General features: G+C 42.5%; 9 protein-coding genes, 4 non-coding genes and 1 pseudogene across 20 annotated transcripts; 9 read left to right on the top strand and 5 right to left on the bottom strand.

Moving 5' to 3' along the window:
• The first annotated feature begins 7,443 nt into the window (after positions 1-7,443).
• On the top strand, positions 7,444-9,465 carry LOC139412659 (myosin regulatory light chain 2, ventricular/cardiac muscle isoform-like; annotated as a pseudogene).
• A 615-nt stretch (positions 9,466-10,080) lies between these two features.
• Positions 10,081-19,213, bottom strand: LOC139413663 (coiled-coil domain-containing protein 63-like). The gene is made up of 10 exons (XM_071161299.1): positions 18,166-19,213; positions 17,663-17,800; positions 14,475-14,597; positions 13,675-13,856; positions 13,381-13,565; positions 13,023-13,240; positions 12,796-12,870; positions 12,418-12,610; positions 11,889-12,080; positions 10,081-11,284 (listed from the first exon to the last, which is right to left on the bottom strand). The coding sequence occupies exons 2-10, from the start codon at positions 17,789-17,791 to the stop codon at positions 11,139-11,141; spliced, it is 1,443 nt and encodes a 480-aa protein (XP_071017400.1). The 5' UTR covers positions 17,792-17,800; positions 18,166-19,213; the 3' UTR covers positions 10,081-11,138.
• LOC139413661 (paxillin-like) lies at positions 18,826-76,005 on the top strand. Of its 2 annotated transcripts, none has more exons than XM_071161297.1 (11): positions 18,826-19,001; positions 56,659-56,849; positions 57,069-57,154; positions 57,255-57,385; positions 57,580-57,781; positions 57,987-58,125; positions 68,421-68,579; positions 69,295-69,468; positions 70,054-70,135; positions 70,292-70,440; positions 70,689-76,005. In XM_071161297.1, exons 1-11 carry the CDS (start codon positions 18,989-18,991, stop codon positions 70,953-70,955), a joined length of 1,593 nt encoding a protein of 530 aa, XP_071017398.1. In that variant the 5' UTR covers positions 18,826-18,988; the 3' UTR covers positions 70,956-76,005. The 2 variants fall into 2 exon arrangements, with proteins under 2 accessions (XP_071017398.1, XP_071017399.1); XM_071161298.1 differs by lacking the exon at positions 18,826-19,001 and adding an exon at positions 54,913-54,994.
• A 3,746-nt stretch (positions 76,006-79,751) lies between these two features.
• Positions 79,752-83,886, top strand: LOC139413664 (large ribosomal subunit protein uL10). The gene is made up of 8 exons (XM_071161300.1): positions 79,752-79,775; positions 80,279-80,387; positions 80,705-80,880; positions 81,180-81,267; positions 81,758-81,904; positions 82,382-82,567; positions 83,049-83,189; positions 83,648-83,886. The coding sequence occupies exons 2-8, from the start codon at positions 80,334-80,336 to the stop codon at positions 83,801-83,803; spliced, it is 948 nt and encodes a 315-aa protein (XP_071017401.1). The 5' UTR covers positions 79,752-79,775; positions 80,279-80,333; the 3' UTR covers positions 83,804-83,886.
• Positions 81,515-81,643, top strand: LOC139414517 (small nucleolar RNA SNORA63). Its single transcript, XR_011634894.1, has one exon. It is a non-coding gene; the product is annotated as a small nucleolar RNA SNORA63 (small nucleolar RNA).
• On the top strand, positions 82,029-82,171 carry LOC139414516 (small nucleolar RNA SNORD15). The gene has a single exon (XR_011634893.1). It is a non-coding gene; the product is annotated as a small nucleolar RNA SNORD15 (small nucleolar RNA).
• LOC139414518 (small nucleolar RNA SNORA63) lies at positions 82,826-82,954 on the top strand. The gene has a single exon (XR_011634895.1). It is a non-coding gene; the product is annotated as a small nucleolar RNA SNORA63 (small nucleolar RNA).
• On the top strand, positions 83,440-83,568 carry LOC139414519 (small nucleolar RNA SNORA63). The gene has a single exon (XR_011634896.1). It is a non-coding gene; the product is annotated as a small nucleolar RNA SNORA63 (small nucleolar RNA).
• A 1,362-nt stretch (positions 83,887-85,248) lies between the features above and the next one.
• LOC139413660 (golgin subfamily A member 7-like) lies at positions 85,249-92,187 on the top strand. 2 transcript variants are annotated; one of them, XM_071161295.1, is made up of 6 exons: positions 85,249-85,354; positions 85,631-85,756; positions 89,196-89,348; positions 89,562-89,663; positions 89,873-89,932; positions 90,256-92,187. In XM_071161295.1, the coding sequence occupies exons 1-5, from the start codon at positions 85,346-85,348 to the stop codon at positions 89,918-89,920; spliced, it is 438 nt and encodes a 145-aa protein (XP_071017396.1). In that variant the 5' UTR covers positions 85,249-85,345; the 3' UTR covers positions 89,921-89,932; positions 90,256-92,187. The 2 variants fall into 2 exon arrangements, with proteins under 2 accessions (XP_071017396.1, XP_071017397.1); XM_071161296.1 differs by having other exon boundaries at positions 85,260-85,354; positions 91,184-92,187.
• Positions 92,188-92,372: 185 nt separating this feature from the next.
• On the top strand, positions 92,373-100,035 carry LOC139413658 (R3H domain and coiled-coil containing 1). Of its 4 annotated transcripts, none has more exons than XM_071161291.1 (9): positions 92,373-92,513; positions 93,196-93,329; positions 93,575-93,712; positions 93,972-94,653; positions 95,059-95,231; positions 95,463-95,533; positions 95,728-95,823; positions 96,004-96,128; positions 97,577-97,707. In XM_071161291.1, exons 1-8 carry the CDS (start codon positions 92,412-92,414, stop codon positions 96,114-96,116), a joined length of 1,509 nt encoding a protein of 502 aa, XP_071017392.1. In that variant the 5' UTR covers positions 92,373-92,411; the 3' UTR covers positions 96,117-96,128; positions 97,577-97,707. The 4 variants fall into 4 exon arrangements, with proteins under 4 accessions (XP_071017392.1, XP_071017391.1, XP_071017394.1 ...); XM_071161293.1 differs by having other exon boundaries at positions 92,375-92,471; positions 97,577-100,035; XM_071161290.1 differs by lacking the exon at positions 97,577-97,707 and having other exon boundaries at positions 96,004-97,314.
• Positions 97,336-169,426, bottom strand: LOC139413659 (lysyl oxidase homolog 2A-like). Its single transcript, XM_071161294.1, has 15 exons — positions 169,252-169,426; positions 167,341-167,670; positions 158,069-158,244; positions 139,386-139,594; positions 133,831-134,047; positions 124,602-124,785; positions 120,137-120,288; positions 118,370-118,537; positions 109,978-110,143; positions 108,671-108,911; positions 108,242-108,357; positions 107,828-107,964; positions 100,556-100,582; positions 100,431-100,506; positions 97,336-97,409 (listed from the first exon to the last, which is right to left on the bottom strand). Exons 2-15 carry the CDS (start codon positions 167,633-167,635, stop codon positions 97,336-97,338), a joined length of 2,238 nt encoding a protein of 745 aa, XP_071017395.1. The 5' UTR covers positions 167,636-167,670; positions 169,252-169,426.
• A 9,205-nt stretch (positions 169,427-178,631) lies between these two features.
• LOC139414392 (transforming acidic coiled-coil-containing protein 1-like) lies at positions 178,632-201,495 on the bottom strand. Its single transcript, XM_071162308.1, has 14 exons — positions 200,878-201,495; positions 200,012-200,115; positions 193,818-195,525; positions 193,276-193,311; positions 188,320-188,380; positions 187,410-187,638; positions 185,614-185,666; positions 185,362-185,502; positions 184,852-184,928; positions 184,663-184,706; positions 184,037-184,203; positions 183,443-183,549; positions 181,923-182,043; positions 178,632-178,924 (listed from the first exon to the last, which is right to left on the bottom strand). Exons 1-14 carry the CDS (start codon positions 201,042-201,044, stop codon positions 178,856-178,858), a joined length of 3,084 nt encoding a protein of 1,027 aa, XP_071018409.1. The 5' UTR covers positions 201,045-201,495; the 3' UTR covers positions 178,632-178,855.
• Positions 201,496-222,179: 20,684 nt separating this feature from the next.
• Positions 222,180-229,102, bottom strand: LOC139412658 (DDHD domain containing 2). The gene is made up of 16 exons (XM_071159326.1): positions 229,033-229,102; positions 228,254-228,456; positions 227,781-227,870; positions 227,532-227,649; positions 225,687-225,776; positions 225,429-225,570; positions 225,115-225,323; positions 224,909-224,970; positions 224,668-224,796; positions 224,471-224,560; positions 223,961-224,113; positions 223,521-223,676; positions 223,313-223,418; positions 222,889-223,047; positions 222,395-222,554; positions 222,180-222,311 (listed from the first exon to the last, which is right to left on the bottom strand). Exons 1-16 carry the CDS (start codon positions 229,100-229,102, stop codon positions 222,245-222,247), a joined length of 2,004 nt encoding a protein of 667 aa, XP_071015427.1. The 3' UTR covers positions 222,180-222,244.
• A 1,506-nt stretch (positions 229,103-230,608) lies between these two features.
• Positions 230,609-238,014, bottom strand: LOC139414391 (phospholipid phosphatase 5-like). Of its 3 annotated transcripts, none has more exons than XR_011634877.1 (8): positions 237,855-238,014; positions 236,984-237,103; positions 235,743-235,851; positions 235,367-235,457; positions 234,156-234,361; positions 233,808-233,978; positions 231,348-231,534; positions 230,609-230,849 (listed from the first exon to the last, which is right to left on the bottom strand). XR_011634877.1 is itself a non-coding variant. In XM_071162306.1 (8 exons), exons 2-8 carry the CDS (start codon positions 237,052-237,054, stop codon positions 230,783-230,785), a joined length of 885 nt encoding a protein of 294 aa, XP_071018407.1. In that variant the 5' UTR covers positions 237,055-237,103; positions 237,855-238,014; the 3' UTR covers positions 230,609-230,782. The 3 variants fall into 3 exon arrangements, 2 of the variants coding, with proteins under 2 accessions (XP_071018407.1, XP_071018408.1); XM_071162306.1 differs by having other exon boundaries at positions 234,173-234,361; XM_071162307.1 differs by lacking the exon at positions 230,609-230,849 and having other exon boundaries at positions 231,119-231,534.
• Between the last annotated feature and the right edge of the window lie 3,755 nt (positions 238,015-241,769).

Below are 241,769 nucleotides of genomic sequence, written 5' to 3'. Positions count from 1 at the left end.
CCAATGTCTTTATTTACTGTCGTATCCTGTTGTTTTGATGTTTCTTTTACCGTTTTTTTAGAAGAGGAGATCGGAGTTCCGATCAACTTACATTTGAAGTCGGAAGTTTACATACACTTAGGTCGGAGTCAATAAAACTTGTTTTTCAACCACTTCACCACTTTCTTGTTAAGAAACTATAGTTTTGGCAAGTCGGTTAGGACATCTACTTTGTGCATGACACAAGTAATTTTTCCTACAATTGTTTACAGACAGATTATTTCACTTATAATTCACTATATCACAATTCCAGTGGGACAGAAGTTTACATACACTAAGTTGACTGTGCCTTTAAACAGCTCGAAAAATTCCAGGAAATTATGTAATGGCTTTAGAAGCTTCTGATAGGCTAATTGACATCATTTGAGTCAATTGGAGGTGTACCTGTGGATGTATTTGAAGGTCTACCTTCAAACTCAGTGCCTCTTTGCTTAACATCATGGGAAACTCAGCCAAGACCTCAGGAAGAAAAGTTGTAGACCTCCACAAGTCTGGTTCATTCTTGGAAGCAATTTCCAAATGCCTGAAGGTGTCATGTTCTTCTGTACAAACAATAGTATGCAAGTATTAACACCATGTGACCACACAGCCGTCATATTGCTCAGGAAGGAGACGCGTTCTGTCTCCTAGAGATGAAGGTACTTTGGTGCGAAAAGTGCAAATCAATCCCAGAACAACAGCAAATGACCTTGTGAAGATGCTGGAGGAAACGGGTACAAAGTATTTATATCCACAGTAAAATGAGTCCTATATATTGACATAACCTGAAAAGCCACTCAGCAAGGAAGAAGCCGGTTTGCATCTGCACATGGGGACAAAGATTGTACTTTTTGGAGAAATGTCCTCTGGTCTAATGAAACAAAAATAGAACTGTTTGGCCATAATGACCATCATCATGTTTAAATGTTTAAAGCTTGGGAAATCTTTTGGTATCCAAATCCGGCTTTAAACTTCTTCACAACAGTATCTCGGACCTGCCTGGTGTGTTCCTTGTTCTTCATGATGCTCTCTGCGCTTTTGACGGACATCTGAGACTATCACAGGGCAGGTGCATTTATACGGAGACTTGATTACACACAGGTGGATTATATTTATCATCATTAGTCATTTAGGTCAACATTGGATCATTCAGAGATCCTCACTGAACTTCTGGAGAGAGTTTGCTGCACTGAAAGTAAAGGGGCTGAATAATTTTGCACGCCCAATTTTTCAGTTTTTGATTTGTTAAAAAAGTTTGAAATATCCAATAAATGTCGTTCCACTTCATGATTGTGTCCCACTTGTTGTTGATTCTTCACAAAAAAATACAGTTTTATATCTTTATGTTTGAAGCCTGAAATGTGGCAAAAGGTCGCAAAGTTCAAGGGGGCCGAATACTTTCGCAAGGCACTGTAGATGCCTATCACTATTGAAGCAACATCTCAAGACATCAGTCAGGAAGTTAAAGCTTGGTCACAAATGGGTCTTCCAAATGGACAAGGACCCCAAGCATACTTCCAAAGTTGTGGCAAAATGGCTTAAGGACAACAAAGTCGAGGTATTGGAGTGGCCATCACAAAGCCCTGACCTCAATCCCATAGAACATTTGTGGGCAGAACTGAAAAAGCGTGTGCGAGCAAGGAGGCTTACAAACCTGACTCAGTTGTCTTGCTGCTTTTTGTTCTATGTTGCTCTGTCTGTATGCTACGTCTTGCTTGTCCTATGTTGCTCTGTCTGTATGCTACGTCTTGCTTTTCCTATGTTGCTCTGCGTGTGCTCACTGCTCAATGATTGTCTATATTGTAATTGTTTTTAATATCCTGCCCAGAGACTGCGGTTGAAAATTAGCCGGCTGGCTAAAACCGGGCACTTTTACTGAAACGTTGATAAATGTGCACTGTCCCTGTAAAAATAAAATAAACTCAAACTCAAGTTACACCAGCTCTGTCAGGAGGAATGGGCCAAAATTCAGCCAACTTATTGTGGGAAGCTTGTGGAAGGCTACCCAAAACGTTTGACCCAAGTTTGTAGCAATTGAAAGGCAATACACTCAATTAGTATTTGGTAGCATGTAAACTTCTGACCCACTGAGAATGTGATGAAATAAATAAAAGCTGAAATAAATAATTCTCTACTATTATTCTGACAATTGACATTCTTAAAATAAAGTGGTGATCCTAACTGACCTAAGACAGGGAATTTTTACTAGGATTAAATGTTGTTAGGAGTTGTGAAAAACTGAGTTTAAATGTATTTGGCTAAGGTGTATGTAAACTTTTCTTGTTTTTGATGGGACAGATGTAAGTACCTGCAGATGGGGAGACGGATATATAGAGAGGGGTACAGAAAGTGGTTAAGGGCACAGGTAGTCGACTGAGCGAGGGCTGAAACCTCTGTCACCGAGGGGACATATGTGGTCGAGAGGTTAGACCGCTACACCAGACTGTGGCACTTATCCTGTGTGTCTGATGTAGAATTGGGTGTGAGAGACAGAGAAATAAATATAATGTGTGTGTGTGTGTGTGTGTGACTTATCCATGTCCAGAGTGTTGGGATAACAATGCACATTGGGTATTTATAGTAGTCTGATGCTCCCACTAGCCTGCTAATTCACTAACAGCCCCAGCCCCACTGTGACAATGCCATCCCATTCTACAACCACTGGCATGCAGAGCAGCAGCAGCTATTTCTGTCATTAAACTGGGAATAACTGTGAGGAGCAAGACAGCTGCCTGCCCAGGAACAATTGTTCTGGGTGAGTGAGTGGCAGACAAACTCTTCATACATGTATCTTTAATGTTTAGATGCAGACAGCTGTAATAAAGATGTGACTTTTCAACCTCATAGAAGTTACTAGAGATTCCTTCCCATGCTGTGAAGAGACAGAGATGATGTGACATATGACATTGAGGCACTGACTAGTTGTTAAACACCTGGCTGAACGTGATAAGGATGGCAATGACGAAGTGAAGAAGGCTTTTAGCATGTCAGACTCAGGACCTTAATATAGATCTGCCCCTCCCCAGACACTGTTGGGAGTTCATCTCCCTGCCCGTACCCTCCTATTCACTGATTGGCACTTTAGCAGTTTCCCTTGCCAGCATGACATGACAGGACTTGTATTGGGTAACTTGTGAACTCTAAATATAATTAGCACATTTTAAGGTGCTGTTCTCTGTGTCACCAGGGTCCTAGTTGAGTATGTGGAACCTAGCTAATGTTCTTCTGCTGAGTTTGGAACGTGGAACTCTGGGTGCAAATTATTTTGAACAGCTTCCTTTCCTGGTCTCCTCTCAGTTAAAGGTGACAGTTTGAGTAAATGGAGTGCACTGTAAGTGGGTGATATGTACAGAAGCATGGAAGAGAAGTGACTGGGCTTGCTCCATCATTAACCCAGCCTGCCAGACAAACTCCTCTGACAGCAGCAGGGCAATAAATAATGGCTTAATAAGCTATCATAAGCCCACACTCCCTTTCATCTTTTAAATGATTGTTTTATTGGCCTTGGACAAACACAAACATCAATGGCAGGGCATAGGCACACATCCAACTCATCCAGGAGAATAGAGGTAGCAGTAGTACCCTACTAGAGGAAGATAGCATATTAGCTGCTAAAAACCTTTTTCACAGAGCTGAGCTGTACTGCGCTGGCCTGGTTACGCATCCACCATTGTTGCTGGAACTATATTGGAAAGGACATTGTGAAGAAGATCCAGTACAGTTCAGGTCTGCACAATAGTGTGAAAAGTGTGTAGCTGGCTGGGTAATTTGGGCTATGCCACTGTTAAAACCACGACGACTCAACAGCTGGTTTTTAGTTCCTCAAGTTTTGTCTACCCTCCCAATATGGGGATTGAGGCATCATCACTCACACTCGGGCAGTCAGCAGCACTTTTAAAGTAAAGTAGGAGAGCTAGGGGGGTCGGCCATGCTTTCTAGGGGTACTGTAATAAAATAAACGTGGGTACAAGAACACCAATCCATAAAACATGAGCTTAACAATAAACAATCTCTGACAAGGACATGAGGGGAAACAGAGGGTTAAATACACAACAGTAAATTAATGGGATTGGAACCAGGTGTGTAGGAAGACAAGACAAAACCAATGGAAAATTAAACATGGATCAATGATGGCTAGAAGACCGGTGACGTCGACCACCGAGCACCGCCCGAACAAGGAGAAGCATCGACTTCGGTAGAAGTCATGACAGTGAAGGTGGATGTGGGCGGAGGAGCCTGTCTGACTGATGCCAAGGTGCCAGAACCGGCTGATACCCCAATACACACTGAAATGGAGAAAAGCTAGTGGAGGAGTGGCGGAGCGAGTTCTGGGCCATCCCTGCGCAGGGCATGAACTCCGCCCCCTCCCCGGCCGGTCCTGGCAATAAGACCTCAGAAACCTACCCACATCCTGGTTAACTCTCTCTACCTGCCCGTTACTCTCGGGGTGAAAACCTGAGGTAAGGCTGACTGAGACCCCCAGACGTTCCATGAACGCCTTACAGACCCTTCACGTAAATTGGGGATCACGATCAGACACTATATCCTCGGGCCCCCCGTAGTGCCGGAAGATGTGTGTAAACAGGTCCTCCGCAGTTTGTTGTGCTGTAGGGAGAAGTGGCAAAGGGAGGAGACGACAGAAAAACGATCCACAACGATCCAGGATCGTGGTGTTACCCTGTGAAGGTGGAAGATTGATTATAAAATCCACTGACAGGTGCGACCACGGCCGTTGTGGAATGGGTAAGGGTTGTAACTTACCTCTGGGCTTGTGTCTGAGAGCCTTGCATTGGGCGCACACTGAGCAGGAGGAAACATAAACCCTCACGTTCTTAGCTAAAGTGGGCCACCAGTACCTCCCACTAAGACAGCGTACCGTCCGACCGATCCCAGGATGACCAGAGGAGGGTGACGTGTGAGCCCAATAGATCAGCCGATTGCGGACAGCAGACGGAACGTACAGACGCCCAGCTGGACACTGAGGGGGAACGGGCTCTGCACGCCCGCTTTATGTCCGCGTCCAGCTCCCACACTACTGGCGCCACCAAACAAGAGACTGGGAGTATGGGAGTGGGATCCATGGAACGCTCCTCTGTGTCATACAGCCGGGACAGTGCGTCTGCCTTAACGTTCTGGGAGCCTGGTCTGTAAGAGAGGGTAAACACAAAACGGGTGAAAAACATGGTCCACCTTGCCCGGCGAGGATTCATTCTCCTCGCCGCCCGGATGTACTCCAGATTGCGGTGGTCAGTCCAGATGAGAAATGGTGTTTAGCCCCCTCAAGCCAATGTCTCCACACCTTCAAAGCCTTAACGACAGCCAACAGCTCCCGGTCCCCCACATCATAGTTTCGCTCCGCCGGGCTGAGCTTCTTAGAGAAGAAAGCACAGGGGCAAAGTTTCAGTGGCGTACCCAAGCGCTGAGAGAGCACAGCTCCTATCCCAGCCTCGGAAGCGTCCACCTCCACTATGAACGCCAAAGAGGGATCCGGATGGGCCAACACAGGAGCCGAGGTAAACAAAGCCTTCAAGTGGCTAAAATCCCCGTCCGCCTCAGCTGACCACTGCAAGCACACCGGGCCCCCCTTCAGCAGTGAGGTAATGGGAGCAGCTACCTGACCAAAACCCCTAGTTGGCAAACCCTAAGAATCGCTGCACCTCCTTCATGGTGATGGGAGTCGGCCAATTACACACGGCTGCAATACGGTCACTCTCCATCTCCACTCCTGACGTGGAAATGTGATGCCCTAGGAAGGAGACGGACTGTTGGAAGAACAGGCATTTCTCAGCCTTGACGTACAGGCCATGCTCCAACAGGCTACCAAGCAATTTGCGCACCAGGGACACATACTCGGCGTGTGTAGCGGAGTATATCAGAATGTAATCGATATACACCACTACACCCTGCCCGTGCAGGTCCCTGAAAATCTTGTCTACAAAGGATTGAAAGACTGATGGAGCATTCATCAACCCGTATGGCATGACGAGGTACTCATAATGCCCTGAGGTGGTACTAAATGCCGTCTTCTACTCGTCTCCCACTCTGATACGCACCAGGTTGTACGCACTCCTGAGATCCAGTTTAGTGAAGAAGCGCGCCCCGTGCATTGACTCAATCGCCATGGCGATAAGAGGTAGCGGGTAACTGTACCTCACCATGATTTGATTTAGACCTCAATAATCAATGCACGGGCACAGACCTCCATCCTTCTTCACAAAAAAACAAACTCGAGGAGACGGGTGAAATGGAGGACCGAATGTACCGGGATATGTCTCCATAGCCACCGTCTCCGCCTGTGAGAGGGGATACACTGGGAAGTGCAGTGGGGTGGTAATTGAGTCGCCTTCGAGTCGCCTACAGAAGGCGAGAGCCAAATCGGCATATTCTGGGGGAATGCGCACGGTGGAGACCTGGTCTGGACTTTCCACCGTAGTAGCACCAACGGAAACCCCTAAACACCTACCTAAGCACTCTTGCGACCACCCCATGAGAGCCCTCTGTGGCCAAGAAACAGTGGGGTTATGATAAGCTAACCAGGGTAGGCCCAGCACCACGGGATACGCAGGAGAGTCAATAAGAGAGTCTATCGAGCTGTTCTTCAAGCTAACCACCAAACTAATGATATACTGTCTATCTCTCTCTACATTTGTCTACTCTAAGGATGCAACGGAGTATCACATTCCCTTGCCTCTACCCCCACCCCTTTGACATAGTTGAGTGTGAGAGATCAAACAGACAAATGTTGATAGATTTTTTGATTTGATAGAGATATTTGATGTCCGATGTCATGTTCTGCTCAGGATGAATACTGAATATGAAACTGGAAGAAATTAACAAACTGCATTGCGAAGAACAACATTTGTCTGTCCATCTGGAGATTTCCATGAAGATATTTCAGTTTTGACATAGTTAATATACTGAAACATTTTCTTAAAAATGATTCTCATTGTCGTTTATAGTGTGTTAGATTCTAACAGATGGAACATGATTAACACATACATAGTGTATGTTTAGTATTCCATCCTATATGTTTAAGTAATACAATGCTAAAGTGTTATGTATTTTACGTTGGGCAGGATAACCCCTTAATTCATAGCATTTAGTTAGTTCAGGGGTGGTCCTGTCAAAAACTGTTATCTCAATAGTTGTGTCCTAAGTAACTCTGGCGCCAGAGACATATATTTAGAGAGTGAGGCCAACTTTTGGAATATTGTTCTAATTCCAGACATTCAGTTACACAACATTGTTTAAATATTCCCCATTGTAATGTTAATGGAGAACTAACATGGCTGCCGTAGAATGTTGTAGTGTCAAAATGTAAATGCATCATAATGCAGAAACCACATTGGCCGAACTCTCTTAATATATGTCTCTAACTGGCGCTAGCATTAATTTAATTCAGGGTAGATCAACCCACCAGCCTTCATGGATCTACTCCTTTTCCACCTCCCGCCGAAGGTACCCAAGAAGGCAAAGAAGAAGTCCGCAGAGGGAGCCAACTCTAATGTATTTTCTATCTTTGAGCAGTCTCAAATCCAGGTGTTCAACGAGGTAAGGATATCCCTTTCTGTCTGGGTTCTAGTGCATAACCCATTCTGCCCCTACTGTACTACCTGATTCACAGTATAGGGCCAACCCGACCGGTACTCTGCTTGCAGACATTTTATTTCCATATTGTCCTTTCCAGTACAGTTCCAACAACGATGGTGGATTTGTAACCAGGCCAGCTTGGCCCTATAGCGTGAACCCAACATCTGTTAGCCTGTAGGTTTACCTGTCCCTCTGTCCATTGTCCACCTGTCTCTCTGCCCCTGGCATTAACCAGGCGTGTGGTATGAGCGGTTTTGCTCTTTCAATCCCTGCCAGGCATTCAGGCCCTGTCATCAGTGATTAGCCATGGCTGAGGATAGAATGGAAAGCATGCCCTGGCCTGGATGCCACTCTTAAACCCTGGAGAGTAACATCATATAAATACAGCAACTAAGAATAAAGGCTTAGGAAAAATGTCCAGGGATCCATGTTCCAGAAAGCATCCATAGGATTGTTATGACAAAGATTTATAGACAAATCCCTCCTCTCTTTCCCATATTTGATATTTATTTAGATAGTTGGAAAGAAAAAGGGAGAACAGTAAGGGAGGAGAACCCAGTATTCTGGAATGGGGATAACGTGTGGGCCAAAGTTGGCAGTGTTACCACTAAACTCCGGCACATAGACTGATTTGATATGCAGAGTGGTTCCATCTGTAGCCCATGGGATTTACCGTCACTCTCCTCCCAACACATACACACACAGACAAATTCTAGTTACTGGTATGAGTCTTTCTCTCGAGTCTCCCATTAAATGTTAACCCATGTTGACAGGCATTCACCATCATAGACCAAAACCGAGAAGGATTCATTGACAAAAGCGACTTGAGGGACACCTTTGCTGCACTGGGTGTGTTGAAGATCTATTCTATCATTTATCTATTTGATCAGGTAGGTCAGTGAGAACTTGTTCTCATTTACAATAACGACTTGGCCTAATGAAAGAAATGGTACTGACCCATGTCCATGTAACAGGCCGTCTCAACGTGAAGCAAAAGGAGATAGATGAGATGCTGAAAGAAGCGTTGGGCCCAGTCAACTTCACCATGTTTGGAGAGAAGCTAAAAGGTGAGGTGTGCAAACAAGGGATGTGTTCAGTTGTTAAAACGTCCTACTACATTTTGCAACAGTACTGAATGTCACTTTCTCCCAAAAGTTTACAAAATGAGTTGCCTGAATCGTAATTTGACATTGTCCTTCCTTATTTCTGTATTGTAACTACTGTCTGTGTTATCCAAATGTCTGCCTCCCATCGACTTCTTTCTAATTAGAGGTGTTCTCGGTGTAGGCGCTGATCCAGAGGAAACTATCCTCAACGCATTTAAAGTATTTGATCCTGAAGGAAAACGGGTCCTGAGGAAGGACTCGTGAGTACCCTGTGTGTGTGTGTAAACAGGTCTAATAGATTATAGGTTAATGTAATCCTAAACACATTGTTCTTGCTCCTCTTCAGTGTGACCGAGATACTGACGACACAAGCGGACAGATTTTCTCCTGAAGAGGTTCGAGCCCAATCAACATACCCTAAACACACTAAGCCATATACTGTATATATACACACACACACACACACAAGCCCTGGACCCCTTGTACGTAAGACTATCTATCAACAGCAGACAAACAATTGTCATTAAACTCATAATCGGTAACAACACAGTTCATATATGAATATGTTGTGTGTTGCTTAGAATCTGTTGTGACGTGTATGATGTGTCAGTGATTGAGTCACTAATTCATCTAGATTGTTTTCTTAGATGGAGCAAATGTTTGCAGCATCCCACCAGATGTGGCAGGAAATCTAGACTACAAAAATCTTGTCCACATCATCATACATGGAGAAGAGAAGGACCAGGAGTAACTAACTAACTCACTGCTCCTATAGCGTGTCTGTTAGTGACAGAAATAGAAGCTCTTGACTGGAGACTCTAGAGCTTCTATTTCTATCATGAAAACACCTGTCAGCTGTCATCTATCATCTCCAGGCTCCACCCACGGTCCTTTGTGCTTGTCCCGCCCACTTACATCCTCAGATCAGGTGATGTAGACCACCCCGGAATAATTCACTGGCTCCTTTGTCTGTCAGTCACACTTCCCCTCTCAGGTCACCTATACCAAGAGGCCATAGCTAGAGCCCCCACCACCTGCAGCCCCACAGTGGAAGAGGAGGGAAAGAACCAGAGGGAAACTCACTGGCCTTTACCGTCTACAAAAGGCTCAAGACACTTTTAAACTGGCCACCTGTGATGCATCTGCTTGTGTTTTCTCGTCATTGACAGTGGTTAAGCAAACTACCAAGCCAGATGTGTGTAAATGGTCTGTCAGACAAACGGTGGAATCCATATTCAATAGCTTTTTTACAATCTGATCACTTTTCAATAAATAACTTTTGTTGAGAGATCCTCAGTTTGTTACTTCTTGCACCTCATGACAATAAATGTTTAATTTGAAGCTTCCCCTTAGAGAGCATAATATATATTCAATGTCCTTTATTTACTTGAATGACTGATGACATATTGGAACGAATGTCATCTTAAGTGAAATTCTGTATCAACTCAACAAATCCAGTCTATGCATCAATGGGTGTGTGCTTCCCTCAATTATTTTGCTCAAGTTGATCACATAACTGTTGCACCACACTGTGTTGTAAATAAGTAATACACAAAATCAATACCTTTTAATCTGTAAGGTTTCATCACTAGCAGGAGTTTACAACAGGGGTTAATGACATCAGTATGGGTTGAAAATAGTATTAGGAGAATGCTGCTTACGCACAAACAGCCCACGAGGAGAGTTTGTGAGGTTCAAATGATCTGTTCAGTGAGGGAGAGCTTTTCTATTGGTTTGTAAACTGATTCAGGGTTTTAGTTTTGTTTTGGTAGCAGTCCTGCCCAGCAGCTGAGAGCATTATGGATCCCCTAAGACTAAGAGCATGTATCCTTCTGTATTTAGAGAGGCGCAATGAGAGCCAGTGATGTAGCAGAGATAGCCGTCTTCTGGCATCACACAGGTCTTCAAGGTACAGAGGGGCCTAACACTCTCCATCAAAACATGGGGTTTGGTTTGGAAAGACAAAGCCCCAGTGTTTATTTTAGTGCATGTCACGAGGTTACGGGGTAACGTTACACCGCATGATGCATCCCAAAGGCAGGGCAGACACTAAGCTGTCAGCCAGTGATCCCCGTAAAGCCTGTTGTTACTCCACTGAGGTGGTGCCTGGCCATGCTGAGAGACCTTGACGCAGAGGTGCAAAGCCCTGAGCCACCCATCATTTGTTATTTCATTGCCCAAAACTAAGTATCTTTCCTGGGGTGGGAGACTAGGGATAAGGGCCTAGATGAGCTGTGTTATTTCCTCCAACAATGAGAACAAACCTGTTCAAAAGCAGTGGTGGGGGTGGGGGGCAAAGGACACATTGAACAATGAACAGATTACTGAGACCAAGGACTAAAGCTAAATGCTGTAATGGTTTCTTTGACATTAAAACAACGCAGTATGTGAGCACCATGTCTTGTGAGCGTCAGAGGCTCCTGCTCAGGCAGACTTGGGGTTGAAGCCCACCTTCTTCTTTCCTCTTAGGGGGGCAGATGGGGCCTTGGGCACCTTACCCTGTTCAGTATGCATCACCCGGGGCAGCACCCGCTCACGCAGGGTCTGGAAGTCCAGAGGCTGCTCGCTGCCTGTAAGGCACACCACACACAAAGTTAATGGAGCACAACACCGACACACTCCAACACCGACACACTCCAACGCCGACACACTCCAACACAGACACACTCCACTTGAAGTACTAAAAGTCACTTGCGATTAGTGTTGACTTTAAGGAAAATGTTACCTGATATTACATATATACATATTATATTATTATTTACACTGTCAACAGGTTGTTATACTGCCTTCAGTTTATTAAAAGCTGTTTCCCAAAGGGAAACCTATTCACTACATCGGCCCTGGTCAAAGTAATGCATCGGCCCTGGGAAAAGTAATGCATCGGCCCTGGGAAAAGTAATGCACTATGCTGTATTGTTTATTTATTTAACTAGGCAAATCAATTGAGTACAAATTCTTATTTACAATGACGGCCTAACAAGAGGTAAAAGGTCTCCTGGGTGTACGGGGGCTGGGATTAAAAATAGAAATGTAGGAGAAAACACAACACTACATAAAGAGACCTAAGACAACACCACAGAATGGCAGCAACACAACATGGCAACAGCACAACATAGTACAATATAGGGAATATGGTGCCATTTGGGGTGCAGGCTCTACTGTACCAGTACTGACCCAGGCCCAGTAGTGCTTCAGTGGTGCTGTTGTCGAAGGAGGGTGCCTCTGTAGCAGAGGAGATCACGGCGGGCAGCAGGTTGCAGCTGACCAGCAGGAGGTTCTGAGGGGGCAGCTCCATCTCCTCGGCCTCCTTGTAGCTGCACTGGGACAGGAACATCAACAGCTGGTGCATCTCCTCCTCCAGGATACCTGTGGTGATGCAGAGGACAGGACGGAATGAGACGGGATGAGTCAGTGTCTAGTGGTGAGTATGTGTCGCTCATTCTAGAAGTCTGGTGAGTTCCACTTTTGCTTTGCCTGTGTGAGATACTGTGTGAGTGTTACATACACTGTACTGCCAATTTGGATACACTTTATTTGATGGTACAGAAATTACCAGGTATTTATTTACAAATGGCATAGTAAATTGGTAATATCTTGTGTGTGAATTTTTCTTTGGAATCCGTTAAAATCTTTGTTCTTTTGAGAGCGTTAGCATTGCCAACAGGCTGCGAGAGAGAGGGGTTGTCCAACAATGTCCACCTACCGATAAACTGGGTGACGTTGTCATCAGTGACCTGAGCGCTGCAGCCCAGCTTGCCAATGATAGAAGCAGGGTTACACTTCATCTTGTTAAACAGGTGGGCGATGGCCGTCTTATGCTGGTCCAAAAACTTCAGAACCACAGTGTACTGGCTCTCCAAATTATTGGCCCGGCCACGATGCTGCTCCAGCTCTCTCTGAGAGGGACCAGAGACAAAACATCAAAGTCAAAAGATGAAGGGGAACACAGATTGATATAGGGGAGAGAAACTGACTGGCATGGTCAGACAAAAAAATGCACAAGGATGCACCAGCAGACACATTAGAGCAGTGAAAAGTTGTGCAAAGTTCAACTAAAACTTCCTAAAAACGAAAACCTTACTTCCAGTTCCTTGAGCTGGCCCTGCCACTGTTGATCATACTGCTTGTTCTCCAGCTCAAAGTGCAGGATCTCAGTCTGTGGGGGAGATAGTAGCAGAACACAGTCATATAACCTTGTCTAGGTTTATAAGTTGTCTAGTTTTACAAGCTTACAGCACATGAACTCCCATCCTGTGTTTGTGTGTGTGCATGCGTGCGTGCATGCCGTGTATGTGTGTGGACCCTGACCTTGAGCTTGTTGATGCGGTCCTTCAGCATGGTGCTATTGTTGTTCAGCTCGTTGATGTAGTTGAAGTAAGCAAAGCCCTTCTCCTCGTTCTCCACAAACGTCCTGCCGAGCTGACGCAGGTCGCTGTTGCCGCTCACCTCCACGAGCAGCCGGTGCACCGCCTGGTAGGTCTCCAGACTCTCTCCTCCCATTCGATCACGCTGAGCCTGCTCGGCCCCTGCACCAATGACAAAACACTGCCATGAAGCAAGAAGGTTGATGAAGCTCGAGAAAGGCCTCTAGCCTCTAGGCTAAACAAGAAACCATTCGATGAACAACTGTAGGATGTATAATGTTAAGCGTGATTCTAAAACATACTTCTCTTTTTGGCCTCTTCGTCCTCGCCTATGGGGACGCTCTCCTTGGACTTTTGGACCATGAAGCTGCGGAGTTTGATCTCGTGGTCGATGACCCTCTTCAGCTCAGTCATCTCAGTGTGGCAGAGAGACGTGTCCTTCTTGCTACGCTCCCTCACAGCTAGCATGCGGGCCAGGGCCTCGGACCTAGAACACAAACACAGCCCACATTTCTAAGCTGGGAGAGCGCAAGAAGAACAGACTTCTCCACACCACATACAAACACACACACAGACATAGTGTTTGTGGTTCTGACCGCTGGTCGTAGGCAAGGACAGACTTCTCCACAAGGTCTTCCATGACATTGTGCTGGGACAGTAGCTCTCTGCTCAGACGCTGGTACATAAGGGCGAAGGAGCACCTCTGGCGCCGCAGGTGGTCAATCTCATCACGCAATGCCTGGTTGCTGCATAGCAACTTGTCAAAGCTTTTAGTGGCCTGCAAAACCACAGGATAAGAACACTATAGAGATGATGCTCAAATCACAAAACACATTGCAAACCAGTTTGAACCAAATCAATGAGGAATTTAATACAGTGGGGCAAAAAAGTATTTAGTCAGCCACCAATTGTGCAATTTCTCCCACTTAGATGAGAGAAGATGAGAGAGGCCTGTAATTTTCATCATAGGTACACTTCAAATATGATAGACAAAATGAGAAAAAAAATCCATAAAATCATATTGTAGGATTTTTTATTAATTTATTATTTGCAAATTATGGTGGAAAACATCGTCTTAGCTTGGCTATGTACGCTTCGCTCTCGGCCAATCAGATTGCGTGGCCATACTGGGTACATCTTACATATATAGAATCCTTTTATGTTGGTCATAAATGATTCATAGCAAACACTCAACAAGTGTGGAATGGATGTAGGTTTGTGTGATTTTGTGAGTGTTGAATGTATACCGCCACGGTTTTGTGATGTGTGATTGATTTGTGTGATAAATGTAAGATTGTTGAATAGATGTTGTATTCTGTGATGATGACTGCCAAACAAACCAAATAGTCAACAGTGAGACTGTAAATGTAGGGTTGTGTGGTGATGACTGCAGTACCTGGTTGACACGGACCTCCATGATGCGGATGTGCTTCCTCTGATGAAGAGGTCTCTTCAGGCTGCGGATCCTACCACCCATCTCCTTCTTCCTCTGCAACAGTTTGGTCTGCATCTCCTTCATCTCCATGGGGAAGAGAGGATCAATAAAGTTTAATTGAGTTGAACTCTATTCATTCTATGCATTGTCCAGCCCAAGAATTAGGCCTACTGGTACTTATGTTTTTAAACATCTTTGAGATTTTCTGTATAATGCAAAGAGCTATATAAATAAATATCAAATCAAATTTGATTTGTCACATGCGCCAAATACAACAGGTGTAGAAGCTATTTAGGAGCCTCTTGGTCCTAGACTTGGCGTTCCGGTACCGCTTGCCGTGCGGTAGCAGAGAGAACAGTCTATGATTAGGGTGGCTGGAGTCTGACAATTTTTAGGGCTTCCTCTGACACCACCTGGTATAGAGGTCCTGGATGGCAGGAAGCTTGGCCCCGGTGACTTTTCAGTCTCCTGAGGGGGAATAGGTTTTTGTTGTGCCCTCTTCACAGCTGTCTTGGTGTGTTAGTTTGTTGGACCATGTTAGTTTGTTGGTGATGTGGACGCCAAAGAACTTGAAGCTCTCAACCTGTTCCACTACAGCCCCATCGATGAGAATGGGGGTGTGCTCGGTCCTCCTTTTCCTGTAGTCCACAATCATCTCTTTGTCTTGATCACATTGAGGGAGAGGTTGTTGTCCTTGCACCACACGGTTAGGTCTCTGACCTCCTCCCTATAGGCTGCCTCATCGTTGTCGGTGATCAGGCCTACCACTGTTGTGTCATCAGCAAACTTAGTGATGGTGTTGGAGCCGTGCCTGGCTGTGCAGTCATGAGTGAACAGGGAGTACAGGAGGGGACTGAGCACGCACCCCTGAGGGGTCCCCGTGTTAAGGGTCAGCATGGTGGATGTGTTGTTGCCTACCCTCACCACCTGGGTATGGCCCGTCAGGAAGTCCAGGATTCAGTTGCAGAGGGAGGTGTTTAGTTCCAGGGTCCTTAGCATAGTGGTGAGCTTTGAGGGCACTATGGCGTTGAACGTTGAGCTGTAGTCAATGAATAGGATTCTCACATAGGTGTTATTTTTGTCCAGATGTGAAAGGGCAGTGTGGAGTGCAATAGAGATTGCATCCTCTGTGGCTCTGTTGGTGCGGTATGCAAGTTAGAGTGGGTCTATGGTTTCTGGGATAATGGTGTTGATGTGAGCTATGACCAGCCTTTCAAAGCATTTCAAGGCTACAGACATGAGTGCCATGAGTTGGTAGTCATTTAGGCAGGTTACCTTAGTGTTCTTGGGCACAGGGACTATGGTGGTCTGCTTGAAACATGTTGGCATTACAGACTCGGACAGAGAGAGGTAGAAAATGTCACTGAAGACACTTGCCAGTTGGTCAGCGCATGCTCGGAGCACATGTCCTGGTAATCCGTCTGGTCCTGCGGCCTTGTGAATGTTGACCTGTTTAAAGGTCTTACTCCCATCGGCTGCGGAGAGTGTGATCACACAGTCGTCCGGAACAGCTGATGCTCTCATGCATGTTTCAGTGTTACTTGCTTCGAAGCAAGAAGATATTTAGCTTGTCTGGAAGGCTCGTGTTACTAGGCAGCTCTTGGCTGTGCTTCCCTTGGTAGCCTGTAATAGTTTGCAGGCCCTGCCACATCCGACGAGCGTCGGAGCCGGTGTAGTATGATTCAATCTTAGTCTTGTATTGAAGCGTTGCCTGTTTGATGGTTCATCGGAGGGCGTAGCAGGATTTCTTATAAGCTTCCAGGTTAAAGTCCAGCTCCTTGAAAATGGCGGCTCTACCCTTTAGCTCAGTGCGAATGTTGCCTGTAATCCATGGCTTCTGGTTGGGGTATGTACGTATAGTCACTGTGGGGACTATGTCCTCAATGTACTTACTGATAAAGCCAGTGACTGATGTGGTGTACTCAATGCCATCGGATCATATTCCAGTCTGTGATAGCAAAACAGTCCTGTAGCTTAGCATCTGCTTCATCTGACCACTTTTTTATAGACCAAGTCATTGGTGCTTCCTGCTTTAATTTTTGCTTGTAAGCATGTGTCAGGAGGATAGAATTATGGTCAGATTTGCCAAATGGAAGGCGAGGGAGAGCTTTGCATGCGTCTCTGTGTCTGGAGTAAAGGCGGTCTAAAAAAAAATTCCCTTCTGGTTGAACATTTAACATGCTCATAGAAATGAGGTAAAACAGATTTTAGTTTCCCTGCATTAAAGTCCCCGGCCACTAGGAGCGCTGCCTCTGGATGAGCGTTTTCCTGTTTGCTTATGGCCGTATACAGCTCATTAAGTGCGCTTTTAGTGCCAGCATTCGTCTGTGGTGGTATGTCGAAAGCTACGAAAAATGCAGATGAAAACTCTCTAGGTAGATAGAGTATCTAAGGATAAGCTGTTGGCTATCTCAGGCGAGAAATCCTCGAGACTTCCTTAGATATCGTGCACCAGCTGCTGTTTACATAAATGCATAAGCCCCCGCCCCGTGTCTTACTAAAGGCTGCTGTTCTGTCCTGCCAATAGAGTGTATAACCTGCCAGCTCTATGTTCTTAATGTCGTCGTTCAGCCACGACGAGGTGAAACACAAGATATTACAGTTTTTAATGTCCCGTTGGTAGGATGAACGCGCTCTCTGTTCGTCCCATTTATTTTCCAGCAATTGAACGTTAGCTAGCAGGACGGAAGGCAAGTGCAGATTAGCCACTCGTCGCATGATCCTCACAAGGCACCTTGATCTCTTTCCGCGAAATCTGTGTTACCTTCTCCAGCGAATAATGGAGATATGGGCCTGGTCGGGTGTCTGTATTATATCCCTCCCGTCCGACTCATTGAAGAAGAACTCTTCGTCCAGTTTGAGGTGAGCAATCGCAGTTCTGATGTCCAGAAGCTCTTTTCGGGTCATAAGAGACAGCAGCAACATTATGTACAAAACAAGTTACGAACAATGCAAAAAAACTAACAAAATAGCATGGTTGGTTATTAAGAGCCGATAAGATGGCAGCCTTCCCCTCCGGTGCCATTTTACTATTATTATTATTCACAAATCAATACTTCAATACAATACTTTATTCACAAAACAAGATTTTAGCAACAGTCAGTTAGCCAGTCATTTAGCAACAGTCATTCTAATTGGCCATACTGTACCTTGGTGTCCAGACTGGCAAGATGTTCCTTCTGTTTTCGGATGGCAACCAGGTAACTGTCATTATCCACAAGGAGTCGCTGGTGTTGCTCATGAAGGTTGTCAGTCTTTTTCGTTTTTTTGAGGGGCATTATTTTGGCCTGTGTGACATCATTGGAAAATGCATCAAATGGTTATGCAGTCAGATTCAAATGACAGACCTCGTTCTTGATTTTACTTGGTCAAGAATTACCCTTACAAAAAAAGATTGCAGTCAGAGTGCAGTATAACTACAGCATGCTGCACATACTGCATCCAAAATAATACGTTTTTTTTACTGCAGTCATTTTGCGGTGTAACTGCAGTTATTCTGCAATTACTGCGTCAAATATACCACAGTGGTCTGCAGTTACTAGTTTCAAAACTGCAATATTTTTTTGTAAGGGTACACATGCGCTAATCAATTATTCATTTCCGATAGTCCTGCCGGGCTGAAACACATAATTTTCCAGATAGCACTACTTACCAGTTTCGGCCTAGGCCGTGTAGTCTTCGATATCTTAGTTTGTGAATTATTATTTTTAAACTTATCTCGCTGATGATTGGTATTTCACCAATGTCTCCACTGTTTCTAAATTATATTGACAAGGCTAATGATACGTTGACTTTATAAAATCTAAAGAAATATAAATCAATTATGTTGACCTCACTTGCTATTGTGGATATATGGAGTAACGTGATTTCTAGAACGCATTTTCGAATTCTTAAATCGTTCGATGATGATCACCTCTGACGCAATGCCAATTGTTCAATCATTAGGTTGGGGGGAATGGTGAAACATGATCGGGTAACCTGTACATGGACTAGATGCAACTACAATTGATTTACGTTTATATATAGGTTATACATATCCAATTAAGAGACATTGTTGTGTAAATTGGAATTGTGTGCGTGCCATTTAGCTTGCCAAATAAAGACCTCAAAACAAGTGGTGGGGTCTTCCATTTCACTGAAAAACAAATCCCACATTGTTGATTTAATCTAAACATACCTAGTTGGCCCACTTCCGCTAGATGGCAGCCTATAACTAAAAGTTTAAGTACAGCAGCCAGACTTTTCTTACTGGTAAATTTGAAGGCTCCAGGTGGGGGTGAGCTGCTTGTCCCCATGACTGCATTTTATTGTTGAGTGTAGCAGGGAAGCAGCTAACTGAAAACTTCTGTACTGCATTCAGATTATTGGAATTTCTATATAGAAGCCACAGTGTAGGTAGAGCTACCGACAATCGAATCAAAGGACAACCGGCCCGGTTCGTTCATAGTGTAGCGCCGATTCCTTCTGCTACCACCATGGATGATTTAGGTAAGTTCCCGTGGTGTTATTTCTTAGCTAACAGTAGAGCGTTCGAATTGTTTCCACTTTTTTGGTACTACCAAATTACCTGCATAGCACTTGTTCATCAGGAATGCTAACTATAGTACATGACCACAAATGTCGCTAACGTTATAGAGCCAGTTATTATCCAGCTAGCCTACTACACAGCGTGGGAATCGGCAGGTTGGAGGCCGCGCGCTGTGGTTCTGAAAACTGGATTTTTTGCCTTGGCGTCAGGAAGGAGCTAATTCGTGATTATTGTTGAATCAGTTGCTAGCCAATACGCATGGATACTTTGCAATCCTCCCACATTTGTTTTCAATAACACATGTGTTCTGTGTTAGCAATGTGTGCACAGCCAGCTAAATACAGGCAGGGATTCAATCGATGCCGCCTCTCCCAGATCTGTTGACTTGAACTCAACTTTTTAATTAGCTGATTCATGACATTTGCAAATTTGTTTCGAGCCTTTTTGCCGCGTACATTGCTGATGGAAAATGCTACTAAATTGATGACCGCGACCGTGCATGCACACTTATGGAGTGATTTCACGGCCAACAAACTATTTGAATTCAATGTTTTTGAATTTGTATTTAGATATTGCATTTGAATGTACTGTAATATTTTAGAATTTGTAATGCACAAATCATTGAATTCATAAATTGAACTTGTATTTCATGATTTGAAACTGAATTGAATGAATATTTAATTCAGCTTTAAAATTGAATTAAATACTGATATTCAATATTTGTCTTCATTTTCAATATGGTAAATATTGCATTCATTGTCTCTCAGGTTCACAAACTATAATTTCAAGTTGACCACAAAGTTTCATATATTAAACTTCTCAGATTGTTTTCAAATGCAGTTCTCTAAATTCTGATTCAAAACCAGAGACAACATCCTGGTACTTTGCTAGCCAGGAGAGGTAAAGGAGAACAGATAGAATGAAACCATCTGTGTTAAACAGGTTTCTGGCATGTTTAATTTATTTTCTTCCTATACATTTCGCTACAAGCGAATATGACCCCATTACTGAAGGCTTCAGTTCCCCTCTATGGACACAATAGAAGGGAGTGTGACAAATACATCAATTTGGTCCCCATTACGAAATGGTTTAATAGCCCTTCTAAGGATAACTTTTCCACTCCCTAATTAATCTTTCTCTTGTGACTGACTTGGTGCGAACCGGGTCTCCTGCATGTCACAAGACTGTGCTAGCCCACTTAGCTAAAGCCCATAGGGCTGAGTACAGGAAACTAACAATTCTCCAGACCTCAGTTACGTTTCACCCCTTTTTAACATCATACTTAGAGATTATGGCACCAATATAGCTGACTGGATTCAAACTCAGGCCTCCTGCACAACAACACTTTCTGTGACAGAAGGATCTGTGCACCCCATTTCATGAGGGTGCAACATTATACAGTTACACGTAAGTCCTTTAGCAGACACACTTATCCAGAGTGACCTACAGTAGTGAGTGCATTTTCATGCTTTTTTTCGTACTAGTCCCCCATGGGAATCGAACTCACAACCCTGGCATTGCAAGCGCCATGCTCTACCAGCTGAGCTTTATGGGACTATGAGGTGGCTTGATGAGCAACCATTTTGCCTGAGACCTGGAGATGTCAGTTTGACTGATGGGGTTCTAACCCAAGTCTCCTGTGTGCGGGACAATGTAACTTTTCAGCTCTCAGACAAGTTACTCACTCAGCTCAACCTCTGGGGTCACTGGGAGGTAAATGAAACTCACTCATCAGCTTGAAGTGCCACCCCTCTTCAATTGAAGAAAGGCTTTTTCAATAGTGCAGTGGGTTGCGAAACTTCTGGAAGGCGGTCATGTGGGTTTTCGAGGCAAAGGTCCTGAGTTTGAAGCTCGACATGAGCTGAATGAGGGAGAAGTGGTACTTCCTAAGCAAGCAGTGTGTCGTCCTTTACATTAACTTTGTGATCTCATCCCTATGGGCTTTAGCTAAGTGGGCTAACAGTCTTGTGACATGCAGGAGACCTGGTTCGAAACCCAGTCAGTCAATCGAGAATAACTATGACGCGCCTATTCAACTACTGCATATTGCTAAGAGGGCCAAATTGCTGTTTTTGCCACACTCCCTTCTGCGCCTCCTGTGAGCATCAGAGGGGAACCGAAGGCATGGTCATGTTCCAGAGATCCTTAGCTTTCAGCAATATAGTAGTAGCAATAATCATTTTAAAAAGTAGGAAGTTGGGTGCTTATCATAGCTTATAGACCAAATGCTACGATTCCTTGCAAAGAACCAGGATGTGGTCTCGATATTGAATCTGAATTTAGAGAATACAATTTGAAATCTGAATGCATCTAAGAAGTTTAATATATACAACTTTGGTGAACTTAAAATTAGTTTGGAAGCTTGATACACAGACAATTAATGCAGTATTTACCATATTGAATTTAAGCATAAATTGCATTTTTAAAACTGAATGCAATATTCATTCAATTCAGTTTCAAAATAAATATTCAATTCAAATACAGTATCTGTTGGCACTAAAATCGTTCCATACACACATCTAGCAACACTGTTGCAGTGTTGATGAAGAATCTGTAGCCCCAGGCACACCTCTGCTGCTTCATAAGTTAGGGCGTTGGTATATAGTCTTTGGTTTGAACCATACACTATAGCCTGAGGTTTGAACATATCTGTTCCTTCCCCTGCTCTTTTTGCTGCCATTTGTTCTTTTTCTCATTATCGTCTCTAAACGTTGACTTTTTTTTTCTGGAATATATATGTAACTTCGTTTTGCCAGATAAGTTGAGTGAGGACAGCAGCAAGCTGGGGAGTTGTTGCCAAGTGCACCTGTTACTGTGTGTGCATCTGGGTTCCCTCGTCTGTCCTGTCATATTTGATCTAAGCCAATTATCTTGTCCATGTACAGCGGATGAGTAGGGAGTTCATTCATTCTGCTAACGGGTCAGTCACATCCCCTCCAGCCACAGTTGGACTGCTGGGGTTAATTGTGCGTGCTGTCCATAATGTGACACCATCTGTTGTCTTAAAAAATTTATTAATCTGCTTTTACATGGAATGTCCTTGCTCCACATGAACAGGCCTACGTTTATGTGAGAAGATCTGTGTCAGCTAGAAACATTATGGGCTTAGTAATGAATAGTGATATAAACATGCTTCCCAAAATAGCTAGCCTACATGCTATGGTTTGCTGCAAACATGGAATGGCTGTAGTACTGTACGTGTAGAACATGTAGCTTCGATCATCATTAGGTACCCACAACCAGTCATTAGAGAAAGCACTCCCAGTTCATTGTATCGCAGTCTCAAAACTGACTAGGCTATACAAGTTTTAAGGTATTTGACAGTCCGAGGCACCGATCTACAGTATTGTTTTTACAGGTTTTGCACACCCAACTCACACAACAACGCAATATTGTAGTGGGCAAATCGTATTTGAAGGGTGGGTGGGATTGTGTTTTTAGGTCTGTATGTTATACATGGCAACCATGAGGTCAAATTTAGTCAGTCATCTTGGAGAAAAAAAACAACCCAATTTGATGCAAAAAATGCACCAGAATAACATCTTAACTTAACTGTATTAGTATGCCTCATGATAATGATTTAAGATGCCATGTGATGTGTGAGATACCTTCTTTAAATGTGTAATCTGATTTTGGATGTTAAAAGTGCTGCCCTGACACTTGGAGGACTGAGCAAAACGGGGTCACATGACACACGCAAGAACAGCATGGTGTCTACTGACTCTTATGCCTGATTCACACTATAGGGGACAACCTGAACCGTACTGGCTCATGCTGTTCTTTTCACATTTTCCTTTCCAGAATGCTTCCAGCAACTATGTTGGATGCATAGCCAGACCTGCCCGGTATAGCGTGGCTTGGCTCTGTTTCACTTGGCTCAATAGTGTGAGAAGGGTAGTTTATTTTCCAATGGAGGAGAAAGTGTCTCTTACAACTTGCCTAAGCGACTGCGCCCACATAAGTGGTGTAGTTGCAATCATACAACCTTCTAAATGACCAAAGGGAAATCTTCCTTCCTTCAAAATGTCCTTAGTGTCCAAAGAAAACCATGCTATGAATGATTCACACTACACGCCATCAATATTAATGGATACACCGGTTACGTCCCAAATGGCACCCTATTCCCTACATATAGCACCACTTTTGACCAGAGCTCTGTTGGCCCTGGTCAAAAGTAGTGCACTATATAAGAAATAGAATGCACATACCATCTCCACTTACATAGTTGAAGGGCTTCCCCAACCTTTTTGGGATAGGGGACAGCATTTTCACTTTTGGATGAATAGCGTTCCCAGAGTGAACTGCCTCCTACTCTGTCCCAGATGATAATATATGCGTATTAGTATTGGATAGAAAACACTCTGACGTTTCTAAAACTGTTTGAATGATGTCTGAGTATAACAGAAGTCATATGGCAGGCGAAAACCTGGAGAAAAATCCAACCAGGAAGTGGGAAATCTGAGGTTTGTAGTTTTTCAAAGCTTGCCCTACCGACTACACAGTGGGATATGGATAAAGTTGTACTTCCTACGGCTTCCACTAGATGTCAACCGTCTTTAGAAACTGGTTTGAGGATTCTATTATAAAGGAGGGGCTCGTGAGACCTGTTTGAGTCGGTGGTCTGGCAGAGTGTTTCAGGCTTGTGACGCGCGTTCTCGACAGAGTTAGCTCTCGTTCCAGTGGTCTTATTCAGACATAGGAATTCTCCAGTTGGAACATTATTGATGTTTTATGTTAAAAACATCCTAAAGATTGATTCTATACAGTCCGTAGAAACAAGTCAAACGATGTAACGGAACTTTTGGACTTTTCCTCTACTCGTGCGTCATGAAGTTGGATTACTAGGCTGAACGCGCTAACAACAAGGAGCTATTTGGACATAAATGATGGACTTTATGGAACAAATCAGTCATTTATTGTCGAACTGGGATTCCTGGTAGTGCCTTCTGATGAAGATCATCAAAGGTAAGTGAATATTTATAGTGGAGTTTCTAACTTCTGTTGACTCCAAAATGGTGGTTATTTCTCTGGCTGGATTGGGCTCTGAGCACCGTTCTCAGATTATGCTTTTTCCGTTAATTAAAAAAAAAATCTGACACAACGGTTGCATTAAGGAGAAGTCTATCTTTAATTCTATGAATAACACTTGTATCTTTTATCAATGCTTATTATGAGTATTTCTGCAAAATCACTGGATGTTTTGGAATCAAAACATTACTGCACGTAAGGCGCCAATGTAAACTGAGATTTTCGGATATAAATGCACATTATCGAACAAAACATACATGTATTGTGTGACATGATGTTCTATGAGTGTCATCTGATGATCATCAAAGGTTAGTGATTTAATTTAATCTATTTCTGCTTTTTGTGACTCCTATCTTTGGCTGGAAAAATGGCTGTGTTTCTTTGACTTGGCGGTGATCTAACATAATCATATGTTGTGCTTTCGCTGTAAAGCATTTTTTAAATCGGACACGATGGGTAGATTAACAAGAAGTTTCTTTCATTTGCTGTATTGGACTTGTTAATGTGTGAAAGTTACATATTTAAAAAAAATATTTTTTAATTTCGTGTGCCTTTTCAGCGGAATGTTGTCGAGGGGTTCCGCTAGCAGAACACCTGCCCTAGAAAGGTTAAAGTCCTCCCTCAAAAAGGAGAGTTGCACAATCCAGTGTGGCCTTATAACATGCGGTGAGGGGATGTAAATGTTTTCATGGTGTAGGAGGTGAGACCCAACCCATCTCAGAGAAAAGAAGGAAGTTAAACTATACTTTGTACTGCCCCTTTCATAAAATAACCATTTTAATTAACTTTTTTTTAGCTCTTGCTTTTTTTTTTTTTGCTTTTTTTTTTTTTAGTTCATCTCATGATCGAATTAGAGTTGAGGACCTAAAATTATTTATTAATTACTCAGTTATTTCATTGAAAAAGGACTGGTAAAGCGTTTACTGGGAAGGTTTAGCTTAGGTAGGTCAAGGTATTTATTTGATAGACAGAGGGTAGCTCCATCAGTGTCTCCTATAGGATAAACTTATTTTTATTTGTATTCAGCAAGTTCATTCTCTGTGCTGAGATAGTGCTCAGAGTCCATAAAGCATGTGAGAGAGAGGCTGTCTATTTCGGGCACTCACCCCACACAGCCCTGACCCAGGCTTGGCACAAACACAGGAGGATGAGTGTGCACTAACTAGAGGTTGACCGGTTTTTTGAAGCTGATACCGATTTTATTAGAGGACCAAAAAAAAGCAGAAGCCGATTTTATATATATTTGCTATAATGACAATTGCAACAATACTGAATTAACACTTTAATTTTAACTTAATATATAAATAACATCTATTTAGTCTCAAATAAATAATTAAACATGTTCAATTTTGTTTAAATAATGCAAAAACAGTGTTGGAGAAGAAAGTAAAAGTGCAATATGTGCCATGTAAAAAAACATTTAAGTTCCTTGCGCAGAACATATGAAAGTTGGTTGTTCAATATTCCCAGTTAAGAAGTTTTAGGTTGTAGTTATTATAGGAATTATGACACGTCGACTATTTCTCTATACCATTTTGTATTTCATATACCTTTGACTATTTGATGTTCTTATAGGTACTTTAGTATTGCCAGCCTAATCTCGGGAGTTGATAGGCTTGAAGTCATAAACAGCGGTGTGAATCAAGCATTGCTAAGAGCTGCTGGCAAATGCAGTAAAGTGCTGTTTGAATGAATGCTTACGAGCCTGCTGCTGCCTACCACCACTCAGACTGCTCTATCAAATCATAGACTTAATTATAAGAAACAACCAGAAATACAAGCCTTATGTCATTTAATATGGTCAAATCTGGAAACCTATCATTTTGAAAACAAAACATTTATTCTGTCAGTGAAATACAGAACCGTTCTGTATTTTGGTGAACCGGTGGCAACCCTAAATCTAAATATTGCTGTTACATTGCACAACCTTCAATGTTCTAATTATGTCATTCGGGCAAATTAATTACGGTCTTTGTTAGGAAGAAACGCAGTTCGCAACGAGCCAGGCGGCCCAAACTTTTGCATATACCCTAACTCTGCTTTCACTGAACGCAATAGAAGTGACACAATTTCCCTAGTTAATATTGCCTGCTAACATGAATTTATTTTAACTAAATATGCAGGTTTAAATAAAAATATATACTTCTGTGTATTGGTTTTAAGAAAGACATTGATGGTTAGGTACATTCGTGCAAAGATTGTGCTTTGTTTTGTGAATGTGCTTTTATTTAATCATCACCCTTTTGGCGAAGTAGGCTGTGACTCGATGATAAATTAACAGGCACCGCATTGATTATATGCAACGCAGGACAAGCTAGTTAAGCTAGTAATATAATCTACTACTATCTAGTAGTTAACTAGTGATTGTGAAGATTGATTGTTTTTTAAAAGATAAGTTTAATGCTAGCTAGCAACTTACCTTGGCTCCTTGCTGCCACAAGGTCCTTTTGTCGCTGCACTCACGTAACCGGTGGTCAGCCTGCCACAGTTTCCTCGTGGATTGCAATGTAATCGGCGTTTGTTATGAAAACTTGAAATCGGCCATGCCGATTAATCGGTCGTCTTCTTGCACTAGCACATTCGAACACATCCTACTCCTCTTTAAATGTGTTTGCTGACTTGTTAGTGAGTGGATGTGAAAGGCAAAAACACACCAGACCATTTCAATTTATTCTCGACTAGTTTCCTCTGTTATACAGGTGTTCCAAACCAGTTTCTCCACATACCACAGCATTGGGACCACCAGAGCAGTGAGTGCACTGTGACATACACTTACAATCTCAAATATCTAGGCCTATGACCACGGGATAAAATCTACAAACAACAACAATGCACACAATACACTCAAAGACCACCCCCCCCCCCACACACACACATTCTGCTTTGCCAATCAATACCTTTTAGCAGAAATTAAACTTCAAATTGTGCCTTTAAGAAAGCACATACGTGCTCTCATGCACTCATGGACTATAGCCTAGCTCTACAGCTGTGCACCTACCACTAACCCACCCTCAACTTCTGCAGGATTCCTGTGGTACACCTCACAGGAAGCTGTGGGCTCAGTCCTGTTAACAGCTGAAGGCCTGACCAGATGTGATTGTTGCTGGTTCCTTTCTCTTCTGACTCTTCTGTCCTGGAGATGCCAATCCCAATGACCAGGGATGTGTCTGTATGTGCATCCCAAAGCGCACTATATAGCGGACAGTATGCCATTTGGGACGCATCCTCTGTGGATTCACTGCAGAATCCGATCATGCAGGTCACAATGTGTGATGCCATCATTTTATGTTGTATATTGTTGATGCTCTGTGTGCCTAAGGAATGTGATTTTTACAGAGGGCCCTAACAAGTATCCCTTTTCTCTCTACTTCCAAGATACAGCCTACATCAGAGGCAGCTAGCCCAGCTCCCATTGGCTAGGCATGCACCAACAAGACATGAAAATTAAAATGCCTCCTAAGTTTGTGTGCAGAAAAAGGAGGGTAAAATGTACCAGAGAGCAATCTGTTTCTGCTTGGTTGCTAGAAAAATTGATTGTGAGTGAAATCTGCTCTGGAGCGTTACTATACTCCTGTCCGCTCAGCTCATTAGTGTTGGGTGATGCTCTGTATGCCTTTTTTATCAAAAGCTAAAACAGGCCAGTTTGTTTGAAGTGCTGTTGGTGCACAGGGAGGAGTGGGCTGGGTGAGGTAAGTTACCCCCAAACAAGAACTGACATGCATAGACTCCTCCTGTCATCTGGTTCTAATACTCACCATCAGGGGACCGCTGTGGGGAAAGGGGATACCGAGTCAGTTGTACAACTGAAATGTCTTCCGCATTTAACCAAATCCCTCTGAATCAGATGTGCGGGGACCTGCAACAATCGACATCCACGTCTTTGGCGCCCAGGGAACTGTGGGTTAACTGCCTTGCTCAGGGGCCTGAAGATATATTTTTACCTTGTCAGCTCGGGGATTCGATTGAGCAACATTTCCGTTGCTGGCCCAACACCCTAACCTCTAGCTTACCAAGTGTGTGCCAAGTATTGATTATATAGAATGTAGCTGAATATGATAGAGGTCGACCGATAAATCAAAATGGCCGATTTAATTAGGGCCGATTTCAATGCCGATTTATATTGCAATCCACGAGGAGACTGCGTGGCAGGCTGACCAACTGTTACGCGAGTACAGGCAGCAAGGAGCCATGGTAAGTTGCTAGATAGCATTAAACGGATTGTTTTTTTAAATAAAATAACTAGTGATTATGTTAAGATTAACTAGCTTGTCCTGTGTTGCATATAATCAATGCGGTGCCTGAAATTGTCACTTCTCTTGCATTCAGTGTAAGCAGAATCAGGGTATATGCAGCAGTTTGGGTCGCCTGGCTCGTTGCAAACTGTGTGAAGACCATTTCTTCCTAACAAAGACCATCATTAATTTGCCTGAATTTTACATAATTATGACATAACATTGACGGTTGTGCAATATAACAACAATATTTAGACTTAGGGTTGCCACCCATTCGATAAAATACGTAACAGTTCCGTATTTCACTGAAATAAATTCTCACTGAAAGAATAAACAAATAAAGCAGTGAAAAAAATCAATGCTATGCTTTCTGATAATGCTGCCAAGTGGTAGAATATAAACTGAACAGTACTGGACCCCAAATCAAACCTTGTGGAACGCCACATGTGATGTGTATTTTCTCTGAGTTCTGTTCACCAAGGGTGATTCAACTCTCGACCCAGTTACATAGGTCCTAGACTGGAGAAGCCATCCCACCTGTCCAGAAGGAAATCATGGTCAACCGAGTCAATTGCAGCACTTAAATCTAAGCGTACAAGGACAGAGATGTTTGGCGTCTGTGTTGGCTGTACGATCATTTACCACTTTAACTAAAGCTGTGTCTGCTGTGGTGGGCATGAAAACCAGGTCTGGATTTTTTTTTTAATACATTTAGCACTTAACGTACTTGATTTTTTTCTTCGGAATGGAATGATTTAAAAATGGCTTGCATGTCTTCAGATATGCAATTAAAAACTGTTTTGAAGGTGGTGGGGTTAGGATCGAAAGCAGGTAGAATGCTTAAGTTCTGATGTCACTTTCCTGAGCATGTCTGTGTCAACCAGGGGAAATACATCCATAGTGCCTTTGCGTAGTAGGCAAGCGCACATCAAACTTCTCATAGGGTCTTGCTTGACTGATACCCAGTCTAATGTTGGTTATCTTCTCTGAAATATTCCACAATTCATTACGTTTAGATGTGGAGGACCGTTCACACAAGTTTGGGGGGGTAGGATTTATCAGGCCATCAATGGTCGAAGAGCACTCATTATTCTGATTTAATAGTGATCAAGTTAGAAAAATGGGACAATCTGGCATTTCTTATTTCCTTAATATAAATGCCAAGTTGCTCTCTCAGAATATCATAATGGACCTGCAACTTTGACTTTCTCCACTTCCGCTCTGCCTTTCTGCACTTTCTCTTGAATTGATTAGTTTCCTCACTCATCCAAGGGGCTCTCTGTTTTAGATGTGACCTTTTTCTACTTTACTGGAGCTACGGCATCAATGATTTCCCTTAATTTGCAATAAAAGTTCAACTGAATCACCATGAAGGCAGAATAGGTGGTGAAGTATTGTTCATACACTCGATCTGTGGCAACTTCAGAGGTAAGATGGCGTTTCTTACTGCGTTCAGTATTACCCTGTTCTATGGGCAACAATGTAGTAAAAAATACACCGTGGGGATCAGATAAATCAACAATAGAGGATAGGTCCATCGAAAGCCCCTTGGTAATAACCAGGTCCAGAGTATGGCTGCCGTTATGGGTGGGCTCAGTATCATGTTAGATAAAGTCCCATAGAGCTCAAAAGATTCATACATTCAATGGCCTAGGAGTCAGTTGCTTTTGTCAACATATTAAAATCGTCCAACACACTGATTTTATCATAGTCCTTAAGGACAATAGTTCAGATAAATTGGTAAATAAAGTGGGGCAGTGCATTGGTGGCCTATACAGGGTTATGGCCAGTACTGGTGGCTTATATTTAGACAATATAGCAGGATGCTCAAAACACAAGTCACACAATGAAATGTCCTTACAGCTGAGAGCATTAGTAAAAACAGAGGCTGTCTGTTTCTTTCCCTTTTCTGATCGTGTATGAAAAGCTGTAGTCCGCGGGGAGACTTCAATAGGAGCGGCACTACAGTCTGACAGCCATGTTTCAGTGAGAACATGCAATCAACTTTGCGCTCAGTAATGAAGTCATGCACGAGAGGTTTTACTTGTTATTGTTCCATATTCAATGAGTGTGGGCTGCCTCGAGGTAACCAATGGTTAACGTTACAACTAGAGGTCGAGCGATTTTATGATTTTTCAACGCCAATACCGAGTATTGGAGGACCTAAATTTATTTTATATATGTGTATATTTGTAACGACAATTACAACAATACTGATTTAACACTAAATACATCAAATCAATTTAGTCTCATAAATAATGAAACATTCAATTTGGTTTAAATAATGCAAAAACAGTGTTGAAGAAAGTGAAAGTGCCATGTAAAAAAGCTAACGTTTAAGTTCCTTGCTCAGAATATGCAAACATATGAAAGCTGGTGGTTCTTTTTTAACGAGTCTTCAATATTCCCAGTTAAGAAGTTGTAAAGCAGAAAACCAAGCTTGTCTGCATGTTCCCCTGTCAGTCTGCTCCTCCGCTTATCATAAATCATCCCCACCTCACTGAACACTCTCTCGCTTGGGACCGAAGAAGGTGGGGGACAGAAACTTCTTTGCCAGTGTAGCGAGTAATTGAAGTCTGTCCTCATTCTGCTTCCACCACTTCAAAGGCAAGCCACTCTTTCTGTCAATGACAGGCTCTGTGAGGTAACGCTCCAACTCTGCACTGGACTTCAGCCCTGCCCTCTTGGCTTCCAAGGATTCTAGCGTAGAGGCTGTCTACCTGGACTCTTTGCCCCTTTCCATCTGGATCTGGGTCCTCCTTCACTAGTCCCTTCTGCTGTGGCTCTGGGATTTGGATTCCTTAGGTCAAATTCCTCCTTCAGCCACTCTTTTGCTTTCTCTAGTGCTGTCCCTGAGGTGACGGCGTAGCTCTTGTGACGTGGATCCAGGACAGTTGCCAGCACCAGGCACTTTGTCTTCTCGGCCTTCGAGAACTGCCTTGTCAGACAGTCTAACATGGTCTTCTGTAAAGTTTTGATGCCTTGAGTGGAAGAACCCACCTGCTGCAGCATCAGCTTCAGCACCGACACACTGGGGATGATGCATGCGACTGTGGCATTGGAGTGGCTCATCTCCACTGTCACCTCCTCCATAGGTGCTAGAGTCTCAATTAGAAAAGAGACTACGTCCCACTATGTAGCAGACAAGCTGCTGATGTGTCCGTATTCACCTGCATACACATTCAGTGCATGCCTCTGTTCAAACATCCTCTGTAACATATGTAGTGTTGTGTTTGAACTGCTTGGTTGATGCTGTGTTTTGGAAGGCCAAGCTCCTCCCGAATGGCCCCCAGACTCTGTTTGGCCAGTACAGAATGATCAGAGTGAGTTGCAAAGCTCTTCAACATGGCAATAATGTCTAGCACAGCTCTCTGACTGGATAGTCCATCATTGATTACAAGCTGTAGGGTGTGTGCACTGTAGCTGAAGTCCGACAGTCTCCTACCTTTCACCATGTTTGCCCCACTGTCCCCAACATGGTCCAAAACATCTCTCTGTAGTTTCCTGTGTGTGAGCCAGTCATAATCTTGACATTCAGCACAACATGCTTTCTTGTCTAGACATTGTCAATTAAATGTCCAGTAAGGCTCATCAGGGACTGACCAGCAGTCAGAGGTGAATGCCATGTGTGGAGCATTCACTGGTGCTATCAGATTATTCACTTTCATCACAACTCCTTTGTGTTTTATCTAGCATTTCTGTGTGATGGAATTGTTCATCATTGATCCTGTACTGGGGTTCAGCAAGAGCAATCCGCTGCTATGGCAATCCTCTCAATAACTGCTTCGTCCATCTTCTTGGGTCTTTGTCCTGCCATTTTTCTTGTTTTTATTAAAACGTTTTAAGATTGTAGCCTACGACGTCTGACTTTTTTTTTTTCCTTGAAGATTTTGCGTTTGCTTTTTTTTTCTTCATTGCTTCCTTATGGGCTTTTAGGTCAGTGTTGTTAAGGGGATTCCACAAGTTGGTGTGGTTTATTTTTTTTTTATAGCCGTTGTTGACCCCATGCTTACATCTTTATCACAAATAAGACCCCATGCTTTCCCTGGTGCCAATTCAATGTAATAGTCCCACACTGGTGCTCTGCTTTTCTCTGCCATCTGTAAAATTACTATAATTGTGTACACACACAGCTCTCTGAAGTGACAAGGATACTGGAGTGTCTGCTTAGGAGACACATACTCAACTGTTTGAATAGAAAAACAAGAATTTATGTTACCTGTGATGAATGTTGAAAACAAAAACTTATTTCCAAATGCAGGAAATCCTATTTTAGTAAATGGGCATGGTAAGAATTGACTACCAAAGTGGGAGTCATAATTCCCATGACACCTTTCAGCAAAATCTGAAAAGCAGTTCCTTCATTTATTCCATTGGATATTTTCGCTTCAAATAAGGTCTGTGTTTTGTGTAGGCTTACACCACCTTGCCAATTTTTGATAACTGTGTGGATATCCATAGGACAAGGTAACTCTGCTAAATATAAGCGAAGATATATATTTTGTGGTGTGGTTTTATGAAATTATGTTGCAAGGAGCCAACTTACCTTGGCTCCTTCCAGCCACAAGGTACTTTTTGATGCTACACTCGCATAACAGGTGGTCAGCCTGCCACGCAGTCTCCTCGTGGATTGCGATGTAATCTGCTGGCCTTCTAGGCAGAGTGCCTCTGTCCAATGTCTGTTCTTTTGCCCATCTTAATCTTTTATTTTTATTGGCCAGTCTGAGATATGGCTTTTTCTTTGCAACTCTGCCTAGAAGGCCAGCATCCCGGAGTTGCCTCTTCACTGTTGTGCACCGGGGCCTCCCACTCCTCTTTCTATAATGGTTAGAGCCAGTTTGCGCTGTTCCGTGAAGGGAGTAGTACACAGCGTTTGTACGAGATCTTCAGTTTCTTGGCAATTTCTCATATGGAATAGCCTTCATTTCTCAGAACAAGAATAGACTGACCAGTTTCAGAAGAAAGTTCTTTGTTTCTGGCCATTTTGAGCCTGTAATCAAACCCGCAAATGCTGATGCTCCAGATACTCAACTAGACTAAAGAAGACCAGTTTTATTGCTTCTCTAATCAGGACACAGTTTTCAATTGTGCTAACATAATTGAAAAGGGGTTTTCTAATTATCAATTAGCCTTCTTAAAATGCTAAACTTGGATTAGCTAACACAGCGTGCCTTTGGAACACAGGAGTGATTATAGGTTGCTGATAGTGGACCTATGTAGATATTCCATAAAAAATCTGCCTTTTCAAGCTACATTAGTCAATTACAACATTAAGAATATCTACACTGTATTTCTGTACAATATGTGCCATGTAAGAAAGCTAAAGTTAAGTTCCTTGCTCAGAACATGAGAACATATGAAAGCTGGTGGTTCCTTTTTAACATGAGTCTTCAATATTCCCAGGTAATAAGTTTTAGGTTGTAGTTATTATAGGACCATTTCTCTCTCTATGATTTGTATTTGACTATACCTTTGACTATTGGATGTTCTTATAGGCACTTTAGTATTGCCAGTGTAACAGTATAGCTTCCATCCCTCTCCTTGCGCTACCTGGGCTCGAACCAGGAACACATTGACAACAGCCACCCTCGAAGCAGCGTTACCCATGCAGAGCAAGGGGAACAACTACTCCAAGTGACATTTGAAACGCTATTAGCGTGCACCCCGCTAACTAGCTAGCCATTTCACATCGGTTACACCAGCCTAATCTCGGGAGTTTTTAGGCTTGAAGTCATAAACAGCGCAATGCTTGACGCACAGCGAAGAGCTGCTGGTGCCTACCATCGCACAGACTGCTTTATCAAATCATAGACTTAATTAAAACATAACAACACACAGAAATACATGCCTTAGGTCATTAATATGGTCGAATCCGGAAACTCGAATATTCTTTCAGTGAAATACTGAACCGTTCCATATTTTAACTAACGTTGGCATCCCTAAGTCTAAATATTGCTGTTACATTGCACAACTTTCAATGTTATGTCATAATTACGTAAAATTCTGGCAAATTAGTTTGCAATGAGCCAGGCGGCCCAAACTGTTGCATATACCCTGACTCTGCGTGCAATGAACGCAAGAGATGTGACACAATTTCACCTGGTTAATATTGCCTGCTAACCTGGATTTCTTTTAGCTAAATATGCAGGTTTAAAAATATATACTTCTGTGTATTGATTTTAAGAAAGGTATTGATGTTTATGATTAGGTACACGTTGGAGCAACGACAGTCCTTTTTTGCGAATGCGCACCGCATCGATTATATGCAACGCAGGACATGCTAGATAAACTAGTAATATCATCAACCATGTGTAGTTATAACTAGTGATTATGATTGATTTGTTTTCTATAAGATAAGTTTAATGCTAGCAACTTACCGTGGCTTCTTACTGCATTCGCGTAACAGGCAGGCTCCTCGTGAGGCAGGTGGTTAGAGCGTTGGACAAGTTAACCGTAAGGTTGCAAGATTGAATCCCTGAGCTGACAAGGTCGTTCTGCCCCTGAACAAGGCAGTTAACCCACTGTTCCTAGGCCGTCATTGAAAATAATAATGTGTTCTTAACGGACTTTCCTAGTTAAATAAAGGTGTAAAAAAATATTATTTTTTTATCGACGTCCAAAAATTCCGATCGTTATGAAAACTTGAAATCGGCTCTAATTAATCGGCCTTTCCGATTAATCGGTCGACCTCTACACCTGATGTGTTTGTGCCCATCCGTGGATTTAAAAACACCAGTGGGCTAGCACTGCTAGCGTTAGCCTGTTCCGTTTTCATGATGGCTAGCATCTAACTGCTACTAAACAGGAATCCGGGACACAAACTTAGGCTATGATTTAAACAATTTAATTTAAACTTTCTTAAAAACAACTGAGTGTAGACAGTATACTGTTCTGTTGCACACTTTGGTGTGTGGTTCAGTTCTGGGCCTCAGGATCTTGTCACGATATCTCTGATAGGCTTGCTATTGTTGCCAAACGTAACACTATTGTTTTAGTTAAGATTGGTCTATATTAAACATGCAGCTACTGTAATAAGTGGTGGCTTGCCCAAAAAAGTACAAAACTATACCACCCCTACCTTGTCACAGCACAACTGATTGGCTCAAACGCATTAAGAAGGAAAGAAATTCCACAAATGAACTTTATAACCTTTCATATTTTAGAAATATGTAACTTTCATACATTAAGTCCAATACAGAAAATGAAAGATAAACATCTTGTTTATCTACCCATCGTGTCCGATTTCAAAAATGATTTACAGCGAAAGCACAACATATGATAGATCACCGCCAAGTAAAAAAAACACAGCCATTTTTCCAGCCAAAGATAGGAGTCACAAAAAGCAGAAATAGATACATTTAATCACTAACCTTTGATCTTCATCAGATGACATGTTACACAATGAATTTATGTTTTGTTCGATAATGTGCATATTTATATCCAAAAATCTCAGTTTACATTGACACGTTACGTGCAGTAATGTTTTGATTCCAAAACATCCGATGATTTTGCAGAAATACTCATAATGAACATTGATAAAAGATACAAGTGTTATTCATAGAATTAAAGATGGACTTCTCCTTAATGCAACCGTTGTCAGATTTCAATTTTTTTTTACGGAAAAAGCATAATCTGAGAACGGCGCTCAGAGCCCAATCCAGCCAGAGAAAAATCTGCCATTTTGTAGTCAACAGAAGTTAGAAATAACAGGAATTAACAGGAATTCCATAAAGTCCATCATTTATGTCCAAATAGCCACTTTTTGTTAGCGTGTTCAGCCCAGTAATCCATCTTCATGAGGCGCGAGCACTTCGTCCAGACAAAAACTCAGTTCCGTTACAGGTCGTAGAAACAAGTCAAACGATGTATGGAATAAATCTTTAGGATGTTTTTTAACATAAAACATCAATAATGTTCCAACCGGAGAATTCCTATGCCTGAAGAAAAGCCATGGAACGAGAGCTAACTCTGTCGGGAGGGCGCATCACGAGCCTGAGACACTCTGCCAGACCACTGACTCAAACAGGTCTCATGAGCCCCTCCTTTATAGTAGAATCCTCATTCAAGTTTCTAAAGACGGTTGACATCTAGTGGAAGCCGTAGGAAGTGCAACTTGACTCCATAGACACTGTATTTGGTAGGCCAAGCTTTGAAAAACTACAAACCTCAGATTTCCCACTTCCTGGTTGGATTTTTCTCAGGTTTTCGCCTGCCATATGACTTCTGTTATACTCAGACATCATTCAAACAGTTTTAGAAACTTCAGAGTGTTTTCTATCCAATACTAATAATAATATGCATATATTAGCATCTGGGGCAGAGTAGGAAGCAGTTCACTCTGGGCACACTATTCATCCAAAAGTGAAAATGCTGCCCCCTATCCCAAGAGAGTTAACAAGGCACACCTGTTAATTGAAATGCATTCCAGGTGACTACCTCATGAAGCTGGTTGAAAGTGTGCAAAGGGTGGCTACTTTGAAGAATCAAATATAACATATGTTTATGTTCAACTTCTTTTTTTTTTTCACTATATTATTCCATATGTTATTTCATAGTTATGTCTTCACTATTATTCTACTGTACATACATAAATGGAGATTATGGCCTGTAGATGAACATGCACACGCCTGATCCACGTATAAGGAGAGATGGACCAATCCAGACCCAATGTCCAGTTGGCTCCTCTGACAATGCTGATTACGGATTAGAATTATAGCCCATTGCTGCAGGAGATGGCACTTTAATGTAAACAGGTTTCCAGGCCAACTAGTACTTAATAGAAGCCTCCTGTCCTATCCCCTTTCCTCATACTGAACCCTTTCCCTCCCCCACTCTCCTTCTCTAATTCTCTCTCTCTCTCTCTCTCTCTGACACTTAAACAGACTGATTGTTTTCCAGACTATGATGTGGCCCAGTGGAATGTTTGTTGGAGCTTCATGGTGTTCCAGGGGCCGCCCCCCTCCTCCCCCTCACATTGTGTCCAAGTGGAGGGGGACAAAGACTGGCTTGTCCTGGACCCCGTGACCCATATTGGCTTCCAGAACAGAGACCGAACCGTTCAGAGCCCAGGCAGACACAAACATCAGCCTCTGGTTGGTCAGTGGTCTGGTCAGCAGCACTCCCCATGAAGCAGTATCAGTCTAGGTGTAGTCAAGTGCTCACTGAAACTGTAAAGCCTCTTGCTCATCGTGACCATTGTAGATGTGTGGATTGAGAGTAGGGTATAGAGAACGTAAGTGGGTCTCCCCCTGTGCAGTAATATTTGATCACTTTTTAGGGTTGGTACAATATCTCAGAGAATTTTTGACCGGTGTTGTATTCTTTAGGCACCAAACAGAAGAAAACAAACTTAAACAGGGAGGGACTACCGGAACTAGCGTTCAATGAGAAATACCGATTACTTGGTTTCCATTGCAAAACGTTTTGCTACGGTGTGCCCTTATAAATACGACTCAGGGCTTTTCTGGTGCGTCATTAATTGTGATGTTTTTATTGCTTACGTTGTTGTTTGCAACATGATGTGAATATTATGAAGTGGATATGAACACATACGTACTCAACTACATGCTTGCTTACACATTCGGACTTGTACATACACACACACACACACACACACACACACACACACACACACACCTGATCTCGCTCTTCTCTTTCTCTCTTTTCTCTTCTCTCCCTCTATTGTCGAACTGTTTTAGAATTGAATGTGTTTCTCTATCTTTTTTATGATTTGTCTACAAGTTTATATATGTTTACAACAAGCAAGGGGAAGATATCGAAATAGGGACATTGGGCAATAATAACATTGTACGGGATACATTTGTACTGTAGTGAAGCCGTCTCTAGAGTAATGCAAGGTCTCTTTCATGATCATATGAAACGTCAATTGCTATGGAAATGCTGGGGTGTGTTTTTCAAATGATGTTAAAGGTAATTATGATGCAACTATGATGGTGATACGATATTGATTACAATTATGAATATTAAGGCTATACGCACTACATGTTACACACAGACACTCAAACATGCAAATTGGCAGAGTTATTATTTATTTGGACATCACACATTATAGTCTTACTCTTATACAGACATCATACACACTCATTATATCATATCCAATATCATACACATCAACCTACTCGGATTTGTTACACACATAATTTGTCTCAATTTTCTAACATCTGTGGCATTGGCTCACAGGCAAACAGGCAAGGAAATACAAAAAATATTGCTAGAACCTATTGCTTGAATTCCAAATATCTGACATTTGAAAGCTCTGCCTCTGATGGAAGTAACTTTACAAGCACGAATTATGGTCAATTTAGCCTGAGAATAGTATCTAGTTATGGCAAGGGGTGAAATAAGTATAGCTAGTTGTTTGGCAGATTATAAAAAAAGATGTCTTTACATGGCTAAAAGGAATATAACATATACTTTTTACAGGAAACTCACTCTAAATCCTTAGAGGAAGTTGTGTGGAAAAAGGAATGGGATGGTGAAATAATTTTCTGTCATGGACAAAGGAACTCAAAGGGTGTGAAAATTAATTAACAAAAATGTTGATCTGAATGTGCAAATAATCTGGAATGATTCGCAAGGAAGGTGGATTCTTTTGAATATGACAGTGGACGAAAAATATATTTGGCTCATTTAATCTATATGGTCCAAATCAGGATGATCCACACTTCTTCAAACATTTATACCAATTTATTGAACTTACAGGCAACAAATGGTCTAATCATTATGGTAAGAGACTATAACACAGTGTTAAGTACCTCAACGAACCGTAAAGGTAATCACTCTACAAACTATCATCACCGTGCCCTTAAGAATATCACAAATATTATGGACACATTAGAAATGGTGGATATTTGGAGACTTAAAAAAACCCAGACCTAGTGAGATATACATGGAGGAGACTTAATCAAGCTAGTCGTCTTGACTACTTTCTTGTCTCTTTCTCTTGCATCAAAGGTTAAAAAAGTTTCAATAGGAGACAGAATGCGATCGCATCATCATCTAATTGTCCTTCACATAACTCTTATACATTTTCACGTGGATGTGGATATTGGAAATTTAATCAAAGTTTACTGGAGGACAACTTATCTTTAACTAAGACAAAATAATTTATAACTTAATTTTTCCAGTATAATATAGGTTCAGCAAATCCTCTTATTGTTTGGGATACCTTTAAATGTACCTCCAGGAGTTATTCAATATTCATCAATAATAAAAAAGCCGTTTCTGGCTAAAGAGGCAAGACTAACAAGGGAAATCCATGAACTAATAGTACAGGTAGATAACAATAAAAACGATACTACAGAGATACAAAATAAGTTAGAGGTTAAACAAAAAGAACTTGAACTTTTTCAAGAATGATATATTACAAAAATAAAGCAAACTGGATGGAATATGGAGAACAATTCACAAAATTATTCCTGAAACTCCAATACAGGAAAGCTAACAAAAATAATTTGCAGAAACTCGTTACTGATTCTCCTAATTATATTTTAAAAGGGGAAGATAATTATTTTAGGCAGATGTTCTCTTTTCCGTCTCATCCTCTCCCACTGAATGAAGATTACGGTAAGGAATTATTTCCAAATAATATAAAAAATGGAAAATTAACAAATGTACAGAAAGATCGAGTACGAAGGCCAAATTACAGAGGAATAACTTTTTGAGGCAATAAAATCCTTTCAGTCTGGAAAACCCCCAGGGCTTGATGGCATACCGGTAGAGGTATCAGGTTTTTTTTATATACTTAAAGCTCCATTGTTAGATAGTTTGTTTTAAATACTCTTATAGAAATGGTAGTCTGTCAGGTACTAAGTAGGAAGGTCTGCTTTCTTTATTATAAAAAAAAAGACCCAGATGGCAAATATAAAGACCCGGTCGATCTAAAAAAACTGGAGGCTTCTTCAATCTTGTGATGCAAAAAAATACATTTGATGGTGTTCATATCACAAAGTATATAAATAAGCTCTCCACAATGCATTTCAATAGAAAACTTGTAAAAATAGACAAGATCCTGCAACCATGGAGAGGTAAATACCTGTCTATTTATGGGAAAATTGTCCTGATTAACTCCATAGTTAAATCTTAGTTTACTCACTTGTGGCGCTGCCTACTCCTGATTTTGTTTTTCAAATCATTTGAGCAAAAAATTATTAGCTTTATCTGGGACGTTAAACCAGACAAAATAAAACAAGCATATATAGTGAATATGAATTGGGTGGGTTGAGATTTAAATATAAAAGCACTAAACCTCTCTCTAAAAGCTTCACTCATTCAGAAGTTTTATTTGAACCTTAAATGGTTCTCAAGTAGATTAATAAGAAAAGCTCATCCATTGTTTAAAAATTGCCTTTTTGCCTTTGTGCAGATTGCCATGTCTAAGGAAAAAAGTATCTGTAATTTTTCAAACAAGCATTGCAGAGCTGGCTTCAATTTCATCCCCCTGAAAAGATGGAACAAGTATTATGTCTGAACTCAAATGTGCTGGTTGGTAAAATTCTTAAACAATATTGTAACTTGGAATGGTAGTTATGTCTTTCATGGAGTTATCATAATTGTACTGGAAGGTCTGCTCAATCCAAAAGTACAACCAATTCATGACAGCATCACCCCAAAAATGGAGGAGGCAGGTGGCAGCGGGAGGAGGTAGGGAACTGGTCTGTCTGCCCAGTATAAAGGATCAAAACTGGCAGAGGAATAAACATGGCATAAATAGGAATGTATAGCAGTTTCATTTGAGGACCAGGATGTTGACAACTGTGCCATACAGATTGCAAAATGGTTGAAGAGCTTTTTTGATGTACCGATTCCATGGTACAGGGTGTCTGAGTTGATATATAAAACAACGCAAGATTCAAGACTCTGTGCTTTTCAGCTAAAATTATTATGTAGAATTCTTGCCGCCAAAAAAATGTTGAATATTTGGCGCATAAAATCATCGAAGCTCTGCAGATTTTGTTGTGAGGATACAGAATCAAAAGACGTTTTATTTTGGTATTGCCCTCAGGTAGGCTGTTTCTGGTCTCAGGTACAGGAATGGCTGAAAATGCACAGCATTGATCTAAAATTGACACTAGAAATATTACTGTTAGGAGATCTGGAGAGACCAGGTCAGTCAATTACTAATACTCTTAGTAAAAGTATTGATCTTCAACACGCAACCTGTAGATTGCATTTGATTAGATCGATTGAAATTGTATGTTGAACATCATAGCATAGTTGAAAGATATGTGTTGCGTAGAAACACAAAGTGGGTGGCCAGCAGAGATAGATGGGATGCCCTGAGGGAAGCTGAGGGTTGGTATGTGGAATTGGAGACAAGTGGGAGTGGAGTTGCTGTGTGTGAGAGAGAATGATGGTCAAAAGATAAAGGGGGAAAAAAGTCAAAATAAAACATAATAAAAGTACATTTGAATGACACGAAGTGGCAGTGTTTTTACAACTAATGCCGGTTTGCCTGAGGCTGATGCCGTGCAGGTGTTTGTACACATGCATGCACACACACTTTCATTTAAATAAACACATATGAGAACACACACACACACACACACATACATGTAATAGTGCCAGACATGCACACAAACATATAAATTAGGCATTGCTGTTATGATTTCAGTTGTCCTTGATGTCGTTTGTTTTAAATGTATTATTTTTTTGCGTTGTTTGCTGTTTTCTTCTGTCTTCCTTTTTTTCTCTTTAGTTCATTCTCTTGGTTGTTGGTGCATTGGGGGGGGTTCTTGGGGGTGGGGAATGGAATTAATTGTATTTATTTTATTTTTCGTGGGGGGGGGGGCTGTGGGAAGGGTCTCGACTGGTTGAGGGACAGCTTTTGGGGAACTGTGGGGGGGGATCTTGGAGCGTTCGGGTTTCACAAGGTTGTTATCATGAAAAAACGGACATTTTATATCACTATCATGCACACGCACCCTCACACAATGATGGCTCTGTTACATGTTTGATAGTGTCTTGATGCTGTATTGCTTGTCCTTCATGTTCTAATACTTTAATGTTAACCCTTCCTTGTGTTTTTTGTTATATATTAAACAAAAAAAAACATGATGTGCACAGGGTCTTGGACAGGAAGTGTTAATGGGCTGTGTTACTAGGGCAGCATTGGTTCTCAAGCGTGGCACAAATGTTTGGGTGTTACTGCACTTTGAATACAGTAAAGGAAGTGTTGGCCACTTAGCGTAGGTCTATGTGTTAAAGCCTTAAGTTATTGCAGTGCTCAAGGGCTCACTTGAAAAAGAGATGTGACCTAAAATAAAGGATGAGTTTGTGTTTTGCATTGTCCCATCTGAGGAGTGAAGTACTCTGGGTCATTTTCTCTTGACTATGTGTGTACATTTGTTGCCATGTTACGTCATTATTTTGAAAGCAGTATGTGCAGCCATGCATGCCATAATCCATTCAGAAATACTGTGTGCCTTTTTTATGTTTGAACCCTCAGCCTCTTGTGTGTCTGTGTGCTCAATTTAAGATTTTTCTGGGACTTTTTGGTATGCATTAGGTTGCCTGAATGTGTTTACTCTAGTTTTAGTGGGTAGGCACCTGTGAATGTTGTCGCAGAAGCGTCTGGAATTTCTGATGCACACACAATCCCAACAGAGTTCTGCTGCCTGTCACTGACCTGGAGAGGGTGTGTGTGTGTGTGTGTTTGCAGCATCTCTCAAATAGCTTGCCAGCTCATGTCATATTTAAAAGCCACTCTACTGACTGTTAAAATGTCAGTTTTGGTAAACCTACACTGACACTGGAGGCTCAACATCTCTCATTTATTTTATTTAAAAAATATATCTAAAAAGCGAGGCGGTGATAGCATGTCAGAAATTCCCCGTACACCTTGCTGCCCATCAGATAAGATAATGAAGAGAGAGGGGGCATACAGTTGATACACAGGAAGGAATGCTCAACATAACCATGGCAGATTTCTGTCCACTCTCTCGTTGGGATGATTGACATATATTGGCCTATTAACGGGTACAACTTTCACTGGGGACGGGACATGCCCCCCCCCCCCCCCCCCCCCCCCCCCCCACATTCTGAAATTGCATTTTTGTCCCCCCTGGTGATACAAACGAGGCAACGGTGTGCTTTAGAATCATGTGGACACCTCAAAGTGGTCTTGTGTTTTTGAAGTGTTTATCCGACTGGATATAAAAATAATACTAATTATGTTCCCCCCAGTTGTGCCCCTGCCTATTACAATACATGTCCCTTCTCCCTATATCAAGTAGCCTATGTTCAAGATGGTAACGCACAATAACATTTAAAGCCCTCATGTTGACAGTTCTGCCAAGTCCCTCCCTCCCTCCCTCTCTTTTAACAATTCAATGTCGCCCTCTTCTGTCTGCAACATACACTGTTTGATTTTGATTAGAATGAAGCAGAACGGTGAAAAATACACAATCCTGAAACCCATTAGCTGACGGCATCTTATCTATTTTATATACCGGGTTAGCTACACATCATCCAGTAAAAAAGCATGTATGGCTTACATGGCTGAATAATTGACGACATGTTCTGATCAAGCATTTTGTTAGTGTGGCAAATCGATTTTGTATTTTTTTATTTCACCTTTATTTAACCAGGTAGGCTAGTTGAGAACAAGTTCTCATTTACAACTGCGACCTGGCCAAGATAAAGCATAGCAGTGTGAACAGACAACAACACAGTTACACATGGAGTAAACAATAAACAAGTCAATAGCACAGTAGAAAAAAATAGTCTATATACATTGTGTGCAAAAGGCATGAGGAGGTAGGCGGATAATTACAATTTTGCAGATTAACACTGGAGTGATAAATGATCAGATGGTCATGTGCAGGTAGAGATACTGGTTTGCAAAAGAGCAGAAAAGTAAATAAATATAAACAGTATGGGGATGAGGTAGGTAAATTGGGTGGGCTATGTACTGATGGACTATGTACAGCTGCAGCGATCGGTTAGCTGCTCAGATAGCAGATGTTTGAAGTTGGTGAGGGAGCTAAAAGTCGCCAACTTTTTTTGCAATTCGTTCCAGTCACAGGCAGCAGAGAACTGTAAGAAAAGGCGGCCAAATGAGGTGTTGGCTTTAGGGATGATCAGTGAGATGCACCTGCTGGAGCGCGTGCTACGGGTGGGTGTTGCCATCGTGACCAGTGAACTGAGATGAGGCGGAGCTTCATCGGAGCGGAGCTTTACCTAGCATGGACTTGTAGATTACCTGGAGCCAGTGGGTCTGGCAACGAATATGTAGCGAGGGCCAGCCGACTAGAGCATACAGGTCGCAGTGGTGGGTGGTATAAGGTGCTTTAGTAACAAAACGGATGGCACTGTGATGAACTGCATCCAGTTTGCTGAGTAGAGTATTGGAAGCTATTTTGTAGATGACATCGCCGAAGTCGAGGATCGGTAGGATAGTCAGTTTTAGTAGGGTAAGTTTGGCGGCGTGAGTGAAGGAGGCTTTGTTGCGGAATAGAAAGCCGACTCTAGATCTGATTTTAGATTGGAGATGTTTGATATGAGTCTGGAAGGAGAGTTTACAGTCTAGCCAGACACCTAGGTACTTATAGATGTCCACATATTCTAGGTCGGAACCATCCAGGGTGGTGATGCTAGTCGGGCGTGCGGGTGCAGGCAGCGAACGGTTGAAAAGCATGCATTTGGTTTTACTAGCATTTAAGAGCAGTTGGAGGCCACGGAAGGAGTGTTGTATGGCATTGAAGCTCATTTGGAGGTTAGATAGCACAGTGTCCAAGGAAGGGCCAGAAGTATACAGAATGGTGTCGTCTGAGTAGAGGTGGATCAGGGAATCGCCCGCAGCAAGAGCAACATCCTTGATATATACAGAGAAAATAGTCGGCCCGAGAATTGAACCCTGTGGCACCCCCATAGACTGCCAGAGGACCGGACAACATGCCCTCCGATTTGACACACTGAACTCTGTCTGCAAAGTAGTTGGTGAACCAGGCACGGCAGTCATTAGAAAAACCGAGGCTACTGAGTCTGCCGATAAGAATGCGGTGATTGACCGAGTCGAAAACCTTGGCCAGGTCGATGAAGACTGCTGCACAGTACTGTCTTTTATCGATGGCGGTTATGATATCGTTTAGTACCTTGAGCGTGGCTGAGGTGCACCCGTGACCGGCTCGGAAACCAGATAGCACAGCGGTGAAGGTACAGTGGGATTCGAGATGGTCAGTGATGTTTGTTGACTAGGCTTTCGAAGACCTTAGATAGGCAGGGCAGGATGGATATAGCTCTGTAACAGTTTGGGTCCAGGGTGTCTCCCCCTTTTGAAGAGGGGGATGCTAATCGTAACCTAAAAGCAAGGGATATTTGAAGACCCGATCATTCAAGACACAATAATTGAAGATGGGCAGAAGTGTCTTGGCGAAAGCCTGCCTTTTTACATGGATAGGCCCATTTTAAAAAATCATTTAAAAAAGTGGCATGTCAATCTTTAATGACATGACACTGGCTTTGAGGAAAGCCAGTGTCTATGTATGTGGATGACTCAAGGCTATACATGTCAGCTACTACAGCGACTGAAATGACTGCAGCACTTAGTGGCAGTTAGGTTGAGTGTGTGTGGCAAGGGATAAGTTATTTCTAAAACTAAAAGCATTGTATTTGGGACAAATCATTCACAAAACCCTAAACTTCAACTAAATCTTGTAATAAATCATGTGGAAATTGGGCAAGTTGAGGTGACTAAACTGCTTGGAGTTTAGTCATGGTCAAAACATACGGATACAACAGTAGCTAAGATGGGGAGAAGTTTGTCCATGATAAGGCGCTGCTCTACCTTCTTAAAAGCACTGTCAACAAGGCAGGTCCTACAGGCCCTAGAATTGTCACACCTGGACAACTTCAGTTGTGTGGTCCGGTGCCACAAAAAAGGACTTAGGAAAGTTGGTTCAGAACAGGGCAGCACGGCTGTCTGTGTCGCGCTCTCTCTCTCTGTCTGTATGTGTAATGAATCCTAAGTGACTCTGTGCTCAAGGTGACATCGTAATTAAGAAACACAGTTCATTTGTACTGGGAGGGAGTCTCCATGGTCACACCAACCCACTTCTGTTGTGGCACCCTTCAACTATCTTCTAGTCTTCACTTCATCCAGGTGTCAGCCTATTGTTTAGTATTTGTGATTGACCGGCTCAAATCGGTCTTATGTAGCAAAATTTGATTAGATTTTTTAAAAATGTTTTACATTGGATAAAAGTAGATACTCAAAGCTAGAAAATGGTATCATACACTGCATTTGCAGAACAATGTGAAAGTAATTCTGCTTTGAAGGTTGATCAACTTGTAAACTCACTTTTGAGAAAAGAGCCTTTGAAAGTTTTGGTACCTACTGGGGTGCTCTCCGTTGTCTACACCCATTCAGCCAGCCCCATTTTTGCTCTTTTAAGGATTCACATGTGAGGCCATGTGCTAAACAGTGTGTAGTGTGTGTGTGTGGTAGCCTACAATAAATAACAATTCCAGGTTAACATAGTGTCCAGATACATTTTATAGACACTTACCCAGACAAACTTGGCTAAATTGATGGGTCATGTTAAATAAATACTATAACCCCTAGTCACATCCAGTGGTGGAAAAGTACTAAATTGTCATAGTGAAAGTATAAATCATTTCAAATTCCTTATATTTAACCAGATGGCACAATCAGTTGTTTTTTTTGTGTGTGTTTTTTTTAAGCCAGCCAGCTCCAACAAACAAAGCATTTGTGTTTAGTGAGTCGGCCAGACCAGAGGCAGTTGGGATGACCAGGGATGTTCTCTTGATAAGTGTGTGAATTGGACAATTTCCCTGTCAAAATGTAACCAGTACTTTTGGGTGTCAAGGAAAATCTATTGAGTAAAAGTAGCCAAAAATGTTATAGTACAGTAATGTACAGATGCTACTTAATTAAGTAGTACTTTCAAGTACTTTACACCACTGCCAAAATTCCTTCACACCAGTACATTAGCCTACTTTATATACTGTTACACATGCACTTATCACATAGTATTCCATACATACAGTGGGGCAAAAAAGTATTTAGTCAGCCAGCAATTGCTCAAGTTCTCCCACTTAAAAAGATGAGGCCTGTAATTGTCATCATAGGTACACTTCAACTGTGACAGACAAAATGAGGGAAAAAAAATACAGGTAACGAGTGGAGGACAGAGGAGCCTCTTAAAGAAGAAGTTACAGGTCTGCGAGAGCCAGAAATCTTGCTTGTTTGTAGGTGACCAAATACTTATTTTCCACCATAATTTGCAAATAAATTCATAAAAAATCCTACAACGTGATTTTCTATATTTTTTTTTCTTCTAATTTTGTCTGTCATAGTTGAAGTGTACCTATGATGAAAATTACAGGCCTCGTCTTTTTAAGTGGGAGAACTTGCACAATTGGTGACTGACTAAATACTTTTTTGCCCCACTGTAAGTTAAGCCTATGCAACCTGAGTAAGGTGCACATGTACAGTACATAAACGGATGCATGTGCCATATGTTTATGTGGTGGACACTTGATACGGTCACATGATATTGTTGGGTTATGTCACATAATCACGTTATGACCACATAGCAAAATATTGATATATAATGAATATTGATTGAAGTGGATGGTCTCTACAGAAGGTGTAAACGGCACAGCCAAATGGTTACTTGCATAGTAGCAATATCAGACAGTGTCAATATAAATGAGTGTGTGTGTGTACAATAACGATATCAGTGATATGAGGTAGTTCTATGCATACAATCAGGGGTGAAGTGACTGAGCAGCAGGTTAACTTTCATTATAATAATAGCAGCAACGTGTGTGTGTGTGTGTGTGAGTCATTTGAATAGAGGCACTGCAGATAATGCTAATGACTGGTCTGTCCGAACCACGCAAGAACAACGGAATCTACATTCGGAGAGCCTGTTTCTGTCCTGCCCTTGACTTTGGTTTAGGACGTGATGTCCATAGCCTCTTCGTCGCAAAACTCCCTGAACTTCTCAATCAAATGAGACCATCTATGGGAGGAAGGATGCGCAGCAGCTGAAACCTGGTCCCGACAGTCCGACCGCTCCTTGGCGACAACACCAGGCTCCAGAGCATCGAAACTGTAAAACGGGGAACAAAAAAATCTGATATTACAACCCTGCACAACACCAATTCACCTCCCAAGTTTAGATAAGAATAACCTCACACAATGAAGTGCTTGTACTGTTTGATCTGTGGCAGTGGCCTGAAGTACGGAGTCAGGTGTTGTTGCCAACCATAGCTTTCCACCAGCACCGTATCATCCTCCTGTCCAACCAGCTGTGGGATGTTAACCCCTGTCACAGTGCTGACTTCAACACTAACAATCTCAGACAAAGTGTTCACTCTGGTCTTTCTGAAGCGTTGCTTGATGAGGCCGAAGCACCATTCAGGGGAAAACTTGGTGTTGCCTGTGATCAGGAAGTGACGGTCCAGATTGTGGTGGAGCTTGTGCAGGGTCCACCAGGCACAATACCATAGCACAAACTTGTTTTTGTTTTTTCCACTGCAGTTATCACAATTCAGTTCCACACGTGTTTTCCTAAAGCTGTAGTTGGTGAAGAAATGGTGCATGTAGCTGACTGCGCTGCTGCCTTTGCTTGCATGGGCCAGCTCTATTTTTGATGACAGTATGATTGGTGGATGAGAGTTGGGCGTGTTCTACTGATTTGATGCTGAAAAACAAATTACAGACACAAATATTTTAGCATTATTATACAAATAGATGTGAAATGGCATTCTGAGATGACTATATGCAGTTCCTACTAGAGGTCGACCGATTAATCGGAATGGCCGATTTAATTAGGGCCGATTTCAAGTTTTCATAACAATCGGAAATCTGTATTTTTGGGCGCCGATTTGTCATTTTTTTATTTATTTTTTTAAATTTGTTTTTAGTTTTTATACCTTTTTATTTAACTAGGCAAGTCAGTTAAGAACACATTCTTATTTTCAATGATGACCTAGGAACGGTGGGTTAACTGCCTTGTTCAGGGGCAGAATGACAGTTTTTTTACCTTGTCAGCTCAGGGGATCCAATCTTGCAACCTTACAGTTAACTAGTCCAACGCAATAACGACCTGCCTCTCTCTCGTTGCATTCCACAAGGAGACTGTCTGTTACGCGAATGCAGGAAGCCAAGGTAAGTTGCTAGCTAGCATTAAACTTATAAAAAACAATCATAATCACTAGTTAACTACACATGGTTGATGATATTACTAGATATTATCTAGCGTGTCCTGTGTTGCATATAATCTGACTGAGCATACAAGTATCTAAGTAGCTGACTGAGCGGTGGTAGGCAGAAGCAGGCGCATAAACATTCATTCAAACAGCACTTTCTTTGCGTTTTGTGTCAAGCATTGTGCTGTTTATGACTTCAAGCCTATCAACTCCCCAGATGAGGCTGGTGTAACCGAAGTGAAATGGCTAGCTAGTTAGCGTGCGCTAATAGCGTTTCAAACTTCACTCGCTCTGAGCCTTTGGGTGGTTGTTTCCCTTGCTCTGCATGGGTAACGCTGCATCGAGGGTGGCTGTTGTCGTTGTGTTGCTGGTTCGAGCCCAGGGAGGAGCGAGGAGAGGGACGGAAGCTATACTGTTACACTGGCAATACTAAAGTGCCTATAAGAACATGCAATCGTCAAAGGTATATGAAATACAAATGGTATAGAGCGAAATAGTCCTATAAATTCTATATTAACTACAACCTAAAACCTCTTACCCTGGAATATTGAAGTCTCATGTTAAAAGGAACCACCAACTATCTTTTTTACATGGCACATATTGCACTTTCACTTCTCCATCACTTTGTTTTTGCATTATTTAAACCAAATTGAACATGTTTCATTATTTATTTGCGGCTAAATTGATTTTATTGATGTATTATATTAACTTAAAATAAATGTTCATTCAGTATTGTTGTAATTGTCATTATTACACATAGATTTTTAAAAATTGGCCGTTTTTTTTAATTGGTATCGGCTTTTTTGGTCCTCCAATAATCAGTATCGGTGTTGAAAAATCATAATCGGTCGACCTCTAGTTCATACAGGTAATGTTAGCTACTGTAGCTAGCCAGCCACTGAACTTCAGCTGGCTAGCTAACAGCAAGCTTTAACTAGCAATAGAAACTGATTGTCATAGCTAGCTAAAGTAAACCAATAGGTTCAATGTTAGCTAACTGCATTACGAGCATCTCATTTTCTAGACACAAAATGCAACACCGCAGACCAATCCAAACTCATCTCTCTGCATGTCCAGCCCACACATTATCTCTCTGTGGCTAACCAACTAGGCTCGTAATTTAACAATTTTATTCGTATTTACAGATGACATACAAGTTTGATATTAAGGCACATGAAAGTTCACATGTTCAAGAAGGCATTTCTGCCCAAAAAATTATAAAAAAATGTACGTTCAAAGGGCTCTCCTGTCGTGGCTTGCGACATAAGCCTATTTTCCTGAATCTGATCACATTTGGTCGTGATGGAACTGCAAAGATAAGTCTCTAGAAGCTTCTTTGTGGTTGCGGATCCTGCAGTTTGGTCATGCTCTTCACCCAAGCACATAAAGCTCAGGTGGTGGGTATATTTAGGGGCTTTAGGCTTCTTATTTTAGCCAGGGGTTCTCAACCTATTAACAGGGAGCTCAAGTCGTCCTAGTTACTCACTGTTGGGCGACTGGTTTAGGAACTTGTTCTCCAATACGGCCCATGTCTTTTTGACTGTATATTACATTTATGGAATGTCAGCATTTTATGGAAGAGGATTGGTTTAGTATTCTGAGGTTGAAATGCTATCTCCCAGCTGCAGGCGAGCCGGGGAGATCTTGCCATGTCCGAATACCCATACTTTATGTTCTAAATAGTAGGTTGAGTATGCTAAAAATAACATTTAATATTATGCAACATTTAGAAAATAATAGAGTCCTGGGGATGCACTACTGAAATCAACAAATAGCAGGAAATGACACGTTCTCATTATGCTTAAATATAATGTTTTTATGTGAATTTTCAAAAATCAAGTATGGTTTAAATGCCAGGATGTTAACTTCATTTTGGCTTTTCAATAGTAGAATTCGATGCACACTTTCCACAATACATTGGAAGAGGTGGGCTGTGAGTGATCGGCCCTGGCTTTAGTTGTAGCAAAACAACAAAACTAGGCTACTTAATTGGGAAGATACTGAATAGCGAAGCTTCTGCAGTGGTGTTCAAATGTAGGATTAGTTTTTTAAAATTTTTATTCTCCTTTAAATTATTGTGTATTGCATCGTAGGATAAATCTTTGAAACACAACTAATCAACTTTGGGTAAAAATACTTTTCTCATTTGAAGAGGGTTTCTTGTTCTCTTGGCCTTCGTCAGAGCTTTTAAACAAATACTAAACCATCTTTTGATTTCTGAATGTGTCCGGATGTGGCTGCGTTATAGATGTCATGTTAATCAGACCTTTTTGATTTGAACATATGGATTCATGGGCGCCTGACTCAAAGTAGGGGTGCAAAAAAACTTATACTGAACAAAAATATAAACACAACATGTGAAGCCTGATGGAAGGCTACTCTGAGTCAGTCGGCGAATCCCAGTTGCATACTCCTCGCATCCCCTATCATTTTCATAACCCTTTGGAAAAGAAAGCCAGAGATCCCGCCCCTCTAACCTTTCCACCAATGGTTTTTGAGAAGAAGGAAAGACGAGGGGACACAGGCAATTGAGATTCTCCCAGAGGCAGTGATACAGCGAAGCCGCTCGTTTCGATCAGAAGCGGTGCCTCCACTTGACAAATCTTTGCTCAAAGATTGGCCGCTTCATGGGTGTAAGGTGCATGTACACTAGCAAGCGTTAAATTGCCGCGTGCCTGCTTAGGCTGCCCATTGTGACTTGCTTTTGGTGTGCATAGAGCAGCACGTTCGATTGTGCGTCAAGAATTCAGCATAGCAAGTTTGTATGACGGCCTGGTTATTAACCTCTCTGGGATATATGGGACGGCGTCCCACCTGGCCAAAAGCCAGTGAAAATGCAGAGGGCCAAATTCAAATAAATTACTATAAAAATCTAACTTTCATGAAATCACACATGTAAGATACCAAATTAAAACTGCACGTGTTGTGAATCCAGCCAACATGTCAGATTTCAAAAAGGTAGCATTGCCTTTCAATTGTTTAACTTGGGTCAAATGTTTCGGGTAGCCTTCCACAAGCTTTCCACAATAAGTTGGCTGAATTTTGGCCCATTCCTCCTGACAGAACTGTAACTGAGTCAGGTTGTAGGCCTCCTTGCTCGCACCTGCTTTTTCAGTTCTGCCCACACATTTTCTATGGGATTGAGGTCAGGGCTTTGTGATGGCCACTCCAATACCTCGACTTTGTTGTCCTTAAGGCATTTTGCCACAACTTTGGAAGTATGCTTGATGTCATTGGTCGCAAATGGGTCTTCGAAATGGACAATCTTTAACTTCCTGGTTGACAAATGTTTTAATGACTCCAACCTAAGTGTATGTAAACTTCTGACTTCAACTTCTGCCGTTTCCAGCTACAATAGGCATTTACAAGATGAACAATGTCTACACTGTATATCTGATCAATATGATGTTATTTTAATGGACAAAAAATGTGCCTTTCTTTCAAAAACAAGGACATTTCTAAGTGACCCCAAACTTTTGAACGGTAGTGTATGTTGAACTGGAACAATGTGATCAGTTTCTGTCTAAGTAGGATAGATGGGCTAAGGTATCTGTGATAGTCTGCCTCAACAGTCTGAGTATGCCTAGAACTCCATTCCTATTCTATTCAGAGAAATTTATTGAATTGGAAATGAGCTATTATCATGCTGGTTAATGCGATGCATGTCTGTTGAATTGGGAAAAATCCACCAACACTCGGCCCAGCCCTACCTACTGAGCCAGTCCGAATCCGCTACTGTGTTGCGGCCATGGCGTATTGCATCATTTTTCCTAAATGGTACGTGCTAAATAGTATGCAAAGATGAGTGCTTAGTGTACAGTTTAAGTATGTAGTATGGGTATTCAGACACAGCCTCTCCCTCATTCAGGGTACTTTTAACTTCTACTGCAGTTCCCTCCGACCTCTGGATGGCCTAGTAACAGGCAAGAGGGCATAGTCCTTGGCCAAGTTCCAATATGCACACTAGCACACCCCTTAGAATGCATTCCCAATATGTTGCTTCATTCTGAATTAAATTTGAGTTTGGTTATTAGAACAGAACATGTGAATGGCTGGCTATGAGCTGATGTGTCATGGCATGTTCCTGTGTGGCTCTGTTGGTAGAGCATGGTGCTTGCAACTGATTGGATTCCCATGGGGGACTAGTATTGAACAAGTATTAATGTATGCACTCACTACAGTAAGTTGTTCTGGAAAAGAGCATCTGCTAAATGACTAAAATGTAAAATGTTCCCATCAGCCCTTTGGCACAGAGGACTGACACACTTTTGTAGGCCTCCACCCTAATGCTTAGGTCTACAACAAGAAATGTCAAAACCCCAGCCTCCTTTGTGCACAACCTATTGCAATCTGTTTCCTTCATGTTCTGAGCCCTTAGAACTACCAGAAATAATTACTGGAGGCTGGTCTTTGTCTAAAGACTCTCTATTCTACGTCTTTGCTTGTAGGTGTACTTGTACATTACCTTTCCCACAAAAACCTTGTTGAAACTCCTTCTGCTGGAAATCAAGCGTAAATGGATCTTTGAGCATTGCTGTTGCCCAGAATGAAGGTTAACGTTTTGGAATCAGAGGTTTTTTACTTTCCCTCATCCTTTGGGCAGTTGGTTGGTTGTTAGGCTATATATTTCCCCTTAAAGGGAGTATCTGGCTGTAGGAGAATAAACACCCGGCTCTGCTGTATCCAGAATCAAATCCACTGAGATGTTTACAGTATCTCGAAGTCGGTCAGCAAACCCCTCTGCTTCAGTAACCCTGTCATCATCCAGCATGCTAATGATGCTAACGCCAACTCTAGCAAAATTGGATCCAGTGCCCAGCCCAGCTGTCACCGTTGTCTGTCTTTAGCATCCATGATTCCTTGGGCCATGGGATACTCTCCATCTCAGCCACACTATACCGAGGGAGTGTGTTATGTTAAATGACCTGGTCACTGAACTCAAGCACACTTGGAATGAACCTTGAGAACGACAGAACAGCAGCCCGTGTGAAGGAAGGGTTAATTTAATTACCACTCACACCACTCTCTCTGTAGGCATTGTACTCAGAGACCATATCATTCTTTTTTACCATTCTCTCCCTCCCTCTTTCACAACCTTTCTTCCATCACTGCCACAACCTTTTCATGTTTTTCTCAGGCTTTCTTGTAATGCTCCGTCGAGTTGGCTCTAATTGCCTAGTTTGTAAACCGTTCTTTGCAGCAGTCGTGTGAGTGTGAACAGACTCTTACCTCAGCCTTCAGAGAGCCAAGAAGGCTGAAACTTCAAATTGGCATAGCTAGGGATAAACCTAATCCTCCCGCTGCCACCAAAAGTGACGCCTCCTCTCCTGCCCTTTCCTCCCTCCTCTCTCATTACCAGTCTCTGGTGTTAAGGGTGGCAGTTCCTGCCTGTCAGCCAGTGGGTTTGGGTTGCTCTCTTCCTCAGTCTTCCTTTGCATTCCTCTCTTCGTCCTCCCTGGGTGTGTATGTGCTAGTCGTCTTCATCGCCTCGGGTATGTTGTTTCCACTCATGTTTCTCTTGTTGTTTCCTTTTATTTCTCACCTTTTGTCATCAGTTATGTTTAGTGTGACCTTGTATTGTTGACTTCTTGAAGTGTAGGTGCATACATTATGTCGTTCACAGCTAATTTATGGGTTGCACTTGTTTGTTCTGTTTATTGTTGATGACTGAAGTAAAGTCCAGTGGAGAGTAGAGTAGGGAACGTATTCGTAGTGCAGAAGATGGTCAGTTTCACACACTTGTGAAATCAGAGGCAACTGCTGAAGAGAAGAAATCTCGATATAAGGAACATGGGTGTGTTATGGTGGTTCATACAGAATTATTGTGGATGATGTCACCTTGCTCATTCTCTTCTTGCCCACCAACTGGCTAGCCATTTTGTTTACCCAGATAGAATGACTGCATTTTATAGTGTGAAATTGTGGTTGGGTGTTTCTTATGGGATGAACATGATCTAGATTGACCACGTCTATCAAGGTGGAAAGCAACAATTGGTTGGCAGTGAGCGATTACAACCTGACCAGAGAAAGCTGTGGTAGACGACCTACTTAAAGGGATTTTAAGGATTTCTAATTAGGAAAATGTAGAAACCGTTTACTAATGGTGTATATAAATAGTTTATGAAGTATACTTTTGACTGTAAAATGTTACGGAAGCTTATGTCTCGCTGCTGTCTACTTCACATCCATTAACAGTGAAACTTTGTGAGCAGCAGGGTAAATGAGTAACCAAAGGTGTGGTAACAGTGCAGATGATTCAGTGAAGTGGGTTACAACCCTGCTGCTCCTCCTAAGATATCTAAATGTTGCTGACATCTGTCTGTGTTTGGACACGTTGGGAAAGTGCCGGAACATAAAGCTGTCAAGTGTACTTATTGATGACTAGGAGGATATGACTGGATCACAGAGGCTGCCTGGATCTTTAATTTAAAGACCCTTGCGCCCTTCGGTCTCAACGTAGACTTTGATCTGAAGCCATTCTTGTGATTATTGTGACTTTGCCATTGTAATTGTTTGTAAACTTGTGTAGTCAAATTAATCTATGATCGTATGCTATCCATTTGTTGTTGGTATGCTGTTCCTTGTATGATATTTTAATATTTGATTATTAACTAATGATATTAGGCCACTCTTGGCCATGATTACAGACACCTGTGTCTTTTGACACTATATAAACGAGTCATCCCGCAGTGTTTGTGATTATACCCTGATGAAGACAGCTTGGCTGTTGAAACGTTGGTAATTACATTTTTGCATCTGAGCTCCTAGAGTGTGCTGCTCTCTTTTATTTTCAAGTTTCTACTCCGCTAGCCAGCACCTCGTCTTAATAGGTGTGCGTTTCTTTTTCTTCTAGATCGGATCACAATACGGATCACAATAATTCTTCTAGATCGGATCACAATACCATGACAATATAAAATAAACCTGCACAACAAATTAATTTGAAACTACAGTAGACTAGTGGCTGGCTTGTTGTCCGTTATTGATTGAGTAGAGGTCTAGGAATTACCAAAAAAAAAAAGAAAAGGCAGATTTGAATGCCGCTGAGACAGGTTCTCAGAAACCTTGTGTTGAGAATAACTTGTTCTTTTAGCTGCACATGCAGGGTTTGACATAGGAGATCACACCATAATATTAAAAGGGTCTATGTTCCTAGATGCATTGCTGGCGGACTTGGAGTCGACCACCTCCCACATCTCCAAGCGGCCAGTGTTTCTGCCGGACGAGACACCCTACTCTTTCCCCACGGGAGGACAGGCCCCTCCCCCTGTACCACCACCTCCCTCTGCTGAGGCCCTGAATGGGACCTTGCTTGACCCCCTAGATTCAACCCCCTTGTCCACACAGGTACACACACACACACACACACACACACACACGTGTGTTCCCATACACACACAAGGCTGGTGTGGGTTCAGGTTTTTGCTCAAGTTGGTAACCGATCTGATTCAACTAATACAATCTTGAAGACTGAGCAAAAGCCTGTGCCCACATGACACCCTCACCCATTTACCATTTTACCTAGAACACTACTACACTTCTAAATATATACCTGTCCTTTCTTAGTCCTACAGCCCTGCACAGAAAAGCTTGTGGTCCAGGGACAGCAGTAGCCCCCCCTTACCCCAAAGCGAAGAGGACCACGTCTACAGGTAATGATCATAATAAACAATACACTTTATGTAGCGACACATGACAAAATGAACATCAGGTGTCTGTTACTGATGTTTGTCTGTCTGTTGGGTCCTGCAGCTTCCCCAACAAGCAGAAGAGTACGGAGGCTGCCATGAGCTCCTCCCTGGGCTGCAACCTGTCGGAGCTGGACCGGCTGCTTCTGGAGCTCAACGCTGTGCAGCACAACACACCCTCCTTCCCCACTGAGGGTACGCTACACCATTATGTGTGCATCCCAAATGACACCATATTCCCTAGATAGTGCACTGCTTTTGACCAGGGCCCACACGTAGAAAACCCTATTTGGTACATAAAAGCATTTAACAGTTACGGTCTCTTGACCATTGCAGTTGTTGAAACTTGCCAATATGTAAATATATATTTTTCTCCTCCTGTGTTGCAGAAGCGTCAGCTCCGCCCCTGCCTTGCAGCAGCACCACCCATTATGTGCAAGCAAACGGGGTTTCTGGGGCAGGCAAGTTGCCTCGCCCCACCATGGAGAAGCCAAAACGCAGCGTGGCCACTAGGCCACCAGTCATCGAAGACATGCGCCTCAGCGCCAAGAGCCTCCTTGACGAGCAAGAAAGTTCTGTGCCCTCTCCCGTGTAAGGATTAGGGCTGGTCCAAAATGTTGCTATTCCCATAAATTGGGGGACAATTAACTGCAAAGCAATGGCACTGCACCTCAAGTTCCTGAAGACAGTTTGATCTTACTCACAGATTGTGCTATATCCTGTGTGTTTTTCATGTTGGACTTTGGTCATTTAACGCTCATCATTATGACCTAATGTTTGTTTGTTTGATCTCTAGCCCCACCCCATTGGTGGTAGTGAAGTTGGGGGAGGAGGAGACGCCCTCCCAGCTGCAGGCCAGAATCTCCGCCTCCTCCGCCACGCGGGAGCTTGACGAGCTCATGGCCTCGCTGTCCGACTTCAAAGTCCAGAGCAACGTAAGTTTTACAGAAAGATTTTTGAGGGTGGGTGGATGAGAAGGAGACTGGTGAGTGCTACTCTTCCTGGGGTTGACATAAAACATGACATAATACAGAACATCAATGGACGACAACAGCTCAAGGAGAGAACTACATACATTTTCAAACAGCACACAGCTTGCATATCAATTACATACACTCAAAATATCTAGGGTGGATGGATGAGGGGGGTGGGTAGGGTGATGGACACTATGCCGGTACAGATTGGGTGAAGTAAGTTGGGGTGACAAGTGAATTCAAATAAATATATCGATTAGAAACCAGGTGGTGGAAAGTCAACTCTGAGGTGAATGTGTTGCTTTAAAAAGGTAGGTTGAAGATTTATTTTTGTCATTGATGTGTGGGTTCTTCACACAGGTAGAAAGAATCCTGTGGTCTAGAATGTAATGTACATTAAGTCGGGCATTAACTACCATTTGCCTTATCGATCCCACAATACAACAAGTTATTTACTGTAACCAGGTTTCATAACTTTTTATGCGAGTAAAGTATATATATTTTTAATGACAGGCCTGATGGAAACTGCTAATTTGTCTGTAAACTTTCCAAATGTTGACAAAACAAAATACGCTTGACAAAGTGGAATCTTTTTGTGTCTGCAAAGTGTATTATGCGAGAAATGGTGGTGGAAACAACTTTTATGCGCATATATGATGCTATTCTATCAATATCAAAGTAAAGTATTCAGACCCCTTGACTTTTCCACATTTTGTTACATTACAGCCTTATTCTATAATAGATTGATGAGGGGAAAAACTACTTAATCTACACATAGTACCCCATAATGACAAAGCAAAAAATAAATTGTTTTTTTTGTTAATGCATTTAAAACTATAACATTTTATATAACTATTCAGACTCTTTACTATGTACTTTGTTGAAGCACCTTTGGCAGGGATTATAGCCTCAAGTTTTGGGTATGATGCTACATACCTAAGACTTGAGTTGGCAGAACTGTACTTGGAGTTTCTCCCATTCTTCTCTGCAGATCTTCTCAAACTCTGTCAGGTTAGATGGGGAGCATCGTTGCACAGCTATTTTCAGGTCTCTCCAGAGATGTTCGATCGGGTTCAAGTCCGGGCTCTGGCGGGGCCACTCAAGGACATTCAGAGACTTGTCCTGAAGCCACTTCTGCGTTGTCTTGGTCGTTGTCCTGTTGGGAGGTGAACCTTCACCCCAGTCTGAGAACCTGCTCCAGAGTACTCAGGACTTCATCAAGGATCTCTCTGTACTTTTCTCCGTTCATCTTTCCCTCTATCCTTACTAGTGTCCCAGTCCTTGCTGCTGGAAAAACATCCCCACAGGATGACGCTGCCACCACCATGCTTCACCATAGGGATAGTGCCAGGTTTCCTCCAGATGTGACACTTGGCATTCAGGCCAAAGGGTTCAATCTTGCTTTCATCAGACCAGAGAATCTTGTTTCTCATGGTTCGAGTCCTTTAGGTGTCATTTGGCAAACGCCAAGGGGCTGTCATGTGCCTTTTACTGAGGAGTGGCTTCCGTCTGGTCACTCCACCATAAAGGCCTGAATGGTGGAGTGCTGCAGAGATGGTTGTCCTTCTGGAAGGTTCTCCCATCTACACAGAGGATCTCTGGAGCACTGACCATTGGGTTCTTGGTGACCTCCCTGACCAAGGCCATTCTCTTCCGATTGCTCAGTTTGGCCGGGTGGCCAGCTCTAGGAAGAGTCTTGGTGGTTCCAAACTACTTCCAGTTAAGAATGATGAAGGCCACTGTGTTTTTAGTGACCTTCAATGCTGCAGATATTTTTCGGTACCCTTCCCCAGATCTGTGCTTCGACACAATCCTGTCTCGGTGCTCTACGGACAATTCCTTTGACCTCATGGCTTGGTTTTTGCTCTGACATGCACTGGAAACTGTGTGCCTTTCCAAATCATGTCCAATCAATTTAGTTTACCACAGGTGGACTCCAATCAAGTCGTAGAAACATCACAAGGGCGATCAATGGAAACAGGATGCACCTGAGCTTAATTTCGAGTCTCATAGCAAAGGGTCTGAATACTTATGTAAATAAGGTATTTCTGTGTTTTATTTTTAATACATTTGCAAAAATGTCTAAACCTGTTTTCACTTTGTCATTATGGGGTATTGTGTGTAGACTGAGGAAAAACATGTATTTAATACATTTTATAATAAGGCTGTAATGTAACAAAATGTGGAAAAAGTCCAGGCCTGAATGCTTCCTGAATTTGTACATTTGGAGTCACTTGACGATATTCATGTAGTCCTCCCACTATGACTGAGGAAATCATGCAGTTTATTGCTACTGATTAGTTATGAACTTCACAGGGTGGTGAAAAGTGCACAAATGAGCTTGATGCTCCTTTATAGTACATATTGAGGGTCTTCTTTTGGTGACATGATTGACCCTTTGCTGCCGTTTGACAAAGAAAATTGCACTCTTTAATATTCTCATGTAGGCTAGCCTACCCACACTGACCAGAGTGGGCACATGTGCTATTTAACGCAACAGTTTTTGTGACCTAACCTATCATAGTTGAAAATGTGATGGAAATGCATTTGAACTTTAGATTTTTATTCGTTACATGAAATCTTAAGCGGAATGGTACCTTTTTTTTTTTGCACTACGTCATCACACTGCTTTTTATCCGCAACAAGTCAGTTTGGTGGAAACACGACTGGTGGGAAAATATGCAGATTTTTTGAATATTTGCATGAAAACATGTCCCCGATTTAGATGGAAACATAGCTACTGTGAGGAATGTGAATTATTGTTATATTCATCACTATGATATATTATGCCATTTTTCACAAGTCTTTAAAGAAATGTTCATGATTGACTTGACATGATGCATGTCTTGCCATGTCTACCTCTTTTCAAACCATTTTCAATTTTTTCCCCTCCGTCTCCTATTATTATTACTGTCTAATTTTTCCAGTCTTGTTCTCAATTGTCTGTCGATATGGAACCTCTCCTGCTCAGTCAAGGATCAGAACCCCCCTCCATAGAGAGTCTGCTGCCCCAGTAGTTTTAACCAGATACCCAACTGAGCCTGTGGATCTGCAGCTGGAGCCCCTCAGTGACACGCCCCCTCCTGTAACCCTGTTCTTTTAGAACTTCACATAGATGCCTGCTCTGCCTCTCCCCTCTCAGCTGCTTCAGCCTCCGTTGTGTTGGCCTTGTCCCAGAGTCTCCAGTACACCCAGATCCACACACAGCTGGTAGGAGAAACTGATCCCAGCGTGAGAACTACACTGACCTCCCACATAGTCCTTCACTGTGGTCTCTGCCACCACAAGCCATACTTAGTCAAATAACGCCAATCCTCCTTTTGCTCCAGTTGAAGAGTCCCCCAGTCCTGCAGTGGATGCAAAAACCAGCAAGACGCATAATCAGTAATTTTTTTCCAATACCCCTAGTCCCGTTACTGTTGCCAAGATGCCTAGTCCTATAACTGTTATTTATTTTATTGAACCTTTATTTAACTAGACAAATTCTTATTTACAATGACAGCCTACCAAAAGGCCTCCTGCGGGTACGGGGACTGGGATTAAAAAAAAAATATATATATATTTATTTATTTATTTATTTATTTATTTATATTATAAAATAAAACAAATAAATAAAATATAAATATAGGGCAAAACACACAACACTACATAGAGACCTAAGACGACAACATAGCATGGCAACACAACATGGTAGCAGCACAAAACATGGTACAAACATTGTGCACAGACAACAGCACAACGGGCAAAAAGGTAGAGACAACATTACATCACGCAAAGCAGCCACAACTGTCAGCAAGAGAGTCTTTGAATGAAGAGATTTAGATAACTGTCCAGTTTGAGTATTTGTTGAAACTCGTTCCAGTCACTAGCTGCAGCGGGCTGAAAGGAGTGACCCAGGGATATGTGCGCTTTGGGGACCTTTTAACAGAATGTGATTGGCAGAATGGGTGTTGTATGTGGAGGATGAGGGCTGCAGTAGACATCTCAGATAGGGGGGAGTGAGGCCTAAGAGGGTTTTATAAATAAGCACCAACCAGTGGGTCTTGCGACGGGTATACAGAGGAGTATAGAGTACAGTGATGTGTCCTATAAGGAGCATTGTTGGCAAATCCGATGGCAGAATGGTAAAGAATATCTAGCCGCTTGAGAGCGCCCTTACCTTAGCTGTTGCCAAGACGCCCGGTCCTGTAGCTGTTGCCAAGACGCCCCGGTCCGAAAACAAACACCCTTCCTCCCTTAGCCCCCATTGCGCCTTCTTCCCCACCGAAGGAGAACCAGTCAGACACAACTACTGCTCAGCCACCAGAGCACCCTACTGCATGCATTATTCAAAATGAGAAAAAAGTCTGCTATTTGGATCACCAATCAATCAGAGGACGGCCTTATTCAAAGCACAGTATTTGACCGCGTGGGCTTTTGTCCTAAATCCACCCACTGTTTCTGAGAGGATGCTGATTGGTCCGTCAATTTTCTGGCTTATTCAAAACGCCCATCTATTGGATTTAGCCAGACTGATAAGTTAAATGAAATAGAATGGTGAAGGCCATGATCAGGCTTGTTCCACAATCATTCAATCATTCATTCCACAATCATTCAAGTTCCATCTAGCTCTGTAACAGTATGCATCTGGTCAAAGTTGTATCTTGTAAAGCGGAGAATGGTGACTTGTGAACTGCTCAAGGATAGAAGTCAGTGCAAAAGTCAAGAGGTTTCACTGCCTACCATGGTCCATGTTGAAATCTCCGCTCTGCGTTGTTTACGGCTATATTGCATGTCTCAACTTGCATTTATTACTGTGTGCATAGCTTTGTGGGGATTAGCTTGAGCTTGTCACTTTAACAATCAAGGTTGACGCAAACCTTCGCCGCACAGCTGTGTGTAGCTTGCCACCTGTGTAAATATTCTGGATTATGCACTATATATAGAAAAGTATGTGGACTCCCCTTCAATTAGTGGATTTGGCTATTTCAGCCACAACCATTGCTGGCAGGTGTATAACATTGAGCACCCAGCCATGCAATCTCCATAGACAACATTGGCAGTAGAATGGCCCTACTGAAGAGCTCAGTGACTTTCAACATGGCATCGTCATCAGTTCGTAAGATTTCTGCCCAGCTAGAGCTGCTCTGGTTAACTGTAAGTGCTGTTATTGTGAAGTGGAAACATCTAGGAGCAACAATGGCTCAGCCGCGAAGTGGTATGCCACACAAGCTCACAGAATGGAACCACTGAAGCGTGTAATGCGTAAAAATCATCTGTCCTTGGTTGCAACACTCACTACCGAGTTTCAAACTGCCTCAGGAAGCAACGTCAGCACAAGAACTGTTCATTGGGAGTTTGATGAAATGAGTTTCCATGACTCAAGCCTAAGATCACCATGGATGCCAAGACACCCTGGACACTGGAGCACATGCTACTATCTTGTCTCATTGCTACAACTCCCGTACGGGCTCAGGAGAGACAAAGGTTGAAAGTCATGCGTCCTCCGATACACAACCCAACCAAGCCGCACTGTTTCTTAACACAGCACTCATCCAACCCAGAAGCCAGCCCCACCATAGTCAGAGGAAACACCGTGCACCTGGCAACCTTGGTTAGCGCGCACTGCGCCCGGTCCGCCACAGGAGTCGCTGGTGCGCGATGAGACAAGGACATCCCTACCGGCCAAGCCCTCCCTAACCCAGATGACGCTAGGTCAATTGTGCGTCGCCCCACGGACCCCCCGGTCGCGGCCGGTTACGACAGAGCCTGGGCGCAAACCCAGAGTCTGATGGCACAGCTGGCGCTGCAGTACAGCGCCCTTAACCACTGCGCCACCCGGGAGGCAGGGAAATCTTATCGCTACAGCATACAATGATATACTAGACAATTCTGTGCTTCCAACTTTGTGGCAACAGTTTGGGGAAGGCCCTTTCCTGTTTCAGCATGACAATTTCCCTGTGCGCAGTCCATACAGAAATGGTTTAATCGCCCACATCAGTGCCCGACCTCACTAATGCTCTTGTTGCTGAATGGAAGCACCTCCCTGCAGCAATGTTTAACATCTAGTGGAAAGCCTTCCCAGAAGAGTGGAGGCTGTTATAGCAGCAAATGGGGGACCTACTCCATATTTATGCCCATTATTTTGAAATTAATGTTCGTCAAGCAGGTGTCCACATATTTTTGCTCATGTAGTGTATCTGTCCTAGTAAACAATATATGCCATTTAGCAGAGCATGACATGTTAGAGGACCTCAAGTGATTTTCCTTGATTTGAGTCGTGCGAGAATTCAATCCAGAACTCAATCTTATTTGGGGTAATGAATCACATGTACACACAGATTTGGTGTAAATGGAGAATAAGAGCGGACCTAGTACCACTTCTTCCAGGTGATGTGGAGAAGGTCTGTATCTGCCCCCTGTGGTCTCACTACTGGTGTCACCCAGGGTTAGGTACTTGATCCTCTTGTTTCCCTTGTACACACACAAACACATTATCTGTGCACATGTTTGGATGGAGGTGGGACAAACCGAAAACATGCAGGTGGGACAAACCGAAAACATGCAGGTGGCGTAGAGCAGGTTTATATGGGCCTTGGGAACCATCTTTAAGGAGCTACTTTTATGGACATTAGCAGGACTTGCTGCTTCTCTACAGTGACATTACTGCTGAGTCAAAGACCATCGGTTTTGCTGTTTGCATTTTACGTCCGCCTGTGTATTGCATTAGATTTTCTAGTTTGTTTTGCACATTGTGTCAGTTTTTGCATTCATGAGAATGGCCATTTGCCAGAGTGGCCAGATGTGAAATGGACTACCTCGAAAAAGAGTGGAATTGAGTCGAGCGTAGTGCCCTTTGACTTTCACGATCAGCCTGTTTGTGCAAAGGGGCCTTGCTTGAAGGACTGTGCTTCTTGGTGTTTTTTGTACCTGGTATGGGGAAGCCACACCCAGCCCCCCCACCGCGCTTAACTCCTTTTACCCAACTCTGTAGCTCAAGTTGATTATCCGCCGCACCAAAGAGATGCCCAATGTGCACCCCGTGTACCGAGACGGGCAGTTGTTGCGGGGTAAACTGGGTCCTGTCATCTTCACCCAGAACCACCTCATTACACAGCTGCAGGGGAAGCTGGGAATCGAACACCCCGTTGAGCACCGACACAAGCAGAAGTCCGACGACTCGCTTACTGAGGGGGTCATCGTCACGCAGTGCGTGCAGGATGACTGGACCTCGCCTGTGTTGGACAAGGTACAGAGAGGTGGCCGGAGCCAGTGATAAGTCATCTCACTGGGACACATTTGGACCTGCAGAGCAATACAGCACCTTCCAGTAGCTTGTTTCTTGATTAGTGCTGTTCTTTTAGAGTAACTTTACCAAGGCCATTTTCTATACCACACATACGGTGGGGCAAAAAAGTATTTAGTCAGCCACCAATTGTGCAAGTTCTCCCACTTAAAAAGACGAGAGAGGCCTGTAATTTTCATCATAGGTACACTTCAACTATGACAGACAAAATGAGAAAAGAAATCCAGAAAATCACATGGTAGGATTTTTTATGAATTTATTTGCAAATTATGGTGGAAAATAAGTATTTGGTCAATAACAAAAGTTTATCTCAATACTAATGTTATATACCCTTTGTTGGCAATGACAGAGGTCAAACGTTTTCTGTAAGTCTTCACAAGGTTTTCACACACTGTTGCTGGTATTTTGGCCCATTCCTCCATGCAGATCTCCTCTAGAGCAGTGATGTTTTGGGGCTGTTGCTGGGCAACACGGACTTTCAACTCCCTCCAACGATTTTCTATGGGGTTGAGATCTGTAGACTGGCTAGGCCACTCCAGGACCTTGAAATGCTTCTTACGAAGCCACTCCTTCGTTGCCCAGGCTGTGTGTTTGGGATCATTGTCATGCTGAAAGACCCAGCCACGTTTCATCTTCAACGCCCTTGCTGATGGAAGGAGGTTTTCACTCAAAATCTCACGATACATGGCCCCATTCATTCTTTCCTTTACACGGATCAGTCGTCCTGGTCCCTTTGCAGAAAAACAGCCCCAAAGCATGATGTTTCCACCCCCATGCTTCAGTAGGTATGGTGTTCTTTGGATGCAACTCAGCATTCTTTGTCCTCCAAACATGACGAGTTGAGTTTCTACCAAAAAGTTATATTTTGGTTTCATCTGACCATATGACATTCTCCCAATCTTCTTCTATATCATCCAAATGCTCTCTAGCAAACTTCAGACGGGCCTGGACATGTGTCCCCCTGCTTAAGCCAGTACGTCTGGCACTGCAGGATTTGAGTCCCTGGCGGCGTAGTGTGTTACTGATGGTAGGCTTTGTTACTTTGGTCCCAGCTCTCTGGGATTTTTGCTCACTGTTCTTGTGATCATTTTGACCCCACGGGGTGAGATCTTGCATGGAGCCCCAGATCGAGGGAGATTATCAGTGGTCTTGTATGTCTTCCATTTCCTAATAATTGCTCCCACAGTTGATTTCTTCAAACCAAGCTGCTTACCTATTGCAGATTCAGTCTTCCCAGCCTGGTGCAGGTCTACAATTTTGTTCCTGGTGTCCTTTGACAGCTCTTTGGTCTTGGCCATAGTATAGTTTGGAGTGTGACTGTTTGAGGATGTGGAGTGGTGTCTTTTATACTGATAACAAGTTCAAACAGGTGCCATTAATACAGGTAACGGGTGGAGGACAGTGGAGCCTCTTAAAGAAGAAGTTACACACAAACATCTTGCTTGTTTGTAGGTGACCAAATACTTATTTTCCACCATAATTTGCAAATAAATTCATTAAAAATCCTACAATGTGATTTTTCTGGATTTATTTTTTCTCATTTTGTCTGTCATAGTTGAAGTGTACCTATGATGATAAATTACAGGCCTCCTCTTTTTAAGTGGGAGAACTTGCACAATTGGTGGCTGACTTTTTTTTTGCCCCACTGTATGGAGTATGACTAGCGAACAGTTTCTCAACCATATTCTTCTGTAACAACCTGTTGAGAATTCATGTTTCCTTTGCACCACCTGAGGCGTTCTATTTCCTGTGGTTTAATTTCACTCATCTTTGACGTGTCTCTCCTCCTGCTCTCTGTCTCTGTCCACACCCAGATCATCATTCCTCCTGACTCGCCTGTCCGTCAGAGAAAAGTCACCCCCCCCTCCGCAGTCCTATCTGGTGCCCAAAAATCCACCCCCTGACAAGCAAGACCCCTCTGCCACCCCACCCCCCCAAAGCTGACTATTGACTGTTTAACTTAACAAGCCTTTTTATTCAAGCCCTAACAGATATGAACAAGTTGAAATAACTTGACTGGTGAATTAGGTGACTGCGTAGTCTTCTGTTAAGATACTGATATACCACATCTCTTGATATATTTTCCAGTCAGTCCCAATTTGTTCCATCCCTGTTCCCCTTTAATTTGATTTTACAAAGGTCTGTTGTTTACTGAAGGTTGCCTTTCGTTAGATTGAAGTCTGCCTATTTCTTTCCCTCTGTGGAATGAGACTGGGTCAGAAATTTCCAATGACCACACCATTGGAGAAGTGTAGTTCCCTCCCGCCTTGCTTCTGCCCATCAACAGCATACATTCAGTCTCACACTATCAATGGGCTCTATAGGTAAGCCGATAAGCATAGTTACTCTTGAACACAGTAGTCAGATTGAAGTGTCAGGGTTGGACTGCAGTGCTCTATGTTATGAAGGCATTATGTGATGAATCTTACTTGTTCATTCTAGTCTGGAATGCAATGCCAGTGGCATTTTCCATTTCAGTCATTAACAAGACTGATTTCTGTTGGATGTCACGTAAACCCCAGGAGTTACTGCTGTGTCTATGGAGACACATTCAATTCAATAAAAAAAATCATAATTTCACACCGAGGGGAAATTACTTCATAGGGGCAGATGTAATCAGGGTAGTTTGGTGAAGAGAGACTCTTCTATGTATTAATTAGGTTTCTGTGATAAATTGAACAGAACATGAATTGGGAAGGGAGCTCTATTTGGGTAACTGTGTTGTGTTCATGTGTTTTACTGTTTTTGTGTGCGGTTATTGTCTGTGTGTTTCTGTATGCGGTTATTGTCTGTGTGTTTCTGTATGTGTTTCTGTATGTGGGTATTGTCTGTGTTTCTGTATGTGGGTATTGTCTGTGTGTTTCTGTATGTGGGTATTGTCTGTGTGTTTCTGTATGTGGGTATTGTCTGTGTGTTTCTGTGCATCTGTTTCTTTCTCTGAGATGTCTTTCTGTGTGTGACCCGTCCACAGATCCTGGCCCAGGGGAAGAGCTCAGCCACTGCTCCCCCCAAACAGTCTAACAAGCTGGACAACATGCTGGGCAGCCTCCAGTCAGACCTCCATAAACTGGGCGTCCAGACTGTGGCCAAGGGAGTATGTGGGGCCTGCAACAAGCCCATTGTTGGACAGGTAACTTTACAAACACAGAGGCCACATTCATGCAGAACACATACCGGCTGCATGCACACACTCACACTTATATGCACACAGACACTCGCATTCCACTTTACTGGGCTTATTACATACGTTTTCTGGTCCCTTTTGAATGTATTTCATGTTTCTGGGGTTGTTTTTTTTCCTTTTGGATATCCTAAGTCCATGTAGGTGTGAATGTGGTCATGATTAGATTGATTGATTGATACACCCTGTTGTCCTGAGCTGCCTATATAGCTTTCATGGTTTCCAATATAATACATTTTTAGCTCCTTATGGAAATTAAGTTAAGTACTGCCACCATAGAAAGGTAATTGTTCCACACAGAGCTGAGTCTGAACTGGAGAGAAACACTGTTAGCCGATGTAAATCAATCATGCATTGATGTCAATGGGACATTGGCATGGGAACCTGAGGTCAGGTCATACACACATCTCGGGTTAGGATTCAACCCTGGGCCCATACTCATAAAAACTCTCAAAGTAAGAGTGCTGATCTAGGATCAGTGTTTCCCTTTGGAACATAATGATTAATATTACATGGATGGGGGGGACCTGATCCTAGATCAACACTCCTACTAGACAGTTTATTAATACAAGCGCAGATTCACTAAGTCCAGTAATTCAATTCAGGTTGGGGCTGCTAGATTATATTGTAAGTGTCTGTCTTGCCCTCTCCTCCCTGTGCCCAGGTGGTGACTGCCATGGGGCGCACATGGCACCCAGAGCACTTTGTGTGTACCCACTGTCAGGAGGAGATCGGCTCCAGGAACTTCTTTGAGCGGGACGGAGCACCTTACTGTGAGAAGGATTACCACAACCTGTTCTCCCCACGCTGCCACTACTGTAACGGACCTATCCTGGACGTTAGTATTACACACACAAACGAATGCACGCAAACACCCCACTGCTGCTGTTACTACTGCAACGGACTGATACTGGACTTAAGTATTACACACACACGATGCCACTCTGAATCCCACAGACCATCGTTGAGCCAACTTTCCACACACCATCTCTGTTTTTCATTAGTGTGTCCTGTCTCACTCCACACATCAACACTCACTCATTTCCTTGCGCTGACACACTGCACACATGAATACACATGCAAGCAAGCATGCTCACACACACACTGCCTGGGGTGAGGCACCACAGCAGAAACAGGGAAGAAGAGAGCGACTGAACTTTCACCTCAGGATAGGCCAGATGATTCACAGTGGCGACAAGCTTCCTCATTGGTCCTGTGTGGTTTATTCATATCACTCCCCTTTCTTTCTATTACGGTCTCCCTCTCTCTTCTGACATGCTACTCTGTCCTCACTAGAACACACGGCCCTATGCTACTCTGTCCTCAGCAGTGCTGCCATCTGCTGGCTATAGATAAAATGGGCAAAATACTTAAAAATATGATACTTTAAATTCAATATGCTAACTACATTTGTCCCCTACAGAAAGTGGTGACGGCACTGGACAGGAACTGGCATCCGGAACACTTCTTCTGTGCTCAGTGTGGAGCTTTCTTTGGCCCAGAGGGTAAGCTACCCCCCTTTATCTCTCCCTTTATCTTTCTCCCTTCTCTATTCTTCTCTCTCTGTCTCGCTTCTCTTCCCCTCTTTTTTTCCTTTCTCTCTGCCCTCTCCTCTCGCTCTGTCGTCTTAAGGCAGTGTCTTTCTCTGCTCCCCCCTACAGGCTTCCATGAGAAGGATGGGAAGGCATATTGTCGGAAGGACTACTTTGACATGTTTGCGCCCAAGTGTGGAGGCTGTACCCGCGCCATCCTGGAGAACTACATATCAGCCCTCAACTCCCTCTGGCACCCTGAGTGTTTTGTCTGCAGGGTAAGTGGGTGTGGGCTGTGGTGCTATTCTAAGCTTATTATCCTTCATTTACATATGGTGAGACATACAGTAGCTTTCATATAGTTCTTGAAACAGATAAAAAAATAAAAATCCTCCAGCACCTTCACCAATCGGTTTTGGGTGTGGGCAGATTCTACCTATTATACAGTTCTTTAGGTATTTCCAAAAACAGTATAGAAAGCCTTGATTGCCTCCTTCCCTTTTCTTCCCACCTCTATGCATTACAGGAGTGCTTCACCCCCTTTGTAAATGGGAGCTTCTTTGAGCACGAGGGCCAGCCCTACTGCGAGGGCCACTACCATGAGCGCCGCGGGTCCCTCTGCTCGGGCTGCCAAAAGCCCATCACAGGCCGCTGCATCACAGCAATGGCCAAGAAGTTCCACCCTGAGCACTTTGTCTGTGCCTTCTGCCTCAAGCAGCTCAACAAGGGCACCTTCAAAGAGCAGAATGACAAGCCCTACTGCCAGGGCTGCTTCATCAAGCTCTTCAGCTAGGAAGCTAGCCTCCCCCAGCCTGTTTGTGTGTGTACGCGCTTGTGCGTGTGTGTAGCTGTGTGCGCGTTCTGTGTTCCAAATCTCTGCTGTTCTGCCCTACGTGTGCACTTGCTCACTTCCCTTCATGAATTTAAAAGGAAATGACAGGTGTGAGAAATATGGTGGAAACTCCAGCCCAGTCCTATACCAATCCAATGCTTTTTAAATGTGTGGGAAGGAGTGCGCAGGTGCACGCTCCAGAGAAAAAGAAGAGAATCGGGCCACCGTGTGAGTGTGTTTTTCTAAAGGTGTAGATTGGGATAGAAGGCCGTCAGTGGCTATGATGAGGAAGCAGGGTTGTTCCTTACTGTGCATGTAGCTGAGATAAGCGTGGCCATTAAACACCACAGCTCTCCCTACAGGTGCCTATTTGGAGGAGTTGGAGTGATCATTCCAAAATATATTTTTGTAGTTGCAAAACACTGTCTGTGCAATTGCAAATACATGCCTATAAACTGTCTCTTGATCTAAAACACACACAAGACAGATTTTTAACTCGAGAAGAGGAAAAGCTTTCTGGTCTCTCCCTCCTTCCTTTCTCTTCACTGCTCTAAGACCAGTTTAAACACTTGGTGCTCATTCTCAACTCAATCATAGATCCCTCTCTGCAACCCTCATGGGGACATTTTACAGCCTGGTATGGCCAAGATATCAGTGTCCTATTTTTGTACACTTTTCCTATGGAAACTTTCATATACTTACGAGGACTGCTCAGCAACAGATTTCATTTTTTGTTTACCTGAAGTGTGTCTTATTTTGTACAAACACATTGTTTTAAGAGGCGTGCACACACACTCAAGACTACTGCTCTTTTTGTGCTATGGATTCTCACTTTCTAATTTCAGTACTTCAGTCTTTGCTTCACTGATTCTCATATCAATTCTCATTCATGTGAATCTGATTTCAAAAGGACGTACATTTGAATATTGTCTTACCCTTTAGGTGTACAGAGGTTGGGGGTTTGGGTCATTTTGGGTACCGCACCTCCTTTTTATTTTGGAGGAACCATGCTCATCCCTCACTTTCCATTAGCTTTGGGTAGGGAGACATCTCTTAGCTTGGCAACCAAACTGAGCACAGTATTCTTCAGTCTGGGGTAACCAGGCTAGTTTTTCTTTCTATGAGGAAAATACTGGAGCATGTTTATTTGAAACAGAACATGTTAATTGTGTGCATTTTACCTTTTTTATTTGCTACTGTATTCGTCCACACATTTAGCCAAGTTTTAAAATGAATTAATTCTGAGTGAATGGGGAGTACATTTCTTGGTGCAATGTTTTGCTGTAAATTTAGCTACTGACAATGTGTTTTCCCTCAGTTACTTAAAGACAAAGTAATACAGATAGGCTTGGTCCTTTTAATGTATTTGCTGCCAATTGCTAATACAATCACAACATTTTAGCAAAATTTGGTTTAGTGACATTGCGTAGTGTTGTCACTCTTTAGCTCACACTGATATGCAAAGAGCCAGTTCTATGTATGTATGTATGTATGTATGGTATGGTATGGTATGGTATGGTAGGTAGGTTGAAGTTTACATACACAAGTCCTGACATTAACTCCGAGTAAATATTCCCTGTCTTAGGTCAGTTAGGATCACCACTTTATTTTAAGAATGTGAAATGTCAGAATAATATCAGAGAATTATTTATTTCAGCTTTTATTTCTTTCATCACATTCTCAGTGGGTCAGAAGTTTACATACTAATTGAGTGTATTTGGTAGCATTGCCTTTAAATTGTTTGACTTGGGTCAAAAGTTTCAGGTAGCCTCCCTCAAGCTTCCCACAATAAGTTGGGTAAATTTTGGCCATTCCTCCTGACAGAGCTGGTGTATCTGAGTCAGGTTTGTAGGCCTCCTTGCTCGCTCACACTTTTTCAGTTCTGACCACAAATGTTTTTTGGGGATTGAGGTTAGGGCTTTGTGATGACCACTCCAATACCTTGACTTTGTTGTCCTTAAGCCTTTTTGCCACAACTTTGGAAGTATGCTTGGGGTCATTGTCCATTTGGAAGATCCGTTTGCGACCAAACTTTAACTTCCTGACTGATTTCTTGAGATGTTACTTCAATATATCCACACAATCCACACAAGTCTCCATGATGCCATCTATTTTGTGAAGTGCACCAGTCCCTCCTGCAGCAAAGCACCCCCACAACATGATACTGCCACTCCAGTGCTTTACGGTTGGGATGGTGTTCTTCAGCTTGCAAGCCGCCCCCTATTTCCTCCAAACATAACAATGGTCATTATGGCCAAACAGGTCTATTTTTGTTTCATCAGACCAGAGGACATTTCTCCAAAAAGTACAATCCTTGTCCCCATGTGCAGTTGCAAACCGTAGTCTGGCTTTTTTACGGCGGTTTTGGAGCAGTGGCTTCTTCCTTGCTGAGCAGCCTTTCAGGTTATGACGAAATAGGAGTCGTTTTACTGTGGAAATAGATCATTTTGTACCTGTTTCCTCCAGCATCTTCACAGGGTCCTTTGCTGTTGTTCTGGGATTGATTTGCACTTTTCGCACCAAAGTACCTTCATCTCTAGGAGACAGAACATGTCTCCTTCCTGAGCGGTATGACGGTTGCGTGGTCCCATGGTGTTTATACATGAGCACTATTGTTTGTACAGTTGGACGTGGTACCTTCAGGCATTTGGAAATTGCTCCCAAGGATGAACCAGACTTGTGGACATCTACAAAAAAAAAAATCTGAGGTCTTGGCTGGTTTCTTTTGATTTTTGCATGATGTCAAGCAAAGAGGCACTGAGTTTGAAGGTAGGCCTTCAATTAGCCAATCAGAAGCTTTTGAAGCCATGACATAATTTTCTGGAATTTTCCAAGCTGTTTAAAGGCACAGTCAACTCAGTGTATGTCAACTTCTGACCCACTGGAATTGTGATACATTGAATTTTAAGTGAAATGATCTGTTGTTGGAAAAATTACTTGTCATGCACAAAGTAGATGCCCTAACCGACTTGCCAAAACTATAGTTAACAAGAAATTTGTGGAGAGGTTGAAAAATTACTTTTAATGACTCCAACCTAAGTGGATGTAAACTTCCGACTTCAACTGTATATACATACACACACACTCAGTTGGGTTTCAGGCAACAGGGCAATTTCTTATGGACTGGAGAGGCATGCCATCCCCAAAACCTTTTGCGAACAACCCTGGATTCCTGTGATGTCCTCAGTCACATGGTAGTCTGGACACACATTGATCTGGAGTCAGTACCTGGTCTGATTACCAAATGGCACCCTATTCCCTATAAAGTGTAGTGCTTTTCAAAAGAAGTGCACTATATAGGTATTAAGGTGCCATTTGGGGCGCGGGCCTATCAGGATTGGGTAGGAACTGGTTACGTGTAATCTGATTACAAAAGAACTCAAGTTGCATTACCAGTAAAACTATTGTAATCAGATTACAGATAATTTTGAAAAACTAGATTACTTCTTGCTTTACTTTCAATTCAGAAAGGATGTTTGCAGGGAAAAAAATACCTTAAGACATCTTGTTTTCTTGATGACATTCAATTCAGCATTGAAAAAAGACATTTAAGCTAGTTTCACCTGAGTGAGTCTGAGACCACTATGATGACGCACCAGATGCATTTGATTGATCTTTTTTTTTCTTATTCTAATGCCTCTTAAAGGTCCAGTGCAGTCAATTGTGATTTTATTTTTTTAATATATATTTTTCCACACTGAGGTTGGAATAATACTGTGATGTCTTTTTAGGGTAAGAGCTGTTTGAAAAACAGATGGTAAATGAGTTAATAGACCAATAAGAGTTCCAAACATCACTTTCCCCTCCCAAACAGTCCTTCCAAAATTCTTGCTTGACAAATTGCTCTTTGCTAAGAAGAAATTTTGGTTTATTTTTGACCATTTTAATTGAAAACAGCTGCGTTGGACATTTAAGGGGAAAGTAATTCTAATCAGATTACGTTACGGAGTTTGGGTAATCCAAAATTTACATTACTGATTTGAATTTTGGACAGGTAACTAAGTATCTTAATGGATTACATTTAAAAAGTAACCTACCCAACCAGTCAATAATGGCACCTAGATCTCTTTGTAACCTGATCTCAAATAACTGCAATGGGGCAGGTTTGAGCGCTTGTTTTTGTTGGTAGTTGATATACTGATTTGTTTTCAAGTGACCTAGTAGTGTTTCATATTTGCGTCATTGAAGAAGAGATTTTATCTTTACACATGTTGCTTATATTTTTATGCTAAATCATTTTTAAGGGTATATACACATACATTTCATTTTAATTTCTGAACCCTTTGAAAGAATGAAGATATTTGTGCTAATGCCAAATGTTTTATGCAATTGAGTTACAGTGAGCTCAAAGCATTGGGACAGTGACACATGTGTTGTTTTAGCTCTGTATTTCAGCTCTTTGCTACAATGACTGAGGTTAAAGTGCAGACTGTCAGCTTTAATTTGAGGGTATTTTCATCCATATCGGGTGAACCATTTCGAAATTACACCACTTTCTGTTCATAGAGGACCGACAGTATCGGAACAAATTTACTTGTGTATTAAAGAAGTCAAGTTTTATATTTGGTCCCCTTCTCCTAGCACGCAATAATATGTCATTTGAGTCACTTTAATTGTAAATAAGAATAGAATGTTTCTAAACACTTCTACACTAGTTTTTACCAATTGCTAAAACACATTTTTGCAAACTAGGCTGGTTTTATCAAAATACTTAACACAATTCACGCAACCAAAATCAAACACACTTCATTCATATTACCAGATTTTTGCCTAACCAACTACACACTGTTGGGCATAATGAAAAGCACTCATCTTTAGTTTGCTTTGCCATAATACTATAATAGTTCAAATTGTAGAAAATTATTCAGATACACACACATGCTGTTGAAACATTTTATTTTTTACCAAACAAGTCAGTGCAACATATGCACAGCAGATATATTTACATTGGACTGAACAAAAATATGCTCACAAAAAAACAGTAAACTGAAAAAGAAAATTGCAGATAAAATATATAGGAAAAAAAGGCAAGAAAAATAATTAGGCAGCATCTTGCCGCACAGCTGGGTCTGGCCACAACGCCTCATCCACATCACAGGCAATATCTTCCCTTGCCAGACATCGAGGGAAGAAGCGCCTAGAGTGCCTTATCCATCCCTGATTCGCACCCACATCAATCTCATCACATGCCTCTTCCATAGCCTGCACAAGAGGCATGTGCACAAAGGGCTGCCGGTCGTATACCTTCCACCGCCATGCCGAAAATAACTCTTCTATGGGGTTCAGAAATGGTGAGTATGGTGGGAGGTATTGCACGAGAAATGGTGGGTGGTCAGCAAGCCAGTTTTGGACTGGGGCTGCACAATGAAAGCTCACGTTGTCCCATACTACAACGTACTGGGTTCTTTGATGGTCTGCATCATTCATACGCTCTGGTGGTATGAGAATGTTGTGGATATGTGAGAATATGGGCTGTGTTGTATAGTCCAAGGTTGCCATGACGGTGGAGGACACCATGCGTATTGGCGATGGCAGCGCACATTGTGATGTTCCCACCACATTGGCCAGGAACATCTATAATGACTCTGGCCAATGATGTTTCTCCCCCTTCTTCTGGTCTTTACTAGGTTGAACCCAGCCTCATCTATAAAGATGAACTCATGTGGGATTGCATGAGCATCCATTTCCAGTACTCCCTGAAAACAAAGAACAAAAGCAGTCAATATGGTGTTATCCAGTACACTGGGAAACAATGTTGTGTGTAGTGTACTGCGGTCAATATGGTGTTATCCAGTACACTGGGAAACAATGTTGCGTGTAGTGTACTGCAGTCAATATTGTACTTACATCCACATATGCTCGTTTGACCTCTTTGTTTCTTTGAGAGTTTCTCTCTAACAGCGCCTTATAAAGTTGTTTCATTTGGATTTGGTTTCGCTTGAGAATGCGAGCCAAAGTGGACAGACTGACTCGTTGAATATGGTGTTGTCTTGGGTGATGTGGCTTTGAATTTCTCGTAATCTGATTTCATTATTTTCCAAAACCAAGTTTACAATGGCAGCTTCCTGTACCTAAGTGAACATTTGGCCCCTTCCTCCACCATGGTTGCGTCTCTCAGTCCTTCAGAAAAACAAAACAAAAATATAGGGCTTGGACAATGCAGCCTAAAGATATTTCCCCCACAGTAGAGTAAATTCTACAAGACATTTGTGCAGTTAGTGTATGACATCAGCCATTCATGAAGTAAACAGGTGTCACCCAACTGATACACTATGACATGGGGTGTACTACATAGTGTGAAAGAAATGTTACATACCTGTACTCCAGTCTAAATGTCCGGATGACACAGGCGGCAGTAAAATGGCTCAAGTTGGGCTGCACTCTCTGTCCAGCCTCTCGCATTGTCAGCCCATGGTTGATGACATGATCAACTAAGGTTGCTCTGATTTCATTTGAAAGTTGTCTTCTTTGGCCATGAACTCCTCTACCCCTACCTCTCATTCTCACCCTCAAGTTAGAGGCATGAATATCATAACCCCCAAAAAAATTCTGACCTCCCCTGTTATTGTAATGTTGTATGTCTAACTTTCTCACTCATCATTATTTGCGATTCATTCAGGATTAAATGTAATCATGGTAGCATCCACATTAATGTAGAAGTGTTTAGAAACATTCTATTCTTATTTACAGTAAAAGTGACTCTAAAATGACACTACATTTTGTGCCCAAAGGAAATGTATGGTAAATAATCTGAAACACAACCAAAAGAATCAGCAAATGCATCCAACAAAGTTGTAGTCACACATGCTTGATATAATCATTGGATGCTAGGAAACCCTAAAATGAAAGCTGACAGTCTGCACTTTAGCCTCTGTCATTGTATCAATTCAAATTTAAAGAGATGGACTACAGAGCCAAAACAACAACAAATGTGTCACTGTCCCAATACTTTTGGAACTCACTGTATATGGTGGACTTCCAAGTCCTTGCTGCGATCGGATTGGTGAAGCCGTTATGATGGAGCAGAACAACAATTGCTGCACCAGCCAGTGTTCTGGGTTGCACCTCAAACAATTAGTAGCTTCCTCTTATCGAATTTCCTCCATATGCACTGATGTGAAAGTACTGGACAGGTGAAAACAAACACCTGGAATACAACCTTAATATTGTTGTCACTCAGCCAATCGCTTACAATGAAGTGTAAATGAAGAAGAGACAAATAGGGAAGCCATTTTAGACTTCAGATGCACCTCTGGGTTTGGGGGGGGGGGGGGGGGTCAGCAAAAGAGGGGCAAACAATGAGGGTTGTCTCCCAGCACAGTATAGTCTGCAGTTGCTGTAAAATTACTACATGTTGCTATTGGGTGACGCTTTGGGTCTGCCCTCAGGCTGTAATGCAATTTCTGATGTGTTTGGAAAGATTTGGTTTCTTTAACCCTCTGAAGACGTGGAGTTTTTAAGCACTTTCAGTCTTGCTGTGCCATTAGTATCCTTGAGTATCTCTAGTAGTGCAACTGGGTTGACATGAACATGATGAATCCACATTTCACGTAGCCTGTTTGAGGAAATGCTGCTAATGTAATATTCTAAATGTTGAAATGTATAGACTGAGGTGTAACAGAAGTAGGGTTAATAGTACTTCGTTTTGACTCTACTTTAAGTCAGGCTCTCTTTCTATGACAGTAAATCCTCAATTGTTCAGTGAATGATCAAGTTAGTGTGCAAAATAATGTATCAAGCGCTGTGAAATATTACTCTGGTAGCTTTTTATAGCCGTGCTTTGGAGACAGACTGCTAACCGGTGTAAGTGCTGCCAGAGTGCCTGAATCTAGTCTTGGACAGTTACACTTCAACGTTGAACGAGTTCCTCAAAATATTGGAAAGAGTAGATTTCTTGAATGTAGCTATGGCCTCAAGTTTAGGCACCAGCCCAAATGTTGGAATGGAACTGGGCCCCTTTAAAGAGAGGCTTGAATGCATGTTTGCTTTGATGTATCTCTAGGCCCTTCAAAGTACTATTTTCACCCTGTAAGTTATCAGGGATTGTAATTGTTTTCTTTTATCTACATTTATTCATGCTTTTAGCCTACATTTACTTGCTTAAGTTCTCTGCTCTCTGAAGTCTCGGAAATTCCAGACCTATGTGGGGGGCAACCTGACTGATTGGGGAGTCTACTCTCTGCGTTTTATTGGAAAGTCAGCCTTTTTACTTTAATCATTTGATCCCCTTAGTTCCCTTCAGATAAATTATCCCCCCACCCATACTGTATGTAATAGTTTTTTTACATTCCCTCTCACCTGTTTTATTTCCCCATGTACCGTCGTCGTGTTTTCTGGGATGGCTATACATTTTAATTAAATGTGATGGATGCCAATAAATACATTTTATTTCGCACACTGTCATTGATTTTGTCTCGATTACACAAGACACACACATTAAATGCTCAGAGCTTACACTATAAGCAAATGGGTATGGATGGACCTTTTAGTTTAATTTTATCATTTGCGTCATCTATTTTTCCTTTGATCTTGACAAGCCCCCGTCACCATTCATCTGCGTTCCGTGCTGGCTCCGCACCGGTAGAGCACCGCCGGTGTGGACAGGGCCATAAAACGAACGCACCCAGAGTCTGCAACCGACAAATGAGTGACACAGATGGTGGCCAATCATGTTTGTGGAACAGAGTAGTCGTAATAGTTTTTGTGATTGGCTGTTTGTGCTGTATATTATTTTTTCACTTCCTGTTTCGTTCTCTTTCTTTCACGCGTCCTTACTGCGAGGTAAAGGGTTTTCACCGGCTTGAGTCTTCATGTACTATTTATTACACGTTAAAATATGTTTTGCTATATTGGGGGGAAAATAATTTCTTAATTACAATAAACTACAGTACTATGGTAATATGGAAACATAATTATGAGTTATTCTTAGTTTATATTCTATTTTGTCTGTGCGGCCTCCTTGGCACTTTAATTACCGCCATGTGCCACCATTATTTCTGTTACATTTCAGCTGACGTTAGCTTGTTACTAATATTCCGGTTCATCATAAAGCCACGTACATATACAAGTCGTAACTAACAATAGAGATAACGTATACTCTTGGTATAATGTCAGCTAACGTTATATGCTAAAAAATTTTTTTTTGCCGTGAAACAGCTAACGTTATTGCTTGGAAGCTAGTGAGTGAATGACTGCCAGGTAGATGGCTTTAGTTACTAGTTACTGATGGGTGTCATTGATTTTGAACCTGCTGCATGTCTAAAATCTTGTTTTATTTTCCTTAGATAATATACTGTCTTTAAACCAGCTGTAGCAGCGATCCTTCGAAGCACTGCAAAGATGCCGAGGGAAGACAGGACCACGTGGAAGTCCAACTATTTTATGAAAATCATCGTAGGTTGACATAACACTTGACTTTGAGAACAATGGAGCTTGGAAGTATAGACCCCCATCTTATGATTGGCCATTGACAAAGCAGGTTAAGTTACAGTGCAGCTTGTGCAGTACTGCTCTTGTTTCCCCTGCAAACATCAACTAGTTTCCTACCATCCCTGTCTGTCTGCATCCCACAATCGACAGGGATGCTTGGTCTCAGACACGTGCACAGTAGTGAACTGGATAAATATTTTGCTTATACAATGGTAGAGGGTTTACATTTCCTCAAACTGAATTTAGAACAGCTTGTTTGACTAACTTGCTATTCTTTGCAGCAACTGCTGGATGACTACCCCAAATGCTTCATTGTGGGTGCAGACAATGTGGGCTCGAAGCAGATGCAGGCCATTCGTCTCTCTCTGCGTGGGAAGGCTGTGGTGCTCATGGGTAAAAACACCATGATGCGCAAAGCCATCCGTGGCCACCTGGAGAACAACCCTGCCCTGGAGAAGTACGTTTTAAACTAACACATTTTGACCTGAATGGCTAGGTGAAACTTTTTTAAATCTACCCTTTAAAAAATATATATATTTAACTAGCCACTGATTGGCTATTTGCAAAGCAGAGTATGTTAAAGTGCAGCTTGTTCTGCTCTGTCGTTCCCCCTGCACAACTTGTTTCCTGCTATTTTGCTCTGTCTGCTTCCCACGGCTTACAGGGACACTTGGTCTCAGACACTTTTTCTCAATCTTGCCATTTGTGTCATTTGCGGTTTTATGTGCAATGTTGACATTGTTGCTGTCTTCACAGGTTGCTGCCCCACATCAAAGGAAATGTGGGCTTTGTCTTCACCAAGGAGGACCTGGCTGAGATCCGGGACATGCTGCTGGCCAACAAGGTTAATGTTCTTTCTGACCAGGCACTGATTTGGAACCGCAGGTCTTTGGGTTAAATTGTCAACTTGGGGGGGGGGGTTTATCCAACATGCCCCCCTATTTGCTTTTATATAGTGCTACTTTTGACCAGGGCACTATATAGGGTATAGGATGCCATTTGGAACACACAATATTATTAAATAGTAATAAATGGTATAGCCCTTGATGTAGAATCCCGTTTCAGGAGTCTGCTTAAAAGATTAAATAACGATGCAGGATAAGTTACAGTGCAGCTTGTTCAGTTCTGCTCTGTCGTTCCCCCTGCACACATCAACTAGTTTCCTACTATCCCTGTCTGTCTTCATCCCACGGCTGACAGGGACGCTTGGTCTCAAACATAATTTCCTGTTGAATTTGCTCAGTCTCATGAGATGTATCCATGGACTCCACTCTTTTGTTTGAATCGGAGCCATAGCTGGATTGCCCCCTAACCTCCAAACCTCTGTCCCTCAGGTACCAGCTGCTGCACGTGCTGGCGCTATTGCCCCCTGTGATGTGACTGTGCCAGCCCAGAACACTGGGCTTGGTCCTGAGAAGACCTCCTTCTTCCAGGCCCTGGGCATCACCACCAAGATCTCCAGAGGAACCATTGAAATCCTGGTAAGTGAGGCGACTGCAGTCTTAAGTCCTCGGGCAGTAGCTCAGCCAGTCTATGCTTAGTGGGCTCTACTTTAGACTAGTGGGATAGTGGAATTACATTGTCATCCTCTAAATAAGAGGTGTTCTTCAGTGATGAGACAATGGCGAGTCAGAACAGGACACAGTCTCACTGCGGTCACTGGGTCCAGGTCATGTTCTGTGTCTGGGTTCAGCTCCCCAGGGCAGTGTGTCTTTTCAGTTGAAGACATTGAGGTATTTGTTTGAAGGGTTTCCTGATTTGATCAAGTATGTTGCTGGCTGGATAGGTAACTTTGAGCATGTTGCTAGGCTTTGTTGTGTTCCATGTGTCTAATACACAAGTACTGATTTGTGTAGGGTTGGTATTGTAATGTTTTCTTCTATAGAAAACAATGGGGCGTTTCGGAAAATGAAATAAACTGTAGACGAAGTGTCTCATCCCTTCATTTCTCCCTACAGAGCGATGTGATGCTCATCAAGCCTGGAGACAAGGTGGGAGCCAGTGAGGCCACGCTGCTCAACATGTTGAACATCTCGCCCTTTTCCTTCGGTCTGCTCATCCAGCAGGTGTATGATAACGGTAGTGTCTATAGCCCTGAGGTGCTCGACATTACTGAGGATGCTTTGCACGCAAGGTTCCTGGAGGTGAGGAAGTGCGTGCACACTGCCTTGTAAAGATACTTTGTGTCCATGACCCAAAATCTATTTATTATTATTGATGCCTTGAATAGTAAATGAAACGGACTAAAATGTAGTACTGTGTCCCATTAAGTCTTAATTAGTTTCCCCTTCCTCAGTCTTGTCTCAATATTTTATGTTCTGAAAACAAGTGAAAATGATCCATTGAAAAGGACCGACACTCTAGCTGTCAAGTTCAGGAACGTATTCTCTTAGTGTTTGAGGAAGCAGGATAAGTTACAGTGCAACTTGTTCAGTGCTGCCTTGTCGTTCCCCCTGCACACATCAACTAGTTTCCTACTATCCCTGTCTGTCTGCATCCCACAGCTGACAGGGACGCTTGGTTTCAGACACAAATTTAGCAAATATGTATTGAAACAGTCAGACTTGAGTGAAGTGCTGAAAGTCGCGGTCATGCCTGTCCTGGCCACAACTTGTCCTCTTTCAGGGTGTGAGGAACATCGCCAGTGTGTGTCTGGAGATCGGATACCCGACTCTGGCTTCCATCCCCCACACCATCATCAACGGCTACAAGAGAGTCCTGGCTGTTGCTGTAGAGACTGACTACTCCTTCCCCCTGGCAGACAAGGTATGGCATCCCACCCACATTTTGACCACATGATATTGAAATGGATGACTGATCAAATGCTGGCCCAGTCCACGATGTTGCTGTAAGTCTGAAAGAATTTATAAGTAATATGGTTGTGGTTCCACCTTGCCCTCTAGGTTAGGAATGTTCACCACATCACTTATGCCTGTCAAATCATTGATTGTAACATCTACATAGGGATAGGGGGCCACAGTTTGATTCTTGATTAGGCCACAATTGAGTGTCCCAGCTGCAGGATAAGTTACAGTGCAGCTTGTTCAGTACTGCTCTGTCGTTCCCCCTGCACACATTAACCTGTCTCCTACTATCCCTGTCTGTCTGCATCCCACGGCAGGCAGGGACGCTTGGTCTCAGACACCAGGTCATCCATTGGCACGTTATCTCCATAGATTTCTACATTTGAGTTAACATTGCTTCTCTACCCCCTCTTTTCCCAGGTGAAGGCTTACCTGGCTGACCCCACTGCCTTCGCGGTTGCTGCTCCTGTGGCTGTGGCCGAGACTGCCGCTGCCCCAGCCGCCGCTAAGGAGGAGGCCAAGGAGGAGTCTGAGGAGGGCTCGGACGACGACATGGGCTTTGGCCTATTCGACTAGAAGGCGGCCAACACTACTCTTATGGTTGCTGACCCAATTCAAGAAGATCATTGAATGTAATAAAAAACCTCCAGAAAATCAAACCACTGTGTTCATTTTTTAGCCAAGTGGCTGAGTGTAAAGTCATGTTTGGGCCACAACCTAATTGGTATGGAACACGTGAATGAGGTTCTAGTCAGGTCAGACTGTTCAATATGCGGTAAAAGAAAAACATCAAACCCTACCTGTTCAGAGTATCCTGACCCGAAAGAAAGGCAGGGAGGTTTGTAACCTGTGACAAAGCAAAGATCGAGTTTTCAAAATTCCTGAAAATATGTAAGCTACCCAAGAATATAGATGTCGATGAGTAAAGAAATTAAACAAATGCCATTGGGTAGACTTGCAATTGCAAGGATTATGCAGAGGATTAATGAAGTTCAGAAACTAGACTAGTTAACCTCAGTCCTACATGTGTGTATCATGCTTTTATTTGAACTGCTAGCCCCTTGGTTTCTCCCTCAGCCAGTGATATATCTAGGGTTGCTTGAAAGGGTAAGAGATGTTGAGGAAGGAGGAGATTCAGTTGTAAGTGAACACAATATACTTTCTTTATATTCGCAGATGGATCGAAGGACCCTAAAACAAGATCAGGTGTAGGTTTTAGTGTTCCTCAGTTTGTGGCAGTGACAGCAATGGATAATTTCTCTGTTTACTTAATGGAGTTGTTGGCCATATTAGTGTGTGGAGGAGGTGAGGCCAGACCGAGTAGTAGTTGGCTTGGTCGTCTGTGCTGCATTGATGAGTTTTAAATAATTTGTCTCAGCAGACCGGATGTATTGTGCAGTGCATGTATAGGGTGAAACGGATGGTGGTATTTGTGATGTTCCTCTGGGTGCCAGCTCACGTGGGAGTAGAGTGGAAGGAGGTGGATGTTATCCCCAAGCAGGCTCTTAAACATCCTAATGTTGAGATGGAATTGTCAATCAGTAAAGCAGAAGCCAAGGGGCTAATAAGAACAGTGAACATATCAAACTGGGAGGTGTGATCATTATCAGAAGATGGAGACAGTGGAACATGTTCTATTTCAGTTTCAGAAATATGGGAGGGAAAGGGAGCAATTATTATATTTGAGGAGTAATGGGGTCAACGAGCCAGGATTAAGATAACTGCTTCAGAAATCTTCAGGGGATGGAGCATTTCATTTCCTTAGGGAGAACCGAAAGGTTGCGAGTTTTCAAAGGTAAAAATCTGTCCTTCTGCCCCTGAACAAGGCAGTTAACCCACTGTTTCTAGGCCGTCATTGAAAATAAGAATTTGTTCTTAACTGACTTGCCTAGTTAAATAAAGGAAAAATAAATGATAATATTGGGTAGGATTTAGACCTTCACTGTCTCTGTTCCACACTTCAGTCCATTTGGTGGTGATAATGCACCGTAAAGTTGGTAGCCAACCACCATAAAAACGCCACAGAAGGAAGAAGACGAGTGGCAGCGTACTCATTGAAGCGTTCAGTCTGTGCGGAAGTACTACCCGAAGAAGCTAGCTGAAAGGAAAACGTCCACTATGGCTGAGGTAAATTACATTGATCGTTTGAACTGTATTTAGGCATTGACAACTAAGCCGTGTCTAACTAATTGAATATACATTTCACAATTTGGTGGCTGCCTGTACTGTGGTGCTTGGTTTACTAGCCAAACAAGATGTTGTCAACAAATATGGCTAACGTTAGCTAGCCCAATGTCCAGACTGAGCCTTCTGTGTAGCTAGCTAGATAGCTTTTAAGGTTAACTTAACTAGGCTAATGATGGACACATGATCCCATGATATTTATTCAATTCATGCTTTCAGGCGCACAACTTGCAGGACCTACAACATCAAGCAGCCGTCGCCTCCAAAGTGTATGTCCAGAGGGACTACAACTCGGGTACAATCTGCAGGTTCCAGACCAAGTTCCCCTCTGAGCTGGAGTCTAGGGTATGAGACCATACACACTTTTTACGTTCTTTAAAATTGATTTATTTTATATATATATATATATATAATGTTTATTTTAAATTGCAACACTAACAATATTACGCATCAATACAGGGACATTCCTGTGAATACAGGAACCCCCCCCCCAAAAAAAAAAATTATATTTCAGGACATCATTAATATGTGACAAGGCAATGAGACATTAACAGACATTTAGAGACATGACTTCTAATAATGTTTAAGTTTCACAACTTTGAGGGATTTATAAAACTGTAGCAGTTAAATGGGATTTTTTTTTTTTTTTTTACAAAATAAGGGATGTTTCAGCCCATTTACATTTGTGAATATGTTATTTGGCCACAAGAATAATAATATTAATAAAATAGTTATGATCGGAATTGCAAGGATAAGCATAATGCAAAGGAAATATTTTAAAAGGAGGTTCTTTAACTTTTGACCATAGCATGAGGTTACTTCCATAGCAATATATTGAATTATAATCACCAAAAATTACCTAATTAACTCCCAATTGTATCCACTTATTGTTGGATTTTTTAAATCCATAAGATTCAAGTTATTATTTTGAAAACTTGTAAAAGAGGGAACAACCTCATTAATATAAGTGTTCTTAATAAGTCCAAGTAAATTAAGTGGGATTGCTTTGCAAACCTTCATATTTTCTCTCTGAGTAATATTAACCTGAAATTTACCAACAAACTCAAACTGCAAAACTCCCCAGTTGTTGTCTACCAAATCACATTCAACATGAATACCCTTGTCAAACCAAAGGCCATAGAACGTTTCTTGATTCTGTCAATAGCCAAGGGAATAGCCACTCTATCCTTTAGGAAAAGAGCAGTGTCATCTGCAAATTGACTGATATTTATATATTTACCAAAAATAACCCTTTTTAAATTCTCAGATTTGTTAAGAAAAACAGCTAGTAAATCTGTGGCTAAAATATATAAGATGGGATATTGAGCAACCCTGTCTAATTCTTCTGGCAATAGAGAAACAAGGGGATGTGCCATTACTCATACCCACCGAACTGCTAATATCACCTTTATCACTTTACAGAGATTCTCCCCAAACCCAAAAGTAGAGAGTTCTAAATAAAATAAGTTGTGTTCTAAAGTGTCAAAAGCTTTTTTTTTAAATTATCTAAAAACAATATAAAGCCATCATCAAATCTAAAACCAATCGTATATGGTTATGGATACTCCTTCCTTTAATGAAGGCTGATTTGAGGTTCACTGATTTTTATATCATCAAGGCCTTTTTTCTGTTTTTTTGGCATAGACATGGGCTAGTAACTTCCATCACGTTGTTGGCAACTGACTAAGTCTCCAATTGTCCAGGTAAAGAGTCCTTCTTTGGTTTGGGTATAAGAACTCTTAGTCCCTGTCTCGAAGGAGGTAAGATAGCATTAGCAATACCCACTTTGTAGACAAAGCAATAACTCTCTAATATCAGGCCAAAAATGTAGCTGGGAGTCAGGCTATCCGGTCCAGGAGATTTACCTATAGGCATTTGTTTAATGGCTTGGTCCAACTCCAGTAATATCTATATCAGAATCACATCATTTCTTAAACCTTTCTATAGGCTAAATAGAGTTATTAACTGAATCAAAAAAGGAATCCAAGTCGCCTTCTGAAAGATGTGATTGATATGGTGAACTGTAGAAAGAGTATTTTTCTTATTAATCACTTCAAGATCATCAGATATATTGTCACTTACATAAATGGATGTAATACTATGCCTAGTCTGCCTACTGTTCTCCAAATTAAAGAAATAAGATGTTTTTTTTCACCTTTTTCAATCCATTTGGCCTTTGAACGGATGAAGGCACCCTGTGCCTTATCGTTGTATATGTCGTTCACATGGGCATTTAGCAAGCTATGCTTTTCATCTTGATTTAAATCAAGTTTATTGCTCAACCTGTTAATAACAACAATAATATCCATCTGCTTGTATAATCTTTTCTAAGCTAGCATTTTACCAGTAGTGATGGCATGACATCAAATTCTGAATGTAATCATTTCCCATTTGTTAGTAGAAGAGAGAGCATAATAGAGGCAGGTCTCTCTGATAAGAGTTTTAGTCTATAAACAAAATGACTTTTCTTTAAAAGAAAAGGGTTACATTTCCAGTATGCTTTAGTAAATATCTTGTCATTATCAAAAGGAAAGAATAATGGAACAATGGTGTGTCAGAGGAGCTGATGAAATATAAGATTCATAAGATTGGAAGATAGCAACCAACAATCAATTCTAGATTTTAATTGTCTGTCGCTAGTTGTAGAGTTGAACCAAGAAAATTGTTTTTAAGTTTGATTCTGTGAATGCCAAATATCAGAAAGGAGCATCAAGAGCAACATTAACATTTTTGGAGATGATTATATCTGTAAAATATTTGTTTTTCAACTCAATTAAGACTTTACTAATAGCTGTTAAAAAAATTTTGGCAGTATGTAATAACCATAAATACTTACCTATATGTATGGCCCTATGCAATATCTCATATATGCGGTGTTCAGATAAACGATTGCATGAATATACTTACCAGTTGAAACGGTATATGGTTTCATTAGCCTACTACTGTATAAGCAGGCCAACTCGTAAAGCAAGATCAGTCAGTCACTTAGCTCCACCTTGTGGCCGTCAATGACAGTAAGGCCCTTTTGTCAGGGCATCAACTTTATTTTTCAACAGTTTTGCATCATCTGGTAATATTAATGCCCGCTGCATTAAACTCTGTAGTTTTGGAAACGTTTGCAACTGGGAGGGTATTTTTATGAAACCTCTCAAAGCCATTATGCCGATCTTGTTCGTCAAATTTCTTGTTTAAAACCCTGGATTGCCTCGAAGATGTTATCATTGGTGATAGGCCGGGATGGTTGAGCCTGCCGAAGGGGTTATTTGGACACCTGTACCGAAGACTAATTCCTCCGACCTCTGTACCGTTACTTCTGGGGTAGTTTCAAAATATTCCATATAGTTGATAGGATCTACCTCGTTTACGACAACTCCCTCTACATTTTGCTGCTTCCATCTCCGCTAATGTTACAATACTAGCTAGCTAGGGTTGGCTGAACTTGCTTGACGTATAATAAAGTGGAAAAGTGAATCAGTAAACCATCAAACTAATAAAAAAATGCAAAAAAGACAGCAACAATGTTTTAACTGTAATCCTCATCAAACTCAAATTAGGGCTTGAATTCAATTTTAAAGTTCAGGAGCTCAGTTTAAAGCGACCACTCACTCCGCCATCTTGTCCCCGGCCGTTGACCACACACACAGCTACTAAGCAGACCGCTGTTCAAATAGAATTGTCATACATTCCTTCAGTTTGTGTAGTCAGTGTACTTTTCCATTATTGCTCAGTGACTTTGGTCGTGCAGAGCTCTTACTGAGGGGTCGATGGGCATACTTTTTTTCAGGTTGACAGGCAACAGTTTGAGGAGACGATGCAGACGCTCAACAACCTCTATGCTGAGGCTGAGAAAATTGGTGGCAAGTCTTACCTGGAGGGCTGCTTGGCCTGCATGACCGCCTACACGATCTTCCTCTGTATGGAGACCCATTATGAGAAAGTAGGTCCCTCAGTCTTCTCCATAGAAGTATGCAGGCCAAGGGTTAGTCCCTGTGGGCCAGGGTCTAAAGTAGTGCACAAACTATATTGGGAATATGTTGTCATTTGGGACTGAACCTATGTTTTATGACGTGGCCATATTAGGTGTATTCTTTTATTATTTTTTTAGGCCAAGCCATGAATTGGTGAAAGGGCTTACTTTCTTTGTCTGTAGGTATTGAAGAAGATCGCTAGGTTCATCAAGGAGCAGAATGAGAAGATCTACGCTCCTCTGGGACTGCTGCTTACGGACCCAATAGAGAGAGGTCTCAGGGTTGTATCCTTTACTGTCCCAGAGGCTCACACTATCAAAGGTTGCTTCCCAAATGCCACCATAATCCCTTTATATTTTCCTTGGGCTCTGGTTAAAAGTAGTGCACTGTAAAAGGAGTAGGATGCCATTTGGGATGCATAGCTAGACCTTTCTTGTGTAACTGTCTTGCATTTCTTGCTGGATCCCAGCTCCCTTAACTAACCCCTCCCCAGGTTGAAATCACCATCTTTGAGGATCGAAGCATTGGGTCCGGAAGATAAACCACACCAAAGGTGAGTGTTTTCTCTGACATTCACCTCATTTAAATAAGATGTTCTCTCATCCTGTTAACTCTAACAGGGGATACTAATGGAAATAAGTTTCATAGCAACCTCACAAGAGCTTAGTGTCTAAATAACTAGAAAGAATTAGAATAATATTGACTTGGAGATACTGTCAAATTATATGTCTGGACTTACATTCCCTATGGTTAATGAGCAGCAATGTTCAGATAAGCAATGTTATTTGACAATTCCACTGCTCCATGCCTCCAGCTGTCAGGACTACCTTCACACTATTGTTAATTTGAAGTGTTTTTGTTTTTGCTCTTATGCAGGATGGCCTATTTCACCTGGTGCTTCCCAATTGTCTCACCACACCATCAATGATTCCTTATGGATGTAGATATAATTGTTTTTATTTATTTCACATACGAGATGGGAAATGTGCGCTAGTAGCCTATATTCCAGAGAGACCAACACTCCCTGTTTTTACATGTTTATTGAGATGATTCATTTTAACGTGAAAAGTCTTATTCTAGTTAAGCAAGACCACACCTTTAGTATGAAGGGTGCCATTTTGTTTTATATTGCCATTTTTTAACCCTTACTCGTAATTAAAGGTGCACTGTGTAATAGGTCAATGCAAATAGCCCTTAAAGGTATATTTCACCCACAGTTTTTAAACCTGCGTTTTTAAAATATCCTCTCTGTTTCACCAAAATGTACATAATTAGTCAAATGGTTCCTTACCTTGACAGTAGTCTATGGGCCAGGAGAAACTGTAATCCGCCACAATTCAGATGTTTACTTTAGCAAATACAATGAGAGGGAATGGGGCAGTGCTAGCATGTTCCAAACTCATGGATTCTCGTTCCTGGAGTTTACAAACGATAACCATGTACAGTAACATAGCACATTTTCTGAGTTATGGTTTGCTACTTCAGGTACTTCTAAGTTGTACTTCTCAAAAACCAACTATAAGCTTTTGCTAAAATGTTGCTGCTCCTTTTGTATGTATACTGAACAAAAATATAAATGCAACTATTTCAACGAAACTACTGAGTTACAATTCATATAATGAAATCAGTCAATTGAAATAAAATAATTAGGCCCTAATCTATGGTTTTCACATGACTGGGCAGGGGCGCATCCATGGGTGGGCCTGAGAGGGTATAGGCCCACCCACTGGGGAGCCAAGCCCAGCCAATCAGAATTAGTTTTTCTCCACAAAATGGCTTTATAACAGACAGAAATATTTCTCAGTTTCATCAGCTGTCCAGGTGGCTGGTCTCAGACGATCCCGTAGGTGAAGAAGCCGGATGTGGAGGGCCTCGGCTGGCGTGGTTACATGTTGTGAGGCCGGTTGGACGTACTGCCAAATTCTTCAAACAATGTTGGAGGCGGCTTATGGTAGAGGAATGAACATTAACTTATTTGGCAACAGCTCTGGTGTAAATTCCTGCAGTCAGCATGCCAATTTAGACATTGGTGGCATTGTTTTGACAATATTTTTGTGGCCTTTTATTGACCCCAGCACAAGGTGCACCTGTGTAATGATCATGCCATTTAATCAGTGTCTTGATATGTCACAAGTGTCAGGTGGCTGGATTAACTTGGCAAAGGAGAAATGCTCACTAACAGGGATGTAAACAAATGTGTGCACAAAATTAGAAATGTTTTTGTGTTTGGATCTTTTATTTCAGCTCATGAAACATGGAACCAACACTTTACATGTTGCGTTTATCATTTTGTTCAGTATAATTGTCAGAAGATAACATTATTGATTTGGTGTGTGTGTACTTTTGATCACCTTGTAGGCTATTTGATGTGAACTTGTTTTGTATGCAGCGTTGTGTGGGTTTGTATTATGGTTTCTGTTCTATAGTGACAGTTCACCAGTGTTTAAGCACACAGGTTGCCTGTTATTGCCAATAAGAACCAGGTTTTCACATTAGCTAGTTTGAATTTATTTAGCTTGACTAAATATGAATTGACAGGAATTGTGACTCCAACCCTGACTGTGGTTCAACATAATTATGGAGTTTCTAGACTACCCCCTATCCTTGATATTGTCCAATATGTGTAAATAATTATTGACCGCAAATCCACCACAGAAACCTTGAGCATGCGTTGAATCCCAAGACAGGAATTAAAAGCCAATCTATTGTTTGTTCTTGTTATTATATGTAGTGTAATGTGTATCTACAAATAAACTATTTTCTTGAATAATCTGTGAAGCCATACTCAATTAAATATAGCTCACATTACATAATTGTATTTTTTTTTACTAGATAACCAGTGACCACAGCTAGACAAACTGCAAATGAGTGAAAAACATTTTTAATTTAGTCAACAATATCCTACGATCAATGGAGCGAGTCATCGTTAGTTAGCAATAATTAAATAGTTTATGTATGCATTCTGCGCCTATTCGCAAGGGGGCACAATTACACTGAGATGGAACCTGCAATAATTATTTGGAAGGGGCTGGATGCGTTTTCTTCAAGCGTTTGCTGTGTGCTTTGGAATAATTTCTCAACTTTTTTTCTTGGTAATTTATTATTTGGGCATCTTTTTAACTGCCAAACTAAAGGTTAGAACAAAATGTCAGATTTTATAATTGCATAAGTGAAACGGCTTGATTGAATAGCTTCTGTTCAGCATTTGCTAGCTAGCTATAGCAAAGTTAGCTAGCTAAACTTAGCAACGGAACACTATGGGCCAGGGATCTCCAACCCTGTTCTTGGAGCACTGTCCTGTAGGGTTTCGCTCCAACCTTAATCTAGCGCACGTGATTCTAATAATTAGCTGGTTTATGACATGAATCAGGTCAGTAACAACTGGAAAACCTACAGGAAGGTAGCGCTCCATGGTAGTTAGAGCGTTGGACTAGTAACCGAAAGGTTACTGACAAGGTACGAATCTGTCGTTCTGGCCCTGAACAGGCAGTTAACCCACTGTTCATAGGCCCTCATTGAAAATAAGAATTTGTTATTAACTGACTTGCCTAGTTAAATAAAGGTTTAAAAAAAATGAACCGGAATGTAGAATCCTGGTATGGGCAGTGCAGTGGATATAATATTGGACAAAGCTACCGTCCCCTGTAAATGTGGGATTTAGCTGATAGCGAATTTAACGTAAGTCTGGAAATGTTGTCTTAAAGTGCTTGCTAGATGTAGGATTGGGTTTTTGTAACCACACTGAGGTGTGGAACGGTTGTCGCACTGAGTCAACTGCCTCACCACCGTTGATCATGAAAGACTATTATTTTGCAGCTACAAAGTGCCAACATCGCCACCCTGGCGTTTCCTTGTTTTGATGGCTGTTATCTTCCCAAGCAAGAAAATGAATTTGTTCACACAGTCCTGCACGAACTGGATGCTTACCTACAGAGAGAGAAACAGAAAAGGTAAGCTGCCATTTCCTGCATTCTGTCACAAACATAAGTTGAGGGCTTGTCAATTTTTTTTGTGAGACACATTCCCTGTCAACGCCATTTCATGTAAATGTGTATGTATTGCATTTAGCTAGGTGTCAGAGATCATAATGTACCTACAGGTGATCAAAGTCTATCTGAGTTGATGTCACCAAAGTCACATCTTGGATGTCACCCTAAATAAGCTTTGGCTTGAGTGTTGTCCCCTCCCTCCCCAGTGCCCTACTCTTCCCCCCTCTATCAAGCAGACTTCGCTACCTGATTCACAAAACCACTGAGAACCACCGTAACCTCGCCACCTTCTCCGTGGGCGAGGGCTGGAGCCGCAGAGTAGTTGTCTGCTACTCGCACCTCAGGTAGAGCACACACAACAAGGTCTTAAATTGAGTACTCTTGTTAAATAAGTCTTCTGACCTCGATGGGACTTCCTGGATAAACAGCTGGTAAATTCATATGCCATATTATCATGTCACACTACATTAAATTGATCCAAGTCTGGCTGACAAAGTAGTTCTAAAGTAACTACATGGTATAGGGGCATCTTAATGTGAATTATTGCCCATTTATATCACAGCGTTACATGGTGACTTTAGTTTAGTATGTTATCTGTGCCAGGCTGGATCTGGGGGATGAAAGCAACACAGACAGTTTCTACAATGAGGCTCCTAGGAGAGGTATGGGGATGCAGAGCAGCAGAATGGACCTCCAGCCCAGACCCCTGGCCCAGCGGAGCGGCGGTAATGCCAAACGCCCTGACAAGGCCATCTACGTCCCAAGGGCGGCTAGGGACAGGCAACGGGACAGTGGCAGTAATCTCCACGGACCACCAGCAGGGGTGGACCTCGACTTGCCCCTGCCCACTCTCAGCTTCACCTCCTTGGGATGCACCTCCACCTCAGAGTCCTGCTCCTGCTGTTCCTCAGACACCACGGAGGGAACGCTGTCAGAAACGCAGGCCAACACCAACCAGGACAGTGTGCCTTCTAATACCACTAGTGTTGGGCAGGAGGACGACTTCATTCGCTTCTCAGCAGAGGAGCCCTGCCCCCACCCCCACGCCTGGGGCCAGACTGTGTCCTACTTCATGGCCCTGACCCTGGAGCACCAGACTAGGGAAGCCCAGGAGGAGGAGGAGCATGTAGCGGAGGAGCATGTAGCGGAGGAGGTGCTGACGGAGGAGTCGCTGACGGAGGAGTCGTCTGTGGGCAGTAGCAACGTGACCTCCCACCAACACCATGCCTCTCATACAACACCAGCCAAGGATGCTGCTAGCGATGCTGTTGATTTTAGCCGAGAGGTACAGTGTGGTGAAGTTCAGACTAATTCCATGACAATGGACTGGCGGGGTTGATCTATGGGGATTATATCATTTCTGTTCATTTCTTCAAAATACTTCAGTTATGAGATTTAACATTTTTGGTTTTGTAAATCCGTTTGAAAATGGTACAAAAATTACTGTGACATTATGGATTGTCCTCAAGTTAAATAGACTATATAGTTTTAGGTGTAGGCTAGCCTTTAGTTTCTATAGTGTGAATCAGGCATCTGTTTTAAAGGGAATGGGGTGTTACACTGGGGTGGGGGGTGTCCACAGATAATGTATAAGCTATATTTCACATTTTGTATATGTAAAAGGATTAATGAGAAACACTTATTTGGGATAGGTTGCTATATCTCAATAACTGGCTGAATTTCTCGTCAGATCAAGGCCCACTTGACAGAGACTGACGTGGCCATCGAACACGCCCACAACGACTACTCTTGTTTCGAGAACGTGTGGATCAACCAGGACGAATTTGGCCACGTCATCGAGATCTACGACTTCCCGGCCATGTTCAAAACAGGCGACCTGCTGGATGCCTTTGCAGACTACAGGTAAAAGCCTCAAGAGTATGGTGATGTTTCCCCGAGACGCTGATCTTGGATCAGTTTTAAAAAAAATCCAACTGATGGTTAGGATTGGGGAGGGGAAGCTGATCGTAGATCTGTACCTAGGGGAAACAATGCCCCACAGCACAGGTGAAAGCCTCCCCATGCCTCTCATTAAAGCCCACAGCACACTCATAAGGGCTGTCTAACTCTCCCAGTCTTGTCTCTGTCTTCCAGCGAGGAAGGCATGAAGATTAAGTGGGTGGACAACACTCACGCCCTGGGCGTGTTCTCCAGTCAATCTGCCGGTATGGTTTTTGAGTATATCTATTTTTTCATATTTTGAGGGATATTTAAGTCCAAGATGAGTCACGAGTTTCTTTTGGCACGTTAGAAATTGGAGTTGGTTGTGTGACCTACTGGCCTTAGGTGAGGAGAAGTTGGTGTTCTTTCTTATGACATTAGAGATGAGTCTTTGATTCAACCCTGTGTTTGTGTTTAGCCCTCCATGCACTTTCCATTCGGCACCCTCTCCTGAAGACGTGCACTCTGTCTGACGGGAGCAAGAAGGCCAAAGGGAAAGCCATAAGACGTGCTGGTATTGTCCTTGTTAACTCCATACAGTAGCACTAAGAAAAAAATATTTAAATTAAGTGGCATGTTCTATTTGGGTAAATAATGTTTTCATTGTAAGTAACTATAACTTGGTGGTACCATACTATTTGCATGTTATCTCTTTATTCCATACTATAATATAAAATGATTCTGTATTTCCCAGAGTTTATCCAGCCGGTGAAGGAGAGGCCACGGACAGACTCAGCGGTGGCCCGCAGAATGGTATCCAGAGCCCTGGGAGTGCAGAGAGGTGGAACGCCCTCGCAACGTTTCTGACCGCTACAGCAGGTGTGATGGCCTTTTAACGTAGACTCAAGAGATACAAAGTAAACCACAGTATTGGGATGACTAAACTACCGGGCCTCACTCTGCAATGTCTTTAGTTCACGTTGGTGCTCGTGATCACTGCATAGTGCAGAGTCTCAGTTTAAGAAATCAATACAAGGACGTCATGGTTTGCTTGTTTCATTATTGTTTATTACAGAAAACATGCAAGCACAAAATGCTTTTCCACATTCAACCATATTCAACCGTACAGGACAATCACCCATCTAGTAAAGAGTACCCTTGTCAAATGAAGGGCTATGTAGTTGCTGTATCACAAACAGGACAAATTGATGCAAAGTTTAATGTTCACATGTAATTCATGACGTTATACAAATGAGAAAACAAACCGATTTTAGAGTCCCCAGACAGTAATAATTTAATAAAATGTACTAAACTGAGCAAAATATGCTAAGACTAAAATGTATATTTATCTTAGGATCTTAAGATGAAAGGTTTTAAATATCGTTAGAGACAAACAAATCCAGTTTTGATCATCAAAAACAAAGTGGCAGCTGTATGGTTGTAATAATATTGCCTTATCCTTAGTTAATACTGTACAGGAAGACATGGGTTCTTCCTATTAATATTTACAATGGCTTGCTACCACATTGTCACAGACTGGCATGAAACTGCACTAAATTGACAAATGATTCCTCATTTATTTCATCAGTAAAAAATTATTCCCAATGGAGGCAAGACTTCTGCTACTTTCCCACCTACTTCATAGTTGCATAAATTCCGTCTCAACACGTTTTGCAAAAAAATAAGTAAGAAACTGTCTCGAAGTGCAGCAGGTGTCAAAAACATGTATTTTTCTCTCCTTATGGTGGACCAGAAAGGTTAGATGCATATATGTATGTATGACTGATTTGATAACATGTACAGCGGAGTGCTGGTGCTAAGGAAATTAGTGAGATCAGTAAAGACAGATGCTTCTTCAAGCTGGATCTTTAAAACAGGTTTTTTTTTTTGTCTGAAATGTCCTTACATCAAATGTTGGCATTGAGGTGAGAAAGGCTTTTACATTGTCATCCAGCACCAATAGGGAGGGAACACAGTACAGCGCTCCCTCTAGTGGTTGATAATGTCACAACAGTCTTGCTGGTCATTCTCATCAGTTTCGTGAAATAAAATGTTCCTCCCAGTCTTTCTATTGAGTCCATCCACACTACCTGTGTCCCAGCTGGTTATTCAAGAGGCCAGGGAAAGAGGATTCCTCTGACTCAGAACTCACTGAGCCACCTGAAGAGGAGAGACGAATGGGACACATGAAGAACTGCACTCATTCAATAGTGGCCACAGTTTGATAGCACCATATAATTACAGTTGAAAAACTATATATAATTCACTCACTGAAGTCTTCAAGCCTTCTCTCTCTTTGGACTGATTGTTTTCATGATCTTTTACAGGAATGTCAGGCTACAACTTGGCTACACGACTACAGATGTCCTTGCTACTTAAATAACTGGCAGACCATTGCTGTCCTATGACTTGTTCCTCTTCAAGTTCCCATTGTTTTTTTGTTGATGCCAATGTAGCACTCAAGTGTGTGATTAACACCATAGGGCTGACCCAAACCATACTATGCAGGCGTGGATATTTTCTATCATGGTCCCAACAACTATGGTGGGTGGACGTGTAATAAGGCTGACCCAGTACAGCTCGGGTTGGCTCCTTTTGGTCCTGTAGTGTGAATCAGGCACCAGTTTCAAAGGGAATGGGGCGTTGCGTTACTGTGCGGTTTGGGGTGTCGACAAGTCTTACTGTATTTTAACTTCGTAATTTGTTATAACCCAAACACTTAACAGATCATTTTAGCTTACCCTGGTTGCGTCCATACATAGATGGATAAAGTTGATACACGAGTTGTATAATTCCTATTATAAACTGGATGGTTTGAGCCCTGAATGCTGAATGGCTGAAAGCTGTGGTATATCAGACCGTATACCACAGGTATGACAACATTTACTTTTACTGCTCTAATTGCGTTGGTAACCAGTTTATAATAGCAATAAGGCACCTCTGGAGCTTGTGGTATATGGCCAATATACCACGGCTAACGGCTGTATCCAGGCACTCCGCGTTGCCTCATGCTTATGAACAGTCCTCAGCTGTGGTATATTGGCCATATACCACACCCCCTCGAGGCTTATTGTTTAATTAAGCCTCATTTATACATTGCATACTTGCGTAGCAAAAGGAAAACGGAAAGTAAAAAATGTCCGCAGATGCAATTGCAACCCGACGAAACTATTCAGGATCGCCATGTTGAGCAATTAATAAAATGGTTGATTTCTAATGCTAAAAACTCACTCATACATTTTCTGAAACATTCAAGCTGAATGATAAAATGTTACTTGTTTATGTTTATAAGCATTTTTATAAGCAATTATTATATAGAGTTCTGTTATATGCCATTGTTTTTTATGGTATACAGTACCAGTCAAAAGTTTGGCCCCACCTACTCATTCAAGGATTTTTCTTTATTTTTACTATTTTCTACATTGTATAATAATAATAGTGAAGACGTCAAAACTGAAATAACACACATGTAGTAACCAAAAAAGTTAGGTCAAAATGTATTTTATATTTGAGGTTCTTCAAAGTAGCCACTCTTAGATGACAGCTTTGCATACTCTCAACCAGCATCACCTGGAATGCTTTTCCAACAGTCTTGAAGGAGTTCCCACATATGCTGAGCACTTGTTGGCTGCTTTTCTTTCACTCTGCGGTCCAAACCATCTCAATTGGGTTGAGGTCGGGTGATTGTGGAGGCCAGGTCATCTGATGCAGCACTCCATCACTGTCCTTCTTGGTCAAATAGCCCTTACGCAGCCTGGAGGTGTGTTGTGTCATTGTCTTGTTGAAAAACAAATGATAGTCCCACAAGCGCAAACCATATGGGATGGTGTATCGCTGCAGAATGCTGTGGTAGCCATGCTGGTTAAGTGTGCCTTGAATTATAAATAAATCACTGACAGTGTCACCAGCAAAGCACCACCACACCACCTTCTTGCATCATGTTGGGAACCACACATGTGAAGATTACCCATTCACCTACTCTGTCTCACAAAGACATGGCAGTTGGAACCAAAAATCGCAAATTTGAACTCATCAGAACAAAGGACAGATTTCCATCATGTTTCTTTGACCAAGCAGGTCTATTCTTATTGGTGTGGTTTCTTTGCAGCAATTCGACCATGAAGGCCTGATTCATGCAATCTCCTCTGAACAGTTGATGTGTCTGTTACTTGAACTCTGAAGCATTTCTTTGGGCTGCAATCTGAGGTGCAGTTAACTCTAAAGAGCTTATCCTCTGCAGCAGAGGTAACTCTGGGTCTTCCTTTCCTGTGGCGGTCCTCATGAGAGCCAGTTTAATCATAGCGCCTGATGGTTTTTGCCACTGCACTTGAAGTTCTTGAAATGTTTCAGATTGACTGACCTTCATGTCTTAAAGTAATGGACTGTCGTTTCTCTGGGCTTATTTGAGCTGTTCCTGCCATAATATGGGCTATCTTCTGTACACCACCCCTACCTTGTCACAACAGAAATTATTGGCTTAAATGCATTAAGGAAAGAAATTCCACAAATTAGCTTTTAACAAAGGCACACCTGTTAATTTAAATGCATTCCAGGTAACTACCTCATGAAGCTGCTTGGTATAATAATGCCAAGAGTGTGCAAAGCTGTCATCAAGGCAAAGAAAGGGTGGCTACTTCGAAGAATCTCAAATATAAAATATTTTGATTTGTTTAACACAGTTTTGGTTACTACATGATTCCATATGTGTAATTTCATAGTTTTGATGTCTTCACTATTGTTATACAATGTAGAAAATACAAAAAATAAAGAAAAACCCTGGAATGAGTAGGTGTGTCAACTATTGATTGTGTGTATATATATATATATTATTATTTTTATTGACTATTGTAATGGCCAACATTACGATCCAGCAGAGGAAATTAGAAATCTGTCTCTCCAGTTTGTAAGACTAACCTTAAAGCACACACTTAAAGTGTTTGGGGACCATCCCTTGTGAATATGTTAGTATTATCAGTAAATTATCAGTAAATTGTCTCATTAAAATGTTTTAGAATTTTGCGAATGCCTTTTCACCAATTTATTTACTAAATGAATGTAAGCTTCTTTGGAATGTGGTCATTTGTTATCCATAGAAAAAAGGTATTTGAACATAAAGTTCATTGTGTCCATCGCATTCAATACTGTTGTAGCCAGTAATCGCCACTTGTCATCGTCTCTCACCTATATGACAGTTGTACGTCCATATCCGGTGGCCATCGTATCGACACCTGCACTTCATAATGTTGTTGGTGTATTTGTATGAACATAAGATTCAACAACTGATACATCTGCCACCTAACAGAAATTGAATAATAGTTGGGGTTGATTACAACCTGGCATGGAGAGATCCAACACAACATAAACTCAGCAGAAAAAAGAAACGTCCTCTCACTGTCAGTGTTTCGTTGAGATTGCCTGCAATGACAACAAGCTCAGTCCAATGAGCAAACTTAACGTGTAAATATTTGTATGAACATAAGATTCAACAACTGATACATAAACTGAACAAGTTCCACAGACGTGACTGTCTGCCACTGCGAGGATGATCAGCTGTCTGTCCTGTCTCCCTGTAGCTCTGTCTTAGGCGTCTCACAGTACGGACATTGCAATTTATTACCCTGGCCACATCTGCAGTCCTCATGCATCCTTGCAGCATGCCTATGGCACGTTCACGCAGATGAGCAGGGACCCTGGGCATCTTTACTTAGGTGTTTTTCAGAGTCTGTAGAAAGGCCTCTTTTAGTGTCTTGAGTTTTCATAACTGTTTTTTATTTTATTTTATTTATTTCACCTTTATTTAACCAGGTAGGCTAGTTGAGAACAAGTTCTCATTTGCAACTGCGACCTGGCCAAGATAAAGCATAGCAGTGTGAACAGACAACACAGAGTTACACATGGAGTAAACAATAAACAAGTCAATAACATAGTAGATAAAAAATAATCTATATACATTGCAAAAGGCATGAGGAGGTAGGCAATAAATAGGCCATAGCAGTGGATAATTACAATTTAGCAGATTAACACGAGTGATAAATGATCAGATGAACATGTGCAGGTAGAGATACTGGTGTGCAAAAGAGCAGAAAGGTAAATAAAATACAAACAGTATGGGGATGAGGTAGGTAAATTGGGTGGGCTATATACCGATGGACTATGTACAGCTGCAGCGATCGGTTAGCTGCTCAGATAGCAGATGTTTAAAGTTGGTGAGGGAGATAAGTCTCCAACTTCAGAGATTTTTGCAATTCGTTCCAGTTGCAGGCAGCAGAGAACTGGAAGGAAAGGCGGCCAAATTAGGTTTTGGCTTTAGGGATGATCAGTGAGATACACCTGCTGGAGCACGTGCTACGGGTGGGTGTTGCCATCGTGACCAGTGAACTGAGATAAGACGGAGCTTTACCTAGCATAGACTTGTAGATGACCTGGAGCCAGTGGATCTGGCGACGAACATGTAGCGAGGGCCAGCCGACTAGAGCATACATGTCGCAGTGGTGGGTGGTATAAAGTGCTTTAGTAACAAAACGGATGGCACTGTGATGAACTGCATCCAGTTTGTTGAGTAGAGTATTGTAAGCTATTTTGTAGATGACATAGCCAAAGTCGAGAATCGGTAGGATAGTCAGTTTTACTAGGGTAAGTTTGGTGGCGTGAGTGAAGAAGGCTTTGTTGCAAAATAGAAAGCCGACTAGATTTGATTTTGGATTGGAGATGTTTGATATGAGTCTGAAAGGAGAGTTTACAGTCTAGCCAGACACCTAGGTACTTATAGATGTCCACATATTCTAGGTCGGAACCATCCATGGTGGTGATGCTAGTCGACCATCCAGGGTGGTGATGCTAGTCGGGCATGCGGGTGCAGGCAGCGAACGGTTGAAAAGCATGCATTTGGTTTTACTAGCATTTAAGAGCAGGTGGAGGCCACGGAAGGAGTGTTGTATGGCATTGAAGCTCATTTGGAGGTTAGATAGCACAGTGTCCAAGTAAGGGCCAGAAGTATACAGAATGGTGTCGTCTGCGTAGAGGTGGATCAGGGAATCGCCCGCAGCAAGAGCAACATCATTGATATATACAGAGAAAAGAGTCGGCCCGAGAATTAAACCCTGTGGTACCCCCATAGAGACTGCCAGAGGACCGGACAACATGCCCTCCGATTTGACACACTGAACTCTGTCTGCAAAGTAGTTGGTGAACCAGTCATTAGAAAAACCGAGGCTACTGAGTCTGCCGATAAGAATATGGCGATTGACAGAGTCGAAAGCCTTGGCCAGGTCGATGAAGACGGCTGCACAGTACTGTCTTTTATCGATGGCGGTTATTAGTACCTTGAGCATGGCTGAGGTGCACCCGTGACCAGCTCGGGAACCGGATTGCACAGCGGAGAAGGTACGGTGGGAAATCGAGATGGTCAATGATCTGTTTGTTGACTTGGCTTTCGAAGACCTTTAGATAGGCAGGGCAGGATGGATATAGGTCTGTAACAGTTTGGGTCCAGGGTGTGTCTCCCTTTGAAGAGGGGGATGACCGTGGCAGCTTTCCAATCCTTGGGGATCTCAGATGATACGAAGGAGAGGTTGAACAGGCTAGTAATAGGGGTTGCGACAATGGCGGCGGACAGTTTCAGAAATAGAGGGTCCAGATTGTCAAACTCAGCTGATTTGTATGGGTCCAGGTTTTGCAGCTCTTTTAGAACATCTGCTATCTGGATTTGGGTAAAGGAGAAGCAAGGGAGGCTTGGTCGAGTAGCTGCGGGGGGGGGGGGGGGTTGGAGTAGTCAGGAGGAAGGCATGGGCAGCCGTTGAGAAATGCTTGTTGAAGTTTTCGATTATCACAGATTTATCGGTGGTGACCGTGTTACTTAGCCTTAGTGCCATGGGCAGCTGGGAGGAGGTGCTCTTGTTCTCCATGAACTTTACAGTGTCCCAGAACATTTTGGAGTTAGAGCTACAGGATGCACATTTCTGCTTGAAAAAGCTGGCCTTTGCTTTCCTGACTGACTGCGTGTATTGGTTCCTGACTTCCCTGAACAGTTGCATATCGCGGGGACTATTCGATGCTATTGCAGTCCGCCACAGAATGTTGTTGTGCTGGTCGAGGGCAGTCAGGTCTGGAGTGAACCAAGGGCTATATCTGTTCTTAGTTCTGCATTTTTTGAACGGAGCATGCTTGTCTAAGATAGTGAGGAAGTTACTTTTAAAGAATGACCAGGCATCCTCAACTGACAGGATGATGTCAATATCCTTCCAGGATACCTGGGCCAGGTCGATTAGAAAGGCCTGCTCGCAGAAGTGTTTGACAGTGATAAGGGGTGGTCGTTTGACCGCGGACCCATAGCGGATACAGGCAATGAGGCAGTGATCGCTGAGATCCTGATTGAAGACAGCAGAGGTGTATTTGGAGGGCAAGTTGGTCAGGATAATGTCTATTAGGGTGCCCATGTTTACAGATTTAGGGTTGTACCTGGTGGGTTCCTTGATGATTTGTGTGAGATTGAGGGCATCTAGCTTAGATTGTAGGACTGCCGGGGTGTTAAGCATATCCCAGTTAAGGTCACCTAACAGAACAAACTCTGAAGCTATATGGGGGGCAATCAATTCACAGATGGTGTCCAGGGCACAGCTGGGAGCTGAGGGAGGTCGGTAGCAGGCAGCAACAGTGATTGACTTATTTCTGGAGAGGCATAGACCTGGAAAGTATGACAGAACTTTGCAGGCTATCTCTGCAGTAGATTGCAACTCCTCCTCCTTTGACAGTTCTATCTTGACGGAAAGTGTTATAGTTGGGTATGGAAATCTCAGAATTTTTGGTGGCCTTCCTAAGCCAGGATTCAGACACAGCAAGGACATCAGGGTTGGCAGAGTGTGCTAAAGCAGTGAGTAAAACAAACTTAGGGAGGAGGCTTCTGATGTTGACATGCATGAAACCAAGGCTTTTTTGATCACAGAAGTCAACAAATGAGGGTGCCTGGGGACATGCAGGGCCTGGGTTTACCTCCACAGGAGTAGGATGAGGGTGCGGCTAAAGGCTATCAACTGGTCGCCTAGAGCGTTGGGGACAAGGAATAAAAGGAGCAGATTTATGGGCGTGGTAGAATATATTCAGGGCATAATGTGCAGACAGGGGTATGGTGGGGTGCGGGTACAGCGGAGTTAAGCCCAGGCACTGGGTGATGATAAGAGAGGTTGTATCTCTGGACATGCTGGTTATAATGGGTGAGGTCACCGCATGTGTGGGAGGTGGGACAAAGGAGGTATCAGAGGTATGATGAGTGGAACTAGGGGCTCCATTGTAAACTAAAACAATGATAACTAACCTGAACAACAGTATACAAGGCATATTGATATTTGAGAGAGACATACAGTGCCTTGCGAAAGTATTCGGCCCCCTTGAACTTTGCGACCTTTTGCCACATTTCATGCTTCAAACATAAAGATATAAAACTGTATTTTTTTGTGAAAAATCAACAACAAGTGGGACACAATCATGAAGTGGAACGACATTTATTGGATATTTCAAACTTTTTTAACAAATCAAAAACTGAAAAATTGGGCGTGCAAAATTATTCAGCCCCCTTAAGTTAATACTTTGTAGCGCCACCTTTTGCTGCGATTACAGCTGTAAGTCGCTTGGGGTATGTCTCTATCAGTTTTGCACATCGAGAGACTGAAATTTTTTCCCATTCCTCCTTGCAAAACAGCTCGAGCTCAGTGAGGTTGGATGGAGAGCATTTGTGAACAGCAGTTTTCAGTTCTTTCCACAGATTCTCGATTGGATTCAGGTCTGGACTTTGACTTGGCCATTCTAACACCTGGATATGTTTATTTTTGATCCATTCCATTGTAGATTTTGCTTTATGTTTTGGATCATTGTCTTGTTGGAAGACAAATCTCCGTCCCAGTCTCAGGTCTTTTGCAGACTCCATCAGGTTTTCTTCCAGAATGGTCCTGTATTTGGCTCCATCCATCTTCCCATCAATTTTAGCCATCTTCCCTGTCCCTGCTGAAGAAAAGCAGGCCCAAACCATGATGCTGCCACCACCATGTTTGACAGTGGGGATGGTGTGTTCAGCTGTGTTGCTTTTACGCCAAACATAACGTTTTGCATTGTTGCCAAAAAGTTCAATTTTGGTTTCATCTGACCAGAGCACCTTCTTCCACATGTTTGGTGTGGCTTGTGGCAAACTTTAAACAACACTTTTTATGGATATCTTTAAGAAATGGCTTTCTTCTTGCCACTCTTCCATAAAGGCCAGATTTGTGCAATATACGACTGATTGTTGTCCTATGGACAGAGTCTCCCACCTCAGCTGTAGATCTCTGCAGTTCATCCAGAGTGATCATGGGCCTCTTGGCTGCATCTCTGATCAGTCTTCTCCTTGTATGAGCTGAAAGTTTAGAGGGACGGCCAGGTCTTGGTAGATTTGCAGTGGTCTGATACTCCTTCCATTTCAATATTATCGCTTGCACAGTGCTCTTTGGGATGTTTAAAGCTTGGGAAATCTTTTTGTATCCAAATCCGGCTTTAAACTTCTTCACAACAGTATCTCGGACCTGCCTGGTGTGTTCCTTGTTCTTCATGATGCTCTCTGCGCTTTTAACGGACCTCTGAGACTATCACAGTGCAGGTGCATTTATACGGAGACTTGATTACACACAGGTGGATTGTATTTATCATCATTAGTCATTTAGGTCAACATTGGATCATTCAGAGATCCTCACTGAACTTCTGGAGAGAGTTTGCTGCACTGAAAGTAAAGGGGCCGAATAATTTTGCACGCCCAATTTTTCAGTTTTTGATTTGTTAAATAAGTTTGAAATATCCAATAAATGTCGTTCCACTTCATGATTGTGTCCCACTTGTTGTTGATTCTTCACAAAAAAATACAGTTTTATATCTTTATGTTTGAAGCCTGAAATGTGGCAAAAGGTCGCAAAGTTCAAGGGGGCCGAATACTTTCGCAAGGCACTGTACATCAAGGCATAAAGTAATCGCAGGTCTTGATTGGGAGAGCTAGCTAAAACAACAGGTGACAGCTAGTCAGCTAACACAACAGCAGGTAAAATGGCGATGACTAGGCAGAGAGGGTCAGATTAACTACACACAGAGCCTGAGTTTGCGGCTGGGGCCGACAGATAAAACATAAATAAACAGAATGGAGTACCGTGATTACTGGACAGTCCAGCAGGCATCAGCTATGTAGCCAAGTGATCATAGTGTCCAGGGGGCAGCAGTAGATGGAACAGGGAAGCCGCAAGCACGCGGGCGACACAGCGTTTAAAGTTAGTAGCCCGGGGGTAGTAGGGGGGTCTGCTCAGACGGAGGCCGGTTGAAGGCACAGCGGATGGAGTATTCGTCGGCAGACCAGACGCTGGCTCACGGCTAACTGGTGCTAGCTTTGTGGCAGTGGCGTTAGCCACTATAGCCAATCGGTAGCAGCAGTGATCCGGTGCCAAGGTCCAGAGTTTACAGCAAGGATCCAGTGGAGTATTGGGCTCTAGCCGTGTATGAGTGGGGTTCGGGTGAACAGCTGAGTAGGCCGGGAGGTGGGCCTCAGGGATAGCTTCGGTACTGGGTGCCACGGAGGGTGCAAGCTAGCTGTCAAGATTAGAAGTAGTGGCCCAGGGATTACGGCAGGAATCCGGCGTTGTTGTGGAGAGACAGTCCGATACTGGTAGATTGGCGAGTAATAACCAGGCTAAGAACAGGGCTGGTATCTGTGCAGAAGGTAAAAGACGCTAGCAGTGGCTAACAATGACTAAATAGCTTGTAGCTAATTAGCTGGTTAGCTTCTGGAGGTTCTTGAATGTGTTCTAAAGTTAAAAAAAATAATAGCGATTCCGTATCACATTGGGTGAGGCAGGTTACCGGAAGGTATATTAGAATTAAAAATCGAAAAGAGATTGGGAAAAAAAATTGAAATATATACAAAAAATACAAAAGTACACGAGAGGACGAACAAAACACGTCTACACTGCTACGCCATCTTATTTGCCTTATTATGTGACCTTATTTGCCTAAGCTGTTAGTGTCTTAACGACCGTTCCACAGGTGCATGTTCATTAATTATTTGTGGTTCATTGAACAAGCATGGGAAACAGTGTTTAAACCCTTTACAATGAAGATGCGTGAAGTTATTTGGATTTTTAAGAATTATCTTTGTAAGATGGGGTCCTGGAAAAGGGACATTTCTTTTTTTGCTGAGTTTATTTAAGATGTAATCAGATAACCCAGATACTCTTGCTAATACCAAAATAGCCAGCTGTGTTTGCAGCAACTATTAGTGAAATTGTAACAATATTAAAATGCTGGGAAAGTGACAAGCTGAATGATTAAATGTGAATTCCTTTTAAATGAATTGACTCCTGTAATCCCCATGGAACCAGAAGTGATTAGAAGAACTGTAACTACTCCCAGTTTATTATAAGATTCTCATGTAAGATAAGCACCTTGCTCCTATTTCAAATTTGGATGTATAGAATCACATGCCTATTGTAATATAATTGTTATTTTAAATTAAAACTGGGGGGTATGGGGGGGAAACAAAAGTTTTGAAAGAATAAAAAATCAATTAAGATTCTCACCTGGAAGATGTAGTCTCCTGGCACGACGTCTGTCACGTCTATCCACTGACAGTCGATGTCGTGTCTGTACGTATCCCAGCAGCCAACAGTGATGCCCTGCTGTCCGAAGTTAGCACACTCGTACCTCTTCTCAGTACCTGCCCGGCCAGAGAGAACAGTGAATAGCGTTAGATTGACCTACAGTAACACTCTTCACTGTTGTCTCCGATCTAACGCTCTTCACACTTGTCTCCGACCTACAGTAACACACTTCACTGTTATCTCCGGAGACAACAGTGAAGTCTTATTGTAGGTCGGAGACAACAGTGAAGAGTGTTAGAGCAGAGAATCATGAACGTATTCGAGGTTTGTCGTGATATGAATCACTTGTTTTACACAAAGCCTTTTTACCCCTTTCACATTAAAGCTCTTTACCCTCTTCACATTGGGTGTCCTCCAGACAGAAACTGGCCTTGTGTCCCTCTGCTACCTTGGTGCCATTGAGGCTCAGCAGGTCATAGTGGGTGAACACCTCCATGCTGTGGTAGTGTCTGGACCGGAAGATAGACAGTCAATCATGTTCATCACCACCACCCTCATTATCATAACGAGCCTCTGTACAACCACAGCAGGCACTGCCTCAAGATGACCACAAATGTATGATCTCATAAGACTGCGAAAATGACATCCTCCAGAGGACTTTTATTCCAGCACTGTGATTGTTCTCAACTCATGTAACACTCACAAAGAGTTCCTGCTCATGATGCTTGTTTGCATGCTATTGTCCAGCCCCCTTTATCATAGCTTCCACTACTTAACTAAATTGCTAAACTGAAGGACCAAAGAATTCATCCTCCACTTTACCTGTGGCAGTCGTGCCAGACCCAGGAGTTGTGTGCAGCCCTGGGGCGGAAGTCGGACTGTCCGTTGTTGTGGATTTGGGAGGAGAAGCGCATCAGGCGACGGTAGGAGGAGGGTGTGGCGGTGGCAGCGCTGCTGGACAGACAGTGCTCCTCGTTGGCACACTGCAGTATGTACATTGGCCGGTCCTCCAGGTATGTGGTGTGTTCCACCACCTGAGCGTTGAGAACCAAGTCTGGGGCCGCTGCATGCCAGGGCGGGAGAGGTCGTTAGTTTATTTTTATTTTCAATCACTTTGGTACATTGTTCAGATGTAAGTGGTATATAACTGACAACACTTGTAATTCCCTTATCTTTAAGAACATTTAATTGTTCATTCATTGGGGTTTCACACATCTTTCACCCTGGAGTAATTCATGAAAAATAAAAAAAGTTTCATGAAATACAATGAGAACGTTTAGTGTTGTCACTAATACATCATTTAGTCATTTTAACTACCATTTAATCTAATAGCAAAAAATACAAGATACACATTTGTATCCAATGTCAGGTTGTGAGCATGTTGAGAAACATGTCAGTCTTAAGGTTTCATTATCCTTATACAGTACATAAGTAGGATAAATCATCAGAAATAGGGATATTGTCAAGTTGTTGGCTAGTGTAAAAACGTAGCACAGTGTTGTATACCATTCTGCCCCGTGCAACATTGTACAAGATCACCTTTTCTACGTGACAAGTCAACTGATACACTATCGCCTGTCTCTGCTTGAAATTCATCAGCTTAGTGTATCAATGAAATTCAGATAATGAGTGGAATATATTTAAGCAATAAGGCCTGAGGGAGTGTGGTATATACCACGGCTAAGGGCTGTTCTTAGGCACGACACAGTGATGTGGAATGGTGATTTGATTGTTCATCATTACTAATCATCTAACTATTGCAGAGGTTGTATGTGTTGTGTGCCTGCAGTGGTGCCTTGAGTATTAGGGTTGAGGGTTGGTCAAGAGTTTTCAGGGTCTTAGGGCTCTATTCAATCAGATCTGCTTTGGTCGACATCCGCATAGCGGTTGTTTTGATGTGTCGGAGGTAGAACTGCCAAATCCATAAGTGAACTTCTAACGCGAGTGGGCCGGGTGTGGCTTCGTGACAATGATCACAAGAGCAACTTCTCACCAATTTTACGGTTCCAATTCGGTTCTACCTCAGACACCGCCAAAACATCCGCTAGGTGTCTGCCATCGCCGGTTAACTCTTGATCTGATTAAATCTAGACCTTAATTACAGACAGTAGTTATCATCAGTGACTTACACTCGGAGCAGGATACTCCAGCAGCGAAGCGCCCTCCCCCTCGAGGGCAGTGTAGGTGTTTCCCGTGATGGAGGCATTGGGCCAAGGTCATCTCCGTTCCTGAGCACCTGACCCCGCTCATCACCACGTCATCAGCCCTCACGTCTCCCGGCCAGTACCACGTCTCCTAGTAGGGAGAAATAACACCACACAGGCAAACTCATCAAACATAGGCCCAGCTTCCATTCTCTAAACTCAAGAGGGAAAATTGTTAGTCATTTTACAACAAGAGGTTTCCCTATCTACATTTCCATCCCTTCAAGTCATGGACCTGCATAGCTATAGGGCGGCAGGTAGCCTAGCGGTTTGAGCGCAGTATCCTAATGGTCGCTGGTTAAGATGGCGCCGAAGAGGATGTCTGACGTTTTACATGCCCCTAACCAATTGTGCTATTTTGTACGTTTTTTTGTGTTGTTTGTAACTTACTTTTTCACTTATTTTATACACATTATATACACTGCTCAAAAAAATAAAGGGAACACTTAATAACCTGTTGAACCTATGGGGGCGCTATTTCATTATTGGATGAAAAAAAACGTGCCCGTTTTAAGAGCAATATTTTGTCACGAAAAGATGCTTGACTATGCAGATAATTGACAGCTTTGGAAAGAAAACAGTCTGACGTTTCCAAAACTGCAAAGATATTATCTGTGAGTGCCACAGAACTCATGCTACAGGCGAAGCCAAGATGAAACTTCAAACAGGAAATGAGCAGAATTTCTGAGTCTCTGTTTTCCATTGTCTCCTTATATGGCTGTGAATGCACCAGGAACGAGCCTGCCCTGTCTGTCGTTTCTTCAAGATGTCTGCAGCATTGTGACGTATTTGTAGGCATATCATTGGAAGATTGGCCATAAGAGACTACATTTTCCAGGGGTCCGCCCGGTGTCCTTTGTCTAAATTGGTGCGTAATCTTCAGCTGCGGGCATTTTCTCCTGGGATTCAGGAGAGAAAGCACACTTCCACGAACGATATATCATCGAAGAGATATGTGAAAAACACCTTGAGGATTGGTTCTAAACAACGTTTGCCATGTTTCAGTCGATATTATGGAGTTAATTTGGAAAAAAGTTTGCCGTTTTGATGACTGGATTTTCGGTCTTTTTTGGTAGCCAAACGTGACGCACCAAACGGAGCGATTTCTCCTAAACAAATAATCTTACAGGAAAAACTGAACATTTGCTATCTAACAGTCTCCTCATTGAAAACATCTAAAGTTCTTCAAAGGTAAATGATTTTATTTGAATGCTTTTCTGATTTTTGTGAAAATGTTGCCTGCTGAATGCTAACGCTAAATGCTACGCTAGCTATGAATACTGTTACACAAATGATTGTTTTCCTATGGTTGAAGCATATTTTGAAAATCTGAGATGACAGTGTTGTTAACAAAAGGCTAAGCTTCAGAGCTAGCATATTTATTTCATTTAATTTGCGATTTTCATGAATAGTTAACGTTACGTTATGCTAATGAGCTTGCGGGGATAATTACACTCCTGGATACAGGTTTTTTTGGTAGCCAAACGTGATATACAAAACGGAGCGATTTCTAATACACAAAGAATCTTTTTGGAAAAACTGAACATTTGCTATCTAACAGTCTCCTCATTGAAAACATCTGAAGTTCTTCAAAGGTAAATGATTTTATTTTAATGCTTTTCTTGTTTTTGTGAAAATGTTGCCTGCTGAATGCTAACGCTAAATGCTACGCTAGCTATGAATACTGTTACACAAATTGTTTTCCTATGGTTGAGAAGCATATTTTGAACATCTGAGATGACAGTGTTGTTAACAAAAGGCTAAGCTTGAGAGCTAGCATATTTATTTCATTTCATTTGCAATTTTCATGAATAGTTAACGTTGCGTTATGGTAATGAGCTTGAGGCTGTATTCACGATCCCGGATCCGGGATGGCTAAGTGCAAGAATTAAACAACACAATGTAACTCCAAGTCAATCACACTTCTGTGAAATCAAACTGTCCACTTAGGAAGCAACACTGATTGACAATAAATGTCACATGCTGTTGTGCAAATGGAATAGACAACAGGTGGAAATTATAGGCAATTAGCAAGACATCCCCAATAAAGGAGTGGTTCTGCAAGTGGTGACCACAGACCACTTCTCCGTTCCTATGCTTCCTGGCTGATGTTTTGGTCACTTTTGAATGCTGGCGGTGCTTTCACTTTAGTGGTAGCATGAGACGGAGTCTATAACCCACACAAGTGGCTCAGGTAGTGCAGCTCATCCAGGATGGCACATTAATGCGAGCTGTGGCAAGAAGGTTTGCTGTGTCTGTCAGCGTAGTGTCCAGAGCATGGAGGCGCTACCAGGAGACAGGCCAGTACATCAGGAGAAGTGGAGGAGGCCGTAGGAGGGCAACAACCCAGCAGCAGGACCGCTACCTCCGCCTTTGTGCAAGGAGGAGCAGGGGGAGCACTGCCAGAGCCCTGCAAAATGACCTCCAGCAGGCCACAAATGTGCATGTGTCTGCTCAAACGGTCAGAAACAGACTCCATGAGGTTGATATGAGGGCCCGACGTCCACAGGTGGGGGTTGTGCTTACAGCCCAACAGCGTGCAGGACGTTTGGCATTTGCCAGAGAACACTGAGATTGGCAAATTCGTCACTGGCGCCCTGTGCTCTTCACAGATGAAAGCAGGTTCACACTGAGCACATGTGACAGATGTGACAGTCTGGAGACGCTGTGGAGAACGTTCTGCTGCCTGCAACATCCTCCAGCATGACCGGTTTGGCGGTGGGTCAGTCATGGTGTGGGGTGGCATTTCTTTGGGGGGCCTCCATGTGCTCGCCAGAGGTAGCCTGAATGCCATTAGGTACCGAGATGAGATCCTCAGACCCCTTGTGAGACCATATGCTGGTGCGGTTGGCCCTGGGTTCCTCCTAATGCAAGACCTCATGTGGCTGGAGTGTGTCAGCAGTTCCTGCAAGAGGAAGGCATTGATGCTATGGACTGGCCCGCCCGTTCCCCAGACCTGAATCCAATTGAGCACATCTGGGACATAATGTCTCGCTCCATCCACCAACGCCATGTTGCACCACAGACTGTCCAGGAGTTGGGCGGATGCTTTAGTCCAGGTCTGGGAGGAGATCCCTCAGGAGACCATCGGCCACCTCATCAGGAGCATGCCCAGGCGTTGTAGGGAGGTCATACAGGCACGTGGAGGCCACACACACTACTGAGCCTCATTTTGACTTGTTTTAAGGACATTACATCAAAGTTGGATCAGCCTGTAGTGTGGTTTTCCACTTTAATTTTGAGTGTGACTCCAAATCCAGACTTCCATGGGTTGATACATTTCATTTCCATTGATAATTTTTGTGTGATTTTGTTGTCAGCACATTCAACTATGTAAAGAAAAAAGTATTTAATAAGAATATTTCATTCATTCAGATCTAGGATGTGTTATCTTAGTGTTCCCTTTATTTTTTTGAGCAGTGTATTTTATACATAATGTTGCTGCTACCGTCTTATGACAGAAAATAACTTTTGGACCTAAGAACATCACCACTAACTAGACAAATATTTTTCCTTGAACATGTCTGACGAGAAGGATATACTGTTCTCCCAGGAACAGGCCCAGATCCCCGTCATTTGCGTGAAGAAAAGAAGGCGGAAAAGAGGACACCGATCAGGCTGCCTTCTGAGAATCCGTAGGCGAGCAAGTAAACTCCCACTGCCATCCATTCTTCTTGCAATCATTGGAAAATAAAATGAATGACCTACGATTTTAATTATCCTACCAACGGGACATTAAGAACTATAATATCTTATATTTAACCGAGTCGTGGCTGATTGACGACACGGATAATATAGAGCTGGCGGGAATTTTCCATGCACCGGCAGAACAGAGAAGCTACGTCTGGTAAGACGAGGGGTGGGGGTGTGTGTCTTTTTGTCAATAACAGCTAGTGCGTAATGTCTAATATTAAAGAAGTCTCGAAGTATTGCTCACCTGAGGTAGAGTACCTTATGATAAACTGTAGACCACACTATCTACCATTTTTTTGTAGCCATCTATTTACCACCACAGAAAGATGCTGGCACTAAGACCACACTCAACCAACTCTATAAGGCCATAAGCAAACAAGAAAATGCTCACCCAGAAGTGGCGCTCCTAATGGCCGGGGACTTTTATGCAGGCAAACTTAAATCAGTTTTACCAAATTTTTACCAGGATGTCACATGAGCAACCAGAGGAAAAAAAACCTCTAGACCACCTTTACTTCACACGGATAGATGCATACAAAGCTCTCCCCCACCATCCATTTGGCAAGTCTGACCATAATTCTATCCTCCTGATTCCTGCTTTCAAGCTAAAACTAAATAGCGGATGCTACGCTACAGGACTGTTATGCTAGCACAGACTGGAATATGTTCCGGGATTCGTCCATTGGCATTGAGGAGTATACCACCTCAGCCATCGTCTTAATCAATAAGTGCATCGACGACGTCATCCCCACAGTGACTGTATGTACATTTCCCAACCAGAAGCCATGGATTACAGGCAACATCCGCATTCGAGCTAAAAGCTAGAGCTGCTGCTTTCAAGGAGCGGGACACTAATCCGGACGCCTATAAGAAATCCCCCTATGCCCTCAGACGAACCATCAAACAAGCAAAGCGTCAATACAGGATTAAGATTGAATGCTACTACACCAGCTCTGACACTCGAAAGATGTAGCAGGGCTTGAAAACTATTACGTACTGCAAAGGGAAACCCAGACGCTAGCTGCCGAGTGATGCAAGCCTACCAGACGAGCGAAATGCCTTTCATGCTCGCTTCGAGGCAGGCAACATTGAAGCATGCGCAAGAGCACCAGCTGTTGACTGTGTGATAACGCTCTCAGGAGCAGATATGAGCAAGACCTTTAAACAGATCAACATACACAAAGCCGCGGGCCCAGATGGATTACCAGGATGTGTACTCAAAGCATACGCGGACCACCTGGCAAGTGTCTGTAATACCTACATGTTTCAAGCACACCATCATAGCCCAAGGAAGCGAAGGTAAGCTGCCTAAATGATTACCGCCCCGGAGCACTCACGTCGGTAGCCATGAAGTGCTTTGAAAGGCTGGTCATGGCATCAACAGCATCCTCCCAGATACCCTAGACCCACTCCAATTTGCACACCGCCCCAACAGATCCACTGATGACACAATCTCAAATCACACTCCACACTGCCCTTTCCACCTGGACAAAAGGAACACCTATGTGAGAATGCTTTTCATTGACCACAGCTCAGTGTTCAACACCATAGTTCCCATGAAGCTCATCACTAAGCTAAGGACCCTGGGACTAAACACCTCCCTCTGCAACTAGATCCTGGACTTCCTGACAGGCTGCCCCCAGGTGGTAAGTGTAGACAACAACACGTTTGCCATGCCGATCCTCAACACTGGGGCCCCTCAAGGGTGTGTACTTTGTCCCCTCCTGTACTTCCTGTTCACCCACGACTGCGGGCACAAACACGACTCCAACATCATCATTAAGTTTGCTGACAACAACAGTGACATCTATGCATAGTCACTTCACCCCTACCTACATGTACAAATTACCTCAACTAACCTGTACCCCTGCACACTGACTCGGTACCGGTGCCCCCTGTATATAGCCTCGTTATTGTGTTACTTTTTGTTATTTTTTACTTTAGTTTATTTGGTAAATATTTTCTTAACTCTTCTTGAACTGCACTGTTGGTTATGGGCTTGTAAGTAAGCATTTCACGGTAAGGTCTACACTTATTGTATTCCGCGCATGTGACAAATAAAGTTTGATTTCAATACTCAAGCCGACAAGGTGCAAAAATCTGTGAATGTGCCCTTGAGCAAGGCACTTAACCCCAATTTTGCTATTGTTGAGATATGGGAACATCTGCCTAGTAGAACCCATTCTGATAGTTGTCCAAATCTCCTTGAGAAGATAGACAATATGTAATTGAGAAAGTGAATAGCATATGGGTTAGGCCTCTTTTTCTCTGGTGGATGTTTTCTAGATTTCATGTTTCTGATGATGAGGCTTTATAAAGCAAGTAGCAAGATCCTTAAAGAAACAGTGTCTACATCTTAAATGAAATGTTGCTATGTAATGTATTTTGCTGTAAAACGGGGGGTTCAGGGGGGGGTTCTATGGAATGGAGTTTTAGACTTTGGTGTCATATTTTCCATCTGTTCGGCTGCCTTCAGAAACACTTAGTTTGCGTCGCAAATAGCACCCTATTCCCTTTATAGTCCACTACTTTTGACCAGGGCCCATAGGGTATTATATAGGGAATAGGGTGCCATTTGGGATGCAGCCTTAGAGCGCTGAGCAGTAAGTCAGGAAAGAAGCACCAGAGCAGTAAGTCAGGAAAGAAGAACCAGAGCAGTAAGTCAGGAAAGAGGAACCAGAGCAGTAAGTCAGGAAAGAGGAACAGGAGCAGTAAGTCAGGAAAGGGGAACCAGAGCAGTAAGTCAGGAAAGGGGAACCAGAGCAGTAAGTCAGGAAAGAGGAACCAGAGCAGTATGTCAGGAAAGAGGAACCAGAGGAGCAGTAAGTCAGGAAAGGGGAACCAGAGCATTAAGTCAGGAAAGGGAAACCAGAGCAGGCTGCCAGGAAACTGTGTGTTTGATGATGTACTGTTCTCTAATCTGCTGCTGCTGCTGCTCCACCATCTGGGACAGGCTCTGCTGCTTCCGTCTCTGCTCTACTCTCCACGGGACGGGCTCTGCTACTTCCGTCTCTGCTCTACTCTCCACGGGACAGGCTCTGCTGCTTCCTTCTCTGCTCTATTCTCCACGGGACAGGCTCTGCTGCTTCCGTCTCTGCTCCATTCTCCACGGGACAGGCTCTGCTGCTTCCGTCTCTGCTCTACTCTCCACGGGACAGGCTCTGCTGCTTCCGTCTCTGCTCTACTCTCCACGGGACAGGCTCTGCTGCTTCCTTCTCTGCTCTATTCTCCACGGGACAGGCTCTGCTGCTTCCGTCTCTGCTCTACTTTCCACCAGGCTTTTGTAACAGATGAACCTCTGTTAACATAACATTACTGGATCTCTGCAGGAAAGTTTTTAGTTTTAATGTCACCTGCACAAGTACAGTGAAATGCCTTTCTTGCTAGCTACAAACCCAACAATGCAGTAATCAATATCAATGTAGCACTACAAATAACATAAGGTAAACAAAAACACAGTAACAAATAAAAGTGTGTCTTTCTGTGTGTTTGTCTGTCTGTGCACATGTGTGTGTGCTTTCTAGTCCATTTAAAGCATCCCCAAACACATCATGGAAATGTTATGTAGACTGCCATTAAGAGGCGGATTAGTACACAATAATCGAAGTCGCACTTAATCACACAATTACTCTGAGCTCGATCAGCCCAGTCCAATTTCCACTCATTAAACTCTCCCTCCCATTAACCCAGTTCTTCCATGATTCATACATACTTTCCAGGCTTTTAGCACCACTGCCAGTGGCATTCAGCATGTTAATACACTACAAATGATTTAATGATGACAGACTCTCAAACAGTAGACTCGTCCGAACCCCCCCCCCCCCCCCCCCCCAAAAAAAATGTTTTTTATAAAGAATGCACATAGAGGTGGTGTATCGCACACCGTGGGACTAAAGATAGCTCTTGTATAATCCTTTAAACAACACAAATAATCAAAATAACAACACTAATAGGTCTGGTACATCAGCAGAAAAGTGTATCTAGCCAATATAGGGATTGCTGATGGTGGGCTCCCCACCACCAAGTGTATACTGTTCACATACGCCACAGGCCTGTACATGTGAATGTTTATGGTACCCAGGCTAACCTGTTGCCTCTCCTCACTCCATCCCCTCTGTCAGTGTGGAGACTATAAACTCTAAGGTCAGAGCCCCTTTTACTTTCCTAGTTTCCTTTAGTGAGCATCTCCAGCTGTTTACAGCTAAGTATATCAGACCCATATGGATATATGAAGTTTACTGGAGGTGATTACATGGCTCTGATGTATATAACTGAGGCCAACTTGAAACACAGTAGGACCAAATTAGGTAGTTTTATGAAGTAATAGCACCAGTGCTAGACCTGACTATTTCCCCAACATCCACACAAATAACACTGGGGTAAAAACCTGTACTTATCTGTGAGTTTCAATCACACAAAAGGTATAATTGACCCTTGATATTATTACATGTTGTCGATACTTACACAGAAACGGAAACACAATGGTTATAGTTTTACTGTACAGGATTTTGAAATAATCATAAAAAAATCTGAGATGAAATTGACCGTTTGTCAAAGAATGTTAGGCTTTTGATCATCTGGCTGACCAGCCAATGGGATGAGCGTTTGATGTGTGTAAACGCACCTGGAAGGCGTTGCTGGCGAACCCAAGGCCCAGCTGCCTGCACACGACCGTGGCCTCCATGGTGCCCCAGCTATCACTACACACTGTGCCCCACACCAGCGAGTCATTCTTCTCCGCCAGCACCTCCACACGCCCCTCAAACGGGTTCCGCCCACCACTCAGACGCAGCTGCAACACAGTAAAGGAGAGATTAGATGTTTATAAAGGCAGTCCCATTCTGCTCATATGTTTTGGGTTTATTGGACACGCCAGAGATAGAGAGGAAAGACAGGAGGAGAAAGTGTGCTGAGATAGCAGTGGGCCGGATTGGAATCCATGCTTATGTGTTTTAGGGGCAGCTGCTTAGACCACTATACCAGGGGTCGAGCCCATGGACTCCCGCACAGGCAAACCAGTGACAAAGGAGCCTTCACCATTTGTTAGCAAAACAATTTAAAATCAGGTTTTGCCTTATCAGCTGAATAATAATGGCAAGTAGAAGTAATCAACATTTTTAAATGAATAGACTTGGTAGACAGTTTCATTATTTTGACCTCCCCACAGTTCATTGAGAGAGGAAGTGTAAACTCTAACATAGTCTATTAGCTAGAAAGATATCTTGGCGGCATAGAGAAAATATTGCTGTTGTAAAGCACATTTTCGGCAATTCTACACATTTCCCCATACATTTTTGCAGTTTTAAAGCAAATTTCCTGCAATTCTATGCATTTCGCCATGGCTAATGCTGTGTTCCTCTGCTCAAATATAGCAAAATCAATGGGCATGTGCCATGAATGCCCGTTTTTGGGGGGGATTTTCTCCCTGAATGTCTAGCTCTATTTTAATTATTAGTTTTCAAAAACGGTATTATCTAAAAATAAATATAGTTCAATATCTTTTATGCATGCTTTCTATCTGGTTTTAGTTGTTTACGTTGACTCTGAAACAGTTTTTCCCATCCAGAAATGTACCACTTAGACGGCCTGCCTGAGAGTTTTCTATACAGAAACAAATCTGTAATTAGCTCCAATTACTTTAACTTCCTCCATATTAAACGTATCGTTTGAGATTTTGTCAATGAAGCCATTTATCTACTTCCCCAGAGTCGGATGAACAAGAACAGCTACCATGATAACTCTTCCTTTAGACGTCCAGTCATTGTGCTAACGCTAGTTAGCATTGGCTTCTGAACTTCCTTTTTATTGGATGCAGAGACATAAAAATGCTATCCACGGTGGTATTCTGTTGCAGCTAGCAATATTCATGAAATGCTTTTTTTCTCCACATAAAATATATTTTTCAAAAATATTACAATAATACATTTGTGGACCCCTTGCAGTACCTCCGCGGACACCAGTAAAAATAAAACTGCACTCGATCACCTGCTAGGCCACAGATTGGATGTTTATTATGAGCCAAAAAAGACACTTGATTCAAAGAGGTAGCATATTCCATCATCTTTGTTGAGTATTCTGAATTACTGAGAAAACAGAAAATATTTGTCATAAATTCTCTCTTTGGCTGTGAAATGCTTTATCTAAAGTATTTTTAGAAGCATTTCTTCTACTATGAAAATAGTTTGGCTAAAATTTGTAGTTGGCATCAATGATGGAATCACAACAACTAAACTTTGCACATCCACAGATGACAAACAAACGTTTAGTGTATTTGTTCATTTTCATTTGGCAACAGTTGGCAATAGACTTATATACTAGTTATATATGAGTAATACACAAGTACTATATGAGTAATACCAATGAGCGGTGGGCATTTACTAGGCCTACTCACTTTGTTCTGGAAGCCCATGGCAGGAACATTACATCTAACCGCAGCGTCCTCCTCGTGACTGCAGCTCAGGGCGTCTCTGTTGAAGTAACACTCTGTGAGGGACTTCTCAAAGCCAGAGCACTCCACATCATTCATATGGACTGGGCCTATTCCTACAGAGGAGAGAAGACACACCTGGAGTCAGCTCCATCCCATTCTCTCAATCATAGAATTAAATATGTATCTCTATGCTTTCAATACCCCAGGAGACAGACAGAATGGAGATTCTCCATTAAAATAGCTTTTTAGTTCAGGACTAGGCTTAATCTGTATCTGGGAAACCAGCCAACTATGTTTAAATGCATGGCAATGATGTGTAACAGGGATGCAATCACACTTTTAGGACAACTCTGACCCATTCGAGTAGGGCTCTTGGGAACATTGAACTGTTCTCTCCAGAGGTGTATTACATAAGGATACCGTCGATGATATGGACGTATGAGATGAATAATGTAGGGTAAGTAACATTTATATCGATATATTTACATCATTTCCCATCAATTCCCATTATTAAAGTCAGTGTCAGTGTGTTGGCAGCAGCCACTCAGTGTTAGTGGTGGCTGTTTAACAGTCTGATCACATGACTTGACAAATTTGATGACTTGATGACGGATGTGAGTGCTACGGGGCGGTAGTCATTTAGCTCAGTTACCTTAGACTTGTTTGATAGCCTTGCGGAGGGAATAGCTGCACTGTTTGTATTCGGTCATGTTACCAGACACCTTGCCCTGATTAAAAGCAGTGGTTCGCGCTTTCAGTTTCACACGAATGCTGCCATCAATCCACGGTTTCTGGTTAGGGAATGTTTTAATCGTTGCTATGGGAACGACATCTTCAACGCACGTTCTAATGAACTCGCACACCGAATCAGCGTATTCGTCAATGTTGTTATCTGACGCAATACGAAACATCTCCCAGTCCACGTGATGGAAGCAGTCTTGGAGTGTGGAGTCAGCTTGGTCGGACCAGCGTTGGACAGACCTCAGCGTGGGAGCCTCTTGTTTTAGTTTCTGTCTGTAGGCAGGGATCAACAAAATGGAGTCGTGGTCAGCTTTTCCGAAAGGGGGGCGGGGCAGGGCCTTATATGCGTCGCGGAAGTTAGAGTAACAATGGTCCAAGGTCTTTCCTCCCCTGGTTGCGCAATCGATATGCTGATAAAATTTGGGGAGTCTTGTTTTCAGATTAGCCTTGTTAAAATCCCCAGCTACAATGAATGCAGCCTCCGGATAAATTGTTTCCAGTTTGCAGAGAGTTAAATAAAGTTCGTTCAGAGCCATCGATGTGTCTCAACTTGATATTAAATAAAATATCTTGAGACTTGGAGCCTCAAGACTATGGACTTATCTGGCCAGGTTTTGTAATGTTTTGTCACTCATTTTGTGGCACAGAGTCTCCATGGATTACTCTCCGCAAAGCCAGAGAGAGTAGCCGCAGCATGGGAAAGGGAAGGGAAAGGGGATACCTAGTCAATTGCACACTGAATGATTTAAATCGAAATATGCCTTCCAAAATGTGTTACGGGTCTTGATTATTGACCAATGACTGGTCATCAGCATTGGTGTGCAAAGGGGGCGCATATCCAGATTAGTGACCAGAAAACACTTGCTTCCTTTTCTCCGGTTTTGCCTAACAAAAACAGATTAGGCCTACATTTATATTATCCACAAAGAATACAGTTTAGAAAACTACTATGGAGGCATCTTTGCCAGAATAATTTGATTGATCATTTTCATATTTTGGGTGGCTACTGGCTGTATGTCTAAAGATACTGTAGCTGTAACATCGCATTGCCTTCAATATTATGGGATCAAGATGTTACATATTCTGGCAAATGAATTACACTATTTGTGAGGAAGAAAAGGGCTACCCAGTTGGCCTTATGATTCTGCATGCTCTGGACTCCAGAGAAATTACATGATATCCCTACTTGATATTGTTAACATTAATTACTTTCAGCTAAAAATGCAGGTGTAAAATGCAGTTTATTTCTGTATCTTAACTAGGGTTGCAAAAGGTCGGAAACTTTCCTTGAATATTTCCGGGCTTTTACCTGAAATTTTCCATGGGAAGTTAAGCCCAGGAATTTGGGGAATTTTGCTTAAATTCATCAAAAAAAGTTAGCTTATAACAATTAACCTTTTTTGTGGGATACACATAAGGCAATTATAGGTCTTGTGGCATATTTTGGTTAAACTATCCCCAATTCAATGGAATTGCAACCCTCTGCATGCACAGTACATTCTTCCATCACATGTGCAGTGCACTCTTCCATCACATGTACAGCTGATTATCAAGATCTTGCACACTAATGAGATGCTTTTGAGCCCACATTACTACACTGTATAAGCCAAGGTCGACATGCTTTCTGGTAAATTTTGATTACAATACTGGGTGGGGTGAATATATTTTATATGACATACAAGATTATTTGTTAACTAGTAAATAGTAGCCTACAGCAAAGTGTGTTTAAATAATTTCAAACTTGTTAACAATTTCTGCTAGTTAGTTTTTGCTACCATGTGGGTTTTAGCTTGCTTGAGCCTGCTAACTGAAGAGTGTTAATTCACCTGTTTCCATACATGTTTCATTTTAAAACATTCATTTTACAAAGGAGTTGTTTTAATCTAACTGCTTAACTATTTATCTGTACATGGAATTGTATTGTTTTATACAATTATTTTATAATCTTTACAGGAAAATACCATCTGATGTGTGGAGACATTTCACTGCAGCTAAGGAAAAGCTGTGTACATTTGCAAATACTGTGCCAAATCATATGTGAAGAATGCAACAAAGATGCAGAATCATCTGGCCAAGTGCATAAAGTTCCCTCAGCGCAACAAGCGCTGTGCAACAAGTGCAACAAGCAACCTCTGACAAAACTCCCTCTACTTCTATTCGAGGTGAAAATCAGACACCTTATCGATAGCAACAGCTCATGTTTTGTTTTACTCAATGGAGGAACATAGACAGAGAAATGCTAATGAATGTCTTGCTCAAGCTGTGTATGCAACTGGTTCACCTCTGATGCTCACAGGAAATGTGTATTGGAAGAGATTTCTGAATGTTCTTCACCCAGCATACACCCCTCCAACCAGACATGCTTTATCTACTCATTTGCTGGATGCAGAGTTCAACAGAGTTCAAGTGAAGGTCAAGCAAATCATAGAGAAAGCAGACTGTATTGCAATCATCTCTGATGGGTGGTTGAATGTTCGTGGGCAAGGAATAATTAACTACATCATCTCCACCCCTCAACCAGTATTCTACAAGAGCACAGACACAAGGGACAACAGACACACCGGTCTCTACATTGCAGATGAGCTGAAGGCAGTCATCAATAACCTTGGACCACAGAAGGTATTTGCACTGGTGACAGAAAATGCTGCGAACATGAAGTCTGCTTGGTCTAAAGTGGAGGAGTCCTACCATCACATCACACCCATTGGCTGTGCTGCTCATGCATTGAATCTGCTCCTCAAGGACATCATGGCACTGAAAACAATGGATACACTCTACATGAGAGCCAAGGAAATGGTTATGTATGTGAAGGGTCCTCAAGTTATTGCAGCAATCTACCTAACCAAGCAAAGTGAGAAGAATAAGAGCACCACATTGAAGCTGCCCAGCAACACCCGTTTGGTGGTGTTGTCATCATGTTTGACAGTCTCTTGGAGAAGAAGGAGTCTCTCAACAAATGGCCATATCACAGTCTGCCGATATGGACAGCCCCATCAAGAGGATCCTCCTGGATGATATATTTTGGGAGAGAGTGGTAAGCAGCCAGAAACTCCTGAAACCTATAGCAGTAGCCATTGCACAGATTGAGAGAGACAAACATCCTGTCTGATGTTCAGACTCTGCTTGCAGATGTAAGAGAATAAATATGTACTGCCCTGCTAACTTCACTGTTGGTCCAAGCAGAGGAAACTGCAGTCCTGAAATAAATAAAAAGGCGTGAAGACTTCTGCCTGAAGCCCATACACGCCGCAGCGTACATGTTGGACCCCAAGTATGCTGGCAAGAGCATCCTGTCTGGTGCAGAGATCAAAGAGGCTTATAGTGTCATCACTACCATGTCTCGCCACCTTGGCCTGGATGAGGGCAAGGTTCCTGGCAGTCTGGCGAAGTACACTTCCAAGCAAGGGCTTTGGGATGGAGATGCAATATGGCAGTCGTGCCAACATATCTCATCAGCCACCTGGTGGAAGGGACTTTGTGGATCTGAGGCTCTTTTCCCTGTTGCCTCCATCATCCTCCAAACCCCACCAACATCAACCACCCCAGAGCTGTCTGAGGTAGTTGGTCTGAGACTTACCGGATGACTATGAATCAATTATTCCATATTCCATTACAGTTGGTGAATGTACTTGGTTGGCATGTAGAAGGCATTTACCTGGCAAGCACAGAGAGAGAGAAGACCTACCTTGTCCCAGCCTGCCTCCAGCGAGGGCCTCCTTTGCACTCCCGAAGCCCAGTTCTCGACACACCACGGACGCTGCCTTTAGGTTCCAGCTGTCATCACAGACAGTGCCCCATTCGCCGTTCTTCAGCACCTCCACTCGCCCGTCTCCTATGTTGGCCCCACCTCTCAGACGCACCAGGGGTTGCTGCGGAAATTATTAATGGTACAACAGTTAGGCCTACTGTTACTGAGAAACAATAGTTCACATTCAGTTGACATACTGTTTTGAATAGGTCCAATGAGACATTTACTTTGAGACATCTGTATGTATTCTTTACTGTAGCAGTCGATATCGATTTTGTTAGTAGAACCACAAAGACAAACAATATTGTATTGTTTCATACATTCAGCAGCGGCATCCGGACCCAACGTCACCAACCAAAACAAAACAACAACAAACAAAAAAAAACTCCCTGATGCTTCCAATATTGGTGTCGTGTCTTTGGCTATGCCGGATTAAGTGATATGACATGCTATTCTATAAAATCCTTTCTCTGTAATTAATATTACCTGATTGAGCTAATCATGTAAATGTTATTAACTAGAAAGTCAGGGCACCACGAAAGAGTGTTTATAGAGCTGTTATCTTCCGAATAAACTCTTAAAGACCTAGTAATATTTTACATCAATAGCAGTCAATATTAATCGTCACCTTATTTCAGTCTCATCTGAAAGTTGTACATTCTTGGTTATCTTCACGAACCCTGGCTAACAAGTTGAATCAGCAATACAAAATTGGGTTGAATTATTTATTTTTCTAAATACCTAACTAATCACACAGAATTACATATACACAAAATTCAAATTATGTCATATAGAAAACGTCCCTGGTGGACAGAGCCGACAATTTCTGGTTACACAAAGAAATCAAATCAAATGTATTTATCACATACACATGGTAAGCAGATGTTAATGCGAGTGTAGCGAAATGCTTGTGCTTCTAGTTCCGACAATGCAGTAATAACCAACGAGTAATCTAACCTAACAATTCCAAAACTACTACCTTATACACACATGTGTAAAGGGATAAAGAATATGTACATAAAGATATATGAATGAGTGATGGTACAGAACGGCATAGGCAAGATGCAGTAGATGATATCGAGTACAGTATATACATATGAGATGAGTAATGTAGGGTATGTAAACAAAGTGGCATAGTTTAAAGTGGCTAGTGATACATGTATTACATAAAGATGCAGTAGATGATATAGAGTACAGTATATACATATACATATGAGATGAGTAATGTAGGGTATGTAAACATTATACACTGCTCAAAAAAATAAAGGGAACACTAAAATAACACATCCTAGATCTGAATGAATGAAATATTCTTATTAAATACCTTTTTCTTTACATAGTTGAATGTGCTGACAACAAAATCACACAAAAATTATCAATGGAAATCAAATTGATCAACCCATGGAGGTCTGGAGTCACACTCCAAATTAAATTGGAAAACCACACTACAGGCTGATCCAACTTTGACGTAATGTCCTTAAAACAAGTCAAAATGAGGCTCAGTAGTGTGTGTGGCCTCCACGTGCCTGTATGACCTCCCTACAACGCCTGGGCATGCTCCTGATGAGGTGGCAGATGGTCTCCTGAGGGATCTCCTCCCAGACCTGGACTAAAGCATCCGCCAACTCCTGGACAGTCTGTGGTGTTGGTGGGTGGAGCAAAACATGATGTCCCAGATGTGCTCAATTGGATTCCGGACTGGGGAACGGCAGGCCAGTCCATAGCATCAATGCCTTCCTCTTGCAGGAACTGCTGACACACTCCAGCCACATGAGGTCTAGCATTGTTTTGCATTAGGAGGAACCCAGGGCCAACCGCACTAGCATATGGTCTCACAAGGGGTCTGAGGATCTCATCTCAGTACCTAATGGCAGTCAGGCTACCTCTGGCGAGCACATGGAGGTGTGGCCCCCCAAAGAAATGCCACCCCACACCATGACTGACACACCGCCAAACTGGTCATGCTGGAGGATGTTGAAGGCAGCAGAACATTCTCCACGGCATCTCCAGACTGTCACGTGCTCAGTGTGAACCTGCTTTCATCTGTGAAGAGCACAGGGCGCCAGTGGCGAATTTGCCAATCTTGGTGTTCTCTGGCAAATGAAAAACGTCCTGCACGGTGTTGGGCTGTAAGCACAACCCCCACCTTACCATCCTCATGGAGTTTCTGACCGTTTGAGCAGACACATGCACATTTGTGGCCTGCTGGAGGTCATTTTGCAGGGCTCTGGCAGTGCTCCTCCTGCTCCTCCTTGCACAAAGGCAGAGGTAGCGATCCTGCTGCTGGGTTGTTGCCCTCCTACGGCCTCCTCCACGTCTCCTGATGTACTGGCCTGTCTCCTGGTAGCGCCTCCATGCTCTGGACACTACGCTGACAGACACAGCAAACCTTCTTGCCACAGCTCGCATTGATGTGCCATCCTGGATGAGCTGCACTACCACTACTAGCCAGAAAGCATAGGAACTGAGAAGTGGTCTGTGGTCCCCACCTGCAGAAACACTCCTTTATTGGGGGTGTCTTGCTGATTGCCTATAATTTCCACCTGTTGTCTATTCCATTTGCACAACAGCATGTGAAATTTATTGTCAATCAGTGTTGCTTCCTAAGTGGACAGTTTGATTTCACAGAAGTGTGATTGACTTGGAGTTACATTGTGTTGTTTAAGTGTTCCCTTTATTTTTTTGAGCAGTGTATTAAGTAGCATTGTTTAAAGTGGCTAGTGATATATTTTACATAAATGTTCATCAATTCCCATTATTGAAGTGGCTGGAGTTGAGTCAGTGTGTTGGCAGCAGCCACTCAATGTTAGTGTTGGCTGTTTAACAGTCTGATGGCCTTGAGATAGAAGCTGTTTTTCAGTCTCTCGGTCCCTGCTTTGATGCAACTGTACTGACCTCGCACCTGTACTGACCTTGGATGATAGCGGGGTGAACAGGCAGTGGCTTGGGTGGTTGTTGTCCTTGATGATCTTTCTGGCCTTCCTGTGACATTGGGTGGTGTAGGTGTCCTGGAGGGCAGGTAGTTTGCCCCCGGTGATGTGTTGTGCAGACCTCACTACCCTCTGGAGAGCCTTGCGGTTGTGGGCGGAGCAGTTGCCGTACCAGGCGGTGATACAGCCCGACAGGACGCTCTCGATTGTGCATCTGTAGAAGTTTGTGAGTGCTTTTGGTGACAAGCCAAATTTCTTCAGCCTCCTGAGGTTGAAGAGGCGCTGCTGCGCCTTCTTCACGATGCTGTCTGTGTGGGTGGACCAATTCAGTTTGTCTGTGATGTGTATGCCGAGGAACTTAAAACTTACTACCCTCTCCACTACTGTCCCATCGATGTGGATAGGGGGGTGCTGTTTCTTGAAGTCCACAATCATCTTCTTAGTTTTGTTGAAGTTGAGTGTGAGGTTATTTTCCTGACACCACACTCCGAGGGCCCTCATCTCCCTGTAGGCCGTCTCGTCGTTGTTGGTAATCAAGCCTACCACTGTAGTGTCGTCCGCAAACTTGATGATTGAGTTGGAGGCGTGCATGGCCACGCAGTCGTGGGTGAACAGGGAGTAGAGGAGAGGGCTCAGGGGGGGTTGGGTTTGAGTGAAAGAGTAGGAAGACTGAGGAACAAAGGGACAAGCCATGCTATCGTAAATCTTATGCATTCTAAATTACCGCCCATTTGGAAAAGGAAAATGCAATAAATATTTACTCTGAGCTCCGCTTCGGTAGGTTGGTCGTAGATGTTGGCCAACAGAGATCTCCCTGTCCTCGGAAGAATGCCATTGGTGGTAAATTCGATACGTTGTAGTATCGTCGTTTTGTGTTAGACTGGATACGTCGTCTGTCCTTTCCTAGCCCACGTTTACAGCTGCTGTTGCTAGGATGTCTCACTTCTTTAGTGAATAAGAGTTAAAAGTTTATACCATTCACAACCAAAGCTCACGCTGAGGTTGGCTTAGTTCTGTAGTTGACATGTTAGTCCTTTTCAACATATGGACCGTCGTCCTATCGTCCTCGGAACAGAAGGTTACATTTTCGTCAAGGGCTTATATAGTGGAGGGAGAGAAGGGTGTTTCATAGTTTATAACCCATGTCTTTTCACAGGGGCGGGCCACTGGTTGAGCAGAGCTCTAACTTTATGAAAACCCAAATCTCTCATTTGGAAGCTAAAATTACATTTAATCTTTTCACAAATAGTGTCATATTTAAACATTTAAATTGCACAACAATTCCATGTGAATCTGACTAGAATGTGTAGACTTTCCTAGATACAGTTTATGTCGTCCTGTCAACAGTCATAATGTCTCAGATGACAACCGAACTGACATCATATTCATTAAGTACCAACGCATATTTTAAACTGGTTCTATTACCGAATTATGGTTCCTTTCCCCCACCTGTTTGATGTTCCCAGACTCTATGTTTAACAAAGGCTATTCAAGAGTCAGAGAGAGAGGGAAGGGAGAAAGGTATTTATGGGGGGGTCATAAACCTTACCCACAGGCCAACGTCATGACAGGTGTCAGCATTCTGTAAGGACAGATGCTGGGAGACGAGAAGTAAGAGGGAGTGAACATTTAATTAACAATGGACATGAAACAAAACATGGACAGCATCTGGACAGGGGAAACAATACTACATTAATGCTGACACGGGGATCAAACTGAGGAACAGACAGATATAGAGGGGGGAAATCAATAAAGTGAAGGAGTACAGGTTAGTCCAATGAAGCGCTGATGCGCGTAACTATGATGGCAGGTGTGCGTAATGATGGGCAGCCTGGTGCCCTCGAGCGCCAGAAAGGGGGAGGGGAGCAGGCATGACAGTCGATTTTATATAACATTAAAGAGATTCTCCGGTATTTTTGTATACTTTTTAGCCAGTAGTTCTGAAAGTAGCGCTCACGAGCGCAAAAATACTAATAAAGTTGTTAAATTACGAGTCTAGTTGGTTTAGCCAAAGAAAAAGTCGGAACCTTCCTGCTAGCCATGATTGGCTGATATAATGAGTGGGCTAGACATGCAGAGAAATGAGTTTCAGAATGATCTGCAGTGTAGCATCTTGTGTCTCTAAAATGAGTTGCTCATTATGCGTACATAATCCTTTCTACTGCAGGTTTTTTCAAAAGATATAACGTTAGCCACGGAGAACTGCAAATATGTTGCTACTGCTCTCAATAACATTTCTGCCCTGAATTTATCAGGCGCTATCGACAAAGGTCAATGGGAAAAAGGTGAAAGACTACTTTCTGGAGGACGATCGTGCCATGCTGACTCTCTGACTCTGAAAAATGAATCAGACGATGAGGAAATCCCTGATTTAGGTTAAAAAAAAATAATTGAAAAATACATTGTAGAGTCTTTTTGATGACAGTGATGGGGAAGAAACGGCGATCAACATGTATGAACTGTGTGTAACGTTAGTGATGTTTTCTCAGAATGCCATTCCGCATGGCTAGTTATAGCCTAATGTTAGGTAGCTAACTAGCAAACATCGATCCTATTTGGTTAACTTTAGCTAGCTATGACAATGGGTTTGTATTGCTAGTACTTTATGGCTTGGGATTATAGTTCATTGTTAAGCTAGCTAGCTAATGTTAACGTTACATGTCTAAACAAAAGACCCCAAGTTAAAGCTTGCTGTTAGCTAGCTAACGTTAGCTGAGGTTAGATGGCTGGCTTTCTAGCTAACACTAGCTTACGTGTATGAACTGTGTAACGTTACTGATGTTTTCTCAGAATGGCATTTTGCATAGCTAGTTATAACCTTATGTTATTTAGCTAACTAGCTAATATTGAACTTATTTGGTTCAACTTTAGCTAGCTATGACAGTCAGTTTGTATTGCTAGTACTCTACGTATTGGGCTTATGGTTCATTATTTAGCTTGCTACACGTCTAAACAAAAGACCCCAAGTTAAAGCTTGCTGTTAGCTAGATAATGTTAGCTGACGTTAGATGGCTGGCTAGCTAACATTACGTGTATGAACTGTGTAGTGATATTTCAGAATACCATTTGGCATCTATTGTATAATAATGCAAAAATATTTGTATCTGGAATTTGTCTTTCAGCATCAGTAGAACACGCCTGACTCTCCTCCCCCAGTCATACAAGGAGAATGTTCTAATGCCTCCCATCAAAAAGAGAGCTGGCCCAAGCAAGCACAGGTGACACCTGAAGCACGAGGACTTGCAGCATGTGGTGAAATTCATCAACAACTACGCAGAGGATAATGCAATAGTATTACCAGGACGCCACCCAGACCACAAACACTTTGGTGGAAAGCTGCTGTCATCCCATGTGACAAAAGCAGCAGTGTGGCATCTCTACAAGGAATTGATGACAACACTTGGTATGTAATGCATAAACACATTTTGATTTATTTTATTGACCTCCAACATGATTGGCACTACTTTTATTGATCTCACATTATTTATGTATCTGTGGGCCCCTACTGAACCTGAAAACAGTCTGGACCTTCACTTCCTGATCACAGGCCACACCAAGTTTGCCCCCGACTGGTGCTTCGGCCTCATCAAGCAGCGCTTCAGAAAGACCAGAGTGAACACTTTGTCTGAGATTGTTAGTGTTGAAGTCAGCACTGTGACAGGGGTTAACATCCCACAGCTGGTTGGACTGGAGGATGATACGGTTCTGGTGGAAAGCTATGGTTGGCAACAACACCTGACTCCGTACTTCAGGCCGCTGCTACAGATGAAGCAGTACCAGCACTTCAGGTGAAAATCATTTTCATTGCATTGTATGAGGTTACTCTTCTTATCTAAATTTGGGAGTTAAATTGATGTTGAACAATGTTGTTATGTCTTCTGATTTAATTTTATTCCCTGTTTAACAGCTTCGATGCTCTGGAGCCTGGTGTTGTTGTCGCCAAGGAGCGCTCAGACTGTCGGGACCAGGTTTCAGCTGCTGCGCAATGCTGACATCCTTCCTCCCATAGATGATCTGCCTGTACAAGCACCACCTGGACTGGACACAGCTAGACAAACTCATTTTTTTGAGAAGATCAGGGAGTTTTGCAATGAAGAGGCTATGGACATCACATGTCCTAAACCAAAGTCAAGGGCAGGACAGAAACAGGCTCTCCGAATATAGACTGCCTTGTTCATGCGTGGTTCGGACGAACCAGTCATTAGCACTATCTGCAGTGCCTCTATTCAAATGACTCACACACACCATACTTTGCTGCTACTATTTTTTTTATCCTGCTGCTCAGTCACTTTACCCCTGATTGTATGCATATAATTACCTCGTCTATCACTAATATCGTTATTGATATTGTTCTTGTAAATACTGTATATTATTTTATTTATATTGACAATATCTATTTCTTATATTGCTACTATGCAAGTAACCATTTGGCTGTACCGTTTACACCTTCTGTAGAGACCGTCCACTTAGCAAGACAGCAAAATATTGATACAGTTGAAGTCAGAAGTTTATATACACTTAGGATGGAGTCATTAAAACTCGTTTTTCAACCACTCCACAAACTTCTTGTTAACAAACTATAGTTTTGGCAAGTCGGTTAGGACATCTACTTTGTGCATGAAACAAGTAATTTTTCCAACAATTGTTTACAGACAGATTATTTCACTTATACTTCACTGTATCACAAATCCAGTGGGTCAGAAGTTTACATACACTGAGTTGACTGTGCCTTTAAAGCTTGGAAAATTCCAGAAAATTACATCTTGGCTTTAGAAGCTTCTGATAGGCTAATTGACATCATTTGAGTCAATTGGAGGTGTACCTGTGGATATATTTAAAGGCCTACCTTCAAACTCAGTGCCTCTTTGCTTGATATCATGGGGAAATGAAAAGAAATCAGCCAAGACCTCAGAAAAATAATTGTAGACCACAAGTCTGGTTCATCCTTGGGAGAAATTTCCAAACACCTGAAGGTACCACGTTCATCTGTACAAACAATAGTACGCAAGTATAAACACCATGGGACCACGCAGCCTATATACCGCTCAGGAAGGAAACGCGTTCTGTCTCCTAGAGATGAACGTACTTTGGTGCGAAAAGTTCAAATCAATCCCAGAACAACAGCAAATGACCTTGTGAAGATGCTGAAGGAAACAGGTACAAAAGTATCTATAGCCACAGTAAACTGTGATAAAGCGCGAGAGCAGGGAGAGAGAGGTGCCGCTATAGCAGGTGGGGGAGGGTCCGTACTGTGAGCGAGTGACACAGGGAGCAGGGAGGGAGAGATGACAGACAGAAACCAACCAACAAGCCGACTCGCACTATAATAGACTAATAGCTGACATAGCTAGGTTATTTATCATCAAATATGAATACATAGTACCTTAGCTAGCTAGGCTAAAAGAGGCTGCAGTGCATGCACATTCTCATCTTACAGTTACAAATAACAACTCCATTCAGAATATTAAGTAGCAGCCCAGATGTTGGCTCTTGGTCATTGTAGCCTATCATTCTCCTTTAAATTTGTATTCTGTCATTTTAATTACATCTTCCATTGATTAGATATCTCCTAACTTTTGCCACACACAGAGGCTGCTTTGATGACTTATAACTGGCCAACAACAACAACAAACTACACGCGCCACACTCGTAAAAAGCAAGAGCAGCAGCATAAATTATAACATTTCTCTCTATTGAAGCAGTCATGTTTGGATTGGTATGTGCCTTTCCGGACAAGTCACTTAAAATTACACATACCCGAGACCCATGACAATCAAATCACCTGTGACGTGACATTATTTAGAATTCTGGATCCGGAACCGCTTGGGTCTCAGGTATTCGGGTACAGGTGGATCCGTGAAGACCTCTAGCTCATTGGCTTGAACTCGAATGGTTAAGGGGCTGGCCCACGTGGGGGAAAATTTTGGGAAAATGGCACAGCACAGCTTCCAGAAAAATATTTGCTTTCAAACTAGGGATTTCGTGGCTAATTCTACTCCTAGATTATGCACAAATGAACAACACATTGACACATCCAGCCCAAAGTAGTCGCCAAAGTTCCGAAGCATGTCTTTAACAACTCAGGACTTTCCTAGGGTCTTGTTCTTCATAATTTTCTCCTCTTCTGAATGATTTCAATTTCAATACAAGATACAGGGCCAGAGACAGCTCAAACTGTAGTATTCACATCTCTATCATATCATAAGCTCTCTCTCGTTCCAGATGATTCAACCTACCTCCACCCTGTAGGCCTTGCTGAAGCCCTGGGTATAGCTGGGAGCAAATGCCCGTCCTGGGACACAGCTCACCACCACGGGCATCCCCTTCTCACAGGTGGCGTTCCCCTTCAGCTCCACCTTGTGGCCCAGCTTACAGCCATGCAGGCTGGCCTCGTTCCCCGTGCAGTTCACCCCGAAGTCCCAGTAGTTCTTCTTCCTCCGCTTGGCCAGCAGCCTGAGAACAAGACTTTGAATTGAGATGATTTGGATTTTGTTGAAGTGCACTAAATTAAAATGGTTATTTTCTCATTTTAGCCTGCCGTGAAAACATGATCTTCTCTACAGTACCTGATGAGTAAACATTATACAAACAACCTTGTTTTTTATAATACATAAAACACTTACAGAAATATTACCCTACCCTTCCTGAATAAAGATGTTGTCCAGTTCAACTTGGGAGTTTTAGACTTTTATTTATTGACGGTTTTAAGAGCAAGGTTGTGCCCATCTGCATTTTGTGCTAAAAGTAGAATGGCTTCTGGAATTGGCTAACCCCACTGTACAGCACATTTTAGGTTAACTCAACCGTGTTGATAATGAGTATAATCATCTTGTCTGGCGGGTTCATGGAGGTGAGGAGTGCTAATATTAACATTTACAAGCTGACCCTCCTGACTCCTGCTCTCATAGCCTGTAAAAGATGAAGGAACTCAGAAGTCCACAGCTGAAGGAGTGAGTCCATAGTAATGTACTAGTAATAGTAAGGCTGAATGAGTTAGTCCACAGTAATGTTCTAGAAATATTAAGGCTGAATGAGTTAGTCCACAGTAATGTTCTAGTAATATTAAGGCTGAATGAGTTAGTCCACAGTAATGATCTTGTAATATTAAGGCTGAATGAGTTAGTCCACAGTAATGTTCTAGTAATATTAAGGCTGAATGAGTTAGTCCACAGTAATGTTCTAGAAATATTAAGGCTGAATGAGTTAGTCCACAGTAATGTTCTAGTAATAGTAAAGCTGAATGAGTTAGTCCACAGTAATGTTCTAGTAATAGTAAGGCTGAATGAGTTAGTCCACAGTAATGTTTTAGTAATATTAAGGCTAAATGAGTTAGTCCACAGTAATGTTCTAGTAATAGTAAGGCTGAATGAGTTAGTCCACAGTATAGTTCTAGTAATAGTAAGGCTGAATGAGTTAGTCTATAGTAATGTTCTAGTAATAGTAAGGCTGAATGAGTTAGTCCATAGTAATGTACTAGTAAATCAAATCAAATCAAATTTTATTTGTCACATACACATGGTTAGCAGATGTTAATGCGAGTGTAGCGAAATGCTTGTGCTTCTAGTTCCGACAATGCAGTAATAACCAACAAGTAATCTAACTAACAATTCCAAAACTACTGTCTTATACACAGTGTAAGGGGATAAAGAATATGTACATAAGGATATATGAATGAGTGATGGTACAGAGCAGCATAGGCAAGATACAGTAGATGGTATCGAGTACAGTATATACATTTGAGATGAGTATGTAAACAAAGTGGCATAGTTAAAGTGGCTAGTGATACATGTATTAAATAAGGATACAGTCGATGATATAGAGTACAGTATATACGTATGCATATGAGATGAATAATGTAGGGTAAGTAAAATTATATAAGGTAGCATTGTTTAAAGTGGCTAGTGATATATTTACATCATTTCCCATCAATTCCCATTATTAAAGTGGCTGGAGTTGAGTCAGTGTCAGTGTGTTGGCAGCAGCCACTCAATGTTAGTGGTGGCTGTTTAACAGTCTGATGGCCTTGAGATAGAAGCTGTTTTTCAGTCTCTCGGTCCCAGCTTTGATGTACCTGTACTGACCTCGCCTTCTGGATGATAGCGGGGTGAACAGGCAGTGGCTCGGGTGGTTGATGTCCTTGATGATCTTTATGGCCTTCCTGTAACATCGGGTGGTGTAGGTGTCCTGGAGGGCAGGTAGTTTGCCCCCGGTGATGCGTTGTGCAGACCTCACTACCCTCTGGAGAGCCTTACGGTTGAGTGCGGAGCAGTTACCGTACCAGGCGGTGATACAGCCCGCCAGGATGCTCTCGATTGTGGATCTGTAGAAGTTTGTGAGTGCTTTGGGTGACAAGCCAAATTTCTTCAGCCTCCTGAGGTTGAAGAGGCGCTGCTGCGCCTTCTTCACAATGCTGTCTGTGTGAGTGGACCAATTCAGTTTGTCTGTGATGTGTATGCCGAGGAACTTAAAACTTGCTACCCTCTCCACTACTGTTCCATCGATGTGGATAGGGGGGTGTTCCCTCTGCTGTTTCCTGAAGTCCACAATCATCTCCTTAGTTTTGTTGACGTTGAGTGTGAGGTTATTTTCCTGACACCACACTCCGAGGGCCCTCACCTCCTCCCTGTAGGCCGTCTCGTCGTTGTTGGTAATCAAGCCTACCACTGTTGTGTCGTCCGCAAACTTGATGATTGAGTTGGAGGCGTGCGTGGCCACGCAGTCGTGGGTGAACAGGGAGTACAGGAGAGGGCTCAGAACGCACCCTTGTGGGGCCCCAGTGTTGAGGATCAGCGGGGAGGAGATGGGGGCGGCCCGTCAGGAAGTCCAGTACCCAGTTGCACAGGGCGGGGTCGAGACCCAGGGTCTCGAGCTTGATGACGAGCTTGGAGGGTACTATGGTGTTGAATGCCGAGCTGTAGTCAATGAACAGCATTCTCACATAGGTATTCCTCTTGTCCAGATGGGTTAGGGCAGTGTGCAGTGTGGTTGAGATTGCATCGTCTGTGGACCTATTTGGGCGGTAAGCAAATTGGAGTGGGTCTAGGGTGTCAGGTAGGGTGGAGGTGATATGGTCCTTGACTAGTCTCTCAAAGCACTTCATGATGACGGAAGTGAGTGCTACGAGGCGGTAGTCGTTTAGCTCAGTTACCTTAGCTTTCTTGGGAACAGGAACAATGGTGGCCCTCTTGAAGCATGTGGGAACAGCAGACTGGTATAGGGATTGATTGAATATGTCCGTAAACACACCGGCCAGCTGGTCTGCGCATGCTCTGAGGGCGCGGCTGGGGATGCCGTCTGGGCCTGCAGCCTTGCGAGGGTTAACACGTTTAAATGTCTTACTCACCTCGGCTGCAGTGAAGGAGAGACCGCATGTTTTTGTTGCAGGCCGTGTCAGTGGCACTGTATTGTCCTCAAAGCGGGCAAAAAAGTTATTTAGTCTGCCTGGGAGCAAGACATCCTGGTCCGTGACTGGGCTGGATTTCTTCCTGTAGTCCGTGATTGACTGTAGACCCTGCCACATGCCTCTTGTTTCTGAGCCGTTGAATTGAGATTCTACTTTGTCTCTGTACTGACGCTTAGCTTGTTTGATAGCCTTGCGGAGGGAATAGCTGCACTGTTTGTATTCGGTCATGTTACCAGACACCTTGCCCTGATTAAAAGCAGTGGTTCGCGCTTTCAGTTTCACGCGAATGCTGCCATCAATCCACGGTTTCTGGTTAGGGAATGTTTTAATCGTTGCTATGGGAACGACATCTTCAACGCACGTTCTAATGAACTCGCACACCGAATCAGCGTATTCGTCAATATTGTTATCTGACGCAATACGAAACATATCCCAGTCCACGTGATGGAAGCAGTCTTGGAGTGTGGAGTCAGCTTGGTCGGACCAGCGTTAGACAGACCTCAGCGTGGGAGCCTCTTGTTTTAGTTTCTGTCTGTAGGCAGGGATCAACAAAATGGAGTCGTGGTCAGCTTTTCCGAAAGGGGGGCGGGGCAGGGCCTTATATGTGTCGCGGAAGTTAGAGTAACAATGATCCAAGGTCTTTCCACCCCTGGTTGCGCAATCGATATGCTGATAAAATTTAGGGAGTCTTGTTTTCAGATTAGCCTTGTTAAAATCCCCAGCTACAATGAATGCAGCCTCCGGATAAATGGTTTCCAGTTTGCAAAGAGTTAAATAAAGTTTGTTCAGAGCCATCGATGTGTCTGCTTTGGGGGGGGGGGATATATACGGCTGTGATTATAATCGAAGAGAATTCTCTTGGTAGATAATGCGGTCTACATTTGATTGTGAGGAATTCTAAATCAGGTGAACAGAAGGATTTGAGTTCCTGTATGTTTCTTTCATCACACCATGTCACGTTAGCCATAAGGCATACGCCCCCGCCCCTCTTCTTACCAGAAAGATGTTTGTTTCTGTCGGCGCGTTGCGTGGAGAAACCCGTTGGCTGCACCGCCTCGGATAGCGTCTCTCCAGTGAGCCATGTTTCCGTGAAGCAAAGAACGTTACAGTCTCTGATGTCCCTCTGGAATGCTACCCTTGCTCGGATTTCATCAACCTTGTTGTCAAGAGACTGGACATTGGCAAGAAGAATGCTAGGGAGTGGTGCACGGTGTGCCCGTCTCCGGAGTCTGACCAGAAGACCGCCTCGTTTCCCTCTTTTTCGGAGTCGTTTTTTTGGGTCGCTGCATGGGATCCACTCCGTTGTCCTGTTTGTAAGGCAGAACACAGGATCCGCGTCGCCAAAAACATATTCTTGGTCGTACTGATGGTGAGTTGACGCTGATCTTATATTCAGTAGTTCGTCTCGACTGTATGTAATGAAACCTAAGATGACCTGGGGTACTAATGTAAGAAATAACACGTAAAAAAAACAAAAAACTGCATAGTTTCCTAGGAAAAGCGAGGCGGCCATCTCTGTCGGCGCCGGAAGTATGATGTAATATTAAGGCTGAATGAGTTAGTCCACAGTAATGTTCTAGTAATATTAAGGCTGAATGAGTTAGTCCACAGTAATGTTCTAGTAATATTAAGGCTGAATGAGTTAGTCCACAGTAATGTTCTAGTAATAGTAAGGCTGAATGAGTTAGTCCACAGTAATGTTCTAGTAATATTAAGGCTGAATGAGTTAGTCCACAGTAATGTTCTAGTAATAGTAAGGCTGAATGAGTTAGTCCACAGTAATTTTTTTGTAATATTAAGGCTGAATGAGTTAGTCCACAGTAATGTTCTAGTAATAGTAAGGCTGAATGAGTTAGTCCACAGTATTTTTTTTGTAATATTAAGGCTGAATAGTTAGTAAGTAATGCTAGTAATAGTAAGGCTGAATGAGTTAGTCCACAGTATTTTTTTTGTAATATTAAGGCTGAATGAGTTAGTCCACAGTAATGTTCTAGTAATAGTAAGGCTGAATGAGTTAGTCCACAGTAATGTTTTAGTAATTTTAAGGCTGAATGAGTTAGTCCACAGTAATGTTTTAGTAATATTAAGGCTGAATGAGTTAGTCCACAGTAATGTACTATTAATATTAAGGCTGAATGAGTTAGTCCACAGTAATGTACTATTAATATTAAGGCTGAATGAGTTAGTCCACAGTAATGTTCTAGTAATATTAAGGCTGAATGAGTTAGTCCACAGTAATGTACTATTAATATTAAGGCTGAATGAGTTAGTCCACAGTAATGTTTTAGTAATAGTAAGGCTGAATGAGTTAGTCCACAGTAATGTTTTAGTAATAGTAAGGCTGAATGAGTTAGTCCACAGTAATGAACTAGTAACAGTAAAGCTTACTTGTAGACTTTAGTGTTGTATCCTTTCTCTCCAGGAAAGCCGTACATCCCACAGATGACCCTGTTGTTCATCTCTGTCCACTCTTCGTCACAGATCTGTCTCCACTTCCCCCCGTCCTTCACCTCCAGGTAGCCCTCTGTGATGGGGACCCTCTTACGCTGGGAGTAGATAGCCCGGATACGCACCTCTTCTATCTGGACATTCAGACTCTGCAGATAAAGTGATATACATAGACCCTGGATCATCCACAGTCAAATTCAATCAGTTATTATTTCACGTGAAGATTATCAATGAAACAAATTTGATTTGCTTCAGGACATAGTATGGAGCCCTTCTTCTTCATTTTTGAGAGCATATTTGCCTTAAAACTGCACTGCTTTAGTTAACCCTATATCAATGTCTGGAATTTGTTTTGCTCTGTCAGCAACGTGACCAGAGAAGTGAGTTCAGGGTGAAGGAACATACATCAACAGATGGGCTTCTCAACATGGAGATAACCTTTAACCACACACATCATCAATCTATTATATACAAATATTGGTGAAGTTTCTGTTCCCGTAGGCCTATATTATGCAACTTTTGAGAAAGTAAATAAGACATTGATAATATGAGTGATTGGACTAGGAGAATGACGTGCATAATCAATAATTAAATTCATTGATCTTCTCTCAATCATAATCAATCAGTAAAATACCAAGAGGTGGTGCTGCAAAAACACATAAAAAGTCACGCTTTTATGCTATCTTGATTGAACATGGCAAAAATTAAGAATTACTTGCCCCTTTCACCAAGCTACAATAACAGTAAAAACAAAAGCTGTTGCCTGAAGGCTGAGGCAGGCTGAGTGTGGTCCTCTCCTACCTCCGGTCAATGTTAACCCTAACCCTATACAATAAACCCAACTGGTCAGTAGGGGGGTCATGGTCCTCAATTATCCTCCTCTGTCTGTCCTGAGGACCCTTAAAGGAGAGCGGTGTCTTCACCTTTGACCTCTAGGTTGCGTGTGAAGACTGCTCTATGCTCCCTCACGCATCCATGTTATAGACCTCTGACTGTTCAGCCCCCTATTAAAGTCCATACAGCCATAGACCCACAGTCTAACTCCTGGCTGGGCTGTAATGTGTATTGTGGGGACACGAAGTGATGAGTGCCAACCCTTTAACAACTGCTTTGCTACGCCATGAATGCTGAGCTCAGCCTTTTCTCCAACAACCCAGTCATCTCGCCCCTGGAGAAAGCCAGTCCAACATTTCTGTGTGAAGCCAGAATCCAGAAACATTAGCTTTTAATGAAAATGGGAGTATATTTCCTGGTGTCAGCATCGGGGAATGTTCGGATCCCCTCAACACCAATGTAGCGGTGGAGGGAAAGACGTGACTGAATCAGAGACCCCAGTCACCCGACTACTGACCACAGTGGCAAGAAAGGAGAGAGAAGACAGTCTTTCATAAATGTAATCACGACAGTCACAGTATGACTGTGAGTTTCCATCAGAACAGCAGAGCAAAGCAGGGTGAGTGCGGTCATGTGGTCATGGGCAGAGGGCCTTGAAAGGACTCGGAGGTTCTAGCCGCAAAGTGGGCAAGGATTCTCTCTAACTTAAAACTGTCTCATCAAATAATTTATGAAAAATATTAATAATATTCCACCCATGAGGCCACTAGAGGGCGATTTTATCATTTGACTGCACGAAAGGGGTCCGAATGTAGAAATCATGCTTATCAAATATGGGAACTTAATTTTGGGAAGTTTCAGACACTAATGTCTCAAAACTACTGACCTTTATAAATCACAAGATTTACATGATTTCACTGACAGACATGGTCACCCTGTTTCTAGAAGCATTTTTATGTATTTATTTCTGTTATTTCTTAAGTTATTTCCTCAGAACGTTTCTTGTATTATTACCTACAGCTGGAAAGATCTGTGGTCATTCACCAGAAATTCAAGCAAAAATTTGACTTCCCTGACCTGGATCCTTTGTTTAAACTTCGAGGCAGCTCTATTTATCTCAGGGGCTGCACCAAAACGCAGACACCATCGAAGAGGTAGAAGGAGTGTGGCCCTAGTCAGACTCAGGCGGCATGCATACCATCCACCGCTTCCGAGTATATTACTTGCTAACGTTCAGTTCCTGGACAATAAAATAGACAAACTCAGGGTGAGGATCTCCTTCCAGAGAGACATCAGGGACTGTGACATACTTTGTTTTACAGAATCATGGCTCTCTCCGGATATATTATCCCTATCCATTCAGCCAGTGGGGTTCTCTGTCCAAGTAAGTATAGAATCAATCTTTAGGGTGTTTTTGTCATAAATCTTCAATAAAGTTCCAACTGGAGAATTCCTATGTCTGTAGAGAAGCCATAGAACGCAGGTCGCTATCATGTGAAATGCGCATGACCAGGATCTGGCTTTCTGCCAGACCACTGACTCAAAGAGCTCCCATCCGGCTCCACAACACAGTAGAAGCCTCATTCAAGTTTCTAAAGACGGTTGACATCTAGTGGAAGCCCTAGGAAGTGCAACTTTATCTATCTCCCACTGTGTATTCGATAGGGGCTGGGTTGAAAATCGACCAACCTCAGATTTTCCACTTCCTGTTTGGATTTCTTCTCAGGTTTCTGCCTGCCATATGAGTTCTGTTATACTCACAGACATAATTCAAACAGTTTTAGAAACTTCATAGTGTTTTATATCCAATACTAATAATAATATGCATATATTAGCAACTGGGACTGAGGAGCAGCCCGTTGACTCTGGGCACCTCTGGGCACCTTTCATCCAAGCTACTCAATACTGCCCCTGCAGCCATAAGAAGTTATTAACTGAATCACCCTTGTGGTTAAATGCTTAAAATGAGAGAGCTATTTGCCATAACTAAAAACATATGTGTTTGTGGGTGGGAAGAGATCCTGAACTGACCTTTCACCCCTAGGGGCCTAACAAGCCGGCTTGTATAATTCATCCTAAGAGTTACAAATCTTACAATTACAGTGCCTTCAGAAAGTATTCGTACCCCTTGACTTATTCCACATTTTGGTGTGTTACAGCCTGCATTAAAAAAAAAATATATATATATTTTTTTAAGTATCACCCACACAATACCCCATAATGACAAAGTGAAAACATGTTTTTAGACATTTTAGCAAATGTATTGAAAATAAAATACAGAAATACAGAAAAACATCAAGGAATAGTTTCTGAAGGTACTGTAAATACGTCATAAAATTGTCATTGCCAGTTCAATGGACTTCTCAATGTGGAAATGGTGATACTAGTGGACGGGACATGTCCTCATGTAAGTTAAGATTTTTTAACACAATACCCTAGTGATTACTCAACCATTTCCACAGCAGCCATTTGTAATAGGGCAGAATGTTTTTCTGACTGGGTTTGTAGTGGAGGATCGTTACAAAATATAACACTTACAAGAACTTGTGAATTCATTATAGGCTTTTAATACAAACATATCAGAAGCCTAGATGGTCTGCGGAACACACCCTTTTCCAGAGCACTCACTCTGGATTTATACACATACAACATATGAGTCCATCCCACATGCAAATTAAGTTACTTCCCTCAGTCCATCTGCCACCATTATATCCCAATCTGTGCATCCTGCTTGTTCACGCCCAATAACGCCCATATCTCCTTTCAGTTAAGTTATAATGGTGACAGGACCTCTTCATGTCCCAAAAATAATACATGCCCATCTTATCCTATGGGCCCCTTATGTTTAGCTTGGTGTGTTCTTTGGTATGTCTGTCCTTATTAGGACTAGTAGACTATGTGTCTCTTCTCTTCCTGTCCTAAAAATATATGTCCTATGTCTATAGTCCATTGGTTGGTAATTTGGCTGACCCCCTCCTTTGTGTGTCCCTCTGACCTTGGTATGTCCAGCTGTCCTATGCTCTCATGGCCTTACTTTGGTTTCCTGTCCTATACAATAGACAATGCATTTTACCAGAATGGCAAATGCATTCTTAAGTGTATCTTCCTCTTGTGGTACAGTATTATGTTTGTCCCTATATGTACAGCTTGCTCCCACAGGTTCCCCGTCCATCTGTAAGTGTCTGTGTGAACGTGAAGCAGGCCACGGTCATTCCAGTAATTGAAAAGGCCTGAAACAACTTTCCTCTTATTCCCCCCTGCTTGACCATGCTTCACATTGGAATAACACGTGCATGTCTACTCGTACTCACTCTCTGCGTGGTGTTCACGGTTTTCAGGGATACAGTATTTTCAACTTAACTTGCGTTTCCCCTGAAAAACAGATGTGGGGACTCGACTCAGGCGTATTTTTACGGCTGCTACGTTAGGTTAACTCGTACTAAATATAGGAAAATGTATGTTAATCATGCTGCCACAGTTTAGTAGCGGATGGCCTAGTCAGAAAAAAATACATTCTTTGAAATTGCTTTCACATATGCCTCTAGCCCTGCCATTTCATAGGCCTTCACTCTAACTGACTGGAACGAGTATGTGTGTGTGTGTGGGCGCATCGGTGTGTGTCTGTGTGCGTGTGAATTTGTGTGTTTGGCATCTGAAATATCTACTCTTGTGTAACTATCCCGCGAGACAGAAAGTACAAAGAAAACAGTAGAAACCCTTGACACATGCCTAGACTACTGCTACTACTGGCCCACTGCTCAATACCCCCCTAACCCCCACTCACACAAGCCCAGCAGGGCCAAAACCCATCAATCCTACCAGCAGACTAAACCATTGTGTCTAGTCAGTGGAAAGCACCCCACACAAAGTACATCACTTCATTCCATTCTGACACTGCTCTTACAGCCTTGATGAGTCAATGGTGAATTGAGAAGTAGTAGTGAAAAAAGTCATGCCAATTATATGAAATCTGTTATCAAATCTAATATTAGCCTTATCACCATTATTTGTATGTAGTTGTCACGATCGTATGTAGAAACGGACCAAGGCGCAGTGAATGTTGAGTTCCACATAATTTATTAATTGTGAAACTTAGCAAAAACAATAAACAATAAACTAATAACGAAACGTGACGACAATGGAGTACCCATAAACAATATCCCACAAACACAGGTGGGAACAAACACTACTTAAATATGATTCCCAATTAGAGACAACGATTACCAGCTGCCTCTAATTGGGAATCATACAAAACACCAACATAAAAACATGAAAACTAGAACACCCACATAGAAATAATAAACTAGACTAACCCCCCAGTCACACCCTGACCTACTCCACCATAGAAAATAAAGACTCTCTATGGTCAGGACATGACAGTAGTAGACACACACTTTCATTTAAAAACAGGAGGAATATAACTAACAAGTGGAGTCTTGTTAGCATCAGAGCCTTTCCAAGATTCCCAATTAGTCCCCTAGCCGCTACCCCCTAGGCCTAAGCAGTCCTGAAAATAAGTCTGAAAGACTTCACATGGACTTCCACATCTTGTTGTTGCCTCACCTCATTTACACTATGATAACAACTGCACATAAGGCCAGGGTTGTTTATGAATGCAACATGCCAAGCATGGATGAAAACATGAGAAACAACATCATTGCTTGCTAGCTATGCATCACAATTTGGGACAGCTGTCGTACATCTGAGACGTTAGGGAAGGCAATAAAGAAGGACATTCAAATAAAATCAAATTGTATTAGTCACATGTGCCGAATACAACAGGTGTAGTATACCTTACTTACGAGCCCCTAACCAACAATGCAGTTTAAAAAATAAAAAAAAATAAAGAAATAATATATACATTAATGTTCACAAGTTTGGGGACACTTAGAAATGTCCTTGTTTTTGAAAGAAAATCCATTAAAATATCATTAAATTGATCAGAAATACAGTGTGGACATTGCTAATGTTGTAAATGACTATTGTAGCTGGAAACGGCAGATTTTTTACTGAATATCTACATAGGTGTACAGAGGCCCATTATCAGCAACCATCACTTCTGTGTTCCAATGGCACGTTGTGTTAGCTAATCCAAGTTTATAATTTTAAAAGGCTAATTGATCATCAGAAAACCATTTTGCAATGATGTTAGCACAGCTGAAAACTGTTGTTCTGATTAAAGAAGCAATAAAACTGGTCTTCTTTAGACTAGTTGAGTATCTGGAGCATCAGCATTTGTGGGTTCGATTACAGGCTCAAAATGGCCAGAAACAAAGGACTTTCTTCTGAAAGTCGTCAATCTATTCTTGTTCTGAGAAATTGCGGCTATTCCATGCGAGAAATTGATCTCGTACAACGCTGTGTAGTACTCCCTTCAAAGAACAGTGCAAACTGCCTCTAACCAGAATAGAAAGAGGAGTGGGAGGCCCAGGTGAGTACATTAGAGTAAGTACATTAGAGTGTCTAGTTTGAGAAACAGACACCTCACATGTCCTCAACTGGCAGCTTGATTAAATAGTACCCACAAAACACCAGTCTCAACGTCAACAGTTAAGAGGCGACTCCGGGACGCTGGCCTTCTAGGCAGAGTTGCAAAGAAAAAGCCATGTCTCAGACTGGCCAATAAAAAGAAAGGATTAAGATGGGCAAAAGAACACAGACACTGGACAGAGGAAGATTGGAAAAAAGTGTTATGGACAGAGAAATCAAAGTTTGAGATGTTCGGATCACAAAGATAATTCGTTAGACGCAGAAAAAATGAAAAGATGCTGGAGGAGTGCTTGACGCCATCTGTCAAGCATGGTGTAGACAATGTGATGGTTTGGGTTTGCTTTGGTGGTGTTAAAGTGTGAGATTTGTACAGGGTAAAAGTTATCTTGAATAAGGAAGGCTATCACTCCATTTTGCAACACCCATGCCATACCCTGTGGACGGCACTTAATTTGAGCCAATTTCCTCCTACAACAGGACAAAGACCCAAAGCACAGCTCCAAACTATGCAATAACTATTTAGGGAAGAAGCAGTCAGATGGTATTCTGTCTATAATGGAGTGGCCAGCACAGTCACCGGATCTCAACCCTATTGAACTGTTGTGGGAGCAGCTTGACTGTATGGTACGTAAGTGCCAATCAACCAAATCCAACCTGGATTTCAGGAAGCATGGGGTGAAATCTTACCAGATTACCTCAACAAATTGACAACTAGAATATCAAAGGTGTCACGCCCTGGCCTTAGTATTTTGTGTTTTCTTTATTATTGTGGTTAGGCCAGGGTGTGACATGGGTGATTATGTGTTTGTCTTGTCTAGGGGTTTTGTAGATTGATGGGGTTGTGTTCAGTGTAGTATTCTAGGTAAGTCTATGGTTGCCTAGAGTGGTTCTCAATCAGAGGCAGGTGTTTATCGTTGTCTCTGATTTTAGGCAGCCATATTCTTTGAGTATTTCGTGGGTGATTGTTTCCTGTCTCTGTGTTTTGCACCAGTTAGGACTGTTTCGGTTTTTCACGGTTTCTTGTTTTGTATATGTATATTGTTCACGTTATCATCTTTATTAAAGATGTTCAACCATAACCACGCTGCATTTTGGTCCTCCTCTCCTTCCCAGGAAGAAAACCGTAACAAAGGTTCTGCAAGGCTGTAATTGCTGCAAATTGAGGATTATTTGACAAAAGTAAAGTTTGAAAGACACAATTACTATTTAAATTAAAAATCATTATTTATAACCTTGACTATATTTCATTTTGCAACTAATTTCATGTATGTTTTCATGGAAAACAAGGATATTTCAATGTCAATGAGTCAATGTGTGGGGGCACTGGTTAGTCGAGGTAATTGAGGAAATATGTACGTGTAGGTAGAGTTATTAAAGTGACTATGCATAGATGATAACAACAGAGTAGCAGCGGTGTAAAAGAGGGGGGCAATGCAAATAGTCTGGGAGGCCATTTGATTAGATGTTCAGGAGTGTTATGGCTTGGGGGTAGAAGCTCTTTAGGAGCCTCTTGGACCTGGACTTGGCGCTCCGGTACCGATTGCTGTCCGGTGGCAGAGAGAACAGTCAATGACTAGGGTGGCTGGAGTCTGACAATTGCTAGGGCCTTTCTCTGACACCGCCTAGTATAGAGGTCCTGGATGGCAGGAAGCTTTGCCCCAGTGATGTACTGGGCCACACGCACTACCCTCTGTAGTGCCTTGCGATCAGAGGCCAAGCAAATGTCATACCAGGCAGTGATGCAACTTGTCAGGATGCTCTCGATGGTGCAGCTGTAAAACCTTTTGAGGATCTGAAGACCCATTCCAAATCTTTTCAATCTCCTGATGGGGAATAGGTGTTGTCGTGCTCTCTTCATGAATGTCTTGGTGTGCTTGGACCATGTTGATTTGTTGGTGATGTGGATACCAAGGAACTTGAAGCTCTCAACCAGCTCCACTCCAGCCCCATCGATGAGAATGGGGTGTGCATGGTCCTCCTGTAGTCCACAATCATCTATTTTCTCTTGATCACGCTGAGGGAGAGGTTGTTGTCCTGGCACCACACGGCCAGGTCTTTGACCTCCTCCCTATAGGCTGTCTCGTCGTTGTCGGTGATCAGACCTACCACTGTTGTGTCATCTGGAAACTTAGTGATGGTGTTGGAGTCGTGCCTGGCCGTGCAGTCATGAGTGAACAGGGATTACAGGAGGAGACTGAACATGCACCGCTGAGGGGCCCGCGTGTAGAGGATCAGCATGGCGGATGTGTTGTTACCTACCCTTAACACCTGGGAGTGGACCGTCAGGAGGTCCAGGATCCAGTGGCAGAGGGAGGTGTTTAGTCCCAGGGTCCATAAGCTCATTGATGAGCTTTGAGGGCACTATGGTGTTGAGGTAGGTTTTCCTTTTGTACAGGTGGGAAAGGGCAGTGTGGAGTGCAATAAAGATTGCATCACCTGTGGGCGGTATGCAAATTGGAGTGGGTCTAGGGTTTCTGGGATAATGGTGTTGATGTGAGTCATGACCAGCCTTTCAAAGCACTTCATGGATACAGATGTGAGTACTATGGGTCGGTAGTCATTTAGGCAGGTTACCTTAGTGTTCTTGGGCACAGGGCCTATGGTGTTCTGCTTAAAACATGTTGGTATTACAGACTCAGACAGTGAGAGGTTGAAAATGTCAGTTAAGACACTTGCCAGTTGGTCAGCGCATGCTCGCAGTACACGTCCTGGTAATCCGTCTGGCCCTGTGGCCTTGTGAATGTTGACCTGTTTAAAGGTCTTGGCTGCAGAGAGCGTTATCACACAGTCTTCCGGAACAGCTAGTGCGCTCATGATCGTTTCAGTGTTATTTTTGTAATAATATATATATTTTTTTTTTACCCCCTTTTTCTCTCCAATTTTGTGGTATCCAATTGTTGTAGTAGCTACTATCTTGTCTCATCGCTACAACTCCCGTACGGGCTCGGGAGAGACGAAGGTTGAAAGTCATGCGTCCTCCGATACACAACCCAAGCCAACTGCTTCTTAACACAGCGCGCATCCAACCCGGAAGCCAGCCGCACCTATGTGTCGGAGGAAACACTGTGTACCTGGCCACCTTGGTTAGCGCGCACTGCGCCCGGCCCGCCACAGGAGTCGCTGGTGCGCGATAAGACAAGGACACCCCTACCGACCAAGCCCTCCCTAACCCGGACGACGCTAGGCCAATTGTGCGTCGCCCCACGGACCTCCCGGTCGCGGCCGGTTACGACAGAGCCTGGGCGCGAACCCAGGGACTCTGATGGCACAGCTGGCGCTGCAGTACAGCGTCCTTAACCACTGCGCCACCCGGGAGGCCCTAGTTTCAGTGTTATTTGCCTCGAAACGAGCACAGAAGTAGTTTAGCTCGTCTGGTAGGCTCGTGTCACTGGGCAGCTCTCGGCTGTGCTTCCCTTTGTAGTCTGTAATGGTTTGCAAGCCCAAGCACATCCGACGAGCGTCAGAGCCAGTGTAGTACGATTAGATCTTAGTCCTGTATTGATGCCTGTTTGATGGTTTGTCGGAGGGCATAGCGGGTTTAAGATCGACTCGTACACGGAGGGCATCGCAGGATTTCTTATAAGCTTCCGGGTTAGAGTCCCGCTCCTTGAAAGTGGCAGCTCTAGCCTTTAGCTCAGTGCGGATGTTGCCTGTAATCCATGGCTTCAGGTTGGGGTATCTATGTACAGCCACATTGGGGACGACGTCATCGATGCACTTATTGATGAAGCCAATGACTGATGTGGTGTACTCCTCAATGCCATTAGAGGAATCCCGGAACATATTCCAGTCTGTGCTAGCAAAACATTTTGGTCCGACGGCCCCATCACCGCCTAATACATGTTCCTTGTTGGCCAGCCAAATATGCATCAACCCTTCCTCCCCTCGCTCATTTGTCCATTGACATTTTAGTCATTTAGCAGACGCTCTTATCCAGAGCAACTTAAAGGAGCAATTAGGGTTAAGTGCCTTGCTCAAGGGCAAATCGAGAGATAATTCACCTAGTCAGCTCGGGGATTCAAACCAGTAACCTTTCGGTTACTGGCCCAATGCCCTTAGACACTAGGCTACCTGCCGCCCTCAAACCCTTCAACTCTTAAACCCTCCAACTCCATCTTGTCCCACAGAACTTGAGTTATCTGAAGCTCGAGTTTCCCTTTGTTGTACTGCAGGGTGAATGTGAAGAATCAGATTTTTGGAAACAGACACCTTAGTTTGCCTTGTGGAATGCAACCTTTCCTCCCCCTGTAGCTGTATATGGACCTCAAAGGCCCACTTCCATCATGTTGGGTTATTATAACCGGTCGCTAGGCGGTATGTTGAAAATATGTTTGGCCGGGAGCAACAGACACAATCGTTATCTGTGTCTCGCAAGTGTTAGCAGCTGCTGCTTTGCTCTTCTAATGGAAGGACTTCACATCATGTCTTGTCATAACTCATAAGTACTTGGGGGAAGACCTCTCGGTCAAGACCTGCAATAACTCAGGGCAAGAACTCATCAAAACCTGCAATGACTTTACACTTTTAGAGCTGATTTCACAGATTAAGGCTAGTGCTGGACTAAAAGGTACTTTCAATTGAGATTCTATATTGATCTTGTTTTTTAGTCCAGCACCAGGCTTAATCTGGGTCCAGGAAACTGGCCCTGAAAGCTTGACACACCAGAGTCCTCAACAAAGTTCATATTGCACGGTGCTGGTGCGTCTCTGCCAAGATCAATGCTGAAATTTCAACGTTCACGATCATGAAGCGTAATTAAAGACGTTATAGATACTGTAGGAAGGATCATTAAAAAAACTGCAAGGAAAAATCAGGAGATAACTCATGTGCATCCTCATTACATACATCCTAATTTCATAATAAAACTATACATCATACGATACAGTTTGTAACCCGGCCCCATGGAATATCCCTCCACATCGAGTCACCGCAGCATGCTCCTCCCCGCTGACCATCTGAGAACCAACTCCCCAGGCCTCTTGGCGATTGGTTCCACGTTTGGCATGCCATTATCCCCAGCTGCACATGCAGCATTACGTGAGCCGCCAACCTTGTAGAATAATGCTGATAGTTAGCTACTGATAAACAAGGCTTCCTGCCCACCTCCTAATGTTTTGGTCTGAAGAGAGAAGACCCCCTTATATGGCTTCATTTAGTACATTTTGGCTTCTTGGAGGAAGGAACCGAGGACAAAAAGATCTATACAAAGCAGGGACCAAATATCACACAACGACTCCTGCTAATATATACAAGACTAGCGTAAACATATGCAGAGAGATTCTCATTACCGACACACCACCACCGAGCTGATCTAGTTCCATTGTTAAAACATGGCTAACACTGACCGAAGAAGGTCACCATGAGGCAGCACTAAAGAAATGTTGACATCACTTACAAGAAATACTGTAGCTACAGTGGGGCAAAAAAGTATTTAGTCAGACACCAATTGTGCAAGTTCTCCCACTTAAAAAAGATGAGAGAGGCCTGTAATTTTCATCATAGGTACACTTCAACTATGACAGACAAAATGAGGGAAAAAAATCCAGAAACTTACATTGTAGGATTTTTAAGGAATTTATTTGCAAATTATGGTGGAAAATAAGTATTTGGTCAATAACAAAAGTTTATCTAAATACTTTGTTATATACCCTTTGTTGGCAATGACAGAGGTCAAACGTTTTCTGTAAGTCTTCACAAGGTTTAAACACACTTTTGCTGGTATTTTGGCCCATTCCTCCATGCAGATCCTCTCTAGAGCAGTGATGTTTTGGGGCTGTTGCTGGGAAACACAGACTTTCAACTCCCTCCAAAGATTTTCTATGGGGTTGAGATCTGGAGACTGGCTAGGCCACTCCAGGACCTTGAAATGCTTCTTACGAAGCCACTCCTTCGTTGCCAGGGCGGTGTGTTTGGGATCATTGTCACGCTGAAAGACCCAGCCACGTTTCATCTTCAATGCCCTTGCTGATGGAAGGAGGTTTTCACTCAAAATCTCACGATACATGGCCCCATTCATTCTTTCCTTTACACGGATCAGTCGTCCTGGTCCCTTTGCAGAAAAACAGCCCCAAAGCATGATGTTTCCACCCCCATTCTTCACAGTAGGTACAGTAGGTATGGTGTTCTTTGGAAGCCACTCAGCATTCTTTGTCCTCCAAACACGACAAGTTGAGTTTTTACCAAAAAGTTATATTTTGGTTTCATCTGACCATATGACATTCTCCCAATCTTCTTCTGGATCATCAAAATGCTCTCTAGCAAACTTCAGACGGGCCTGGACATATACTGGCTTAAGCAGGGGGACACGTCTGGCACTGCAGGATTTGAGTCCCTGGCAGCGTAGTGTGTTACTGATGGTAGGCTTTGTTACTTTGGTCCCAGCTCTCTGCAGGTCATTCACTAGGTCCCCCCGTGTGGTTCTGGGATTTTTGCTCACCGTTCTTGTGATCATTTTGACCCCACGGGGTGAGATCTTGCATGGAGCCCCAGATCGAGGGAGATTATCAGTGGTCGTGTATGTCTTCCATTTCCTAATAATTGCTCCCACAGTTGATTTCTTCAAACCAAGCTGCTTGCCTATTGCAGATTCAGTCTTCCCAGCTTGGTGCAGGTCTACAATTTTGTTTCTGGTGTCCTTTGACAGCTCTTTGGTCTTGGCCATAGTGGAGTTTGGAGTGTGACTGTTTGAGGTTGTGGACAGGTGTCTTTTATACTGATAACAAGTTCAAACAGGTGCCATTAATACAGGTAACGAGTGGAGGACAGAGGAGCCTCTTAAAGAAAGAGTTACAGGTCTGTGAGAGCCAGAAATCTTGCTTGTTTGTAGGTGACCAAATACTTATTTTCCACCATAATTTGCAAATAAATCCATGAAAAATTATACAATGTGATTTTCTGGATTTTTTTTTCTCATTGTATCTGTCAAAGTTGAAGTGTACCTATGATGAAAATTACAGGCCTCTCTCATCTTTTTAAGTGGGAGAACTTGCACAATTGGTGGCTGACTAAATACTTTTTTGCCCCACTGTAGATGACAGGGGTCAAAGGAAAAACACAGCTCTGTGTGGGTTTGACATGCTCTGCTTGGATAGATGAAAGCAGGGGGTTAACACATACAGGGAGATTCTGCCTGGAGCAGAGCTGAACAACTGAGATGATTTATAAGGGCTAAATGCTAGGAGACACTTGAAAGTTCCAGTGTGAAATGAGATGGAAGAAATGGTCATACGCTAGTATATCATGACGTTTAAGTTTTCCTTAAATAACAAAAAATGTCTGTGAGTCTGTGAAATGATTATCAAGAGATGGAGAGAATTCAGTGTCTACTTTTACCACCAAAGGGGCATCGGTTTAGCTGAAATTATGGAAAGACAACTTTTAGTCAGCTGCAGGACTGATGTTTTTATTATGGACAACCTATCATTTGTGGTAAATGCTTAATATAATAGCCCAATCTGTGTGGTCTTGTGTTCCTTTTTGACAGCTAACTAGTGTAAACCACACACACACACAAACAACAAACAAGCCTTTGATAAGCAGAGAACCCCCAAAACACCCATAGACCTTGTCTGTGAGTTTAATTTTAAAAAGTTGAACTTAGGGACAGGATAGAGCATACCAAGATACTGTAGGAGAAAATATTTTGGGAAATATTAATAACTGAATTAGCATGTAGCACATGCTACACATGTAGTTGTGTCTGGTTGGGTCTTGTTACATAAAGACATATTGACAAAGTTGGGTCAGGGCATGACCTGGTTGGAAACCCTGCATAGAATACCACTTCATCCCAGGAATGAATGGAAGACAGGAGCTACTTGTTCCTGTTTCTGACCCAAGGTCAGGCTTGGTGAAGAGGCAAAACGACACATTTTCCCAGTCCACTCCCCTGCTAGTTGAAAGACTCTGGTCAGTCCAGGTAAATATTTGCATAGTGTGGACAGTTATCTGTAATAACACCCATAGAGACGTAAATATAAACAGGGCACAAATAAACAGCGGGAGGGCGCCGTTTGTAAGTCCAATGTTCACGTATAGCAGACATAGTATAAAAAGAACAGAGTGAAGTTTGAGGATAGGGATTAATCTATTGAACTAGGTTTTCCCATTTAGATTCCAAGCTAGAAGCTTATGAATCATTTATGAAGCATGTCGTTTTATAAAGGGTGTATGAAGGCTTCATTAAGCCTTGAAAGCAGTAGTTCATTTCATGATCACATCTCCTATTCCAATGCCTTTCTTCCTCCCTCCCTTTTCCTCATACTTTCTCATAGAGTTGATCGTTCATTTCATGAGAAAGATACACAGGGATCTGAGAAGTTCTGCAGGGTCTTGTTATCTTATGAAGTCGAGTGAAAACAGACACTGGAGAAGAATCCACTGGAATTTGAACACTGCAAATTCTCTAGTCTAGCGCAGTCAGTGGCATTTGACTATCCTGCTGCTCTCAACTGCTAACTGTTAAAATGATAAACCACAGACTGGTCTCAGTTTTAGATGCATTTAACTCGTTTTTAAGTTCAAACACATTCAAAGGACACACAAACACTATTGGTTTGTGTGGGACGGCAGGAGTTTTAGATTAGTGTCCAAGTACTCTATGCTAATCCAGGAATGCCACCCCCCTTTATTTAGCGCTATAAACCCATGCAGACTTTCCATCCCAGCACAGAGGTGCTCTCATCATCATGATGGGGTGGTATTCCCCCTGTGTGTGTGTGTGTGTGTGTGTGTGTGTGTGTGTGTGTGTGTGTGTGTGTGTGTGTGTGTGTGTGTGTGTGTGTGTGTGTGTGTGTGTGTGTGTGTGTGTGTCATCCACTATGTCGTCATCTCCTCCGTACCAGTCAGCGGGTCTGGGTCTCTGTGAGTCACCTGGTAAGCATCCCAGACACCAGAGAGGGGTTCTCAACTGGGCTGTCACCATGGTTACACCAGAAAGAAGGGCCTACTGTGGTAAAGTTCTCAGGCCACAGACGGGCCATAGCGCGCTGAGCTCAAACGTATCTCGTTTCCTGCTGTAGGCGAATGTGAGCGCACTAGTGGAAGATAAAAAATGTGGCCCACTTGTGTCACGTCTGTTGGTGTTGTATAATGTCACATTTCCTGGCCTACTGGGTGGGATCCCCTTTCATCGTCTGGTTCCATTCACATTTTCTCTCCTGAGCAAGTCTCAACCTAAAATACTTTCTCAATGTCACTGTTGCCCTAATAGGTTTAATTTAACATGTTCAAGCTCTGGTTTGTTGTTAACCTTATGTAGACGTTTAAAGTCATTCTAAACAAGTGAAACTGAAATAAACAGTATTTGCAGAATTGCAAAAACTGCTTCTTTCTGTGAATTCAGGGCACTCCAAGTCAAAAGTCAAAGTCAAAACTTAGTGTGATCCCAACTCTCAGAGAAGTTCCAAAATCAATACAGCTACAGTCAAACTTGAGTTAAACTAAACTCAAGAATTAGTGTTGTGTACAGGCTGATTAAAGTCACACAGACACCCTCTCAATGAATAAACATTACCAAAGATAAGTGTCTCTGTTGGTGCTATGTGGACTTTCTCTACAGGAACTCGTGTTTGATTTAGCCTAAGTTACAATCACAGTCCAGACCTCCTGTTTTCTACCCTTCTACCTAGCTTTCTCTCTACCCTTCTACCTACAAATCAGCTGTGATAGTCAATCTGGACCCTCTCTTTTTAAAATGATACACCGAAATTGTTGCAGCCCCTATTACTAGTCTGTTCAACCTCTCTTTCGTATTGTCTGAGATTCCCAAAGATTGGAAAGCTGTTGCGGTCATCCCCCTCTTCAAAGGGGGAGACACTCTAGACCAAAACTGTTATAAACCTACATACATCCTGGATTGTCTTTCCAAAATCTTTGAAAGCAGATCACCGACCATTTCGAATCCCACCGTACCTTTTCCACTGTGCAATCTGGTTTCCAAGCTGGTGATGTGTGCACCTCAGCCACGCTCAAGGTCCTAAACGATATCACAACCGCCATCAATAAAAGACAGTACTGTGCAGTCGTCTTCATCGACCTGGCCAAGGCTTTTGACTCTGTCAATCACAGCATTCTCATCGGCAGACTCAACAGCCTTGGTTTCTCAAATGACTGCCTCGCCTGGTTCACCAACTACTACTTCTCAGATAGAGTTAAGTGTGTCAAATCGGAGGGCATGTTGTCCAGTCCTCTGGCAGTCTCTATGGGGGTGCCACGAGGTTCAATTCCTGGACTCTTTTCTCTGTATATATCAATGATGTTGCTCTTGCTGCTGGTGATTCTCTGATCCACCTCTATGCAGACAACACAATTATGTATACATCTGACCCTTCTTTGGACAATGTGTTTAACAAACCTCCAAACGAGCTTCAATGCCATACAACTCTCCTTCTGTGGCCTCCAACTGCTTTTAAATGCTAGTAAAACTAAATGCATGCTCTTCAGTCGATTGCTGCCCGCACCCGCCCGCCCAACTAGCATCACTACTCTGGACGTTTCTGACTTAGAATATGTGGACAACTACAAATACCTAGATGTCTGGTTAGACTGTAAACTCTCCTTCCAGACTCACATTAAGCATCAAAATGAAATCTAGAATCGGCTTCCTATTTCGCAAAAAAGCCTCCTTCACTCATGCTGCCATACATAACCTCGTAAAACTGACTATCCTATTGATCCTTGACTTTGGCAATGTAATTTACAAAATAGCCTCCAACACTCTACTCAGCAAACTGGATGCAGTCTATCACAGTGCCATCTGTTTTGTCACCAAAGCCCCATATACTACCCACCACGCAAACCTGTATGCTCTCGTTGGCTGGCTACAGATTTGTCGCCAAACCCACTGACTCCAGGTCATCTATAAGTCTTTGCTGAGGTAAAGCGCCGCCTTATCTCAGCTCACTGGTCACCATAGCAACACCCACCCATAGCACGCGCTCCAGCAGGAATATTTCACTGGTCATACCCAAAGCCAACACTTACTTTGGCCGCCTTTCCTTCCAGTTCTCTGCTGACAATGACTGGAACTAATTGCAAAAATCACTGAAGCTGGAGACTTATATCTCCCTCTCTAACTTTACGCATCAGCTGTCAGAGCAGCTTACAGATCACTAGTGGTACCTGTACACAACCAATCTGTAAATAGCACACCCAACTACCTCATCCTTATATTGTTATTTATCTTCTTGCTCTTTTGCATCCCAGTATCTCTACTTGCACATCATCATCTGCACATCTATCACTCCAGTGTTAATGCTAAATTGTAATTATTTTGCCTCTATGGCCTATTTTTGCCTTACCTCCCTACTCTTCTACATTTGCACACTGTACGTAGATCTTTCTATTGTGTTATTGACTGTACGTTTGTTTATGTGTAAATGTTTTGTTGTTTTTGTGGCACTGCTTTGCTTTATCTTGGCCAGGTTGCAGTTGTAAATGAGAACTTGTTCTCAACTGGCCTACCAGTTTAAATAAAGGGGAAATAAAAAATAAAAACCTCCCCTCTCTACCCTTCTACCTCCTGTCCTCTCTACCCTTCAACCTCCCTTCCTCTCAACCCTTCTACCTCCCTTCCTTTCTACCCTTCAACCTCCCTTCCTCTCAACCCTTCTACCTCCCTTCCTTTCTACCCTTCTTCCTCCCTACACTCGAAAAAACGGTACCAAAACAGTTATTCAGCTGTCCCAATAGGAGAACCTTTTGGTTCCAGGTTGAACCCTTTTGGGTTCCATGTAGAACCTCTGTAGAAAGTGTTCTGCATGGAACCCAAAAGGGTTCTACCTGGAACCAAAAAGGGTTCTTCAAAGAGTTACCTTATTGGAACAGCCTAAGTACCTTTATTGGTTCTAGATAGCACCTTTAAGAGTGTACCCTTCCACCTCCTGCCCTCCCGACACTTCCCACTCACTCCTTCCTTACCCTTCCACTTTCCTACCTCCCTACCCTTCCACCTCCCTCCCTGCTCTTACCCTTCCACTTCCCTTCCTGTCTCCAACAGTTTGGAGGATGGAAACTGGGTTTGACGAAAGGGTTTACCGTAAGACATTTCGACACTAGATCCCTGATATCCAGAACTCCTTTCAAACGTTAAACACATATTCTCAGCTATTGCTCCACATCTGTCTTGCATTTCTGTGAAATTGCACCGTAACAGCATCCAACAAAAGCAAAGAAGCAATCATGTATGGTGTGTGTGTGTTGTGTGTATGTGTGTTTGTGCGGCAGTGCAGCCGTGTGTACATAAGTGTGTGTGTCTGTATTTCTATGTGCTAACATGTGTGTTTATGTTTTAGGCTTACCTCCACACTGTTGGTGAAGCTACTGATGAACTTGAAGCCGGGGATGCGCCTCTGGTTACACACCACTCCCACGTCCTCAGAGTGTTTGCAGTCGGACACTCCGAAGCCATTGGACTTGCACTGAGCCAGTGTTCGCTCCCGCCCCGAACAGTGGACGTTGTCCAGCCAGATCCGACCTTTGAACAATGGGGGATGGAAACACCTCTAATGACCACACATCTAATGAACCCTCCCCAATGCCCTATATCAATTTTAAGCTTCAACAGACAACACCTTTGGGTAACACTTTGGGCCAGTCTCATTGTGAACTAAAACATACTTTCAATATACTGTATTTTCTCCATTGAAAATCCAGGACTAGGATTAATCTAGACTGAATAATGGCGCCAGAAGGGGCATGGCTGCCGTTTTACAGGCTCCTAAACAACTGAGCTATTTTGTGTGTTTTTTCGCATTGCTTGTAACTTATTTTGTACATAATGTTGCTGCTACCGTCTCTTATAACAGAAAAGAGCTTCAGGATATCAGAACAGTGATTACTCACCTCGAACTGGACAAAGATTTTTTCTTTAATGAGTCCGACGCAAAAGATTTACAGCTTCTCCGAGACCAGGCCCAAATCCCCACCATTCGCGTAAAGAAAAGACGGAAATACAGGGGGTGGAGATCGGGGTGCCTTGTGAGAATTAATCCGCGAGTGGGTAACCCGCCTCTACCATCCATTTTATTGGCCAATGTGCAATCACTGGAAAATAAACTGAACAATCTCCACTCGAGACTATCTTACCAACATGACAGTAAAAACAGTAATATCTTATGTTTCACCGAGTCGATACGGATAAGATTCAGTTGGCTGGGTTTTCCATGCATCGGCAGGACAGAACAGCTATGTCTGGTAAGACGAGGGGTGGTGTGTCTATTTGTCAATAACAGCTGGCGCTGTTAATTTTTTTATTTTATCCTTATCAGCTTGGGGACTTGATGTTGCAACCTTTTGGTTACTAGTACAACACTCTAACCACTAGGCTACCTGCCGTTAATGAGGTCTTGAGGTATCGGTCGCCTGAGGTAGAGTACATCATGACTGAGTGGGGAAGTGAGTGGCGCAGTGCTATAGGTGTAACTATAGACTCGGGTTTGATCCCAGGCTGTATCACAACCGGCCGTGATTGGGAGTCACATAGGACAGCGCACAATTGGCCCCGCATCATCTGGGCTTGGCCAGGGTGGGCTGTCATTGTAAATACAATTTGTTCTTAACCTCTTGAACCTCTGGGGGCAGTATTTCATTTCTGGATGAAAAACGTTCCCGTTTTAAACAATATATTTTGTCACGAAAAGATGCTCGACTATGCATATAGTTGACACCTTTGGAAAGAAAATACTCTGACGTTTCCAAAATGTGAGTGCCACAGAACTAATGCTACAGGCGAAACCAAGATGAAATGTCATACAAGAAGTGAGACAGATTTCGAATGCGCTGTGTTCCAATGTCTCCTTATATGGCTGTGAATGTGCAAGGAATGAGCCTACACTTTCTGTCGTTTCCCCAAGGTGTTTGCAGCATTGTGACGTATTTGTAGGCATATCATTGGAAAACTGACCATAAGAGACTACATTTACCAGGTGTCCGCTCCGTGTCCTCCGTCGAAACTATTGCGTAATCTCCAGGTGCGTGCATTTTTCCATTTTGAGTGATTTATCATCGAATAGATATGTGAAAAACACCTTGAGGATTGATTCTAAACAACGTTTGCCATGTTTCTGTCGATATTATGGAGTTCATTTGGAAAAAAGTTCACGTTGTAATGACTGAATTTTCGGGGGGTTTTCTTAGCCAAACGTGATGAACAAAACGGAGCGATTTCTCCTACACAAATAATATTTTTGGAAAAACTTCACATTTGCTATCTAACTGAGAGTCTCCTCATTGAAAACATCCGAAGTTCTTCAAAGGTAAATGATTTTATTTGAATGTTTTTCTTGTTTTTGTGAAAATGTTGCCTGCTGAATGCTAGGCTTAATGCTATGCTAGCTATCAATACTCTTACACAAATGCTTGTGTAGCTATGGTTGAAAAGCATTTTTTTTTTAATCTGAGATGACAGTGTTGTTAACAAAAGGCTAAGCTTGTGAGCAAATATATTTATTTCATTTCATTTGCGATTTTCATGAATAGTTAACGTTGCGTTATGGTAATGAGCTTGAGGCTATAATTACGCTCCCGGATATGGGATTGCTCGTCGCAACAGGTTAACTGACTTGCCTAGTTAAATAAAGGTTAAAACATTTTTAAGATAAACTGCAGACCACACTATCTACCAAGAGAGTTTTCATCTATATTTTTCGAAGCCGTCTATTTACCACCACAAACCGATGCTAGCACTAAGACCGCACTCAACGAGCTGTATAAGGCCATAAGCAAACAAGAAAATTATCATCCAGAAGCGGCGCTTCTTGTGGCCGGGGACTTTAATGCAGACAAACTTAAATTAGTTTTACCAGCATGTCACATGTGCACCAGAGGGGAAAAAAACTCTACACCACCTTTACCGCACACACAGAGACACTTACAAAGCTCTCCCTCGCCCTCCATTTGGTAAATCTGACCACAATTCTATCCTGCTGATTCATGCTTACAAGCAAAACTAAAGCAGGAAGTACCAGTGACTCGCTCAATACAGAAGTGGTCAGATGACGCGGATGCCACGCTACACAGACTAGCACAGACTGGAATATGTTCCGGGATTCATCCAATGGCATTGAGGAGTATACTACCTCAGTCACCAGCTTCATAAATAAGTGCATCGATGAAATCGTCCCCACAGTGAAGGTACGTACATTTCCCAAACAGAAGCCATGGATTACAGGCAACATCTGCACCAAGGTAAAGGTTAGAGCTGGGAGTACAGGAGGAGCGGGACAGTAATCCGGACGCTTATAAGAAATCCCGCTATGCCCTCAGACGACCCAACAAACAGGCAAAGCGTCAATACAGGACAAAGTTTCAATCCTACTACACCGGCTCTGACGCACGTCGGATGTGGCAGGGCTTGCAAACTATTACAGAATACAAAGGGAAACCCAGCCGCGAGCTGCCCAGTGACGGGAGCCTACCAGACGAGCTAAATGCCTTTTATGCTCACTTCGAGGGAAGAAACAGTGAAGCATGCACGATAACCTGTGTGATCACACTCTACGTAGCCGATGTGAGCAAGACCTTTAAACAGGTCAACATTCACAAGGCTGCAGGGCTAGACGGATTACCAGGACATGTACTCAGAGCATGCGTGGACCATTTTCATCCTCTCCTTGATCAAGTCTGTAACACCTACATGTTTCAAGCAGACCACCATAGTCCCTGTTCCTAAGAAAGCGAAGGTAACCTGCCCAAATGACTACCGCCCCGTAGCACTCACCATCATCCCGGAAACCCTAAACCCACTCCCATTTGCATAACACCCCGAAATATCCACAGATGACGCAATCTCAATCGCACTCCATATTGTCCTTTCCCACCTGGACAAAAGGAACACCTATGTGAGAATGCTGTTCATTGACTACAGCTCAGCGTTCAACACCACAGTGCCCACAAAGCTCACCACTAAGCTAAGGACCATGGGACTAAACACCTCCCTCTGCAACTGGATCCTGGACTTCCTTTCGGGACACCCCCAGGTTGTAAGGGTAGGAAACAACACATCTGCCACACTGATCCTCAACACAGGGACCCCTCAGGGGTGCGTGCTTATTCCCCTCCTGTACTCTTTGTTCACCCACGACTGCATGGCCAAGCACGACTCGAACATCATCATTAAAACCTCTTGAAGCTAGGGGGCACTATTTTTATGTTTGGAAAAATAACGTTCCCAAAGTAAACGGCCTATTTCTCCCGATCAGATGCTAGAATATGCATATAATTGACAGATTAGGATAGACAACACTCTAACGTTTCCAAAGCTGTCAAATGTTTGTCTGTGAGTTAAACAGAACTGATATTGCAGGCTAAAACCTGAGGAAAATCCAATCAGGAAGTGCCCCTGTTTTTGAAATCGCTCTGTTCTTTTGCATCCCTATTGCCCATTTAAAGGGATATCAACCAGATTCCTTTTTCTGTGGCTTCCCTAAGGTGTCAACAGTCTTTAGACAGTTTCAGGCTTTTATTTTGAAAAATGAGCGTGAAGGATCACATTGCGTAAGTGGACAGGTGGGGGCTCTCAGAGTGAGTTGGTGCACAATTTATATTTTGGGTATAAAAATCATCTTTATGGAACAAAAGGAACATTTGCTGTGTAACTGGGAGTCTCGTGAGTGAAAACATCCGAAGATCATCAAAGGTAAACAGTTAATTTGATTGCTTTTCTGATTTTCGTAACCAAGCTTCCTGATGCTAAGTGTACATAATGCTATGCTAGGCTATCGATAAACTTACACAATCGCTTGGATTGCTTTCGCTGTAAAACATCATTTCAAAATCTGAGACGACAGGGTGATTAACAAAAGGCTAAACTGTGTTTTCCTATATTGCACTTGTGATTTCATGAATATGAATATTTTCTAGTAATATTATTTGACTGTTGCGCAATGGTATTCAGCGTTGCTGATGACAATTTTCCCGGATCCGGGAGGGGTGGTTCAAAGAGATTAAGAATCCGTCCCTTTTATTTCATTTTTGCCTGAAATGACATACTCAAATCTAACTTCCTGTAGCAGGAGAAAGGCCATAGTGTATTATTCCAGCCCAGGTGCTATATACATTTTGGCCACTAGATGGCAGCAGTGTATGTACAACGTTTTAGACTGATCCAATGAAGCATTGCATTTCTGCTCAAATGTTGTATCAAGACTGCATAAATATGCCAAATTTGTTTATTAATAGCTTTTTATGTTAAAAATTGTGCACTCTCCTCAAACAATAGCATGGTATTCTTTCACTGTAATAGCTACTATAAATTGGAAAGTGCAGTTAGATTAACAAGAATTTAAGCTTTCTGACAATATCAGATATGTCTATGTCCTGGTAAATTTTCTTGTTACATACAACCTCATGCTAATCGCATTAGCCTACGTTAGCTCAACCGTCCCTAGGAAGGGACACTGATCTCGAAGAAGTTTTTAAGTTTGCTGACAACACAACAGTGGTAGGCCTGATCACTGACAACGATGAGACAGCCTATAGGGAGGAGGTCAGAGACCTGGCAGTGTGGTGCCAGGACAACAACCTCTCCCTCAACGTGAACAAGACAAAGGAGATAATCGTGGACTACAGGAAAAGGAGGGCCGAACATGCCTCCATTCACATCGACAGGGCTGTAGTGGAGCTGGTCGAGAGTTTCAAGTTCCTTGGTGTCCACATCACCAACAAACTATCATGGTCCAAACACACCAAGACAGTCGTGAAGAGGGCACGACAACTCCTTTTCTCCCACAGGAGACTGAAAAGATTTGGCATGGGTCCCCAGATCCTCAAAAAGATCTACAGATGCACCATGGAGAGCATCCTGATCGGTTGCATCACCGCCTGGTATGGCAACTGCTCGGCATCCAACCGTAAGGTGCTACAGAGGGTAGTGCGTATGGCCCAGTACATCTCTGTGGCCAAGCTTCCTTCCATCCAGGACCTATATACTAGGCGGTGTCAGAGGAAGGCACAAAAAATTGTCAAAGACTCCAGTCACCAAAGTCATAGACTGTTCTCTCTGCTACCGCATGGCAAACGGTACCAGAGTGCCAAGTCTAGGTCCAAAAGGCTCCTTAACAGCTTCTACACTCCTTAACAGCTTCCTGGTTGGATCCGCGCTGTGTTAAGAAGCAGTGCGGCTTGGTTGGGTTGTGTATCGGAGGATGCATGACTTTCAACCTTCGTCCCTCCCGAGCCCGTACGGGAGTTGCAGCAATGAGAAAAAGATAGTAGCTACTAAACAATTGGATACCACGAAATTGGGGAGAAAATGGGATTTAAAAAAAAAAAAAAATTGAAAAGATTGGCCTGACCCTGACTATTTACATTGACCCCGCCCTTTGATTTTACACTGCCGGTACCCACTGTATATAGCCTTGGTATTATTATTTTATTGTGTTACTTTTTATAGAATTTTTTACTTTAGTTTTTTAGTAAATATTTTGGTTACTCTATTTCTTGACCTGCATTGTTGATTAAGGGCTTGTAAGTAAGCATTTCACAGTAAGGTTGTATTCTGCACATGTGACAAATAACATTTCATTTGATTTGATTGGAATCTGGGTCCAGGACCTTAATAAAGTGGGCATGAGATTGCTCAAATCCATTTTTAAAGATTTTAAAATGCCCAGTGCAGTCAAAAATGTGATTTTCCTGTGTGTTATATATATTTCCACACTATTAGGTTGAAATAATACTGTGAAATTGTAAAAAGTATGATAATGCCGTTAAAGTGTAAGAGCTGTTTGAAAAGCCAGCCTGAAAGTTTGTTAATAGCCCAATAATAAAGAGAGTTCCAAACCTTCCAGCCAATAACAGCTAGTTATTGGCTCCCTTCTTAGACAACTCCCAGACAGTCCACTCCCTACTTAGACCACTCCCAGACAGTCCAAGCAAAATCTTGCTTGAGAAATTGCTCTTTGCTAAAAATATATTTTTGTTTCTTTTGACCATTTTATTTGAAAACAATCACAGTAAGGTACTTACAGTTTTTCTCAATTGCTAAAACACAATTTCTGAAACCTTGCTCCATTTCCTGAAAACATTAAACACAAAACCTCATCTTCAAGCACTATTTACATAACCTCTGACTCCTCTTGCAAAATGAAACATTCGCCTCAAAACAGTTTTACCTGTGTTCAAAATCAAACACTGCTCTCAAATCATAAACAAAGTGATCAATATGATATACACTCTCAAGCAGTCAGTAAACAATACACCGAAAAATAGAAAACACATTGTTCAAAACATACAATTCTCAGGGAGGAGTACATTTTTAATCTAAAAAAATATGTTCTATCACAGTCGCTCAAAATGGATCAGAAATTACTACTCTGCTTTGCTCTTTGCAATTTTGTTTTTTGTTCTTCCTCCTCCTTGTACCCCTTTGTCTGTGATACTCTAATTCTTGTTCTTTCTTGATATGAACCTGCAACCAGTCAAAATCGATTGAGCAGTCAGTACTGTTAATAAATAGAAAGCACAATGTTCAGGGCCATACAATTTGTCCATTGTACAGTATACAGCCTACAATGCACTGCACTACAGTATCCATTCTCAGACTTTCTCCTTCCCACCTTCAACAACCTGTTTGCTCTCTGAACTGGCTTATATTGGTTGTGTCACATCATTTCAAACAGGTTAAATCAATTTTGAGTGGTTGTGTTCAATCAATGACATATGTTCTCTATTTGTATTTGATTGTTGCCACTTGTGTTTACCAGTATGGATGACATGTGCATTAGAGTGCAGAAAGTGATTTGAGAATGAGAATGTGTTTAGAGTTTTGCTGAAAAGTATAAGTGAGATCTGAAAATTGTGTTTTACCATGTGAAATGGTTTAAGGTATTGACAACAGACTGCATAATTAGCTAAATGAGTCCAGGCAACTGAGAACTTTGTTCAGCCAATGGGTTATAGTGTTTTAGCAATTGAGAAAAACTGTAATTGTTACCCCAAAATGATTTGATATTGAGATAAAAACGTCTGCGTTGGACCTTTAACTTATATCATGACAGTTCATGACAACTCACCTTTTCACAAATTTGACCATTTCATGCAAGATATGTGTTACAGAATTTAAGTTGCCATCACCTGTGAAAAAATGTGTATGGCTCTTTAGACTAATATAAATGGTCTATTCAATCACAACAGACCTTTACAACCACATTACATTGTTGGAATCCAATCCAACTACATGGTGGGGATCATCAGTCAGTCTGCTCTCCAACTATGTGTTCCAGAACAGTCTGAATCAGTGGTGTGGGATGAGGGAAACCAAACGCAGCACATTGATCATGGAAATACAGAATAGGCCTCAGGCCCTTTCTGTAATTAGTCTATAACCCAGACACTGCAGAAGCTGAATATGAGCCACAACAATAAATGTTACTTCTTAGCTAATACTTACAACATGACTTCAGGGGCTGCAGGTACCCTAGTGGTTAGAGTGTTGGGCCAGTAACCGAAAGGTTGCTGGATCAAATCCCAAAGGTAAGGCTGTCATTCTGCCCCTGAACAAGGCAGTTAACCCACTGTTCCCAAGTAGGCTGTCATTGTAAATAAGAATTTGTTCTTAACAGATTTGCCTAGTTAAATCAATCATATCTATACATCCTTTCCTGTCAGGAAACACCCAGAAAATAACATTTTGATAACTCAGCATTTTGTCATTATAAATGTTGCATAAAGAAATTGCTCTGGGGACGTTGGGCGGATATTCACACCTATTCCTATGTTACCTATACTGGCTATGACAAAAGCCTAGCTTTCCCAACTCTCCAGTCTACATAGTTCAAGATCAAGAAACCCTTTGGGCTGCACATGCAGTGAACATTATATAACTTCTATCTCAGCAACTCAAAACAGAGTCATATGTTCCATGAAAATCCCATAACGAATGCAGCACGTTTCCCCTGTCTGGGACCGTAATCCCTCAAAAAAACACTGTTTTACCCATTGAAGTCTAGCTAGCTGATACACACCAATCAAACTTTGTGTGGGGAAAATTACTGGAAAATGGAAACACTAAACCAGACACATAGACATAATCTCATCATCCCCCTTGTTTTGTAAGAATATCTCTGGTATTGTCATGTGTCTAATGACTTTCCCAACTCCAGAAATCTGATTGAAGGTTGCCAATGGAACAGTATTGAGATGTATGGAGCTCTGGCTTCTCTCTACAAAAGCCAGATGAAAGATGTTATTAACCCAACCTCCCATCGTCAAAGACTCATGTGTTCCCATTGAGACATATCTTCGTTAATCCTAATCATAGTCCCTGCAAAGAGGGACATACTATATCTCATCTTTCTAATTTACCTGGGTAATAGAAAAAGTCTCTCTGGAATACGTTACAAGAATGATGATCATTCTAATTCCAAATATTAGACCACTCCATGCTACAATATGCTAGACCCAATTCTTGTTGCAGTCTGTCATTGATTCTCAAAGGAAACAAATGTATATTTTCATATATTTCACTGAACTATCCCGTTAATTAAGTCTTAATGGTCAAAGTGGATTTCCAATTACAACATGTTACTGAACTATCCCTTTAATTAAGCCCCTACTCTTCTGTGTTCCTTACCTTCTCCCTTGCCGTACTTGGAGGACGGGGACCAGGACACGGCCTCCACGTAGCCCAGCTCTCTGCACAATATGTTGGCCGCATGGATAGAGAAGTCGTCGTCGCACACCGTGCCCCACTCGCCATTGTAGTAGACCTCCACCCGGCCCTCGTAGTGCTTGCGTTTGTCCCCTGCCAGACGCAGCTGGATGATGGGGGTGCCAGGGGGAAGCTCGGTGTCCGACTGGGCCTGGCATGGTGCCCACACACAGAGTAGCATGGCTAGGCGACACAGGAGAGGGCACCAAGACGGCATGGTTCGGAAAGGGCAGGGAACTCACTGTATGTAAACTGGAAGAGGCAGACACGGACCAGAATGACCAATGAATGACTGAAATAAGCAAGGTAATGTATTTAGGCACCTTGAAGACTGTATTGTGCTATGAGTTGCTGAAATGAATGGAATCATATTTGAATTCAAAGTTGAGTGTGAAGGGATATTCATGTATGAAAAGTTTATTTTATTTTTTACATGTTTTAACGATTGAGGGGCATCTGAACCGATTGAATATATGATACCAACAGAAAACAAAAGCTTATTCAATGGACCAGCTACAGCTTGTGTGGTGAGTGGTTTGAGTCACAAGGTCAGCATGTTTGTTGCATTTCATCAGCCAGAAATAAGTCTTCTTATGTTTTGACATTATCCTCAGCCTCACGGGCTTCTCAGACAACCTAGACTTCACCACAATTCCAGGGTGGACTGAGGATTGGGTATGGTGGTAACAAAACAGATTTATCTTGCGGAGAGCAAGGAGATATTGCAGTTTGAGAGAGAGAGAGAGAGAGAGAGAGAGAGAGAGAGAGAGAGAGAGAGAGAGAGAGAGAGAGAGAGAGATGATTGGATTGATGGATTGATGGATGGATAGATGGCTAGATGGATGGGAAGACGTCACCATCCAGCTCAAACATTTTAGACCCCAAAAACCGATTGCTCCCTAATTATTATGCTAATGTAACTGTGTTGCTTCACCATTTACTGAGAGAGGTTTGTGTTAAGGTCGTCAGCAGCGCAGATAGTGGTTTCTCCTGTTGCTCAGCTGAAGGAATGGCATGCCCCAGACAGGTACTCAACTTTGTAGGCCTAATGCGTTTCACATGTGGGCTCATGCTATGTTCTACATGCTCCTATCTTTTCATCTCTAGCTGGGCCAGAGCTCATACTACCCCTCAGGGCTGTGGAACCAGATAAAGGGAATTTTTGCTTTATCTCTCTTTTCAGCCAGGCCATGAAAGTGTCAACGGTGAGTGGTCTTTGAGGGGGGAGAGGGGACAGCCCTGCACCTTGTAAGCCCCAGCCAGGGGCAACTTTTCCTGTCAATGTCATGGTGATTACAAAATTTAGGGTTGGGGGAAAAGTTCAAAATAATCCCCCTTAATACTCATGAATATCATTATTTCCCCTTCATATTATATATAACCAGGACGTTTCTTATATCGAAACATATTAAAAGGGATTTGTCTGCACTTTTTCAACATTTCTGACTGGCTTTCAATCTTTCCCTGACCTAGAAAACTAAACTCCACTCCATGGTGAATCTGTGTGCAACTACAATGTGGCTCTGAATTCAGATTCAAAAACTGCAATCACTTCAGCAGCAGTAAAACAATGAGCTTGATTGCTTGATTGCTTTATATATTGCAGCTAACTAGTTAACTATAAATATGAAATACACTAGCTACGGGAATAATGGAACATAATTTCCTTCAATTAGCATTCCTTTAGTCGAAGTTACTGCTATTCAGAACAACCATATAGCCTGATCAAACATCATGTTGACGATTATAATGCGCGTATAGGCTATTCACGATCGTTATTTAATGTAAATGTAAATATAATAACTATAACATGCATACAAATGACCCACTTACTTGAAGAAAATCAGAAGACCCCCTCGCGCCAAAAGGAGCAGCGTTTCAATCGAATGTCTAGGCTGCAGCAGTGATTTTAACACTTTATTGAGTATGTTTTCCAGAGTATGTTTTCCAGCCTCCCACCTCTACCTCAGCAGGTCGGCCTCAGTCCTATAACCACCTTCAATCCAGTGATTCCTCGAAACGTCCTCCTCCTCCCGTAATAGGCCTATCAATGGAAGGAGAGTCCTGCAGTCATGACGTCTTCGGGCATCCTTCCTTCCCGGTGTCCACAGGAGGATTACGAAAGCAGCTACATTTGACTTGTTTTAGGGACTATTATGATACATTTTGCCTGTTGCTAGGGGAAGAAAACAACATTTCCACCAAAACAAATAGCCTAAATTATTTTTCAATAAAGGTTTGCTATATAGATCCCCTCAAATTTACATTAGATTGCACCAGCTACAACCCAATACTAGAGACTAGCCTAAACTACCATCACAACCATTCTAATATTAGAAGACTCCAAACTCTTTCAACAACAAAACATTTCAAGAAGTGTGAACAAACTCCTGTGAACAATAATGTTTCAAAATGACAAGTGAATGTAACTCTATTCTGGGAAGACTGTAATGGAAGTTTTCAACATATTCAACGTCAATGTTAAGTAAAGTCAAAATGGTTGCGATAGATACCCCCTCACTCTGACCTGGTTGAGTTTCTACAGTATCTGACTCTAATTATTCTGGCATGTAGTTAAACTAGGCATAAGTCCTATCAGTAGGCCTACCTTTAAATGCACCCTTCCTTGAGATAATCACTGTTTTCCACTTCAGTGCTTCAACCGGCACTGTATTTTTTAAATACTTAACACAAAAATACTTTCCCAATCAATGTCATTTGAGTCTCTCTGCACACTTCAAAGTTGGGTTAGGAGTTCAAAAGAGATGTCCTTATCATTACAATATTATTGCACACCCAGAACATTCCATGCCCTCATTTATTTATGGTATTTTGGTCAGTTGTAGGTGGCCCCACTTAGAAGGTAAAGTGCATGCAATTTAATTAGAGGTGCACAAACAACATTTCTCAAGCATCTTCAAGAATAGAAATGGAAAAACTTCAGTGAGTTGATCTGGAGATGTTCTAGTTATGATTCCAGGCCACCAAGGTAAGGACCCAACTAATGATGAAAACATATTAAATGTATTGTCTGATTCTAGTAAAGTAACAAAGTAAGGAGAGATATCCGCATAATAGAGATAAGGACTTTATCTAGCGCAATTATTATCACAATCTCTACCTAGATAGAGCACAACCTACAAATAATATTATAGGCTACAGTAATTATTATAGTAAAGAAATACTATTAAAGGGTAAAACAGGTGCTTATGCAAACATGAACGTTTGTTTCACTAGACTGTGACCACGTTTATTGATACAACATTGAGAAGGCAACAGTCTTTATTATCAGGCTCAGGCTAAGACACAGATGCAGATACAGGAGGCGGATAAAGTCAGACCTGGAAAGACTAGGAGAAACTAGAGCACAGGAAACACGGGAACACCCCGATAGGACTTGACAGGACAAGACGAACTCGCAACAAACAGAAAACGCAGGTATAAATACACAGGGGATAATGAAGGGAGATGGGAGACACCTGGTGGGGGGTCAAGACAAGTACAAAGACAGGTGAAACAGATCAGGGTGTGACACTTTATCATTGACCTTGGATCCGAGATACAAATAATTGACAAACATGAGAAGAGAACAAGAAACACAGAAACTGCAACAAAAAAAATACGAATTAGAAATGTAAATATAAATGTCATAGAAAAGGTATTCCATATTCCCAAATGATCCCCATCAACATGTTTCCAGATGTTGATGATTTTATTGTGCTTCATTGTATTTTCCTTCAAATGTTGTGTTTTATGACCATCATAAGACCTTCTGTATTATTGTTTTAGTTGACTGTAACATACTGTATTCTGGATGTCTTTGGTTACAGGCTCAATAAGTGTCTCGGAGGAGAGAGAGAGAAAGAGAACAGGGGCACTGTCTCTAAAATGAATCTCTCTGGGAACATGAAACCAACACAAAAGCTAAAAGGTGGGAGGAAAGAAAGAAAGAGAAAGAAAGAAAGAAAGAAAGAAAGAAAGAAAGAAAGAAAGAAAGAGAGAGAAAGTGTGTGTGTTTCCGAGCGAGCGTGTGCGTGTGTTTTTGTACACTGTTTTGTACAGCCAAAATGTATGTGAGCTTGCACATTATCATTAGACAGCATGCATTACAGACTGAAGGTCTCTGTGGTGTTGAAGCCCAATGCAGCAGGAAACCAGACTCACCTGTTCCCAGCTGTGTCCATGAAGAGTGACCAGTCTATGGGACGACCAGACGTATTCAGAAAGGGAGCCGGTTCTACTGAACAAAGGTATGAGTTCTGTATTTTATGTAAAATATGCCCATATGAAGTTCATGAACGTGCAGGTTTGGGGAGTAACTGATTACATGTAATCTGATTACCAAAAAAAACAGCTAAAATGTTGTAATCAGATTACAGATACTTTTGAAAAACTAGATGATTACTTATTGGATTACTTTTAAATTCAGAAAGGATGATTGCGGAAAAATACATTATGTCACTTTTCTGTATTCTTAATGTTATTCAATTCGGGATTGAAAAAAGTTGCAAGTTTAAATTTGAGTGAGTCTGACCACAAGTCTGAGACTACTATGTTGACACACCAAAAGCGTTTGATGGATCCTTTTTGTCTTCTTCTAAGAAAGTAATCCAAAAGTAATCAGATTGAGTTACTGAGTTTGGGTAATCCAAAAGTTATATTACTGATTACAATTTTGGACAGGTACACTACCGTTCAAAGGTTTGGGGTCACTTAGAAATGCCCTTGTTTTGCTCAGTTGTGCACCGGGGCCTCCCACTCCTCTTTCTATTCTGGTTAGAGCTAGTTTGCGCTGTTCTGTGAAGGGAGTAGTACACAGGGTTGTACGAGATCTTCAGTTTCTTGGCAATTTCTGGCATGGAATAGCCTTTATTTCTCAGAACAAGAATTGACTGACGAGTTTCAGAAGAAAGTCCCTTGTTTCTGGACATTTGAGCCTGTAATCGAACCCATAAATGCTGATGCTCCAGATACTCAACTAGTCTAAAGAAGGACAACTTTATTGCTTCTTTAATCAGCGCAACAGTTTTCAGCTGTGCTAACATCATTGCAAAATGGTTTTCTAATGATCAATTAGCCTTTTAAAATTATAAACTTGGATTAGCTAACACAACGTGCCATTGGAACACAGAAGTGATGGTTGCTAATAATGGGCCTCTGTGCGCCTATGTAGATATTCCATAATAAATCTGCAGTTTCCAGCTACAATAGTCATTTACAACATTAACAATGTCTACACTGTATTTCTGATCAATTTTATGTTATTTTAATGGACAAAAGTGACCACAAACTTTTGAACGGTTGTGTAACTAGTAACTGTAACGGATTAAATTTAGAAAGTAACTTACCCAACCCTGTGTGCATGTGTGTGCGAGTATGTGTGTGTTTTTGTGTGTACAGCGTAGTCTACAGTTCAATAAATCAATCAATCAAATGTATTGATAAAGCCCTTCTTACATCAGCTGATGTCACAAAGTGCTGTACAGAAACCCAGCCTAAAACCCCAAACAGCAAGCAATTCAGGTGTAGAATCACGTTGTATATGTACAGTTCCGTTGTATATGACATCATCAACATTAGACAGCATCAATTAAAGACTCAAGGTCTGTCTCTGTTGAGTTGAAGCCCAATCCAGCAGGAAAGACCAGATTCACCTTTTCCCAGCTGTGTGTCCATGAAGAGTGACCAGTCTATGTCCCCCACTATATGTATTCAGAAAGGGAGACGGTTCTACTGGACAAAGGTACGAGAGCTCTATTACACAGGTAGGCCATCCAGAAATAACTTACACAAAATACTGAACATTTCCAATTTCTACTTTTTATTTAGACTGAATGGGTATAACCTTACAGAGAGTTGTTGTGCTTTTCTGGCCTCGACTCTCAGCTCAAACTCCTCACAAATGAGAGAGCTGAACCTGAGTGACAACAACCTGCAGGATTCAGGAGTAAAGCTGCTCTCTGCTGGACTGGAGAGTCCACACTGTAAATTGGAGACACTAAGGTCAGTATTCATGTATTTTTTAAACAAATGAGTATAGTTCAACGTGTTTATATAGGCCAATACAAACCTAATATATTTGGTCATGAGAATTGAGCTTCACTGCTCCCAATCTACATAATGATAGAAGAATCCAACCTAAAAAAGAATCAGCATCCTTGTCATGTTTGTTATAGGAAGAGGTGTATGAACTCAAATCAATGTACAATAAACCACTCATTTGCTTTTGTAAAATGTTCATTGTGATTGTTCAGCTGACACAAAAAAAAGATAGCTGCCATACTCCCTCTCGAGATTTTAGCACTGTGTGTATAAAATAATGTAGTGTTACTGTTGTTACTGTTCATTATCTATCCTGTTGCCTAGTCACTTTATCCCTACCTATATGTACATAGGTACCTAAATTACTTCGTACCCCTGCACATTGACTCGGTACTGGCACCCCCTGTATAAAGCCAAGTTTACGTTACTCATTGTGTATTTATTCATTGTGTCATCATTTGTATATTTTTCAAATATTTCGCTTTTTTTCTCTCTGCATTGTTGTGAAGGAAGGAAGCATTTTACTGTTAGTCTAATGTGATTTGATATGCTACATGTACAAATCATGATACACTCTCCACAGGCTGTCAGGCTGCCTGGTCACAGAAGAAGGCTGTGACCAAATCCCTCCCATCTGAGAGAACTGGACCTGAGCTACAACCACCCAGGAGACTCATGATTAAAGCTGATCTCTGCAGGACTGGAGGATGGAAAACTGGAAAAACTCAAGTATGTTGAGGGTTTGTGTCAATCTGTTTTTTCATGTTACACACAGGTAGACCATGTGTGTGTGTGTGTGTGTGTGTGTGTGTGTGTGTGTGTGTGTGTGTGTGTGTGTGTGTGTGTGTGTGTGTGTAGGCAACTGTGGGAAGCACAACTCATAATAATGTCTGGAATGGAGCGAAAGGAATGGCATCAAACCATGTGTTAGATGGATTTGATACCATTCCACTTATTCCGATCCAGCCATTACCATGAGCCCATCTTCCCCAATTAAGGTGCCACCAACCTCGTGTGTGTGTGTGTGTGTGTGTGTGTATGTGTGTGTATGTATGTGTGTGTGTGTGTGTGTGTGTGTGTGTGTGTGTGTGTGTGTGTGTGTGTGTGTGTGTGTGTGTGTGTGTGTGTGTGTGTGTGTGTGTGTGTGTGTGTGTGTGTGTGTGTGTGTGACTATCATTTGTTTTTATACAGGACAATGACCCAACACACCTCCAGGTTGTGTAAGGGCTATTTCACCAAGAAGGACAGTGATGGAGAGCTGCATCAGATGACCTGGCCTCCACAATCGCCGACAACCCAATTGAGATTCTTTGGGATGAGCTGGACCGCAGAGTGAAGGAAAAGCAGCCAACAAATGCGCAACATATCTGATAACTCCTTCAAAACGGTTGGAAAAGCATTCCAGGTGAAGCTGGTTGAGTTAATGCCAAGAATTTGCTGTCATCAAGGAAAAGGGTGGCTGCTTTGAAGAATCTAAAATATATCATATATTTTGATTTGTTTAACACTTTTTTGGTTACTACATGATTCCATATGTGTTATTTCATAGTTTGGATGTCTTCACTATTATTCTACAATGCAGGAAATAGTCAAAATAAAGAAAAACCCTTGAATGAGTAGGTGTGTCCAAAACTTTGACTGATACTGTATATATAACAATATTTTGTTTTAAATAATAATTTCATACTTCAATGGCATTTTGATGGACGATTCTGAACGTGTTATGACACTGTTGAAGTTGACTATCACTGAGTGTTATTGAAGCAAGACCCAGAAATGATTTGGCATTGAGATAAAAATGGCTCCATTGGACCTTTAAGCTTAAGGCACAATGTCTGCTGTGCAGTGCGCTACATAGTTCACAGTAGAACATTAATCATGATAACCTTTATTCAGGGAATGCCTTCTACACACAATATACAGTATATCAGAAACTATAATAAAATCACTTTTCTGTTACTCTGTCCTCTACAAATACTGCCATTAAAATAAAATTATATTATTTTCATACAATATAAAATGTACACATTAAGGCAGCTATAGACATTTAAAAACAGCTTTAAACAGCCTTTGATTTGGCAAAATAATAACATTTGGCAGTGGATTGTACTGTACTGATGATGATGATGATGATGATGATGTTGATCCATGAAATAGGTACGATAAGGCAAAGACTCCCAAACGATGACCCTGGTAGGACCTCATCTGGGCTTCTCCAACTTCCATGTCCACATACTATATAGGTCCTTGTAGTCCTAAAGGGTAGTTTGGAACTGGCCATATATATTGTTATAACATTAGGCAAACAGTTGTTATGCTGGGCAACCAGTTAGCTTTTTGATAGCTCTGAGAACATATATCTAAACAAGCATCCACACCTGCATTGAAACAGTTTACAGATCCATCATAATCTCTAATAATGACTGGTATTGAGCCTGGAACACTATCACAGTGATAGGTTTTGAGGGGGAACATTTGGCAACCCAAGTATTATGGTGATGATGGAAAACATTTGTCTTGTTTTCCCAAGGCCTAGAGAGAAACTTAACTGTGGCTGCGCTGCAGAGAGCCAATCAATGTAACCACAGCTCCCTACGCTGTGTCTAGCTAAAATAAAGAAGAAAAAACAACATGGCAGTTTCAACCCATTCTTAAAGAGAGTGAAACTAAAATGATAACAGAGTATGTCATTACTCCACTGATAGATTTGTTAGGCTGTTCGTGTAATACTATGTGCTGTGATGAGGTCAGAGAATAGTGCTCTTTAGTTATAGGCTACATGGGCTAAGCGGTAAAACACAAGGAAAATTGATTGAAGCCTAAATATTGTCTATATATTGTCCCATGATCAAAAACAAACATGTGATTTATACTAGCATACCTCTAAAAGCATTGCCCTACCTAAATAATGGGAGCAAACAAACATACAAAACAACAGAAGATCAAACAAGATGAGACAGAAATGTAATATAATCAACAACAACAACAAACTAGAATAGCAGCAGGATGATTGTGTAAAGTGTAAACCTGTTGAACACAAGTAAATACAGTTGGTGGATCTCTTTTTGTATCAAAATAATTTCCCTCACACCCTATCTGGAACACACGTCTCCTCTGACAACACTGATAATCCATGATGGGGCACACACTTTACAAACACACCGTACACACAGTACGCAACACAACAGGTACTAGCTACTAGTTCCTTCACATAGTTTCACTTACAATAAGTAGAAATCAACAGAAAGGTCCATACCTTAACTTGACCTTCATTTACCAAATTTATCCAAAAGTTCAGATTTGGCCCTACATGCGCATCAAAGTTGCACATTGAACAAGACAAATTGCCACGTCAATACTTAATTGGTTAAAATAAAAGATTAACAGCGAAACAGCAATGAGTGTATATATATATATATATATATATATATATATATATATATATATATATATATATACATTTATACAGTGGGGCAAAAAAGTATTTAGTCAGCCACCAATTGTGCATGTTCTCCCACTTAAAAATATGAGAAAGGCCTGTAATTTTCATCATAGGTACACTTCAACTATGACAGACAAAATGAAAAAAAAAAAATCCAGAAAATCACATTGTAGGATTTTTAATGAATTTATTTGCAAATTATGGTGGAAAATAAGTATTTGGTCAATAACAAAAGTTTATCTCAATACTTTGTTATATACCCTTTGTTGGCAATGACAGAGGTCAAACGTTTTCTGTAAGTCTTCACAAGGTTTTTACACACTGTTGCTGGTATTTTGGCCCATTCCTCCATGCAGATCTCCTCTAGAGCAGTGATGTTTTGGGGCTGTTGCTGGGCAACACGGACTTTCAACTCCCTCCAAAGATTTTCTATGGGATTGAGATCTGGAGACAGGCTAGGCCACTCCAGGACCTTGAAATGCTTCTTACGAAGCCACTCCTTCGTTGCCTGGGCGGTGTGTTTGGGATCATTGTCATGCTGAAAGACCCAGCCACGTTTCATCTTCAATGCCCTTGCTGATGGAAGGAGGTTTTCACTCAAAATCTCACGATACATGGCCCCATTCATTCTTTCCTTTACACGGATCAGTCGTCCTGGTCCCTTTGCAGAAAAACAGCCCCAAAGCATGATGTTTCCACCCCCATGCTTCACAGTAGGTATGGTGTTCTTTGGATGCAACTCAGCATTCTTTGTCCTCCAAACACGACGAGTTGAGTTTTTACCAAAAAGTTATATTTTGGTTTCATCTAACCATATGACATTCTCCCAATCTTCTTCTGGATCATCCAAATGCTCTCTAGCAAACTTCAGACGGGCCTGGACATGTACTGGCTTAAGCAGGGGGACACGTCTGGCACTGCAGGATTTGAGTCCCTGGCGGCGTAGTGTGTTACTGATGGTAGGCTTTGTTACTTTGGTCCCAGCTCTCTGCAGGTCCATTCACTAGGTCCCCCTGTGGTTCTGGGATTTTTGCTCACCGTTCTTGTGATCATTTTGACCCCACGGGGTAAGATCTTGCGTGGAGCCCCAGATCGAGGGAGATTATCAGTGGTCTTGTATGTCTTCCACTAATAATTGCTCCCACAGTTGATTTCTTCAAACCAAGCTGCTTACCTATTGCAGATTCAGTCTTCCCAGCCTGGTGCAGGTCTTCAATTTTGTTTCTGGTGTCCTTTGACAGCTCTTTGGTCTTGGCCATAGTGGAGTTTGGAGTGTGACTGTTTGAGGTTGTGGACAGGTGTCTTTTATACTGATAACAAGTTCAAACAGGTGCCATTAATACAGGTAACGAGTGGAGGACAGAGGAGCCCCTTAAAGAAGAAGTTACAGGTCTGCGAGTGCCAGAAATCTTGCTTGTTTGTAGGTGACCAAATACTTATTTTCCACCGTAATTTGCAAATAAATTCCTTAAAAATTCTACAATGTAATTTTCTGGATTTTTTTCCCTCATTTTGTCTGTCATAGTTGAAGTGTACCTATAATGAAAATTACAGGCCTCTCATCTTTTTAAGTGGGAGAACTTGCACAATTGGTGGCTGACTAAATACTTTTTTTGTCCCACTGTATATATATATATATATATATATATATATATATATATATATATATATATATATATATATATATACATACATACCTGTATATACACTCATTGCTGTTTCACTGTTAATTTGTTCCAATCTGAAACAATAGGGGTGACTACTGCATTCACTCGCTATGTGTTTGAGTAATAAAATCAGAGATGGGTTCAGATTGTATAGAAGTGTGTACAGTAATTTACCAGCTAGCTACAGTGGGGATGGTTAGCCTTGGCTGCAATGGAAAGGCATAGAGGAGAGAAGTTGGTGGAACAGTACATCCAACAACTCCGACGTTTATGATTTCAGGTCTGATCAGTCTGATGTTCCGAGCTTGGCTATTAGTTCGTCACAGATCTTTGTGAGCTCCTCGATTTCTTGATTCTGGGTAGAACAGAGAGATCAGAGAGATTGTTCAATCAAGGTACAAATGTGCAATTCTGCATTGAAACCCTAGATAACTAATTAGATGGCTTAGTTATTATTTTACTATCAGTGATTCTTACCTTCTGATAGAGGGATTCTCTTGTCATTGGAAGCTACCGATAAGTAACACAATTATTGTATCCAGTTATGTATCCAGTCTTTTACTATAAATTACTTTTACAGTAGGGTTGAAATGTGGGAACCCGGTTACCAAGATTTACTGAAATTTACCAAAATGCACAAAAAACCCTCCTTTTTCACGGGATAAATAACTGCGAGAAACCGGTCAATTATAATGAATTATTTATATGAACAGCATGACGTGGAATGTAACTGTTAAATTATATCAATGTCTAAATCTGGATTCTCTATGGCCTCTGTGGTCACTGCATGATGAATCATAAAAACTCAGGCTTGGGACCGACAGCCCATCTCAGTTTGTAGAACTGTCATCTCATCCTGATAACTTGTTTTATTGTGACAGGTAGACCTACATTTGATGCAGCATAGCATATGCTACAGTAATATAAATACCGAATGTGCATCTCCATCTGGCTTTCGGGGATCAACATATTTTTTAATTGTAAAGATGTTTTAATTTTTTATTGCAGCTGCAAGGCTTTAAAACCCTCCTATATAGTTGCTTTAAATCAGTGGACGAGCAAGCACTCTCTCGCAGATTGTCTCTCTCTCCATCAATTCTGAAAGAATTCAGACCCCTTGACTTTTTCCACATTTTATTACGTTACATACTTATTCTAAAATGTATTAAATACAAATTGTCCTTATCAATCTACACACAATAACCCATAATGACAAAGGGAAAACAGATTTTTAGACATGTTAGCAAATTTATGAAGAAAAAAAATATATATATAGAGGTCGACCGAAATTTGTCTTGCCACCTAAAACCCTCACAAACTTTTAGAGACGCACAATTGAGAGCATGTATCACCGCGGGCTGTATCACCGCCTGGTACGGCAACTGCCTCGCTTGCAACCGCAAGGCTCTCCAGAGGCTGGTGCGGTCTGTCCAACGCATCATTGGGGGCAAAGTACCTGCCCTCCAGGACACCTACAGCACCCGATGTCACAGAAAGGCCAAAAGATCATCAAGGACAACAACCAACCGAGCCACTGTCTGTTCACCCCGCTATCATCCAGAAGGCGAGGTCAGTACAGGTGCATCAAAGCTGGGACCGAGAGACTGATAAACAGCTTCTATCTCGAAGCTGAGGCCATCAGACTTCTAAATAGTAATCATTAGCACATTAGAGGCTGCTGCCCTATACATAGAATTGAAATCACTGGCCCCTTTAATAATTGGAACACTAGTCACTTTAATAATGTTTATATATTTTGCGTTACTCATTTCATATGTATATACTGTATCTTAGTCAATGCTGCTCTGACATTGCTCTTCCAAATATTTATACATTCTTAATTCAATTCCTTTACTTTAGATTGTGTGTTGTTAGATATTACTGCACTGTTGGAGCTAGAAACACAAGCATTTTGCTACACTTGCCATAACATCTGCTAAAACACTGTATGTGACAAACAAAACAAGACTCTTCCTCGAGCTGGCAGCCAGTAAGTAGCTTGTAGCGTCATACCCAAAAACACTCGAGGCTGTAATCGCTGCCAAAATGTCTAAACCTATTTTTGTTTTGTCATAATGGGGTATTGTATGTAGATTGGGGGGGGGGGGGGGAGAGAAATATTGAATCCATTTTAGAATAAGGCTGTAACATAACACTGTGGAAAAAGTCAAGGGGTCTGAATACTTCCCGAATGCACTGTATAAGCCTATATATAGGATGTCCTAGTCTACCTTTTTCAGGTAATCATTTCAATGCAGTATTAGCCTAGCCTTATATTTACATAATGAGAGGTTATGCATAATAAGCTTCTAACTTATAGCCTCTGTCTCTTGCGCAATAAGCACGCACCTGTGCTCCGCTGGCCTCTCGCTGTAAAAAGAAAAAAAGGCTCCTTAGCGCTTGGAGTCCTATGCAGGAAAAGCTAGAGTAGAATAGCTTGCTGGGCATTTTTTGTAGCATTTCTTACACCAATAAACTATTCGAAGAGTGGCGCAAGCTCTTGTATGCTGAATGTTAAATACAGCAGCCAATAGTACTCAGGGGTAGTCTGAAAGAAGAGCGAACGCACGATGGCGGTAGACTATCGTGGGCTAGTTATAGGCTAGTTATTTATTCAGACCCATAATAATTCAGACTCAGACCCATAATAATTGAAAGCCTTCTGCATCTCATTCTAGTCCTATATTCTTCAAGGATGTCATTAGAATAATGAAGATGAGGACAACGAAACGTATTTAATTTAACTGTTGCGAGGAAGGAATGAAGTAACACTAGAGAGAGAAAGAGGTAGGCTAATAACATTAGGGGAAATATTATGAACAATTAAAATCAAATTCGCTAGCCTATACTTGTAACTTTGTAGGGCGCATGTGCTGCAACAGAATCGCATGTTCTCTCAGCTTTATCATGGTTTGAACGAAGTGCGTAATTCCATTCCATTTAATATAGTGCAATACAGTTTACACTCAAAGGTTACTGAAGCTTGATTAATTGATTTACCCATTGCATAGCTACATCTACTGTATGTGATTTTATGTTTTTCTGTTGTGCGTAATGTGCGGTAGCTGTATTTGATAATGGCACAATCATTTGGCCTTTTTTGGGCTTGGACTCATAAATGTATTTAGTCAGGCTCAGGTTGCATCAGGTTTGAATTTGGATCAAAGCTCTAATCACATCCAGACATAAACCTATTTATATGATTTTATAATGCTTTTGAATGACACCTGCAGTTTTGGCGGGAAATACCAGGTTACCTGGGAGGAAAGTGATTTATTCTCAGGATGTATTCAACCTGATTCTACAGACATATTTCCCCAAGTGGAGTAAGTCAAGTAAATGTTGTCAAATACCTTATGGTGGAGGGCTCTCTCCAAGGAGTCCACCTTCATCTGCTCTTTCCTCAGGCTGGCATGAAGAGCCACACTCTCTGAGTCGGCCTTGGAGCGCACCTGGGCTATGTCTTCATTAGCCCTGCAACACAGCAGAGAGATAAACGTTAGAGAAAGAAAATAATGAAAAATAAAAGACCTCCAAAGGAAGATCTCTTCCCTCTACTGTGTACTGTACCCAATGAGCAATAGGCTAGATGATAGGAATATACACAACATGACCAAAAGTATGTGGACACCTGCTAGTCGAACATCTCATTCCAAAATCATGGGCATTAATATGGAGTTGGTCCCCCCTTTGCTATAACAGCCTTACTCTTCAGGGAAGGCTTTCCACTAGATGTAGGAACATTGATGAAGGGACTTGCTTCCATTCAGTCACAAGAGCATTAGTGAGGTTGGGCGATTAGGCCTGGCTCGCAGTTGGCATACAAATTCATCCCAGAGGTGTTTGAAGGGGTTGAGGTGATGGCTCTGTGCAGGCCCATCAAGTTCTTCCACACCGACCTCGACAAATAATTTCTGTATACACCTCGCTTTGTGCACGGGGGCATTGTCATACTGAAACAGGAATGGGCCTTCCCCAAACTGTTGCCACTAAGTTGGAAGCACAGAATCGTGTAGAATGTCATTGTATGCTGTAATGTTAAGATTTCCCTTCACTGGAACTAAGGAGCCTAGCCCAAACCATGAAAAACAGCCACATACCATTATTCCTCCTCCACCAAACTTTACAGTTGGCACTATGCATTGGGGCAGGTAGGGTTATCCTGGCATCCGCCAAACCACAATTTGGCCGTCCGACTGCCAGATGGTGAAGCATGATTCATAACTCCAGAGAACACATTTCCACTGCTCCAGAGTCCAATGGCGGTGAGCTTTACACCACTCCAGCCGACGCTTGGCATTGCACATGGTGATCTTAGGCTTATGTGTGGCTGTTCGGCCATGGAAACCCATTTCATGAAGCTCCAGACGAACAGTTCTTGTACTGACATTGCTTCCATAGGCAGTTTGGAACTCGATAATGAGTGTTGCAATAGGGGACAGACAATGTTTACGTGCTTCAGAACTCTGCGGTCCCATTCTGCGAGCTTGTGTGGCTACCACTTCGCGGCAGAGTCGTTGTTGCTCCTAGATGTCGTTGTTGCTCCTAGATGTTTCCACTTCACAATAACAGCAGAAACTCTAGCAGGGCAGAAATTTGACAAACTGACTTGTTGACGGTGCCAAGTTGAAAGTCACTGAACTCTTCAGTAAGGCCATTCTACTGCCAATGTTTGTTCATGGAGCTTGCATGGCTGTGTACTCTATTTTATACACCTGTCAGCAACGGGTGTGGAGGAAATAGCCGAATCCACTAATTTGAAGGGGTGTCCACATACTTTTGTATATATAATGTATTTAAGATTGTTTTATAATCTCTTTGGGTAAAATAAATCAAAATTATATTAAACTAAAGTGTAAGTGTCTATCTTTACTTGACTAGTTTTTCCTCAGCGTGGATCTTGAGTGTGTGGTATCTCTGCTCCTCCTGTCTGACGCGGACCAGATACTCTTGGGCACACTTCTTCAGCACCTCTTCATTCTAGATACACACACAGACAGATCTGAAATTTAATTCAGCCGAATGTATTGTTTTGGCGGGTTGGTATTTCTCCATTACAAGTAGTGATAATGAAAGGTCAGATAAAGGAGAATCAAAACCTGAAGTAAAACACAGAATACAACATGGGCAGACAAAGGTTTACTTCAACTCAACAGTCTTTGAAGTACAGTGAGAGAACCTTGCTAGTGTAACGTTAACACAAGTCACGCATAAGCGGCTGGTAGGAGGAGCTATAGCAGGATGGGCTCATTGTAATGGCTGGAATGGTATACATGAAACTGTATCAAACATATGGAAATGATGTTTGACTCAGTCCCATTTACTCCATTCCAGCCATAACAATGAGCCTGTCTGCCTATAGCTCCTCTCACCAGCCTCCACTGGTATCACGCACACCTTCTTAAACCTTCTCTCTAGTCTCACGTTAACATATACCTTCCTAAACATTCGCCCTAGTCTCACATACCTTCTTAAAGCCTTCCAGGATGGTCTTCATGTTCTCGTAACGTCTAAAGAGGTCCGAGAGTGAGCGCTCCACAGAGTTGAGGTCGGCCAAGGCCTGGTCCCGCTCCAGAGTCACCTGCTGGACACTCTTCTGGGAGCCCAGGACACTCCTCTTGTGCTGCTCATCCTCTGCAAAGTTTACAGGTCAAAGGTCACTAAGTTGAGATACGTCCAAACAAGGACAAAGGGTACAAGGGTGTCCCAATAGCCTAAATAGGCTTGCTATCATCGTCTAGTTCCATGAATTTGCGCTGGTGTTTAAAAAAACAAGAGAATTCAATCAAATTATATCAAAAAGGGAATACAAAGATAATTGTTCATTTGTCAATACATTCATTTCCATTTCCTGATGAATAAATTTGCAACATTTTCTAAAAACATGTTTTCACTTTGTTATTATGAGGTATTGTGTGTTGCAGGGGAGGAAACAAATAATTTGACCCATTTTGAAATCAGGCTGGAAAATGTGGAATAAGTCTAGGGGTATGAATAAGCTGAAAGTCATAAGCTGGTAGGTATCAACTATATTGCTTTCACCAATCCTGTGATTTCATATCAGTGCAGATAATTAACTCTTCAAGAACTTACCAATCATCTGTGCAACTGTTTTCTCGTACTCCACCACTATTTTCCTACAAGAGATGAATTAACAGGAGGAGAGATATAAATACAAAGAAAAAGGTTTATTTTCAGTCTAAAAGCTTTCTTGTGAGTTTTCCTGTGATATATGATTCACTTTGAATTATGTCGAACTAAAACAACAGTGCCATATAATACCTCATCTCTAACACCTCCATATGACTGTCTTCATACTTTCTCTTCCACTCGTTGGCCTCTATCTCTTTAGTGATTATCTGTTGGGAAGAAAACACTGTGGTTAACATAGGCTTGGCAGGCATCCAGTTGTTTGCTACAGATGTAGGATCTTAATTTGAGCCAGTTTCTACAGCTGGAAAATAATCCTGCAGCAACAGGAAATGTCCATTATTATATTGATCATAATTAATGGACATGTAAGGGGTTGTTTTATCTTAAAGGGAAAATGAAGTCTGAAATTTCAAAGTGAAAATTACAAACTTCAGAAACCTTTTTAAATCTAAAATACAGTTTTCCTTTAGGTTGTGTTCTTTAGGGCAGGCAATGGGAAACGAAAATTATAATTTCTAATTAGATATATCCAGATAGTCCCTCCCTATTTCAATCTGTTTTCTTCAATTTGGTGCCTAATGAACATGACCCAGATATTTTCAGTTTGGTATAATAACCACTATTGGTCAGTTACTATACCTCCTCTCTGATCAAGGTGAGCACCGCTGCTTTGTCCATCTCATTTAGCGATATGGTATCCATGGAGGAGGGACTACCTTTGTCATCGTGTCCCTTGCAGCCAATCAACTTTGGCCTTGGGGTGATTGACAGCTCTTCACTCTGTAGACACCAAGGACAAAACATGTCAATCTGTGCTCTAATGCAAACTGGCTTCTATTGAAAAAGCATAACAAATCTTAGAGACAAATTAAAAGATCTAAGCCTACTTACTGAAATGCAAATGTCATTTTCCTTCATATTGTGTGTTATCCTCGCCTGTGGCCCTGAGAGGAAGACAATAATACATTAATTAGTATTATGGGGATCAGAGTGTGTGAGCGGAGCTGGAGTTAAATATTTTCATAAAGAAAGTGATAAAACACTCAGGTCCTAAGTCAAGGTGACTTACAAAGATGAGGACCAAGAGCAAGAGAGGGAGTGGGGTGATGTAGTGTCAACAACTAAAGAATCATTGTGGAATCTGAAAAGACACTTATCCCAAAAGCATGATGGTGTACATACTACGTGCACATGCTAGCAGAAAGGAACTAGGTGGGTAGATAACTAAGTGAGTCATTGTAGCAAAATATTTACAGTGCCTTTGGAAAGACCCCTTGTCACGCCCTGACCGTAGAACTCCTATATTCTCTATTTTGGTTAGGTCGGGGTGTGACTAGTGTGGGCATCCTAGTTTCTTTGTTTCTAGGTTGGCTTGGTATGGTTCCCAATCAGAGACAGCTGTCTATCGTTGTCTCTGATCAGGGATCATATTTAGGCAGCTTTTTCCCACCTGTTTGTTGTGGGATCTTGTTTGTGTATAGTTGCCTTGAGCACTGCATAGCTTCACGTTCGTTTTGTTCTTTATTGTTTTTTGCCGGTTCGCGTAATAAAGATGATGAACCCAAAGCACGCTGCACTTTGGTCCGATTCTTACAACAACGGACGTGACACCCCTTGATTTTTTCCACATTTTGTTATGTTACAGCCTTGTTCTAAAATTGATTAAATAAAAAAATATCCTCAGAAATCTACACACAATACCCCATAATGACAAAGCGAAAACAGGTTTTAGAAATGTTTGCAAATGGATGAAAAAAAAAAACAGAAATACCTTATTTACCTAATTATTCAGACCCTGAAAAAAATTACAACTCTGCGTCTCTGTCCAGCCTGGCAAGAGTGGCCAAAAAGGTGTTTCGCATGACCAGTGGCTGCAAGTGTGGAGAGGATATTATCAGCTGCTGGCCGGCTGATAATATAAGCAATTAATCTAATAAGTCCTTTTTCTGTCTGTCTGCTGACCTATTTAGTGTTTAAATGCTGTTTAATATGACATGTAGCCTATTTAAAATTATGTTTGCTTCTTACATTCACCTTTTCGTGTATATTAAAATACTTTTCATTCAAATCCATATGGTTTGGTTTCAAAACTTAAAAACCAATTGGTAGGTCCAGGCAGTCACAATAATAGATGGGTGTTGATTCAATTGTGATTTTAATGAATGGAGCGAATTTGGAGCGTTGAGCACTGAGCGGTTTTTAGCAGTGCTGTATGAAAGGACATGGAGCGCTTGAGCGGTGATTCCATGAGCAATGAGCGGGATTTCCAACCGCTCAACTCTGTTAACATGCTCTGATGGGGATGGAGATGGAAAAGTCATTTACTCAACTTCTGATTTTCAATGGCCAATAGACGGCAGTAAAAACTATTATGGGACTACAATCCCAGAGGCTCTCCAGAAACTGCTTTTCTGCTGTCTGTTATCATTGGGTTTACTTGATAGCTACCTACACAAATAGCTAGCTAGAACAAAGTGTTAATAAGATAATTTCACTTAAAAAGATTAAAAGCAATACAAATAAAGTGTAATCTAATGGAGCTAATCTAATGGATTGTCTAAAACTGCTGGCATTAAGTTTTGTTTTTTGTTTTCTAGCCCCTTTAGACTTTTAAACAGAGTCCCTTTGACTACGTCTTGGTCATTGAATAAATCTAAAGAACGCCCTGAGAGCCAAACCAAACTTACCATCCAGCATTGCCTGGCTTTTGACATTGTCTGTGATGGCCAGGCCTTTGGTTGGGCCTTTAGCTGGGCCTTTGGCACACACTGAGTCTTCTTCCTCCTCCACCTCCACCCCGGCCTCCTCCTTGGCTTTCTGGCTCATGATTTCACTACAAGCCAGCTTTTCCTCATCGGTGGCATGGCGAACGCGGCGGGGCATTTCTTGGACCTGTGACACAACCACATCCTCTTCCTGTAAACAAGAGAATGGAGTGTCAGCATACCGTCAGCCTACAGTCAGATAGAACACCTGTGGTGTATTTACTATATTGAATTGAATGTATTCCATCTGGTAAGCTGGGATGGGAACCACGGGCTGGGAGCCACACTGTAAAATCTGCATAGAGAGTCCACCAACAAAAAACGTAAACAATGCCATAATATTGCACGGTGGATTCCATATGCATTTTAACATGCAAATAGCACTTGATTTCTACAATATTTTTGTTTTGTTTCTCAAAGTAGTAGATTAGGTGGTTCACTTGAGGTAGTTTAATAGTCAATTGGAGTGTTATGGGATGCGATAAAACATGATGGCACATGGCATCTACAGACTGATAAACACGTGCTGAGTGATGAGTCATGCATCTGTCAACACGCCAGGGCTGTACCGCAGTGCTATGGACACAATAATGAGAGTGTGAGAAAGGGATGCACTTGTCAGCATGAAAGAAAGAAGCTGTGTGTGTGTGTGTGTGTTTGTGTGTGTTTGTGTGTGTTTGTGTGTGTGTGTGTGTGTGTGTGTGTGTGTGTGTGTGTGTGTGTGTGTAGGTGAGGTAACCTACTGAGTAATAGACATTGCAGTGCCACTGTAGCAAGGTTATATTCAACTGATATTGCACAAGCACTTACGCACACGCACACACACACATACCTGATTGCAGACATTCAGGACCAGGGACTGGTTTTCATACTTCTTGACCTTACACGAATTCCTAGAGGAACACCGGAAGAGGATTTGTAAATACAGAATATACAGTAGCATTGGTTATTAGGACATTGAACATGTAATTGTTCGGGACATGTATCTAATAAACTGTACATTTAATTTTGAAATTTTTATTTCACCTTTATTTAACCAGGTAGGCTAGTTGAGAACAAGTTCTCATTTACAAATGCGACCTGGCCAAGATAAAGCAAAGCAGTGCGACACAAACAACAACACAGAGTTACACATGGAATAAACAAACATACAGTCAAAAATACAATAAAATAAATCTATATACAAGGTGTGCAAATGAGGTAGGATAAGGGTTGTAAGGCAATAAATAGGCCATAGCGGTGAAATAATTACAAATATAACAATTAAACACTGGCGTGATAGATGTGCAGAAGATGAGTGTGTCCTAATAGAGATACTGGGGTGCAAAGGAGCAAAATAAATTAAATAAATAACAGTATGGGGATGAGGTAGTTAGATGGGCTATTTACAGATGAGCTATGTACAGGTGCAGTGATGTGTGACCTGCTCTGACAGCTGGTGCTTAAAGCTAGTGAGGGAGATATGAGTCTCCAGCATCAGTGATTTTTGCAGTTTGTTCCAGTCATTGGCAGCAGAGAACTGGAAGGAAAGGCGGCCGAAGGAGGAATTGGCTTTGGGGGTGCCCAGTGAAATATACCTGCTGGAGCGCGTGCTACAGGTGTGTGCTGCTTTGGTGACCAGTGAGCTGAGATAAGGCGGGGCTTTACCTAGCAAAGACTTATAGATGACCTGGCGCCAGTGGGTTTGGCGACAAATATGAAGCGAGTGCCAGCCAACGAGAGCATACAGGTCGCAGTGGTGGGTAGTATATGGGCCTTTGGTGACAAAACGGATGGCACTGTGATAGACTGCATCCAATTTGCTGAGTAGAGTGCTGGAGGCTATTTTGTAAATTACATCGCCGAAGTCAAGGATCGGTAGGATAGTCAGTTTTATGAGGGTATGTTGGCAGCATGAGTGAAGGAGGCTTTGTTGCGAAATAGGAAGCCAATTCTAGATTTAATTGTGGATTGGAGATGCTTAATGTGAGTCTGGAAGGAGAGTTTACAGTCTAACCAGAGACCTAGGTATTTGTAGTTGTCCACATATAGTTGTGCACATATTCTAAGTCAGAAACGTCCAGAGTGGTGATGCTGGACAGGCAGGCAGGTGTGGGCAGCGACCGGTTGAAGAGCATGCATGTAGTTTTACTTTAATTTAAGAGCAGTTGGAGGCCACGGAAGGAGAGTTGTATGGCATTGAAGCTTGTCTGGAAGTTAGTTAGCACAGTGTCCAAAGATGGGCCAGAAGTATACAGAATGTCTGTGTAGAGGTGGATCAGAGAATCACCAGCAGCAAGAGCGACATCATTGATGTATACAGAGAAGAGAGTCGGCCCAAGGATTGAACCCTGTGGCATCCCCATAGAGATTGTCAGACAACAGGCCCTCCAATTTGACACACTGAACTCTGTCTGAGAAGTAGTTGGTGAACCAGGCGAGGCAGTCATTTGAGAAACCAAGGCTGTTGAGTCTGCCAATAAGAATGCTGTGATTGACAGAGTCGAAAGCCTTGGCCAGGTCGATGAATACAGCTGCACAGTATTGTCTCTTATCGGTGGCGGTTATGATATCGTTTAGGACCTTGAGCATGGCTGAGGTGCACCCATGACCAGCTCGGAACCCAGATTGCATAGCGGAGAAGGATCGGTGGGATTCAAAATGGTCAGTGATGTGTTTGTTAACTTGGCTTTCGAAGACCATAGAGATGATATATATAGGTCTGTAGCAGTTTGGGTCTAGAGTGTCTCCTCCTTTGAAGAGGGGATGACTGCGGCAGCTTTACCATCTTTGAGGATCTCAGACGATACGAAAGAGAGGTTGAACAGGCTAGTAATAGGGGTTGCAACAATTTCGGTGGATAATTTTAGAAAGAGAGGGTCCAGATTGTCTACCCTGGCTGATTTGTAGGGGTCCAGATTTTGCAGCTCTTTCTGAACATCCGCTATATGGATTTGGGTGAAGGAGAAATGGGGGGACGCTTGGGCAAGCTGCTGTGGGGTGCGCAGGGCTGTTGACCGGGGTAGGGGTACCCAGGTGGAAAGCATGGCCAGCTGTAGAAAAGCTTAGATTGTAGGATGGCCGGGGTGTTAAGCTGTGAATGGAATTTATATGTTAAAATGAATGATTAGAATATTACACCCTGAAACTATATAATTGTATGAAATTTATTAGAATCATCAATGAAATACATTAGAATCATCAAATTATTAATGATGTGTGTAGTCTTAGTCAGTAAAATTATAATAAATGATGTGTGTAGTTTTAGTCAGAATTAGGGTAAAACAATATATCTGTACAATATGTCCCTATAGTATCTTAAACACAGACTGTCTGTAGCTGGGCCTCTGTCTGTTTCATTCAACCAGTATCTTACAAATCCTGGGTTGCAGACTGAGTAGTTTAATCGAATTGGGTTATGAACATTGAGAACATAATTCTCATGACATAAGCACATCTCAGTTTAGGTCACCTAACAGCACGAGCTCTGAAGATATATGGGGGGCAATAAATTCACATATGGTGTCCAGGGCACAGCTGGGGGCAGATGGTGGTCTATAGCAAGTGGCAACGGTGAGAGACTTGTTTCTGGAAAGGTGGATTTTTAAAAGTAGAAGCTCAAATTGTTTGGGCACAGACCTGGATAGTAAGACAGAACTCTGCAGGCTATCTTTGCAATAGATTGCAACTCCGCCCCCTTTGGCACTTCTATCTTGTCGGAAAATGTTATAGTTAGGGATGGAAATGTCTAGGTTTTTGATGGTCTTCCTAAGCCAGGATTCAGACACGGCTAGGACATCCGGGTTGGCAGAGTGTGCTCAGGCAGTGAATAAAACAAACTTAGGTAGGAGGCTTCTAATGTTAACGTAGATGAAAACAAGGCTTTTACGGTTACAGAAGTCAACAAATGAGAGCATCTGGGGAGTGGGAGTGGAGCTAGGCCCTGCAGGGCCTGGATTAACCTCTACATCATCAGAGGAACAGAGGAGTAGTAGGATAAGGGTACGGCTAAAGGCTATAGGAACTGGTCGTCTAGTACGTTCGGAACAGAGAGTAAAAGGATCAGGTTTCTGGGCACAGTAGAATATACTCAAGGTATAATGTACAGACAAAGGTATGGTAGGATTTTAATACAGTTGAGGTAAACCTTTGCATTGAGTGACGATGAGAGAGATATTGTCTCTAGAAACATCATTTAAACCAGGTGAGGTCAATGCATGTGTGGGAGGTGGAACTAAAGGGTTATCTAAGGCGTATTGAGCAGGGCTAGAGGCTCTACAGTGAAATAAGGTAATAATTACTAACCAAAACAGCAATGGACAAGGCATATTGACATTAGGGAGAGGCATGCGTAGCCGAGTGATCATAGGGGTCCAGTGAGTGCCTCAGGCGGGCCGGAGACACGTCGATTTAGGCAGCTAGCGGGCCGGGGCTAGCTAGCAGAAGGGCCTTAGAGGGACGTCGTGACGGAAGAAGTCAGTAGTAGCCCCCTCGTGCTGTAACGTCGGCAGACCAGTCTTCGTGGATCAGCAGGGATCTGTGTGGTGAAAGGGTCCAGGCCAATTGGCAAAATAGGTATAGTGGACAAAGAATTTGTCTGATTGGCCTCTTAAGCTAACAGTCCGAAATGCTCTAGACAGCTAGCGGGGCGAGGCTAGCAGATGGTTGATACACACTTTTCTCCCATTGGTCTAATCAGTATTGCACAGCACTGTCATGACGTTGCCCTCTTTGGGTACAGCATCCCCCTCTCCCTGTCTCCTACACCCAGGTTGCTGTGGTCAGAGAGAGGTCGTAAATTCCTGGAGGAGATTATATCCTCATGGCCACAGTATAGAGACGTCGAAACATCGAAACACCGAAACATCTATTCTATAAAGACATGAATGAATGTCACTCTGAACTATCCATTCAAACTCCAACAGAAACAAACTTTTCAACAGACACACCGACAACACATTGAGCGTAAATACAGTATATATATTGATTGCAATTGTTCCCGAATGAGTGAGAGTTAATGTGCAAAGGATTAGCATTTCAATTGTTATAATTATCAACTGTGTGTTGTCTTATCTCAGTCAACCCCCACTTCCCTTTTGTACAACAAGCCGCCATGCAGGTTTAGCCCACTAGGGCACATTCCCCTATCATTTCTTGTAACCATATTAATTTTGTTTGTTTGTGTGTGCACTTCTGTGATTGTTTATTTAGTTAATAAATAAATGATTTAAGACAATTGATGTATGGATGTCATAGTGAAGACTTGGTTCGTGCAGATAACCAACAATTTACGACGTTTGGAATGAGACTAACGTGAGGTAAAATAATTAATTAATTAATCAAGAAGACCAATTGATCAGATATTAAAATATATCTGAAAAGTTGTATTAGGAAAATTATAACTTTGTAATTTGAATATATGCCCCGACTTCCTAGTTAATTAAATTTGCCTGATTAGTTCATCACAAAATGCTAATTACAGATAATTTTTGATAAAAACTAAAAGTCTTAATTTAATGATAGTAAAGACACGACAGCACTATGCAAAATCCTATGCAGATAGAAATCTGTTATTTAACTCTGCAAAGACTCACAAGGCAACCATTAAGGAAATAGCCTACTAGCTGATGAAGGCATGTTTTTTAAGGGGGAAGGTTCACGTGCCAACATGCAGGAGTGCAGGACACTAAAAGCTCCTTCACTGAGCTCTCATCATAACAACACATGCAATAGGACTGAAAGCAAAGATGGCAGACCAACCCAGAGAGAGAGAGAGAGAATGAGTGAGGAAAGAGGAAGTACTACTTACAACAGAAAACAGAGAAACTTCACTTGTTCAGTGGTCCTGAGGCGAATGAACACAAGGTGGGAGGAGAAGCAGAGAAAAGGTGCACGATAGACAGACAGTTGGTTGGTAGGGTTGGCGGGAGAAGGTCGATAGGGAGTACAGCGGGAAAATGAAAGATGAGGGAGAGAGAGAAGGAGGAATGAGTAGTGATGTACTGCTCAGCATTATGAGATAGGTTTCTAGGAGTTGGTTTGGCAGCAGGCTTCTGACACAAACATTATGATGCCAGTGGCCTTGCAAATGGCAAAAAGATATTTACCAGCCTAATGTGAGAACCATGAAGCCAAGTTTGGTATCACATAGGCCATTGAGCAATATCGAACATGTTTACTCACTTTCTGACAGTATTGTTTTATAAAATACACATTGCCAAGTGTTTTTAAAAGACACGGAAAGACAATTGAATGCTTTCTTCTTGTTAAGACAATCCACATTCTGAAAGCAGAACTAACATGAAGAAGGCTATACTAGTGTTGGAACACTAGTGAGTGTAGTGGACTTACGTGATGATCCTGTCCTTGCTTTTCTTTGGAGTCTGACACATTCTCTTCCCCTCATCCAGGGGCCGCTCCAGCTTTGGTTTCACTGCTTCCTCTGCTGGAGGAGGAAGTGGGGTATCCCGGGAGGTTGAGTTCTCGCAGCCCAGGGCTGTAGATGGCTTAAAGGGGTCCACATAGTTGTCAAAGTTGTGAGGATCAAAGCTGTAGGATCCTTTGGGCAAAACCGAGGAACTACTTATTTTGACACCACCACCCCAGAAGGGGATCAAATTAGGGTCATCCCACTGGTTGGGGTCAAATTTATAAGTGGACTTGGGAATAGGAACGTTGTCCAAACTTAAGGAGGGACCTGGCATGGAAAGTGGTTCGGAAGTCGTTTCTGAAACCGGCTCTACTACCGGGTGAGCTATTTCTGGTTCGGGTGCCGGCGTCGGGGCAGGTGCTGTTGTCATTGCTTTTGCCCTTGGTTTCTTGACGGCGAGCTTGCTGCCGGGCGTTTTACCCATCCTCCTGGGCGGTGTTTTTTTTACCTCGCCTGCCTCGTCTAACCCAAACTCTATCTCCACAGGCTTGGGCTCCTCTGATGCCTCCGACGCTGAATCTTTGACCTCCTCAACATCCATTTTAGGTGAGGAACTAGTCCCACAAAGCGGTGGAGAAGAGCTGCATACAGGTAACGACCCCAGTGTGGGCAGAGAGCTAGGTACAGGTAACGACCCCAGTGTGGGCAGGGAGCTAGGTACAGGCAGCGACCCCAGTGTGGGCAGGGAGCTAGGTACAGGTAACGACCCCAGTGTGGGCAGGGAGCTAGGTACAGGTAGCGACCCCAGTGTGGGCAGGGAGCTAGGTACAGGTAGCGACTCCATTGTGGGCAGGGAGCTAGGTACAGGTAACGACCCCAGTGTGGGCATGGCATCGGCTGGCGGGGAGTTCTGAATCTTGGAGCCGCCGCTGGCGAACGGATTGAAGCTGCCGTCGAATTGGTCCAGGTTGAAGTTGGATCTAGCCTTAGGGACTAGGGTGATATCACTGTCCCCATCCCTCTGTGCACTAGCCCTGGAAAAAGCTCCCTTTATCTTCAGGGAAGGGGGTGTGGTTTTAGTGGGTTTGGCCTGAGGTTCAGGGATGGTCTCTATGGGGTGTCCATTACAAAGCGTCTTAGTAATGCTAGCCTCCTTAGTTAGGCCTAAGTCTAGAGAAGTAGCCAGTGGTCTATCCTCCTCAATTAGGCCTAAGTGTAGAGAAGTAGCCAGTGGTCTATCCTCCTCAGTTAAGCCTAAGTCTAGAGAAGTAGCCAGTGGCCTCACCTCCTCAGGTAGGCCTAAGTCTAGAGAGGTATCCAGTGGTCTATCCTCATCAGTTTGGCCTAAATCTAGAAAAGTAGCCAGTGGTCTATCCTCCTCAGGTAGGCCTAAGTCTAGTGAAGTAGCCAGTGGTCTATCCTCCTCAGGTAGACCTAAGTCTAGAGAAGCAGTGGCCTTTGCAGCTCCATTGATCTGGGCTGATGGGCCTGCTATTGCGGGTTGAACCTCTGCAGTGTCTGTGGTGTTGGGCAGTGTTTGTGGCCCCTCCTTAGAGTCCACAGGGGCCTCCTCCTCAGGGACCAAGGGGGGCTTGGCCTGACCCATGTTCTGGTTAAATAGGAGGCTAGGAGCTGGATCTCTGGCTGGGCCAGACACTATCAGCTGTTCATCCTCCTCCTCCAGGGCATCTGGTGAAAGCAGGAGAGGGGATTTGACAAGTCGACTCAAAAACAAGTAGAAAACATAGCCACAAATGCAAAATATTATCAAACATATTATTTGGAGTGTGCTGTAATTTCAACAAAATAGCCTTCTCAAGGCAGGTTGCTAGCTGCAGTATTTATATTAAGAAAGGTTAAGAGAAAAGCTACCAATCCCACAGTAATATACAGTTGCATGCATATATTTCCATGGTTACGCTATTCTTTAAATACCTAATATCATAACAATGCATTCATGTGACTGGAAAACTGTGATAAGGAAATATAAAAGCTATAATGGCAGGTAGACTAGTGGTTAGAGTGTTGGGCCAGTAACCGAAAGGTTGCTAGATTGAATCCCCGAGCTGACATGGTGAAAATGTATTGTTCTGCCCCTGAACAGGGCAGTTAACCCACTGTTCCTAGGCCTTCATTGTAAATAAGAATTTGTTCTTAACTGACTTGCCTAATAAATTAATAACAGATCAGACTGCGAGAGCTGTTGATTTTGCCACACTCCCTTCAGAATGTACAACTGTTTCATGATGGCTGTCATCTTCAAAGTAGTTTTCATGCAACAGTCTGTTGCTAGGAGACAGGGGTCAGCCTCTGACCTAGATTATTTATATACAGTGGAGTGGAGGAATTAATTTGCTACAGCGTTTAATGCAGCATTGATCCTCATATTCCAAATATTTAGAGCTACTGTAATCATTACTAAGCAAAGTCAAATCCGCCATCGGTATGTTTACATATATGTGAGTGTGTGTGTGTGTGTGTGTGTGTGTGTGTGTGTGTGTGTGTGTGTGTGTGTGTGTGTGTGTGTGTGTGTGTGTGTGGGGAGAAAAGCAAAGAGAGAGGCTGAGGAAGAGAGTTATAACAACACTGGTGAATAGTCCATTGCAGCCTTACTTACAAAGATACCCTAGTACCCAGATCTATAATATTTCTGCTTGCACGTGTATCATGTCAACTAAATTGATCAAAAACTATCTGATTAACTGTTCTAGAATCAGTTCATCAGAGTTCAGATCACTGTACCCAGGGCTTCAAGGTTATAGGTTGTATGTTTTTATTGAGATTACCAGTACAAACAATAAAAATCATAATACAAAAGGTTAGGCTATGTTTTACAGTGCATTTGGAAAGTATTCAGACCCCTTTACTTTTTCCACATTTTGTTACGTTACAGCCTTATTCTAAAATAGATTACATTGTTTTTGTCCCCTCATCAATCCACCCACAATACCCCATAATGACAAAGCAAAAACTGAAATATCACATATCACCAATATCACCATATCACAGCAGGTAAAATGTGTCTGTCCTCGGTTGCAACACTCACTACCGAGTTCCAGACTGGCTCTGAAAGCAACATCAGTACAAGAACTGTGTGCGTTTCCAAGGACAAACGCTACATACCCAAATGCATAGTGCCAACCAATGTTCCCTCCCCCGGGACTGCCACTCAGAAGAAATATCAGCCTGCACAGAGAAGCACGAGAATGAACTTCACTCAACTTTCTAGTTTTCCCCTTTACTTAAAACTATTAAAGTTTCCCTCTACTGTGGGAATTTCCAATATTAGCCACTTTCACTGCAACATACCGAAACAAAACAAACTATGCAAGACTTAGTATGCAAAACTAACTATGCAAGAGATTTTCTTGTAGGCAGAATGCACTGGAGTAGGATTCTATTACATTAAAAAGCACGACACGAAGCCCGTACTCTACAGACCAGAGGGACAAAACCAATCAGAGCTGCAGTATCCCTATATGCAAATAGACCATTGTCATATATGGATCTGTGTCATTCACTTTGAACTGGACTGTGTTTACCGCATGAGTGGTCTCGAGTAGATGCACTTGTTCTGAGATCAAAGCAAAAGCTGCATGTAGCCACTTGTGCACATTTGCTCACATTCTTTGCTAGCTCATTTTTAGTCAGCAATGGGGGAGTGGTTGCTTCCTACAAGAGTACAAAATGTCATTTCTAGCCATCTGAGTCAGGGTAAAGAGCTTTTTTCTGTCTTCAAGGGGCAGTGTTGTATTTTGAGACAGGCTTGAATAAGCTAAGTAGCTTAAATCGCAAAAACAGGTTTTTAAATGTTTTTGCAAATAAAAATAAAAAACTGAAATATCACACTCTGTACTTTGTAAGTATTCAGACCCTTTACTCAGTACTTTGTTGAAGCACCTTTGGCAGAGATTACAGCGTCACTGCACAGCTATTTTTAGGTCTTTCCAGAGATGTTTGATCGGGTTCAAGTCCGGGCTCTGGCTGGGGCACTCAAAGACATTCAGAGACTTGTCCCGGAGCCACTCCTGTGTTGTCTTGGCTGTGTACTTAGGGATATTGTCCTGTTGGAAGGTGAACCTTCGCACCCAGTCTGAGGTGCTAAGCGCTCTGGAGCAGGTTTTCATTAAGGATCTCTCTGTACTTTGCGCCATTCATCCTCCCCTCAATCCTGACTAGTCTCCCAGTCCCTGCCGCTGAAAAACATCCCCACAGCATGATGCTGCCACCACCATGCTTCACCGTAGGGATGGTGCCATGTTTCCTCCAGATGGGACACTTACCATTCAGGCCAAAGAGTTCACTCTTGGTTTCATCAGATCAGAGAATCTTGTTTCTCATGGTCTGAGAGTCTTTAGGTGATTTTTTGCTAACTCCAAGCGGGCTGTCATGTGCCTTTTACTGAGGAGTGGCTTCTGTCTGGCCACTCTACCATAAATGCCTGATTGGTGGAGTGCTGCAGAGATGGTTGTCCTTCTGGAAGGTTTTTCCATCTACACAGAGGAACTCTGGAGCTCTGTCAGAGTGACCATCAGCCCTTCTCCCCTGATTGCTCACTTTGCCGGGCAGCCAGCTCTAGGAAGAGTCTTAGTGGTTCTAAACTTCTTCCATTTAAGAATGATGGAGACCACTGTGTTTTTGGGGACCTTTTGAAATTAGATGTTAGGTGAGCAGGTGTCCACATACAGGACAGACAACATAGTTGGTTATTTTTGTGTACACTACTAAAGGTTTTTAAAAGTACCGCAGCTTCATGCTAGCCGGGTTCCAGATCTGTTTGTGCTTATTTGGCAATACAGCACAAACAGATCTGGAAACATTAGCAAGACAGCACAAACAGATCTGGAAACATTAGCAAGACAACACAAACAGATCTGGAGACCATTAGCAAGACAGCACAAACAGATCTGGAAACATTAGCAAGACAACACAATAGGGCCCAGATTGATCCAAATCTATCTGATGGGGCCCATCAATATAATGGAGATATTTTAGTTCCATCACATGGGAAGTCACTCTCATGATCTTTGACCCCTCCCACTGACAATTAAAAACAAGGAGGAGCAACTGCTTTTGTTCCTGGGTGACCTCCTGAGTTCCATAGTCAAAAGCCAATTCCCATGCAGGTCGTGGTCCCATTCTCTACCTTTTACTTATCCAATGTTACAATAATAATATTTTATTTGGGACACATATGCTATTCTTGTGGAGTAGCCTCCCTCAGTTTGACCTGAATGGATAAGATACGTTCTTTATTCAGCCCATGACTACTCCCTCACCACATACGTAATTGTTGCTGTGAATAAGGTACTTGTGTAGTTTAATACCAACCTTTAAGTGCTATGTAACTTTAATGGCCTTCATGAATTTCTAACAGTCAGATACATACCTAGAAAAGTACGGTAGGCAGACAAACCACATGTCTTCAATTACCTTGGCATGGTACACCTCCCTCCATTTGGCCACATGTCAGACGGAACAGAGTTAAAATAGCTCAACAGTAGGTGCAGTTTAATCTAATGTAGTAGCAGTCCTTTGAGAGCAAACGCAATCTGCAGTTTCAGTTAAGAAAACATTATTAATGGACAGTCATCAAATGGTCTGAAGCACTAAATCTACTTGATTCCACCAAACACTGTATCTTTTGTTCATGAAAAGAGCCTATTGAAAACCATGTCTGAGGGATTGTTAAAAGTTGAAGCACCATGCGCATGTGTGCACACACACACAAACAAACGGTTCCCTGCAGGAAATGGACAGACAGAATGACAAAGCTCTATTGTTGCCATGAAAACTCCAAAAGAAGCCAGCCAGCTAGCATTCTCTCCAGGTGATGGTCAGTCAATGGTTGCGTGGTTGTGGGAGTGAAATTAAAAGGATCTTGGGGTGTCATGGTAGGCCATACCATGTACTGTAGATGTTGCGAGGGACTATTTTGTGGCATAATATCCCTATAACATCCCTTCCTGTGAAGTTGCTATGTGTGGTATGTCATTATGGTATGGTTGTGGTATGCTGTCATGCTCTGTTGTTGCTGACTCATGTGCCCAAAAATAATTGCCCCTTCAGGGTTAGACAACTTTTTAAAATTGAATTGAATACTGGCATGTACATTTTTTTGGCATGTCTTGTGCCTACTTCTATCTGTGTTGAAGGCAAGCAGCAATGATCTCACCTGCTCTGTCAGTGGTGAAGGTCTCCAGCTCTTCTGGGACTTGGAGTGGAGCGTGGACAGGGCTGTGAGCCTCTGGGGTTTCAAAGTGGCCCTCTGAGTCTGAACTGGAAGAGAGAGAGAGAGAGAGAGAGAGTGAGATGAGTATGGTCATATCACTAGAATATCTGGAAAAACAAACCTATTGTGTACATAATATACTATATGTCCTCTACATGTTGTAGTATGTGTAGTTATTTAAATGTAATGCGTTTGCATAGCTGCCATGTGCAAGACCAGTTGACTACATCTGATAAACAACTAATAGAAGCTGTGATTGGAAACAAGACTCACCACCACTCAATGCTGTGCTATAGGTATAGTAATTAAACACTGCTATAAAAATATATATTTGTATACTGATCTCTCTCCATCTCTATCACACAGCCTTGCGTGATAACACTATAAGCAGGGGAATGTTTTCCCCCCCACAAGGAACAGGGACACACAGTGTGTGCTTAATTAAGATGGCATCACTCGTTTGTATCTGTCTGTGGTGTGGGACAATAATAAAATAATAAAATAATAAAATACCTGAGGCGTGTGAAAATTCTCACACACACCTCACACACACACTCGTGAATTAACCAGTAAGCCTATAACACAACATTGTTTGGGAGAACCTTACAGTAGGGAAAAACAGTTTAACAGTCAAATGCATTTTTCTCACTTTCTCTGTCTCTCTGCTCATCCCCCCTTTAGAACAACACCAACTCACAAACCCCACAGGTGGAAAAGCAAAGCAGGTGTCCCTCTCCCTCCAGCTGCCTTGCGGGGCTCTCACTGTTAAAAGGCTTCAAGGCTCCAATGTAGCCAACAAACACACTCGCCTGCAGCCTTGAGATCTCTCTTCTTCCTCCTCCTCTCGCTGCCCTCCACAAGGCAGCAGTCCATCTTCCACCTTCACCTCCTGGCCCTCCACCTCCTCTCCCTCCTCTGCTCCCCGGACTGCTGTCCACGTCCACTTGGCCCATGACATGGGCGACAGCCAAGACATCCTCGACAACAAAGTTTTTGGCTTTCTCCTTTAGTCTGAGTAGAGTCAATAGACACTATCGGTTTGAATTGTGTCTGAATATACACTATTGGTCTTCTTCTCCCCCTCTTAAAGGTCTTCCACTAGTAGTAGCTCCTCTGGACTGTTTTCTTCTTCATGTTAGTGAGCACCTCCCCCTGAAGAGACGAGACACTCCCTCCACTCCGCACTTTGCTGTTGATGCTCTATTTGGGAACTTGTTTTTCATAGAATGGAAAGAGGCTTCTAGTCTTCTATCCTTCTCTCTCTCTCTCTCTCTCTCTCTCTCTCTCTCTCTCTCTCTCTCTTTCTCTCTCTTTCTTTCTTTCTGTCACGCGCCCTCTCTCTCAGCCACTGGGGCAGTCAGAATATCACAGCAATGACCGGCTAGGCTTCCAGAGCGCTGCCTAGCTCTCACTTTCTGTCTGTCTCTCTCTCTCTCCCTCTCTCTCTCCCTCTTTACTTCAGGGACAGCCCATTGTGAAAGAACATAGGGAGAGAAAGGAAGCTTGCGGCTTCAAAAGAATGCTGTGTTCTCAGGACCAGTGAGTCTGGCGGCCCCTGTGGTGACAGAGTGGTAGCTCCCAGTCAAGCAGCCATTCCACACTCATGCAAAAAGCAGAGGCAAAACAAACTAGGGCTGATGAGAGGAGGAGTGAGTCTGGTGTATCAGAGTGGTGGAGTCAGTGGAGCTCCATGTTTTACAGCACAGAGGGGTTTGGAACCGTGCACCCCCGTCCTCAGGCTGTTTAACCGTTAACTGTTTCCCACCTCCAACGACCCAACCAGGCAACGACAGATAGCCAAGCACGACTGGACCATACCGGGGAAACCTGTTCTGGCTCATAGCCCCCAGTCAATGCCTGACTCACGGACCCAATGGCCACTGTCACTCTCTGGCTCCCTGTTCCAATAGTCATTAATTCCCTTCCTTTCCTCATTTCCTTAAAAATTTTCTTGTTCTTCATGAACGCTGACATGACAAGGTCTTTATTGGTTAAAGTAGAAATCTGACCGTATCTTTTCCCTCGTGCCTATCAGTTGTCACCAAGGAAAGGAGATACGGTGAGGAAGCCATTCTAGATGATTGAAACACGACCTAGCTAGCACTGATAACACTGATGTCTGCTTGAAATACCTGAAGAGCCTGGGGGAGTTAGCTGTTTGTTCACCTCCAATTATACACTACATTACCAAAAGTATGTGGACACCTGCTCGTCAAACATCTCATTCCAAAATGGGCATTAATATGGAGTTGGTTCCCCCTTTGCTATAATAGCCTCCACTCTTCTGGGAAGGCTTTCCACTAGATGTTGTAACATTGCTGGGGGGACTTGCTTCCATTTAGAGACACTGGTTCGCAGTCGGCATTCCAATTCATCCCAAAGGTGTTCGATGGGTTTGAGGTCAGGGCTCTATGCAGCCCAGTCAAGTTCTTCAACGCTGATCTCGACAGACCATTTGTGCAGGGGGGCATTGTCATACTGAAACAGGAATGGGCCTTCCCCAAACTGTTGCCACAAATTTGGAAGCAATGAATCGCCTAGAATGTCATTGTATGCTGTAGCGTTAAGATTTCCTTTCACTGGAACTAAGGGGCCTAGACGGAACCATGAAAAACAGCCCCAGACCATTATTCCTCCTTCACCAATCTTTACAGTTGGCACTATGCATTGTGGCAGGTAGCGTTCTCCTGGCATCCGCCAAATCCATATTTGTTCGTCGGACTGCCAGATGGTGAAGCGTATTTCATCACTCCAGAGAACGCGTTTCCACTGCTCCAGAGTCTAATGGTGGAAAGCTTACACCACTCCAGCCGTTGCTTGGCATTGCATCTTAGGCTTGTGTGCGGCTGCTCGGCCATGGAATCCCATTTCATAAAGCTTCCGATGAACAGTTATTGTGCAGACGTTGCTTCCAGAGGCCGATTAGAACCCGGTAGTGAGTGTTGCAACCGAGGACAGACAATTTTTACGAGCTAGCTTTAGCACTCGGTGGTTCCTCTCTGTGAGCTTGTGGGGCCTACCACGTCGTGGCTGAGCCGTTGTTGCTCCTAGACGTTTCCACTTCACAATAACAGCACTTACAGTTGACCGGGGCAGCTCTAGCAGGGCATTCATTTGATGACTTGTTGGAAAGGTAGCATCTTACGACGGTGCCACATTGAAAGTCACAGAGCCCTTCAGTAAGGTCATTCTACTGCCAATGTTTGTCTGTGTGCTCGATTTTATGCACCTGTCAGCAACGGGTGTGGCTGAAATAGCCGAATTCACTAACTTGAAGGGGTGTCCACATACTTTTGTAGTGTATATGTTCAGGCCGACATTACCTAGTCTTCGTGCTCCCTTATACACATCCGGAATGGCAGGTCTCTCTCTCTATCTCTCTCTCTCTCTCTCTCTCTCTCTCTCTCTCTCTCTCTCTCTCTCTCTCTCTCTCTCTCTCTCTCTCTGAGACCTGAGCCCTAGGACCAAGCCTCAGGACTACCTGGCCAGATGACTCCTTGCTGTCCACCTTGCTGCTCCAGATTCAACTGTCCTGCCTGCGGCTATGGAACCCTGACCTGCTCACCAGACGTGCTACCTGTCCCAGACCTGCTGCTTTCAACTCTCTAGAGACAGCAGGAGCGACCGTGCTTCTACACCTGCATTGTTTGGGGTTTTAGGCTGGGTTTCTGTACAGCACTTTGAGATATCAGCTGATGTAAAAAGGGATTTATAAATACATGTGATTTAATCGGTATCGGTTCCATTGTGTTGGAATAAAATACTATAAACATTTGTAGACTCTTTAAAGTGTTTGTTGTCTGAAATACTCGTCCTGACAACAGTCTCAGCACAATGACAGTGTTCCCAAAGCTTGAGCAATAGGCCTGTCAGACAAACATCTGAATGCTCACCACACATGGGTCTCCTCTCCTGCTGCCACCTGCACATGGACTACTGCAGTGAGGAATTGAGGTGAGGTGGTGTAAGAATAGTTGAGGTGGTGTAAGCATAGTTCAACCCATAGAGCACAACAAGTTCAAAGTAATCCAGGGAAGATTGAGACACATGCTGAGTGAGCCAGGTTTGTACAGCGTTCAGTTACATAAGCGCTGACTGTCTGTCAGAAGAGATCCACATTATCTTCCACAACATAATGAGATTCAGTTAAATCAAATCAAATCAAATCAAATCAAAATGTATTGGTCACATACACATGGCTAGCAGATGTTAATGTGAGTGTAGCGAAATGCTTGTGCTTCTAGTTCCGACAGTACAGTAATATCTAACAAGTAATCTAACAATTCCCCAACAACTACCTAATACACACAAATCTAAAGGGATGTAAAATGGATATATGGATAAGCAATGGCCGAGCGGCATAGGCAAGGTGCAATAGATGGTATAAGGTACAATATATACATATGAGATGAGTAATGTAAGATATGTTAACATTATTAAAGTGGCATTGTTTAAAGGGACTAGTGAGTCTCTATGTAGGCAACAGTCTCTCTGAGTGAGTGATTGCTCTTAGCAGTCTGATGGCCTTGAGATAGAAGCTGTATTTCAGTCTCTCGGTCCCAGCTTTGATGCACCTGTACTGACCTCGCCTTCTGGATGGTAGCGGGGTGAACAGGCAGTGGCTTGGGAAAGTATTTTTGGCCTTCCTGTGACATCGGGTGGTGTAGGTGTCTTGGAGGGCAGGTAGTTTGAACCCGATGCGTTGTGCAGACCGCACCACCCTCTGGAGAGCCTTGCAGTAGAGGGCGGTGCAGTTGCCGTTTTAGGTGACAAGCCACATTTCTTCAGCCTCCTGAGGTTGAAGAGGCGCTGTTGCACCTTCTTCACCACACTGTCTGTGTGGGTAGACCATTTCAGTTTGTCTGTCATGAGTACGCCGAGGAACTTAAAACTCTCCACCTTCTCCACTACTGTCCTTTCGATGTGGATAGGGGGGTAAATCCCTCTGCTGTTTACTGAAGTCCATAATCATCTCCTTTGTTTTGTTGACGTTGAGTGAGAGATTATTTTCCTGACACCACACTACGAGGGCCCTCACCTCCTCCCTGTAGGCTGTCTCGTCGTTGTTGGTAATCAAGCCCACTACTGTTGTGTCATCTGCAAATTTGATGATTGAGTTGGAGGCGTGCATGGCCACGCAGTCATGGGTGAACAGGGAGTACATGAGGGGGCTGAGCACACACCCTTGTTGGGCCCTAGTGTTGAGGATCAGCGAAGTGGAGATGTTGTTTCCTACCTTCACCACCTGGGCGCGGCCCGTTAGAAAGTCCAGGACCCAATTGCACAGGGCGGGGTTGAGACCCAGGGCCTCCAGTTTAATGATGAGCTTGGAGGGTACTATGGTGTTGAATGCTGAGCTGTAATCAATGAGCAGCATTCTTACATAGGTATTCCTCTTGTCCAGATGGGATAGGGCAGTGTGCAGTGTGATGGCGATTGCATCGTCTGTGGACCTGTTGGGGCGGTATGCAAACTGAAGTGGGTCTAGGGTGACAGGTAAGGTGATATGATCCTTGACTAGTCTCTCAAAGTACTTCATGATGACAGAAGTGAGTGCTACAGGGCGGTAGTCATTTAGTTCAGTTAGCATTCCCTTCTTGGGTACAGGAACAATGGTGGCCATCTTGAAGCATTTGGGGACAGCAGACTGGAATAGGGAGCGATTTAATATGTCCATAAACACACCAGCCAGCTGGTCTGCACATGCTCTGAGGACAATGCTAGGGATGCTGTCTGGGCCGGCAGCCTTGCAAGGGTGGGCACATTTAAATATCTTTCTCACGTTGGCCACGGAGAAGGTGAGAGGGGGGCAGAGTCCTTGTTAGCGGGCCGCGACGGTGGCACTGTATTATTCTCCAAGCGGGGAAAAAAGGTGTTTAGTTTGTCTGAATACGAGACGCCAGTGTCCGTGACGTGGCTGGTTTTCTTTCGTGATTTCCTGTAGACCCTGCCATATGCGCCTCGTCAACGGTCTGCTATAGGAACGTTGCATGAACGTTGCAACCAAACATTCCCCATGCACTTCTATCCCAACTAACCACGCCTGTCTAAAGTGTAGAACTAACTTGAGCTGTTCATCCAACCATAAAGCATAGCAGGTACTTATTAAGACTACGTATAAGCATACAATTCCATTAATGAATCAGCATCAAAGTGAAAATAATTGTGGTGTAACCACATACACATCATACATGGCCACATTACTGCTATATTACGAAACCTCAAAAACATACCACTTGATTGAAATGCTAAGGCTGCGCTTGTTTGTTGTAGTATAACACTGGCAGCCATAAACATGAAGGAGAAGAGTAAAGCAATCGTCCGTGGGGTGCATGGGCGCCGTTCCAAACAGGACACCACCCAGTCCTGTATGGTTAGCAACGTTCTGCTCCAATACTACTGTGCTCAGGAGGATACCGTATGAGAATGACTGATGTTTCATTATGTAACCTAAGGAGAGCTACATAGACAGGCTTCATATTTCAAACACACACTGAAAGTTATGAAGCTGAGAAAAACTAAAAACACATGCCACTGAAAAAATCAGTTACAAAATCCGGTTCTACTTTGAACAAACAATATCTGTTCAGGCTTAATAATGAAGCTGTCGTAAAGCCTTTATGAAGCTGAAATAATAACACAGGGATGCTGGTTTAAATCCTGGGCCTGCTTTCAGTGGGAATAGTGTCTGTTCCCAGCAACCATCTACTGTTGTGCCCTTGCCTTGGCAGAAGCTAATGGGGATCCTTAATAAATACAATTCACATACACACATCACACAGAACCACACACATGCATGCACATACACACACGCACCACACACACACACACACGCACACGCACACGCACGCACACACACACAAGCACGCACGCACGCACACACACACAAGCACACGTACACATGCACATACACACACCACACACACCACACACACAAGTACACATGCATGCACATACACACACACCACACACACAAGCACACGCACACCACACACACAAGCACACGTACACATGCACATACACACACCACACACACAAGCACACATGCATGCACATACACACACACACCACACACACAAGCACACACACACTTTTCTGAGGGCTAGTAACGAGGACGGTAAAGGAATATGACACATCCCCTAACACATTGTCTCATCAAGGCACATGTCCTCACTGACCGGAGCAACCTCTCACTTTTCGCTGCTTTTCACAAACACCAACACTAAATCTATGTTTAGTCTTGATGCCAGTCTTACACTGAACACCCAATAACAAGGATGGCCTTATGCAGGATAGCGGGCCTTGCACAACAGCCTGCTAACATCATGTCTCTAGTGAGCCAAGCATGGAGGAACAATAACAAGCGTTCACAAGTAGAAATCCTCTTGTCTACAGGCCCTCATGGGCTACTTCCTCTGTTCTCTTTTACCCGACAGGGTGGAGCTAAGATTGTGATGACAATGTTAGTTAAGGAGGTGAATCCCTCTGGTAGGCATGCAACACAACATACACTAGTTAGTAAATATGTAGCTACAAACAGCCATGTTAGGAGACACCCAACTCTCTCTTTCTCTGATGTCGCCAACACAAACAGGCTCACACTCTGGTCATCACTCACAAACATGCACACACACGCGCATACACACACAAGTTATGCAAGTACGCACACACACACACTTGCATTTGTAGTGGGCTTTGTATTAGCCAGCCGCTCTGTCTGTCCTCACTGGTGCTATTTCTGTCTCCAGGCAAAGGAAGGCATTTTATGTAAGGCAGGGCCTTCATTTCATACGTCCTTATCCCAGTCTGTCCTCTTCTATAAAGTTATAAGCCTGATTTCTCTCCAAACTTCTCATTATGGGAAATTTGTTGCTGCTTGGTGTGATCCACAACATTCATAAGGGGATCAGACCTCTCCCTCGCTTTCTCTGTGTGCGTGTGTGTATGTGTGCGTGTGTATTTGTATGTGTGTGTGTGTGTATTTGTATGTGTGTGTGTGTGTGTGTGTATGTATGTGTGTATGTGTGTGTGTGTGTGTGTGTGTGTGTGTGTGTGTGTGTGTGTGTGTGTGTGTATTGTGTGTGTGTGTGTATTTGTGTGTGTGTGTGTGTGTATTTGTGTGTTTGTGTGTGTGTGTATTTGTGTGTGTGTGTGTGTGTGTGTGTGTGTGTGTGTGTGTGTGTGTGTGTGTGTGTGTGTGTGTGTGTGTGTGTGTGTGTGTGTGTGTGTGTGTGTGTGTATTTGTGTATGTGTGTGAGAGAAATAAATAAGTAACACAATGTATTTTATTCGTTTATGTAACAGACCAGTATCTATCAGCTGTTGTAAGCCCCTCTGTTGCATAGCCATATCTGGAAGTGAGTCTATTTTCAGAGCAGTGATAATGATCATTATTATTTTCATCCATGGCACATGACTTGTACTGCACCTGTTGAAACACCTGACAGGGAAAATCACCACGCTCTGCACAGCATAGGCTCAAAGACAAAGTCTTATAACAGTTATCTCACGTGTCTCTGTATCACTGAAAAGTAACATTTGCCTACTTTTTTCATGTATTGTCAGAGTTGTAAAGATTAAAGTCGTTTTTCGAGTCTACACAAGGAGAGTTTGAGGAGGTGGAGGAGACCACATCCACTTAGAGACATCTACACTGCTCTCCAATCATGACTATAGACTGACCTCTATGCCTTCCCTTGTCTATTATATATGCCTTGTCTACCTAGTATGTAAGGTTACATTTAAGCTGTGTTAGAATACCCACACAATTTACGTCACAAATAGTATGGGTGGTGCAGTTAGTATGAGTATTCGAACATAGCTTTAGTCTAGTCCCAGATCTGTTTCTTCTGTCTTGCCAACTCCTAGGGTTCTTGTCACACCAGCACAAACAGATCTTGGACCAGCCACACTATAGGTCCTGGTCATAAGTAGTGCACTATATAAGTAATAGGGTTAGATAAACCCAGGTTAGATAAGCCTTGCACTGTTCAGTCTCCCTGTGGAAAATCCCCTTCATGTGATGAGAACGCCATCTGGTGGCAGAAACTGCTCCAGTGGCCTATTTTACCCTGTTCTCTGGCTGTCCTGAATTTCATCACTGTATACCTCTTTAATAATATAGGCCTACAGCTATATGGAATAATATCTGTAAAATGTGAATGTCGTAAACCATACAAATAAGTCTCACATAAGATCATTTTTAGTTTCACGCTGTCATACTTCACTAGAACAAATGTGAGAAAGGTGGTTATCAAGGTTCGGCCATTTCTGCACTTGAGATATACATTTGCTAACTCGACACAGAGAGTCCTGTAAGAATAAGGCAGAGGCTGTGCTAGTATACATATTGAAACATACCCCAAGGTCTTGAGCACCTGTTTGCAGTCACGTGGTAAATGATGAGAGGACAAAGTCCTGTATGATATTACAGTATACACAGAACCCCCCTGTCTGAACTGACCCGTGTTTGCAATGCAAATAGGATGTGTGAATGGCTCACATAGAGCCAGCTGTTGCATTTCCAAGCTATCTGTGCAAACAGTGGGGAATCAATTGATATTGATAGCCATGTCCTGTTTTTAATCAACGTTATTTCCACGTCATTTCCATGAAATGACATTGAACCAAAGTGGCATTGACATTGTATTGACGTCTGTGTCCAGTGGGATAGAACAAAGTCACCACAATGTGTGTCTTGTAAAGTATTAGCAACTATCTTTATCTATATCATTGACCTTAGAAAGTGGAAGAACCAGACACTCATCTCTACACAACGTAAACAAAAGGTCCCCTGTGGCAGAAGATTCAGAGGGAAAGGTCCAACCTTTCCCTTCAGGGCCTGATTTAAATCCGTTAATCACTTTAAAGGACTGTCTATAGCACAACTTCTGATTTATGACTTCACCACTGTGACCGGAAATGGATCTATCTAACGTGGTCCATCGGTAACAGCTCACCATAATATCGATCTATGTTAGCCTGCTGAGCCAAAGCCTAGGCATTAGCTTTGGGAGCCGACACAACTCAGGTCTCAGGACAGGTTTAGTCATCACAAAAGCAAGGTTCCGAACCACCTCCATTACACAAACAGTGATGCAGCCTTTATTTATCTTTTATGTGAGGCACAGTTCACTGTATTAGTAAAAGCATGAGGGTTAAATGCATCCATTACGTCCACAGTCTCATCTGTTATTGAGATGGCATAACCATAGAGATAGAATTACAGTACATTGACTTGAATGCGGTTCTCTGTTATAGTTATTCTATTTCTGTGGGCATAACCTGCAGGGGGCAGAGTGGCCCCCTCTCGGAGAGACATCTCCTCATGTAAACATTGACACTACAGGGAGGACTAGTGGAAACCCAGGATGTATTTCACACAGTGAGATGAATCAGTCAGCCAGCTAACCCTTCCTTTGCTCATCAAAACATGCTGAAACAACTGAGGGTTTCCATTTAATCAACAACTGTAAAATGTCTCCACATACTGTATCTCAGTGGTGTCTTTGCAAACAGCTCAGATCCATTGGAAGTATTGGAAAAGAAAGGCAGCATTCAATACACAAGATACACATAGGCACTCGATAGTGTGAATAGTTACATCATACCCTATTATCAGAGATGTGTGCATGCACAGGCACACGCACAAACACGCGCACACACACACGCACCCCCCCCCCCCCACACACACACACGCACGCACGCACGCACGCACGCACACACACACACACACACACACACACACACACACACACACACACACACACACACACACACACACAAACAGACAACCATGTACTAGAGGGTATGGTAGACAAACATCTGACATATTTGTAGGCTGTGAAGCCTTATTATTGAGTGAGTGGTGGTATGTGAATATTTGCTGAACGGGCACCATTCATTCACACTCTAGTATAAAACACCTGGAGGTGACAACACACTGCATACACTGACTGTTTTAAACACTGTTGCATAGTGTATGCTTGTAATACACAGCATACTAAATGACTCATCTCAATCCATTTCCCACAGCTACTCTCAATTGAAGTCCTATGTATCCCTCAATTGGAATAATAAGACATATAACTTGCAAAAACTAGCAAAGGCCGTATTTCTCCACACCATCAAGCCCAAAAATACAGCATGACAAGTGACGATATTGTGCTGTTGTAATAGTTTTGAAATCCAAATATAGAAAAGAGACATAGTGTGTGTGGAGCAGGGAGCAACTCTATCCCCCTGCTCTGTCTAAATCTACTAGTGGACTATAGTGTCTCCAACACTTAGTTTTGAACAAAAAATATTTATTTAAGCTGGTTCCTTTCTGGTCCACAAACATTCTTACAGGTCACAAGCATACTCGTCAGGCCATAACAAAGTTAACAACCCAAAACACCCAAGTACACAGTAAACTCCCCCTACAAGACGTCACAACCTATGACAAACAAGAGCTCATGAAACATTCACCAAGAATATCATTGACCCAATTGCTCATATAGTAATAATAGTCCACTGCTATTTATGTTACTGTCAGTACAGGTATTACAGAAAACAATTCACTCACATGTTACTTGTCTTCCTCTTGGTTGAGTTTGCTGCCCCGCCCCTCTTCTTCTGTTGGGACTGAGAGCTCCCCATGTTGACAGGGCCAATACCCCTCCAAGGGGACTGGGCCTTTACCTGTCTGTGTGTAAGTCTATAGATGTGCGTTCTACTTTAAGTGTGCATGCGTGTGTGTGGGTTCAGTGTCATCCCAGGTCAAGTTAGCCAGTGTACTGTTTATGATTCCTAATACTGTACTGCTTCAGTGAATGACGCTGCAATGTCCGTCTGAAACAGCTCTGGTACAGTTCTACAGCTCTGACAGTTTCTCTCAGCTGGCCCAAGCCTCCTCTCTCCCTCTCTCCCTCTCTCCCATAGACTTATTGCTGCCTCCCTCTTTTTCCTTCTCTCTTTCTCTCCCTGGCCCCTCCTCCCTCACCTCTAGCACACACATGCCTCCATGCATGCACGCCACACGCACACACACACCGGGGAACAGATCTTGGTAAACATTCAGCTGGGAGTTACTGTATGCTGTAATAAATCCAGGTGGGGACAATAAAGGGAGGAGGCTGGAAGGTACAGCAGGTAAAGAAGGTAAAGAAGGTCAAGTTTCTTTGCCATAAAGAGATGTCATGTGAACATAATACGGGGTTGCGTGGGGTTGCGTCCTAAATGGCAGCCTTTTCCCTACAGTGTACGACTACTATAGTGTACTATCCATTGGGCTCTGTTCAAAAGTAGTACACTATATAGGGAATACGGTGCTATTTGGGAATCGGACCAGATAGCAGGCACACAACAACCCATGAGAGCATACAGGACTCTGCTTGATGTGACAACATGGTGATAGATACTTCTGGTTCAACCTGTCCCCATGCAGATTAGGAAGGAGGGATGGTACCATGTTTTGACAAAAATGTGAACAGCAGTCATTCCAAACATTACAGTTACAAGGAAGCGATTGTCTGACCAGACAGCAATTCAATTGCGAGTTGCAGTATTTTGACCTCACATTGGATTATATGCCTTCCCGTCTACTTGAACATTTCAGTACTTTTTGCACAGATATGTGCTGTTTTGCATGATGAAAAGTCACCATTAGTGTACTGTAAGAAAAAAGATGCAACTTATTGTGACAAGGAGGAGATACATATAACACAACATGAATGGGAATTTCCCTTACAGTTATGAATCCACACTGGATCAATACCATGAATAAAAGCAAGAGCTTATACCATTTTGTCAAAGATCTTTAAAACAACTTTGTTTCAGGATTCAAGCTCCCACAAGCCAGCAAGAACAGGTTCTGCTGCTTGCACTGACTAATTATTTTAGTTGCTGAACTAATTTACCACAGCATAATGCTTCATTGCAGATTAACAGTTTATCTGGCAGAGTTGGGCTATCAAATCCTGTTGAACATAATCAGTTTAGAAGGTGAATGAATCCAATTCATTCATGAAGAGCCAATATGGGAACAATGGGCAGTGTTAAATTCAATTAATTAATGAATTCATCACTCAGAATCTAGCCTAGCCTACTGCTCAGCAAACTGCCACAATGCTGCCCCTTGACCTGTGCATAATAACAGAGGTCAAAGTCATATATACCAGACACCTCTCTATCACACATACACCAGGTCATCATGTGACTCATCTGGAAGAGTCATGTAAACAAATATTATAGATACTGTATAGACTAAGCAGCGTTCGGCAATAGATGGCTCCTAGGCCAAAACCGTCCCGCACATGTTTTTGTTTATTTATTGGGTGGAGGTTTAGACTGTAAAATAACCAGGAATTCAGCAACAAACAAAAAAATATTCAGGAAATAAGTATTCCTACCAATAGAAAGAGACAAATTTGATCGTGTTTCAATGTAATCAAGGTATGAAATTATTGTTATTTTCAAATACAATCTCTTTTTGGGTTTACTTGTGGTCAATTTGCAGTGTACAAATGATAATTATGTACCATCCCCCCCCAACCATTCGCTCGGACATACTACATACTGCAGAGGTACATCCCTAGCCATGTCTACTGTACGGACTAACACTACAGAGATACATCCCTAGCCATGTCTACTGTACGGACTAACACTACAGAGGTACATCCCTAGCCATGTCTACTGTACGGACTAACACTACAGAGATACATCCCTAGCCATGTCTACTGTACGGATACATCCCTAACACTGTACAGACTAACACTACAGAGGTACATCCCTAGCCATGTCTACTGTACGGACTAACACTACAGAGATACTTCCCTAGCCATGTCTACTGTACGGACTAACACTACAGAGATACATCCCTAGCCATGTCTACAGTACGGACTAACACTACAGAGATACATCCCTAGCCATGTCTACTGTACGGACTAACACTACAGAGATACATCCCTAGCCATGTCTACTGTACGGACTAACACTACAGAGATACATCCCTAGCCATGTCTACTGTACGGACTAACACTACAGAGATACATCCCTAGCCATGTCTACAGTACGGACTAACACTACAGAGATTCATCCCTAGCCATGTCTACAGTACGGACTAACACTACAGAGGTACATCCCTAGCCATGTCTACTGTACAGACTAACACTACAGAGATACATCCCTAGCCATGTCTACTGTACGGACTAACACTACAGAGATACTTCCCTAGCCATGTCTACAGTACGGACTAACACTACAGAGGTACATCCCTAGCCATGTCTACTGTACAGACTAACACTACAGAGATACATCCCTAGCCATGTCTACTGTACAGACTAACACTACAGAGGTACATCCCTAGCCATGTCTACTGTACGGACTAACACTACAGAGATACATCCCTAGCCATGTCTACTGTACGGACTAACACTACAGAGATACATCCCTAGCCATGTCTACTGTACGGACTAACACTACAGAGATACTTCCCTAGCCATGTCTACAGTACGGACTAACACTACAGAGATACATCCCTAGCCATGTCTACAGTACGGACTAACACTACAGAGGTACTTCCCTAGCCATGTCTACTGTACGGACTAACACTACAGAGGTACATCCCTAGCCATGTCTACTGTACGGACTAACACTACAGAGATACATCCCTAGCCATGTCTACTGTACGGACTAACACTACAGAGATACATCCCTAGCCATGTCTACTGTACGGACTAGCACTGCAGAGGTACATCCCTAGCCATGTCTACTGTACGGACTAACACTACAGAGATACATCCCTAGCCATGTCTACTGTACAGACTAACACTACAGAGATACATCCCTAGCCATGTCTACTGTACAGACTAACACTACAGAGGTACATCCCTAGCCATGTCTACTGTACAGACTAACACTACAGAGGTACATCCCTAGCCACTACAGGTAAATACTATCTACTACATACATACACTACTGTTCAAAAGTTTGGGGTCACTTCGAAATTACCTTGTTTTTGAAAGAAAAGCAAATGTTTTGTCCATTAAAATAACATCAAATTGATCAGAAATACAGTGTAGACATTGTTAATGTTGTAAATGACTATTGTAGCTGGAAACGGCAGGTTTTTTTTATGGAATATCTACATAGGTGTACAGAGGCCCATTTTCAGCAACCATCACTCCTGTGTTCCAATGGCACGTTGTGTTAGCTAATCCAAGTTTATAATTTTAAAAGGCTAATTGATGATTAGAAAACCCTTTTGCAATTATGTTAGCAGACCTGAAAACTGTTGTCCTGATTAAAGAAGCAATAAAACTGGCCTTCTTTAGACGAGTTGAGTATCTGGAGCATCCGCATTTGTGGGTTTGATTACCGGCTCAAAATGGCCAGAAACAAAGACTTTCTTCTGAAACTAGTCAGTCTATTCTTGTTCTGAGAAATGAAGGCTATTCCATGCGAGAAATTGCCAAGAAACTGAAGATCTCGTACAACGCTGTGTACTACTCCCTTCACAGAACAGCGCAAACTGCCTCTAACCAGAATAGAAAGAAGAGTGAGAGGCCCCGGTGCACAACCCATTTCCAGCTACAATAGTCATTTACAACATTAACCATGTCTAATCTGTATTTCTGATCACTTTGATGCTATTTGAATGGGAAAAAATATATATATTTCAAAAACAAGGACATTTAAGTGACACCAAACTTTTGAATGGTAGTGTACATTACCTAGCCAAGTCTACTGATAACAGACAAGAAGAAAAAAGAAAAAATGCTTCTTTATTGAACAATAATAGCATCATGGTAGGAGTCATATCTGTCTGTGCTGTTCGTATTCACAATACTGATCGCAAAGATAGCCTTTTAGCCGACTCCTTGGCATTGTCACATCGTCACCTTTCAAAGAGGATCATTCTTCCTTGATCATTTTCACTTCATGCTCAGTTACATGTTTTGAGAACATCAAATAAGACACGGCTTGAAATTAATTTGCTTAAACTTTGTACCCGTCCATACTTTTGAGAACCGATTTAGCACATTTTTATTTTGCTGTAATCAGTTATAAACAGTGGCATGAAACAGGTTGAAAACAAAGACTAGGTACGCACAGCCTGACATCTACTGGTAGACTGAGAGAAATTTCATTGCTGGTAGTCTACAGGCTTAGTCCCTGAGAGGCACTCAATAGTTCCCACTCTAGGCATGACATGATTTCCCAAAGATCTTGGACAGGGCTTTCCATCATAATTACAAAACTTTATATAATTTATAGTGTACTTGCTTTTTGGCTTTTTAAATGTTAATAGTTGAGTCCCCTACTCATTTAGTAGGCCTCATTGCCATGATGGGACTAAGGATTACCACTGAGATAGATAAATGTGACCATGTTAAAGTGATCAAAATGTTTAAATGTGTTATGAAGTTACTAGGCAACCTCACACACAGACCAGACACATCTGGTGTAGGCCTTCAGTATATCCTAGCCAGCAGCAGTGACAGTGCAGTCTTACTCAGCGTTGGGTTTCCATTGAAATCCAGGGGACCATGAGAAATAAGGGGATGAGAAACAGCAGTGTTGAGTCAACATCTCCCCTTCACTTCCTACTCAACAAATGATAACTCATCCTCCCCAGTGCACCCAAACTGCTAGGGGAAACACTTATAAGACAACAAACTCCAAGAGTCCCTTCCACAACCACAAGTCTATAAATGGCAGGGTCATGGAGTGTCTGAGAATCTCTCCCTATAACTATTTTCTAATACTGCCTGCTGACATATTCCAATGGTTATTTTCTAATACTGATCACATTTCCCATTGTTTTCTCCCTAGTGTTACTCAGAACGGTATAGGCCTCATAAGCTCAATATAAATGGATTGAATTCAATTGATTTCAATTCAGAACATTTGTGCTAGCAGCCATGGATGTCTTCAACTCACAGGAAAACTGGGAGAAAACTGGGAGAACTTGCATTCCAGTGCCCCATATGGGAATATTCTGGGAATGTATTTATATTCCCAGAAACTGCAACTTGCTTCCCCTCCAAATGTGAAAAAGCAGACTGGAGGAAAGGATCCAAGATCCCGCCCTCTGCTCTTCTTCTCCAATGAGCTTTGAAAGGAATTTAGAAAATAAGGATGGAGGAAGAAAATATTTGACGGCTAGTAACATTTTCAGACCCAACCATATGTTGGCTGCTCCCACCCCTTTAACTTCCACTTCCTGTTCATTTGAGCCTCAGCATCAGCCTGGGGTGTGCCGGAGAATGATTTCATCTTCCTTACTGCTCCAAGGGCCTCGGGAATGTCAAAAACACAACAGTACATGATACAATGTGCCTGCCTGCAAGCTTGAGGGAACCAGTAAGCCAAAATGGAGAGTTTATAATTAAGCAATAAGGCTCAAGAAGGTGTGGTATATGGCCAATATACCATGGCTACGAGCTGTTCTTAGACACGACGCGTGCCGGGATACAGCCCTTAGTCATGGTATATTGGCCATATACCATAAACCCCCAGGGTTTTATTGCTATTATAAACTGGTTACCAACGTAATTAGAGCAATAAAAATAAATGTTTTGTCATACCCATGTTATACTGTCTGATATACCACAGCTGTCAGCCAATCAACATTCGGGGCTCGAACCACCCAGTTTATAAGAGTTCTCCACTCATATCAATTCCCTCATAATGTAACTTAAAGAAAACACATGTAAGGTAATGAACTTTCCAGCATGCAGGCTGTCAGTATTTGACCCTCTGTCTGAGCTGTTCTCTTTCTGGGGTTAACGCTGTGTTTGTGTGCTGTGAAATGGGAGTTCCACTGGGCATAGACATCAATTCAATGATGTCTATTCTATATTGGTTCAACATAATTTAATTGAAATGACATGGAAACAACATTGATTCAATCACTGTGTGCCCAGTGGGGTGTGTGCGTGCGTGCTTGGTGAGCATGTGTGTGTGTGCTTGGGTGAGGGTATGTGTGTGTGCGTGTATATTCGTGGATGTGGATGTATAGGCCCGGTATTTTAAGCCACGATTGGCACCCTGGTCACTTCAGACAGACTTTACATTGCCTAATGTATAGTGCTGTGTGTGTGCTGTTGAACCTTGCCTTATGTTGGCTACTGGAACTTAGGTCTTTGGTCAACATGTTGAAATTCTGTGAAAAGAATTTCCTCTTGTTGGACAACAACCACAATCAATCGATTGATCAATCAATGTCTGAATCACATTCTGAGAAAGGCAAATGCACTGTTGTGTGTGTGTGCGTGCCTGTGTGTGCGTGTGTGTAAACTCAATGGTGAGGTTTAAAACCCCTCTACATACTTTACATAGTCTGCAATTGTCACTCTATCCTCCAGTCCTCTCACTAGACCTCCTACTTCAGAGAACCTCAAGTTACCTCACCTTACATGACGTCACCTATCAGTCAGATGGCTTTTCTTTACTAGCAGGTTTACTAGATGCTGTGTAGCCTGCCTGTGTTAGCCTAGAATTCAATCAAACCCACACTGCAGAAGCCCAAGCTGTTGTACTCAAACATGAACTAACAGTGTTATGTAAATAATGGGCAGCCCCCACAAAAGCCAGGTTCAGACATTTTTATTTTACAACTTTCCAATTTTCATCCAAATAAGGGAAGGCCTTTTGGTTAATCAGTGCATGGATAAAGTATCCTGTGGTTTAATACGTCTTAAACATGAACACATCACAAAGATGAGGTAGAAAAGCCAAGCCGTAAACAACAGGCTTAGAGGCATGAACATGTATAAACTAGTAGTGCTCACACAAGATCAAAGACACTGGCTGTGGCTAGTTGTTTCCGAGAGCTTATAAAAAAGTGTAGAACTTTGCCACACTCCCACACTGTAAGAATAAAAGTAATGAGAAAAATGAACGCTATAATAGTAATCCTCTCTTGCTAGAAACCCCCTGTCCAGACAGATAATGGAGAGCATTGGTAAATGAGGAATTACGTTCAAGTAGAATGGACAGACTACAAAGAAAGACAATTCAGTAGTATAATTTTTTTTCCCTCATAGAATCTCCTTCCTTGAGGACTAACCCTAACCCTAGCCTATATATTATAGAAAAATATATTTGCATGTGAAAAGGTCATGGGATGCATTTGCTCCATTGAGTTCATTGAGTCATAAAGTCTACATAAGTGTTACAATCATGACACAACAGATTAACAGTCAAGACTAGCCTAATGGTGTGATCTTTTGCTAAATGACTTCACATAGTCATAATAGCCTACCTTTATGAAATTAATACAACACTATATCATCATAACCAATAAACTATAGGACCTGTCTTAGTCCAAGTTTCATTCACAGGAAACTTGGTGAACAGATGAGACTATGGCTTCAAATCATGCTTTAAAAAGTAATTGCTCTCATGGAATGTTACTCTTTAAATACAGATATTGTGATGATGATAGGCTACAGTCGTTGGTGTCTACACATGGGCCAGAGTGTGAATTTGAACATGCATGCTTCCTCTTCAACAAAGATATTGCAATAATCATAGAAATCCTGTTCTAATTCCTAATTCTATGGCCATAATAACATACGCCTATGATGTTGTGCTAAAGTCAGTTCAGAATCACTTTTTAAAACAAAACTCTACTTTAAAATATAATAGAATTAATATTCCAAATTAATAACCTTGTCGAGAAGGACTCTGCAAATAAGCATTTCGTTGGACGATGTATATGATGCATATCCCGTACATACGACTAATAAAACATGAAAAACATATTTTACCGGCAAGAACAGTCAACACAGAACTGGCAATTATAGTCTACAGTCCAAAAGTTAAATGTCCTACTTTTCCAGTGAACTTTCCGGGTAAATCAGCTATCCAATATACAAAAAACGTCAAAGATGGTGTTATGAAGTTATTTTCTTCACTATGAAAACGTTCCTTGCAGAGCACGATGTGAGCGGCAGTCCCAATGCCCGTTCTTCTAAGTTAAATCGTGTCTGTAATATGTTACACGCGGATAAATGGGAAATTAACTTTCCGGGGCCAATATGCCAGGAATGTGGCTTAAAGAAACAGTTAATATACGAAATTAATCCTATAAATACGAACACAATGTTCACCTCTCTTTGGAGTAAAAGGCTAAATAGGCGACAGAGTGGCATGAAGTCGACTGTAGTAATTTGATAAACCTATATATATATATATATATATATATATATATATATATATACACACACATTTGACTGGTACTGTGTGTGGTGTGTATATATATATTACACACACACACAGTACCAGTCAAATGTTTGGGCACACCTACTCATTCAAGGGTTTTTCTTTATTTTTACTATTTTCTACATTGTAGAATAATAGCGAAGACGTCACAACTATGAAATAACACATATGGGATCATGTAGTAACCAAAAAAAGTGTTAAACAAATCAAAATAGATTTTAGATTTTAGATTCTTCAAAGTAGCCACCCTTTGCCTTGATGACAGCTTTGCACACTCTTGGCATTCTCTCAACCAGCTTCATGAAGAATTATTTTCCAACAGTCTTGAAGGAGTTACCACATATGCTGAGCCCTTGTTGGCTGCTTTTCCTTCACGCTGCGGTCCAACTCATCCCAAACCATCTCAATTGGGTTGAGGTCAGGTAATTGTGGAGGCCAGGTCATCTGATGCAGCACTCCATCCCTCTCCTTCTTGGTCAAATAGACCTTACACAGCCTGGAGGTGTGTTGGGTTATTGTCCTGTTGAAAAACAAACGATAGCCCCTTTAAGCGCAAACCTGATGGGATGGCGTATCACTGCAGAATGCTGTGGTAGCCATGCTGGTTAAGTGTGCCTTGAATTCTAAGTAAATCACTGACAGTGTCACCAGGAAAGCACCCCCAAACCATCACACCTCCTCCTCCATGCTTCACAGTGGGAACCCCACATGCAGAGATCATCCGTTCACCTATTCTGTCTCCCAAAGACAAGGCGGTTGGAACCAAAAATCTCAAATTTGAACTCATCAGACCAAACGACAGGTTTCCACCGGTCTAATGTCCATTTCTTGTGTTTCTTGGCCCAAGCAAGTCTCTTCTTCTTATTGGTGTCCTTTAGTAGTGGTTTCTTTGCAGCAATTTGACCATTAAGGCCTGATTCACACAGTCTCCTCTGAAGAGTTGATGTTGAGATGTGTCTGTTACTTGAACTCTGTGAAGCATTTATTTGCGCTGCAATTTCTGCGGCTGGTGACTCTAATGAACTTATCTGCAGCAGAGGTAACTCTGGGTATTCCTTTCCTGTGGCAGTTGTAATGAACACGAGGGGAGAGAGAGAGCTGGTTTCAAGCGCAGGGCGCAGCAGATGTTCATTGCTGGATTCTCTTTGCTTATTTCAGCTGTTCTTGACATAATATGGACTTGGGCTAGCTTCTGTATACCACCCCTACCTTGTCACAACACAAAATTCCACAAATGTACTTTTAACAAGGCACACCTGTTAATTGAAATGCATTCCAGGTGACTACTTCATGAAGCTGGTTGAGAGAATGCCAAAAGTGTGCAAAGCTGTCATCAAGTTAAAGGGTGGCTACTTTGAAGAATCTCAAATATAAAATATATTTTGATTTGTTTAACACTTTTTTGGTTACTACATGATTCCGTGTGCTATTTCATAGTTTTGATGTCTTCACTATTATTCTACACTGTAGAAAATAGTAAAATTAAAGAAAAACCCTTAAATGAGTAGGTGTGTCCAAACTTATGACTGGTACTGTATATATTATGTATATATACGCAGGCAGGCACGCACGCACGCACGCACGCACGCACGCACATACTTACATATAGTGCTAAATTGCTGTATAGGCCTATATCATTTTTTTAAAGTGTGAATAATTAGAATAACACCTTTAATGAAAAGTTAGTCACATTTTCCATGTTTGTAAACAAACTACGATGAGCCCATAATCAAACGGTGCTTTAGGTTTAGACCCAAAAACAACAGTTTATGTAAATGACTAACCTCCAGATCAAATCACAATTTATTTAAAGTGCATTTAACAAAAGCCTCAATACACTAAACTATTTTTTTATAATGAAATCAAACAAATTTGATGCATACAGTTGCATGCTTCCAGTCTCCTGTATTACAAGCATTATACACAACTCATAAGCTCCATCATTTACATTGACATCTGGAGATGCTAGAGAAGGATTCCCTTCCCCTCATAGATTTCCCTCAAAAGCAGCAGCACAGTATCCTTGGAATCCCTGAAACACAAAAGAAAACATGAGATACCGCAGAAAGCTAAAGAATACCTGTAAGATACCAAACCTCACTCATTTGTTCTTACCAGTAGCAGAGATGGCTCTGAATGGCAAACAGATACTCGTTGAAGCTCTCTAGGGGTTTCTCCTGAAGGACGTAATCAAACCGACGTCCGCCATTCAACATTCCAACACTGATATTCCTCATCTCTGTAGGTGAGACTGTACCATTTGGGGCCCCACTACCTGGAAACGAGTATTGAGGGAAGATTCAGGTAACACAGTTTAAACTTTATTGTCCCCAGAGGGAAATTTGGTTGCAGACAGGGGTAACATGATAAAAATACACATAGTACATACAAAAAACATGTCACACAAAGAACATATTACACATAAATGTAACCATATTTACATCATGTTACATTACATTGCTCTTAAAGGGTACCTGTGTAGCTACACTATAATTACTACAATAAAAACAGTGACATTTGTTTTTTAGACTATGAAGAATAAAGTAATACATGTATGTTAAAACATTACACATGGTTCCTAATGAATTAATTACACACTGGTCTCCCACCTTCTGACTCCTGAGGTGGCAGTGCAGCTGTGGTTCCTACCCCGGCCACCGGGGGTAGTGTGTTGACAGGTAGCATGGTGAGGGTCTGCCACACACCACGGACAGTACTGATGGAGAGCAGTAGATCTGAGCTGACTCGCTTCAAACTGTCTTTCAGCTCTGAGGGACACAATATCAACACAGGGTCACTGCATTGGATGGTGGATGAACGTTTTCACACTGTCACTGGATAAAAACAATGTCTTCATTGAAGGGTAGTGTTTTTACATGATCAGACAGGTCGGAGCTTTAGCAATGCTCCCTAAGGGTCCTAACAAAAAGCTCATAACATATAGGGCTACCATTGACCAGTGATAAGCAGCAAGTGTATTTCTTGAAATGTTTCTGTAACGTCCAGATCAAGGCTTTATGTCTCAGGTCTCACCAAGATGCATCCTCTTCCTGCCCTTGTGATGTGGGATCAGTATGGGGGGCAAGTCCACATCTGGAAACACCACCATGGGCTCAATCCTATAGGCCACCGGGTCAAACTGCATCGAGGAAGAACACATAGTCAGGTTGTTATGAATATTCGTGACTTAGATGGACTTTAGCAACATTAAATATTCATAACGTATGATCCATAAACATACTGGATGGTAGATGTTGTAGAAGCTTTTGCAGGTGGGGAGGCTGTATTTGGGATCGATCCTCTTCAGGCCGCGCACCGTGAGGAACATTCCTATAGGAGAGCCCAAGGCAAAGAAGGCCTGTGGCTGGAAGGCCAGCTGAGGGTACACGATGGACACCTGGGAAGGAAAGGAAAGGGTTAATGGTTAATAGTAATTGAGTATGCGCCATATGTAAATTCTGAATTTTCTGTAACTAAGGATGGATATCAAAATGCAGCAACATTTTCAAATGAAATCAAACATTTAATTGATGTAGATTTTCAGTTGTATTAGTTGGGCCTCATGCTAACTGCGTTAAGACACTTTTAAGACATTCCGTCATTGTGATTGGAGGACAGGGAGGGAGACAGAGAAAAGGCCTGTGTACATGTAACAGAATGCGGTCACTGTTGTTTGTTTACCTGGCCAATGCCAACGTCAAAGTACTTGTAATCCACTGGGCTGGTGGAGGGGGTGCCTGAAAGGAGGGTCGGGGGTTCTTGGACTTGGGAATACACACCGGCAATGCCGGAGATGCCAGGAACTGGGTGTGAAGTTCCTGTCCTGGATTCCTGCTGCTGGGCCAAAGGAGAGAGCGAGAGAGAGAGGAGCTCCAATAACAATCTAAACAATGAGTCTACATCACAAATGGCATCCTATTCCCTACATAGTGCACTTCTTTTGACCAGGGCCCAAGTAGTGTCCTATGTAAGGAAAATTGTATTTTTTGGGACACTACTTCCAGCTTCCAGCCTTTTACAAACAGTTAGGATAGAGTATTGTCATGGCCGAGACAGACAGGAAGCTATGCACAATGGATCCAATAGACTGGAACGTTAGATCAAAGATTTTGAACACTGGGGAAAAATTTCACATGGTGTTTATGTGCAATGACTGAATCCATTTGGATGTGAATGAGAGATAGGTCATACCCCTCTCCATTTCTTCAACAAGTACATGATCTTCTTGCGAGGCCCCAAGGGTATTCCCAAGTCCTTGAAGAATGTCTCTGAACACAGCCCCTAGTGAATAGACAGAGGACACAAACAGTCGTTAGACAGTCACACACACAAACATACACACACACACATATGCACACACACATGCACACACACACGCACATGCTTACCAGTGATTCTAAGTCCATCTGCTCCTTTGGAAGCATTTGGACATACTTGCCCAATCCAAAGTTCCTAAGTGTGTCCTCAAAGCTCTCAAAGTCTAATGGGGTTGCTTCACTTGGACTGCTGACGCTACTCTGAAGCACAAGACATACAGGATTAACATCAAGCTAATTAGAATAAAAATGCTGGTGGTTGTGTCCATGACCAAAATTGAGTTGTACATTTTGGCAGTAGTCTGTTACTTACTCCCTCTTCATCTTTGTTCCTTCTTTCTTGATTTGTCAGAAGGTCAAAGAGGATCAGAGAACCTAGAAAAGTCATATAAATAAAGAATACAACTTACTATAATGGTTATCAATACTAGCCTTGCCTAAATAAAGACAAAAGAGACAGAGAGAGGAATAAGTTAGGAGGGGCTTTAAAAAGTTAGGAGAGGTCTATGAGGTACTGACCCAAACTGTGTCCAGCCAGTGACACTTCCCCAGTGAATTGTGGGTGTCGCTGGAGGAAGACTTGGTGGAGGCGGTTGATCTCTGAGGCCACAGTGTCTATGATGGTCTGGCAGTATGTGGGGCTGTTGTAGAAGAACAGGTCCAACACCGTGCTGTTGCTGAACTGACGCAGACGACTGATGCTGGGCAGGGTGATCCTCTGGATATCGCTGTATGGTGAGTGTCAAAGTGTGTTGTTAAGAGAGAGAGAGAAAAGAAGAGAGAGAAAGAGACAGAGAATGAGCGAGAGAGAGTGTGTGTGTACAAGGCCTTACTCATCCACCCCAGTGGCATCACCATGTAGCACCCGGTGCCAGTCGACTGGCAGGAACTCAACACGGCCCATGTGGGTCCCATCTTGACTCTGCTTGAAGTGACTGCTCAGTAGGCTGAGAGAGGCACCCCGGAAATCATTCACTGCATGGGGGAGAGAGGGACAAAAGAGAGAAGGGAGGGCATTCATTAATTTAGCTGTATTTCTATGAAAAAATCTGAAGGCCGGTAAAGGGGTAAGGATCAAAGGTTCTACACACCACACTGAACGACCCCACGCAGCTGGATGTCACAGGTTGGTCCAATGCCATGCACCATGAACACAAGGTGGTCCACTTGGTCAGGTTCTCCTGAAAAACCAACAATACAAATAATGTACAGTGCCTTCGGAAAGTATTCAGACCCCTTGACTTTTTCCACATTTTGTTACATTACAGCCTTTTTCTACAATGGATTAAATAAAACATTTTCCTCAGCAATCTACACACAATACCTCATAATGACAAAGCAAATTTGCAAATGTATTACAAAAACAAAAAGCTTATTTACGTAAATATTCAGGCCCTTTGCTATGAGACTCGAAATTGAGCTCATGTGGATATTAATTAATTGGAATCCACCTGTGGGAAATTCCATTGATTGGACATGATTTGGAAAGGCACACACCTGTCTGTATAAGGTCCCACAGTTGACAGTGCATGTCAAGAGCAAAACTCAAGCCATGAGGTCAAAGGAATTGTCCGTAGAGCTCCGAGACAGGATTGAGTTGAGGCACAGATCTGGGGAAGGGTAAATGTCTGCAGCATTGAAGCTCCCCAAGAACACAGTGGCCTCCATCAATCTTAAATGGAAGAAATTTGGAACCACCAAAACCCTTCCTAGAGTTGGCCGCCTGGCCAAACTGAGCAATCAGAGGAGAAGGGCCTTGGTTAGGGAGGTGACCAAGAACCCTATGGTCACGCTGACAGAGCTCTAGAGTTCCTCTGTGGCGATGGGAGAACCTTCCAGAAGGACAACCATCTCCTTAGCACTCCACCAATCAGGCCTTTATGGTAGAGTGGCCATACGGAAGCCACTCCTCAGTAAAAGGCACATGACAGCCCACTTGGAGTTTGCCAAAAGGCACATAAAGACTCTCGGACAAGGAGAAACAAGATTCCTGTCACCATCCCTACGGTGAAGCATGTTGGTGGCAGCATCATGCTGTGGGGATGTTTCTCAGCGCCAGGGACTGGGAGACTAGTCAGGATTGAGGGAAAGATGAACAGAGCAAAGTACAGAGAGATCCTTGATGAAAACCTGCTCAGGACCTCAGACTGGGGCGAAGGTTCACCTTTCAACAGGACAACAACCCTAAGCACACAGCCACGACAACGCAGGAGTGGCTTCACGACAAGTCTCTGAATGTCCTTGAGTGGCCCAGCCAGAGCCCGGACTTGAACATGATCGAACATCTCTGGAGAGACCTGAAAATAGCCATGCAGCAATGCTCTGCATCCAACCTGACAGAGCTTGAGAGGATCTGCAGCGAGGAATTTGAGAAACTCCCCAAATATAGGTGTGCCAAGCTTGTAGCGTTATACCCTAGAAGACTTGAGGCTGTAATCGCTGCCAAAGGTGCTTCAACAAAGTACTGAGTAAAGGGTCTGAATACTTATGTAAATGTGATATTTACATTTTTTTATTTTTTATTATACGTTTGCTAATATTTCTAAAAACCTGTTTTTGCTTTGTCATTATGGGGTATTGTGTGTAGATTGATAAGAAAAACAACAACATTTTAATCAATTTTAGAATAAGGTTGTAACATAACAAAATGTGGAAAAAGTCAAGGGGTCTGAATACTTTCCGAATACACTGTATACTGTGTAAGGAATCATGTAATTATCAACATGTACTGTAAATTATCCTCGAATGCATTAGAGGTTCCAAAAACCTGAAATCTCCGTACACAATGTCTGTCTTTCGTTCAGGCCAATTACCAGCACTGTTGGCATTTAATACACATGGTAGTACAGTAGAGGAGCGACCATCTTACACTGAGCTGTAGAAATTAAAGCCCTCAGTGAAGAGGGGAGGTCTGGCTCATACATTTGAGGGCTTACCTTCAGGTAGCTCTACTCTAATACCCTCCAGCCCCCTCTTGACCATCCTGGGTTGACTCTGCTCAGAGGGGAGTCTTATCCAGTCCTTCAAGGGAATTGTCTGTTGCTGTGTCATAAGCTATCGGAGACAGAGCAAGGTCTATAAACTCTTGAGTTGCATAAGTTCTATTTTACAGCGCAATATTGACCTGGTCTTTACAGACAGTATACTACAGTGGGCTAATTGTAATCATGAATGGGGAGTCATACCGTAGGGCTGTGCAACACCACCATTTCTCCAGTGGGGAATTGTATCTTCTTCATCCAGTCATTCAGCTTCACTGCCATCATGTAGGCCTCCTTAATACAGTGATACAAATGTAACGGACCGGGGTTCGAACCCGCGTCTCCTGCCCTCCAGGCATTAGCTTGGGTAGTTAGAGTAAGTCTTGGGGCGTGCAGTTGACTCGGGTTGAAATCCAGTCAGTCATAAAATGTTATTTACAATGTAATCAAGGTTCGATAAATTGATATCTCTTCAGACTGTAGAAATAAGTAAATACTGGCCCCACAATACTACGGTACTAAGATAAACACCAAGGTAACAGGGTAGATATATCACTTTGTAATGATGTGTGCATCTGATATGGCACCCTATTCCCTATATACAGTAGAGCATTACTTTTGACCAGGGCCCTGTGTACGATATAGGCACCAGGGTGCCATTAAAGACGGTGTCCTACCTCCAGGACTAAGCTGGTGTCTTCTGAGTAAGGGGTGTAGGAGATGTCCTTGTCTCCTTTGTGGAACCAGGAGCAGCGCCTCACCTCCAAGGGGGGCTGCTCCCAGTACACCGCAAAGCACCTCCTCTCCTTCAGCCTCACGTCGAAACGCCTCCCTTCTGTGGCTACCACCACCTCCACTTCTTCCTCCCCACTGGTCTCCCCTGTTAGGAGCAAACCCACAATTATGAGGACATCATTATAATCATCTTTATCATTGCTGTTATCATCAGGGATCACTTCATTCAACTGGACTTAAGGGTTATCTGGACAAATAATATTTTCATTCAATTCAATTCAAAATTGTGAGTAACGATAACGTGTTACCATTCTACTACCAGGCTATTACCACTTTATTCCATTCTCTAATGTAAAGTGCTACCATTATCTTAATAAGGCTCTATTGCATGAACAATGGTTCACTCCAAAGTAGGATGGAGTTATATTCTTGTTTCGGGGTACTACATCACATAGTTTGTGGTATAGAGGGGTAACAATACAAGAACAATGTCTTTAACTGTATATGGTTTTAACTGTATACTTGACATTTTAAATGATTTCCCTCTGTATAAATAAACTAATTCATGAACATTTCATGTGTATTACATGTGTATTAGTGTAATGTGTATTGTATTAAATGTGTATTTGTAAAAGTGTGATGAATAGTCTCATGCCATGTTTGTGTGTCTCCTCCAGTCGTAGAGAATCCTCTCTGCTGAATGGGATCCAGGAGCTTCTACAGTCCACCGGATTCTGGCAGTGGAACCAATGGTGCTGCACCGGCTCATATACACCTGTCACACCTTCCATGGCAGATAGATCAGTGAAGCTATGTGAGAGTGGGAGTAAATAGAATATATTAGAATAGAGTAGGATAGAAAATAATATTAAATAGATTTCTTAGATATTCCCCATAGGGGACTTCCATATTTTTTGTCTGCTTTTAAAGAACAGAACGACACAAATAAATGGAAAACAAGCTCACCTACTGTCTGGCTACTGTATGAAGACAGAGGTGTAATTTGATTGGCTCAGGTTGGTCACCCAGTAAGCTTTAACACGCTACCTGTGAGGCACAAACAGAATTCTAATATTTACACATTCATCTGGTGCTGGGGTTCAGGGAAAATAGCATTGTTTTAGATGCTATAGAGGAACTGACATCTGGATCTTTAGGATAGATTGTGCATACCATCTCACAACATACTGGGAATGTTTGTTTACCTTGGAACTTGACACTTAACCATGGTGCTGGGAGTGAATATAGTCAATTCATCACTTATACTATTACAACTAACATTCTTTGAAGTAGAGAGCAGACATCAGAAATAGCTACATACCTTCAATGGACAGCTAGTTATAGTATGGCTCTATCAAATATGGCAGTTCCTCCTGAGTGGATCTCTAGGATGTCTCTCTCTCTGTTGAAAGTTGCAAATAGTCTTCCTTGGAATATATACAAATCCAAAACCCTTTAGATATTGTTAAACGCAAAAAGGCACAAAGGTTTGTTGAGGTTTCCAACAGGGTGGACTTTCCTCTGATACACTTTACTTGTCGCAAGCAGACCCCAACCCTCGTATGTTCTGAATGACATCACCGGTTTAGTGATTCCGTAGTAGGATCAAAGGTCAATTTCCATGACGATAGAGAGATGTGTAGCAACACAACAGTAAACCTGTAGGCTATAAAGCACTGGCAGAATCCTAAAGAAATGACAAGAATCATAACTCAAAAATAATACCTAGCTAAGAGGATTCCAAGCTTTGAGTGGGGAATGGGAACATCTGCAAGTTTAATTATATTTAGTGTGTATGTGTGTGTGTGTGTGTGGGGGGGGGGGTAATTTAAGAAAAAATGTCAGCCTTGACAATTCAGTCAGTCCATATCTACACTTCTATCTCAACAGATCTAGAACAGACTGAAGTGTAAAGGCTACTTGGCAACTGAATAGGCTAGGTGTCAGTCTGTGTTCTGCTTCTCCTACATAAAGACACAATGTTCCAGCTGTTAACCAGTAGAGGCTGGCTCATAATAATGGCTGGAACGGCACTAATGGAATGGCATCAAACACATTGAAAACGTGTTTGACACCATACCACCAATTCCGCTCCAGCCATTACCACGAGCCCATCCTCCCCAATTAAGGTGCCACCACCCTCCTGTGCTGTTAACATACTGTGCTGTAGAACATAAACCACATGGATGATTGGCTTCAGCGAGAGCATGGGTAAAGTTCCCTACTTAACAAAAACTGTAGAAAACCATATTGACATTTGACAATGTAAAGAAAGTCTGCTGAATCCGTACATTCCCTGGTAACAAACTTTATTGGCACAGTATTGTAAACAACGTACTATACATACAGTATCTGTAAGTGCATTAAAAAAGGAGAATTTTGGCATCTTAAGTGATCGAGAAAGACTCCATATGATTCGTTCATTTTCTCATTAGATTTGGATTAGTCATAGATTTATAAAACCGAGATTGCTAGCATGTCCCCTTACTTGTGATCCAACGTAACCGTGGAGGTCCTTTCACTTCTATACAATTGGTCCTTCAAAGATTAGAAACATTGATATTAGCATGACAGCCTGGGAATGCAACCCTGTTATTATAGTAGTACTGTTTATCTTCTTGGAATAGACCAACAGACAGCACTGATTGAGTGAGGAGCAGACTACTTGGTACCGCTCCTCTCCAACTAAAGTTGTTTGTTTGTTTTTCCACAGTGGAGGTCTGGATCTGCAATCACAAGGCTGATGGTCTAGGATCAGGTTCCCCCTGTCCATATAATCTTATTCATCATGAAAGTAAGTCATTTGAAAGTAAAATGAGAGGTTGCGTCCCAATAACCTCTCCTTTCTCCCAAAGTTTGCACTTGTTCACTTCCCTTCATGGATTTGAAAGGAAATTACTGGTACATGGAACTCTAACACATACACCAATCCAATGCTTTTACATGCATGGGGATTATTACACGAGTGCACACTACAGGAAGAAGGAGAGATTATGGGGATGCACCCAGTACAGAAGCAGGCCTGGGGCTCCTTACAGAGGCAGAAGGTATCCTGAGTTGGCTTGCTGGGCCTGCTGCTCCTGCTGCTTGCGCTCCTGTGCCGCCGGGACTACTTCCCTGTGCAGCAGGGGCCTGTGGCTGTCTGAGTCACTGAGAGACGGGTAGTGCTGCCAGTAGCCCAGACAGGCAAACACCAACCCCAGCAGGGAGCCCACCAGGACATCTGGAGAACAAAAATATTAGAATTATGTTCAGTTTACATTTATATTTCAGCAATTTAGTGAATGATCTGTAACCAGCCAATATAATTGTAATTTGCCACACTTGAAACAGGGGTTGTGTTGATAGTGGTGGGCATTATTTTGAAAATAAAAGACATCAAAAGTTGATCAGGGCTTGTGAAAGCCAATGACAAAGCCTGAAGGTCAAAGCAAAGCCAGTCGCCATGCGGGATAAGGCAACACTTTATCAATAGGCCCATTCCAGTGGGAATGTAACGGGCTCAACCTTCCACTGTAGCATGAGAAAAAATTATTATTACTACCTATTATCAAGAAGAGGTAATAAGGGTTGTACACAAACGTACGACGTAACTCTGTGACATATGCAGTGCATAAATCTAGACACAATACCACATATAATGACAAAGCGAAAACAGGTTTTTAGAAATGTTAGCTAATTTATAAAAAATTTAAAACAGAAATACCTTATTTACATAAGTATTCAGACACTTTGCTAAGAGACTCGAAATTAAGCACAAGTGCATCCGGTTTCCATTGATTATCTTTGAGATGTTTATACAACTTGATTGGAGTCCACCTGTGATAAATTACATTGATTGGACATAATTTGGAAATGCACACACCTGTCTATATAAAAAGGTCCCACAGTTGACAGTGCATGTCAAAGCAAAAACCAAGCCATGAGGTCTAAGGAATTGGCTGTAGAGCTCCGAGACAGTCAAGGCACAGATATGGGGAAGGCTACCAAAAAAATTGCTTCAGCATTGAAGGTGCCCAAGAACCCTATGGTCACTCTGACAGTGCTGGGGCACAGATCTGGGGAAGGGTAAATGTCTGCAGCATTGAAGCTCCCCAAGAACACAGTGGCTTCCATCAATCTTAAATGGAAGAAATTTGGAACCACCAAAACCCTTCCTAGAGTTGGCCGCCTGGCCAAACTGAGCAATCAGAGAAGAAGGGCCTTGGTCAGGGAGGTGACCCTATGGTCACTCTGACAGAGCTCTAGAGTTCCTCTGTGAAGATGGGAGAACGTTCCAGAAGCACAACCATCTCTGCAGCACTCCAGCAATCAGGTCTTTATGATAGAGTGGCCAGACGGAAGCCACTATTCAGTAAATGGCACATGACAGGATGCTTGGAGTTTGCCAAAAGGCACGTAAAGGACTCTCAAACCATGAGACACAAGATTCTCTGGTCTGATGAAACCAAGATTGAACTCTTTGGCCTGAATTCCAAGCGTTGGGTCCGGAGGAAACCTGGCACTGTCCCTACGGTGAGGCATGGCAGCATCATGCTGTGGGGATGTTTTTCAAAGGCAGGGACTTGGAGACTAGTGAGGATTGAGTGAAAGATGAACAGAAAAAAAGTACAGAGAGATGCTTTATGAAAACCTGCTCCAGAGCGCTCAGGACCTCAGACTGGGGTGAAGGTTGACCTTCCAACAGGACAATAACCCTAAGCACACAATGCAGGAGTGGCTTCAGGACAAGTCTCTGAATGTCCTTGATGGGCCCAGCCGGAGCCCGGACTTGAACCCGATCGAACATCTCTGGAGAGACCTGAAAATAGCTGTGCAGCGATGCTCCCCATCCAAACTGACAGAGCTTGAGAGGATCTGCAGAGAAGAATGGGAGAAACTCCCCAAATACAGGTGTGCCAAGCTTGTAGCGTCAAACCCAAGTAGACTCGAGGTTGTAATCACTGCCAAAGGTGCTTCAACAAAGTACTTAGTAAAGGGTCTGCATACTTATGTAAATGTGATCTCAGTTTTTTTAAATACATTTGCAAACATTTCTAAAACCTGTTTTTGCTTAGTCATTATGGTATATTGTGTGTAGATTGAAGGAAAAAACGATTTAATCAATTTTAGAATAAGGCTGTAATGTAACAAAATGTGGAAAAAGTAAAGGGATCTGAATACTTTCCGAAGGCACTGTATATACACATTAAACTTCAAAAGTATTGGGACAATGACACATTTTGTTGTTGGGGGGACTATGTACAAAAAGTGTTGTAACTCCTAAACTGTACCCTAAAATTAAAGCTGACGGTCTGCACTACCTCATAGTCATTGTATCATTTCAAATCCAAAGAGCTGGAGTACAGAGCCAAAACCACAACAAATGTGTCACTGTCCCAATACTTTTGGAGCTCACTGTATATTTATGTTTAAATTGTTACCAAACCCTTTAGTTCCACACTTCAATCAAAACTCTTTAAGTTTCTGCCGAGTGTTAGCTATCAAGCTGTCTACCTTGCCAGTGATGCTTGTAGTCGCAGGTCCTGGACATGGCGATGAGGATGGCAAAGAGGAGAGGGGCGAGGAAGGCACAGAGTCGCCAGGCTTTGCCCCGTCCTGCAGGACTAAAGCAGTGCAGTTTCCCCGCCACATACAGAGCAGTGAAGCCCAGACCAGCAAAGGCAACTGAGAAGGCAGCGTATAGAGAGAAAGGTCAAGGTCTTGGATATGTACAGTATAATGTAGTTGGCTGACCTAAAGAACGGTTTATGATATAAAAGTGTTGTGTTAGTTGTAATCAACTGGCGCCAGCTGTCAGCTGAGTGTTACTGGTAAAGTGTGTGTGTGCATGCGTGCATGGACCTTAGGTATGCTCTCACATGAGGAGTGTCCGCTAGGGAAGCTCTTCCTCCCCTCCTCTACAGTGTCGGGATCTCCACTGCATTGCAGCTCCGTGTTCATCTGACCATCAGGGAAACAGCGGTAGAAGAAATCTGGCCGCGGCCTGCCCACTGCCAATTTGATAGCGTTGGTGAAAACCCCATTGAGTACCAGAGTCAAAGTCACAGCTGAAAGGAAGACAGAGACTGTATGTATTCTGTAGTATGACGTGACAATATTTGACATGTAAGTCAATCAAGAAGAGACTCTTGTGTGGCCTATGTGGTCCAGTGGTTACAGCCACTGACCACTGTTCGTCTCCGGCCCACTGCCCTTTCCCTCCCCTATCTCCCCCGTCTTTCCAACACTTTACTATCTCTTCAATTTAGCCCATAAAATATGAAAGGATTGGGACTGCCTCACTGATTTAAAATATATTTTACAAAAAATGTGTCTTGTACTTCATACTGTGTTGCTCATCATGAGTCAAAACATCTTCATGGGTTATCTGCAATAAAAGTAGATATGAAATTTTCATGTAAAAGCAAGCTTATCTTAGTTCTTAAACATTTCAATTTGTGAAACAATTTATTGCCTTGAATGTTGTCTATGGCTGCGTTAAGACAGGCAGGCCAATTCTGATATTTTTCACTAATTGTTTGACCAATCAGATCAGCTCTGAAAAATTACTGGGGGAAAAAAAATCAGAATTGGGCCGCATGTGTAAACGCAGCCAAAGACTTTATGGTCTCAATCATAACCCCGCCCTCTGCGGAGACTGAAACTACAAGATGCATCTGGTTTTCAGGGGAAATGGAAAGAGTGTCTTTGACGCGACTTCCACTTTTGGACGTTAACAAGGTGACGCTCCATCTTAACTCCTCCTCCACATTTACTGGACTGGTTAAACAGTGCAGAAGATAACCTCCCATGACAGGTGTTTTTTTCTCATCAGGACCAGAAAGAAAGAGGCGCAGCTTAGGCATTTATTTTACGCCTGCTACGTTAGGTTACCCTAACCCTAGTCTCAACCATAACCCTAACTTCGTGTCCACATCCCGGTTAAACCTTTACCCTCAACCGTAGTTCATTAAAAACTGTTATCTTGCCTTAAAAGGGAGTCCAAATCCATTGAATTTGCCTGCAGCTACTTTGCAGAAAGGAGGGGTTTCCGAGCGTGACACTGTACCTACCCAGAGAGGCCTCCTTAATGTCCCTCTTCTCTGTCTTGTTCAGGAAGGCAAACAACATGATGACAGCCATAGGGGTGAAAAGTGCTATGCTCTGCAAAACAGAAGGAAAGGAAAAAAACAGTTTTATGTGTGCATGAAAATGACTTCATCCAATTTGCTCTGATAATCATTTTGATATTGAAACCAGACTGTCTTGACAAAATTCAGACCCAAAAGAGCAAGCCAGTGACAATAGGAAAAACTCAATTTGGAGAGGAAGAGACCCTGTTAGGAACCAAACCATTGAGAATAAGTTAATTTTCTTTGGCTGGCTGTTGTAAATACGTTATTATGGAGGTTAATTATGCAGACTGTCATTAGTAGTACTGGTACTTACAAACATGAGTTTGGTAGGAACGTGGTCATTCTCCACATGGTGGAACTTGTAGAGCCACATCTCCTCTGGCTGGATCTCACGAGAGAAAGGAGGTAGCACCTCCGTCACACTAAGAGGACAGAGAGAATCATTGGTAGCTGTTGTAGTATTACATAAGGAAACATCTCCAATATACTTGTATGGTGATTGACTGTCATAGGACTTGTAAAGACAGCACAAACAGATCTGGTACCAGGCTGGGCAACAGCACCTATACACATGAATCTAAAGTTGCTGTAAGCTTACTGTTAGGAATGGGAAGATTATGAATGCAAAGACAAGGCGAAGACTTATGTAAAAAAAAAAATAATAATAATAATTTTCAAAGGTTTAATAGACAGAACTTGTGCACAAGTGAGATCGGTACGATACTCAGAGGAGTTCACAACAATCTGACCCTCAAGGACAGAAAGCTACTTAAATACTTGTTACATTTATTAGTGATCACCATTAGCTGCTGTCAAGGCAGCAGCCACTCTTCCTGGGGTCCAAACACATTAATGCACATCACACAAAAAATGTAACAGTACATCATATAACATTATTACACCACTACATATCTACAACACAAAATGTATAGTACCACCATACAGCAATAGTACAATATACGTGTGTCGAGTGCATGTGTGTGTATGCATGTGTGCCTGTGTGTGTGTCTCTTCACAGTCCGCATTGTTCCATAAGGAGTACATTTATCTGTTTATAAATCTTATTTACTGCTGGCATGAGCTACTTGATGTGGAATAGAGTTCCATCTAGTTATGGCTCTATGCAGTACTGTGCGTTTCCCGGAGTCTGTTCTGGACATGAGGACTGTGAAGAGACCCCTGGTGGCATGTCTTGTGGAGTACTGTATGCCTGGGTGTCTAAGCTGTGTGCTAGTCGTTTGAAAAGACAGCTCGGTGCCATCAGCATGTCAATACCTCTCACACAGACAAGTAGTGATGCAGTCAATCTCTCCTCTACTTTGACCCAGTAGTGATGCAGTCAATCTCTACTCTACTTTGATCCAGGAGAGATTGACATGCATGTCATTGATGTTAGCTCTCTGTGTACACTTAAAAGCCAGCCTATCTCTGTTCATTCTCCAAGACCCTGGGCCCTGGTCAAAACATTAATCAAGGTTGTTGTCCAGACCACTTGGGTCAGAGTGAATAGTATATTTGATACTCCATCTCTATCATTAAAAACCGCCAACTTACCAGAACACTGCAAACAACAGTAGACGGGTCAATACGTCAAAGACGAAACAGTCATTTAGACTCCTCCTCATCTTCTAGCCTAGCTTGTCATCAAACTAGCCCAGGGGTTCTGCTTAGGGCCTAAAGGACAGGAGGAGAATGGAGACATGTCATACACTATAGAAGACATAGTTCTAAAAATAGTTCTAAAAAGTATGACGGACATTTTACCAGTGAGTGTCATCATGGCATGTCGCTGCCTGTATGATGCAAAGAAGTACATTCCTAAATGCATCAATGGATATACATTGTTTTCAATTTGTTAAACAGCTACTGAAGCCACCACTATGCACTGCTATCACCAAACGGTCAGTGCTATCCGGCTTCTTTGGGACGTGCCTACCCTAACCTCTTACCATTTTAAAGAGACGTTCCAAAGATCCCGGATTGCAAGGACCACCACCAAACAAAGTGACATCAGTCTTCACATTCTTCAAATTAGCAGACTACTAAATTAGGCCTAAATAATGCTGTACCATGCATAACATAACCCTGGGCAACAGGCAGAGAGAGCAGTTGGACATTAAAGCTGTATAAGGACCCAATGTAAACATGACACGTAGCCTACTGATACAGCACCGCATGTATGAGTAAACTGCGTAATTCAGCCAAAATCCAATTATTTGGCTCTTTAAAATTCAGGCGGACAAGCAAATATATGAGTTACGGTGGTTTATGCATCGGATTACAGAGTAATTTTCATAGGATACCTACCAGCATGCCACAATCATATCTGACTGGATACTAGCTTGTACATCCGCAAACACGATACAGTAGCCTTCACCGGTTCTATCCCCCACTCCCTTGTTTTTACGCAGTATAGTATACAGACCTTTGAGCGCATCAAAGTATTCCAATCTTCGTCGGCTGTTGAACTGTTCCGGTAAAAGATGGAAAGAAAACCCATATCAAACTATCGTAGTCATCGTTTCACTACTATTGTTGCGCCCGACCAGGTAACTCTGGTATGACCTGCTATGCAAGGGATCATTATGAAACTGACTGAATGCGGAAGACAATACAATCCTTACCTGTCACTACATTAGAGTGACATCTAGAGGAATAGGCTACACACCTCATCAGGCCTGAGTTGTACCAATTTGGCACACTAATAAAACATTTTTTTGTATCAATCTCCATTGTTTGTAATGGACCATTTCTGATTTCTTGAATAAATGTCAATGTATTTGTCTTTCTTGAATGTGTGATGTAGGCTACACAAATTACTGTTTGAGGCCCTAGAGGGCATTAACAATCTGTCACGTAATAAAAAAAATCTCCATCAAAATCCGTCAGTTTAAGATAGAGATAGGGCGACTGTATGTTTTTTGTTGTTGTTGATGCATGGGCTGCGTCTCAATTACCACAGCCTGTTGGCCTTCTGCATCTACGGTGGAAGGTGGGCGTTCTGCAGTGGTGTCAGTCAGACCATGAGACATCCCGAAAACGTCTGTAGCATCTGAACGGTTTAGCCTACAAACGAATATGGATTTATGAATGTGTTTTTTTTTTTTTCATTTATGAATGTGTTTTTTTTTTCCATTTCTGAATGTGTTTTTCAATGTGTTTCAAAATCAAACAGCTAAATGATCCATGGTATGACAATCTTAAAATAAATCCATATGTTAGCTTTGTAGATGATGTTAATAAGAACAGATTATCTGACACCAATCTGGCTATTATGTTAATAATCAGGCCCTACTAATGATATCAGCTAATACAGAGCACAGAAAGGAGTAGGAAAATGAATCTGAAGTCAAATGAATCCATGAAGTTGGCCAAGGTAGCTTCAATTCATGATTGACTCCGTGTTTTATGGAAATCTTTGAAATCTTTGTGCAGCCCTACTAGCTCCACCTATGGCATATGTCATTCCAGATGTCGATTAACACTACTTGAAACTCTCAGTTGAAGCACTAGTAAAACAGGCTCAACCAGTTATCTCACTTATTCTTTTAATTTAACCAAGTCAGTTAAGAACAAGTTCCTATTTACAATGATGGCCTACCCTGGCCAAACCCTAACCCAGAATACGCTGGGCCATTTGTGCACCGCCCTATGGGACTCCCAATCACAGCTGGTTGTGATACAGCCTGGAATCAAACCAGGGTCTGTTGTGACGCCTCTAGCATTGAGATGCAGTGCCTTAGACTGCTGCACCACTCAGAAGCCCAAAGGTTATGCAAGGCATCAACAACTATCTGTGGTGAAGTTTCACCTAGGTACAGATCTAGGATCAACTTCCCCTCCCCGAATCCTAACCTTAACCATTAGTTTGGAAAATGCAATGCTGACCCAAGATTAGTGTCTACGGGGAAACTTCACCCAAGTCCATGTAAAGAATCAACCACCAGAGGGATACACTCCTCCCACGCCCAAATCCCAGACATGGGCAGTTTGGGATTGGACAGAATTTACTGTACCGACCACCCACCTTCACTGGAGGAATACTTTGAACAGGGCTTAAGTTTTAGCAGGGCTTAGTCTGAGAGAAAGAGCCTTATGTTTGAATACAGTACATCCATATTGTAATAGTAATTTCCAGGTGAACAAAAAGGAGAGCAGTCATTGATAAAGTCAACCAAAATCAATCCAGTTTAAATACACGTTGCAACAGGGAGACACCCCCAGCACAGAAGCAGAGAAAATGTCTATCTCGCCTTCTCTAAGCGGGACTGTATATTCTAATCGCACAGCACCAATGTTCTGTAAACACCCACCAGGAGGCTTGTAGGAAGTCACAACATCAGCTGATACAGAATCACACAGTGTCACAGAATACAATAATAATCAATGGCCTTGGTCCTTGTACCTCCAGTCTGGCGTCAATCACTATCAACAGATATGAAAACAATCCATAACATTCAGTAGCAAGTCTAGTGACCAATAACCTGTACACAAATGACTGTCCCAAATATAACACTGGAAATCATGAGTATTACATAAAGGGAAAACATGTAAATATGCTAGGCATTGTGTTAATTCCTCTTAACTGAATATTAACTGAATTAATCTTAAATGTCCACATTACACATATTAATAACTGTACTGAACTGAAGGACAGTGAACAGTATATAGTATTTGCTTTCATGCAAACATGCAACATTTAAATACAGCGGTACAAGCATTTTATTACTGCAGGTTATCTGACAGGTTATAATTTCCAGGCTCTTTTTATTTTTCTGTGCTCAGGCACAGACAAGTAGCCAATACCTTTAAACTAAACTCTGTAAAGACAGACCAAGAGGGAGGATTAGAAAATGATTACCTAAAAAAGTCATTCTAAGACTGTAATTAAATCAAACCGGGTTAACATGTGTGTCTCCTGTCTATTGTCTTCACAATGAATGTGTCTCCTGACCTTATTCAACCTCTGCAGAGTTTAGTAGTTTGCTTAAGGGGAATTATAATCTCTGTTAGTGGTCACAGAAACCAAAAAAGATGACAGCAAAATACCCCAATGCTAGATTCAGTGCATGGTTGTTATTATGCATGACGGAGCAGAGTAGAGCAGAGGGAAACGACAGTACATACATATGTAAATGTCAACCGTGCAGTAAGTATCACACAATACCATTAGCATGTTATATAACATGTAGGCTATTGTACTGTAATGTACTGAAAGTGTGAATCCCTGCAAAATAATTAAATTAATGAATGAAACTATTACATGTTACAAACACATGGGGCCGATGTTATGTCATCAGTTTACCGGCAAGTGCTCTGACGTCATTGCTGCTAGGGGACACTAGTCTGAGGTAATAATACAATCATATTGTTCACACAACAGTTATTTCATTACAATCAACAGTTATGGAACACAATAGCTTGTGTTAGGGTGCAGACATACCAGGAGTCTATGAAAGGCATAACATCACAGTCCAACAAAGGACATATCCCTTGAGAAATGACAACAGGTCATCCCAAATTCTGCCACCGCATTTCCCCCTTTGATGCCATGAAAACCATAGGCATCACCCTACATTAAATATCTGAGCTGCTGTAGAAGATGCACCAGTCTTTGTCTGAGACTTTATTTCCCAGATTATTTAGACAGTCTTACAGTGCTTTAACCTTATCTTTATCAAATAATCCATGAAGGAATCACTCTGAACATTTCTCTTATACATTTTACACCACTTACAGTTGAAGTCAGAAATTTACATACACAAAGGTTGGAGTCATTAAAACTCTTTTTTCAACCACATGTCTTGTTAAGAAACTATAGTTTTGGAAAGTCGGTTAGGACATCTACTTTGTACGTGACACAAGTAATTTTTCCAACAATTGTTTACGGACAGATTATTTCACTTATACTTCACTGTATCACAATTTCAGTGGGACAGAAGATAACATACACTAAGTGGACTGTGCCTTTAAACAGCTTGGAAAATTCCAGAAAATGATGTTATGGCTTTAGAAGCTTCTGATAGGCTAATTGACATAATTTGAGTCAATTGGAGGTTACCAGTGGATGTATGTCAAGGCCCACCTTCAAACTCAGGGTCTCTTTGCTTGACATCATGGGAAAATCAGTAGAAATCAGGAAAGACCACAGAAAAAATGTAAGTCCTCCACAAGTCTGGGTTCATCCTTGGGAAAAATGTCTAAACGCCTGAAGGTACCACGTTCATCTGTACAAACAATAGTACACAAGTATAAACACCATGGGACAACACATCTGTCATACCGCTCAGGAAGGAGACACGTTCTGTCTCCTAGAGATCAATGTACTTTGGTGCGAAAA

The sequence above is a fragment of the Oncorhynchus clarkii genome, chromosome 7 (genome assembly GCF_045791955.1).
Source record: "Oncorhynchus clarkii lewisi isolate Uvic-CL-2024 chromosome 7, UVic_Ocla_1.0, whole genome shotgun sequence".
NCBI classification, from domain to species: Eukaryota; Metazoa; Chordata; class Actinopteri; order Salmoniformes; family Salmonidae; genus Oncorhynchus; species Oncorhynchus clarkii.
Note: the sequence above shows the minus strand (reverse complement) of the source record. Positions and strands in the feature narration are given on the sequence as shown.

Excerpts from the sequence above, each read along its gene's own strand:
- LOC139413663 (XM_071161299.1), bottom strand. The coding sequence starts at position 17,791 with ATGCCCCTCAAAAAAACGAAAAAGACTGACAACCTTCATGAGCAACAC. Across the intron at positions 13,857-14,474 it reads TGGAGGTCCGTGTCAACCAG|GCCACTAAAAGCTTTGACAA; the intron begins GTACTGCAGTCA and ends GTGGTTTTGCAG. Across the intron at positions 12,611-12,795 it reads GCCAGCTCAAGGAACTGGAA|AGAGAGCTGGAGCAGCATCG; the intron begins GTAAGGTTTTCG and ends GGTCCCTCTCAG.
- LOC139413661 (XM_071161297.1), top strand. Across the intron at positions 56,850-57,068 it reads CAACCCCCTTGTCCACACAG|TCCTACAGCCCTGCACAGAA; the intron begins GTACACACACAC and ends GTCCTTTCTTAG. Across the intron at positions 70,441-70,688 it reads CTGAGTGTTTTGTCTGCAGG|GAGTGCTTCACCCCCTTTGT; the intron begins GTAAGTGGGTGT and ends TATGCATTACAG.
- LOC139413664 (XM_071161300.1), top strand. The coding sequence starts at position 80,334 with ATGCCGAGGGAAGACAGGACCACGTGGAAGTCCAACTATTTTATGAAA. Across the intron at positions 80,388-80,704 it reads ACTATTTTATGAAAATCATC|CAACTGCTGGATGACTACCC; the intron begins GTAGGTTGACAT and ends TATTCTTTGCAG. Across the intron at positions 81,268-81,757 it reads ACATGCTGCTGGCCAACAAG|GTACCAGCTGCTGCACGTGC; the intron begins GTTAATGTTCTT and ends TCTGTCCCTCAG.
- LOC139413660 (XM_071161295.1), top strand. Across the intron at positions 85,757-89,195 it reads CCTCTGAGCTGGAGTCTAGG|GTTGACAGGCAACAGTTTGA; the intron begins GTATGAGACCAT and ends ACTTTTTTTCAG. Across the intron at positions 89,664-89,872 it reads TAGAGAGAGGTCTCAGGGTT|GTTGAAATCACCATCTTTGA; the intron begins GTATCCTTTACT and ends ACCCCTCCCCAG.
- LOC139413658 (XM_071161291.1), top strand. The coding sequence starts at position 92,412 with ATGCGTTTTCTTCAAGCGTTTGCTGTGTGCTTTGGAATAATTTCTCAA. Across the intron at positions 92,514-93,195 it reads TTTTAACTGCCAAACTAAAG|CTACAAAGTGCCAACATCGC; the intron begins GTTAGAACAAAA and ends ATTATTTTGCAG. Across the intron at positions 95,232-95,462 it reads GATGCCTTTGCAGACTACAG|CGAGGAAGGCATGAAGATTA; the intron begins GTAAAAGCCTCA and ends TCTGTCTTCCAG.
- LOC139413659 (XM_071161294.1), bottom strand. The coding sequence starts at position 167,635 with ATGCCGTCTTGGTGCCCTCTCCTGTGTCGCCTAGCCATGCTACTCTGT. Across the intron at positions 158,245-167,340 it reads CAAGTACGGCAAGGGAGAAG|GTCGGATCTGGCTGGACAAC; the intron begins GTAAGGAACACA and ends CATTGTTCAAAG. Across the intron at positions 100,507-100,555 it reads TCAACCCCAACTATTATTCA|AAATACACCAACAACATTAT; the intron begins ATTTCTGTTAGG and ends TTATGTTCATAC.
- LOC139414392 (XM_071162308.1), bottom strand. The coding sequence starts at position 201,044 with ATGTCTTGGCTGTCGCCCATGTCATGGGCCAAGTGGACGTGGACAGCA. Across the intron at positions 187,639-188,319 it reads TCCTGAATGTCTGCAATCAG|GAAGAGGATGTGGTTGTGTC; the intron begins GTATGTGTGTGT and ends TCTTGTTTACAG. Across the intron at positions 182,044-183,442 it reads GCTGAGGAAAAACTAGTCAA|GGCTAATGAAGACATAGCCC; the intron begins GTAAAGATAGAC and ends GCTGTGTTGCAG.
- LOC139412658 (XM_071159326.1), bottom strand. The coding sequence starts at position 229,102 with ATGGAAGGTGTGACAGGTGTATATGAGCCGGTGCAGCACCATTGGTTC. Across the intron at positions 225,571-225,686 it reads GCGTGGGGTCGTTCAGTGTG|TGAATGATTTCCGGGGTGCC; the intron begins GTGTGTAGAACC and ends TCCCCCATGCAG. Across the intron at positions 224,114-224,470 it reads TGTTGAAGAAATGGAGAGGG|CAGGAATCCAGGACAGGAAC; the intron begins GTATGACCTATC and ends TTGGCCCAGCAG.
- LOC139414391 (XM_071162306.1), bottom strand. The coding sequence starts at position 237,054 with ATGAGGAGGAGTCTAAATGACTGTTTCGTCTTTGACGTATTGACCCGT. Across the intron at positions 231,535-233,807 it reads CTACAAGCATCACTGGCAAG|ATGTCCTGGTGGGCTCCCTG; the intron begins GTAGACAGCTTG and ends TTTGTTCTCCAG. Across the intron at positions 230,850-231,347 it reads TCAGGATACCTTCTGCCTCT|GACCAATTGTATAGAAGTGA; the intron begins GTAAGGAGCCCC and ends TAATCTTTGAAG.